General features: G+C 39.8%; 3 protein-coding genes and 1 long non-coding RNA gene across 6 annotated transcripts; 2 read left to right on the top strand and 2 right to left on the bottom strand.

The window, feature by feature from the left end:
* The first annotated feature begins 1,277 nt into the window (after positions 1–1,277).
* CCN6 (cellular communication network factor 6) lies at positions 1,278–9,864 on the top strand. Its single transcript, XM_074819300.1, has 5 exons — positions 1,278–1,340; positions 4,580–4,856; positions 5,285–5,527; positions 8,931–9,124; positions 9,519–9,864. Exons 1-5 carry the CDS (start codon positions 1,278–1,280, stop codon positions 9,798–9,800), a joined length of 1,059 nt encoding a protein of 352 aa, XP_074675401.1. The 3' UTR covers positions 9,801–9,864.
* Positions 9,865–9,960: 96 nt separating this feature from the next.
* TUBE1 (tubulin epsilon 1) lies at positions 9,961–24,602 on the bottom strand. 2 transcript variants are annotated; one of them, XM_074819298.1, is made up of 12 exons: positions 24,531–24,602; positions 24,371–24,444; positions 23,079–23,131; positions 20,676–20,751; positions 19,987–20,102; positions 18,852–18,973; positions 17,353–17,540; positions 16,371–16,546; positions 15,476–15,616; positions 13,782–13,922; positions 12,715–12,889; positions 9,961–11,653 (listed from the first exon to the last, which is right to left on the bottom strand). In XM_074819298.1, exons 1-12 carry the CDS (start codon positions 24,553–24,555, stop codon positions 11,495–11,497), a joined length of 1,446 nt encoding a protein of 481 aa, XP_074675399.1. In that variant the 5' UTR covers positions 24,556–24,602; the 3' UTR covers positions 9,961–11,494. The 2 variants fall into 2 exon arrangements, with proteins under 2 accessions (XP_074675399.1, XP_074675400.1); XM_074819299.1 differs by having other exon boundaries at positions 20,694–20,751.
* Positions 24,603–24,765: 163 nt separating this feature from the next.
* LOC141921160 (uncharacterized) lies at positions 24,766–27,596 on the top strand. Its single transcript, XR_012622565.1, has 3 exons — positions 24,766–24,901; positions 26,543–26,659; positions 27,463–27,596. It is a non-coding gene; the product is annotated as an uncharacterized LOC141921160 (long non-coding RNA).
* A 718-nt stretch (positions 27,597–28,314) lies between these two features.
* LAMA4 (laminin subunit alpha 4) lies at positions 28,315–134,595 on the bottom strand. 2 transcript variants are annotated; one of them, XM_074819295.1, is made up of 38 exons: positions 133,995–134,595; positions 110,111–110,212; positions 98,514–98,638; positions 94,414–94,494; positions 89,057–89,271; positions 85,048–85,143; positions 83,588–83,739; positions 83,336–83,446; positions 79,846–79,957; positions 76,426–76,593; positions 75,477–75,670; positions 73,465–73,581; positions 71,293–71,441; positions 69,096–69,237; positions 67,932–68,028; positions 67,029–67,148; positions 65,892–66,077; positions 60,893–61,032; positions 59,490–59,663; positions 58,285–58,427; positions 57,779–57,941; positions 55,550–55,683; positions 54,215–54,386; positions 52,252–52,383; positions 50,975–51,117; positions 47,442–47,577; positions 46,198–46,335; positions 44,530–44,663; positions 43,074–43,238; positions 42,238–42,391; positions 41,320–41,513; positions 39,558–39,747; positions 38,552–38,707; positions 37,560–37,719; positions 36,401–36,531; positions 33,774–33,867; positions 32,663–32,782; positions 28,315–31,205 (listed from the first exon to the last, which is right to left on the bottom strand). In XM_074819295.1, the coding sequence occupies exons 1-38, from the start codon at positions 134,193–134,195 to the stop codon at positions 31,060–31,062; spliced, it is 5,487 nt and encodes a 1,828-aa protein (XP_074675396.1). In that variant the 5' UTR covers positions 134,196–134,595; the 3' UTR covers positions 28,315–31,059. The 2 variants fall into 2 exon arrangements, with proteins under 2 accessions (XP_074675396.1, XP_074675398.1); XM_074819297.1 differs by having other exon boundaries at positions 67,032–67,148.
* Between the last annotated feature and the right edge of the window lie 109,198 nt (positions 134,596–243,793).

The following is a 243,793-nucleotide window of genomic DNA, read 5'->3' as shown; positions in this document are numbered from 1 at the left end:
TGAAACAAGCTATGTTTTGAAAGTTGAAAGTATACAGAAGAGAATTTTGAGAAACCTAGGTGCTGTGTTCAGAAGCTTTTAATGGGAAACACAAGGCTTAAGTCAGACCCGATCTGCACGGATACATACTCAGAGTAACGTCACTGATATTAACTGATCTGCAGAACCCACTTTGTATCCAGGTATTGTTTGGACTTTATGTTGAAGTATGTGACAAAATGGACGTGCTAAAGAAGAGCAGTTTTTCAGTGATTTACAGCTGACTGCTCAAGAGTTTGAAGGGCAGCTCACGATTCATTTGTAACTGCAGAGGGCATGTGGTGCTCCAAGTCGGGGGGCAAAGCAAAACTGCTCAGACTGGATTTGATTCCCTACTCCCCCCACTGCCTCTGTCCACACCCAGCTGCTGTGTGAGCTTGGTCTTTGGCAGCCTCCCCTAGTAACTCTTGGACTTCGCAGGAGGTGACTGAACGAGGATAAACGCAAAGGAGGAGCATTCACCAGGTCACCACCAACACCACTGCTGCAAAGGTGGAGCTTTTATCTTATCCTGGAGACCCTCGCTTATTAGCCTAAAAATCAGGCACATCACCTTGGTGGTATTAGGGCGGAGGAAATCTAGCGATTTGAATGGTCTTGTGTTTAAGCAGGGTGGCATGGCAGTAAGACAAGGTGCATACTTGAGGGAAAAGTACAGTTTGGCTTTCCCCATTAGGACTCCATGGAAAGAAGCAGTGCAGAATATGCACTAGTGTTATAGTATCTCTTTCCCTATTTAGAAAGCGTGTACTGATGGTGTTAATTTTTATGCTATGATTCTGCTAGGCACAATACATTAGAAATTTTGAGATACTCTGCTTCTCAAAAAATACATATATTTGGGGCTCTGCCCTTAGGATTTCAGAAATTCCTGTAAGATGGACTTAAAAACAAGTTAAAAATAACACTACATTTCCAGCAGCAAGATTTTAAGAATCAGATGTCACCCCACCCGACCTCAATTAAGTCAGGCAGAATCTGCTGAAGCAGCTGGAGGGGATCAAGCAGGGTGTGAAAACCTGTATTCTAATGCCGGGCAGAGAAAAGAAGATCAGTTGGAAATTTCAGTGTGAAGCTGGTTCTGTATGAAGTGGAGAATTTCAAGTGTGAATGCGTGTATGTGTTCGTGCATGTGCTGGGGAAAGTAGGGTTGGCAAGGGAGACAGAGGAGAGCTTTGTGTTCAGTGCTTCCTCTGACACAGCTCAGCCTGTTCCCTATCTCCCAGTTTCACTTCTGAATGTGCAGGAACATGCGGTGGCTCCTTTTTCCCACCATCTTCATCATCCCTTGTACGCAACAGGTAAGTTCATTAAAAAGAAGAAAAAGATTTCTCCCTTCTTCACCCTGTCCCGGTTTAAAATTTTTGTTTGCTTATTGACAAAATAAATTTCAGAGAAGCAAAGTCCTCATAAAGAATAAGGAGCCATTCCCTACTTCTGAGTAAATTTCATTTGCAACTTATTTACTGCATCAGTCTTGATTTTGGCATTTTTTTCCTCTCTAATCTGTACATTAATATGATTCAGTGGAAAAAAAAAAAGTGTTAGGGGAGCTTAAATTGTCAGTGACCTTGCCTTTTTTTTTTTAAATATAAGCACGATTGGTTATCTGATGCAGTCAGAAAGTAACCATCTTGTCCATGCTCATATTCCATATATATATATATGTATATACACACAGCAGTCTGACTTCAGGCTAATTTTATAAATGAGAAAGGCACCTGGGCTGTGTTATCCTTTGTCTCTTATGAGAAAATTTATGTTATAGCTTTTTCTGAAAGTATTTGTGTCAAAGGCCAATTTCATTATTTATTTACTTAATTCTGAAAATACACTTTACGTGCACACAGTGTATTTTTCCTTTACAATCAAGATGAATGTCAAATGGAGAATTTTCAACTAACTGTCTTCCTCTGCTTTCTACATATTTAAAGTCAGACTAAGATAACCGAACATTAGCAATAATACATTGCCTACTTTTGCTATTTGCTTATTTATGCCATACAGAACTTGTTCAATCTTTAAAACATAAGAAAACAAACAACAACACATGAAGGGCCACTACACAATGGTCTCATTTTCTGATCTACCCATAGGATCAGGAAAAGTATGCAGTGGGTTTGTGTGATGTGGATAGCTTTGGTATAGAAACTTTGGGAAGCAAGGTTTAGAAAATTTTTGGCCTGAAAACCTTACAAGCAAACTTCAAATTTTCATTGTAATTTAACAGATTTTTGAAGATTTTCCAGGTAGACCGAGCTTCTCAGTAATTCCACAGTTAAAACTGCCAGACATTTGTCTAATAGTGTTTTTCTAACTGGGAAACTTTGTAGTCCCGCACCTTTCAGTTGACATCTTTCCCTAAAAAAAGGAGAGAAAATCACTTCCTTAGGTAGAATTCTGTAGGTTTAAAGTATGTTTTAATTTGTAATACAAATTAAACATACTGGTTGAAGCACATATTATTTCCTGCTACACATACCCATTTTGAAACACGGTAGCTGCTTTAAGCCACATAACCTCATACAGCTGGCACATGGCCAAATTCCTAATAATAATACTCTGCTTAAAAAGAAAAAAAAAGCGGCAAGAAAGTGTTTCCTAAAGCAACCAGAGAGTCTTGAACACTGCTAAATGTATAGGAACACCTGTGTGTCTTCTTTCCAAAAAAAGTCTTTAAGAAGCTTTACACTCCAATGCACACATTCATCAAATTAACATTATAGTTTATAGAAAAGGCTTAGCTGCCTAAAAAAAAAAGTATACTTAAGTTAGTTGTTTCTATATTATTGCTGCATTTAGGTAAAAAGGATTAGAAGAAATCCTTTATCAGCAAATGATAAACAAAATAACACATGAAACTATCTTCTGTATGCTGCATGGAATAACACATGACATTGTTTCATATTCATTTATTATATGAAATGCCTCTGTGAATTAGTATATATATCTTAAAAATCATTCAGCCAAAGGAACTTGAAAGCTACTACTTTGGAGCTTCATTAGTAGCTGTGGATTAAGATATCATAAATATAGTTGTAAATGACCATGAAAAATGGAAATTAGTGGTAGAAAAAAGCCTTTTAAAAGGTCATTTACTGCTGCATGCAATTAGGCCAGCTCAATTATGCTGCGAGAGCTTTCACGAGATATGACATATGAAATGCTGAATTCTGCAGATACTTCCAGCCTGAAGGTTGAACTGAAAAGAAACCCAGCCAAATGACCCCTTCCCCAGATTTCCCCCAGTGCCTCTGCTGGAGGTGGTTTCTATGTCAGTAGAGCCCTGCAGTTTGGAGGAACAGAGAGAAACTGATAGGTGGGGCTTCATGTGCCCAGAAAAAATATAGGTAATATTTTTTTTTCCTGCAAGCTAGATGGTGATACTGGCATCTGATGAGGGGCTGGATCTTGTCTTTCCCTCTTGCACTTTGGGCAGTCAGAGCTGCCTGATTAGAGCAGCTCCAAGCCTTACATTGTACTAGTGGCCAAGTGCTGTGTGTGCCCCTACTTAACTATGGATCCAGTCATCCGTGATGAATAACTATATCACGATCTGCATTTCTGCTGAAATCAGCAACATGAAAAGATTTAATGCTAAGATCTAAACTGTTAAGTTTTAGATGTAGTTCTTCAAAATAAGCAGATAGAATATAGCTATCTCAAATAGATCCTTTCACACTCTGTGCTGTCTTAATCTTCACCCATGGCTCAGAAAAATGAACCCATCAAGAACTATTTAGGACTTCCTTTTCTTTAAAAAAAACCCCAAAACCAACAGATATGAATGCTGAGACAGAATGTGGAAAACAGTAAAATCTGGCTAGATCTTGACTTTCTACTGCTGATACAAATCTCTTTTAGAGATATGTCTTTGCCCTGTAAGCCCTGGATTTAATGAACACTTACTCATGCAAATAGATACACTCTTAGAAAATGACCTATTAAGCTCAGTGCAACTATCAGCCTCCCTTATTAGGATTCAATTTTTGCAGCTAGCACGAGAGAATTTGTAAATGCTTTAATGCTCCTTCCCAAATAGCTACTCAAATTTTGGAGCAAAAGTAACACTCAAAAGAAGTTTACTATTTTAAAAGGTTTTTGCCATCAAAAGTAGCACACAGGCTGGCTATCAAACAGTGGAAGGAATTAAAAGCTAATTAATTTGATAGGAGGTTTGTGGGAAGGAATATTTAAAATAAACCCACTGTCTACTTTAAAACACTTATTTTCCTACTTTAGCTGTACTACAGGTTTTATTCTATTGAAGGCAAAGGAAAGACCAATGAATTGTGTTTTATACTAGCAGTAGGAAGGCTCACTGGTGGAAAGACACCTCAGTGCATGACACTCACTGGTAAAATTGGTCCTTTGTCTCCTACCTAAACCTCACGGCCTCTCACTTTTTGGATCCTTTAAGATGAGAAATGTTGTGTCTTCATGCAACTTCATGCAACTTTTTTTCCATCCCAACTTCATTTTATGCTATCCCAGCTATGCGTAATGCATTCAGCTCTCAAAATATCCCACTGTGTGTAAGTTTTTCCACAGCTCACCAGTGAAGCCTGAAGAAAAACCTTCAGAAACTGGTGAAGTCCACCAGCGAAAGGAGGTTTGTCACTGGCCATGCAGATGCCCGCCTGTGCCAACCTGCACCCCTGGGGTAAGCTTGGTGAAGGACGGTTGCGGCTGCTGTAAGGTCTGTGCCAAGCAGTCAGGAGAGACCTGCAATGAAGCAGACATCTGTGATCCCCACAAAGGCCTCTACTGCGACTACTCGGAAGACGAGCCTAGGTATGAAACAGGCGTGTGTGCATGTAAGTTGTTCTTTCATGTTCCCTTCTTGAAATCCAGGAGGGTGGGACCACACAGGTGAATGGTTTTGGAGGAAAACTCTGCTTGCTGGTGCTGCGCAGCTCTGTGCTAGGCAATTTATCCTAATTTAGTCCTTTGACTGCTCAGTCAGAGACTCTCAGAGTAGGGCTGGGACTGTCTTTAAACTCACCTGGGTATGCATTAGTGAAAGCAGTTCATTGTGCACAAGCCTGTTATTTGCAGACATGTTGATGACAGTTTTAAAATTAGGCAGCTGCAGTTATCACTGGGCATAAATGAAAAAAATACGTGCTTGGGCTGGGAAGAACTTGAAGCTGCAGGTGCAGTAAAGGCTGGTCGCATTTTAGCACTGTGTAAGCAGGAACCACGTGCCCCTCCTGTGTTAGTAACTGTCATTTACCATTTGCAGATCTGGTAGCTGTAGGATGTGAGCTCAATGGAGTTTATTATCTTAACGGGCAGACCTTCCAACCTAACCCACTTTATAAGTGCCTATGTGTCAGTGGTGCCATTGGATGTACACCTGTATTCACACCAAGATTAGCAGCAAGTCCCTGTGCCAGGGTCACGAGCAGAAAGAGGCCTGGACAATCCATCTGTGGCCCAGGACAGCACAAGCAGCTTCAATCAACAAACTACAGACTGATGTCAGGTGTGCCTGGCTACACTGGTAAACTTTTCTGTACATAAGCTCTGCTGCATTTAGTGTCCCTGGCTCCAGCAGCCAGGCAGGCAGTGCACTGGCAATTTCTCAGTTCTTGCTGAAGACCATTGCCAGGATGACTGGTCTGTCCTAATTACCCCTCTTACTCTTAGGTCACAGATTCTTTTCTCTAAGCCTGATGAATATGAAAAGCAAAAAGCCTTTTGGCTTCTGTCACTAGGGAATTGGCCAAAGCTACCTTCAACCCGTTTTTCTGCAGAGGTTTACTACTCATCAGATCAGACCAATTAGGGCTGCTGGTGGACAGCCTTTTCGCAGCCTGGGAGCTGTCTCACTTTTTCCTGCTTTGTGGTGGTAGGGAGTCTTGGTTTTCACATACATACATTACCATGTTGCAGGCCTCTTCCTTCAGTGAAAGAATAAAATGATAAGAATTGCCTTAGTGGCTTTCCTGAATTCACAAAATTTCAGGGCACTGCAAGGTCAATGCTCCCTCCAGTATCTTCTCTATTCAGTTTGATAAAAAACATACATGAGCTTATCCATGCAGTTCTGTCATGGTCAGTTGATACTCCCTTAACCTTTAATTCTTGCTCTGCTGCTAACACTGTAGTTCTCTTTTTCACTTTAAGGAAGCACTATTGCCAGAAGCAGTTATCCTGGTCCTTTCCTGGACACAGCTGCCTGTGCTTGAGCTGTCTCCTTCCCTGTGCGTGTGCAAGTTTCCATGGTGAACAACTAATGTGGGTACCAGAAAGCTGAAAGCCATTTATTTGGTGGCAGCTTGAACTGTGGGGAAATTACAGCCTGAAGCATCATCATGGATCAACAAAATAAAACTAAAAGATTGCAAAGATTATCAGAAAACCATAAAGACTGCTGAGTAAATAGGTAGATGCACATAAGTCAATCTGCAGATAAACAGACACACTTACGAAATCTGATGTTCAGTTTGGACAACTTCTAACACCTTAGCAGTGGTTATGCAAGTTAGCAAAAATAAAAAGAGCTCGTCTTTACTTCAAAATTATGATACAATACCTGTAACTGGTATCAAAGCCTTTTTACAGAAATATACTTAATGCTGTGTATAAACACACACTCACTAAGGCAAACTTCGAAGCAAGAGACTTTCATTTCTAGAGAACATTACTAATCTGACCAAAGAGAGAACATAACGCATTGAAAACAAAGGCAACCAAACCATTTGACCCCATGAAATATATTAACTGGGTGTGTGGGGAGCTGTATTTCAGACATCTGGAGAAGAGCACAAAGCCATTTACTTTGTCGCACATCAGTGAATCCAAAAGCTGAAGCCCAGACTTCAGCAAGTCCTTTACTGACTGCAACACTGCACCTTACAGCATTTATTCAGGAATTTGAATCAACTGTGCAACATAACCGTGAGAAAAGATATCCAGCTTGCAAAGTGCACTTGCTATCTTACTTGGTTCAGGGACCCAAAAACCTGTCCCTGTGGTGGCTGTATGTGCTGAAGGATGCTATTCTTCAGGTGCTACAAACCTTCTGAAGCACCTTGAAATTTTTGTTTTGAAGTGGTCTTCCTGCTTCCTGTTCCCAGTGCAGCAGAAGTATCACGGAATCATCTAGGTTGGAAAAGACCTTGAAGATCATCTAGTCCAACCATTAACCTAACACGGACCATTCTCAACCACACCATATCCCCAAGTGCTATGTCAACCCGACTCTTAAACACCTTCAGGGATGGGGACTCCACCACTGCTCTGGGCAGCCCATTCCAACACCTAACAACCCGTTCTGTGAAGAAATGCTTCCTAACATCCAGTCTAAACCTTCCCTGGTGCAACTTGAGGCCATTCCCTCTTGTCCTATCGCTTGTTACTTTGTCAAAGAGACTCATCCCCAGCTCTCTGCAACCTCCTTTCAGGTAGCTGTAGAGGGCGATGAGGTCTCCCCTCAGCCTCCTCTTCTCCAGACTAAACAACCCCAGTTCCCTCAGCCGCTCCTCGTACGACATGTGCTCCAGACCCTTCACCAGCTTCTTTGGACACGCTCGAGTAATTCAATGTCCTTTTTGTAGTGAGGGGCCCAAAACTGAACACAGTCATCAAGGTGCGGCCTCACCAGTGCCAAGTATAGTGGTAAGATCACTTCCCTGTCCCTGCTGGCCACGCTATTTCTGATACAAGCCAGGATACCATTGGCCTTCTTGGCCACCTGGGCACACTGCTGGCTCATGCTCAGCCGGCTGTCAATCAACACCCCCAGGTCCCTCTCTGACTGGCAGCTCTCCAGCCACTCCTCCCCAAGCCTGTAGCGCTGCTGGGGGTTGTTGTGGCCCAAGTGCAGCACCCGACATTTGGCCTTATTGAAACTCATCCAGTTGGCCTTAGCCCATCGCTCCAGCCTGTCGGGATCTCTCTGCAGAGCCTCCCTACCCTCGAGCAGATCAACACTCCCACCCAACTTGGTGTCATCTGCAAACTTACTGAGGGTCTCATGTCAACCTGTGCATGAATTCCATGAATAGCTCAATGGGCCAATACCTTTTTTTGAAAAGTCCTTCTTCTGTTAGTGTGGATAACAAGGGCTAAGCTTTACTTCACTGCTCTTTTTTTCTGGCTTTCCTTGTCAATTTGATTTACCTAATTGAGATAAGTAGGGATGTACCTAGGTCATACTTTTAAGAATGTACCAATATAAATGACCCTTTAACTTCCCTTTATTTCTTGCAGACTTATCTGTGACAGGCTTTTAATCTGCTTACTGCAACGAGATCTTTAAATTGCTGTCTACTTTCCAGGTATCCTTGCAATTCTGTCTGTGCTCTTACCTGAATGTACAGATTCCACATGGTCTTTTTTCTTTTGCAGAGTTTCACCACGAACTTTTGCACTGCAATTTTGTTTCTTTTTTAAAGTGTATTCCACCTAATTCAGCCCTAATCCATCAGAAAACAGGCTTTTTGGTGATATCGGATGTGACGGGAGAATTTTACTCCTCAATACAAAACCTAAAGCCTTCACAATATCTACATAGAAACCAACATTAATGCTTTCAGCACCCCTTTTCAAGCTATGCTTGGCCTCAATTTTCAACGTCTCTTTCATTCTGGACATTTCATAAAAATTTCACAAATAACTCTCTCCACATAACATTTCCATCACATCAAACTGGAGGGTCATACAACACATGCACCTTCATAGTCCTTGCTAGGATCTGAGTATCCAGTGTCAGTAAAGTTTAATGGCAGCTCGGCCGGCTTTTGTATAACTTTGTTTATGTCTCATTTTTAGATTTACCTACAAAAGCACCTTCATGAACAGAAATCAAATGTTTATCCTTCTATTTTCAATTAATCCTTTTGGGGCTGTTCTGCTGCATAAATAATATATTGCTGTCTTAGCTTACAGAAGCTTACCACTAGTTTTGAAGAAAAAGTGCCTAGTACAGGCAACACCCTGGACACCCTGTTCCAGGACCTGTGGCATAGGCATATCCAGCAGAGTGACCAACGAAAACAGAAAATGTGAAATGAAAAAAGAAAAGAGATTATGCTTCATCCAGCCTTGTCTGACCAATATACTGAAAACAATAAAGGTATTTTCTAATATAAATGACTTCCTAATAGAAAATGAAAATATTGGAAATAATGGAGAAAGGGATGTATTAGCAACTACTAATATAAAATGAATTGTTCCTTTTTAAAAGGGTTTTAAAAGAACTTCTCTGTTTTCTACCTTCAGTCTTCAGGTTTTAATAGTAAACTACAGACAAAGCAATATAATGTCCTGAAATATAAGTGCTGCTGGTGCTGTCCTGGTGCTCAGTCACTCAGAAAATATTTTCTGTTTGTTGACTGATAAAGAAAAATAAGACAGCTTTCAGAAGGAGTAATTTTCAAGATATTTCTATGTAAATGTTGCAATCTTTTCTTACATGTTCTGGTTTTAATCTGTAAAAACTCAGGCTTTTCTTTCTTTTTATATTAAAGATTCCAAGAGGAAAAACATGTCAACCCACATTCCAGCTTCCTACAGCAGAGAAACTAGTTTTTTCCGGGTGCTCAACTACTCAAAGCTACAAACTAACTTTCTGTGGGGTGTGCTTGGACAAGAGGTGCTGCATACCTAGTAAGTCCAGAACTGTCACTGTGCAGTTTGAGTGTCCCAATGAAGGCTTCTTTAAGTGGAAGATGATGTGGATAACATCGTGTGTATGTCAGAGGATTTGCAGTGATCCAGGAGATATATTTTCTGAACTCAAAGTTGTTTGACAAGTTACACCACTGACTGTAACATACTGAGAGTGCAACAGTGCATTCACACCCTGAAGAGTTAGCGTAACCCCCTGCCACAGCAATGTTTATCGTGAAACTATGTATGTGAATATTCATTTTTTAAATAGCACCTGGAAAATGCAAGTAAGAGTGCATCTTTATAGACACAGTTGATTTTATATGTGGAAATACATTCTTGAGAAGGATGTATATAACACTATATTGTCAAAACAGGAACTTCTGTTAATTAAGAAAAGGCACAGCAAGACAGCTTCATACCCCACTGTAACAAGCTGTTGTCCACAAAGACAAATACATATAAATTCACAGATGCTCTAACCTATCAGAAAAAAATTACCCTGTAATACTTCATTTATCATTCTTGATTCTCAAATTAACATTTTCTACTATGTATCTGCAATAGTAAAACACACCAATGCTGTTTCAAACAGAAGTCAATTTTAAGCTCAAATGACTTTCTGCAGCAGATAATCTTTCTCTAGCATTGTGAATATAAACAATGCACAAGGAACAAATAAGTGGGCATCTGCAGATAATAGATGCAAAATTTCAAGGAAATTACTATTTTTAGAATGTTTTCTTAAAAAAATTGCTCTCAACAAATGTTATCACAATGTTTTATGGAATACATCTGAACTTATACACTGAAAATCGTGCTTACTTATACACCCACTCCAATGCTGCTAAAAGGATTTCAAGCTTTAAGACATCATTGCATTGACCCATTCTGATTTGTAACAGTTCACTAGTCTTGCTGTTCTAAGACAGCCAAGGCTGGCAAGCAACTGGAAACAGCTGTACATTCTATTTTGTAAAAGTTCTTACTGTAATACAAAACCCCACTTACCCTGGTAACTATAAATATTAAAACATTTACTTTACTTGCATTCTTTTAAGCATATAAACTTTGTTCTCCAGTCATTCTAACTTCATTGTAAGTGCATGTTTCGCTCAGAGGTATATTGTATTATCTCATTATCAAGTGCAACTCAGCATTCATGAATATGGATCATTAAAATATGTTAATTAATACTCCAAGTCTAATACTTGAAACAAAATTTTTGTTGAATTTTCTGATATTGACAATTCTGATATCAACTCAGAACGCTCTAATAGAGCTAAGTACAACATGGAAGAAAAATATTGAAACTAAGAACATAGCTTAGAGCATTCTGAAATGACTACTATCCTGCGAAGTTTAAGAAACCAGTTTCATCAGAGACTTGCTTTCATCTTTGAAAAGACTATGTGGGCTTTTCTTTTCTTCAGAGTTGCTTGTTAAAAACCAAATCTTAGCAACGGTGATCCTTCTTTGAAGCAAGGCCTGCCTTTAGTTTACTGCAAGCTGAAAGTCTGAGAAAAGAACTACATTTTTGGCTGCTACAACCCCTCTTTCTTCTCTTTACAACATATGGTATGTCAATTTACTCTACAGTTAGGAAGACTGCTCTTACTGATATCTGCCATAATTAGGTGCCTTTCAAGTAGTTCTTACAGGCTGGGCCTGTCACTTAATATGACATGTCTCAGAGTTGTTGGAAGCCTTGTCCCAGTCTCACTTTGGAATTACAACAGCTAGGCACGTTGTAATTCATTCTGGTTAACTGAAGTGATTGGATGCTTGAGGGAATTTTGTTTTTTTTTTTTTTAAAAAATCAGTTCTTCCTTCTTTAAACAGCTATCTGTAGTCTTGATGGATCTGTTCTAGGCCCACCTTTTGTGGCATCCAGTTCATTGTACTCTTCTATTAGGTCAGACAAAGATGATATGGCTTCAGAAAAACAGCTTTGCTCCATCCCATCTATATGCAGATAATGGTGAAGGTGAGCCTATGAGAATTAAAAAGAATTCAATGTTATCCTTTTTGTTGGCACCTAACTCCTTTGGCTCAATAAGCACAATTTAGCCTGCACTGAAGAGGGGAGTGCAAGCACTGTAGAAAGGAGATTTAAAGACTTATATCATGACATCCCGTGTTTAAATACTTGGCAAATTTAGTAACAATCCCCTATGGAATCACAGTTGATATTACCAATTTCTTCTTTGCATATTCTGTCTTCTTGGCTACACCTGACCAAACTGTGTTACTGGGTTTATATGGCAAGGTTTTGGCAGCTGGGGGGTGCAGGGGGGGCTGCTATGAGAAGATACCAGGACCTGCCCCCATGCCAGAGCCAGTTCCAGCCAGCTCCAATATGTACCTGCTACTGGCCAAAGCTGAGCCCATCAGCAATGCTGGTAGTGCCCCTGTGATAACATATTTAAGGACAGGTAGGAAACACTTCACAACAGCTGTGAGAGAAAAGAGTTAGACAAACGTGAGAGAAACAGCCCTGCAGACACCAAGATCAGTGAAGAAGGAGCAGGAGTGAAACTGAGCCTGGGAGGAAGGGTGTGGGGTGGGGTGAAAGTTTTGGTTTATTTCTTGCTCTCCTACTCTGTTATTAATTGGCAATAAATGAAATTAATATTCCCCAAGCCAAGTCTGGTTTGCCCATGACAGTAACTGGTGACTGATCTCCCTGTCCTTGTCTTGACCCACAAGCTTTTCATTGTACTTTCTTCCCCTGTCCTGATGAGGAAGGGAAGCGAGAGAACAGCTTGGTGGGTGTCTGGTGGCCAGCCATGGTCAATCCACCACAAACTGGTAGGCAGATTTGTCAGATATTGCTGAAGAGAAAGTAAGTATACTGCCTGCTAGGTACAGATTAATAAGGGATTTATGCTTTTTAAGCAGCAGCTGTTGGAATGATTCCTTGATAGGTAACACAAATAAAAATCTTGGGCTGTTACTTTTAAGCAGTCCCTCTGTGATACTAAGATTTGCTTCCCAATAATGCAAGATGCTAATGATTAGTGGCTATGCATGTTATAATGATAAGAATTGTACCTTTTTCTTGTAGAGCTTCATAAATCTGTCTTTGAGTTCAGTAAAAGTTGGTTTTACACAGGTGTTATTTGCTAAAGCCAGAAGGGAATGGGAATGGCCCACAGGAGGTACTGAACATAGACCAGTTTTCCAGCCCTCTTGATTCCAGGAGACAAAGTGCAGGGAGGGCTTCAACCTGTGATACAAAAATTTAGTTACTTAAGGAACTTAAAGAACACAAAGCTTAAGTTTCCTTTGCTAACAAACAGTCTGAAGAGGTTAACATTTAAGCTTTCAGAACTAAGCAAGCCAGTTATAACTATCATTTTGAGTAAGACATTTTAGACTTCAGACTAAAACACCGTGTCTATTTTAAATTTAAAACGCAAACACCAATTTTGTTTTGTTAATTTAATGTATCAGGGTTTGAAAAGTAAAGTTACAAGCACCTGTAAAACGGACTGTAAGCACTCTGAGATTTAGGAGAGGGGCAAATTAATACTGCGTGGGGACAGTCTGTAGTTTAGAAATCAGTAAAATGATTTAGATTCTCAGAAATTTTCCCCATGCACTCCTGTCTGCCCCTAAACTCCATTCTGTATGCAAAGCTTGCCTGCCTTTCCTGTTATAACTATGTAGATCAATAGTGTAAAAAGGTAGAAACGGAGTGCTAATAGTTGTTAAAATAAGGATGATTCCCTATCTACATGAAAGTAACCATGAAAGAGAGGGGCCTTCTGTTCAGTAAAAACAAACTTCTACTACAGAACTTATTCCTCCAACATCCTTTACCAGCTGGAGACCTCTGGAAGGTTGGGCTTTGTCTTCTTTTGCATTTTTGAGAATGAGAGGAACAGTACAGGGATATCTAGTCAGCTCCCTTTATTTGGAAATCCAAGAATGCTGTGACTTATTCTAACTCATTATGTAAATTAATTATATTTCCTTCCCTTTTGAAATTAAGAAAAATATTTCTGAGTAAATGGATTTGGCATTGAAATTCTTCAAATGAAAAGTGAGTGCGCTCCAGACAACTGACAACAGTTTCAGTAACAAATTCCATGACTACTTTGAGTAGTATTGCAAACCTTTCAATATTTCTGCGAAGGTCTGAAACCTGTACATTTCCTCGAACGAGAAGTGCACAGGCAAGGTAGAGGCTATGCTTTGGATCTGCTTGAATTAGTTGATGATCTCTACTAAAGGCATCTGAAAACATCTGATCCAACCTAGGTGGAAAGAGAACAGAATTATCTACTCTTACTAAAGCAGGCTACAAAAGTTCTTCAGAATGCCCACCTGCAGGGTTTAAAAGTTCATGAAATTCTGCAGATATAGGTACATTTAACCTGAGACCATGAAATACAGGAAAAAGATTCAAACCTATAGATGTACATATGTTGTCATTAGAAATTTTTAAAAACACATCAGATCCATTTCTCCCGCTCCCTCATGTTACAAGACACTGTTGAGTCTGAAGTTGGAGAAGTGGACAGTCTAAGCGACCTTTATTATGCCAATTTTAGGTCAATGGTTGCAAAGTATTAAAAATACATTAAAAAGATTTAACTACTTGAGGTTCTGGTTATATGACAATTTGAGTGGACAATCTCACTGCTTGTGAAGGATCTGACAAGGAATACCAAAGTGCTGCTGACCCTTACAGAACTGATTATCTGACTGTTACACTTCATTATTTAAAAGGATCAGAGAATCATAGCACTGTATTAATTTTGATTAATGATTTAGGAAAAGACAGACTATTTGTCTACTTATTCTCATTTTATCATGTATGACTGCTTTAAAAGATGATGCTGCAGGTCATATTCTTTCTCTTATCACCTCCTTAAGCAACCTCCACTGTACTGTGGGATATCAAAGATGGTATCTGGAGGAGGTTTCCATGGACCTATAACATCTAAGCTATTCTTTCAATTTGTTCCAAACTGTCTGCACCTATCATCTCTCTTTTTTTTTTTAATCACCTCTGCCACAATCTGCCTATTAAAAAAATAACTAAAGGAGACAAAAATATTACCATTCCCATCTCATTCTGAAACATGATTGACTGAACATCTCCCTGTAGTCTGCTACCTTCCCTCCAGCACTGTATTGTCTTCTCAGGGTATGGCTTCAAGAGATCCAACTGATTGCCACAACTTGCTGTCACAGAAAAGGGGTGGTCCTGCCCTCTTCTCCACTTTGCATACTTCCATCACTTACCCTTAGCTGCCTCTATCACTATTTGGACCTTTTGCTGACTGAACTTAATTTACTAAAACCAGTAAAATCTATTTTATCTTGCTACTTTTCTGCTATGTCAGTGGGATAAATAATCTCACAAAATTTGACAAGTGTCAGCTTACTGTTACAATAAGCTGTTAAATAGGCTCACTGCATCTCCAGACTGAAGATGCCATTAATTCTCAAGGAGTCCAGTTTAATTCCTTGTTTGTCTTTACAGTATTTTGTGAGTCAAGTGCAAACCATTACTCAAAAGAACTTGTGCTGTCGGTTCTAAGTAATACATTTTTCCAACAGAAACATTTCCCAGCAGAGATAAGAAAAATACATTTCAAGTTTACTGGCTCAACCATGACAGAGAAAAAGGACAAAGGATGTTCCTAAAATCAGCAAGACAAATTTGAAAAGGTGTCAGACTTAAAACTTTTAGAACTTCTACCCTTAGTTTTGCTATAGAATGGATTTTTTAAAATGAAAACTATGGAAGAATCAGAAATTATGCTTCAAATGTAAAGCTTCCGTAATATTTTTCTCTTACCTTCTAGAAGGTACATTAACATCAGCCAGTGTATACAGAGGAGTCAAGCTTGAAACCAAGTAATGAAGTCGAGGAAATGGAACCAAATTCATGCTGATTTCATTAAGATCCATGTTAAGGGAACCTTCAAACCTAGCAGAACTGAAAATTTAACAAAATGTTATAAAACTGTGCTATAAACTAAATAAATTACTTTTATAATGTAAACATTCATTAGATCTATTTTTCAGCTGTTTTGTACAATAAAACAGTAAAACACAGCATTCAGGAAACTGTTCATGGATAATTATTAAACTTTCATATTTGGCAGTAACAGTGCTATATCTTATTTACTTACTCTTCTCCTTATAGAAAAATAAATTATCAAGAATGATACCCTGTTCCCAGGGTCTTTAGCACTGGTTTTCAGTATTTGGACATAGCTGCTTGAATATCAGTTTTAATAAATAGGCTATAATAAAACATGCATGACTTAGCATTGCTGACAAGCTGTTTAAAAGAAAAGAAGGCCAATACTCCAGAAGTATATTTCACCAGAAGTGTCTTGCAGCAATAAACAGTTCAGGAGCAACAAGGATCTGATGCTATTTATAAAATAATACAACTGGCCTAGAAAAGCAAACCTCCCTGGGCTCCATTAAGCATTAATGGAAGACAATATCCTTCTACTTATAAACCTTTTCTTAATTCAGTTCTAAGACTATCATGGCTAGAGCAACACCAGTACAGTCTGAATACTTCCAAATACTTTAAAATTTAGTAACTGATTCTTAAAAAGAAGAGACTCATACCCAATCGAAAACAAAATTCTTTGAGTTGATGCAGGCCTGCATATTTGCAGCATACCCCACCTCCAGCAATACCACTTCTACAGAGGAATAACATGCAACTTTACCTTGTCAGGTTCAGCAGCAAGTTGGCTACAATATTATTCATTGCATCAAATGGCTTCTCTTGTACAGTTCTTGCACTGCCTGCACTTGATGTTACCAAGCTGTTTTGCTTCACAGTTGACCCTAGCTTCCCAGAACTGATCATCTGATGAATTTTATTAACTATATCAAACAGAGACTTTGAGAGAGAGAAAAAAAAGCATACAAGTCTTGAGCACAGAGCTTTCAAACTCAGTATCCCAATTTCTTATTTCAATTAATCTTAAAGAAAAAGCTAAGACATGGTACTGTCAGTTCAAAGATTATACCTTTGATAGATATAAGTCCAACTTTTGACCAATTCTAACTGACTGCAGTGTTTCTAAAAGTCTGTTCTTACACGTCACAAACATATACACAGCTTGGCTCAGAAGTCTGAATTTTATTCAACTATTCAAAATCCTCATCTTCTAAAATTACATTTTAAATTTTCATAATTCCTGTGAAATAAAAAATATACTCTCTAAATGTATTTCACTTTCTCTTGCTTTTTTCATAAGCAAACAGCAAGACAGTCCAAGTTAGAGTCAAATGGGTCCAGTGGTTTGCATGGTCAGGTATGCCTATGCAAATCACTAAACAGTAAAGTCAAGTCTGTTGGAATTTGGAGGGGTTAGTCATGTCCCTTATAGGACTCTACTAATATTACACACAAACTGATTGCTAAAGCAATGTAAGACACTCTCAGCCTCAGTAAACAGAAGCTTTTCACTGTTTACCTTGAAACAGACATGAAAAAATTCAGTCTAGCCTACTCTGAAGGTGCAGAGCAACTTTTTAGTGATACCCATATTAATTTCAAAAGCCTGCAAGTGATTTAAGAGTTCATTTATTACTTAAAAAAAATGAAACCATGCTTTTAAAGACTTGGTAATAAGGAAGGAATACTTCCTGTGTGCAGTCTAATAAAAAAGAAATTGACAGAAATAGAGTATTATTTCTTACTTCATTCTCTATTGGTAGCACACAATCTGCATGTTCATTAAGCTCCTTCATAGCCAGAACACTGTTATATGGAGAAGTAATAACATCATCTTCACCAGAGGGATAAACTGAAGTAACAAATCTATATACTTCCGGGAATTCATCCTCAAGCACATTTAGTACAAAAGTTCCAAGACCAGATCCTGTCCCTAATTACGAATGAAGACAGAGTAAGACAAAAGGTTTCCCATGTTATCTTAAGCTTAAGTCTTAGAAGTTGGAAACATACAACTTTTCAGTTATATATATTAATGAATATTTTCTGAAGCACTTGGCTGACACTGGAGGCTACTCAGATGTAAATCAAGGCAAGAAGGCTTTTCCCAGAAAGGAAAATAATTAAGTGATAAAAGTATTTCCCATCGTATACCAGACAGAATGAAGTACACAATCGCAAAAGTTTCTGCAAAACAAAATGTCCTATTATGTAACCAACATTCTTCTGATCCAGTATTTTTATTTCTTACTTTAAAAGCTTTAATTTGAATTTTGAAATAAAACATTTGTTTAAAAACATTGAACTGCCTCAACCAACTGTTTACTTTCCTTTTGCAGTTTCTTTATAAAGTTTTCTCATTCTCCAGTTAAAACAGAACCACCCCTTTACCCCAGTGCACACACTTTTTTCCTCATTAGTACTAAGCACATAGCTCTGAGTTCAAATCAGAGGACTGAACTGTGTTTTTTCTGTCTTGGACAGCTAACAGTCTCAGCAGCAGACAATTTAATCTATGAACGAGACAGCAATTTTCTGAAATAACGGAAACAATATCTGCAGGGTCTCTCAAATTAAGCAAATGGCCACAAAGAAGGCCCTTGACAAAACCTGCTTCGTATTTAGAGCTATTTTCTGTGTCTTCTTCCACATCATAATCAGTTATAATACATGCCCCCCACTTTTCTGGGGGAGGAAGGCTTAGTGGCAATACAGTAGTTACAAAATTGTCACTGCAAGGGAGTCTCCCTTCTGATTTATTAGCAAAGTAGCTAGACTGGATTCAAGAGAATTATGTGGAAGGAAAACAGAAAGCCGAAGTTTTTCTGAAGTTAAGCAACATTAGAAGCCTCCTTCAAAGACTTTCGGGAAACTCTTTCCCCACGATGAAAAATAATTTGATGACAACAATGATGTCAGTGTTCTGAGGCCACTGTCCCTTCTTCTGATCAGTAATACTCTGGTGTTTCCTTGTATTTGGTACCTGTCTTGATCCACTCACTGCCTTGTATTTAAAATCTTAGCTGTATTTTTGTTCTGGGTAGCACTTCCCTTAGTTCACGATTAGGGCTCCTCAGTGCTCTAACAAAAATAGTTACACGTCTACTTAACTGGACTGTGTTAAATTTTTTATTCTGCATTCTGAATGATGTAATTGTTACATTGATCTTCTTTTCAAGATACAGGTTCTTCTTTTTTTATCTGTGGCTGGTGCAATCATACTAACCATAAAAAAATTACTTACCACCTCCCATAGAATGAATTATAAAAAAACACTGTAAACAGTCACAATGTTCTGCGGTTTTCCTCAGCTTTTCCACAATCTTTTCCCGGTACTGATAGCCATATAGCTTATGGCCTACAGCCCTGAGGATATGAAAAGTACTTTAAAAAAAAACAACAATAAAATTTTCAGTTTTTTATTTTAACTCCTCCTATTTGACATTTTAGAGTTTAGAGTCCGGAGCTGGGTGCAACACCTATTTTGTGAAAGTTGCTAAGCTGTGTCTGTATCATGTGAATATGGGAGTCAGGATGTGGTTTTAATTTTGAGGATGCAAGTAGCAGTAAGTTCACAGCTTTGGAGTGTGCACTATTATTTTGTACTGATAAGGAAATAAACTCCCACATTGGATGATCAAATTGTAATTATGAAATGAAAGTTACACACTCCTTAACAATAAGGATATCCCTATGTCATATGTGTACTCATCTTCTTTTGAGTACTATGCGAGTCAGTTGCTACCAGTAATAGAAAAAAACCCAAACAGCTAATTTTCAACACACTTGCCTGCTAGATGGTGAAGTTAGAGGATGCTTTATTCCCTGTATTGCACTCTCGGTACATTTGCTGATGATTTGCTTTCCAGACTGCAGTGCACTGAATATTATTAGAGGCACATTAAGGTCTCGAAGAAAATTTGGAATTCATTATCTTAATCAATCTTCTTCTGAATTCTCTTTTTGGTAATGTAGTTTATATGCACAAAGCCAGACTCTGTGGTGCTTAGAAATCAGAAGTACATTTGTTCATATATCTAATTTCCACACTAGATGCACAGTCTCAAACTAGATTATGGCTTTGACTGAGCAATGGAAGCAGCTGAATAGCAAAGAAACAAAAATAAAAAGCATGTTCTTTTGAAAAAGAAAATCAAAAAAACAGGAAGAAAAAATAGACAAAATGATGTATCAGCAAAATTATCCTTCTGTAAAAGGCTTTTCAAAGCCTTCCTCCAGGCAACAGTGACTCCAAAGTTTATTGGTAATATGCTGCAGCTCCCCAGGTGCAGAACGAACCAGAAAGCTACAGTTATCATTTCCCTTTTCAAATACCATCTAATTAGTTGCTAAGAAATGCTTTCTGAAGAGGTCCTCACCAGTTGTTTCCTGAACCAGAAACATCTGTGATAAGCTGCTTGCTATCAAACACATCCCTCAATGGTCCCTGCAGAATTTCATTTACCACTCCCTCCTCCATGTCAATCAACAGCGCCTTTGAGAAAGGAAAGAATTAAAATTCAGTCTGTAAGCAAACCACCCTTTCGAAATAATCACACAAATAAATATAAAATTATTTACAATATAAAAGGTACTCTGTTTCTACTGCATTCCAGAGAAACCTCTTTTTTTAGTTGTTAACTAGGAGACCAACTAGATTCACCTTGGCTGATTTCCTAGAAGTCGTTCAATAAGACAGCGTTTCAGATAATGCACTTTTGTTAAAATTTTATAATATTTTGCCCCAGTACTTATGAATAAAGAAATTAAAGCATTTTTATGTTTCAAGTTTTCTTGCTTCTTAACCACTTAAAGAGGCTCAAAGAAACCTACTCCTTAGAAAATTCAAATAAAAACTTGGTTGGTAATATCTGCAATCATTTTATTAAAATTATAATTTAAATTACTCAACAAAACTGGCAGCAAACTGCATTACTCCACTGAACCATAAAAGTTACTATTAGAAATTTTACTATTCAAAGTAGTATTTAAAAACATATGCAATTATAAGGATCTTATAAAAATTCCAACACAGTTGGACATAAATATGCAGTGTAGAAAGAATGACCTTTATAGATTGCCTTACTCGTGCTTTTAAAGAGCAGATTTTTCCTTTGTAAATACCAGGACCATCACCACCACCTCTGAAAAAAAAAAAAAATCCAAGCTCAGAATCGTAATAGAAAATAAGGCAATATATACTAGAATAAAATTCCCTCCTTAATCTTTGGTGTTCAGAGGCCTGTTACAATGTAAACAAACAAACACCCTGAACATGCTGCTAAGAAATACCTCATACTTCCCCAAAGTAAAGCAATTACAGGACACGCTCTCAATCAGAAAGATCCTAAGCAGTACTTCAGGAAGCTGAAAAGGTAAGCACTGAAAATTTACTCTCAGATACAGCCCCTGCTCTGTGGTAATTCTACAAGCATTGCCAAAACTTGAAAGGATTACCTTCTATCCAGCATGTGGTATATCCGCATCATATAATGGAACACAGCGCACCAAACAGCACCACTAGCTTTTCAACAGAGGTAGTACCACACTGCACTGCTGCCCAAGGGGTGAAAGCTGTATAACCGCACTAGCACAGCACTGCGCTTGAGTTACTTGCCATTAAGATTTACCAGTTCAGAAATCATGCTGGGCTGACACAGCTTTATTTCCCTTTTTTTTTCCAGGATTGGTTGTACTGAGCCAACCTAGGGGACAATGCATTGTGTACAATTACATTTTTTTCCCAATGAATGCTGGTGCCTCTGCACTCAAAAGATGAGACACTCCAGTCTGGCCAAACTATATTCACAGGGAAAAAAGGCAGGGATACTGGAAGATGGATCTAATTTTTCCCCTCAATTATTTACCTAATTTGGGGGCTGGTCAAGTCTAAATTTAAAGCATCTCTTAGACGATTCTACATTCAACCACAAGAATATTCAAAAAATATCAGCTGAAATTTGCTCCAGCATCAAATGTTCTGACCATTCCCAGTCCCATCAGGAATGAGGGGAAGAGAGTACGGGGCTGCACTGGGTTCCTTAGGGATCTTCCACCCTCTCACTCCAAGCTCTCCAGACACTCCTCATTAGCTGAGCAGCTCACAGCAGCCTCCAGTACTCATGTGATTCCTCTAGCCTACACAACTTCCTATATGGGTCCACTATACCCCTGTTCAAAATAATTAATGCAGGTGGGTTATCCTGTCAGAAATGGCTACGAAAACACACAGTGGCACAGACTTTTTTTCTGTTATGGTGATTTGCCAGTGTGTGTGTTCATAGCCATTTCTGACAGGATAACCCACCTGCATTAATTATTTTGAACAGGGGTATGGCATGGCATAGAAGATTGACATTTGTCACTTTTATGACACAGGGTTTTATGCTTGCAATGACCAGGGGGGTGAACTAGTTCTTTCTGATAAAACTAAAACAGACCCCACAACAATAACAAAAGGCCAAAACCTCACAGCCTGAGCAACAGATTTTGGCACAACTTTTCCTAACTAAATTATGGTTCAATGCTACAGTCAAAAGTGGGAATTGTTTCAAACAGGAAAATGAACAGTTCCTGGAAAAGATGAGATTTGAATAATCATTCTTCTGTTTTATGTATTCAGTGAGATAAGTTCTTCCTCTTTACGGAGAGAAAACAGATGTTTCTATTGCACTCAACCTGTCAATAATAAATTGGGTGGTTTCATCCGGCACATACAGAAACATTATTTACAACCAAATTTTCTTGGAATGGCAATGATAAACTCCAATGCACTTGCATGTTCTTTGAAAGAGGTAAAATTTGAGACAAAACAATTAGTATTTCAATGCTATTTTACTTAAAATTGTGTGCTGTACTGCAGCCTGGCCATATGATGGAAGGAAAGAGAGGCTGGTCAAATGCTTTTCAATTAATTAAAATGCAATAGCAATATCCAAGTGCACAACTGTTTCATTCTTGCAAAATGCAAAGATTTTTGTAACTGCACAGATAAGAGATGACTGAATGCTCTATGAATTGGTTAACTTAAAAACAAAAATCACAGCCACCAGTCCTTTTGTAACAAACTAGTCAGATAAAAGGGATTTAAAAGCTGACATGACCTTTTCTGACTACCTTATATATACAATCCCTGGTACAACTCCTTAAGAAATGCTCCTACGTTGGTATTCGGAGGGCTTGCAGTCTGATCATGATTTGCAATGGCAAAAGCTATCAGATCCTGACTGTCCATTTTTGTTACAGAAGGGAAGGAAAACAAACCTAAACACTTTCAGCACCTTTAACTACTGAAGTGAGTGTAGTTAAAATGGAAAGATAAAGATAAGTGTTTTGAGGAGATACAAAAAAGCAAAATCTTTTTCTAGCAAAAACTAAAACATGACCTGAAACAAAGAAAAATGTAACTTAAGATACCAGAATTGTTGATCTACTTTGTTAAACTCATGAATTGCTTGATAAGACGACTTACCTTGTATCTACGTTCCTAAAGAAACTGCTTAATGCTTCATCATAAATTCCATTCTAAAAGGAAACATGACATAAGATGATGTGTAATATCAGAAATTCTCAGTGCTTTTTCATAGAACAATTTAAGTTGGAAGTGACTTCTGAAGGTCACCTGTCAAACCTCCCCACTCAAAACAGAGTGAATACCTATGTTGAATCCAACTAGCTCTAGTCATAACTAAAAGGAACATTTCATTGAAGTTTGATATTAAAGGAGGATGTAACTAGGAAATTAATTTTTCAGCACAGGATTAAACAACCCCTTTTCCTTCATTTCTAAAGATTTAGGATTTTACTGAAGATCCCAATGCAATTATTAAATTGAATAGCTATTGTGTAGCTCACTTGAGTTTATCAGTGCTACACCATTCAGTTCATCATGTCTATGTTACCAATGTCCGTGAAGTTCTATGGAAAGTACATCACACTGTATCAGTGACTCCTAAACTCCCTGCTGAGGGGTGGTGTGGAAATTGCTTACCCCACCATAAAGCTAAGGAGACCTAGCAAGTTTAAATACTTTAACATCATTATTTTACTCACTACTTACCATACTCCTAAATACCTGAGGAAGCAGAATTTTGAAGTCATTGTTCCCTACAACACTAAAACCAAGAGACTCTCCATACGTGTATGAACTTCATCCATTGCCTTTTTACAGCTGCTTCAACAGAAGGCATTGAGGACTGCTCATCATTATCTGTTATCAGACGGTCTTTGCCAGGAAACAGTATCTTTATAGTCGTGGCATTTTTGTTCAGGGTACTCAGCAGAATCCTGCTCCCTTTACGCTGCTATTTCGGTCAGCACAACAGTACAGTCAGTCACTGCATGGCCTGTGCTAACAGGGAAAACAAAGGTGGGCTTCGGTGGGCTCGCTGCTTGTTTGCTTTACTGCTAGTGGCAAAGAACCTGCACTGAATAACCCTCTCTTTTCACTAGCTGCCTCAAACCTGGTAACGCCTGCCTGTATAGAGACGGCCTGGGCTTTTTGAAACGGAAAGGCTAGAGAAAGCCGATGTGAATTAGCGAAGATTAGTTAAACGGCAGAAAAACCTGGGGATACTTTTGCTCACAATGAAGCGGCCTTTGTTCAATGAAAGAAACACAGTGCTTTGCAGTCACAGTAAAAAACACGGAGCGAAGCGGCGGCCACCGTGGCCCCCCCCGCGGCGAGTGCGGAAGGCGGCTCGCCCCAAGCCGCCCCGCTCAGGCCAGCGGCGGCCGGGGGTGAGGGGGAGGCGGCGCCGTTACCTTGTTGACAGCGGCGTGCTCCCGCAGCGCCAGGTCCCAGAAGCGGCAGCCCACCTGGTTCCCGCACTGGCCCACTGCGAAGCGAGAGACACGGATCAGGCACAGGGAAGGCTCTGGGCGCCGCGACCCCCCGCCTGACCCGACTCCCCCCCCCCCTTACCCTGCACCACCACCGACTGGGCCATGGCGGGGCGGGCCGCGGCTGCCGCCTCTTTCGAACTCGGCGCCCGGAAGCCGCGCCCCCTAACGGCCGCGGCCGAGGAGGGGACGTTGCGGCGGGCGGGCTTTCCAACGGCGCGGCCCCCTCCCCCCCCCCCCCCCCCCTCCTCCTGCGGTGGATCGTCCCATTCGTTGGCTTAGCGGCGGGCGCTCGCCGCCCACCCGTCGCGAGTGGAACATTCCATTAGGGGGCAGGGGGGTGCGTGAGGCTGTGCCTCGCGTGTGGGCCCTCCTGAGGGCGGCGGGTCCCAACGGCCGCCAGTCCGTGAGAGCGGCGTTCGGGTGTTGATCCTGATGGCCACGGCTGCTTCTGTAAGATTGAAGGTTTGGTGTAGGGATAAGTGTGCACGGAGAGAAGCTGAGGGAACAGTGAGGTGTCCGTTGCCTGTTTGGCAGTACGGGAACGGTGGACGGGGTGAGGTACCCAGAAACTCGGTGTAGTCTTGAGGGTGAGCCTGTCAGGGGCTACGGGGTCTCTGCTAAAGCTCAAATACAGGAGGCGTGGCAAAGGCCTAAAATCAAGGCTTTCTATGGGAGAACCGAGCTATTCCCATACAATACAGTTCATTACCTTTTATGGCTAAAGATGCGTGACAAGATGTTTTATTTTCCCCAAATACATTATTCAGAGTGATGGCGTGAAACGTGCCAAATGATACGAAAATACAAATTAAAAGTTAAATGAAAAAATGGTCATGTGGAAGTGCCATAATGACATACCCTCCCATCAGACTTGCAAATTATGTTTTTCTTTAAGCTCAGTTTCATATTTCTTGTGCAAATAGTTGTCCACAGTGCAATTAGGAGGTGCTTTTGCCTATGTGTTGATCTTTGGGACTAAAAGTGGGGCAACTTTGGGACTAAAAATGAGAGATGAGAAATGTAGAGATGCTATTGTCTCAGCACGGTAGGAGTGGTCCACAGAATAGCTATGCTGCAAAATGATGTAAAGAATGTGTGATACGCAAAGCAGTCGCTTGCAGAAAGCTCTCTTGTGACACAGATGGCATTTCTGCTTCCTGTGGGAGAAGAAAAGTACTTCCATGCAACCCAGTTCATTAGGTTTTATGGCTAAAACTATACAGCAAAATATGCTTTCTCCAAATATATTACTTCTAGTGCTGGTGTGCAAACAAAATTTGCTAAAAGAAATTCTTAATAGAAATCTGAAGTTTAGTGTATCTTAATCCTCTATTTGCCCTGAAGAAACCATGGTGTGGACTCCTGGATGTGACCTAGGATGCTGTAGAGTTCAGTTCTAAGTCCCCAGGAAAATAAAGTTATACCAAATGACTATTTTAAAAAACTCCTGGAAAGATTAAGTATGTATTGCAGCAAATACAATATTGTACAATATAATATATGTATAAGAAATACATATCAAGACTAATTTTTAAAAACTTAATCAAAAGAGAAGAATCCATCTACTGGAAATTTATATTGTTCTTGAGAAAAAGTAATGAGTGTCCCAAGCTTACTCAGGCTTCATGTTGAAAGTTGCAGTGGACAAATGGCTTCGGTTAACCCTGAAGGTGGAAGGTGTAGCATGAGTAGAGTAATACTGCCTCAAACACTTCTTTTATAAACTAATCACCAGTGTAAAACTACATGAATATTAATCGGGAAAGCAGGTAGTAATTTCTCATTTCTCTCTGGGCAGACTAGATGTAACATAGTTTAACTTTGTTCCCTGTGGTTGCCTGAACTGGTCTGAGCCTGCAGGCTGTGGTCTGTTGTAGCTACTAGATGTGAAACTGCTACTATACTTCTTTGCCTACTGTCATGTCCTTAAAATCTTCCCTTCACATGCTTTTTTGGCCTTACTTAGGCTAAAAGCAGTACAGCATTGCTTGTAAGCATTCTAAAGCTTAATTTAAAGTCCACAGAAATCTCATTACCGCATCTGGCTTGCTTTCTTGTGTAATTCACTACACTTTCTACTTGTTCCTTCAGTTTGCTGTAGTTCTTGTGTTCTGTGTCCCATCAAGATTCAGCTTAATAGGATTCGCTCCACTGAAAATGAGATTGCAGCAAGAAACTCTTCTCTGGCTTCCAATATGCTGTTAAGAGGTCTGTGATGGCAAATGTAAAGTGATTATTCTCACTGAGCTTGGAAACACTGTGAATCAGAGATGCAACTGAGATTCATATTCATGTGGGAATGTTTTTTAGCTTACAAAGGAGGTCCAAGGGCAGGAAGTGGATGCGTAATAACCAGCTTGGCTTGATGCATGTGCTCAGAGGTTTAATGAAGCAGGCAGCCCAGCTATGTGAGAGAAATAATCACACACTGACTTTCTGTTCCGTTGTAGATGAAGCTCTACTTCCATCAACCACAGTATAAATGCACTAATCTAGTCAGGTCCCCTCAGAGACTTTTTGTCTGTGTTAATCATTTAATCAGCAATCTTATGCTAATATGTGTTTCTTACCCTTATTTTCTCAGTAACTTCTTGTTGTTGAGGCTATACAGTAACAGTGTTCTACAGCTTTAGAACATGAATTGAATAATTGAATTGTAGGAATAACATACTATGTTACTGAGAGGAAATGAGTTGGCATGGACCACTGTGTATCTGTGAATAACCCTTAAATCCCAACTATAACAAGAGCCAAATGTTAAATATGTCACAAGTTAAATATATATGCTGTGCTTTCAGCATCTTTTTAATGGCAGTCATTTGACTATTTAGGCCACATGCTGCTGTGGGGAGAACACACTGGAATTTGAACTAATTTTATTCCTTGATTTGTATCAGGGCTTTGTTCATGTATGAAGGTTTGTTGGTTTTTTGGTGTTTTACGTAGAATGGTTGAGTTTTGGGGAATTACTGTCAGACCTGTAATCCTTCATCTTTCATTTTCCTTTTCAGGCTGCTGTCCATACTCTTGATCTTTGAGGAGAAGGAAAGGTTGATAAGAACCTTCAACTATGGGAGATCTCTGCCGATCTTCAGAAATAAGAGATAGAGGGGCCAGAGATCCTAATTAAATATTCTAGTTTGAAGCAGTTTGTTGAGTATTTCAATTTGAAATTAGATTCTTTGTTATACAGCTGTGCAAACGTCAAATTTCAGAATATTCCATGATATAATAACAGTATAGTTGTAGCCCTGATTTAGATAATGGCTATAACAACACTTATTAAAATCTTGAAGGAGGCAGAGAAAAGTTATAATCTCCTTAGGGTCAGTGCTCATTTTTTTGGTAGGTTTTCTGCAGAATTGAGATAGTTATATTCATACTGAAAATGCAAATGGACAATCTGATAATGTACCTCAGAACTTGGAGGTTTTTCCCAAGTCTTTGTAGATGAAGGGTCTTGGAGCTATAATTTTTAAGATAGCTACAGAAGACAAATTGAATTCTGGGAAGATTTCTGCTTAGGCAGTTGCCTTCTCTTAAACACCAGGAGCTTTGAAATGAATGCGGAGGTGTGTGTAATGTAATGTATCACATACAGACTTTCTTTGGTGCATACGGAATGGTAATTTCAAGGTCTGTGTGGATGTTGGGGGCAGGGAAATTTGCATTATTCTCTGCTCTCTCCTGAGTCTGCAAGTATCCTCTGGTTTATAGTAATTTTCTTTGAAACCCTGTTCTTCAGAGGCAAAACCTGCATCTCTGAGGCCTAGAAAGGAAAACTGAAGAAGATACCCCCCACAAATGCTGCGTGTTTAATTAGCTGGTGATATAGTAAAGAGAAGTAAATTGAATGGTAGCAGTTTATGAATTTTAATGTGTTTTTTATTCACATACTATTTTACTATAGTTTTCTATATATAAAGTATGCAAAGGACTGATTAATCAAAAAAATCGAAAAACCAAACAAAACCAAATCTCATTGCAGCAAATATGGCTAAGAAAAATATTGTTTATTCACACAGCTTGGATGTGGATATGAGAAAATATGCTTTAGTTCGAAGTGGGTGTAAGACAGAAAAACGTTCAGAGTATGTGTTTACCAGTTAACATACAATGCTCCACTGAATACCAGCATTCACTAAACTGTGATGCTCTTAGGGGGCACAAGCATATGCTGTTCCTGGCTATTCCTGCTTAGCAGCTGCAGACAACCTTGAAAGAAATTTCAGTAATCCTTGTAATGAAACTATCAAAGCAGGGAAAAAAAAAGCTGTGCTTTTCTCTCCAGCAGAGAGGTCTGGGGCCTGAGGTCTCTCCAGCAGGCCTGAGGAAGCTTAGTTCAGGTTGTGGTGGTGTCATGAGATTGATAGAGCCAGTCTCACAACTCAGTGCCACTGGAAGGAGAGAGACATCCTTTTTTACGCCCGCTCCCAGCTGCACAGCCCTGACACCATGCATGGCCTCTGGTACCCACTGGGAACCCAACTCACTGACCTGAGGACAGTTCCCCTCAACCCCAATAATAAAAAAATTCCCAAACCAAAAGCCCTAAATGTTTTCTTTTCAGAGCCTGGGTAGTAGCTGGGAGCAGAAAAGAGCTGAGCAGGCATACTGACTGGTTTTGGTATCCAAGAAAAAGGTGGGGTTTGAAGGCAACTGGATTTAGGGACCCATGATGTGCTTGATTCGGGGAGACTGCAGAGGGGTGGTCTTACTGGTTGCGTCTGAATTATGAACAGTGGGCTATGAAGGGATGAAAAGAGGGGTCTATATACCACTCCCCAAAACAGGGGGCCTCCCTCTGCGGTTGGGAAGGGAAACTGTCCTGGGAGCATATTGCCTGAGCGTTGCAGGGAACAGAGTGGGAGACGTCCAGGAGAAGGCAGTTAGAACAGGCGTGGGGCTGAAAGCGTGAGCAGATCTGTCGGGGCTGGTGGAAGGAGAGGCAGTGGCTGCTGGAGCCACACTATCTTCTCTTGTCCACTTACCACCCAACACTGGACTTGAGACAAGTGGAGAGGCAGTGACATGGTCCCAGCTGCCGGAGAGTTCCTGTGCTGGTGTGTCCAGAGCTTGCAGTTCTTTATCCAGAGTAAGCCAAGACCACTTCAATCTGTCAAAACCCTTTTCCTACTGAGAGAGTAGTAGGGAAGCTACTGATTAGTGCTTACACATGTATCTTATTCTGGTGGTTCCTCCAGCTGTCCATAGATTTATGAACTTCGGATTCCAGTTGTCCCTTGTGTATTTTCCAGGTGAGCTCCTATTAATTTTTAGTCTGTAGGGTGTTGTCCTTTATTTTCACCTTTTATATTTTCCTGCTTTGCAGCTGGTCATGTTTTGAGTTGGTTCCAATGATAATTTGCTCAGCAATTGTAAAACTTTCTGTCAACAATAGTTTATTCTTTAAAGAAAACAAGCCTAAGTGGCTTTGGTGCCTTGTAGGTTGTCACTGAAGAGACTATGTATTGCAAGTGACTTGTGTCTGTTTGATGTTCAAGCCTACTGTGAGCTAAAGCCTAGTATTAGCTTCCATCTACCTTCCACGGTTTTGACAGCTCAGGTTTGCAGCCCTTTGCCTTCTGCTTACATCTTCCTATTTCACCCCCAGTTCCTCTGCAACAGTGTATCTCCTGGGATACATTCCACAGGAACATGTTCCTAGTTTGAGGATTACTGCTGTAAACTGAAGTCCTGCAGCAGTCTCACAAGGAAGTGATGATTTTATGTGATAAGGGATTTGCCTGAAACTGTGACTGTGATTCTGCTTTCTACATTTTGTGATAACTTGTGTTATATTGGTGCAGATGAGATCACAGTGAGATTGTGGATTTAGTGCTGTGGTTTTATGTAAGTGCATTTAAAAATTAGATAAAAAACTTGAAATTTTGAATTTTATTTCTATTCTCCCTTCCTATGTAAGGCAAGTATTGCTCTAAAATTACCTAGTTTAGGTAAATGATCAGTTAGGTAAGGTGTCTGTCTTAAAATATATACATCCTATCTTCACATTGTGCTAGAATATATCCATGAAGTCTAGAAGTGGAAATAAAAAATTCAGTTTTTCATTGTTTGTAAGCTTACATAATTGGTATGCTCTCTGCCCCCCATTTTAATTGATGAATATAGAAATGAGTTGAATGGAAAATTAAAAAGAAAAATCTTTGAACACAGTTATTTGTGATGCAAGTCTGTTATCTAGCATTATTCTTTAATGTGCATTAGCAGATCTTTTCCTGCGAAACAAAGGGTGACCTAAAGTATGGAATGAAATGATGTAGAGGATCTATCTTGGAAGTAATGTATTTAATATAATTTTCATTTCTTTTATAATCTCACATTTTCATGTAACAGACTGGCCACATACACTATAAGAAATGGTAAAGCTCACTCTTGTGGTATAGTAAGAGAAGTGCAGAAGCAACAGCCCTTTATTCTTCAGTGATTTTTGTTTGCACGTAAACATTAGAAGTGACCCTTAAACATACTGCTTTCTGTAGATAGATCCTTGATATTTTCATTCTTCTCTCGATGAACATGGTTTCTTTTGTGCTGTTTTTTTTCCTGTGGTCTATGGAACTTTATGGGATTGATGCAGTGCGCTATCAGGCTGCTGGACAGGTATTGATGCTTACAGCACCGCTAACCAAAGCTGCTTTACTAAAACTCACTGGTTTTTCATCAATCATGAAGTTACGAATGCAGCCAATGAAAGAGTTGCGTGTAGTCAGGCTGGATGTTAGCAGAGACTCTGGAAGAAGGAGATTTATAAAAAAAACAAAACAAAATTAGAGCTCACGATGACTAAAATAATCAGTTTGGTGGCAGAATCTTTTCAATTTCCTACTAACTGTAGCTCTGCTGAATCTTCTGTGGGTCTTTTAAAATGTTTGGCCTACTACCAGTGCCCTAGAGGCCATTAGAGTAAGTATGGGAAGTGATCTACTTTTATGTAAAACTTGATACTACATAGTCAATAGAGGCCCAATCTTGCATTTTTTGACAACTGCATTTTTTGTAACAGAGTAGATGAATCCCAGGTTGTGTGTTTGTAATTTCTTTTAATATTGCATGTGTTGTCATGTGTGTCTGATTTGTAAGTCTACATTTAGTTTACTATATTTACATGGTATTAGTTAGTATTATATCTTGTTTGTTGTGGTCATGAAGTTCTTTGTAAGATTTTTCCCTGCCAGGTTGATAATAGCATTATAGAGCCAATGTATGGCATTGTTTTAGTATTCTATAATAAATGTAGAATTAGAAGGCTATATTATGAAGCAGAACAGCATTTGCAATTACCACTTTATATTACCTCTCTGGGAAGAGTTCTGTCCTAATAAAATTCCAGTCTGGATTTAAAGAGTGAACAGGCATCTGCACATAGATTTTATTATTCTCTTTAGGCTCATTTTTCCTCCTGGTAGTGTGGGATGGATGAGAACATCATGCACTCAAGCCACTAATCCAAGATAAGCAATATATTAAATTTTGTAGTTAGAGCTGTTCATGATTGACATGCAAGGCACATAGAAATAATGCTGCCAGTTTTCAATGAGAAATGTACAGGAGGTGACTTAAAAATTGAGGCACGTAGTGTTGATTACAGTTTGTATATGAACCCCAACAGAGTAGCTCTGTCTGTTGAATAAGGGAAGTAAATGTAGTAATCTTGGCCCACGCTACACAGATGGTCTGTGAGTCACAAATTCACATTAGCAGACATCTGTGCAATAGAAATCACTAGTCAGAAAAAGAATCTTCATGTTTTGTCTTGTGTTCAAAGACACCATTGCTTGAAGAACAAGAAAGAAGCCTACCAGCAACAAAACCTTGAGACTCCAGTTACAGTGACAGTGAGTTTCCAATCCCATAAATAAATAAATCACTTCTTAAAAAACAGTAAGCCCATACTGGAAACTAAAATGGAAAAAAAGTGATTTTTTTCTAGCTGGCTGACTACTGAGTCCATACCTGACCCTCCAGCAACTGTGAATGTTTTAATTTCAATGAAGCAGTAGGTTTTTTTCTTTTAGAACTTGGGGCAGAATATTTCTGATCAGCTCTTGAGCCTTTTGATATTACCAGGTTGTTAACATGAGATATGTTTTGTTCTTTTTTGAAATGGAAATGAAGTCTCTCTGCTTTCTCTAGAACCTGTGTTGAAATTTGAGAACAATGTACCACAAACATGTGCCAAAAACATACCTGGTACACCTCCAATAAACACTGGCTCCCTGTGGTCAGTTGCCTTTGGATTTAGTGGCCCTACCACATGGTTGACTTCAGAGTCTACATCCAGCTGCACCACATTAGCATCTCTAATAACTGAAAGGAGAAGAAACAGGGATCAAGAAAATTGTAAGAAGTAGCACGTGAGTTTTCTATGACAGACAGGAGTTATCTGTTTGATCTAGTGTTTGCTTGGTTGGGTGTGAGCCATCAGCAACAGGATGTGGGCAGATTCTGGCACAGAGCAGGGCCAGTGGAAGATGCAGTTGTGGGAGCAAGGGTGCTTTTGACTGGGGGTCTTGATGGCTGGCAGCCATGTCTAGCCTGCAGGGTATGAGCATACAGTGGTGTGGGGCTTAGAAAAACTTTGCCAAATCATCCCCAGTAGGGGACATACTAGAATGCAGTGAGGTTTCCTCCTTGCTTGTGTGACTGGGTTTCCTTCAGAAGAAAACCAGAATGCATGGGGAAAGAGTGCACACTCTGACCTCTTCTGGATGTGACACTGGGAGATGTCCCAGGTCAGCATCTGGACAGGAGGGTAAGGAAGTTCAAAGTAACTGAGGTTTAGAAGTAGTTTGACTTTCAAACCCGGGAAAGAAGAATGGCTGGCACAGAGGCAAAATCCTGAGTGTAGGCATCCCTCTGTGTGAGGCAGGGGCTCCCCAGATCTGTCCTGTTACTTGACCTTTCAGTCAAGTTACTTGACCTATATACTTGTGTCTACTACATTCTACCAACTTATTTAACCACTAACTGGGAAAATAAGAATATCATCTGGTATACGACTTAGGAAAGCTTGCCAGCATTTCAGCTAGGCTGTCTTGTGTTCTTTCAACAAAGAGCTTCCATCTTTGCTTGTTCTTCATAGGGAAGTTGTGCTTGTCCTCCCAGGAAGCTCTAGAGTTCCTCTATCTGAGGGACGAATATGACTGTGTCTTTCACACAAACTTGTGTCTTGACAGGTGAAAAGGAAAAACTGAAAATATGACCCCATTCCCAGTGTACTAGCTCATGGAGATGGGTATCTGGGGAGTGAGAACTGGGCTCTGTCACCTTACTTAGGAGGTGCTCATGTTTTACTGACCTGCAATTCGGTGCCACCTGCCATCGCAGAGACTCTGTTTCAGTGTTACTGAAGTTGAAAAATCCCTGATTCCATTATTCAGCTTCACAGTAACCTGGGGGAAAATAATGTAGTCATCACTGTAAATCCCCTCATGTTCTCTTTTTTCCTTCTGTTGTAATAATGCTGTATTCCCCACTCAAAACATATCTAGCATGTAAGTGAAAGATAAACATGGTTTCATGAAATTCTTTAAAATAAAGAACCTTTCTAATTCACTGATTTAGTTGTGTTTTTGGCTGGGTTTTTTTTGTTTGTTTTTTGGGTTTTTTTGTTTTGTGTTTTTTTTTTGTTTTTTTGTTTTTTTTTTTCTTCCCCTAGATTCAGTAGTTCTGCAACATTTCTGATTTGAACTCAAGGAAGAGTTCAAAAAAAGATTAAAAAATAACAGCTAATTTCACTGACATTTTCTAGTACTGCTACTCTGTAATTTCCTGTGTGGTAAATTAGTGTTTAGAGGCATCAGATGATGTTTTGGCATCTGGCTAGCCACTCCGTAAGGAAAACAGTAATGAAAAACACAAGTATAAACAAACAGACAAGATGTGAGAAAGGAATAGATAGGGAACTTAAGAATGACTTTTAGGTTACTTCTTCAAGCTTACCAGCAAACCTCTGGCAGAGCTAGAAAGTGAACATAATTCTGAATTTTGCACCTCTGCTTTAGTTACGTGGATTAATATCTTTCTGCATGGAAATGTTACAGCAGTGGCAGAGCAGTGTCATGTTCCTATTGTGGGGCACAAGATTCCCAGTGGTGATTGCCGAACTCCAAACTCTGAGTCCAGCCACTCAGGCTCTTCAGATGTTTCAGTTGTCCCTGATAATGCTGACATCTTGTTGACTGAAAATGTTGCAAGGAAACAATTTATATTTAATTTTAGAGGATCTCTTTTTCAATATAGTTGTAACTGAGAAATTTTTAAACTTTTTTTTCCACAAGGGCACCAGCAAACAAAGATGAAATGATCCTCATGTTCTCTTCTATTCACCCTTGGACAAAATATGTAGGAACAATTAAAGCAAATGCAGACTCATGAGAGAAAGTAGCTCCTTAATAAATCACCCAGACAAGCTGTAGATAGAGGTGCATACATTTAAATAATGAATCAAAGGTGATGTTGTTATTTGTCTAGCAAAAATGTTTTCACAAAATGGGTCTTCAGTAATGCATTCAAAGAGAACAGATAGTTAATGGTAAGGAACACAGATGCTTGCTAAGAAGGTAACTAGTGTACCTGTTGCAGTGACAAGCAGGGAAGAGCTGCTTTTCCAGGGTGAATTTTGTTTATGAATTGCATATATGTTATACAGGAAGTGAGGTTTGAAGCAGTAAGTGAGGCATTATCTTTTGTTTGACCAAGTGATACAGCTGGAAAACCAGGCAAGTTTCTGGGCATCCAAACCTTCCATCAGATCTTTACATAAGAAGTACTAGGCTGGACCAGTTGTAAACAGATGCAATTTTTAGGGGTGGCATGATACACAGCAATGCAGTGTGCTTTAAGAATTTATTTGCTAATTCACCAAGGAGTAGCCACAGCTGTAAGAATGGACTTTATCTTAACCTAATCAGCTGTCAAAAGTTAGGTGCCTAACTGAAGCACCTGTTCTCTCTATAGTCAATATAGAAAAATAGATTCTCTGAGTGACAGCTCATTTAGTCACCTGTATTAGACCTGCTTTAGGATAGGATGAATCACCATGTGAACTATCCACTAAGTCATTCTACTGTAGGTTCCTGTTCTTTAAGAGAGGTCACAGCGTGTTTCCTCAGGTGTCCTATTTCTAACTGAAGTACAGCCAGCCTCACATAAATACCCTACCACTTTGGTTGACAGTTAGATACTGGGTAGTGCATTGCAATGGTTAAAGAATATCCCCACTGCTTAGTCTCTTGACTATGCCCAGCGTTTCTTTTCTACCAAAAGGGAAAAAAAAAATTCCCCTGCTCTAAACCTTTGCTTGTTTTTTCCACTTAGCAACTTATTACTGTATGTGTGCAATGCATACATAGCATGAAGGGATCCAGATTTTAGCAATGAACACGATAAAAAAATAGCAACAGCAACAACTAAGTAGTAAATTCATTTCAAACCTCCCTCTTTCAATTGACAGCCTTACAAAAATCCAGAGCGTCTAGAAACCAGATTAACAGACAATCAGAACTTTCCTTCACTCTCCCCATCACACACATACATGTTAAAGGAAGAAAAGACTGAGCGCAACCCAGACTTCTAACAACCAAGAGATAAAAATTCATCAATAGTCACCTTACTTGTAACTGTTATACATATATTTTTAATATGTGGGTGAAAGTGCAGCACCGAAGAGTCAGTGCTCTTGCTTCTTTCAACTGCTCATTAAATATTTATAGTTGGTATCAGTAAAGTGATCTGGTTTTGTCTTAGGTGTTATTTTTTATATTTTAAAATAAATTTGCCTAATCTAATAAGTTAATATATTTAGGAGAGAAATAAGAATCAATTAATAGCAAATTTGTAAGACAAAAGCTGCATATAGCAGAGCCCAAGCATGCGGGAGAGGAACAGGTCAAAGCAGTGGAGAAAAGGTGACCTTCATTATACCTGTCCATTTCTCATGTGCATATTCAAGTACTCTCCATTCACGCTGTGACCATGCAGTAGAATTCCTGAGCTGCTTCGGGGACGTATTTCAAAAACAACTTCAAATTTCAGCCCTAAACTGAAGGATTCATCTGTGAGGTAAAAAGAATAACATTCTTTTTGTACTGAGTTAGTGATGAAATTGGACATTTATTCAAAGTCAAAATAGAAATTCAAAGCCCAGGGTGGAACTTATTTGTCCTGTCCGTAAAACTGTTGAAACATGTGCCAGTACACATATTGAAAGAGATGGCATGGTGTGCCATCAATGACCCATTTCAACTTTTGTTTTGATTATGTTTGCTTGGAGTATTAATAAAGGTTTCTTTAATTTTTTCATTATTTAAAAAATGTATTTTGTTTAAAAATATTTCCTGGCAGTGAAATGGACAGCAGAAAGTAAATTATCTACATTTTTTGGCAGTTTGTTATTGTGCAATTTGCTAGACATTCAGCAGTCTTTATACAGTGAGTGGGAGTTCCCTTGAGCTTTGATGATTCAGTAGAAGAAACTTCCTTTTTCAGTCTGGTGGCAGGCCAGAGAGCAAATTAGAAACACTGTCTAATTCTTCTTGGTGTTGTCAATGAATGGGGTTGTGCAGTTTCCTTTCTGGTTCAGATCAGAGCCTATGTGACCAGAAAACCCTCATAAAACACTTCCTGGAACACAGCAGGCCTAAATGACAGAAAAGATGTGTTCTGTCATGCTGCGCGTTATGAAGACATGCAGAAAGCCTTTCCTGAGGATTTTTGAACTACATGTTGTTTTACTAATTAAAAAACTAAGGGATGACCATTAGCTGGTGTACTTGGTCTTAGACATATAGAAGTCAATGTGGCTATGATAATTTTTACCATATTATAATCTGTTCCCTTGTGAAATTATTCTAATTATTTGAAATACATACATACAGATGTATTTATGTAACAACTTAAGTTTCATGGTGACATTGTGACCTGTCAACATCAGCTGCTTACCACAATAATGATCTGTATCTAATAATCCTTACAGTTCACAGTCTCAGAAATTACCACACCCTTTAGCAAAATATGCCATTCTGAAGCACAGTGAATGCTACAGTCATATATTATGGGATACATTTGTTTAGTAGTGTATTACCCAGGACGACATATCCTCCTTCAGATGAAAAGTATGTTCCTGCTTCTGATGGGCCTTCAAAGCAAGGCGTTACACTAAATGTCTGCGAAGCTGAAGTAACTGATCTTCCATTGAGCTGTAAATTGCTGAGACAGCCACTAAAACTGTAGACAGAGTTAATCTGAGGGAAAAAAAAAAAAGCATGATTAGTAGATAAACTGCTTGTGGAATGAAATAAACTCTTCTGTCCTTATTTGTACTTGTTTATGGGTTGTAAGGCTGTGATTGTCTGGTGCATCAGTTTTGAATTAAAAAACAGTTTCCAGAGAAGAGAAGCAGGACAGATGCTTTTTGTAGCCTCTCATGTCTCTCTGATGACTTCAAGGTAACTCCAGCTTGTATTGTTTCTCAAATAATCCTTACTGAACCCTGAGAAGCAAAGTGCGAGAGCAAGGCAGTGTTATACATACCTCATATCCTCAAGGCAAGTCAGGAGTCTACTTTTTCTGAGTAGTGTATCTATCGTTAGGCACATACACTAAAGATTACCTTGAAGGAGACTTGGTTATGTTCATTTTTGCTTTAACACTCCTTTCAATATACTTCAGTACAAAGATGTAGAGAAGAATTCTGACTTCTAGGTACTGTCTTAAAAGAGAGATAGTAAGACAACACTAAACTCTGAGAAATTCATCTATATCTCAGACCTTAGGGTGAAACTGATCTCACCTAACTTTACCTGTCTCATCTAAGCTTGGATGTCACTAGGATTTCTCTGTTCCTCAGGGACCACTGGCTTTCCAGTTGCTGCTGTAAGTCTACAGAAGTCTAGTCCAGCTACCACCAGCCTAGCCCTGCAGGAGATTTGCTGGCCACTTGAACTGAGCTGTGTGCTGCTCAGCATGCTGAGGATTCAGCTCATAATATGCTTTTGCCTGAACTCATCCCTACAGTCAGCTTTTGCATTAGCTGTACATAGAGGTATGGGATGATGTAATGGGTGTCTGCTTTACCTGGATATTTTTTACAGCTTTTCCAGGAGCCACACCCCCAATATAGAGTGGTTCAGTGACTTGCCAGCTATTGGCATCACCGCTGAAAGGTTCTTCCAGTACTCGGAGACCATCAATTATCAAGCGACCAATATTTTTGCCTCTGATAAATATCACCTAGAAGGAGAGGAAAAAAAATTGGGAGATTACTTTAAGCTGTTGAGGGAACACTCCTGTGCAGTGGAAGAAGATAAGTTTGAGAAGAAAAGCTTGTGAGTGATACTCTATAAGCCTGTTTTATTAACTGTCAATATTCTATGCTGGACAACCCTCTCTTTTCACATTCATGTAAAGGCTAGATAGTAAAACTGATGTCTTTCTTACATTTTGGTGTACAAGGCAGAAGTAATCAATGTGTCACAAGGTCTACTGAGATCTGCCCGTCTTATCTTTGCATATATGATTCATTGCTACAGTGCTATCACTGTTAGCATTTTCATGGTCTTCGCCAGTTTTATGGTCTGGATTCATCCAGCCTGCTTTAAACACTTAAGTGCCCAAGTTAGGAGTTTAGTAACTGTAGACTTCCTCTGTAGTCAGTCAGGAGAGAGGTACCTACAGAGGGAAATTCACCTTGACCCTTAAAAATATCTTTTTATTTTTGTAGAGAGGGAGCCAAAGACAGGTGTGCTCCTTGCTTAGGCACTTCAAAGAAATTTGCTGATCAGAATTATCCTAGTCCTTCCTTTCCTAGCTAATTTAACTCTTAGTTGCCTCACTGTTCTGCTTATTTCTGTCACTTCTGTTCAGCTGTTAGTGTTGGGAACTGCTAGATTTTTATAACTGACTCACTTTCCTGTACCTAGTTAATGACTTGATAAAATGCTGCATTGGAAGAAGTTTCTCAGCTCAACAAGGTGTGGTTATGAACACATGAATGAAAACTTCCCGAGCTGTCATATCAGCAGTGTCATATCTGCAGCCTTGATAGTATGTGCCATCATAATGATTGCTTTATTTTACTTACATTGTGCCAAAGGCCATCATTGTATTTCTCTTGGCTCTTAATCCTTATCTTCTGATGACCAACATTAAACACAAAAATGAGACGGCCATGAGCAACGAAAAGGGCCATGAAGTTGGTCTCTTTTTGATCCGAGACGTAGAAAATCATTCCATGAGATGAGTGAGTTTTCAGACTGATAGAGAAATGAGCTCTGGCACATAAAAACACAAAATTAGAGCAGATATAGTTGACTTAAATCAAGCTGCAGTCAGAGGAAGACAGATTTTCCTCTCATCCAAAGGAATATGTATCTCCTTTATGGAAGTGGTGTTCCTGCAAAAGATTTTGTACTGGTTTTTGGAGTAGAAGTCAAAGTTGGAGAAGAAGCTGCCTTGCAAGGAACTTGTTTTCAAAAATTAAAATCTCTGGAGTGAATAAAATCAATACAGGTTACCAGTAACGGACACTATATACACTATGGTTCTATTCCTGTTGAGCAGCAACGTTGCAGCGCTTTTTAATTGTGATGGCATGGAGACCTGACAGTTCACAAATCTTTAATGTTATTTCAGACTCACTACTAAGTTTCACCTTCCTTATAGTTCCTTGTGAAGTCCAAGACAACATTGCAAGTTGTATCAGCTTGGTTTGACACTGTCAGTGAAGATTTCTTGAGGGATTGTTATTATTACTTTGGGTCTAAAAATTGGCAAAGCTGCACTGGTGTAGGACAGTGCCAGAACTGATTACTCCTGCTTCTCCTGTCAGATGACTAGCCTAGATTCCATTTTTTGTATTGTCTGAAGGATCTATACGTTCCCCACTGCATGCGTATGTACATTCCACACACACATAGGCTTTTGCCAATATCAGTTGTTTTAAAACATCACAAGTGATTTTTTTTTTTTTTTAAATGCACGTTACAATGATGAAGCTGTAATAACAGCTGTAAAACAAATATGTCTTGGAGGGATGAAGAGATATATTAGAGTTTGGGTTTTCCTTCTTCATATGGGCACCATCAGGACTGCCCTAAAGTAAAACACTATTGAATTAAACCAAATGTAATGCTTTTTTTATTTAAGCCAGGAAGTAGCACTCTTCTTTTCTGAGTTAGTGGTCTGGTATGCTTCCAGGTAGTGCTGTGTTGTTGAATTTATAGTCTCTTGTGGAAAGTATTAAACAAAAATCCTTTGTTGGTCATAACATACCATATGGCATAGTCTGTGCGAGCCTGAGAATTAAATGTCCACAATATCTGGACTCATTATTAATTACTTGAATCTCCATTATGGCTTGAATTGGACATGTTTTTCATAGCTTTATGTCCTACTGCACTGTGTAGATTCCTAACCATTAAACAGCTGACAAGGTTCACTCAACACGTAACTGCTTCATTTCTTGGTGAACTGTCATATTCTTTTCCAGCCCTGCTCTAATGCCATTGCTTCTTGTGTAAAGAGACCAAAGGTGCATTGCTTCTATAGAACTAACATCCTCAAAGTCTTCATACAAGTAGGCAAGGAAACAGATTTTATTGATATACAATGCAGGTGAAGAGTCCACAAGAGGGGTGTAGCTGGAAACACATTCTATTTATTGCTCTTACTCAACTGAAACACTTTTTAATATATCCTAAGAACACGCTCTATACAAATATTGGCCTAAAGATATAAAGGAAAAAAGCCAGGGTAACAGCAGAAACGTGTCCTTTTTTAAAAAATTTGAAATACATCTTTCTCCTCCCCAGTGTATTTAATTTTCATTTCTAAGGTCCCTTTACCTTTGACTGAAATCCTTTGGTATGTGATCAAATTCTTGACGGCTGTTTGCTGTTCCTCCAAACTGATACGCATGTTTGGTTGCCTTGGGATTCATGGGCAAGTGGCACTGAGGGTCTCTTTGCATATTCACTTCTTGATACAGTTTTTTGAGACCAGTTGAAGGCTGTGAAATCTTGTCTTTATCTCTTCCCACCTTCATAGAAAGAGAACCATTAACCAGAAACTTTAACTAAGATGGGACAGAATAAAATAACAGTATCATTTATATCTAAGCTAGTAATATTTTTCCTTACAAAAATACCATGAATGGTTCCAAGTCAAATTTTCCTTGAACAAATCTACTATAGATGCTGATTTAGGGCAGAAGAAAGGATAAACAGAATACTTGTGTAGCGAACGTAATTACAATTCCATTTTTTCCCAGTGTTCCTAATTGAATCTTTTCCTCTCTGCTTTTGATGATATCAGCTATACTATAGGCATAAGAGGACACAGTTACTAAAAGTTCTGCATATTGAAAGAATGTTTTTTTTCACATTTATATTAATGTGTGCTAATTGTACTCAGTAGAGAGAGCCACACAGAAGTAGCTGAGAACAGAAGCAAACTTCTTGCCTTTAGGATATCAAAGACATCAAGAAGGCTTGTTTCTGCAGTACTTTTTTGAAGATGTCATAAATTTTGTTTTACAGTTCTAGCAAGAGAGAATGATGCAAGTGTAGGCCAGATCGATCGAGTCAGGGCAGTCATTTGCAGTGATGGAATATGTAAAGGAACAGGATCCTTTCCTTCATACATTTGAAATAGTCTTCATGTGATACATTTTGGATCCATGACTTGGAGAATTCCCAATCATGGCACAGTATGTATCACCTTTGGAAAACTCTAGCATGGTACTGGGGCAGTTTGTAGCAAACCTTTTTATTACGGTTTCCTTTGGCTTTTGATGAGTTTTTTCCTTTCTTGTGGAGAAGAGCAACTGGAGGAGATTCAACAGGGCATCCATACAATGAAGTCTGAACTTTCTCAGAGTACTGCTGGAAATCTTCCACTTCAACCTCTCGATCCAACCTGTGTTTCAAAGAGGGGATGACAAGAACAGTTTTTTTCCAAGTGTTCGAATTGTCTTCATAAAAATCACAGAATTTAACATTTATAGTTTAAATGATGTTTGGATGGGCTTTTTTTCATTCTTGGGTTGTGATAAAAGTACAGATTTATCAGTCAATGTTTGGGTAATGCAGGCAGCCTATATTACCTCTGCTTGTATCCATGCTTGCATAAACAGAGAGTATCTACCTGCAGCGTCAAATTCACTTTAAAATCGTCTATATAAGAACATTTCATAAAGTGATTAAGGTCAAATTCAGATCATTTTCACATGACCAAACTCCTAACTTCCCCAGCTTCTGTGAGTTGCCTTAATATCATTTTGTTTCAAAGGCAGAGCTGAAACCTACATAATATAAATGTAAATTACAGCTACGCAAATTATACATTGCACCAGCAGCATTAGCAGGTGCAGTACTGAAAGCTGATTTACAGCACGTTATTCCCACTTTTAACAGTATCTTAACCTAGCAGGTCTGTGCCGACAGATTCCATGGCAAATAAGGTGAGAAACTTATTCACACATAGCCTCACAAAATGAGACAGGGATTTTTATTGTGACAATAAATCAGTTCTCTTGAGCTACTACTCTAGCTGTCAGGCAGTGACTGCCTGCTAATGTGTTTGGGAGGATGCTACTCACCTAGTGAAGTAAGCGTTGCTTATGCAGCCAGTGAAGTTGGCTTGCTGTGTTCTGAGGGGGGAGCCGCCAAAATAAAACTTCTTGATGCTGTCCGGGATTTTCCCTGCTCTGTCCTTTGATGGGTTCTTCTTGCTTTGTTTCTTGTCATCAACTGTTAGCTCATATCTGTAAAGGCAAAGCATCTGTTTTGTAGGCTGCTTTCAGAAAAATCAATGCCAGTGGTTAGACAACATATTACACCCAAAATCTCCACTCAGTGTATACATCATAAATGGTAGCGTTCAAAGTGAAAAGACCTTCTTACTTCCAGCTGTGCAACAAGTAGCAGTGCCATAACCCACTGGCAAAGTTGAGTCCAGAGGCCCATGGATTTCATAATATTCTGGGGTTAATTGTGAAGTCCAAAAAAAATACAGTCCACTCAGTGAAGATAGATAGACTAAGGGATTACTAATAAATGGATGGAGTCACCATTTGTGTAAAATAAGATCTAAGCACATGCTAATCCTTTTTTATGCCCCTATCCCTTTTTCCTTCTTTTTTATCACAGTGCATTGATGTTTGAGTTTATACAACGCTTTTTACCTAATCTCATTTTGTAACACATTAGTTGCTGCAGAAGTCAGGAAGGATTCTATTGCTTTAATAAGAAACTGAATATAACTAAAGCATCAGACATGAATTTTATTTGACAAGTTCAGAATTCAGCACACTCAGGGAAACATGACAGTCCTTAAGGCAATTCCAAGGCACCTTTTTGCACCTTCAGCTTTTCAAACCATATTTCTTAGATGTCAGAAGTCATAGGTACAAACCTCCATTTCCATTAGAAAACTGAGAATGACCTGGTTGTATCTGCATAGGCAAGATTCTTGAAGAAAGATGCTTTGATTATTTGACTTTCTAAGAAAATGTTAAACATAGAAAACAACAGTAAAACATTACCAATAATTAACAATTTTTAAGAAGCACATAGAGAGACTTATTCCCTACTACTGTATTTAGTCCTATATCTGTGTCTGTCAGTGCTAAAAATATTTTGAATATGTTCCACTGTATATATCCCAAATGAATACTTTTTGTGAAGATGCCTCAATTCAGAGTCAATGTGGGATTGCTTTAACAAATCAGAACAATCAATCCTGCTGAAAAATGAATCTCATGCTAGCCTTAAATTATATTAAACTACTTTCATCCCTGAGGACAAAAAAGCTTTTAGAAAAACTATTATTTTAGATTTACTAAAAATTCCCAGCATCTAGTGCTCAGGCCAAGCTGGCCAGCTTTCAATCACATCATTTCTTGGCTTTGTGTTTTTTTAACTGCATTGATCAGTTAAAAATATCACTTAAAAAAACCCACTTAAACATCACTTTGAAACTGAATATTAAATGATAATGTGCTTTTCAAGAAACATATATATTCTAAAGGTAGGGAATAAAAGATACAGCTTTACCTTTCTGGGGTGACAGAAGTAATGATGAAGTGGTTTTTTCCATCATTGTAATTTCGGTCTGGTGATTGAATTTTGATTCCACTTGCATTTAAGACCACAGCACCTCTGTCCATAGAGATGGATAATACATCTGACTGAAATACAGAAAAAACCATTTTCATAAGCAAGTGTAACACCGAAAAATTAACAGTTCTGTGCATTTTCGTGTTGTATTTATTTTCCTTCCCGCTGTTTTCCCCATTTGTGATTTATTTGCAGAAAGGTATACCGAGAAGCAAAACAGGACATGATCTCATTAGAATTTATATTCTTGCTGTTTTTTAAGCCTGAATTCTGGGAATTCTGCTGCTGATTATCTCTTGTATCTGTCACATCAGCTCCTTCCATCTAGCAGGGGATGTATGATGTTTACATTTCATTTGTGTTTCTGGTATCCCTGGTACTGTACAGAGCAGCTGTTACTGCAAGATTCCTGCAGTCATAAGACCAATACATTTTTTTCTTTTCCTAATTCCCTCTGATCAGACTCGTTCAATCATTCAAAATTATCTCAGAGATAAGATCTGCTATCTGGGTCAGGCATAGGGGATCACCGTGCCACATAGCAGGAATATTGTTTCTTCCATTAGAGCACGCACTGCCACTGCACTGGTAGGAATCCTCAGTTTCATTCTGTCAGGTGCTAAATAGCTGAACCTGTATTTGTTAAGTAGGGCACTTGGCACCTCATAGGATTAGAGCTTTTGAGTTAAAACCAGACGTGTTGTCTGTAAGGTCTCATTTATGCAACGATGTGGATAACTGAGATGGTTACTGATTTCAATTTAAGGTAGTACTCCAGGCTGTAAAATATAAAAGTTCAGGAGTGGTGTATGACACCCATACAGCCTTCCCTGCCGCACCGCTGCTGGTCTTCTGCAAGTATGGCAGAACAGCCATTTGGGGGTGGTTGCAAATGTTCTGTCAGCTGAGCTCACGCTTGCTGCAGATGTCAGTCTGAGCCTGCAGGATCTTGGAATTGCTCTGGCTAACACAACGTTTTGGGAGTGCAAATCCATATTTCTGCCTGTGTCACACCTCTGAGGGGGCGTTTAGAGCAGCCTGGCTTCCCATAGCTGCAAGGAGCCACTCTCAAGTGCAGCTTTTCCCAGTCACACATGGAGGTCCAAGTACCGTCTGGGAACATAGGCAGCTTTCCGACTCATTTCTGTCAACTCAGCAATGCTCAAAATACCATCCCACTAATTCAAACAAACTTTGTCTTTGCTGCTAGGGGATTGTCTCTGGATGGAAAATATCAAGCCCTTAATATTATTTGTACTTTGGTAGCACCTACAGGTCCAAATAGGGATTGCAGTGCTGCTAAGCACAGCAAGATCCACTGTGCGTTTCTGCCCTAAGGACTTTATTGAGCACAAATGGATGTGTGTTAATTCTAGGCATATAATCAAATTCTCAACATCTAAATAATGTCTAAGCATTGCTGGTTTTCATCTGTAGATCAAATGCGAACTGTAAAAATGAGGTCATCAATTAATGTTTCCATATTGCAGAGTGCTTTCTCTATTATGAAACCATGAAGTGAGAAATTGTATTATTCCCCTAATATTCTCCTGGGAAACAATGTGAGGATAAAATAAAACAAACTGCAAAGAAATATATACTCACTCCTTCAGAATAGTAAAACAACAGCCCATTGGGCTGCAGTGTCCGGAAATTAAAGCCTCCTTCAAATTCACTAAAGAGGGACACTTTTTGGCTTGATGCAATGAAGCTCTCTCCATTGAAATATGCTTTACGGGAAATCTGTGTATTAAATAAAACAAAATTACAAATAAACCTCAAAAAACATTCAAATCATAAAAAGAATGAGGCTATTTCTTTTTTTTTTTTTTTAAAGATGCAGCCAGTTCAATTCTGTAAAACCTTCAATTTTTCTTGCATGTCTTAACCTAATTTATATAGGCTTTCCCTCTCATTCTGTGAAAAGCTTAAGAATGTGTAGCCATTTTAGACAGTGTAAGCCAAATTGTTCTGTTTCCTGGGATTCTTGGCCTCATCCTAAGTCTGCTGATGTTAGTGAGCATGAAGACAAGAAGCAGAGGGGGCTTAAGACCATGTCTGAGCTGTGTGACACTGAGTGCTGGGGTGGGGCAGGAGGGTGTTGGACATAGTGGTCTATAACCCTCTGAGTCTCAGGAGTAAAACTGAATCCAAGGTAGGACAAATTGCATCTAGATTCCTTGTTGACAGAGGGTGAGATTGTGTGATGAGTTCTACAAATGGTGGTCTCCTTCATCTTCACAGGTTCACAGCATGGCTTTGGGTAGACATGGCTGTAGGATAAAGACCACAAACACTGTTCAGATTTACCAGCCTTGCACGGTAATGGACAAAGGATAAATGATGGAAAGGATCAGAAGCAAAATGGCAGTTTTCTCAGTGTTAATGTTGGGGCAGTTGGTTTGTGTATCACAGAGGAAGAACTGGCCTGACTTAAGGGAAGAACTCATTTGAAGGGTGAATACCTTGCTGTCTTTTTCATTTCATACATCTGTATTAGGATGCATGTGAGGACAATTCTCCTTGTTTCTTTAAGAAAAAACAAATTATGTTGGAATATTTCCTTTCAGAATACAGCACACAACTTATTTCAGATCCAGCTTTCACGTTGCAATCTCACATATGATAAAAATATCAAGTGAAAGACCTTGTGCTGTAATTCAGGGTGAAAACTGGGTAGTATGTCAGCAGGCTTAACATACACACCCCTCCCACCCCGCCAGTCAATGAGTGCATTGTCATTTCCTTGGTTGAAGACTTTCTTTCCATTGTTTGGCGTAAAACTCATGTTCACAGCTATATCCATTGACAAAATTTTGTTGTTCTCTCACAAATGATGTTATGCTTACCAGTGAATCCTCTGGGCACCCATAGCTGATTCCCAGGGTTCCTGGTTCTTCTAACAAGTTGAAATCCTTCTTTTGGAACTGGAAACCCTTCATGCAGCCTTTAAAGCCAATATTTCCTGCCAGATGTGAGCTAATGCTGTTGGAAAACAATGCCAAACAAGCTGCAGTTAGATAGCCCTTGCCTTTCTGAACTTTTGTTGCCAAGGTATTTTATAAAACTTGGAAGAGCCTCAATCATTTGCCTCACTAGTGCCCAATTCCTGCATCTTTATGTAAAACCACTAATTAACCACATTATGTGTTTTGAAAAGTCAAGATGCACCACTTGTAATAAGTGTTATGGGGAGAAATATATGAGAATTCAGAGAGGAGATCCATATAGAGTAACTTTAAAAAGATAAAAATAGCTGCTGAAATGAAAAAAACTTGTTCTAAAATGTGTTTCTATCCACTTACAGTGAAAATCAATGGATTGCTATCTCCATCTTTTATCACTTCAGAAAAGTTCTAGTTTAGTTTTCCTGTCTTGCTTTCACTAGCAAGCTCCCTTCTTGCCTTTGGAAGGAAATGGATCTCTATTTCTTAACAAACAATACTAACAGAGGTCAGGGCAGTAAGAGTAAATTCTGCTCGTTGATGAGTGGATTTACATAATTGTAAATGAGAGCAGTAGGTGGGCTTCCGGGATCCTTTTTATGTCAGATTTGAGGTAGATAGCCCCATAGTGTATCCCAACTGCTCCGGGTCACTGCTCTGTTTTTCAACTCTACCCCTCACCAGGATATCACAGCATTACAGCACAGGGTGAATATAATTGAATTTATCCTCACAATACTGAAGGTGCACAAAGAAGTAATTTGCCTAAAATCATGGAGACTCTGACAGGGCAAGGAAATTACATGGGATCTACTGGGTACCAGTCCAGCAGATAACTAGGGAACAAATACACTGAAGGAGTGTATGTGAAATCTGGAGTTTTGACCTGGCTACCTGTAAATGGTCTTTGTTCTTTCAATAGGATGTACCTTAGCAGTGGGATTCTTCTCACCTCACATGAGATGATACTGGCAGTGTTGACATCTGCTTCTGTGCTAGTTGTCTATGAGTTATCTCATTGTAAGGTAGACATTGGAAACACAACAGATGAATGGACTCTGGAAATGCTTATTTTTTCACATTGGCAAAAATGGACCCTCAGGTGAAGTAGCACAGATGTACACGTACGTGTCTGAAATAAGGTGAGAGGAGGAGCACTGTAGGGGCTTGATCTGCTCCTCAGTTAAATCATCAGGAAGGCTTCTGCCATCCTCACTGGGATTTGGATCAAAGTGTGGGATATCAGTCAACCAGTTTAATATCTATTCTGATTGACCATGTGACTGGCTGGATGCCACAAATACACCTTTCTGTTAAATGCTGTCAATTTGACAACATTTTCTAGGAGCAACAGGAACTATAGAAGATAAACTTTAACCTAAATAAAGGCTTCTGAGTTTGTTTCTTAACAGTTCCCCATACCCAGCGCTCCTACCTCCCCTTAGCTTTGTGCTTTATGCAGTGCCTGAGGTGGGAGAAACATATGGTGGTATTTCCAGATTCATTTATTTGGGAAAAAAGGCAATTGACAGAGGAAAGTGCTGTTGAAGAGAGTGAAAATACACTGCTTTGACTTCTCATCTAAGACTATAGTTTCCCCCCCCCCGCTGCTGTCCCCCAATGTCAGTTAATTGTAAGTCTGTCTAGAAAAAGGAAGCATAAATGTCAATAGTAGATAGCAGTAGTAATAGAGAGATAGTAGTAGATCACCAGCAGATGATATAATTCTACTACCAACTTATGCTCCTGATGAAAATGGAATGATGTCACCACATTTGGACCATACTTTTTGCTGTCTACTCTTGTCATGAGAACTAAAGCTGAGTATAATATCAAAGGTGTAGCTCTCCTTAAATAATTTCTGTATACATTTTTCAATATTATAATGGATCATATTTTTACAATACCTATGGATATTTTTTACACAACTTCCTTACTGATATACTATTTTTTCTGCTTAGAAAGCACTTTCCAGGTGTTTTGCAGAATAACCACAATTCACTCGGAAAACTGTGGACATAATTCATGTGATTCATCTTGTAGCCCACATTTGTGAACAAGTCTTATCTGCCATTGAGCTGCTCAATTGTCTAGATTTCTAGGTTCTTCTGGGCTTTTTCGGTGTTCTCAAGTCTTGATTAACTGAAGTAATTGTCACCATCCTTTTGTCCTTTCTTTCTAGATCATTAATGTATTTAATACCAGCCCTAAGAGAGATCCTTTGGACATGTGCTGTAGACTTTTTATACTGTGAAAATTTAAGAGTTACTGCTATGTCCTATTTTCTCTTTCCTAGCTGCTTTCTAAACCACTGCAGCCTTTCCCCTCTCCACCCCACTAGTTTTCTTAATAGCCCCTTATGACAGACCTTTGTAAAGAACTATTTGAAAGGCCATGTAAATTATATACTCTGTTTCTCCCTTGCCCACCATTTTGTTTGCATGTTCAAATAATTACATGGGACTGAAAGCCATTATTTTCCTTTACATGAAGTTTGTCCCTATCTTAAAAGCTTAATCTGTAAGTATTTTATACCTCAGACATTATTTATTAATTCAGCAGGCTCTCCTGACAACAAAATAAGGTTTCAGAAGATTTACCACTAATTCTTAGAAACTACTGTGCAACATTTGCTATCTTACTTTTTTTTTTTTTTTTTTTTTTAACATAGTGGGTATTTTGAAGAGAAATGGAATTTCTGTTAGCAGTTGTGACACTTGAAACAGCAGCTGAAGCCTTCTGAAAATGCTGGCCTTGCTGTCTGACCCTGGGAATGAATATTATCTGTCAGAAGAGCATACCCTTCTTCAAGCAGCCAGTCTGCTCTCCCAGAGCGTGACTCTGGTCTGGCAGATTCCCACTGCAGGAAATGAGGGTTATACAGTCTACTGAGATTAAATTTGGCTTCTTTCAAATGGTATGATGGGAAAATGCGACTTTTTCTTTTCTTCCCACGCCTACACAGAGCTAGCTGACTTGGGTCTAGAGACAAACTGAGATGGATCAGAACTGAAGTGTGTAGTAGGAAAAATATCATCTTTAGATTTGAAAGTGAGGTTGGTAGAGGGTTTTGATCCTTGAGCTAGTGCATTGATATTTTACAAAGATCAGTTTTTGCAGAGCAAGGAGGAATAGCAATTCTATGTATTCATGTGTTCTTTGAAAATGCCTTTTTGTTTTAAGAAGACAATAGTTTCTGTTACCCTTCCTAAAACTAGACCAGTTTCAGCAGAATTTACCTGTGCTGGACCAAGCCTAATCTTTGATACTTCAGAGCTCTGAGAGACATTTAGAATAGTGTCTGAGGAGTTGTTTTACATAAGGTGTTGAGGCTGGGAAAAATGTTTTATTGTAAGCCCTTCAACACAGGTCGTACAACACAACATAAATATGGTGATTACTTGAAGATAATGATTGAATCCCAGTTGTAAACCAACCTGGAGTGCAAGATCTCAGCAGGCGCTCCTCCAATGTAGATGTCTGTGAATGGCATTGCTGTTCTTTCATTGTCCACACTTTTTATATGTCGCCTGTCCACTACCAAGATCATCTTCTTAGAATTGTGATATATAATAGAAATCTGAAAAGAAAAACATGTGCTTAAAAATGTCCAAAATGTCATATTTTGTAAGTTGTCATAGTGATTTTGCAAAATTGATTACATCTTTATATCTTTTTGTTTGAAAAGTTCCTCCCATTTATTGGAAAAATTGTAAATCGTGAGAGGCTGACAACAATTACTAGTAGGGAGCTTATTTTGATGTCACAATTTCTCTGATGACTGAAAACCCAGCATATTTCACTTATGAATAAATCCATATGAAAGTAGCCCATGTCAAAATCTACACTGTAGCAAACAGATAAGCTCCATTAACTTCAGAGTGCTTTCTTGATTTATCCAAGAAGCTAGGGCATACTTTGTAAAAAACTTACATAATTTTCAAAGCATAAAAGGCTTAATTGTGCTCTGCTTAAACAGGTTGAACAGAACTGTAGCTGTAGTTGTGGATCAGGAATTAGACTTTGAATTTACCTCAAGTAAATGGCAGGAGAAGCAAGCCACTAAGCATGATTTGCTACTGTCACTGTCACAGTTGCACTGGCTTAAAGCAAATTCTCTTAAACTAAATACAAGTAGATATTTTAGATCTGCCAAAGTCCCTAAAATACTATGCATATATAAAAGACTCTTAACAAATTAATTCTGCCTTCAAATGAAATGGGAAATGCAATATTTCTTGTAATATGATGCATAAAACCTGAAGTGGTCAAGTTAACATAATGACATGTTTTTAGTTGAGGAGCATTGTATATTTGAAGGATATAGTTGTCCTGGATATAATTTCATTTTGAATTAATAACACTTTTTCTCCCACATGAACTGTCCTGTCCTTGGCTGGTAATACACAGAATCTGTCCACAGGCACTGATTTACCAGGAGAGAGACTCAGGAGAGATTCAGGGAGAGACTTCCCTTTCCACCACTCAGTAGTGGTGGGACTTGCACGTGCTCTTTCACATGCAAAGCAGACATACGGTCTACTCTTCTGCCCACTCATTTGCTCTACTCTTCTGCCTGCTCTGCTGCATCACCTGGCCCCTCATCCCTTTGTTCCTCTCATTGGTGTTGGAGCAATTTATTGCTGCTTTGGAGCTGCTGGGATAGTTGGTCAAATGACTGTGATTGATTGATTGATTGTTACTGCATCTCTACCTCATGAAATTTAGCGTCGTTAATCTGAGCCTTCTTCATGGAGTCCTCTAGCAGCACAGGGCCGGTGCTGAAACCAAAGTCATAGCGAAGGTACAGGAAACCATTGTGCATCTCTAGACTGAAGAACATACTCTGTACAAACAAAACAGCAATCAGAAAAGCACTATGATTGTGGTAGCAATTTAGAAAAAAAACCATACTTATGAGAGTGTCTGACATGTCTGCAAAAGCATGCTGTGAAAAGGTCTTTTTATTTGCAAAACTATAACACAGTTTCTGGATTTCTTTTTTATATAGAATATATGTGTATATGTACACATTCACACATAATTGTTTGATAAACAGCACTTACTTGAAGACTTGGTGAACTGTTTCTCAGTAGAAACAGTATTTGGTAGCACAATAAAGTCAATATTCTTTACCAGCAAAGTATTTCAAATACTTTGCAAACACATCTATTTACTGTTGAAGTAACATCACATGCCCCAAATGAAAGATGTTATACTGGTAAAAGCAATGTTGTGCTAGAATGGCTATATCTGCATTAGCAGCTTCTGTCATGATGCCTGTAATAGCTCAGGATTATATGTTTTCACAGCCCTGATCAGCACTGATGTATTTACTGAAGGCTGAGCAGTAGCTAGTGTGTATTCACTGTGTATTTGGTTTCTGGATTTCCTGAGTATTCCTGCTTTATGGCTTGGCTTCTGTTCTGTGGCTGGGTGACCTAAACTTTATAAACAGGAGCTCTACTTTAGATAATCTTTAGGGAGTGCTTGAAATGAAGATCTGTATCATAGAATTAGTCTTGTTCCAAATCTGAACATAAAGAAGCAGAAAGGACAGGTTACAGCAACTGTGCATCTGGGTTAATGCTTTTAATGTTAATGTTCATCTTCTCTCTTAGTGTTCATGCTGTTGTTCCCATGCCTAATGGAAACATGGGAACAATAATTCTCAAAAAACTACTGCAGGCCAAGAACTGCTGTCTCTGACACAAATAAGTCCATCCACTACTTTAAGTCATTACTTAAAGTAGTGAAAGCAGGTTTTAATCTAGTGCTTTTAAAGGAAACTGCAGCTTGGGTTTGTCTTGAACAGCTTAAATTTGAAAATGAAACAGGGATTACATTCAGAATATTTATGAGCTGTCTTTGCAGAACTGAATAATGGGCTGGTTTACATGGTCTTTCTAAAAGTGCCTGTGAGCATGGTGTGCCACAGCTAACATCCATCTTGATTGCAGTTTCCACTGCAACACACAAAGTGCCTACATCTCCGACAAACCTCTGGGCACTTTTGCTTGGAAGAAAAATGACTGATCTGCAGTAGAGGCTGTTAAACTTTTAACAGCAGTTGCTTAGTCCAAAACCTCCTAAGAGCGAAGGTTAGTGGTGGCATAGAAATTTGCATGTGGAATTTGCTTTCTTCAAACCCTTATAGAGTTTGCATCAACCTCAGACTTCTGAAAACCTGGTGATATTTGGATCAAGCCTTTTTATTTGGGCTACTTTCTATTTTCAGTAACTTAAATATTTACCTCTACTACACCCTGAGACACAGTTATAAAGTGGCAGCTATCACGAAGTGGCTGCTTTATAGGAGTTACTTCGCAGAAATTTCCTATCACTTTGATTGTGCATTCTCATGTAAATAAAGGTGTAACTACTGGGTTTAACTGCAGTCTCGCTCAAAGTGTCATCAGAAGGGTATGACCACTCTGAAGTCCTGAGTGTCTCTGGATGAGAGCAGAGTCCAACTCAGGGCCTTGATTTCCTGGGGCCATTGCAGAGCACATTGCAATTCTCTCTTAATGTATGTGTGCTCCAGATGAACACAAAGTATTTCCTCTTTCCAGAAGTTAAATGTAAGGACATAAGCATTTTGGATTTTCCATGATATTGTAAGTACTGGAGAACTTGTGGTACTCAGATCAAGGGTACCAGCAGGATGTGGTACTCACCCCATTAATCATCAGAAGGATCAATCCGTTGTCTGTAGGTGTTCGAACTTCTATGTCAAACCGAGTCACCTGGCTGAATCTTCCCCTTCTCTCAATGTTTCTTGCCAAGGCATAGCCAGAGCCGTCAAAGAAATAGCTCACAGCCCGGCTCTGAGTGAAAGCCAACTTATTTCTATGAAAAAAACAAGCAGGGAAGCAATATTTGGCATATCCCCATTTTAATTTGGGGAAGATTAAAGGCCTTTACAACTGAAATACTTTCTTGAAATAATTGTTCTGAACTGCTTCTTCTTCCTGGAAGTGGTGAGGCTGATGACTTTTTCTTTCAAATTATTTCTGGGAATTTTTTCTGAAAAATAATATGTAGCTTTGAAGGTGCCTCTAACTCCTTCATCATTACATCATGCTTTAATCCTGTGTTGTGTGTAGAGGAAAGGAAAATTCTTTGCTCATCCTTGTAAAGTGCCAGGCCTACAACGCTTCCTCATTATAAGGATACACATACATTTCTATTAAGAGCTTGCCTGGTTTGTGCAGAAACCTGTTGGAAATCTCCAAGGCCTTTAGCTGAGCACTGACTCCACTGGGGAGCCCAGGAGCAGCCTGCATGCACTGTCCTGGAGAGCAGCAGCTTGCACTCCCTGTGGGAATGGCATGGGAAGCAATCATTTGCTCTGTCCCAATACCTCCTGAATTTCTTCCCAGTGAGAGCTGCAGGTTCTTTGTTGCTGCCTGTTGTATGAACAAAATGCCTGCTAATATCTGTGCTAATCGAACGCTGGGGTTGATATTCACTTCTACTTTAGGGGCTTCATTTTCCAGTTTGTGAAGGGCTTATCTGAGGAATTTCCATTGGTTTAAGAGTGTGAGGCAGAAAGATAACCTCCATACTGGCTTTGCTAGCTGGCGGTGGGACAGCACTCACGTTTACCAGTGCAGTTAACTGGCTGTGGCTGTATCGCTTGCAGTGACAGGATCTGAGTCAGGAGCAGTCCTGTCCTAGGCAAGCAGTGGGGTAAGGAGGGAGCCTGGACCATGTCCCAGCTAACACAGCAGGTTTCCTTTCGAATGCATGAGCAAGGTTGGAGAGAGTTAATGGAAACAAATCATAGAGTATCTCAAGTTGGGAGGGACCCATAAGGATCATCGAGTCCAACACCCAATATATATATGTAAGTTTATCTTGATGATGCAACTAGGAGTTAAAAGTGGGCACGTTCCTTCTGGGCAACTCGGTATTACCTTCATGTTTGTAATCTAAACCAGGAATTAACCACCAGGGCTGGCACTTGCAACAAACCAGAGCAGCAGAGTGACGGTGGGACTGTCCCCTACCTGGCACAAGGTGGCGATGTGGTGGTGTCGATGTTATAGACCTGCTTGAAGTTGTATAGGCTGATCACATCATCGTTCAGGGTAGCCAGTTCCAGGCAACCGATGAAGCCAGGTAGGTTTAAGCTTGGAGGAAGCTGTGCAGAGGGCAAGGAAAAGTAAAAGGAGAAAGGTCACACTCTTTATTTGGATATCACGAAAGCATTTGTGCCTGGGGTCAGTTTTGTCTCTGTGCTCTTAATATTTTGAACCAAATGGGATGATGCTACCTTGGAATAATCTTTGCAGTCCTTATCATGCTATGGCCATTGTGCTGTAAGTCAAAATGTCTCACATAAATGGTCTCACAGTGAGAACAATAGTCCAGGTAAGGCAACTGCAAACAAAAACTTCTTTTGTAGTTTTGAAGGGAGCACACTTGGAAAAGGAGAAAAGGGTTAAGATTTGACTAATCACAGATCTTGCTCAGTGTATTTGACTCTCTCAGTAGATAATTCATATCTAATGTATAGACATCCTTCACTGCCCAAAAAATAACTTCATTCTTTGACAAAAGAGAGAGAAATAAGAGGGCTCTTTAAACCCAGGAGAATTGGATTCAAAATCTGTACCAGTGGTTAATCCTCACTAGCTATTATTTTGAACAGTTATCAGGATATAGAAACTCCTTCTTTTAACAGAGGCCACTGCAAATGGAATTTAAATAGCCACATTGGTGGGGGGAAAAATACAAAAGAATAAAGCTGACAGAGCTAGTGAGTCATTCTTCTAATATTTAAATACTTTGCCCTGTGGAACAGGTGTGATATTATTAACACCTCTTGTACTTCGGAGTCTGCACTGCCAGTAACTTTTCTTTGGCTTCTCATTATTTCCATTTTGCTTATGATATAATAATGGTAATATAGCAATGCAGAATATATGTAGCTGTAAAAGAAAATGAGATTCTTATCTGCAGCACAGATGCATGTGGTAAGTGATCATGTTTCCTTTTTTTATTTTGTTTCTTCTACTATTCTGTTAAATTATATTAAGTATGACACTTCTAATGGTTAAGTGGTACATTTCATATTTATAAAGTATGTAACAAGAAAGAAAAGGCAAAGCTTTTAGCAAATAAGATTGTATGTTAATAAATGAAAATATGAATTGTCCATTCCTAAGGGAGAAGAGACACATATGCTTATCAAATAATTCCATGAATCCTCTTCTTCCTATTCCCCTTCCAATTTTCCTTCACTTTTTTCTCTTTTCCTTTTCCTTTTCCTCTGCCCTGCTCTGGAACAGACCCGAAGGGTTCATTTGCTGGATTACTTTTTTTGTGTGTGTGTGCAACTATTATTCAGTCCTCAGTCCTATTTCCAGGCAATTTTCACCCAGGGCTCAGTAATCTAAAAATCAAACCATGGCATATATCTGGTAGTCACCGCAATGCAAAAGCTCAGGAATACGTAAGCGTATTGAGTTAATCTTTAGTTTTAGATTGTTAGGAGGGCTGTTTGTGGAACAGTAGTGGGATGTTTTTAGCACTTACTACAGTTAGCTTAAAGAATTCAGCATTCTCTAAAGTCTTTCTAAGTACATTTTCATTCAGCCATACAATTTTGATAGACAAGATCATTCGTAACAATTTCTAAATCCAAAAAGAGGACTTGGTATGTTCACAGAAGCAGGTAAGTGAGGTGCTAATTCATGCTGACTACTAGGAACTAGACTGAAGCAACTGTCTTACACAGTAGGCAAGTCTTCATGCTGTTGTGAGGCTGGGTTTAAACCAATGATAATTTAATTCAAACAAATCACTACATTTCTGGTTTCCCACATTGTCCTAAATCTAATAATATGTTACTTTTCTTTTTTGTGACAGTTATAAGAGAGAAACTGTAAGAACCAAGAACTCATCAGCATTGAAAAAAACTGGTAGCCTACAAACTTTGTTAAGCTGGGCCAATACGCTTTAATCTATGCATACTACTTAACAGCTAGCAAGCTTTCTTCTTCTTACTACATTTCAGAAAACTTCAATGACAGCTAACAGGAATCTGATCATCTTACTGTATGACATGATACGCTCAAGAGAACAGTAGTTTTCCCCATGGCTAGAAGATAGAGTCCCAAGATGATAAATGACTATATAAGGACATTTTATTTATTAACCATTTCTATGTTTAAAGGGAAGCCCAGCAAGATAAGTTTGCATTATTTAATTTTTAATATATTTATCTGACCAACCTTGAAGTCTGGAGGTACTCCACCAACATAGAAAACAGCATTTTCAGGTTCCAAATTCAAGAGAGAGTCAGGACCAAGAACCTCTCCCTTTTTGATAAATTTTTCTTCAGCTGTGCTGCTAAGACTGGGCACAGTTAAAAACATCTTGCCATGTCTTCCAATCCTGTAGAAGGGAATTGTAAGAAAAGTGAGCTTCATGTTGGCTAGACTTAAAAAAGAACAAGCAAACCTCCAATTGCAAAAAGGATTTTTATTTCCTCACTAGAAGGCTGGTACTCTGGGGGAAAAGAAGGGGAGAAACTACAGACACTTTCTTTCCCCCACTGTGGCCCCATGGGTCCTGGCTCTCTAAAAGCAAAGAGAATTTCCATTTATTTCAGCAGGAGTAGAACTGGACACTGAAGACTCCTGATGAGCAGTTCTGATCCAGCCTTTTCTTTTTTTTTTTTTTTTTTTTTTTTCCTACTAACTGTTTGATTTTGGGGAAATGCACATTATCAATTTACCTCTCAATTTTGATGATGCTGAAGTAAGAAGGCCAGGTGCTGACTGGCTTGGCATCCAGAGGTATCTCCACATCTTGGCCCCCCAGATTATAAATGTACACAAGGTTGTCATTTTTAATTGCAAGACCAATGTAATTTTTTGCCTAGAACACCAATGGAGAAGGATGTCAGAGCTACAACATTGAAAGAGATTTAATGCAGAACATTAGTAAAGGGTAGACTTTGATAGACTAAATGGCACCTTTAAATATAACTAATAAACAAAAGCTTCATTCTCTAATTGATTGCTTTCACCACATAAAACTGTACAGAAAGTCTCTGATATTTTACTTTATATCCATTTTGACTGAGGTAAATATAAGGTAATGAGATGTCTCTGACCGTAAATTGGTCATGTTCAATGGGAAATTGTTCCTCAGTATTTAGTGTGCAATGTCATATGCAGGAAATAGGAAGAAACATTTGTCTAAAGCCTAGGTATTATGCTGCAATTAAATATTCTGCCAAGAGGGGTTTCACTTGATTTATATTCAGTAGACATTCTTTTTAGAAAAGCTTAAAAAGAAAAGCCTGCCTTTTGAACTCCTCCCAAGTAACAGCTTGCCAGGATTATACCTGGCTTGTGAGGTGTGATTTTTTTCTTTTAGGAACCACAATTTAAAGAACAATTATTTCACAACACTTAAAGGTGGTGAGAGTATATGCCCTTTTTAGGTGTTTCAAAGTAGTGGTGTACAGAGCATACGACAGCAGCAGAAGCCACAGGCAAAGAAACCTGCTTATCTTGTGGGCCTGTCACCTCAGAGATTTGGAATTGACACTGTCAGCAGCATAAACCTGATTAAAACATGGCCCACAAAAGCCAGGTGTGTGACATATTAACTGCTTCAGAGCACCTCAGTACCAGCAGTGGAGATAGCAAGTGTGACTTGCAGCAGTGACAATCATAGCAGCACGCTGCACAGGCAATCTAATTTGCTTCTTAGAGAGAATCCTTTATTGTTTGGGGTGCGAAGTTTCAAGGACAAGGTCTTGGGAAGCCTTGCTCTTTGCTTGTCCCAAAATCAATGACAGTCATATAGTAGACACCTCTCATTTTGAAATATGGAGAAACAGTGAGATATAAAGCCAAGGGCAAATACACTTCAAACCTATTTCAATTTTTTTTAAAATATATATAAAAATTAACTGGGTTCTTCTCTTACATTTTTGTTTCCGAGGTATAAAATGAATCTGTCTGGAGATGCTGCCAGTTGTGGGTTGTCTTTCTGAAACTTTATGTACAAGCTCATGGAAGTGAAAGATTTCAGTTCCTCCACGTTGATCTTTGGATTGACTTCAACAGCTGATTGGCCTCCAAACATCATAGAAACTTGGACCTGCAGTTTCAAGTGTGCTAAGTGAGACACATTATTGCTGCCTGGGGACATTACTTAAGGTAAGTATGCAAGAATATTTTAGCTAGCAGCCTTGCTTACTGCAAGAGTGGAACTGGCACCTATAAATTGGCCATGCAAAATTGTATGTTTATAACAATAATTTCTGGAAGACACTGTAAAGAAGATGAAGGGAATTAATTTTAAAATTAATTAAAGCTCCTAATAAACTGTGTTTAAGGATATTCATAAAGTAAACCAAATTTCAGTAGAACATAGATGTGTACTTAGTTGAATCAGGGCTACATCATTATGTATGGCACATAATGAAATTCTTGCATAGCTATAAAACTTCTATCCATAATTCATTTCTTTGCTTTGGGAGTAGTATGACCAGTTTTCTGTTCACAAGTAATCATGTTATATTACTGAAGTTACAGTGATACATATGAGATGCTAATAAGATTTTAAAACATGTTCATTTTAGTTCAAATGCCTTCCACATAACTAACGTTTTCAAGTTTAAGTACAATATGCCTGAATGACAAAATACATTTAAAGAAGAGTCAAACACTGTGCACATACTAACTCATTTTTCCTTTTCTTTTTTGAAGTAATGTACGTGGACAGCATATTTCAGCACTATGAACATACAATAATTTTTTGTTTAGTTTTTGATTTCTCTGAATGAATTCAAATATACTGTTTTAATTTTTGACCTCAGTGTTCTTGTTACAGAAAAATCCTCATAATTTATGTATGATAATGAAAGTGTTTTTCTCTGTTAAATATGTGTGAGCCAAAGATTCTCTTACCCTGCAGAAAATTAATTCAAAAGAAAAAAAAGAAATACTGTCATCTCAGAAAAGTTTGCATTAAATTGCTGTAATTACTATTGCTTGTAATTAATGTTGCCAGCTGAGTAATGACCTACTAGTTTTAGCTTTAAATTATTTTGTTATTGTGGCCATCTTTAACACTGTGCCAATTACTTAATTAGTGTTGCTGCTGCAGTAGCAGTAGTCTACCATGAATACCATGGTAATGTTAATTGCTTGCACATAGCAACTGTAAAGATTTTAACAGCTTCCACTGTACTTTGTTTATCCAGTTGTTGGGAGGTGATAATGTCAAGGTTTGGGCTTCTAACATAGCCCAAGAAAATGAAGCTCATGGTAAGATGCATTTGATTATTAGCACTAGTAACCAAAGGTCCCATCCAAAAGTTTTACCTTGCTTGCTACACTCCTTGTTTGAGCAATTAACTCTCTGATCCGCTGAATGCTGGAAGAAATATTGTTTGCTGGTGCCTTCTGTTCTACTCTGCGCAGTTTGTCCAGGAGTTGAGGGAAGACTTCTGTAAGTTTCTTCACTGCAGTCAGAAAAGAAGAGACAGCTTGTTTTTTTCCTCTTTGTAACACTGGTTTTGCACCAGGAAAATTCCTCCTTACCCTTTTAGGTTAGCTGCTTTGAGAACAAGTCCTAACTGTGGTGTGTGAGAGGCAGCAATTTCATAAAGCGTAGCAATTTATCAGAATCTAGTATTGCAAAAGTTTTTGGAAAGAGTTTGCACAAAGGAGACTACTTTTTCATGGATTTCCTAGGTAATACCGTGGTGTTGTACCTCTGTAATGCTTTTCGCAAGGAGCTTTGCAAATGTTAATAATTTTAACCTTTTCATCTTCCTTCAGGGCAAATAAATGCTAAGCCCAGTATTACAGATATGGCAACTGGAGCAGGATTATTTGTTCAGGACCTCACTGAATATCTATGGCTGACCTGGGAACTGCATCTAGGAGCTATGGTCCATGAGCTGTTCGAATTCATTTTAGGGGAGATGATTAGGTTGTTTCCCTCAGCTCTCAGCTGTGCATCTCTCCCAGACAGCAACAATGGCTGCACAGGTGATGTGTCTGCGTATGATTCACAGCCCACTCTGCTAACAGAAACACCGCTGCTTTCAGACTGTGTTAACAGGCCTGTACTGTACAACGGTAGAAAGCCTCAGCTGACCATGCATGTGCACCTAAACTGTGCTTGCTATCTGCCCCAGCCCTTGTGAGTGGTAACTTCTTCAGCTTTCCTGTCTACATCTCCCAGGGATCATGAATCAGACAGAGTACTGGACCTTCAGTCTTTCACTGCTGTGTCTTCTGGTACATGTGCAAGTAGGATTGTTATCAAAGACAAATGCGGATGCTCTGTTGTGTTCAAAGGGAGAGAACTCCTTTCCCAGAAAGATAAGCAGACAGAAAAATTACCGAGAAAGAAAAATAACTACCCCTAATTATGGAATTATGATCCAGTTTAATCACATCAGATTCCAATGACATGCTGCCCTTTGAAGGATATTTACACATCACATCATTTTTCATCTTTAATTAGATGTAGGTACAACTAGCTGAGCATAATGAAATGCGATTTTAGCCACAAGGTACACGCATGTAAGAAAGATTCAGTATTCATAGTTAATTTTTAATGACATGGATTCACTATAAAGGTTAAGACCGGATTTGTAGGGTTTGCAGTTACATTTTAGGGATTGTCAACTTGCGTCCACCTGCTCTTATGTTCTTCCCCTCATACTTTTACTCTTGCCTGAGAAGATAGCAGAGAGACAGGTAGAAGAGCTAATCAGATGTACTGAGACTGTATAGAAGGGAAAGAAGGAAGAGTAGCCTCCAATCACTTTTCTGTGCTTCCTGTTCTGTGTTGACTAAAGACTGAAGCAGCTCTCAATCTCATTCAGAGCAACCCAGAATATGAGAAGATCCCCTGGAGTCATACAAGTCTTGCTTCTCTTTGAATAGAGTGAAAAGCTATATTTTGCCACAGTCCTGCCCTCTCTCTACTTGGCTATTTTCACTTGTATTTTACTTTCCAAGTCCAGTATAGGAGTGGGCCATATAGAGCTTTAGACTGTCCAGTTATCCCCATTAAGTTCTGAAAGACCTTATGTGCTGGGGGTCAGTAACCAGATATTCTAGATAAAGCTTACTGTACATTAAAATGCCTTTATTTTAGCAAATCCTCAAAGAACTAAAATGAATTCTGGGTAACACATTAATTCGAGAATGCATTAAAATTTCTCCTTAAAAAAAACCTAGCATAATAATAAATTTACAGAAAGTTTTCTCTGCCTTTTGAAATTAATGTTCAATTGCATTGCAAAAAAGCCCACATTATTCTTAAAGTAAAAAAATTGCAAGCTCAGAAAGCAATTTAGCAAATTTCAACCACCTTTTTTTCTTAAATAATCATCCACTGAATTGGAATTGTGTCTCATCTGATAGCTTGAAAAACTGGCTTTTCATCTATTTGAAATCTGAGGTATTAAACTTGAAACACAACTGTAACATGAAAACACAAAACTAACGTCTATTACTACTAGTGCTATTATAAAATCTCACCATGAATCTCTTCCTCTTGTCCTTTATAATGGCATTCTTAAACACAGAAGAATATTGATTTTTTATTTTAGTCTTTGGGATGAGGGTAAAAGTGAAAAAGGAAAACTAGTCTTACCCAGTGAAAAAATACAAAAAAGAATACAAGGGAAACTGTCCAGGAGGAAATACCTTGAGTATAACCTTCCAGACACTTTCTCATTTCATGTTTTCCTTCCCAAACTGTCCTTCATCCTCTCTGCTGAAGCCCACCAGTTCCCTGCACAATGGTGACACAGGGTGTATTCTCAGACAAACTCCACAGCCAAGACATGCTCTCATCCTTTCAAAAATCAAGTGCAAGCTTTATTCAAAGGCAATCCAGACATGCCAGCTTAGAGGCTTCAGCTGCCATGGTAGTTTTATTGGCATGTTGATCAGGTGTTTTGGTTTTTCAGGCACTTGTCTGAACATTTTTTGTGACTTTCTTTTGGACTTTGATGGACATTTCACCTGCCAGATCAACCTCTCCTGACAACATACACAGCTGATCTGAGAACACTCCACTGTGCCCTGGCATGTCTACATCTGTCTTCCCAGGCTGAGAATCAGAGTCACATCTGACTGGAGCACAACCCATGCTTTGAAGCACCGAACTATCTTCTCAGCTATTTCCACCTGATCTTTCTGGCAAAAAAATCACCATGCCTTAAAACAAAAAATAAAAGCCTTCAGACCAAAAATGTCATGGAAAAGCTGCCTCCACAAAGGTAGAAAGGGCACACCTTGCTATAGTTTGCATATTAACATCTCAGACAGTTAGTGGTCAGTAGGCACTCCAGGGACTCTGATATGATTACAATACTTTCAAGGTGACTCCCTACCTGCAAACTCACTGTCACAGAGAAATTTTTGCCAGGCACATCACATAGGAGCTGAACTGTTCTTTACAACTTGTGGTGCATGTACCATGCGTGCCTTTTTGGGAACATAACCAGCCAGGAGAGTGGGCCATCTTGGGTCTATCCACTCTTAATGAGCCTCTCAAATGCTACTGGAGATATTTCTTCCAGTATAACAGCTAGTATGAGCAGATTTTTTGAATCCTGAATGTCTGCTGACATTTTGAGCATGAAGAGCCAAATGCAGTTTGTGTTGCTGCTCTATCTACTAAGCTGGCACTGGTAAATGTTAAATGTAAATCAAGTGTAAAGGTGAATAAAAACAAAAACCTTCATGTGTAAGCTGTAGCAGACTGTTTCTCTTAGATGTTTTTCCTCATACCATTCCCTCCCTGGGTGCCAATCATATCCACATTTACACTATCTTAAACGGGAGTTGGAGCCCATAGCCCACAGCCTAAACTGTGCTCTACGGTGATCAAAAACATTTTACAGCAATGCAATGCAACTACTTACACAAACTACACCCTTACGATGTTCTGTGCAGTGACTAGCAGTGAGTTTACCCATTCCAAGAGGGAGTGGCTCAGTGTTTCCTTTGGATGAAAAGCTCAGAGACATGTGAGGTGCCTCCAGTTCTGGAGCCAGAAGTTGGGATATTGAATAGTACTGAATTTCTTCTTGCAGAGGGAATCACTTTTATACCAGTTCTTGGGACCACGCACTTCACCAAAAATATTAGTGTGAGGGTCTTATTCATTACGGAAATCTGGAAATTATATGACCCTTTGGTTTCCCCAGTTTAGAGGCAAGAGTGGGGCTTTGAGGCACTAGAAGCAATGTTGGGTTTGGTACTCATAACACTATTTGCGGTAAAATGACACCTAAGTTGCAAAGCTGCTGACAGAAGGAGAAGGGATTTGGGGCAGTAGATCTGAGATTCAGACATTCTGAAGATAGAGTCAATGGAGTTATGAGGCACTTTCAGAAGGCAAGACATCATTGAACAGTGCTGCAAGTGATGGTACATAACATCAAACATATGCAGGAGATTTCTTGTTCTGGAATTCCAGCTTCCCTAGCCATGAATATCGTGGGATTAGTAAGCCTCCTGAGCAGAGCCAGGAATACATTGAGCAATAAATAGTGGTGCTTGTCAGCAATTTTTTAAATCTGAATATAGGAAAGGAAACTTCTAGGTTGATTCTTTCTTTTTCTAATTGTTCTTTTCCTTCTTTCACCAGTCACTTCATTTCAGCTTCACTCTCTCTGCCTCTTTTTCCACTCTTTCCTATCATCTTCATTTCAATTTTGTACCCTGCCTCAGGTTTTTATTTTGTCTTTTTTTTTACCTTAAATTTTTCATAACATACCTTCCAATTTTTACTCTACTCTTCCTACTCCTCTCTGATAATAAAAGTGGAATTAATGTGATGTTTACAAGCTTTCCAGCAATCACCCTGCTTAAATATTGTATTTCCTCCCTAATCCTCTTTGCCTCCTTTGTTTAGACTACAAGATTATCAAGTCAGGGACCATTTCTCCTTCATGTCTGTACTACTGAGGACAAAAGGGCCCTGTTTTCAGATGCCTCCCAATGTTAAAAAAAATAACTAAACCACCAATCATAATAGTGAGAAGATTTTAAAAAGCTGTCTACCATTCAGTGTGACCTTGGTACCCTGATAAAAATGATTTAGAAGCCAATAAGACTTCAGCCCTCAAGTGTTTAAGTCATTTTTGGAAATGGCCAAGTAACCAAAAGTTTTAAAGTATAGTCAAGTCTCTAGATAAGTGCTAATTTTTGAAATGTTTTCATGGAGGTAAAATGCTAAAATATTATATGCAATGAATATTCAATGTAAACAATTAATACAACAGGATTTTGTGAAGATTCCCTGACCTTTTAATGCTAAGGAATGGCAAAATTCAGGTCACCATACCTGCATCCCCAGCTGAATGCACAGCACTGTCATATGCCGCTGAACTGTGCTGGAAGTCTTGCAGGTTTTGAGACCACAACCTCACATTCTCATCCATTGGGGTCGTAGCCTGTGTTACCGTCATGGTAGCACTTACAGCCTCTGCAGTCTTCACTTTAGCTTGCTCCAAACGCTCTCTGGCCTCCACTACAAAATAAATAGGGGATGAGAAGAAACGAATTCTTTCAAAGATTCAAGTGAGCTATAACCAGTACTTAGAGGGTGGTGAGGCTCAGGGGATTCTACCTTCTGCAGAATGGGGACCCAAACTTTCTTGCCTGGTTTTCTCTGTTTCCACAGGGAATATTAAAAACTTCCTGTAGTTGGTCTACAGTTACATTAATTCTTAAAATTTAACACATTCTCATTTCCATTGTAGATTGTTAGAAATTTTCAATGTCCTTGGATTTTGATGGGTGTTATATAGCCAAGGAAGTTGGAACAGATATGAAAAGATGCATTGTTTTTCAATGGATTTTTAAAAGAAAATGCATGTATTTGTTGCATATTTTTCATGAAAGTTATTTTTTGAGGAGAGAGACCCAAGACACTGAAGTGGTTTTGTTTTTTCATACCTGGTCTTTTGGGGTTTTTATTTTTTTGGAGTTGCCAACTACTGTATTTGTAAAACCTGTTGTATTTTGCATGTGATAATGTCTTGGCAGTAAAACCCAGCCATTTTTAGTTGAAGTTAATGAAGAAATCTTGACCATGTCAGCTTTGAATACCTTCAGATATACTTGCTGGATGCTCTATGATGTCTCTTTTCTGAAAAACTAAGGTGATGTTTTGTCAATCAAGACTGTTAGTAATTACCTCTCAAATACTCTACTTGTCAGATGTGATGTATATGTGAATTGGATTTTGACTATCAATACAATAAATCCACAGACTTGTAGATTCTCCAAGCAAAATACGTAATTTCATTATTAAGATGTTAAAGCTGGATGTTTGCTATCTAGGTCTTGTAGTTTCAGTCAAATTCCTTTAGGCCTCCCTGGGACTGAAATCTTACCAACTTCATAGACCATGTGCAAAGATAAAATATGCTCTTAAATTTAGGAAGGTAAAGCATCATAAAGATGAAGTTCCTCTTACAACCTGGTTCTGCTGATTGCATTTTTGTGATGGCTCTCATCAGTTGGCTTCGCAGAGCGTTCATTCTAGTAAGAGTGCCATTAACATGCTGGCTAGTGTCTGCAATGGTTAAATCGTTACCTGTAGGGAGAAAATAGGAGGTATAGTTGCGTGGCATCACAGTGGCATTTAAAAAGGTAAACTTTATCCTGTGGAGGTATGTTATTTAGTATTTAATACACCATAAGCAGCATACTATGACCTCTTTTAATATAGGGCATACTAGCACTCTTGACTTCACATAAGCTAAAGGAAAAAGCAACCTTGTACTCCCAGCTATTATTTGCTTGCCACAACATGTCTGAGAAAAACCTGTATCTCAGTCAGTACTATGTCTCTTTGCTTTACCAGAACTGCTGAGAATAGCTGCAACAAGTATACAGGAGAAGTTTTAAGGAACTCAGAATGCCCTGAAAAATCGAAGAGGTCATTTCTGTAATTTTAGAGCTTTCTTTCATTTTTCAGTGAAATAAAGCCAAAATTCTTTAACATTTATTATTATCATCCTTCAGTGGTGAAATCCAGCTTTCTGAATACTTAAGCTGATGTGAATTGATTTCAGTTGAACTACTTGATTGAGTATATTTACCTGTGAATAACTGTTTGCAGGATCACATATTGAAACAGTGGTTGTGTCTGAAATGGTCCTTTTGTGAATGAAATAAACTTTCAGCATCTGGCAGGATGACAAACATGAACTACTCAAAGGGTGCCTGTGGTCGTTTCAAGTACTTTGTGTGGTAACTTTGATCAAGACACTATTCTGTTACAACAGTAGTTCTGCCTTAGTGATGTGCTTTTGAAATTTATTTTAATGTGCGTGCATATAAACTGACTGGAAAAGTAGAAAGGATGTATATTTACTGTCATCTGCTGCCCGTTGTAGCTCCATGGCTCGGTTGAGAAGTTCTTCGCTTTTACCTTTATGGTAAATGATCTGAGTATCAATTCCAACTGCAGCCTACAAGTATGTTCCAAAAAAGAAAGTCGGAATAATGCTTAGCAAATGTTTCTCTTTATTGTGTTTGATTATGGACAGCATATTACTTCATATAAATGCAACTGCAAAGTCACTGAAGTGTCATTTGCTTTATTAACATTTATGATTGGCAGTTAAATTGGAAAAAGAAGTCTGAAAAGCAAAATTTTCTCTATATTGCAATTAAAGTTTAGAGAAATGTGTGCTTTTCCAGACAACACTGAATAACAAAGATGCAGAAAGCACAGAAGTAATCTTAATTTATCAACTCCAGTACAGTCAATGTGATATTCATGCTACATGTTAGGCATTGTGACTGTTCATTTCTACTGTCATCTCAAGTGGATAATGAACACTTGCACTGCATGGTTCGCAGTCCCCAGTAGCATGCTGGAAGCGGAGGACTGGGCTTGAAATCCCACATCTCCCTGGGGTTCATGTCCCTGAAATCTAACCAAATCCTCTTGCTGTCCCGCTAATAAATTGCTATTAGGTAGCATGTATATCGGTTAGAAACTATATATGTACAAAAACCCATATAAAATATTTTACAGCAGCAAGGTCAGAGACAAAATTAGCATCCTCATTCCTGCACTGGGTGTGTGAGTGGGCTATTTGCCCCATTTTAACTTGATTTTCTATGAGAAACAGTGATGGTTCTGTTAGATGTCTTGACCACCTTTCCTGCCACATGGTGCTCTGTGGAGTAGGAGGATTCAAGCACTAAATGCCAGCTCAGGTTCCTACAGGGCCAGGGAGTTGTCTGGAGTTTCACAGAAATGCCTCAGTTTGAGTGACAACACAGAGCAGCATCACCCTATACTTAGGGAGAGAAGAACCTCTTGTGTCTTTTGGAATAACAGGGGACTTTAGGCTGGCCAAATAATTAACCACCTAGGATTTAATTCAGGAAATAGCAGATGAAGCAAAATGTTCGGTGAGAAGTTCAATGCTGACAGTTAAGCTAAATCTTGTTTTTCTTTATACTTAGGTGTCTGAAGTGCCTGAAGCTTTGCAAAGTAAAAGCTGATAATATGAAAATTACTTACATCATTGACCCGGTTTGTTGTGTTCAGTGCCAGCAATGCAGCTTTATTAGCTTCTTCAATGTAACTGGCAATGTTTTCATACACATTTGAAGCGTTTATTGCCCTTTGTACCAAACCATTTGTATCAACACCATACAAATTCCTGTTAAAAAGAGAGTAAAAGCAGGAAGAAACCAAACTGAATCCAAGTAGATTCAAATTGATTAATTTTGTTAACATTCTGTGATTTTTGACTACATAATCACATACATAAATATATTTGGCCTAAGTAGTATTTTCTTCATTGTGTATGACCATTTATGTCAAACTGAAGCACCTGAAAACTATGTGGATAGATGGTCTTTCCCAGTGGTTTAACTCTGGGAATTTTGCCCTTAGCATCTATGTGAGCAGCAACAAGTGACTACTGAGCTTTTATCCTTTTTAAATCTAGATTAGATATTCCATAAATCAACAGAATAACAGATCTATCGGTTGTCCTTCTTTAGGGTTAACTCCTGGCCTTGAATGGAAAGATCTGTGTGTGCCAGTGATCAGGACAGCTGTATCACTGGGCTGTTTATATTTTCCAAAAGCAGATGGGAAAAGGGGGAGGATCAGATGAAGAACTGGCCATGGTCATGAAACTTTGCAAAAAATTAGATTTAAAACCCATAAGATAGCTTTGCTGGCATGGTAGAGCATGATTTGCATATTAGGTGATAACTGGTCTTCAGGGGAGATTCCAAACAGCAGTTGATTCAGGGCTCAACCTTCAGCTGTTAGCAACTTTGAATAAATATTATTTTTTAGTATTTTTTGATAAACAGATTTCAGAGTATATGTTAGATATAGACTGTAAATATATATATATACACACATGTGTGTGTATTCACTTCAAAGTGTTTGCACACTGTGGGAATATTAAGTTTCCAAGTTGAGTGTTGTTGCAAGAATTTCCTACTATATTGCCCTAAGACAAAAGAAGAAACTCTACCAAATAAAAGCCTAACAGGCCTATAAAGCACACCCATAAACCCAAAATGATTTGAAGACAGGCTAAATGTTTTAAAGGATTAAAGTTTCACTGCAGGACAGTCTTCTCAACAAACAAAACAGTTAGCACATTTCCATCTGGATATTTTGTAATTATTTCTGTTTGCTTTCTGTTAAATTCCTAATGTATTGGACTTGGTAGTCATTTTAAAATTATTTTGGTAAGGCATGAAGGCTAGCCATATGTGGTATTTTCTTTCAAGTGATTCTGCTGCCCCCAGTTAGCTGATCTCAGACTCAAAACATATTGTTTGGTTTTTAGGCTGTCTGTAGTTTGTGTGGCATTATAGAACAGAGCTTCAGATGTCAGCTTTATACAATTGTATAAAAGAAAACCATCTGTTTTTTCTTTCTCTATTTTAATCGCCTATCTAGGGCATACTAATATTAAGAAACAACTGGTATTTAGATAATATACTTGAAAAGTAGTTTTGAGTTTATCTTCCAAAAGCATATGTCCATGGCATTATTTAAGGTAGAATCTGCTGAAATATTTTAAGAATTCATTTGTAGCAGTGATTTTTCCGTGGGTAGTCCCAATTGCAAATAAAGTAATATTTCAGATATGTGTAGAAGTGACTTTTCAGTAATTTGGGGGAAAGTTGATGCATTTAGTGTCTTCCATCAAAATAGGAAGATTTACAGTAAGTTTTAGGTGTTACAGTAGGCCAACTTCACTGGGACACAACCTACTGAGTATCAGAACTGCTCCATCTATAAACCAGTTCTTGAACAAAAATAATCCCGAATCCCATTTTGTGGCCCATAATGCTAAACATTTTTTTAATGTGAATGAATTTACTGACATGAGCTGTTTCTGCAAACCCCATTTAATCTGCCTGTATTATTTTGCTTTTCAGTAATGTATCTTTCCTTGCTATGGGAAGAGAAAAACACACCAAATTAGAAAACGGAGAATATCATGCAAGATAGATGTTTATTCTTTGAAAAGATTAATAGATTTTGCTTAGCTCAACTTCAGCTCTTCCCTCTGGACCATGACAAGTCCTTCCTTACATGACTTGACTTAACAGTGATTTGTTTAGTGGCTATTTGCAGACAGCTTATTTAATGTCACTGTGTTTCTTTGTGTTTTTTAGTTCATTCAGCTGTTCAATCAGTAGCACTTGTATGAACAGAGTCTGCTGAAGTTAAATTTTACCGGTCCAGCTCATCAGCAAGTCTTCTTAGGTTGTGTGCATGATGCATAGCCTTTTCTACCAAATCATCATCAAACAGAGACAGATTGGCTAGTTTTTCTTGCAATTCCTTTTTCGCTCCATCTATTTCTGCGTAGAACCCTGACACATTCTGAACAAAATACGAAAGGAAGGGAAGAAGATGAAAATTTTAAAAAATAAATTCTGTATTTTGGTTATTATGTTTTATTTTACCCTTAATATACTCTTGTTGTTTTCTATTTTTTTAATGTTATATTTTAAACAGATTAAAAAGAGGAAAGACCTAAAAGAGTCTGTCCCATCAATGTCAGTATGGCAAGACAAATGCAGAAAGATAAAAATAACGAAAATTCCAGAAGTCCCTTAAAAAGATATTAGAGAGATATGTGTAAAATACAAAAGAAAGACAGATGAGAAATGTCTTACTATCTTTTATGTTTGCTCCAGAATGGTGTTAATGACAAGTCTTTCAGAGTGAAGTGCTAATAGGTGAAGCAATTAAACCAGATATTTGCAAAAAAACCCTCGTTATGGTTCTTCTTAAATTGGGAGGTGGAACCCATAATTTATGATTTCGATTTTTCACCTCTTCTCTGTGAAGACTGCAGGCCAGAAATGAGGTCTGGGACTTCTAAATGATATCTATACAAGTAAACTAATAGTGCTGTTGTGGTTGGGTTTATGCATCATCCTGTTACGGCATGGGCCCTGGCATTGTTTCAACCCTGGCCCCCGGCCACTCTCCCAAACCTGCCTCCTCGGGGAACAGCATGGGGCAATGCCTGTGCCCTGGGGACAATTTGGCAATTGCTGGAGAGGGGCAGAGAGTTTAGCTGTACAGCTGTGAGCTGTGCCACATCGTGGAAAACGGGCCCTGGCCCCTTTCTGTCTCCTTGCACAGAGACATCCCTCATACTAAGACATCCTGTAGATCAGTCCACCTAAATACCACCTTATGTATGTATAGGCAAGGAGAAGTAGTATCCCTTTGCCTTACCCATACTTCTTCCTTATATGAAATACTTGTGGGGAAAGACCAAATGGGCCTGCATTCACCTTCTCTCCATTACACAAGCTTGCCAATCCAGTTGGGGATTATACATGTGGCTTCAAAATACATGAAAAAAGGATGAAATGGAGGGAGAGAAAAAGGATGAATGAGTGAAGCGTGAAAATGCTTATTGCTGATGAGGATGGAAGATGTATGATGTTCACATACTACTTCCGTCCCTGCAGTGTCAACATCCCCTATGTGTAAACTTATCCACAGGAGTGGGGGACCCAACATTATAAACTTCAGCAATTTGTTTTGCAGAAAACACAGGAGAAAAAAAAAAAACCATACTGCTTGCAGGGATGGTTATGAAGCAAGCTGTATTCTTTCTGTTTTCTCAAATTATTTTTTCAAAGAAAAATTAATGACTTGATATTTGCTTCTCTGTTAAAAAAAGAAGCGGGCAACTATGATCAAAATGAATATTTGTGGTGGATTTTCATTTGTCTTAAAATATCTCAAAATGTTAAAATAAAGCACACACACACACACACACACACACACACAAGCAGCTTTGGTAAATATTTAGTTAGTGAAATCCCAGGTTTATTTTCTTCATTTTTTTATAGAAAGTCCAAAAACCTAAAATTTCTAAACATTTCCTACAATACCTTGTCTCATTCAAAACACTGGATACTAGTCTGCAGTTCCAGAAGAGGATTTCTATAAGACGATGTGTTTATATGTTTTACACTCTGACAGTGGCCGGTTTTAACACTGATATCTGGCACCTTTAGCCTTCTCCTATGCTCACTTGCAGGCACAAAAAAAGGAATTTAGCATATAGTGCAGTCTTTTACCAGAGCATCTTTTGGCAGCTGCTTGTAATGAAATGATTGAGAACTCTACAGCAAAATCCTTCATTCAGCTCTGCCTACAGCAAGGTGTCCTTATAATATAATTATTTTTCCAAGACAGTAAAATGTAATTACAGAGCTTTTCATCCAGGAAGATTTATACTTTTTTTGGGGGAATATTCATCAGTATTTCATTGAAGCAGTATAGAAAAGGAGAGGCTTTTGTTTAGTGGTCTAAACACATGACTTAAAAGTTCAAAAAATCAGGACATGTCATTTAAACAAGTCACTGAAGCACCTACCTTTATTACCTCACTTAATTCAGAGTTGACCTTTTGTGGTCCTGCCAAAATAGTTGTGGCACTTAGCAGAATGCCATTCACTTCATCTATTTGCTCTTTTATTTTCTCATGTTGTTTCTACAAAAAATAAAATAAAATCACGTCCAAAACCATCCGTGCATTGCTAAAATACAGTGTTACCATTTTTGTCAAATTTATTAAAGTTAATTCAAAAGATGAGGTGATGAACTAAATAGATTTTAGTAAAATTTGAAGTCTAAGTTTTTCCCAGACATCTCCAATAGCAGGTTATTACAATGTGACTCTTTGTATTCTATTGTCTTTATGAAATAAATGTTGTATTTTTTTAATTGATTAATTGCATTTTATATTACAGCATGAGCAATTATTGGAATGAAGCATTAATCAAGGCACTGCCAGCAGAGACAAATTAAGCATGGGTTTTTCACAGTGGTCTGGAGACTATATTTTTTCTGGAGGTTTTTTAAATCTACAGTACAGAGATCTCTTTTCCTTGTCAATAGTAAAGCTGATGTGAACAATCTTTTTTTGTACAGCACCTGCCTTCATTGTGAGGAATAATGAAGATCCAACTGGTTAAAAACAGTGAACAATTGCAACTACACACTTCAGGCTTTGCTTCATAAATGTGAGAGGAGCTGCAGCTTGGCACTGTAATTATGAAACAATGGAACAACAGAAGAAGCTTTGTACACAAGGATCCCAAGCTGCTTGTTGAAGAATTCATGAGAACAGCATGCCTGATTTCTCTATTGAATTATTAGACCTTCCACATCAGCATGAACTTCTAGTGCTGCAAATTTCAAGAGCTCAAAACTCAGCCACTGATGCTATGAAACCCAGAGGTTGGCCTGAATTTGCAAGATCATTCTTCAAATCACAAAACTGCTCCCTAAACCCCTCTCCTCCAGCATCCAAACAATTTCAGCCATTGAAATGAAAACAGTTCGCTTCAAATGGTCCCAAATTGTCTCTTTGTCATTTTCTTCCTTGCTGAAAAAATAAATGAAGAGAAAAGTTTTGGGTGGGACATTCTGGTTTTGCATCCCTTAAAGGAAACTAAAGAAAATAGAGAAAGAGTCATAAAACTGCTGAGAAGAAAACAAATAGTCTTTTTGTATGACTGATGGATTGGGTACTTTTCTGGGATAAGAGATCTGAAAATTCAATTTCCTCATCAGCCAGATGGGATTTGAACCGAATACCACCACTTACAGGGAAACATGCCCCCCTTCCGTGATGTAGGAGACAGGTCTCCTCTGGAGTGATTACTTTGCTCAAAATACCAAAACTGTTCATTTGAAAGGAGCACAAGGGAAAACTGCTGCAGCCTTATAGCTAGGCTGTTCACCCAGCAAGTAGGAAACCCATTTTCAAGGTATCTGTTGTGGAGCAGATAGAGAATGGATTTGTGCGTGAAGATGAACGGACAGTCATCTGCTTTTCCTGAAAATATGGGGATGAATTTTGTTTAAAGAGGACCAGAGAGAAGGTTTGGACAAGACAGTTATGAATGCACTCAGCCCAGGGCATGAATGCAGTGCAGAGTCTGTATAAATAATTTTTTTAATATAACTACTTTTGTGAGCATGGAGTCCTTCCAGTCCTTCCATAAATCAGTACATAATAAGTGAAACAAACCAACCACAATATTTATAGTAGCTATGCTACATGGCATTTTAAGCTTCTTGAGTTTGTTGTAATACATCTTCCTAGTTTAGGCGTTAGTATCCATCTCTTCCTTGGCTTGCTGAGGCATGTCATGCCAAAACTTGATTTATTCTCATGCCATGAATAAATAATAGTACCTTGCACTTCCACAACTTATTTCTTAGAATTGGAGAGTCAAACTCATCTTGCTGAGTGGTCCAAGAAATTCTTTTTTGGTGTGGTGATTCCTGAATCTAAATTGTTTGCAATCTACTATTTTAAGCACCAACAGAGATGGAGTGTTCACAGACAACAGTTATGATAAATGTACTGCATAGTACCTCACGCCTTTGAAGACTGGCTGTGTTTTCCTTATTTATATCCTCTGTTTGTATAACATAGTCAAGCGCCTGGTCTAATGCCTCCTCCAGGTCTGACAGCTTCACATCCTGTTCGCTGAGCTGCTCCAGCACATCAGATACTAGAGATCTGGTGTCATTGTACCTCTCGTGAAATTCTTCAACTTGCTGTAGCACTGGGAGAAAAATCAGAGACTAATGATTAACCCAAAGCTTAGGTTTCTGACAAAACTTGCCTATGCAACAATTTCTGTTGCTGTTACTCAGGGGACAGTAAAACACATTTGTTAAAAGCTCACTTGAGAGATCATATAGCTAGATCTTAATTTTCTCTCCTCTTTTGAAAAGGAAAGATGCCTCTCATTTTAGTATCTCATTTAAATCCCATTAATTCCCCCTCTCAAGTAGCTTCTCCTAAAAGAAATCAGGTTTGTTTTTCCTTGCTCTTTGTTTTCCATTGTCACAGCTAACCAGGCTATTCTGGAGAAGACAGTCCTTATGCCTCGGGGCTCTGACTCAACTCTTCACCGAGCTGTGAGAATTAGGCTGCCATTCTTTCCCATACCAGCAGTTTTTCTCTCCCTGCTGGAGTTTACTGTCCCATGGCAGAGCTCGTGCTAGGGGAAGGAAGACATTCACACGAGCAATTCCAGCCCTGGCATGAACCTTGCTAAGCAGCTGTCACTGAGGTGCTGCAGTGCACAGGCACACACAGACACACATTTTTCTGTCCATTCTGCTACTGGGGCAGGAAGCACTGGCAGAGACTTGGGGCAGGCATTAGGAAGCAGCAGCATCTTCAGCACACGAGCGGCCCTTGCCAGGCTCCTGCTGGTCCTCCCCAGGGGCTCAGCAGTACACCCAGAGCTGCCTGGCCTGTGCCAGCTGCGTATCAACATGTGGGTGAATGGCAAACAGACTTAAAACTCACACTCCTCAGCTGCGTTTTCCTCCTCATCTGCAAGTTGCCTCTGATTAGTGAAAGGTTTACGGCGTTTGATCTCCTTCAGCATCTCCTCAGCCGCACTCAGCTTCTGGGCAATTTCCTCAGGGCTCAGCTCTTGTTGAATTGCATAGTATTTCATCTTGCTGCTGATTTCTGTGGGAAAAAGGAACAGATGGTCAATCCAGCATGGCTACAGAGAAGTAAATACTGTGGAGTACTTTTGTGAATCCAGATCATGCTGATGGCAAAAGAAAGTTTTAATTATCTTCCAACTCTATAGTAGATAATTATTATGTTTAATCCAGTCTTTAAATTAAATCTGCAAATAAATCACACTTTCTGGCATATGTGGGGGTCTCATCCGAAGAGGATGAGATTAAGCAGGCATGGGTTGAGTGCATCATTTGGCTTGGCAGTTCTTAGAGGCTGGGATCATCATTTTATTCTGAGTTCTATGGCATATAGCAGGATATGGGGCTTTTGTTCAGATCATGGTTTTTAAGCGCTGCTGCAAAAATGTTATGTTTATTAAATAACAACAATGGCAAAGGGACTGAAGCAACCTCTTTTTCCATCTGAAGAAGTTTGAGGCCCCTAAAGAGGTAACATATGGCATCTGCCCTGATACTGCCTAGCTGGTTTGGAGATAGATACTATTTAAAGGTTTTGGTCTCAGTTCAAAAACCACTGTTTGATCCCTGCAGCTCAAATTGAGTTTACCCATCCCCAGTGTAGGCATTACAAAGTTTAACCACTTTTCATTCCCTGGCCTCAAATACCAGTCACCTCCTCTTTCATGCCCTTTGATGTGAGTAGCTGTGGCTCGCGTTCATCACTACTTTTGTGGATAACCAGAACTGGCAAAGCCAGCACTATGCATCTGTAAGATTTTTATAAAAAAATAGATGTGTAATTGTGGCATGACTGATTGTTTGGCAGAGTCGCTTTGTATACAGTTTCTTGCTGACTCCTGAGCTTATTAATGAAGCTTTAAAGGCTCATACTGAGCAGTAACCAATCATGACCAGCAGCTCCATGGATTTCTTTTTTCTTCTCATGCTGGTACGTGCATGTGCGTGTGTGCACGCATATACTTTCCCTTCAGTAAAGAGTGGCTTGCCTTCTACAGGGGTGATGCCCTGTAGAAGAACAGTTTTGAGCATGGTGGAAATAATTTTCGCCTACTTGTCTCCAACTGCTTTCTGGGTGAACAAGCAGTCTCTTTTTATTCACAGCCATGGGTGTTGTTTCTTCTATGATATCTCAACCTGATTGTGCTATTTGTGTGCCAAACTAGATACATGTCTGCCTTCTGTGGTTCTTGTCCTGCCCCAAACCAATTAATAGTACAAAAGAACAATCCAGAGGTCAACCGGTGATTGTTAGTGACATACAATGAGGCTCATGCTGACACTTTTGCTCAATAATTGTAAAAATAAAATGTGATGGATGGCCAGACAGTCAAAGTGATTTAGCATCACAGGTGTAAGAAGGTAGTACAAATGTAACATCCTATCAGCCTGGCTTCAGCCTGCCTCTTTTGTGTGATGGGATATGTTAACTATGTTTGTTGAAATAAAGTAATGGTTGAAGCACCCATGGAGATAATGATAAGGACGGATAACAGTTGATATGTAACCACTCTTCCTTACACAGGCTGCCACAGAGCTTGCTATAATTGCTCTAAGACAGAACTACTCAGGTCTGTTAATCAAGTATTTCTATTGAAAAAGGGCTGCTTAACCTCAAGTGCCAGTCAGCCTTTCTGTTCTGGTGCCATATACAGCTTTTGTGTACTGTTGACTTTGCCGAAGACTGGGGAAAATCAGTGTGCTCTACAGCAGGATGGAGGCTTTCATGATGCAGGTGTACAGGGGACAGGGATGCTTCTGAGTACATTCACTTGGGGTTTTATTGCTTTCTGTAGGTACCAAAGAAAAGGCTGCAATTGGTTTAATCTCAGTTTTATATATCAGCATGATAATGATATGTCATAGATATTCCAGATGAAGATGATCGTCTCTGACTAGGAAACATTTTTAAGTGCAATTGTGCTCTGGAAGGTGTTCACTGTTGTCATTTATCCTTTGATATATAGGACAGTAAAAATTGTTGAAAATGCAAGAGGTTTCGCAGGCTCTAAATAAAAAAAAAATTATCAGGGAAGGTGTAAAATATATACCTTTACAGTGAGAGAGAAGTTACGTTTTGAAATTTATGGTAGTTCTAGAAGTGCTTTTATTGCTCTAGCTTGTTGCCCAAGGATGGACTTTATAAGTTTTATCTTCATCCCCTCACATCATATGGACAGATGAGCAGGACACTGAGACAATAGGTGGCAGTTTGTCCCAACATTTTAACATGAGAAAGCTCTTGGTTTCACTCTTTTCCTAATTTTGGAAGATCTTAATCATCATGTTTACCTCTCCTACTGTGAAACAGCATCACTATAACCATTTCTGATGGTCTGCACTAGCCACATGGTTTACAATTCTGCCTTTCACTTTTACTAGAGGCAGCACTTTCTTTGTGGAAAAGGAAGGCAATGGGAATGCAGTTTTCCAATTCTATGTCTGTATTTCAGAAAAAGAAAGAATAAGAGGACAACAGCTAGTCTGTAATGCTCTGTAGATGTGTCTGGGCCCAAACTCAATTGGAAATTCTGGTCAGATGAAGCAATAAGCAGCTTGAAAAGAAGATCAGCACCACTTCCCACACGGAGCTTGGGGAAGCAATAAGTTCTCCAAATTATTTACTAGTCAGTGTCCTTTTCTTTTTCGAAGCAGCTGCATGAAGTTATATGAACCAGCACAACAGTTTAGCAACAGTTTGCTAAAAGGCAAAAACTGGATTTAAAGTAACACTCACTGGTGTTATCACTAGAGTTAGCCAGACCTAATTTGACTGCCATGGGTTCAAAAGGGAAAACACAATTTTTAAAAAAACCTGTCTAGCTATTCATATGGCCTCCATTATTTATCAGCAGGATGGGAAAAGTGCACTTGCATAAATCTGCTGACAAGTGAGACACAGAGCACATCCTGTGTTTGTGTGTGTGTGTCTCCATCCAGCCCCAATCTGATACCGACTTTTTTACCACAAGTATATAGAAATACCTTGAGCAGCTATTGAAACAAGTGTTTAATGTAAACCTATTTACTATTATTTTGCTCTGTCAAAGAGAGAAAAAAGAAAGAGTAACTCTTGTTCTAGGTGTCAGACCAAGTCAGCCCATGGTGTCAATTGTCTTTTGAGAGACAAATTTTTGTCATGGCATTGTAGGCTGCAGAAGCCTTATGTGAGGGTTGCTTTGAGAGAGTGCCCAGGTGCTATGACATTGTTTTTGCTGGAGGTTTCATTAATACATGCTTGACACTGAGCTGAACCAGAAAGAAATCTATTTACCTTGAATGTTATCCCTCATATTACTGAGCTGCTGCACAAGCTGAGTAGCACGGTTGTTGGTCTCCATGGTTTCCTTCTGTATCAGTAGGCCCTTGCTGGATGCTTCATTTCCCTATGAATAAACCATGTGAGATAGACATTAGATTTCTTTTCAGATCCATATGCATGTGTGAGGATGAGCAGTGTAAACACACATTTTGCTTTCTCCTGATGAGCATGTGAAAGTCCATTTATCATATAAAGTGGTATTTACAGAGGTGTTTGAAGTGAAGGTCTGTCTTGTTGGCATTTTCAGAATTGTAGAGTGAGAGATTAAAATCTGTCCCATATTTATCCATCATTTGCTGCAATCACATTGCCGTAAATTATGTACAGTTGTAAAACTCCCATCTGCTGAGTTTCCTAGGCATTCAGCGGGGCTGGCTCATTTTGCTGGGTATGGCATTTCCTGAATAAGCATATAGACTGAAGAACAAGGTGTCAGCTCACAACCATTTTTAGATCAGTGTCTCCCTCAAGTGAGGTCCCCAGCTCTGCAACTTGTTAAAATTAAGAAAAAGCACGAGGATTCAGAATACACTGAAGAGCACAGCCGCCCTCCCACACTAGATCACATTGGAGGCTGTACTCTGCATTGTGTTCCCTTACATGTAAAGGAAATGAAGAGTTACCATGTCATAGTTATAATTTTTCCAAGAAGGTCACTGACTTTGAGAGTCCTTAGATTTAATTTTCACTGGTATTTCCCAGGAAAGAGAAAAAACTATGACTGCTGTGCCACTGACATCTCCTGGACCCTTTGTGTGTGTGTGTGTGTGCGCGCGCATGTGCAAGTCTGCAGCACAAGCTTAAGGTGATTCATGGTCCCTGCTGGGGCTGCATCAGCAAAAACTCCCACTGTAAAATTAGTTTCTTGTTTTGGGGTGCCCTGACATCTCATGAGCCAGCAGATGCTTGACCTCTGGGCAAGCTGCAGGGGCCAGCAGCAGCCATGGCATGCCCCCCCGCCCCCACCCCGCCCTGTGGCTCGGCGTTTGCAGTGGCACCAGTTGGCACCTGAAGGCAGGCCCAGGGCCACCGGCATGGGTGGGCACCCCAATAAAACAAGTAGAAGGGCTTATAGAAATGTTTTATTTCTACTGACTTTTTCTTTTTTTTTTTTACTCTTTGAAGGGCAAGCACCATGGTTTTCTTTTGTATTCCTTTATTGCTATCGGGGTTTCTTTCTGTGCTGCTCAATATCGCTACTTCATGCTTTTTTAAGCAACTCTTTCCTGTTTTTACACACACTTGCCTTTACATAATGCTCTTTCCTTGCCAGGTTTTTCTTTAACTATTGAACACATGGGGAATTGCTGTGACAGGTTTGCTGATTGCATGAGTTGCCAGCAGCATGAGTTGCCATAAGCAAATGCAGCAGCATGAGTGAGGGGTGCTCTTATGGACCCTCAAATTCCCACTGATGTACAGAGGCTCATCCTGAAATTTGCTAAGAGCTCAGGAAAGAAAGGTGCTTGGCTCCCCCAGCTTTCTGCCAAACATTCAGGATCAAGCTATGTGCTGTTTTACTCTAAGCTCATCCCAGGCAGATTCAGGGAGTTACAGGTCACATTTACTCTCCTCGTTTAGCAGGAGGATTTGCCTTACAGTTGGTGCATTCATCCTGCCTTTAGGGTTTAGAGCAGAACCTGCAGCAACCCCTCAGACACAGGGACATGCACATGAAGTACTCTGAATGGAAGATGTAGTGCATCTCAGCAAAACCCACTCTAGACCCTAGCACCCCTTTTCCATAAAAGTGCCTTGAAAGAGCAAAAAGTTCAATATATTCAGAGTTATTACTGTGGTCTTCCTTCCACTGTGAGAGTCTGGGGCCATTATTTCCCTGCCTTTAAAAGCAATCACAAGTATTCATGTGAAACAAGCATTAGAAATAACCAGAGTGAAAAGATCAGAGGAAACGCTAACTATATTGGCTCAGGGACACTCAGACTGAGGAATGAGTAAGAAATCCCAAGGCAGTACTGAAGATGACAACAATATTCCTAGAAAACCTAGTGCCTTAATCATACTGCCTACCAACTACATAGAGGGACACTGAGGCGTGTGAGCTGTGCCAGATTTTCACAGGTACAGAGCGGGGTGTATGTGTGAGCTTATTTAATCAAACCTCTTTTGAACACAGACACAGTCTGTGTAATTCTGCAGTGCCCTTTCTGCTAAGTAAATGCTGATTAAGAACACCCAAACCCAAATTTTCTCTTCCACCTCACTATACAGTCTTTTCTACTCTTCCTTCGTATTTTTTCTCCTGCTTGCACCTCTATTTGAGTTTTAGTCTAAGATATAATTTTAATTTGTCTTGTGAAGGAATTGGTAAGTGAATATAAGGTCTGGTGTTTTGCAATAAGCATGAAATATACTCTAGTCTTAATACAGCTGTGGTTATCTCTGAGAATAACAGTGATGTACCTCACTAATATATATATATCTCTCTTAGCAACAGAAAGATATTTAAACATATCTCTTTAAAATAGAGGAGAAGCAATTTTGAACCCTATTTCTTCTCTAAACATATATCAGTATTCTTCTAGGGTGAAATGAAAGTGTTATGTATGTGAGCTGGGAGCAGATAGCCTTAATTTTATAGCCTGGCAATTGAATGTGGATGCAACATTTATGATTACAATTTTGTTAAAACATATCTTGAGTGCTGATCAGGCTCCCATCTCAGTGGGTACATGAAAAACCTTTTAAACTGGCCATTTTGTAACATATTTTGAAGTGTCTAATTGGGACTAATTCAATTTTATGAAGGCATACATGTAAAATAGATATAGTACAAATACTCCCAAAGTCAATCGGAATTAGTTTAGTGTTGGTTATTTCACTTAATTAGAAATAAAAATGTGAAATAGAAATACAGTGTGTCTATCTCAGGTCAAACAGGTTGTGTAGGGGGGTAGGTGGGAGCTCAGATCCTGAGGGGAGGCTTTTTGTGATTGGTGACAAACCTCTGACCACATTCTGCAGACTTTGGCCCTACACCCTTTCTTTTCTGGGAAGAAGACTTGATAGGTCATTTATGCTTTTAATTCAGAGCTAAAGTAAAGTAGAAAGTTTAAAAATAGAAAACAGAAAGTTTTCCCAACTATCTTTCAGGACATTCCAACTCTTGCTTGGTGAACCTAGAGGTTCAGACTAGATGTTACGAAACGTTTCTTTACTGAGAAGGTGGTCAAACACTGGAATGGGCTTCATAGAGAGGTGGTTGATGACCCATGTCTGTCAGTGTTTAAGAGGCATTAGAACAATGCCCTTAATAACATGCTTTAACTTTTGGTCAGCCCTGAATTGCTCAGGCAGTTGGACTAGATGATTGTTATAGATCCCTTCCAACTGGAAATATTCTATACTAACCTCTTACACCAGCATGTGAGTATGACAAACCGCAAACCCTCAGAGCTCTGGCAGGGGGCTATAAACAAACCTGTTCATCAAGGGTTGCTGCCTCTCTCAGGAGATCATTCATTTCATCTGCAGCATCATCAGCCTGGATAGTCCAAAGCACAGCATGGTTCTTTTTTTTGGACATTGCTGCCTGTGTATGTGGGAAAAAAGTCAGTGCTTCTCAAAACAAATTATTTCTCTAGTGAGAGCAGGGTTTGAAATGTACAGGAATGGAGTGGAAATTCATAGATTAAAATTGCATTAAAAAATAAAATGTCATCAATGTCTGTACCTGGAGATGGGTGGTAGTGAGGTTCAGGTCATTCAAGCGCTTTTGAGCTGCAACACCTGTAGAAATACTCAGTAAAGTTGATTTGCTTTCATCGATAGCCAGAACTGCTAATCGGATGTCATCTGTCAAATCCCAAATGCATTTATCACAGCCTTAGAAGAAAATAAAAGAGTGTAATTTTTCTTTAGTGTTTTTGTCAGTTAACAGCAAATATCTTAAATTCCCATTATAGTGCTCTTGCCCCGTGGTGTTCCCTCTCTTTGTCATTGATGGATCCTGATGGATACCCATTTTTCTTTCACTTCCATCTGCCCACTTTCAAGGTCCCACAGTACAGTCACGATGCTTCCAGCGAAGCAGCACCAGATGGGACTGCTCCGAGAGGCTGCCACAGTGGCTCTGTGATCAGTAGGGTGAGAGAGGAGGCATTTCCTGGCTATTCCCTAGAGGATCTGCATGTTTGTGGCCCGAAGAACAAGAGATAATGGTCAAAAAACCAACTTCATTTTGTCAGAACCCAAAACTCTGTATTTAAAATTTAGTGCTATGAGAAATAAAGATGTCCAGCAGATGGGCTTTTGGCTGCCTATTTGATTAGAGAGGCAACTTCTAAAAACAGTTATAACATGTTTGGAATATGCTTGTGCAGAACTATATCCTTGTCCCTGCTGAATGCTTGCAATACCACCTCGTTTTTAGTGACACTGGTGCCACCACTAAATGCAAGAGACTTAGGTGAACGTGAAACACAGATTCCTACAGAAACTTTTGCTTGGTGTTGTATATCTGTATTCTTGATGGCAGCAGCTCCCAACTGTTCTCCTTCTGGTTGCACTTGCAGGCACACGACTCCTCTTCTTGAAAGTCGGTTTAGGAATCTACGTGTGCTACACGGTCTGCGTTATACCGCAGGCATAATTATACTAACATTAAAAAATATATCAGTGGTTACCAATAGTTACAACATAGTATTTCTGGAAACTCCCCAGGCTTCTTATCATTAGAATGGGGAAAATGATAGTGGAAAAGCAACTGACTGATGGATATATGTCAAACTTCAACAGCAACAATTTATATTAGATGTACAACTAGAAAACCAGAAATTGTATGCACAGATAAAGTTGTAATGGCATTTTTTGGGCCAGAATATTATTTTGCAGGCACTGTGTTTCAAAGTCTATAGAAGTGGCTTTGGTTATACTTCCCTACTGCTCTGCAATTTGCACCTAAACACTGTCTGTATCACAGAGTTGGACATATGCATGTACTCAGTCAAGAAAATGAGAACATGTTTAAATACTCAGTCAGCAGAGCATTGTGCATATTCATGTGTTTAAGTTCCCTCTGGGACCAAAGTCAAAGTGCTGAGCCCACTGGAGAACTGAGCTCTTAAGTTAGTATTTGTAAGCATCTAAATACAAGAGTAATATTAATTTTTTATATTCTCATGATAATCTTACTGATGGTTGGGCAGTCTGTGCCAGTAGAAACTTCAGGACTGTCTGCGAGGCATTCTCCAGTCTGGCTGTCACACATTGTCCCACCACAGTTACATTCTGGGGGAAAAAGAAAGAATTTTTGAAAAAAGAATCTTCAAAATGTACAACTCACCTTCCCCCTCCCAAAACTAATGAAATGATTGTACATAGGATTGTGCATGGCTAGTCAAACCAAAATCAGGGACTTCTTGGACTGATTTTTCCTTCTGTATGTAGAAAAAGGTGGTTTTTGCACTGTGGTTGATTTGGATCAAGTAAAATAGAAGGTGGGAAATAGAACCAGAAAGCCGTTGCTGAAATGGCTTGTTCAAAGCTTTCCAGCTGGTCACAGGCAGAGGCAGCAAGGCCAGAGTTGCCCAGATGAGCTATTATGCATCACTGTCTAGAGAGGGCGACATTTAGGAGATGGGCTAAGAAAAGTGGTACAGATAATGTCAGTTATTAGTTACAAATCTCTCCACAGCCTTGTGGAATTTATCAGTGCTGTGTCAGTCTGATAGTGGACTCCAATTCCATCATCAGCTTGAGCATATCAAAAAGTAAATATCTCCTACCACTTACAATGAATAATAAATGAAGTTTTACATTTTTTAAAATGTAGACTACATTTTATTGCCAGCACATGTGGCTTTTAAAAATGTATAATTTTTTAATCTAAAGTGTCTCTCTCAAGCTTTAATTGGCCTTTTAAAATATATTATTTTAAAGATTAAAATATTCTTGGAACACTTTGATAGAATAATAGAAAGTCTAGCAGAACAGAAGAACAGCAGTGACTTATCTGGAATTCATTTTGCTCTTGTAATTCATGGTTTCAGCAGAATCTCATATAACAAAATTTTTTACTGACATTTTATTGCAGTCTCTTCATTGTTCTCTGTGAATTAGCCTTATATTTACATTCCACATTCCACATTCAAGGAATTATCAGCGAGAATGTGTAATACAGCTTCAAAGTCAACATGATGCACTGACATTGAAATAATTCTGTGTAAATGAACCAGTGTTAGTAGAACTACTCAGTTTTTGTACTAATGTAAGAACAGAATATGGTTACAAATTTTGTGGGGCAATTGATATTTTGACCTCACCACAATCTGTATAAACTGGGTGCCTCCCAGTTTTTGAATCTACATTATTTTAAAATTTGTTATTTCTTTTGTTAAGAAGTGAAAGAAAAGTCTCAGTTGAAAGCAGGATCTAGGCTATCCCCAGGTGGCAAGATTAGTTACAAGATTAAAATTTGGATGAGACTGGTGATCCAGAAAATAAAATTGTGTCATCTTATTTTAATGGAGAACTCTTACTTTTCTACACAAATGCTTATAGTAAATTAATTTCAAAAGTGGTCCTGCCAATTTTTCATCTACTTGTTTAGGAGGTACCACATTTTTAGCAGGGAATGAAGACTTTCAATTCTACTGTGGTTTATTGGTGGAGAAAGCTTCTAAATTTACCTTTGTTTCTGATGGGCATTTGTGGAAAGCTTTGAAGTATGGCTAAAGGACATGTAGTTAAAAAGTGTATTGAAAAGAAGCTGGAAACTACTGTCCACAGCTACACAGTTTTTGTCTTTTGCTCAAAAGAAAAAAAAGATGATCTTAGCTGGGTAGAGCTGTTTGCTCATTTAGTTCTCTTGCATTTTTTTGTTCTATATACCCAATGAGGTGCTCTGGAAACCATTGAGTGTACGCACACTCTCGTTTCGTACACTAGTTTCTTTTCTGTATTTTTGTATTTTAAAGAAAGTATTTGTCTTATTTCAGAATCAATATTTTTCTAAATAAGAGTTTCTAATTGCTCCAAAATGCCAAACAAAGTATTAAGCTTGCCTTGTAAATAACCCAAATAGTTTGCTTGTCGTGGATGTATTGAGTGGTGCATGCAATCTACGCAGTACTGTCAAGTACAGCACATTGTGGTGTTCAGCAGAAATGAAGATGAAGAGAGAAGTGTGTAATTCTCTGAAACATACTACTTCAAAATCAGGATTTGATAGAGTCAACTACAAGATTAAATTTACTCCTAAATAGAGAAAAGCTGTACCTCTCAGAACATAGTCAAGTGCCCAAGCACTTTTTATTTTTAGTAAAGATCAAACATTACAAGAAAATCTGCTAACGAAGAGAATTACCAAGCTGATTTATAGTCTGCATGAAAAATCTGTAAAGAGAAGTCCTGTGCACCATGAAATCCCACTTAAGCTGTACCTCAGCAACGTAAATAATACTGAGGTATTCTGCCTCTAATTCCTGCAACTCTGTAAGGGTGTAAAGCAAAACTATACTGAGGTGATGAAAGTTTGACTTAACTTCAGTTTAGAAATTCTGTGTTCAGAGAAACCTTTCAAAATTATGTCTTGCATAATCTTCTTAGACACTTGGAATGTCCTGTAATCCTCAAACTTCTGGCAAAGCTACTCTTAGCTGTTTGAAGCTCTGCTTTTGCACATGGCCAGAGCAGGATTGCTGTGGTTTGCTGAGCTGAAGTGCTGGGTGCGTTTCTCCTGCCTCATGGCATTCAGGAGCCACAAATGAGATCCTGCCATTCCTTATGGGAGAACTGCAGTTAAATCATCTCTGGCGAACTGAATTAAGCAGTGAAGTGCATAAACAAGGTTTGCTTTTGCAACCTCAAAATCACAGAGATGTTGAATTTCAGGCATGTCTTGGGTGCCTAAATCGAGGCAGGGGGTGTGTTTTGGGACACGCTGTTCCCTACAGCCATTATCTTTTTGACTAGTTTGGATACCTGGGATTGGACTTCAGGCTTATGGTGTGTGAGCACCACTTCTCCCTGTTCAGCGTAAATGGAATTTAAGCACGTGACTTAGAGATGTGAATTACATCCTGGACTCAACTTCTAGGGCACTTGAGTACAGAGCATCCTCACAACCTGCTGGTCCCAAAACACACATTATCACTTTATAGTAACCTAGTAAAAAGAAAAGTCCAAGTGTACAGTGAGTTGTAAGAAGAATGTAGGTTTGATCAAGACATTGCTAAGGCCCTGAGGCCTGTAGCTCTGTACCTTGAGATCCCAGAGCACTTCAGAGGTCTGGGTTGAGTGCATGCTTTGACTGTATCTTACCTTCAAGTCAGACTGTGAGCTAGGAGTGATTCATCTCCCCCATTTGTGTTCTGGTCCTTGAGGAAAGGACCCTGGCAAAGAAATTAGGAGGGAGCCCCAAGGTTCTTGCTCTGTGAACTTGCATTTTGCCTTTAGCACTGACTATTACTCAATGCTTTGAAAGAGGATGTAATCTTGTCTCCCAGAGCCAAAGTAAGGACAAAGGGCATGAGATCAAAGTCCTATTTGGATCGAGCTCTGTGTAAATTAGGAGAATAATTATATTAGAGGACATAAACCTCTGTGACCTTTCTGTGTTTTGGTAAGATCCTCTGGGTAGCACTTTACCAGACCCTGGAAGTACAGTCATCTCTGGTGTGGAAATACAGTAACCAGCAAGATTACACAGACATTTGGGAAATGCAGAATACATTACCAGTGTGAAAACTAGCAGAAACAGATCAGGGATTGGGTCAGGACAGGAAGGATGATCCTGTTCTCATAAAAAATGCTTTCAAGTCTTTAAGCACCATCAGTCAGAGTGGTCATTTTGGGCAGCGTGTGGTGTGAACAAACACAAATGTGAAGTCTCTGCCCAAAGAAGGCTTAGAGACCATTATTTAAAACAAGATGCAGGACACAACTGTGCCTACATTCATCCTGCCCAGGCATTTGAGATGTTAGAGTCTGGGGTCTGAGACTTCCTGGTGGGCAGTGGAAAGAGTGCTAGTGCCTGGGATGATTCAACTGAACAGGCATCTAAATTATCCCACCAGCTAGGTGGCCAGGAGCACCCCCTGCCTCCCAGGACCACAGGTGTCTGATGACTGATTTGGACATCTCTGGGGGGTTATCCATAGACCATGCTGTGCTGCGTCTTGCTCGGCTCTGCTATACTAACCTGTACAGTTTTTAGCAAACCTGGCATCCCCATAGTAACCCGGAGCACATCGTTCGCACTTGAACCCGGTGGTGTTGCGCAGGCAGTTGCGGCACTGGCCAGTCACTTCATCACAGTCTTCAAAAATCAGGTTTGGGTCTGAGTTGCCACTGCAGTCACATTTCTTACAAGTGCTTCCAATTAGCAAAGGGTTCCCATAGTAACCGGGGGCACACCTGAAAGGAAGAGCAAGTCCAGTGATGATGAGCAATGACATTCCCATCTGCTGTACCGTTTTTATTCTGACCTTATTTATGTCACCAGGAATTGATGACGCTCTACAGCTACTAATGGACAAAGGGCAAATTAGGAGCTGTACTCCTGCAGAGGCTGTTTTGTGCTCTAATCTCAATCTGTACAGTTAGAGATTTTTCCCTTCTTGAACACTTCTGGTATTTCAATCACACCGGTCTGCATTATTATTTTTTAGTGTGTCTTTAGCAGTAAAATGATTTGTTCCCCATTGTTTTAAAATCTATGACAGAATGACCTTGGCAGAGAGGCAGCTCTAGTGTTTATTTTGGTCTGTTTCAGGTTTGGATCTCATCAACTATATTGTGTTATATAGGAAACTGGGGTGAGTGACTGAATTTCATGATGCTGAAACTCAGAGGAAGTTCAGACCTTATTTCCATTATAATGCATATAACAAAGTACTGACCATAAAAGGTTTATATAAATACTTCTATGGTGAGGCACTGGGATGGTTTCTGGCTTTTGCAAACCAGAACAGGCACTGAATCAGCCTCCATTTTTCAGATTTGTTTGATGTTAGCCTGCTGGCTGGGGGCAAAAGGCTGAGAGCAGCCAGCAGCCCAGGAGGGGAGGATTCCTCTGTAGGTTTGCAGAGGGAGAGAGGGAGGTGGGTAACAGCACCAGAGGGAAGGCCTGAAATGGGTACAAATTGCTTTTCATGTCTTGTCGCGTTGGGAAGCATTTCAGTTGAAAACTTGCTACATCTTAAAGTGGAACAGATGTTGAAACCATTGTGTTTTTTGAAAAGTCTAGCCAAACCAGCGATACTTAACATTCCTGGGTGACCAGTGGCTCTAAACTATGACAACAGGTAATAGATTTGGTGTCATCATTTGGAAAGAAGGGAGTTTCTGCTGGTAGCAGGGATTGTGCTTAATCCTACAAGTTAGAAAAGGAACTTTTGCAAAACAACCAGTGAGATGAACAAAGCTAGCACCAGAGTGGGCATGGAGCAGCTTGCAGGAGCAAATCCTTGAGCAAGGGCTTTGCTGCAGGAGCTAGCAGCTGGAGCAGTGTGGAGCAGTGGCTGATGGACTGGAGGGGTCAGCTGGCAGGACAGGGGCAACCCATGCCATTCACGGTGTCACGGAGGGGTGGCAGGAGGGTCCATGACCCAACAGCCTGGGGCGCAGAGATCAGGGACTCATTCTCCTAAACCAGCAATGAAGAATTACTGCAGGGAGGGTGATAACTGTCTGGTGTAGCAACTGCTGACTGGAGAAATCTGAGGATTGAATAGTTGCTGCAGTGATGTAGGTAAGGAGTAGTTATCGTATTTCATCCCGTTTTATCACCTTGTTGTCCTTGTCTTTTTTTCCCATCCATAAAGTCCTGTTTTAAGATGTTGTTTGTTCTGTTGTTTGTGGGCAGGGAGGGTGAGATCTCAGGCAGTTTAGTTTAATTTTCCCAGGTTCTGGCTGGGGACCTGAGCTGAGGTCTATTGTATCCTAAAATCTGAACATAGTCAAATCCAGGTTCTGCTATGTCTGAATGATGAGAATATGGGAGATCTGATATGAGCTTCCAGTTTTGATCTGTTCCTACATTTGCTGATTTTTTTATGTTTTAAATAAAGTAATTTCCTCAATGCTGCTTTGTTCATGTTCCAGTCCTGAACCCCCCCAGTAAAAACACATAAAATTGTAAGCATCTTTATATAAACCAGCTGGCTGCCTCAAATACTGCTTTTGTCAATGCCAAAGACTCTGTTTCTGGCACTGTCAGAATCTTTGGTGCAGATCTTATCATTTGGGTGACCCAGATGTAAAGAATAAAAGTGTGACCTGGAGCTCTGTGCACCCCTCAAAGACTTGTAAATGTGACACTGAGCGCGGAGTGTGATTTAACTGACTTTGGTGGAGTCACTCCCCATTCCCATGGCAGTTAGAGCAGGCAGTGATGGGTAATGCTATTATTCAGTCATGCCAAAAGTCTTGCTATAATTTTCTCCTATTTCAGCCAATGTGAGATTGTAGTGTTTTCCCAAATTTCAGAATTTCAGTATGTTTATGAGGTTTGAACAAGAAAAAATATCTTCTGTGTTTTTTTAAAAAATAATGTGTAGAACCATTTGATTTTTTCTGAACTCTCAAAATCTTGCAGAGCTGCTTTTTCATTTTCTGTAGTTAGGTATTTTCCAAATGATTGTCTGTCTAACATGGCCACCAAGCACAGAAGCCACTGAGGAGTTCTGGAGTCAGACCAGTGTTTTGCTTACTGCTATCCAGATCTGACCTTCAGCCAGCATCTACCAAAGACTGCATGCTATTCCCATCAGGCCCACAATGTCTGCCCTCTGATCAGGACAAGATGATTTTTTTTTCTTCTTTTCTGAAATATAGCCTTCAGTTTACTTGCCAGAAATATAGTGGACAGTTCCTCACATTCTCACAGATATATTTTGTAAGTGCTGCTTTTTATGGCCATCTGACTCATTTTTATTAGCCATATCTCCTCATCTGGAGTAGCTGCCTAAAACAAATAGAAACTTTTAGAGCTAAAGATAAATGTGTCACCTTCACTTTCCCCTTTCCTTTGTCACACAATGCATCTCATAGGGCTGAACTGCACTTGGCCTCTTTTGAATAGTTGGTAGCATGTGAGAAGAGCAGAGGGTGCTGGATGGAAACATACTGCTCCATCTCTGTACTTTATGGCCTGAAAAAGTAGAGGGCTGTGGTAAATGTCTTTTCCTCCGTTGTATCAATAAATGGCTTTTTGTTGCTAACAAAGAATATTTCCTCTCCTATAATAAAGCTGCTAAGGTATCTTTGTTTCATTTTGCAGCCATCTTTGCTTCCTGTAATTACCAATGAGTAAGAAATTAACTTCCTCTTCCCTGGCAATGCTAAAAGAACCTTTTTATCTATTCACTTTGGACACTAAAGTATCATTTGTTCAGATGTATTTTATCATTTGGACATTAACAAAACCTGGATTTCATCCATTACCACCTTAATGCCTTATTGCTGAAGTCTAGGAGCAAAATGATTCATTCCTAAATTTCGAATTGGGAAGCTGGTTTTCTCAGTTCCTAGCAAAGGCCTCCGTGATTTCACAACACCGTTTGCTGGCAGACATGAACTGGAGAGGTTTGTGCCAAGCCCTGGAGCAGCACAAGAAAGCCCCCTGCACGAATGCCAGAGGAAATGAAGCAGATTGCCTCCCGGTGTGCTGCTCTGGGGATCCCACGCGCTGCCCGTGGAGGGGTGCCCGTGGAGGGGTGTCCTGCAGCTCACTGCTCCACGGCACCAGTCACCGACTGCTGGGGAGAGCTGGGAGGGAGAGCGGAGAGCAGTGAGCAGGACGAAGCCTTCCTCTCCCTGGGGACACGTTTGGGCTGCAGGGAAGGGCAGGGGCAATGCCCCTTCTTGCTCAGGATCCCCCAGTCCCCCTGCCAGCCTGTTGACAGCATGAGAGCTGTCAGTGGGAGCAGGGAGTGGTGGCAGTGCCTAGTAGCAGCATATGTGAGGCAGGGACTTGCTCTTTAGCAAGTGGACAGGGACAAACAATGCATTTCTCATTAGTCTTTGAAACGTTCTTCGTCGTTTCTGACACAAATAGGAGTAGGACCAGGAGCCTACCAGAAGGAAAATCCTGTTTGCCAGTGCTTGCTGCTTACCCCAGCAGTTAGTCAAGAACTTAACACGGTGACCAGGACATGGTGATTCCTTTCTGTAGCTTTTTCTAACTCATTTACACAATTTTGCCTTCCTTGAGACAGACGCACTGTGTCAGGCTGGGTAGTGACTATTAGAAAACAAAGCTGATGCTATTTTCTTCTGTTACTATGCATCTGCTACTCATTTCATAGGATTTGAATTGCTTGTAGTCTAGGTTGACATTTTAATAACCATTAAGAAACCTCACTGACCTTTTAATTGTCTGCATTACCCTTTGTGTATAAATCTGACATTTTAGAAGAACAAAAGAATACAGCCATAAGCCTGGAAACAAGGGCGTTTTTTTTTATTTTTGTGCCATCTGTCTAAAGGGCTTTCAATATTGCTGTCACCATGTTAGTGATGCAGAGGTAATATGCTGATGTTTTTGCATCATCTGTAAGGGCAAAAGCCTTCATTCTTTTTTTCATCTTACCTTTTTCATATTGATTTCTCTTTGCATCTTAAGCATCCCCTTTCTCTCTTCTCTGATAGTTACGTTAAGTATCATTTGAATTCAAGATTTGCCCGTTAATGACAGTGGACTGAAGTCTTAAATACTTCAGGGGCATTAAGGAAAAACAAAATGAGGTGTTCAGGGAAGCCAATGTCTGAACCATCCTATACCCCTCAGTCTTTGTGTTAGAACTGTTTTAATTTATTGGCTACTCAAGGAGAACTTCTGAATTATAATCAGGCCTCTGACATCCACTGAAACATCATCCATGTGTGTTCATAATGAGTAAGATGGCCCTTTACAAGATAGGAGAATAAGTTATATTTCTGCTGTATAGCTCCATTTATTTGTGTACTTTGTTATTTAGAGGATATTTACCAGAAATTGTTTATGGGCATAAGGGAAAGTTGAAAAGCAACACTGGCGTTGGTTGTTTGCTTGACTTTCTTGAATTACGCCTGAGAAGTACATTTAAAATTTAACTAAAAAAGCTGCATCTGCCCATTAAGAATTTGACTAGATAATTGATTTTCTCCTTTGCTTTTGAAAAATTTATTTGGTGGAAGCCTGCTATATGTTTTAGAGTGGTGAACTGCAAGAGGCATCTATGTGGTAGTTATTTTTCACTTCAGCTGTTGTTTCTGATTTGTATTTTGTATTTTGATTTGTAAATTGTATTCCTTTTAGGAAGATCACCACATGAAGGTACACAAAGTGCAAGAACTTGATCAAAATGCATCAGATATAAATATCTGTCTTACCCTGACATGTCTCCACAGCAAGTTCTTATGGTTTTTAGTAGGAACTGAATGAGATCCTTTAACATACATGATTTAACCCGATGAAAACACATGCACAAGGTTTCTTCCCTGTATGGGAAGATTCCCTCAAGGACTCTGGACTTCGGTATCGTTGTCCAGTAAGTCATGCTGTTAGTTTCTTACCTTTCACAGTTGGGTCCTGCATAGTTTTCCTTACAGACACAGCGCACGCCTCCACTTTTTCTGTAACAGGAGACTGCAAAGCTGGAATTTCATTAGAATGAATAGTTAGAATAGCAGGTAATGGCAAACACTTGGGAGTATTTCTTTATTACATTATGGACATTTGCTGTCAGTGTGAGCTCTGGCTCTTGGTTACTCATTGCTGAATAGCTATTCTTAACCTCTGTATGTTTTTCACATTATACCCCTTTAGTCTTTTTAATTATTGTGGAAAGCACTAATTGGTATATAGCATATGGAGCTATATAAATACAGATATATAGAAGTTCTTGTCTTGCAGTGTAAATCAGACATACCTGCAGGTTTTGATATACACATTTTAGATAAGGGACTTAAGATAAATGTGTATGGCATGTAAATTGCTTTCTGTCTCTTATTCTAAGGGGTAAAATATTGCTTATGAAAGACACCACAGTGAGCACTTCAGGAACTGAGATTCTGGAATGGGTGCAACAGTTCTCTATGCAAATCCTACAGTTTTCCTCAAATCCTATCTGGAAGTACTGAGTGGTGAAACCTGAGCTCAGTGATGTCATCCTCATTTACAGTAACTGAGGCTGCTCTATCATCTCTCTGAGTAAGCTGGAAAGAGTCTGGGGCCCCTTCTGAGACCAACATGCCAAGTAGTGATACTGATTGCAGTAATGGCTTGGGCTGTATGTTCACTGCCATGATTCTAAATCATGGATTCCTTTGCTTTCTTAGGTTTCCAGGATTTAGCAAATGTTTAACTAAATATGTGTCCCAAGGAACAGCAGCAGCCAGATGTGGAAAGTGCAAATTGTATACACTTCAAACACAGTGATGGACATGGCTTAAATACATGTTCAGGAAAAAGACATACAGTCCTAAAGATATTTCCAGTTATTTGCAGTATGTGTGAGTAAATTCCTGCCAGCACTGGAATGCATCCAGAGTAGTGAGTGGCAGCAGTTGTCAGCTTCAGGCTCATGGTTGCTAAAATGTAGGTCCTGAGTTGTGCAGTGCTGGGCAGCTGTGGCCAGGCTGCATCCCCTTCACACAGGACAAAAGACTCTGAGCGATGATAAAGAGCATGATCCTTGCACTGCTTGTTCCAGGAACGAGCAGCATTGAAAGGTGACAAGGATTCCTCCATAATTTTAGTTCCCACCAACATTTCTCAGCTGGTTGGACAACCAAGGTCAAATAAATCTGCGCCTGGATCTCTGCTGTCTCAAAACATTTCATATAACCAGAGAGAACATAAAATGAGATTTTTCTCACAGAATTCACAAATTAACTTCTGAAAAGCTTTTATGAGAACATATTGAGAAAATCACAACAGTTTGGCAGCCTTCCTCTTCTTTTACAGAGGCTAATTCCTGCACGTAGTTGAAAAGAAACACATTGTGGACTTGTTATGAAATAAGACTGAAGCTTCCCTGAAGTTTTACATTTTTGTGATCTTTTAGGAAAAAAAAGTTCATATAATTCCCTCAGGTTTGAAAAGAAGTAACATCTGCTGGACTGTGAAGCAATCTCCATCCTCCTTTTTTTATTCCCAAGAGACATCATTACGCTTCATGTGTAATGTCCAAAATTTCCCAGGATAGCAGATATGAAGATAGTCTGGTCAGAAAATCTAGAGACACACAGATGAATCCCAAGAAAAAATATGTATCTGATGAGTCTGTTAGTTTACAGATTTGGTCACTTTGTCTAACTATTATGAATTCACTGGCTATTTCCAAAGTAAAACAAAGTACAAAACAACATCCTTTGGATGTTCTTTATTTAAGGCTTTTAATGCTTCTCTGCTCTCTGGTAGAGTTACTGGTTTGCCTTAATATAAATGGAGTAGGATTAATGGAGGAAAAATGAAAAAAATAAGAAAGACTGTTGTTCTTTGAATTTAGTTATGCAAGGCTGAGTGTTGCTCAATCATTATTATTTGCCTGTTCCAGCCCCAGCTGAAGGCTACTGCTGTGGTCAGGCCTCTCTCATGCAAGAAGCTGAGCAGGCAATTTCTGCATGTTATTTAAGTAGGTGTATGAGGCAAATTGGGATCAGATATTCCTTCAACTATTGTCTTCAGGACTTTTCTGAGGGAAAACCCTGAAAAATTGAAGTGGATTTTTACTGAGGTAGTTTTAAAGGAGTGACACATCACAGAACATAGAATATCCTGAGATGGAAGGGACCCATGAAGATCAAGTCCAACTCCTATACTGCTGCTAATGTTGAAGCATCTGCATTCAGTCTGCTTGCAACTTTTGTTCTCCCTTCCCAATCCCATGCTGTTGTCCTTTTGGGTTTGAGGCTTCCTTATCTCTAGTGGTCTTGAATAGGAGAGGCATATGTCCCTAGCAGAAGGGCTAAGGAGCATGTTGAAGTTGGGAGTGCTCCTTGGCCTCTGCGCCCATCTCCCATTGCACTGGCAGAGATAGCCTGTCACTCAGGTGCCTGCTGGTCCCACCGCCCCGAGCCCCTCAAGGCTGACGGGCTGGCCAGCTCCCTGCTGTGGGGGGGCACTGCTGCAGAGCCTGGTGGGCTGCAAGACTGGGCAGGCAGATGGATGAATACAGACCCAGCCATGCTCTGTCAAATCACTCTGTAGGGAGGACAGACTAGACCTTGCTTGACTGATCATGCTTAGTAAAGACTGGATCTTGTGTGGGAGTGCCTCTTGTGCCGTGCAGGTTGTCGTTGAAAGAACAGCTCCTTACACTGAAGTGGGTGCTCTGTGCCCAACAGGTTAAAAAAAAAAACAAACCACTTTCTTTTGCTAAGGAAAAAGCACTGCTTCTGACTGTTGTATTTCTACTATTTCTGGCATTACAGCCACTACTGAAACTGGAGAAAGTGGTCTGCTTCATCTGTGAGCTTGCTCACTCCTAAGCCTTTTTACATGTGAGCAAAGCCAGGTTCTTCCCCTGCCTCTGGAGTATTTTTATCTCTAATCCAGGCAAATCTGCAGTTTTTCAACAATAGCTGTTCTCCACCCCACAGCCCTCCTCAGATATCTGCAGCTCACTGCGAAAGCCAAGAGGTGATCTGTGGGAGTTTGGATGGAGTAATTTTGCTCCATTGCCATTTTTAGCTGCAGCTGAGCAAAATGCAGCTCATCTCACCTTAAGGCTGTATGAGTAATCCTATAGCAACTGCAAACAAACACAGTGAGGAAAGTCCCCTTTGCTTAGAAGCCCTGCTGAAAGCAGAATGGGAAATGACACAAGGGGAGTATGTAGCTCACTAAAAAATAGTTTCAATCCATTGGCAAGTATATACTAGCACCTCCTCTGTGCACTATAGTGGGATTTGCATAGGTGCCTCTCTCCCAGAGCACAGACCTCAAGCAAGAGGAAGTTGATAATTTCTTACAGCTGCATTACTGATGTGACACTAACAGTTTCTAGTAGTTGGTCATGGTTTGTAGTTATTTGTTTCTTCTGAAGGCACAAAGTGGATAACAGTTGGAGTTCTTTGGCTTGGTCTTGGTTTTCTGTCAGGCTTTGGAGTTTCTTACCCAAAGGTAGCTGGGCATCTGCTGAAGGGGCACTGTACCTGCCACAGGGTCCTCCAGTCCTTTCCTTTTAACAGGTACTGTACTGACCAAATCCAGCTGCTGTTGACTCAGGAGACTGCCAGGTTATGCTTTTTTGTGGTTGGTTTTATCCTCCAGAGGTCATGGATTGATCTTTCTGTTTGTCTGTCTGTCTCAGCCACATACATCTCTGAAACCACCTTCCTCAGGAATTGGTCTTTAAGGGATTCTTAAAAGTAACCAGACAGCTGAATAATCTCTCTTACATAAAAGAGGGTAAACTTGAATTTGCTCAAATATTTTTTTCCTCCCTCTTGGTAAGAATTGATATGAGCTCTTAAGGATATTTTACACGTTCTAAATGAAATGCTGTTCCCTGTGGTTATAAATGTGAGCAGCTGGTAGTCCTCTTATTTTCCCCTGGATGGCAAGGGCAGCAGTCTTTGCCTCCTGCATCCAGGAAGGGATGCTGACCCCACCTTGGAAAGGGCCAAAGCCAGCCCAGATCAAAGAGAAGCAAAGACTCTTTACATACTTGGCAAGTGCTGGCAGGGGGCAGGGGCAGGGCTGGCAGAACGTGGGCACTCCTCTGACAACGTCACCAATGAAGCCATCTGGACATTGCTCGCAGTGCTGTCCTGTTGTGTTCCTCTGGCAGTCCTTCAGTGGAAAGAGAGAGGATGGTGAAAGTTAAACAGAGGTGGTGCCTAATTCAGAAATAATTCATGTAGCTGGAGTCCCAGCCAAGCAGAATAGGGGCTGATGCCAGACCTCGACCCTTCAAGGCATTGACAGATGCAGTCAAACCAGCTAACACTGCTGCAAATAAAAATGCTATAAATGATTACACTGGCCATCCAGCAAGAGTTGGCAAGGTGCTCTACAGGACAGAACAGACATATGTGCCTGCCAGGTGCTGGAGCAGAAGCAGCACTGCCTGTTGTCAGAGATGTCAAAGGTACTCAGGTGTAGCCAGCAGCCCTGTTTTGAATTGCATGTGCCAGCAGGAAAAAATCCCTTTTACTGACACCAAAAAAAAAAAAAAGAAAAATATCTGCTTGTAGAAACTAGCAACATATTTCAGCCTAGATACAGGTTTCAGCAAGGCTGCTTCTTGAACTTGATGACTGGAAAAGAGCATCGGGGCAATCTGCCTGCAAATGGTGGCTAATACACCAGTGGCTCTGATGTTTTTCTCCTGAGATGAAAAGTGTTACAGCATGAAGGGATGTGTTATTACTACACCTTGTTCTCAGCCTTAAAGGAGGTCCACTTAATGAAGGGAAGAAGTAGGAGTCTTCTATAAGTGGCCTTTCTATAAGATACAGAGCAGCTGTACAAAATGTCACTCACTTTACAAGCAAGCTTCATCTCCATGGTTTAATGTTTGTGAGGAAATAAGCTTCCTCATGCCAAGGGAAACTGATCACCAGCTGATATTGTTGGGACTCCATGGAAGTAAATCAAGCTGTGGTAATTCATACAGAATATTTTTTCCAAAATATTTCATGATGCTAAGTACAAAATTGTGCCTCTCAGATATTTTCTATCACAAAAAAATGTCAAGGTTAGCTGTAAACAGTTCTAAATAGATTTAAGTCAGTATTGTTATATCTTTTGTTTTGCACTTAGGTGCCACAGGTTATGTGGGTTTTCCCCCTAGGCACCTGGCAAGGTGGTGGGTGACCGGTGCAGAGTGCATGAACAGTGCTCCTGCATGCTGCAGGACTCCTGCAGATTCCTGTCCACCTTTCCACTTCAGCAAAATACCCAGAAGTTGTCATCAAAACCCCACAACCCTCCAAATTCTAGCTGTCTCACTGAATTACTTTAAAAGAGTAGAAAAGGTACAGAAGTGCTTTTCTTTCTTGCAACTGTGCAATGAGTTTTTCACTGTCCCTGAATCAGAACTCTCCAGTCACACCATTTTGTACTGATACAGTACAGATGCAAATAGCTCTGCAAGGCTTGAGGCAGCAAGGAGTCAGCTCCATGGCAGAAATATGTGAAGAAGTACTCTGTCAGTGCATATTTCCTGTGGTTTTGGGTTAGCGTGCTTGATTCTTTTCTCTTCTGACCTACAAACAGCGGAACATGGAAGCTGCAGACTGATGGATATGATTTCCATCCCTGGTAAGATGACAGTGTCTATAATAAAGAAGATCTCTGAGTACATGACTAAGCATCGTCTAATTCAGGAACTTCTTCTTCACTAACCTTCTGGGTAATGGTGCAAATAAGCAAGTGTATGAAGGGGAGCCAAAGGACATAACATATCTGGACTTTCAAAAAAGCCAACTAAGTTGTCAGGGGACTTGAAGAAAGTTTCTTTTACAAACTGAAAGCAGATAAAGACTAGGAAGGAAGGGTAGGATGTAACAGTCACTTTTCAGAATTGGGAAGAGTTACTATTGGGATCACCTAGGCCTTGGTGCTGACACCATTTTGGTTCATTATTCACCCGTGTGTTACAGAGACCAAAAATGGTAGGGCAGCTCAGCTGGAAGAGAAGGGCTGGCAGGGTGTGTTTGGGTTATGTAAAATTGCAAAGTTGGTAAATAAGCTGAATGCTGCACAATGGTTCACACAAATCCTTCAATACAAAAGCTGAGGGGCACTGACTTGTAAAGGTACTTCTCTACACAGAAGGTAGGACACTTGTGCAACTTGCTGCCAGGAGGTGACAGTTTTTGCAGGGACAAAAAGGGGTTTCCTAGAGAAATTCATGGGCAACAGATTTATAAATAGATGTTAAAAAGACTCAGGAGGTATGTACATATCGCTAACATACCCTAATACAGCAGTTGTGGATGCTAGTAGAGTACGAAACAGAGACTTCAGAAATGGGCCAGGCTAGGTGCCCTCCCCAAACAGCATCTCCTATTGCCACCACTGGAGACCCAATATGGGCTGCAGAGACCTTCAGTTGGGCCTGGCAGGGGATCTCTTATGCTATGTTCAGAGCTGGAGCAGGTGCTAGGAAATGACTGTGGTGCCCCAGTTTATTCTCCAGCACTTGTTTAATCCTACCACAGAAGTCACTGTGCTGTCAACAGATGGTGGTCCCTGGGATAACAGGAAAGCTGGGTGTCGGATTTCAGGAGTGCTCACAACAGGAGGGAGCTCCCCAGAGCAGGTCATGGGGCACCTCAGCCTCTCTGCAGTTGGAGCTTCTTCCGCAGTGCCAGGCTTAGGTGGCTGAGCTCAGCTTACCAGTTTTTCATCTGAGCCAGTCCCTACAGATCTGAAACTCACTTTCTACTCCAAACATGGTGTGTTCTTTGAAGAAAAGAGTATGAGGAGAGAGGAATGTGACTAGGGAAGACATTTAATGAAAACAGTCAAGTTTCATTTGCACAGGCATCGCTAAATGAGTTTTGTATACTAGTATTGTAACTTTGATTTAGTGGCAGAATTTTTTCCTGGTAACATTGGTGGTTTTTGGTTGGGGTTTTTTTTGTTTGTTTGTTTTTGGGTTTTTTTTGGTGGGTTTTTTTTTGTTTGTTTGTGTTTTTTTTTTTTTTTCCCCTAAGTCTGTGTCCAGATATCCTCAATCTACATTGAACAGTGTCATTTTAGTAAAGGACACTCACCCTTGTGAAAACACATCTGATGTTTTTTAGCCAGTCTTCCTTATTTGAATCCCATTAAAGCTCCCCAGTTAGGACTCACTAGTTTAGCTCAGACCCTTTTTGATTCTAGAAGACTTTGTCTTGCTGCACGTTTTATACTCATACAGAACCCATCACACAGCAATTATTCATTTCTACAGGGCTGTGATTTGGCCAGGTAACTCTACAGCAAGTAGAATATGATAAAGAAAGGAAAAAAGTCAATCTCTTTTTCCATGAATCTTTAAATAGATTAGACACCACTAGCTGCAGAGCTAAAGGTGGTTTTTCATAGTAATATTTGCTGTAAAGATGAAAGTGTTTAGTATACAGAAAACCAGAAGATTATTTTAACTAAAAAGCTCTAAAATGAGAGAATACAGAAAGCTTGACAAGGAGGAAGAGAAGGAGGAGGAAAGAAACTTGGTGAGAGCAGAGAAACTGAGAGCAAATGAGGGCAGAGTGGCACACAGCCACTAGAGAGATGTCCAGATCTCACTCACACTCCTCTCTGATGAGAGTGCACTAGCTGTGAGGCACATGGCATGAGCCAGAAAACACGGGAAGCCTAATAGTTTTAAAAATAGTTTGCATTTGTCACTATGCAAGGAAAAAGTGATGTTAATATATCACAGGAGAGAGATGAGAGCGCGGGCACTGAGCGCTCGAAGAGAAAGAGCAATCCTGTATCTGAAGCACTGGTGGAGGCCTTAGGTCGGCTGCATTCTGTTTTGGACTGCATTCACTTGTAGCCTTCATCATGCTCTTTGTGCTCTGAGCAATTCATTTCACCTCTCCGGTCCTCAGCTCTCCAAACAACACGTGGATATTATCAGAAGAAATCTGTTACTGGTTTCCAAAGCTCAGATACTACTCTGATGAACAGAGTAGGGCAGCAAATGTTGGTCCTTAAGTCTGCAGTGTTTTTCATCTTCTAAACTGAAGGAAAGTGCTAAAAGGCCCTTTTACCCCAAAGACCCTCTTAGCTGAGTGCTTGAGGCACTTTTGTAGTTTTTCTCTGGTTAGTGATTATGTAAAAGTGGCTTTATCTTATTTAACAAGTGAAAACTCCTGTGGACATTTAGAATCATATTTTTACAGTGATAAAAAAGTGTCCTTATATTTTTTGTTCCATTAGCTTGCATCGCCAACAAAGCTGCTGACTGCAATACGCCTGGGAGCCATCTCTGAAGGCAGGGAGGACACCCTCACTGCACCTCATGGGTGATTCTCAGCACTGGGTGACACTGGCTTGGTAGTTTGAGAAAAGCATTTGCTTCTAAATGGATCACTTCTGACAGAGAAATAATGATGAAGAAAAGAATGGAATTCCATTTATTGTATTTTAAAGAAGTGCTTTGCATGGGCTTCTCTTGGTCCTGGTATTCATACATGCTTTAGAATAAAAGACATCATTTATGGTTGTTGTTAGCAACCGGGCTATGTATGGGATTGCTCATAGCCTTCCCTGTCTCAGTGGTTCATTCAAATGTACTCACAAAATTATAGAAATATGTTTACTGATATTGGTGTCTACTTTTTTAAATAAAGAAACTCATTATATAGTTTTTGTTTTGGTTTCTTTTGAAAAACAAGAAAGACTGAAGTAAAAATCTCTAGAAGATATGCAGGGATATGTATCTTAGGACCTCAAACACTGAAGTTTAGAAGAAAATTGCTGCCTATCTTTGTACAGAGCAGAGTGAGATATAGTAAAGGTCACAGAAACAGATACAACCACGCAGTTAGAAATATCGCAACTAGGCTTTATAATACTCTGCTTTTTTTGTAAACTGTTTCAAATTGCAGGAAGTTAAAATTCTAAGCTAAATTTTTTCCATATGCCCATGTTAATACAACCTTTATTTTGATAAAGCAGAAGTCAAGGCAGAGGTGTCCCTTCCTCATGGACACTTCAGCTTCAGGAGATGTAATCCAATATAATAGCAGCCTGGCTTCTAAAAGCTCCTATATGAGACTATAGCATATAATAATTCATCCCTCAGCACACCAGCAGGAGCTTGTCAGGTGACAGAGTGGCTGGAGTGTATTTTCCTATGTTAGAAAATGCCTCAGCTGGTCCTACTACTCTGTTCTCACTGAGTACCATCAATCAGGGTGGGCATTTCTGCCTGGCCCTTACTGTAACTATCTATACCTTACACACATGAAAAGCACATTAAAAGGTGCTGTGGGAGGGAATGATTATCAGCACTGAGCTTCTGAACTGATTTGCTTGGAATGTAAAGCTGGAACCACTGTTCTATGATCACAGAGCACTTCATGTGATGCAGTTCTGCTTAGTACATACACTTGTGCACAAATAATAATGAAAAATTTGTTGATTCTCTTCAGGCAATGGTACTAGGACAACTTTCCCAGCACAAGACAAACATGCTTTTCTGTAAATGAATATAACTGAAAATCTGAGAGGTGGGAATCTGACCCACCTAATTTAGGAACCTGAACTTAAGAGAGAAGAGATCTGTCTAAAGGTCTTCAATGGCACCATCTTCATTAAATGTGCCATTTAGGCAGTTATAGGGAAATTATTTCATTGGATGGCTACACAGTACAATTTAGGAAGGCTGAACCTCCTCCATAGGAAACAGATAGCAGCCTGGTTTTCTGTGTACCCTATAAAGTAAAAGAAAGAGTAGTGCTGAGCACCTGTGTTAGACACCTAATGCTGGATGGAATGGGGAGTCTCCAGGGGCAACCAAAAGTTAATACTCAGCCCTACCTCTGGTAAAGTTAGTACAACAAAAAAAACGCCCAAAATCCTAGGTTCTTAAATATGATCTCTGAAATCTGGAAGTGTCCTCAAGCCCTGGTTAGGAATTCTAAATAGTACTTTGCAGCTGAAAACAGTCATTGTTACAATATAGCAGGAACTGTTGGGTTTTGGGTTTGTTTTTTTATTTCTCCCTTATTTCTTGTTCTCCTGAGAGATAGTCTTATAACAACTGTTAATGCAGAATGATTGCACAAGGATAAATAAATTATATAGGTAAAGAGATAGAAGTGGTTTACATTGCTGTGCAGTCTGTCTGTATTTATTGCTAGGCCAGTGGATTGGCCTGAGGTATAACATCTGGATGTAGATTTCGACTTCCCCAAATTTGGGAGATACCCTCATATCTGAGGTTACAGAACCGCATAGTATTGCCCATGCCAGCACACCAGAACTCATTGCTGTCCCAAAGTAATAACAGTAAAAAGAATACTTCAGCATAATGGTATGATGCATGATTTATTTTTTTCATCTTTGAGGTTTATGATTTCAAGCCTTCTCTCTCCAGCCACTGTGAATGAGATGCAGTATTAGTTTTCAGAATTTCTTGTAGAAGAAGAAGATGAAGCACTGAAAGGAAACACTAAATATTGCACAACTTTTACTGAAGTAAAGACAACTGTCAGCCTAAAATAATAAGAATAGCAAAAAACTAATTTCCTGATCCAGTTTGGGTTAACATACCCACTCTGTGTAGAACTTCTCCTGTATTAATGAGTGAAGTGTGAGCTGATGTCTTTCCAAAACCACCTGGCCCTCTATTTTCTCTATCCGTCACTTGTCTGAGCTAACTGTGGCTGATCAGGCGTGACAGCAATGGCAGCCCTTCCTTGCAGTCTTGGCCTGACTTCCTACATGCCTCTTATACAGGCTGTGCGGGGAATGGAAGCAAGGTGGTCGCATGTTGGGGTTCGCTGTGGCAAGTTTTCGACAATAAACAAGTAGGAAAACAAATACTAAGTTTAAACATAGCTAAGAGGGAGGGAGGGAAATATCTATATCTGAGAAAATGAGTTTATTAACACTAATGCTTTTGACTACTGCGTACTAAAACACTCTGGGGAAGAGAAGGGCTGCATTTCAGCACCAGGCTGTTTTAGTTCTGGTTAGCTTTCCAAATATGTATTACCAAGGTCACTATAGATATATGTAGTCCGCCTTTAGAGAAAGAAAGAGTGAGCCATAAGCTGCAAAGCTCTTCATGAAGTCAGAAGTACCTAATAAGCTGGGGAGTTTTGCTAGCTCCCTGCTGCTTTTTGCTCATGCTTGATGGATGGTTGTAGATCCACTGGCGATTCTTCAGACCTGCCTTGGCAATCGTGTGGGACATATTATCCTCTCAGGCAGAACTGCCAAATCCATTCCAACCTTTCCACTCAGCTGTATACCCAAAAGCTTAAACACAAATCACTTACATGACAATATGCTCTACTGTAAAAAATTCCATAAAGGCTGGAAAGGATACCAGCGAATTTATCCTCTCCACTGTTATGATCCTTTGGTCTTTCTTCTTCCAAAAAGATCATATTTATTTATTTACTTATTTATGAGCAATCTTTGGAAACCTTATATACACACTGATCAAATATATGGAACTGAGATGATAACAAAGCACTTAGAGATTTTTAGGTAGACACCAACAAATTTACCCTCCACCTTCTGCTGCAGTGTTTTCTCCAGACTTAATTCTTCTGCTCTATGTGTTTTCATGCATTTATGAAGATTTAAACTCCCTTAACAGCAGAAACCTCAGAAAGGACACTGATAATTCCATCCAACAAAAGTTTCTTCTGGATGTCCAGCTTTGTAATTTTTAAATCCTTTCACCCTTTCAACCCATTTTACTGTGTTCATCTGGAGTCATTGCCACAGTACATTACAGTCACCTCAGGCAACTTCCTTCCCTAGTTTATGTAATCACAGTTTTTAATATGGTAAAGCCCTGCCCGTTATACTACTTGCATATGTTATGAGATCTCATTGCTTTAGACAAGCTGTTTCATCTTTATATGCCACTCATTTCAGAGTCGACCATCATGGCCACTCTGCCATTCTACTCAAGTCATTTGAAGCCCACTCCCATGTTTGAATTTTCAAATGTTGGACCATCAGTGGTGGTGCTGTAAAGAAATAGCTCAGCTGTAGGTTGCTGAAGGGGTAGGGTCTGGGGGATGGGCTTTATGCAGGAGAAATGCATATCACACTGTCTGCAGACTGCCACTTGCAGCTGTTACAGTTTCACCCAGTTAACATATATATACGCATGTTTCCAAAAATAAAAAGCTAGAGGGCCCTACAAGTGACTTTGTTTTCTCATCTTAGCCAGGATTGAGAAAACTATATTAAAAGTCGAAAGTCTAAAATGAATACAAGGAATTGGTGTTTCTTCCTCTACTAGCCTTACATGCATCACCAGATAATGTCTTTGAAATGAAGCATTATTTGACATCTCTACTGTATTATACCATAAATGGAGCTTACACTGTGCTGGCTGCTCTTCTAACACTTGGGTATTTTTCTCTACTAACAAAAAGGACTGAGTGGCTCTTCAGTTTTAATCACAGGACCACATGACTGATTTCTGCACCAGTTTTATGTGGACATCTATACAAGAAAGGCTCTGTCTGCAATAATTTCTTCTGTCTGGTTAACTAATGAGATTGCTGATTCATGGATTGTGTCATTCAATAAGCTTCTGAAGACTCGTGGATTTGATTTACACTCTGTGAATAAGCTGCGAGAAGTTTTGAAACAGAACCCTAAGATAGATATTTATGTCAGCAGAAATTAAAGATGTGAGTACTTTACCCTAAGGCATCATTAATAGGGGTTTAATTTTATTTGATTTCAAATTCAGGGCACAGGCCAATAAAAATATCATTAATTTGTATGTTGTGGGAACTACATTAGCCGAATTGATTTGGGGGATTTGCATAATATGGTGGTCTTAGAGCACTGTATGGAGTCCGACCCTTATATTTCATCCCTTTTGAAGTAGAGTACTTTTTCATTTCCAGACTGCCCGGTTCATTTATTCAGTTCTTATAGATTAGTTATTACTTAAACTACACAAAATAATTATCTACCAACTGAACACAATGTTATCATTACTTTCATGTTGTCTTACATCATTGTCAGCAGAGTTAATTTACAAAATATTTTTTTTTCCATGTTTAAATCATTCTATTGTGTGAATAAACAGGCAGACATAGAAACTTTTAACTTTTGAGAACATCAGTTCTTCTAAAGATCTTCTGCTAAGGACATTCCATAACATCTGTGACTCATGGTTAGGGTAAGGTGGTGCCAGTGGAGAGTCCATAAATGATAAAAATTTAGAACACTGTTACATCTCAGAAGCAGGGAGATAGCAGGTTTATACTGATAGAAATGGAGGATGACAACAATAACAATATGGGATAAATACAGAATGTCTTTTTTCTTTTAGCAGCCTATTAAAAACTAACTGACTCCAGAAAGTCTTATGTCTTACTATCAGGTGTAGTGGTTACCACTGCAAAAATTGTTGGAGTAATTTGCCTAAAAATTTGAGGACAGAGAAAATAGTGATCTCTCCATACCATGTGGTCCTACCTGTTTGCAGAAACTCCCAGCAAGCTTTGACCAGATTTGTTCCTGTGCTTCTCCAGAATGGTCCTTAGGGAAGTCTGCTTTGTCCACTGATTTTAATACGAGTCACATTGCCAACCATCAGCTCTCCTTTTCCCAAATTACTTGCATTCATTCATCTAGCATGCTTCTTCCTACTGTAATTCAAGTTACATCTTTCCTTCTCTAAGCTTTTCTTCTCCCAGGCTTTCAGTCATATTTTGCAGTTTACCAATTTCATCAGTCTTCCCATCTTCCCTGGAAATTTCCAAATCCTCAGTTAATGCAGTCCCCATGGGCATCTCTGATTCTGTTTTATGCTATCAAACCTTCAAAACCCATTTTCATTCTGCTCTTGCACCATGTACTCTCCCTTTCACTCTTATTTCACTTAAGCCTTTTTGCTGTTCCTCTTTATTCAGAAGTAAATGTCCTGATCTTAATGGCTTCTTAAATCATTCAGATAAGCCATCAAATGGCTTATTTGAACTCAAGTAGTAAAATGGGGTTTAGCTCTTAGTTTTGTTCTTTACTACCTGGCCAGCTCCAAGAGTTTAGTATCCCAGAGAGATGCCAGTCAGGAATGTACATATACTTTCAGGTTATTTCCTGCTGATACAGTAACTTCAGTTTTGTTTTGTTTTTTTCCTGAACCCTTATTTTCGTAGAAGACAGGAAACAAGTCTTCTGTTGTGTTTGTAAACTGAGGATATAATGACTTCCCTATCTCATATATTCTACTACAGAAACTCTGGTCACCAGAGTCACCAGAAGCAGACATTTCTCAAGATCTCTCTCTTGTTCCCGTGTCTTCAATTGGAAGTTTCCTCTTGCCATCATTGTCACTGGACACTAAGGGGACAATCATCCCATGATCAAAAGCCTTGTACACGTGAAAGAGAATAGCTGAGAATGCCTTGCAGTGTAAAACAGCTTTTAAAAATTTAATATTAAAACACCAAGCGAATATGTGTTCTGCAGAAACCAGCCAATCCTAAGCACACTACTGTGGCCAAGCATTAATAATTGTTCCTGGCCTGAACAGCTGCACTGTATTCCTCCCTCAGAAATAAAAACAGTAGGAGATATGCCATGGAGCATGACTTTATGTATTTGTATAACTGAAAACTTGATAGAGGCTGCAATGATGCAAAGTATGTGAGTATTATCAGGCCATTTTATGAAGAGACAAACTGAGGGCAAAGGTTTATGACTTGTCAAAAGTAACACATGGCAGAGGAAGGAGCTCTGGGCTCTACTCCTGCTTTACAAGCCTGTAAAGGGTACACTAGTGCTTAGTTCTTGCTATGTGGTTTAGATACATTACAGTATTAACATCCATCCTTTTTTTAGTGTATTACTGCTCTGATTTCCCACTAGTAATTTGAGTCAGTTTTACTGGATGGATTTTTGCTCTGGAGCTACAAGTGATCAACTACTAATACTAACTCACAGCTTTCTGTATGAGCTGATACTGAGTGAGATCAAACATATGGAAAATTGTAATACTACCTTGGAGTTCAACACGCTTTTCCCTTGGTGTAATATTTCAACCTCCCCATGTTGTTCCTTCACAGCAGGAGGCTGCCATGCAGCAGAATTACTATGGATAACACATGTATATACACTCACAGGGTCACTCACCATTGTAAATTGTTTATATGATATACAGCACTGTATTCATAAAGGGGAGAATGAAATGTGTTTGAATTTATACATTTTTTTCTCCAGAGGTATACAAAATTCTTTCTATATTTCTGATGGACTAAAAAATTTCCCCAGTATACTGACTCTCACAAATACTACATGCAGGAAGTGTTTTGAATCTGCAGAGGTAATTTAAGTAAGTGAGAATAAAATTTGGCCAGAATAATCTTATTGATTATGCTTACAGTTGCTCTTCAGCAAAAAGCTCCTGTGGTACAGTCACTGATTTTGCTGTGTATTGAAACTGAGCATTGGTGCTAATAGAAGAATCAGACCATGGTTTTTGGGTTTGCCTGGGTAATATTTCCTTCATATGAAGCCTCATGCAAGGGTGAAAGGGTTCATGTTATCATAAAAAAAAAGGTACTGTTATTTAGTGAGGGACCAGCAGAGAAGATAGGAATTCCTTACCACACAGATTCCAGATCCATCAAGGCATCTGTTTGCATTACCATTACAGTTGCAAGGAGAGCATTTTCCTGAGCTGGTACGGTAAAATCCTTCTTGGCATCCCTGCAATGAAAAAATAAAAATAAAGTATTTCCTATGCATACATATTTGGAGAGTTAGGTTTGGCTGAGAGGCAGGGAAAAGCAAGAATTACAACCATCAGGTCTCCCCAGAGCACACTGCACAACCCCATTGTAGCAGACCACACACACGCTGCTGAACGCGAGTCTGTTCTTTCACTCCCTGCCCCTGTGTTTGCTTTTTTGCCTTACAGTATTGAAGCTATCAGCATTTCTGCCTGTGTTCTGCCCCTGGCCAGAAGTGGGTGCTTGCCTGTGCATGAGGAGCTGGCAGATTCTTACTGCATTTTATACTAGAGGATGAGTTAACTAGAAATTATTATCCTTATTCAGTAAGGAAGGTGTATTTATAGGAAAAGATTAACTTTTACTTAAATAAGAAAAGCTTTAGAAAGTTTACGTTACATCAAAGCTTTGATGAGCTTTGGATGAAGAGCCTAGAGACAGAAACATATCTACAAGGATCAACCCGCTTCTGAATGAAAGCTGGCTGGCTGCTGTGGGAGGCTACCAAAGCAGGACTGTCTGTCTGTCTGTCTGTCTGTGAGGCTGGTGAGATGTGCCAGAGATCACCTATTGTCATTCCAGGAAGTAATCAGTTCCTGGGAGATACAACAGTTCTTCAATCATTCTTCATGTGACATAAAAAATAAATGGGGGGGATTGCATGAAAGGTAAAATTTTATTGTTGTTTCTTAATGTGTGGCTATGCCTGGTGTATGTCGTAGAATCAGAGAATGGTTTGGGTTGGAAGGGACCTTAAAGATCACCTAGTTCCAACTCCCCTGCCATGGACAAGGACACCTTCCACTAGACCAGGTTGCTCAAAGCCCCATCCAACCTGGCCTTGAACACTGCCAGGGAGGGGGCAGCCACCACTTGTCTGGGCAACCTGTTCCAGAGTCTCACCACCCTCACATTAAAGAATTTCTTCCTTATATCTAATCTAAATCTACCCTCTTTCAGTTTAAAACAGTTACCCATCATCCTATTCTTACACTCCCTGATAAAGAGTCCCTCCCCAGCTTTCCTGTAGGCCCCTTTTAAGTATTGGAAGACCGCTATAAGGCCTTCTCTTCTCTAGGCTGAACAACCCCATCTCTCTCAGCCTGTCCTCATAAGGGAGGTGCTCCAGCCCCCTCATCATCTTCATGGCCTCCTCTGGACCCACTAGAGCAGGTCCATGTCATTCTTATGTTGGGGGCCCCAGAGCTGGACACAGGACTCCAGGTGGGATCTCATGAGAGCAGAGTAGAGGGGGAGAATCACCTCCCTTGACCTGCTGGCCACACTTCTCTTGATGCAGCCCAGGATACAGTTGGCTTTCTGGGCTGTGAGCGCACATTGCTGGCTCATATTCAGTTTTCCATCCACTACTACTCCCAAGTCTCTCTCCACAGGCCTGCTCTCAATCCACTCATTGCCCAGCCTGTATTTGTGCTTGGGATTGCCTCAACCCATGTGCAGGGCCTTGCACTTGGCCTTCTTGAACTTCATGAGGTTTGCACAGGCCCACCTCTCCAGCCTGTTCAGGTCCCTCTGGATGGCATCTCCCTTCCCTCCAGCATGTCGACTGCACTGCACAGCTTGGTGTCATCAGCAAACTTGCTGAGGGTGCACTCAATCCCACTGTCCATGTCTCCCACAAAGATGTTACACAGCACCGGTCCCAACACCGACCCCTGAGGAATGCCACTCATCACTGCTGTCCTCTTGGACTTTGAGCCACAACTCTTTGAGTTACTATATAATTTAGCACTTTTGATAACTTACCAAAGCTTACCAGAATTAAACAGAAGATTGTAAATATCTAAATCACCTTCTTTTAAATATTAATTAGAGCAATAATATAAGGAATCAGAAACACAAACAAAGCTATTAAGATGACCCTCTAAGACTGGAAAATAAAAGGAAAATGAAAGAGGGTAACTTTTGTTTGTTATGTTATGTGTAAATTCTTGTTCTCCACTGAGAAACTTCTACCTCATTATGCAAAGCTGGTGAGACACACACAGGCTGGCCTCAGGAGCATCAGGCAGCACCTGGTCACCCTGTGCAGTTTCCCTGTGTCACATGTATTATGTTAGATCCATGCAGACTCATGAATTTTTGGATCCTAAATCTCTCACCCATGCCTAACTCTGCAGTGTTGTTGCAGAGCTGATGTGAAGGCCCTAGCATGTCATTTAGATCTCCAGAAATTATTTATCACACCCTGTTTCTGCTAGCGTTTACAAACACTATCCCTGAGGTGGCTGTCAGAGCCTGAGGTATGCCAGGGTCTCCTGGAATACTTTTTGGGGCTGCCTATACAGCACTCTGTGTATTCTGTGGGTCTTGAGGTCATTTACCCTTGCAAAAAGTGGGAAAAGTGGGAAGTTCAAAGGAATCAGAAGGGTATGATCCTTCTTGTATTTGTATGAGCTATGAGGCTCATATATTGTACTGATCGAATTAGGATTAGATTTCCTTTGTATCTCCTTCTTCCTCATTTTCCTGGGTTGCTCTGAAATAAAGGTTGATTTCTTTTATGTACTGAGCTAACCATTGCTTCTCACGCCAACTGTAAGCTATGACATGAACAACAGGTCTACAATATCAAATGCAGCACCATGCAGTGATGCTTCCACTAGCTGCAAAAACTAGCCTGTGAGTAGCATTGCTAAATAGCCCTGCTGGTGTCTGTGGCTAATTAACCCTGGCACAGTACTGTGGCTGTACTGCTTCTGGGACCTGAACTTGTATGTCTGCATGGTGCTGTAGTTATACCTGTGGAGCACTGGGTAGCAAGAGCCAGCAATCCTAAGATTCATCTGCATGTTAGCTTCCATTCTCAAGGGTGGGTAGATACTTCTATCCAGCCAGATGAGCTGCTTGTTTAGAAAATAATGTATCTTATGAGATGACTAACAAGCAGCTTTAAAAATGAGGTTTACAAATGAATCATTAATCCAAGCTTATCCCAGAGAGCTCTGAGAAGCTGAGATGAACATAAATGGAAAACTCATTTGCCTTTACCATTCTTACACACAGTATTTTATCTGGTTTGCTTTGGAAACACTCAGATAATAGCTCCTGGGAGGAAAAGCCTTCATACCATAGCCACTTTGGGAGAGCAGAAGTACTATCTATTTGTACTGCTTGTTTCTTTCAGTTGTTTAGTCTTAACACATAGCTGTAGGACTGGCTCCCACCAGACTAAGGATTTCAGCTGAATGATTATGCCACACACCGTGGGAGGGAGACAGTTAGTTTCTCAATTGAAAACAGATTCTTATCCCAGTATCTCTCTTGGCAATATTTCTTTCCATCCATACAGATCTAAGGCATGTTAAATTCTCTGCTGCCCCTCAACTGGTGGGTGGTCCCAGCTGGTCCATTAGTGTCTGCCCAAAAGCTTTCCTGGTTTTGCAGGTCTAAGCAGAATAATTTTTTACTTATGATGGTGAATATGGACAACAGAAATGTATGACTGTGTGTAAGGGTGTCTATGCAAAACCTTCAGTCAGCCATAAGGGTCATCTCCTTTATACTTCAACTAAGGGTACGGCAGCATTACATCCATGAATGAGCTTTCATCTAGTCCACTCACCCAGCAGTAACAAGCTGGCAGCAGTTCAGTGCAACATCACTGGTTCCAGCTGCACAGGCAGGGTTGTATGGTCTTTGCTGAAGTCCATTTGGAACCAGCTTACCCCCTATTCTGAGCAGACACAGTTCTCTGTTCCTCAAGACATCTGCCTCAGTTTTGGGTGCCTCTGCTGTTCTCACTGTCAGAGCCCCTCTTTAAAATGAGATGCAGGGTCCTAAGTCACATGGGTATTTTTTGGCAACATTTTTGCCCCCCACATTACTCAATTCATCACAAAAACTTGGAAAGTACTGATGCTCATTATTTTAATACAGTATTTTAAACTATGGATTGCATCAATTTAAACCAGAAATGAGGTATTGACAATCAGTGCTATGAGGGAAGTGGGAATGAGGGGGAAATGGGATCCAGACTGTTTCCTTTGGGTTCAGAAGTTTTCTCAGGCATTCTCAATTATTCTGATATATTTGTGTTGCTCCTTGCCCTACTAGTGATAACGGAGTGATTGGTTAGTTGTTCTAGTGCATGAGCCAACATCATATTTATAAAAAGAAGTGTCAGAGTGTTGAGCTAATTGAGGGATTCAAATGGTCGAATGTTCTGGGAGCACAAAATAATTGCACACAAAGCACAAACAGGTTTGGAACAAAATGGAAATACCCTCCCTGAAAAATTGTTATGTAGGCAATTGAGTGAGGAACATTTCCGTCCACTGTCTGTTTCTGAATGGTGAAGACAATTAGTAGGCCGAAATGCTAGGTCTGCATTAGCAATTATGTCTTCACAATTATTAGATTTTTTTTTTCCCAAGGGACAATGTTTGCTCCAGTTCAAGATGAAAAGTTCAATCTAATGTGGATTTTGCTGAGCTCTTGAAAAATCTTTTACACCCATGGTGCATTTATTCCCCCCTCCCCCCCACATCTGGATTTAATTATTACATTTCTTAAAAACAAGAAACAGCTGCAGTACTGAAAGCACTGTGGAGCCTGTAGCCGTATTCTGTTTCTTCAGATCCTTCTGCTGATATGGGTGCAAGAAGGGACTGAAGATGGGAGACAATCTACATACACAGGGTATGAGTTTACTCCCATGTTATATTCAAGCAGTTCCACCAATTTCATTGCAGGTGCTCCTGATCTGTGCCTGCATAACTGGGGCAGAATCAGGTCCTCATTTCTTCCCTGCTGCCAGTGGTGGTGCAGACGTGCCGGGGCAAGTATGCTTGCAGTGACTTTGCCCCTTCTGGCTTGCTTTTCCCAAAAGAAGAGAGTTGTGCTGGGGACATGCACAGAATGTTCTCTGTGGCTGCATCTGCATCAGCCAGATGAAGAAGGGCAAGGCATGGTTTCAGGCACTGGTTTATGATCATCCATACTGACTGATGGTTCATTTTCTTCCTTGATTTTGCTCTTTGACAGATTGTGATTTTCCTGACAATGTCCAGGCAGAATGGCATGTGTTAGGACGTGCTCCCACAAGACAGTCTGTATGGGACTATTCTTTTCTGGGAAAACACAGAGAGAGCTTCAGCACGTGGACATGGGCCATGTTATGCTACTTGACTAGGAGGTCCCCATACTACTTTATTCGGTAATTCAGATGTAGCCATTGACTCTCTCATCTAATGGTAAGAAAACATGGCATGTTTCTTTAGTTAGTACTGGAACTTGTGACTTTCCTGTGAATATATAAAAGCACAAAGGGTCTCTTTCTTCCACAATAAAAGGCTCCCTTGGATCCACACCAGTGTTTGTTAAATCCAGAATTTTCTCTTGAGTGCTGGGGTACATGAAGGGATGTGATTCAGGGTTAAATGGTCTACATGAAGACATTTCAACCTTTCTAATATCCATTATACTCATGCCTACCAGTCTTGGGCTAGGAATCTCATTACATTTGATCCAAAACAAATTCAGAAGAAAATGGTGGTGCTTGCCTCCAGGACCATTGTAAAAGAGGAGAGAGCTGGTGTACTTGGGGAACTGAAGCTGAAGAATAGCATTCAAAGTAGCAGGCATGGCACATCAGCTGCCAAGTCACTACTAAGTATAGTATCAGCTGAGACTTGGTTGTAGCTGGCCAGCAGTGTTATGGTCTTTGCTGTTAGAGTCAAAAGGTGTGCTTCCTTCTAGGTCTGAGAAGGATCCTCACTGGGCTGCATGGATGTTCAGGCATGAGGGCAAAGATCAAACATTATGATATTACTTAGTAGATTCTCATGTCAAAGATCTGTTCAGGATAGTAAAAGTGAGTGCAGCCTGGGCACAATTGAATCCTATGAACTCATAAGCTTGTGATGAAATTAAAATTAACTTAATTAACTGAATATCCCAAATCTACCTGCAAAAATGCAAAAAAGTTCTATCCTGTGTCATAAACACCTGTATTTTGTGTAGAAGGGTGATTTTTTGATGTCAAGAGGCAAAAGTGCACATTTTTCTTAGTTTCTGGCAGCCTCCCCCCCCCCCCTTAATTCTTCATATGACAAAAGACTAGATCTTGCTCTTTTAGCCTTCAGTGGAGGAGAATTAAATTCTCATTACCATCTGTTGATGGTCAAGAACATACATAGATAGTTACCTCTGGCTAAGCTGACATACCACAGCTCGTTCACCTGCTTTATCCTCATGGTGTAGCAAGTTCATTGGACATACTGTTTCATTTTGAAAATATTTTTGTGCATTCAAGTTTCCCTTTTTCTGCAGTCTGACCTGTTCTGTAAAGATGGTAAAAATATTGTCAGAAGACATACACTTAAGTAAGTCTTAGTCTGAGAACTGTGAAGTCTGGTGTGACAGGCTATCTCTCAATCAAAATATCTATGGAGATCTGTGACACATATTGTGAATTATTTGAATAATATTTATCACTTAACATAGATTGATCAACAGTTTCAGAACTATGGGACCCTCAAAAGTCCCCACTGTCTGTTATGGAGTGAAAGAAAAGAAGGAGATAAGAAAGCAAGCTCTACTTGTACATTATCAAGTTTGCCTCATAGCCCAGGGAAAAGAAAATAGAAAAATGTTGCTCCACTGGTATAACAGACATCATATCAGCCATAGATATCTGTAAAAGTAGACACATTAATAAATAAAGCCCAAGTTTTTAATGCATTGATGAAGACAATCAGACAAATTGAGTGGAGTAATGTCCCTTCTTGACAGCTTCACATCAAGGTGTAATCTTTTTCTGGAAGGAATGGTTTAGCCAAACAGAGCTTTAGGACTCATCATAATACTAAATCCCTGAAACTTTCCATCTTTTGCTATACAGGGATGAATGAATAATATAAACATCCTCCACCCATTTTAAGATCCATGTGTCTAAAAGAGAGACCAGTCTGCTGGAAGTGCATGGCATTGCCATGGAAACAACAGCCCTCTGCTCCTTGAGGACATTTCCAAACCCAACACAAACATGCTTGCTTTTGTTTATTTTTTTTTTATGAGCAGTATTTGGAATTGGCAGCCACAGTTTTGAGGCCTTTTTGAAGATTGTTTGCTTAGGCCAACTTGAGATAAACAGCCTACTGCCCTTCCTAAAAATAAAGATGTTTTCCTGCTTGAATATCTCCCAGTACTTTCATTTATGTAATTATTTATTAGAAATAAGAACATTAGAGAAACAAGTCTGAGAAAGCAGTCCTCTACTGTATGTTTCATGCTATTTCAGTTTCTCTGGTTTCCTCAGAATAGGCAGGACTCTTCTCCAAAGAATTTCCTGGTCTTTGTCACCTATGATAGGGTTTTCACTTTCAGAAATAACCACCAGCCAAGCTCTCACAGAAAGCATGCCAAGTTTTCAGCATTCAGCAGGTCTCACCTGACATGTCTATGTCAGCCATGAAGAGAGTCCCAGGCTAAACCCCAGAGGACCTCCGTGCTCTGAGTTCAGTGCTGTGCTAACACAGCTGTGTCTGTGCTAGTGTGGGGGCATCCTGGCCAGCAGCCTCCGCAGCTGGGCGGCGGGACTGCATGTGTAGGAAGCCCAAACCATAGCAGGCTGGGAGTCATCAACGTGGAGACATCCACATGGGAAGAAGCCAGCTAGACACCCTTTGTATGGTTTAATTTCTTCTATACTAAAATGCTTCTAAAGTAGGTCAGCTGTGCCCATTCCTCTCTACTGACTGCGAAGGGGGACTTGGAGGGCTAACTCACGTGTAAGTACCTGTACTGTGTACAAAGTCTATGGAGATGAAACCTATTGCATATGTCAGATGTACTGTGCTGTGTAGAAGGGTCCAGGTTACAAGTTCTACGCTCAGGCCAAACTGCTGGACACCCTGTACCTTTGGAAAAGTGAAAAGGCTCCTGACAGTCTGTTCCACCAGTCAGTATCTTCAAGTAGAGAAAGTGGATTCATCTAAAGGAAACCTTGGTGTCTGGCAGGCCCAAGTGATTCTCTTTCTACATTTGAGTTGGGCTGATTCTGTCCAGTTCAGAGCATGGTAATGGGATGTTTCCCTTTGTCTGGATAGTGTCTCCTCTGCTATTTACAGGTAGCTCTCCAAGGGAGCTGTATTATATCACTCTGCACTGGTGACATATTCCCCACTGAATACTTGTGCATTCAAAAATCTTCAGAGAGAACCTTTTCAGGCCATCTCTGAGATATGTTTTTTTTCTTTGGGAGGCAGAAAGCATACATATATGCTAGCACCTTTAGTAAAGCTATAATTCTTGGGAAGAGTTTTAAAATACCACTGGATGTTATTATCTGGAAATTGATTTTATTGCTACTAGTAGCTCAGTCCTGCTTCAGCTTGATGACTTTGGACAGCATAGACCATATTTAGGAAATAAATATGTAAGAAATTATTATTAAGACTTTGTATTTTTGTCCAAAATACTTGGTGTTCACTGCAGTGACTATAGTTGTAATACATGCCTGTGAGATACGGAGAGCAAAACTGATCCCTGCCATTATATTAGTGCTGCCATGTTCATTCCTGGCTCAAGTTGGGGTTAAGCACTGCAGATACAGCTGGGAAGAAGAGCTCTGATGTTGTGAGTGACTTTGACAATCTCCAGAACTGGTGACTGAAGTAAAGCTCTAGCACAGAAAGGAGCACAATCCCATTCTAAGGACAACTTCTGGTTCCCTCCAAAAGGCACATGTTTTGCTGAACTAAAAATACTGTTTTGCCAAATTGGGATGTAAATAAACAAAGTGAATCCATAGACATCCTAGCTTAAAAGCGCTCTGGGCAGGCACAAATTGTATGACTTATCATGCTTATCATTAACTACAAAACAATATACTTTGGATAGATATAAGGTTCTACTTCTGGTGTTTCATTCAGCAAGAAAGTACTGAGGGCACCAACATGACTTCTACATCTGCTTTTCAGCTCAGGACATAATTGACTTCCAATGTGTTTAAACACTGACTTTTAAAATCCAGACTGCCAGTTGTAGACTGATGGACATTTGACCATTTCTTGCTCCCTGGGAGCAAAGTAACAGACGTTTCAAATTCCTCAGGTCCAAGATGTGTTATTCATAAGCATAGACACAAAGATTTAGTTCTTCTTCAGTCTGCTGGGAAACTTTATGCAAACAAAAAGAGCTGTGATAACAGTGCACCCCACTGTCCTGACCTTCCTGCCTTTGGTGACCTGCAGGAGAAACCTCTCTCCATTTGTTGCCAAAACATGAAATCCAGTAGATGAATAGTGTGCACTTTGTGCAACTGCAGCTTGGTGTGCAGCACACTCAGGAACCCTGGGCTTTTTGCCCTCTTACACAGCCATCATGCATTTTACTGACCACAGAAAAGGTGGTTAACTGCTGGAGGTTAAATTTTAGCTCAAGCATGTGTAGCATTTAGGAGTATCTTGTGACTGCAGGGGAGTCTCAAAAGTGTGTGTGTACATGGGAATGTAACAAGGGTTAAGTGGGGGGAAAGGATATAGCTATATATGCTCTGCAGGACCCTGAAGCTGACTCAGCCATGCTGGTTGCTGCCTTCATTCCAGAGAACTGGATGGACTTGCATGTTCACTGGAAAACCTATGAACTGCACTTTCTGTGTAGGGTCGGCAGATAGGCAAGCCTGCATGCATTTCCTCCTTTTCTGAATGCATAGGCAGCTGCACTGGGCCCAGCAGAGACTGAGTTTACCAGACTGATAGGGTGTTTATTAATTAATGCTCTGGTTTGAATGGTCTACATGGACATGCCTTTAAGTTATGGAGAAGGAGCCCTGTTTCTGGAAGGGGATGAGCTGCCAAAAACTTTTATCCCCATCTCATATCTTATCCAGTCAATGTTGTGCTATTCCAGGCAGTGTGTCATGCTCTGGTGTACTTCACACCTGGACTTTTCCAGTTTGGTGGGTGAGGAACTCACTGGCACTAACTCACCAGCTCTTGCTGGAAACACTTTTGTACCAAATATTGACTACAGCTGAGAAATGCTGTTAAGTAAGTCTTGGGATTAATTTAACTGATAAAGGTTAGAACTATGCTGGTTTTGTCTGTCCCCAGGACACAGTACATATTTTACAGGTACATGTAAATATCTGAGCAGTGTGCATCAGCAGGTAATCTGCCTTTCCTACCTGGCCTAGCTAACAATGAAAGACTGTCTTGCCACACTTCATAACTAGGAGATAACAAATTGCTGAACCCAACGTCAGATGCTGCCACACACCTCTGTATGATCAGACTCCTGATTCCTGTTTTCCAAAAGGGTAGGGCCGTCGGTGATAACTGCATGAAAACAGTGCTTCTAATATTATTTGCTGCTTTCAATATTATTTGGCATTGCTCCTCTTCTTCACAGCTTTTACCTTCATCTGTTCCACATATGAACTCTACACTGTTCACAAGATCTCCAGCAATGTGTAATTTTCCAGTAATACCTATGGGAGAAGCTTTAAAGGGTTCTCTCTCTCTCTCAACAGCTGAAATGGTTGAAATAACAGATGGTTGTATTTAGACGCTTTGAATTTTGTTACTCCTCCAATCTACCAGAAGGATCCATCTCTACAACTACATTTGCTCTAACCATGGTAGGCCATGTGGACAAAAGATCTGATGATCTGATGGATCCTATGTGAAGTGTATGACTTGGGGTAAAAGTTGTTTAACTGAATTCTTTCTGCTTTGTTTTTTTTCTGATCTTTGAGGCGGGAGAGGGAAAATATTTCTAGAAGGTGTCCTTGAGCTCTTTATATACAAGTATTTGATGAGGCATTGTCCTAACTGTCTTTCATATCTGTGCCACTTTTTTACAATCGTAACGATATAGTTTCAAACCATTTGTGTATCAATTTCTTCCAGCTCTTGTGACCCCAGAATTTGGAAGGTTTTGAATTTTCTAAAGTAGAAAGAATAGTCATGTGGATAGAGATCTGTGCAGTTACAACTTCCTCAGAAGCGTAGTGAACACTTGTAGTGATGAGGGGTTTGCTGCAGACAGCATGTTCCAATAGGTCCATTTATATATAGTGAGGCATTGATTAAATCCATGGCTCCTCAGTTTATATTTATAGCACACATTCATTCTAGTTTTTATTTATAGGTTACCTTTTAGTCTTGTCTATATTATATGTCTCTCTTGTTGGCAACAAGGCTTGAATGTCATTTAAACAGTCTTACAGTAAATGCCAACCAGATGAGATGGTTGTTCATTGGCCCTACTTGGGGGAGGCCTCTGTACTTCTCTTGGGCTGTTTCTATTAATGGAACATCTGAACATTATGCTGATGGGTTGTGGATCTTCACCTGCCCCCACTGGCTCCCACAGCCCTTATACTGTTGCCTTGTTCTCTACTCATGCTCGTGTCCTCCCTGTCCTGCTTTCCATTTGTCCTCCTACTCCTCTTTTCCATTTTGCCTTTCCCTGCACCTGGTTTTAGTCACTCACCCACTTCATGACATACCTTTCACATCTAATGTACTAACATCTTCACAGCAGTAGTTTCATTATGTTTGAAATTAACATAAGGAAAAATATTCCTTCTTACTGAACAGATGAGAAACTCATCACCTTGTTTCTGTGCATGAGCTCCTCTGTCCCTATGTTCATAAGGATATTTGGACTCAAGAAAGCACCTTTTTCTGCTCATCTCTTGTGTGACCATGAGCATTACTTTTTCACTCAGTTTCTCTATCTGTAAAATAGAATAATGACCATAGTCACTCAGAATCACAGAATCACAGAATCATAGGATTGTTGAGGCTGGAAGGGACCTCTGGAGGTCATCTGGTCCAACCCCCCTGCTCAAAGAGGGCCACCTAGAGCTGGTGGTTTTGGACTGTCTCCAGATGCACCCAGTGTAATCCACAGCAGTGTATCCAGTGTAATCCCAAATTATAGTGTCCCAGATGTACCCAGTGTAATCCACAGCAGTGACACAAGTCACCAACTTCATGTCTTTTAAGAGAACCGGTCAGAACCACCAGGAATAATGAATATCCCCACATGAGCAGACATTTCTGGTAGTCATGATTTGCTTGTTTCAGATGCCTGCAGTGAATATAAAACTGTTGCTGGACCCAAGACTTCCAGTCTTTTTAATCCAGTGCTGAAAGAACTTTTTTGGCTTCCAGCTAAACAGCCATGTTTTAAATTCATTTGCATATTTACATAGCACTGCTTGGCACCGTGCTGATTTCCCATTTTTTTTCTCCATCCTTTCTAAGGGATAGACCACACTCTGGTATTTGAGGGCAACTTTTATGAGTGACCTGTGAGGATTTACTGTCAAAGCATACTAGATATATGAAAGGTATTAGTCAAAGAAGGTAGGGAGAAAGAATTACATTTCAGTGTTGAAATGTCACATTAAAAGTTGAAACTAACTTTGTAGGAGAGCTTTAAGATATTTAAGGAAAATCTGTTTTCTTCAATTCATAAGAGGGAGGAAATATGAATAAGGAAAAATCTATTTGATATAGAATTTTTTTGTTGCTAAAATATCTTTCAGGGTGTTTCTCTTTGTTAGATACAATGATTAAAACATTTTCCTCATCTTGGAAAAACAAATGAAGAGCTGGAGCTTTTACTGAAGGTACAAATAACATTAGTTCTGCTGATAACTTCCCCTTTTAACCTGCTGTGTTCATTTCTCTTAGTTTGCTACATGCATCTTCCTAGACCAGGTCTTGGCTATGGAGGAGGTTGCTGTGACTTCTTCCGACCACTGAGTTAAACTATAACTAATTTTAAAAACAGAATGCCATGGTGCTGCCACTTCTAAGACCTGTCATACTTCACTCTAGCTTAAGTTATCATTTGAAGAAATAAATGGATTTCAAATTTCAAGACCTTGAGTAATAGCAAATTCAAGACTGTCTTTGTACTTGAACCTACAAATCCCTATGAAGTGACATTTCAGAGGGATCTTTGTCTTTCTCTGGAGCATGAGATAATAACTGAAGTTAATGAGATAATAACTGAAGTTAATAACTGACCTGTTGGCCAGACATGCTCTACCATCAAAGTCATCATAAAGAGAGACGGACAGAAGTCCTGCTCTACACCGTGAGGTACTCCACAACATGCAGACAAAAGCAGACATCTGCTCTGCAATATTATTTCTTCTCCATTGATTTTTGATAAATTTATCTGAGCTAACAAACCTAGAGTATTAAACAAGCTTGCTCACCAGCTTCCCCTTAGGCCTCCAAGCTCTATTTATAATTTCTATAAGCCTTCATTACCTCTGGTCAACAGTATCAAATTCTTCTGAACTAGAAAGGTCACATTCTAACTATTATTACTGGAGAAATTAATTCAGTGTGTGACATCATAGCTAGACAGTTAATTACCCCATTTAATAGGACACTACAGCTGTTAGAAAACTGTGCATAAAAAGCCACTCTATACTAGTTACCATTTCAAGGGCAGAAACTTCATGCAAATTATCCATTTGTAATTTCAAATTCATTTTTAAAATTATAAACGTTTCTGAGAGGAACCCATTTTTTAGCTTAGTCTCCAAATCAGTACTCATGATGGTTTTATAATAAGCACCCTGGTGTAGTACATTAAATTCCTGTATTGTTCTGTTAAATTTCTGACATTGTTAACTGTGAAATATTTATTACTTCCAGTTGTCCACTGATGTTGTAAATGAAGAATTAACCAGGGTTGGTTAAGAGTTTTGGGCACAATGCTGGTAATCTTTTTTTATCTACTTATCTTGACAGGTATCTCAGTTCTAATGAGATTACAAACTAAAGCAATGATGTGAATTATACAATAAAAAGCTTTCTGTTTTGTTATTTAGCTTGCAAATGTAAAAGCAAATTCTTGCTGAAATAGTCATTCAGTGAAAACCCCCTGTATTGTTATATACCCTTATTTTTTAAACTAAGTTCTAAGATGAGATAGGTTCAATAAAAATTAAAGCCTCACTGGGTGTATTTGCCATAGATCTGGGCAAATTAATGTAATAATGGGGTTTTCTAGGTAAGTGATATGAAATGCTCATTAAAGCTGCAGTAGTGTGTTTTTGTGAAGCTCAGTAATTTGAATCTTCAAACATCAAAACAAGAAATAAAGCAGTGACACTGGTTTTCAATCTGTAATCTTCTTCAGTAAATGAACTCTTCAATGAGTGATGAAAGAAATGAAGCCTTGTTTTCTGTTACTAGTGTCCTTTCTGTCATACCCTGTGCATGGATCTCAATATTGTCCCTTTTTGCCTGCATCCTCTGTGATGCTCCCACCTGAGAGCACGGCTATGGCTGGTCTGGAGCCATGCATGCCGTGTCTGGCCAGTCTGCAGCTGCTAAAGAATATACCTGATGACTGAATTTAGTCTGTTTTTCCAACTGTTGCTGTGTTAAGCAACAATTTAACTCTATAAGAACTCTGTCATTTATATACAGAGAGTATATCTCAGTATCTGAGATATATCTGAGTATCCTCAGAATTTACTGAAAAAATTGTAATTGCCTTAAGGGAGACAGGACAAACTTATAACAGCCTAATTTGAAAACTTCACTTGCTGACTTATCCCTGACAATTGGGAATATTTATGTATCACCTGGCGAGTTATCAACTCATCAGCTTCAAAAACAGAAGTTTATTTTTGATGATAATAAAGAACAGATTATGATACTGATGAAAACCATCTCCCTGAAGTTTTAGACAAAGAGCTCAGAGATTGCTAAAACTAAAACTAGCAAGACTGAAACTAGTTGCTAAAATTCTAGGTAAAATCCTGCTGGGTGGGGAAGATCAAGAACAAAAGTTACCTCTATTTCACCCTGTTGCATAGTAGAGTTATGTAAACCAATAAGCAAAGCAGAGCATGGGCAACAGGGGAAAATGACAAGTAACCCCCTCCTCAGCCCACTGTCACTCTAAATTCTTGTTTCTTGAGTGGACTTGTGCATGCCTCCATTATAGTAGGCAGATGGTGACTCCTGCAGAAACAAGCAATAACTGAAAGCCAGATAGCTTTATGTAGAGCAACAACATTATCTATTACCTTGACTAAGTAATTGTATTTAATTTTTTAAAAAATTTCCGGTGTTGAAAATGTTTCCAGACTGTTACCCCTTCCCCAGTCCGAGTGGAAAACAAAATGCCATTCAGCAACAGAGATGGGGTTGGATCCAACATAAACATTTCTCAGCTAGGCATTCTCCATAGAAGTGTGTAGTCATTTTTTCCATATACAGTGGGAAAGACAAAGCCTCTGCTTAAAAGGCATTCTTTCCCCAAAAGGGGGAGGGCTAAAATATTTTAGTTGTCTGCAAGCTGGCTAAGGGTTAGAGATTAATACCAGCCTCTGCTCTAATGTACTTATTACTACAGCCACTAAATAAAAAACTTACAGATGTTCTCTGATGGAAATAGAAAATCTGCAGTTGGAAAGGTAGCTATTTGATTTTCTTCTTTCAAAGAAAATGTCAAGTTTATTCAAGGAGAACAATTTACAGGAGAAGGAATAAATAATTCTGTGTTGTTTCCTCATTAACCACCCTCCACCCAGTCCTCACGAAACGCTCATATGAAATGCACGTTCTGAGTCATACTTTCTCCTCTTGAGTCCCCCAGATAAGTGAGACATAATCAGTTGACAAACTACAGCACTCCCTGAGAGATTTACAGATAGAGACAAAAATTTGCAAGGGATAAAAAAGAAAAGTGGCCTTTGAAGCAAGTATAACTGTCTTTGTGGAACACTGTTAAAACTTGGAGGGTAAATCTGATGCTTCCTTTGATTTCCCTTTTGCAGGAATTTCCCCCCACCCAGATTTCTAGTATTTCCTGGTTTGATTTTGCAGCTCTTTGAAATGTTGGAATTGCAGTAGAGACATACAGTGATCTGCTTGACCAATAGCCATGGGATCAATTTAAAATCCTGTTAGCATGAAACACAAGCCAATGTGAAAATCTTTAAAGATCAAGAGAAAGAGCTTTCACCCATCTCTCCCTCTCAAGGATGGGACAGCTGTGGACAAAACAGGCAGCTGCTGGGGATGGCTGATGGGAAAGTGTCGTGGTTTTGGGCTGTTCTCAGAAATAGGGCTTCTTCCCCCTTGATGGTCCCAGTGTGGGAGAAGGGGTAGCCTGCCCTGATCTCTCGCTGCCTCTTGGCCCCTGGCTTGTTTCAGCATATCATAGTCTGATAGTGAAGAAAGTAGTTTATTGTTGGCTCAAAGAGGGGGAAGAATAGATGCATCAAGAGAAAAACCCAACACTTGCCTTGTCCCTCACAAAAATCTATCACCCAAACGCCTCTTTCCAACTGACTTAAAATTAATTAGCTGGTGCCTTTGAGACTCTGTTGAGCCTCTGCAGACAATCCTTGCCATTGATAGGAGGTAGGGAGTCACAGAAAACGACAAATCTGCAAAAAGCTGAGTAGGGCATACAAAACCTCTCTGACCTTACACCATGTCTAGACCTTCAACACCTGCCCACCTCCCCCCTGAATGGATCTGTGCCAGGTACTGGTGTTCTGGAGATCTTGCCAACCCTCAACTGGCCAGGCTGTGTTAGCTTTTCTGGAGCATGTAGGATTTTAATAGCTGGGGTAGGGAAGGCTGTGCCTTGTTTTGCCCTTCCAGCTATTTTTTTTTTTTGGTGTGTTGTTTTTGTTTGTTTGTTTGTTTGTTTGTTTTTGTTTTTGCTTAAATTTTTGGATACTGGAACAGATTTTCTCTGGACAAATGCTTGCCTCCACAGAGTGCTTTTGAGGAAGGATCCCTGGAGCCAGGAGTGGGGAGTACATCATAAAGGAGTCATGAATGGCAGGTTCTCTGTGGCTCTCTACGCTCAGAGGTGGAAACCAAGTAGGAAACCTTAGGACATATTGGTCTTGCATTAGCCTTGGCAGAAAAGAATTCTGCCACTCAGAAGGCCTTTCATACAACAGTAACAGGATGAATCGTGGGGTGGTAACAGGATACCACACAGCCCAGAAATGATACAGTTTAGGTGCTGGTTCCATGTAGCGTTTTCTTCCACCTGACACCAAAGATGAAAGGCTGAATGAGCTCATTTTTATTCCTTTTTATTGGGAAGAAAGAATCACACAATGATTCAGAGCCTTACAGTTTTAGCTAAAAAGGCCATTTTTACAGATCATATTGGAAGTTGTTTATGCAGGTAGAGTCTTTTTATTCTGTAACTATTAAATTATATTTCAAATTAACATTCAGGTGTGCCAATTCTTCCCATGCTCACTGGCTTCCATATGTCATGACTTAAAAAATAATATTTTATTTCTTGCAGTCTTGCAAACTTGGAACAGTAATTTCTAAAAAAAATTTTTACAATCTTTTATTATATTCTTTGGCTCATATTAGGTATCTTAGTAATTCTTGAATGCTGGGGTTTAAGCACTGTTTCTTGCTGGTTTATCTTAAAGGAAAAAAGGGAGTTCTAGTATTTCTGAAGTATTTATTTTAATAAAAGAACTATCTAAAAATTGCGCAATACAGCTGAACAGGAACGACAAAGCCAGATCATATTTATTGCATTTTAGTCAATCTCTGTTTGCATTGCCAAATACACACTGTATGTATCCTGACTGATAGAAAATTTCTTTGAGATCACTTGATGACAAAGAATTAGGTTTCAAAAACTGTGGAGGTCTAACAGCTTTGTATACAGTACTATTCAGTAATTGTTGAATCTTGCATTAGGATGCATAACCCAAACATCCCCAGCTCATGGTGGTGTCTGAAAATGAACTGGGATCAGATCCAAATGTTCAAGAGGACCAATTAAAACATAAAAACCAAGAGTGTCTATACTTCAGTGTTTGAAATCTAAGTCCAGAAGCAAATTGTAAATTATCAGAGGCTGGTTATGTGTTACTCAGAAACTGGACCTATTTTACACAGTTCTTGAACACTAGGAGCTCTAATTGTTATCAGTTTAAATCAGGACAAGTTCTTCAGAAACCAATTCTTTTATTGCTTCTCATGCCCCCTGGAAAAACTGGACTTTTAATTCCTTCCTTGCTTCCCATGTCATGAATAAGAGTGGGCATGAAATGCCTTTTATTGGTTTTCACAGCCCTGAATAAGCTTTGGGGCACTTTGCTGGTATTTGCCCAAAACTTTGTGGGAACTCTCTGCAGTGGAGTTTAAATCACATTGTTCTGCCGGGTGCTTTATGCACCTTCTTGAAATGGAGAACATTTTCCACTATCCATCTGCTCTGTCCTGTACTTCCATTTGCTTCAGCTTCCTATGATTTAAAAGATTTGGGGTCTGGTGGCTCTACTCCAAGCAGCTGATTTTCATTAAAGCTTTGATGAGAAACTTAAGCTGGAATCACAAACATCTGCAGTAAAACTTCCTCCCCACTAATAGATGTTTCTCAGAACATAACCTTGTTGTACCAGAAAAAAACAGCAGCTCGAAATCCAAATTGCCCATTATGGGAGTTAACCTAACATAACCTTAAGGGTCTGAAATGAATTCATTTAAAGATCTGCTTTTTTTAAAGGTAGATGCAGTTCCCATTAGCTTAAAAGAGTATAAAGGTTTCTGTCAAGCTAAAACCCTTTTTGGCTCGCACCTCAGGATTAGGTCTTCTGCTGCTTCTTTTAGTGCTAGTTTGTTTTGAACAGATTAATGCCACAAGTAAGGATCAAATTGTGGTTTCTCTGAACAGTCTGCAGGAGTTTCTGTTCCAACCTTTATGGGGGAAGGGGTGAAGGCAATTTGGTGACAGTTTGAGTCTTTGTTAACAAGTGGCAGGGACTTATGACTGGTCTCTTTTTGTATATTAAGTGTGAGCCATTTTAGAGAGGTGAGTTTGTCACAGGTCCTGTGCTAATTATTGCTTATTGCTTTAGAGAAGCAGAAATAAAGCACCTCAAATACTGCTTCTTGCTTTTGAAAATTTAGATCAGAATCTGCTGGTAGAAGTCAGGTGGGAAAAAGATTGTCAGGCATATCATTTTAACATGCAAACTCCATCAGATAACTTCTGCCTTTTACTTTCTCTTATAGTAAATTGCTAATTTTGACTATGATAATTATTTCCTTTAAAGGACTTCTTTTGCCTTACTGCCTTTCCTCTGAATCAAAAACACTGATGCTGGAAACAGTTTTCTTCTTCCATCTATCCAACAATATCATGCCTTCCTTCACTCTGGGAATTGGCTTCCTGCCCTGTCCCAACTACATTTTTTTCTTTACTCTTAAGGCTCTTGATTATCTCATTCTTGCTCTAATTTTTTCCTCTCCTTTGTCTTCTTCCTGCTTTAGTTTGCTTCCTTTCCCACTATTTGCTTCACTTTTTCTTTCCATAAAGTACATTTGAAATTATCTTTTCTTGGTTGGCAAGTGTCTTCACAAAATGTCTGTCTTCCCTTTCTTCCACTAATCCTTCCCACATTCATCTCCTATACTGGACTCTCTTTGTTATTTTCTTGACCTCACGTAGTCATTTACATCAGAATGAAATGCGTCTTTTTCTGGATGTCACCTTACATTCATTTCACATTAAAGTGAAAGGCTGCACAACGTGAATCACAGGGAATCATTTGCCATACTCTCTAGTATTTGAAGTCCTGTACCATTGTTTATTCTCACTTCAGGCTCTGTAAACAACTTTCTTCCTACTGGGGAACAAAATCTACACCTATATAATTAAAACCATCATATCAATGGAATGTCCAAACACAAATGTTGACAGCAGTGGGCTTCAGACCTGCCTCTTATTTTAAAGGCATATGTTTGACAGTGCAATATAACTGTTCTCAGAAGTTACCTCTTGTTTTCAGTTTCAACTCTGTGCCTCACCAAAACTGGAAGTGTCTCACCACCCGTGTTGCCTTCTGCTGTGTCCAGCTAATGACTGGAACTCCAAACCAAGGATTTCTGATTGCCACTCACTTGTTTGCTTTCATTTGATATCTGTCTATCAGTTTTAAATCCTTTGCTTCCATCTCTGATGAATCTTCCTTGTAAAATATTTTAGTCTATCCTTATTTGGAAAAATCAATCTCTTGATTTAATGCCACCAACTGTGGTTGGGTTATACTGATGAGCTGTATCCAGCGTTTTGTGCTCACTTTCTCACTGTCCCCCCGTACACATCAGGATTCAGCACTGTAACATCTCCCCAACATCCCCTTATTGTCTTTGTGAGCCAAGTAACTCAATCATCCTAAATAGCACACAAACAACAGAGTACTTGAGAATGTTTTTCATATTGATACTGATAAAGTCTCCAGTGATTAATTACCTTTACAATCAAAATTTGTAACTAATTTGTAGTCTGAACTGGATTATCTTCAGTTTCCAGTTGTTGCACATGATGAGACCTTCATTTGTTAGACTAGTGAGCCTATTATTTTTTTTTTTTTGCCTGTGTATGTGCTTACACAATAAGTTCAAAGTTCTTTTCTTAACCTCCCTCTGAGCTAAGCAGATTGGATTGTAGAGTCTCTCAGCTGTCTTCCAATTCCTAGCACTGTAATCCTTCTCATGCTATTTTTCTGAATAATTTTCATCAGTTTATAAGTATTCTTCTTGAAACAGAGGCAGAAAGGTAGATACCTTATTCCATGACGGTCGCTACCAGTGCTCATTATGTAGGTAACATGACACTTCATTGGGTGGAATCTAGTCAGTTAACTTAAACATCTACATTTTGTGTCCCAGACTTTATCTGATTAATAAAGCTGTCCTGAAGTGAGTACTCAATGTAGTCCTTATAGAGGAAGAGGCTCCTTTCAGGGCCTCCAGGGAAGACTGCTAGGAATTAGAGTCTTGAAAAAACTAGTGTCTCCATTACTGTATGGGGAATTTGGGTTTATATTTGAAGACAGTGCCTGCTTTTGATTGAAAAAGTTTAGGAACAGTTTATGTGCCTTAATTTAGGTGTACTGAATTGCATATTGATTAACAACCAGGACGTCAAACTATTAGATGTTGTCTGAAGTCCAACTCAAACCCATGGTCCACACTGTGAGTGGATGCAGCATATTAACATGGCATTGAAAATGTAGTTAGTCCTCTTCTCTCTGCTGTTAAGAGGCTTTCATTCAAATCCAAGGCACAGAAAGCTCCACATTAACATTATTTCTGAATTTTTGAACCACTTCTCCCAGTTACTCTGAGTTTAGGCTTGCCAAACATGGGAAAGGAAGAGGAGTGGAAAACAGAAATATTCACTAATATGTACTTACATTAAATGGGATCTCCTGTTCTTCTATAGGTTCTTTATATCAAACTCTTACCAGGATTTAAGAGCATTCCACCAGTTATAACTTGGAAAGTCCCACCAACACTGTTTCAGACCTTGCAGATTTCTGAAGATGTTGTGTAGAGCAGGATCATGTGTGGGGTAAATGTTGTTCAGCATGCTGAAAAACCATGGTCTCTGTCTGCCCTGATCTCTGCTCTGCTCTACAGCAGTGTGTTTCACGACACGTTTGACTGGTACCACAGTCCACAATGAAGCCCCATCCATGGCTCCGTAACTCTGCCTTGCAAATCTGCCCCATTTGTATAATTTGGCACTATTCAATGTGACTAACAGCCTCTGTCTGCTCGGGAGAGCTATAGGCCTGAGTCAATATTTAGACGAAGGAGCTGAATCAAACTGTGCTGTGTAAGGGAGTTTACTCTGCGGTTCACTATGAGCTGCGGGTTAAGAACTTGGCCTTCAAAAGAGGCTGATTCAAACCTGCTGGGATAAACCCTGCTCCTGCCAATGGAGGGAAGGTGGTCTGTGAGAGGGGGAAGCTCTCTGAGGACAAAATGAAATGTTCCTTCCTCAAGTGAGAGACTACCAGACCATCACTCTCTGGCCCCTACATCAACCTTCAGGCTTAGAGCCAGTTCTCCAGATCCTATTATGAACTATGTATGTGGATCAATGGGTAATCAGGTTCTCACTGTTACAGAGCCATCAGCCCTATCCCAAAAGAGCATCCTACGGGGCCTTCTTGGAAATTGCCATGGAGGTGGGCTCTGAAATTCACCTGTAAGGTGAATCTGCAGCTAGCAAAGGGACCTGAAATCCTGACTCCTTCCTCATGAAACCGTAACATCCTGCAGCCAAGGGCCTTGGCGTGATGATAGCAGGCAGCATCATTCATTCGTAGCATGGGATCCAGAGTCTAAATGCTGTCATTGCAGGGGCTGAAGTAAACTGCCAGAGCAAACACCAGTTAGTGAGTCTATTAGATCGTACTATAGAAATAAAACTGTGGGTAAGACTGAAATGGGTGAAGGATACTGAAGTGTCATTCCCCTGCAGTGTCTAATATATCTCACAGCACGTTCCCAAGGTACAGTCTAATATATTAAAGTAAAGCAATGTGAACTGTGTCTTTGGGAAAACTATACTACACAATCATATCGAGAAAGGCCAATAATCACTTATGCCCATTATCCTGTGAAAAGCAGCTACAAAAGCAGGTCTTAAATCAGGCATTTCATTGAGGGACTTTCCGTGTTGTAAGCAACAGGTGGCAACGCAGCTTCCCAGGGCTGATCCCAGGCCAGAGAAGAGCTGTACATCCCATGTCATGGAGTCCATCCAAGCCCAGGATGGCTCCCAAGAACCCCTATGGTGAACAGAGCAGGGTTTAGCCTCCAGTTTTCTCACACAGGTCATGTTTCGCACTGAATCCCTGGCAGGGTGGGCAGCCGTTTCCTGAGGCTGCCCAGCTGCTTGGAGCCACTGCAGCGGGGGGATGAGCTCTACCCAGCCCTGTGATAACCCTGGCTGTCTGAAGGGTTTGGTCGCTTATTTCCATGGCTGTTAGTTCTGGCAATTGGAGTGTAGGGAGAAAATTAACCTTGTGATATCAGAGATTACGATCTTGATATTGTCATAGTAACACGGCTGTGCTAATCTCACTTCATTTTTTGATGTTATGCTAGAACTACTCTTTCCCTTCCCATGACCTTATGTAACTCAATTTGCCTCCTACTTTGTGTCTCCCACGCATGAGACATTACTGTCTGTCCCCCCCCCCTCCAGTGTATGCTGGAGTAATTTACTGTTTTCTCAAGCTGTATTTTTGAGTAGTCCATTCCCTATGCAGCCTTGCTAGAATGAGGAGTATCAACCAATCCCAAAACAGAGGGGTTGCAGGAAAATTTTCCACTGTCAGATTTCTTCTTAGATCTCTCTAATTTAATTTGTCACTAATCCCAACCTCATACTTTTTGGAAGTCTTAAAATCTCTGCAGGTGTTTTCTCTGCAGGCAGTTTCCTACACACATTTTATTTATTATTCCTGCTCTCATCATGAAAAGGAACTTCAGATTGTGACACTCAGAGACAAAAGCACAAACTTCTACAGCACAGTGTTTGCCACCAAAAGACAAACTTTCTGGAAGTTTAAGTGAATTACAATTGCAGGAACTACAACAAGACAAGCAGAAAAGTGTTGTGACAATTAACCCTTGTAAAATAGCTCTGTTTGGACAGGCCTATTTAGTTATGTTGGCAGGAAAGTCAGAGACGTGCTAAGCCAGCCTCACTGCAAAGTACAGCAGCTGTCTGCTCACAGCAGGCAGGGCATGTGTACATTTTGAAGTCTGAACCGTATCTCTCCAGTCCCAAAATGCAACGTCTCAGACCCCCTGCAAAAAATCTCCAGTATCACTTTAAGGATCGAATGATTAAGCTAACATTAACTAGATGGGAACTTCAACAGAGACAGATGAAAGCAGAAAAGCGCAGACACTAGAGAGAGAAGGGAGTTACTGTACCTCAGCAAAAGGCACCCAACTTCCAGTAGCTACTGCCTGCTGCTGCCCTCTGATAACAGTGGCTTCTTGCATGCTGACCGCTGAGCTACCTTCAATGTCAAACTGGAAAACGCCTCCCTCACTCGAGGCTGTGCTGGAGGAGAAGCATCTCAAAAAGAATAATATAGGAGAAACGAGGGGCCAGGCGAAGATCAAAGCCATTTCCTCCCCTTACATCCAGCAGTGGTCTTCTAGCGTCTCAGTAATTGTTTACCCTCTTCTGCAATCAGCCCCCCTTGGCTCAGTGGTGCCTCAGTTATTTTAACTTTTTTTCAGCATTCAGTTTCCAGATGTGGCACTTCAAGGCAGTCTAATCAGATCCTGATTTAAAAGAGTCAAAAAAAAAAAAAAACCAACCCAAAACCCCAACAGGAAAAAAAAAAAGAAAAAGAAGGGAAGAAAAGCGCTTTTGCTGCCTCCCTCGTTCACTCTCTGTGCCTGTGGTTCCTCTTTTTCCCCAGAGGCTCCAGCTCAGTAACATACAGATGGGCAGTGCTTAAGCAGAGAGTGTCAAACAGAGATTGTATTCCAGGAAAGCACCGCTGGCTCCCCAGCCACCTTATCTCCCCCTGTCAGGATACAGACTGACGCTCTGCTCTGTGCTCTGGCTTCCTTCACATGTTCACATCATTCCCTTTTTTACCTTTCGTGTTGAGACCCTCCCACTCAAACTTTGCCGTTCAGAAAGTGAGGTCACCCTTTCCTCCCCCCGTACGCCGCCCCCCCCCCCCCCCCCCCCCAATTCCATTTGACATCTCCACACGAAACATTGACTCGCGTGACTGTTTATTTCTTAAGATCTCGTTTATCCAGTGGAAGGCAGAAAGGTGCCAAGTTTTATTAAATAACCCGCTAGACCAACCTTTTCTTTTGGCATGGGGGAGGGGAAGCTGTGGGCGGGAGGAGGAGGAGGAGGAGGAGGAGGAGGAGGAGGAGGAGGAGGAGGAGGAGGAGGAGGAGGTGGAGGAGGAGGGAGTCAGCCTGGTTGTGCCATGGGCTAATAGGGCTAAGTGGTTTCTCTAACATGCTTCATTCAGATCCTTTCTCTCAAGCCCACCTCTCAGCTTCTCGCGGTCTCGTGAAAAAGACTATCGTTCATTGCGATTTTGGAAAATGACTTCATTCCTCAGACTCATGAACTTTTATTTACAAAGAGCATCTTGTATTCCTTTTTAAAGAGATGCTTTGTGAGGCCCTGGTAACAAGGCTTGCAGTGTGTGTATGAAAGCAAGCTGAATATATTGCCCACAGCTGACTTAATTTTATGACTACAATCTCAAAAAGACAACACAGTAACCCTTGCTAGGTTTTGGGACAAAATCAGGGTATAATTATATTAATGTGCACCGTTCCAGCCAAGAATTCAACACCCCATCCCTCATCTGTCCTGTGTGCAGGGGTTTGTAGCACCATTGGCCTGTCAGGCTTCATTCTTAAATCTTAACAGAAATAGGCTTATTAGGTGTTATTCTGGGAGCAGATTCCTTCTTTCTCCCTCCATCCCCCCTTTCCTATCTGACTGAAGATATTATGATCTAAGAAAGCAGTCAGTAGACAATTAAGGGTAGAAGAAAGTGTTCTGGTGATCTGTTAACTTCTACACACCTGTAGGCACAGCTTTGGGCCCATAAATGCTCTACAGATGTCATATAGGGACTATAAAGAATTTAACCACCAAGAAACTCTGCCTGATTCAGAAATGGGGCAGCTGAGCAGACAAGACCACTCACGCTTGTGGGACAAAGTATTACCCAGCAGAGAAGAAAAAGCTGTGTGACCCAAGGCTATGAAGTTCAGGACCAAGGTTTGTAGGAGGAAATAAAGGATGGCAATGGTGGTTGCAGGTAATTCTATCCTAAGAGCAATGGAAATGTGTCTCTGTTACCTGGACCTGCTATGGTGGCAAGGACACTGCCTCCCAGCAACCTGAGGGTGAGACATTACTGAGAGCTGCCAGGACTTTTCTATCCCTTTCTGCTAATGGCAGTCCTGGAAATGGTCTGGAGCAGGTCTGAAGGCCCAGGGAGCAGAAGACCAGGGAAGCCCCAGCAGGGACACCATGAGGTTCCCATTAGGCCTCCTGCTACAGGAACAAGTCTGAGGTGTAAAGATAACATTAAAGCAGGGGCAAGAAAGAGAATAAAACATCTTGAGAGTAAGTGACAGAATCACCACTCCTGTGGTCACAATGGAGATTTTTAACTACCCGGTGAATAGTGCAGCAAATTACTGGAATAATTTTTTGGATATTTTTTTTTCAAAAAAACAACCACGAGAATATCTTCTACATCTGTTCCCAGACATTAAGAAGGAACTGTTGACAAAACAACAGAGAAAAATAACTTTGGGAACAGTTACTTAAGGTTTGTAAACCTTTGGATGGGAAGAACAGGAAAATTAAATCTACATATTTCTGGCAGTCAGTCTTCAACAAATTCAGAGACTTGGGAGAGAAGTTCTCTTGCTTAGTAGAAAAAGAAACTGAAGAAACTAAGTGGTCTGTAAAGAAATGACACGAATGAGAAAGACAGCAAAGACAAGATTTGGCCAAACTGTGAGCTTTTTCTGAACCTGAAGCTCAAGAAAGAAGCATGTGGGAAGTGAAAACTGAGATTACATCTGAGCACAGGAAGAACATATCAAGACGAAAGCTGAAAGGTAAAGACAGAAAATGAGATGTAATTTTAAAGATGATAGGTGTGAGAGAAAGATATGGGAAATTCTTGGCTCAATATCCATCAAAGAGAGAAATTTATCAAAGGATAAGTCTGAGAAGGGAAATTGCTTAAGGTGGAGGACTGTGTTAAATGGTTTCTTGAGGGTTTTCCTAGCTCTGAGAGCTTTAGTTTTCCTAAGAAGTCATTAGGTATTATGGTTTTGGCTCTGCAGAACAAGACTTCCAATAATAGTGAAACAAAAATAAGGTGTAGCACTGTTTTTCTACAATTGATTGTGCCTTTTTTTTTTTTTTTTTTTTTTCTTCTGGATTGCATTGCAACAGTGAAGAAAAAAGACTCCTTCCAGAACATTTTGGGAGAATTTCAGTAAGTAAAATTTCAGAATAGAAGACTCTTTAAAAGATCTCCTTTCAAAAAGGTAATTTGCAGAGTGTATAAGGTTTCTTTGTGTCTTTTCATCTGCTTAGTGATGTGGTTTAGGTACAGTTTAGGACTGGGACTATATCACAAAAAGTATCAGCATGTAAAAGGTGTTGGAGACCAGTGGTAGGTACTAATCATTATGTTGAGTGATTTGTAGTTTTGACAATTTAATTAATTCAAGGAATTAAAATTAATTGAATTATTAAACCCTGACAATTTAATTGTTTTTTTTTTAAAGTCTTTTTATTGCAGGGATGGTGAAAGGAAGTTGAACAGTGTATTCATCCATACTTAATTTAGGTCAAGATCCTGCAATCGTGTATGTAAGTCACATAATGACTTTGAAGAGTTCAGGGCTTGGGTGTATGCAAACTCTGGCTTAACTAAGTAGTTGTATTGGGAACCAATAGCAGCATTTGGGGGACAGCAGCTGCAGGGTGTACTAGGCCGGTCAAACTGGCTCGACAATGGATGGAAACAGCGCACAGTGCCCCAAAACATGGCTCCTCTGCTCAAACAGATGTTAAAAAGTGCAGTAGCAGCTGGGGCAGGAAATACTGGAGGAGAGACATGAGGGTGCACTAAGCACACACAAAAAGAAAGATACGAGGATGCAAAAAGGGGACTCATGAGGAAAAATGTGAAGAGATGCATTTTGAGAAACAAAATGGAGAAGATGTTGTAGGGGACATTTCTGGGGAGATGGCTGGTGATGGCTTGGAAGGACACACTTGTTGCTGGGTGGGGTGCCCACCTGAGGATGACTCACATCAGGGCAGGGACATCCTGAGGGAATGCAGCTTGTGTGTGACCTATGCAGGTCAGGGAAATCCCTGAGGGTGTAGATTAAGAAGGGGCTAGGAAGGTGTTGGACAGAAGCTGAGCCTGGGGAGAGGGAAGGAAGGTCTTTCTCTGAGTGTTTATTTGGTAATTTGTTTTCTTACTCCTTTCTCAATATTTAAACAAGTGATTAAACAGTTCTGTTTATTTATTTCAAATAAATTAAATTATGTGAAATGCCCTGAGTCGAGACTGCTTTGCCTACAATAGTAGTGAATATGGAAGCCTTGTGAATGAGGTACTGAATGAGATATATTCAACCAGAACAACTGTAAGTTTCATGAGCCTTGCTCAGCACAGCACGCTGACCATCTGCACCCTGGGCATTCCATTGAGGGACTTCAAGAATGCATCTGCTTTACCAGAGCAAGAAATACTGTTAGCAGTATCATTAAGGATGCTTAAATTACAAGTTCTTCAAGTAAAGCCTGATTTTTATTGCACATATGTAGCAGGTAACAAAACGAACCTCTCAGTGTATGATGAAGGTGTCCCACCTAGTAGGTTATTAATAATGCAAAAACCCTGAAACACATTTACAGAACACAGAAAATACCATTCTTGAAATGGGCAAAAATTGCCAAGTGAAAACAAAATTGTTACCCATCATGCCTCTTTATGTAAAATTGGAACAAAGATATTCATATCCCTGTAAAAGAGTTTACAATGCTAATTTATAGTACTTTGAGAGAGGTAAGATTGTAATTATTCTCAATATCAAAGTCTTAAGAGGAGGAAGATGTCTGCTTAATGTCTTTGGAAAATCTGATCCTTTAAAAAAATCTCAGACTGGCCCAAGGCATTAAAAATCTGGAAAATCTCATGTTATGAATCTATCTAGCAAACAAAGTACAGATAACATCAAATGGTAGAATTATTAAATAATAAATAATTTATTCTTATGAAATACAAGAAATACTAGAAATCAAGAAAGACACAGTTCTTTACAACTCACAAGATCTAAATCTCTTCACAAATATCTGTTAGTTCCATACCAGAAAAATTATAACCAAAATCTTTTGAGAAGAAAATATCATATATATATTAATTTCCCTAAATATTGCTATCCAGTGGAATAGCTTGCTAAACAACAACTGCTTACAAAAGCTGTTTCCTGCACTTAATTTTAAATCTTTTAAAATATTGTATTCCTTTTGAAAAACTTCAGATTTGTGTAAAAATTCAGAAAAAGTAAAATGGTGCATAGGGTGCTCATAAAAACACAAACCTCTGAATATAAATTTATGCTGTGATGGACTTCCAGTGTCTTTACCCTTGGCAGAGATGATGTGGGTGTGTTACGTGAGCAACCTCAGATTTGGAATGGGACTTCTTCAATATGGCAGGATACAGAAACAGGAGTTCCTCCTTCTGTTTTTCACAATATCATCTTCTGTTCTTTTTAGGAGTTCTTTCCCTTGTCTTTAACATTTGGTTTTCATTCACTGTGATGGCAGGATTAGTGAAAGACAAAAGCAAGAATCCAGTTGAAGGCTTATTACAAATGACATATTCCAAATCAACCAATCTCAAGCTGTTGTGTGTGGGCCACTGGTGGTTTGTCAGGTCCCAGTGGGAGATCTGCAAGCAGTATGTCGAGCTCTAGTGCCAAGTGTTCCCAGTTAAACTTTTGATAAAGTTGCGTGGTGGTCCAATGGAAATGTTGACAGATGACTGATGTTTGTGATCCAAAATATTTTGGAACCAGTGTTCAAAGTACCTTTGTAAAGGTTAGAAGATGTTGGCAGCATATCTACAATCTGCACTAGAAACCTATGTCAGTTGAGGGGCAACAAGCAACAATCTCTCTGTCACAGTTTGTGCCAGAGAGAGATGCTAATAAAATCTCTGTTATGTGTGCAGACCGTCACTTTTGTTAACTTATTTCATGTGTTTTGCATTACGTCATACTAAGAAATGTCTAAGTTTGCAGGTAGAAGATAGAATTTTTGCTGTAGGGTTCAAGGACAGCATACTTTCAAAACCTTCATCTGGTGCAAGGAAGCACAAGCATGTTCATTGCTTCTTTGCTGTACTAGTTAAGGGCATCATCTAATGAATTTCCTACATGACAACACTTTAAAGCCAACAACTCTCATCCTTCATATTATTACTGGCAACACTGAGGTCTGGCTGATTCCAAGTTGCTTTCAATTAACCTTGTGGTGTTTCATTTCCGCTTTGATACTTGTTATTAACCAATTTTTTTCTCTGGGAGACTCTTAAAATTCAATTAAGCATACCAAAATCTTGCAGGTCTGATGAAAATGCCATTATTATTTAGTACTACAGTATTAAAGACAAGCTTGTTTACTGAGCAGGATTTCTCAAAGTTTCCACCTCCAGAGTGCAACAGGGAAAGAGTTGCCTGTCAAAAAAATCAATGCCTTGATAAAAGCATTGTCCTCAGGAACTGTATGGACCTTGTAAGTCTAGAAAAGAACCACAGCATCATGTAATACTGGATAACTTACTTAAAAAATCCAACCTATGCTGGTTGCTAAAAGTCAATCAGATTTAAAATAGTGGTTTTCCTAGTCCAGTATCCTCTCCCCAGTGGTAACCAATAAGTAATAACACCATTTTCATAGCTTTTTAATATGAAAGTCTTTCAGTACTTCTGGTCATTTCTGTCACCCATATCTGAACTCCCTGGTGCTTTTCATATATCATTATTCCTGTTGAATGGCCTGAACTGTAGATGTGCTATACTACCATTAACGATATTATCTACTTTATTTCTTATGGATCCTAAGGTTCTGTCTGCTTCTGAGACAGTTTCTCTACACAGATTACTAAGAGGGGAGTAAGAGGTGTTAGCCCAACTTCCATTGTAGAAGGGTACACGAGAAAAGAAAACACCATCACGCATAGTGTTGCATAAATATCAAAGACTCGGTCATCTTAAAAAGTGAGCTAGATTGAACTAGAGGAGGTGAGGCTGGAGAGATGATGCTGAAGGGGTATTTGCAGGGATGGAGACTGTGCTTCCTGTCTTCTGTGGATAAATAGCTGAATCTTTTAATTTCCTGTTACAATTCTCATGCCATCTCAGCTGTGGCAAGAGAACCAATGTAATATTCCAATCATTCAGTTTCTTGTGACCCAATGTTTGGCTCTGACACCTTGGCTTGCACATCCAGAACCTCGTATTTCCAGATGGTCTTCCATATAAGATCTGGGCATGTCTGCTTATCTTTTAAGATAAAATAAGCCAAGAAAAATCAATTCAGTCTGTTACAGCCAGGAAAGTGATACCTTCTGCTAGGAAAAAAAAAAAAAAAGTGATAAACTAAAAGAAAAATAAGATGTTATTTCTACAACAGAAATGTCCCTGATTTTATCAAATATACTTGTAGGTTTGTGTGAGTCTGGAGGGAATTTTATTAAGAGGGAATAGGACAGCTACATTTTGCTCATAGATGATGACAGTACTTAATATCAGTAAATATATAGATGGCGAAAGACGTGGCATTGTAGCATAGAAGTAATGTGTTTATTTGGGTTATTGATAGATCTTACTGGTAACAGCAACAGGTCATACAGAAGAGAGTGGATGGCCCTGACTAACCAAGTGTCAACAGCTTCTTTTGAAATTGATAGGAATAGGCTTCAAAGTCAGACTCACAGGGTAGAGTTTAGTTTTTAGACAGACACATATTTTGACCTTATTTATAGGCAGATAGGGAAACTGATGTCTTGTTATAATTAGTGAAGTTGCACTAGATATTAGTGAAGACAGAAATCATCATTGGGCACTCCAGCATAATGCAGAAAGTCTAGGATGCGGATGGTGGATCCTTTCTGCTGTTAATTGTGTACTCATTTACTTCTGAAAAAAGATTATATAGGGAGAGAGAAATAATTTTGCACATTTTAACCACATTCAGACTAATGATAAGTGATTAATGATCCCATTCAGATAAATCCTTCTTTTAAAGTGGAGGCCTGTCCCAAACTCAAATTTCACAGGATCACGGAATCATTCAGGTTGAAAAAGACCCTTGGGATCATCAAGGCCAACCATCAGCCCTACTCTACAAAGTTCTCCCCTACACCATATCCCCCAACATCTCATCCAAATGACCCTTAAACACATCCAGGGATGGTCCTTATATTTTCTTCCATTTTTCCTTTTGCTTTTCACCTTGCAAATCTCCAAATCTCCAGAAAGATACTTCTTGATTCGTTAATCCTTCACGATTTCATTCGTGTCCTTACTGCCTCTGAAAATTTCTTTATTGGAGGGTCCTCAAAGCTACAGCAGTTCCTTTCTGAGGTTGCCCTCTTAGTCCAATGATTCCTTTCCTTGATTTTAGCTTGGGTGCCTCACTGAAATGCTGGGCACAAAGGGCTAGCTGCTCTTCCTGGTCAAGTCAGGAAGAGCTTACTCTAACAACAACAACAAAGAAGATTAAAACAAAAAAAAGCCTGATTGCTTTATTTCTAATCACTCATCCTCAACCTGTTTTTGATACTCACACCCTGATAAACTGGCGTATTTAGTTATTGCATTCCTACACAGTGCAGCATTTCCCATTGTATTATGCTTTGACCTACACTGACCACTTTCCTCTCCGTCTGGAGTCTTCAGACATTTCCCTTTCTCTCCCAACTTGTTTGTCTAATTCAAGTTGCATATCTCTATTTTTTAAAAATTCTGCATTCTCCCTCCAGGGAAGCTTCCCCACCCTTCCTCTTCAGTTGTTGTTTGAATATAATAACGGAACATTGGCTAAAGAAAACGAGTTGCATAAAAATCCACACTGAACTTTACATCCCCTTTAGAAGTCCCCATAAAACAACTTTCCAAAACTGAATAAAAACCCCACCCAAAACCCCAGACCCTGGAAAACTGGCTAACAACTCTCCCGAATCCAACAGTGCTTAACTTAGCCTTGGATATGAAGTCACACAGAAGTAGATACTCCAGATCACTGCCAAAATGCTTCCCATGGATCCTGTGCAATCAGCACAAAGAGTAAATTGTCTCAGATCCCTTCAAGTTTATCCTATGCACTCTAAAGGCATGCTGGTGGCCAGAAAGGAGTATGTCACCTACAGTTGACAGCAAAAACATAGTCTAACAGAGCTAACTGAAGTAATACTGAACACACTAACAGTCTAACCAGGGTAGCAAAGCACTCAGTGCAGATTGTTTTTCAGCAAGTTCCGTGGCCTCCACTTATCTCTGAACTTACCCCGACATGTTCCCTTGTGCTAGATATAGCAGAGAGATAGCAGTTTGAACTTGCAAGAATAATCTTTTCCAACCCTTCATGTCCCATAGGAGGGCATCCCAACATCATCCAGCTCTGTCTGCTCAGTTATTCCCTTTTTAAGCATTGCACCAGTATTAAAATTGCTCTGTGCCAGCAGTGCTTGAAAACAGCCTTAGTTGGCTTGCAGAGCAAGTCTAAAATGCAGTCAAAAACTTCTCTTCTGTGGTGGGAAAGAGGAATGTTGCCCTGTAACATAAACAGTTCAGCAAGGCAGATTCAGAACGCTTACAAGTCTAGATTTTTGTACCACAAAATACCACATACTATTGCTGTATGATCTGATGGGGAATTTTTCAAATCCTCAGTTTCTCTTGTACTGATTTACATTTGTTTAAGTGGAGGGAGCTGTGAATGTGCTCTGTCTTAGCTTATTGGTTTTGGATGCTAAAATTACTTCTGAATGGCCCAGTAAACAAGAAGGAGGAATAAATTTTGATTGCACTATGCCACCTGTTTTCCTGACAGCTTAATTTGTTAATGTCAAGTCTGCAGGCACTAAACGAACACTCATGAATGTCTTGACTATCTGATGAAGGGCACTGGTTAGTATGATGCAATTAGCTGAGCTCATCGATTATGATGGACAGCTGGAGCTCTCTGGGTTTTTCCAAAAGAGCTTAATCAAAAGCATCAGAATAATAGAAGCTCTCTAAATGAAAAAGGCAGTGAACTAAGACAGTTAATTAGATTTTTTTGAAATTGTTGTGTTTATTATACTTCCCATTTGTCCTTGACATTTAAGTCTCAACCACAAATGAACATAACCGTACTGTTGATTTCACTTCAATCAAAAAGAGTTTTAATTTGCATAATAAGCTGAAAGTATTTGTATGAAACTAAGACCTGTAATAAGGCAAAAGAAAAAATTCTCACATAGTTTTGCAGGATTTTCATGTCATGTCTTAACAGCAAGGGTGTTTGAAAGTCACTTTCATGTACAGTAAACACTGGTTTTCAGATTTTTTTTGTTTAATTTTTTGTACTTTTTTGTGATTTTTACCCTGACCAACTGATGGATTCAATAGAATAACAAAGCAATTCCCTTTGACAGGAGGCACAATACCAGCTAACCCGGCTTGTCTGTTAGCAACAGGGCTGGCTGAGCAGCTGGCCCCTGTCCCACTGCCAGGAAATGCTGACAGCAACAGCTACAACATTTCAGCTGCTAACCCGTTCCATAGCAAGTCTTGATGGCTATTGAATTGCGTAAGTGCTACCTAGATCTGTCTAGATCTGAGGAAAAAGAACAACAGCTTTGGGACATCAGCTACTTTGAGAGAGACCCTGTACCACAGAAAGTTTCATTATAAATGTGTAGGTCACACTCTGTCCGCAGTGACTTTCCTTAGTGTGATAACACACTGCACTTTCAGGTGAAGCAGAATGAAAAAGAGTTTAGGAGAAACCAGCATCTTTCAGCTGGCACAAAGTGTTTTGCTATGACAGCAGCCAGCCACGATGGAGCCAACAGACACATCAGTGCGCATGCATGTTGAAAATTGGCCGATTTAGTTGCCGACTCACACGTACAGATGAATCCTGGTAGCTCCCTAATTGCCAAGCTGTTAGCTATGCGGTCAGGCAGCTCCAGATTAAGCCAGTCCCTTCAATTTTAGACGCTTGCTTTCATAGCTGTGAGGAAATCCGTGTTGCTTTGTCCACTGTCATTAAGCTATCCGAGATCTGAATGTGTACGCATGTGGACAGGCATTGTGTAAAGCTCCAAACAGAGAAGTGCTACAAGGCAGCTGCCCTTAGGTACACATACTGTGTTGATGACCAGAGGCAGCTGTTTTTTCTCTAGTGTTTTAAGCAGACTTTATCTGAAACAGGAAGATCCATCTGTTGTTAACAAGAATCAGCAGCTTTACTTGGTGGCTTTTTCTAAATAGTAAAAAGTTATTAACTTCAACTGGGATGATCACAAACATGATGTGGTGAGTTTTAAAGGCAGATTTGCTGCATGATGCTAAAGGTTGTGTTGATGGTACAATCTGTTGCTTTGGGGGAAAACTGTCCCTGTGATGTATCATCAATTGTGCATTGGAATTTCAGGCCTCCTGGGAAGATCTCACTGTTAGATACCTGACACTTGGAGAAAGAGTGAACTGTTTAGATACCTTTGGAAATATTTCCTTAGATTTCTCTGAGTTTTACATTAAGCTCAGATGATTCTTCTGGCTAAACTGAGAATACCTTTTTAAGAAACTGCTCTTCATAATTAAGGTGAAGGACAATAATTAAGGCTGGACCAGATGAACCTTGAGGTCCATTCCAACCTCATATTCTATGATTCTGTGACATAACAAGACTTGGTTTCTGAGCTGAAAGTGTTTAACAACCCTAATAAATGGGCCACACATGGGGGTCTGTAACTGGCCGGCTGGGATAAGAGACTTATATGCTATGATGAACGTGGATGGATGCCACGTGGACTCCAGCTTCAGTGCTCTCCTGTTCCCACAGAGCTCATTGTCATGTGTTGTGTGAATGGAGCAATCCAGTCAGGCATAGATGCAGTCAGGACCAGCTGACTCACCCATACAGAAGCAAATAACAAATATAATAAATATAAGAAATAACAAACTAGTCACTTCACCAGTCATTTAATTCTACACAGTGAAGTATACTCAGACTTTTCAGGATCTATATTTATTTTAAAAGCAATGCCAGTGGATGTATCCCAGTCCTCCTGACTCAGAGTCTGGTATATTATTCTAGCACACATACTGTGTCTCCATAGCATCACCTATTACCCTGGTATTTGATGGGAAGTCATCATTCTGATAACTCCTGCCAAAGATGCAGGTTGCAAAGCACTTTATCTGTTTTTGCTTACCACTAATCTAATGGTAAAAAATACACCCCATCAAAATTCCTGGTACAGAGACATCAGAAAACCCACTAACGCTTTGACACCATTCCCATTGCGGTTTCCAAGAAAACCAACCACTTTCTTTAGTGACCATCACTAGTTTCCATAGCTGAGAAATTACTGCTGGCTGCCAGAAAGTTTTCTTCACTTCCCACTTAGGTTTTATTCTTACTTACAGCTGCAAAAGCTGTCTAAAGTCCTATTTTCTGTTCTCTGTTTTCCTTAGTTGACAAGAACAGGTAGAGGTTTAGATTGCTTTCTGTTGTGACAATCTTTCATAATGCTCTTTCTCTAGCTCCAGACCTTATCGAGGTTGGCAAATGCTTAAATCAGATGACACGGCGATCTCTTAAATTTTATTTGTGTGATGGGAGAATTCATGGCTGCTGCAGTGACGGCACTTATTGTATCCATAGCAGCCAACATCACACTTGACTGCTTTGGAAACAGTCCCTGATGAAGACTGGATTTGCCCGAAAGGCTCAATTGCTCATACAGACCATCAAATTAAACAAAGGAAATTTCCCTTTTTGGTTGCATTTGCAGAAAGACAAAAATAATTGCTGTGGGCCTCATACTGTGAGTCTTTGGAGCTTGCTGGGCCAGAGCAGGGTTTTCCTGTGGATCAAATCAAGGTATCTAAAAACCTTTTGTCTGCCAGATTCCAGGGCTGACACACTCCAGTTTGACTTCTCTCTCAGAACAGATGATTTTAACATTGTCCATCATACAAGATCGTTTCATTTCTGATTCTTTTGCCTTCTTGTGATGCCAGTGGTACCTGCTCTCTCACCTCCTCACATATCAGCTTGTGACTGCTTTGGTCTGAGGATATTATTCTGTGCTAACATGCTCCCTTAGCTCTCTTTCTTTGATGCAGCAAAACCAGAAAGTTTAAATATTTTAAGATTTTAAGCTCCTGGAGTCAGGACTGTCATTATCTTGTATGAGCTGTACAATTTTTAAGGCTAGATTTTTAGGCTAGATGTTTTAGTCTAGATTTCACTTGTAGGTTAGCACTGGAAGCTCAGCTCCAGAACCTCTTGCTTGTTGTCCACATGTTGTTGGTTGATGGTGAGTTTAGGCTATCCTGGATTTGGTTGTGGGAGCCTGAAGTTCTTGCTCTAGGCAGCAGAAAAAAGCAAGCAAATTCAAACCAACAAGCTTTTATAGTTTCATTGAAAATTTGCCATGTAGTTTTAATGTGCCATCAGGAATAGAAAATAGTATCATGAAAGAAAAAAAGAATCTTTCCATAGGCTTCTTTAGAACCTCTTAAATGATAACATATAGAGCTGTACCTCATTTATAGAATTATATGGGATAGTAAAAGTCCCTAAACTGTTGAAAAGAAAGGGAAATTGCTCTGGCAGGTGTTTTCATGAGTAATCTCTGTACAAACCTACTACATATTTACATAGTCCTATTTTGACAAAAGACAATTTTGTGCTGTTTTACCCCGATAGTGTTGTCCAAAACAATGAATGTGATAAGCAGCAAACATTTATCACAGTCATCAAATGTGAATTTAGTCAGACTCCTCCTGTGCTGCTATCACTCTACCTAACTGCCTTTAAGTCTTATTTTCCAAATCCCTGACAATTTATGCTGATCTCAGTCCATGTGCTAACACTGGCATTTTTCTGATCCTGTGGTGAGCTAGTTCAGGGAGCTGAAGAGGAAGAAAACTAACCTTACAAAACAAATCAAATTGTTTTCAGTCGGTTTGGCTCCCTGAACTTGATTGCTAAGAGATCAGCAAGCACCAGTGCAAGTTTAATGAATGCTCTAGGAAAAAAGCTGTATTTCAGGAACTGGGTATACTAAATCTTACCTGATCTCTTGTTTCTGAATAGAGTTTGCTAACATAAATCAAGATCCATCAACTTTCTTACTAGAATAACTTGCTTTTCTATATCCCAAACACTGAGTTTGTTGTGCCTCATTAAGACACACCTTGATGAAATAAAATGCAAACCAAATAGCTGAACTGACTTAATGGATCTAAGAGTTATCCACATGCCAGTAAGAAAGTGTAAGTAGAATATTTCATAATATAACAAGATTGCAATCTGTTAACCAGGTCATTTGCGTCATTTCATAGGTCTGCCAAATGAGCAGATAAGGTGGTCTTGACCCTCTGGAATCCATAGTTTTTTTATTTACTTGAATCAGGATTTGACCGCAAAGATTTTTCTCTTACAAGAGAAAGCAGAAAAGCAGAATTTGCTTCTATAGTGGCCACGTATTTCAATATGTAAACATATTTGTTTGCATAAAAGAGAGCTCACAGATGCAGAAACACAATGTGGATTTAAAACAGGAAAGAGGGGATGAACCTCTAGAATCACATCAGAAACTATTGAACTGTTCATATATATATTTATCATTGCAATATAAAGTCCAAGAAAACAGTTGAAGTCTAGGAGGAAATGAAAGAGTAAGATTCAGAGCTATAGATATTTGGCAGTCAAGACTGAAAGCCAGAGCACAACTGAGAGTCAGCATACATGGTATTGTACTAAAAAAAAAAAAAGGCATAACAGAAAGAAAAGTGAAAGATAGTGTTTAACACTGGCTGTACTTAGTAGAGCGTGTTGCTGGTCTCCACCCTGTATTAATCCACTTCAGAGACTGTGCCAGTACACAACACTGCAGTTTTAAGAGGCTTAGAGTTTGTCAGCTGTTTTTCTTTTACAGTAGGCTGCATGTACAGAATCACTGAGATCTGGGATCACATCTTTTTCCCCCTCCATCTGAATGTGTTCACTTTCTTTCAATAGTATTGTGACTTAATTCCCCCAGAAAAGGGAGGGGGGAAAGGAAGAGGAGGAAGAAGAGGAAAAAGTCAACACATAAAAATGCTATGGATTTAATTTGGACTAGAAAGAGACTTCACATGTCTGGAAGCACAATAGCTCTTTCAAGGCCCAAATTATCCCCATATGATGACCTTTGAAACATTCTCTAAAGTTTTTTAAGAGGGATCATATCATGGCTTGGAATTTGGATACATTTCCAAGTGCAGTGATAATTTCACTCTTAGGACTTTTTCTGCTGCTCCTCTCTGATCTCTGATGAATTCTGAAAAAGTAGATCTGGCAAGAAAATGGAACTGACCACCTTTTTGTGAAGGTCTTCTCCTCAACAGCCATCATTAAATGTATGTGGGATGCTGGGATATGGGATGATGGACTGCACTGCAGTCAGTGCCAGTAATGCGAGGCAGTAACTGGTTGGAAACATCTTTCCCATGTCTCTCAGGCAAAATTGATTCCATCACATTCCCTAAACCAAGGGAAATACAGAGATTACTCCTTCCAAGCCACCATCCTTCTGCATATTTCCAAATTCATTCCCCCCTGTGAGTGGAGATGTGGAACACGTTGACCTGTTCACATAGACTACCAGCATGTTAAATAATCTGAAAGTGATTGTAAATATTTTTCAGCTCCAAGATGATGTAATTCTAGACTGTTTTTTAGATACTGAATGTAGTTTGGTTCTTTCTTGTCTCAGCTTCACAAAGGTCTCTTGATACCCTTTACAAGACCTTTCAAATGGTCTATAGTAAGAAGAATGAAATAAGGAATATGTTGACAAGTATTTATTTCCTTAATTATTTACTTGGCATTGTGAGGGAGAAAAACCAACATAAATTTATAGGGTCTTCTCTAATACGTTGGTTTATATATCCTACTAAATGATGCAAAGGTTCATTTTTGCCATGTAAGAAACCAACTTTGGACTCAAATATACTGACTGTAGACATCTTTGACTAAATCTTTGCCGAAATATGTATCATTCCTACATATGTCATGGTAGGCATTCCTAAATCATGCCTACCTTAGGCATGAAATGAAGGTATTTCATGAAATTTCATGAAATGAAGGTATTTCATGCCTGAGGTAGACAAGCAGGGAAGGAAAGAAGCTCACACACATTCAAGGATAGCATGTACTCACTAGTTTATTTCCTTGTGTAATGCAGATCTCATTGCTTTGCCTAACCCTGACAGTAGAAACTGCTGGCAACATGAGGAGTTTAGTTTAGATATCCTGTGTTTACTCTTAAAATTAAAAAACACATCCATTTTAGACTTTACCCAGAATGACTGCAAGGCATTTGATCACCTTTAACAGGCAAGTTTCCCGATTTTGTTCACTGAGTCTGCCTAAAACACAAAAGTGAGCTGTATAAAACAAGAGAAGACTTTCATTTGGAGACAAAAGCAGTATACCATCACTTTTGGAAGAAGCTCTGCTGGCACAGATGAACTCTATATAAAGTGTTCTCCTTTCACTATCTTTGGCTAAAGTATTTCTCTTGCCTGGCTATGAAATGTTTGAAGGGTGAATCACCATCTCAACCAGCACACTACCACCTCTGTAACTCCCAATTGGAGAAATGCGTGTGGATGCATCTGCACTTTCCCTTGTTCACCCAAAGGTAGTGACAAAGGCATTCTCACACTAAATTTATGTCTTTATTTTCTAGGTTAGGCTTTTGAGTTGGCTCCTCACTCCTCTTTCCTATGTTGGTAAAGAGCTCCTTACTCAGTTGGTAGATGTTCAGACCACAGGGATTATGTGCACAAAGACTCCATTAGCTTCACACAAAAAGGAGACTTCAGCACTGAGATATCTTTCTGCTCCTGGAGGAAGGGCTTCCTGCAACTGTGGGGCCTGGGGAAGAGCCATGAAGGGGGTGGGCGGAGGTGAGACCCAAACAGGTAAAGGGTACATTCCTTTTGTGGATGTGATGTGGTCTTAGTCAAAGGGCCATGAAGTCCATTTGCCAGTGCAACAGCCATGGGGACTGCCTGACCAAGGATGCTGCTGCTCGGTTCACACCACTGTGCAGCTAGCTGTTCAGCTGATGCATCCGAAATACCAAGCTATGTGCCCTGTGACAAACATATCTCTGTGAATGATCAACAGAATACCTCCCCTGCATTACTGCTTAATGTGAGCAGACAAGCTGACCTTACCACCTCCAGCAGACAGCCTGAGAGGACTCCAGCCACAGCACCGGTGGTTCAGTCCTGGCTGTGTGGCAGCCTACACCCTGGCTGCATGCAAACCCACCCCAGCTGTTAGACAGCCAGATCTCTGACAACAATGCGGTACAGCTGTAGAACCAAATGGATTCAGTTCTTGAATGTCTCAGAAACTTTCTGTATTTAATACCTGAAACTAAATTTAGTACTTTATTTTTTAGTAATTTATTTTGTACTTTAGAAACTCTCTGAAAAGTACAAACCATATTCCTCTGGAAAGTAGCATGATACTGCTTTCTTCTTCCAACTCTTGCCTCTTGGTCCTAGTGAGAAAATGAGTTTTCAAAGTCAGGAATAGCTCTTACTCTGTATATGAAATGTCCTGAAGCAGTGGGATTGACTTTGAACTGGTGATGTTATTGTCATAACTGATCAACAATCCTGGTCTACCAGTCAGCAAGTAGAATTGAAGACTTAGAGAGAAAAACTCTAAGAGGTACTATAGCTGACTTGTTTGCTTTTCATACTTTTACCCCTCTTAATTTAATTTGTTAGAAAGTCTAGAAAGATGCTTCAGGAGACTTACTATATTAACATTTTTTTGAGGAAAGTGAGTGCTCAATAGACCAGACAATATCAAAGCTGCAGTTAAATGAGTATTGTGAAGCATCTCATGTGTGCCTTTCAACTCGAAAATTTTTAGTTAGTGCTGATAACTCAAGTTGCACAGAAGTCAGAAGCTATGAAAAGAGATTGATTTGAGACAGGAAAAGAGAAATGGAAATAGAATCTGCATTAAGCTACAAGCATTCCAAACTGTAGTTGCTGTTCACCTTCTCTGGCTTTGGAGGCAGAGATGAGAGAAGATATTTAGTTTTATTATTTCTGGAGAAAAAAATCAAAGAACGCAACCGAGAAAAAAAGATAAGAAAAAACCTCAACCCCTTGACATTTCTATCAGCATATGCAGCCGTTTCTCCTGAGGAACAAAACAAGTCACAAAACACAGAAGAGGAAACTTGGTGGAAAGGAAGAAAAAGGATTTGGGAGGAAGGATGGTGTGGTGGTTAGCACATGGGCTTGCACTGGTTCAGTTCTTTGTCCTTTCTAGTCTCATGTGGCTTCAGATGAATTATTTCAGCTCTGTCTTCTGTCCCTTTTAGTGCAATTGCATTTTTTTTGATTATTGCAAATATAATAATTGTGTCTTATGTTGGGAAACCTATATGGCTCTTACCTTGGGGGTAGTGGGGTCCTTCCCTGGAAGAACTTACAACTCTCAGTAAAGTCTTTCTCAGCCTTATTTCCCCCTTGTGTTTAGCACAGCTAGTGCACATGCTAGCAGCAAGTCCAGCAGCACCATGCATTGGAAATGGAAATTTACAGTATGGGGATTTTCCTGGCTATTCCCAAGCTTGCACAGATGGGCATGTGGCAACTTGGGCTGAACACAAAAAAGGAGTATCAGAATATGTTATAAGACCTCTACAAGGCGATGACCTTTTTCATGTTTTCCAGTGTATCACAATTAACTATGCTCATCTTGCTAGTAGTATATTGATAATAACTTATGCTGTTCTTGTTTTGTTTGATATTCTTTTAAACCTGTGTTGCATTACAAATATGTGTGTGCACACAAAGACACAGTCACACAGGCATGCATCTGTTACTAAATAGTCTGTTGACATCCTTACCACCTAATAAGTGTCAGAAACATCAGTGCTGAAAAGTGTAACTTCTTCATATGAATTTATCAGCTCACACCCCCAAGACCTCTGGATTCTGGGAAGCAGGTCCCTCCTGCACGGAACTGAGGACCTCCTAGCTCAGTGCTAAGAAATCTTTTTAACAGGTCTTCCCGTGGTCTTCCAACTTCCTCTGTAAAGCACTGTGATCTTCTACAGGAGACATTTTTCCTGGCTTGTCCTGTGATATTGCTTATGGTGCAGGGAGAAGGGGAACATGTCTTTCAGCTTGACGCTACTCCTCAGGTCTGTCACTCAAACCTCTAGTGACATCAAGCAATGCTGAGCTCTTCATGGAGCTTCAAGGAGATGTGACTGCAGCTTATTGTCTGGAAAGCAGCTTTGCAGCAAAAGACCTTGGGGTCCTCGTGGACAAGAAGTTGAACCTGAGTCAGCCTTTGCAGCAATGAAGGTTGTCTGCATTTTGGGCTACATTACCACAGGCTGTAGATTGAGTGGAATGACTACTACCTCTTCTCCAGAGTTTGACATTTGTGAGACTGCATGTAGAATACTGTGTCCAGTTTGGGGCTCCCAGTACAAGATACTGTCAAGCTGGAGCGAGTCTAGCCAAGGAAAATGTTTAGGAAGAGTATGTGGCCTGAGAAGAGAGATTAAGGGAGGAAGGGAAAGCAAGCTGCTGTCTTCAGCTGCCAAAATGAGGTTATGAAGATGGCAGAGCCCAACTCTTCCTAAAGGTACACAGTGCCGGGAGTGAAAGGCAACGGGCACTGGCTGAAGCAAGGAAAACATTTTTCAACACAAGGCTGTTCGAGCATTGTGAGGTGTTGCCAGAATGGGTTGTGGGATCTCCATCCTTGGGGATATTACGGCCTTTAGTTGGACATGGCCTTTAGCTGTCTGATCTAACTTTGTAAGTAACCCAGCGTTGAGCACAGGTTGGACCAGATGGCCTCCAGAGGTCCCTTCAAAACCTGTTGAAATTCTGTGATTATGTGATTCTACAGTATTGTCATGAAAGTATGCATCTAAATACACACACACACACACACACACACACACATACCTTCCCACACATGGGGAGGGTCCTTGCAATGATCAGGTTCAGGACCCGGCCTTTATTTTAGGAAATTTAAATATGACTGTAATATGACTGTAAGTACAGTCCCAGAAGGCAGTGAAAGGTGTAGAACATCAAGAAAGAGTCACAGATATTTAAGTAAACATTTCCTTCCACTGTTCCTCTTGAAGAGAGGTAGCTGGGCAACAGCTAGTCTTCCTCCCTTCTGAACAGCAAGGCCCTCTTCATTCAGAACATCATCCACTCAGAGACAATGAATGGGTTCTTATTTTTCATCTGCTGCATTACATGCATATATTTTGCAATAAGGAGAAGTCTCTGTCACTGATGGGTTACAATACTAAGAAGAGAGACAAAGCCATAGAGATCAGCTTTTAAATTTAATCTCATATATCTTTAAATGTGTTTTTCCTGTGAGGCCAATGTCTGTAGTTGCTCACCCCAGAGAACCTACAACTGAGATGTTTGACAAAGAGAGAGAAATGTATAGATGTGAAGCAGATGGCAAAAGGACAATTAGTGAACAATAAATGTTTTTTTACATAATTACCAAGACCAAGCTTTCTCAGATGTTTACATCTACGCCTCTGTGGTGCAGAACTATCTTGATTTATTTTTGAAATGCAATGGGTAACATCTTGTAAAAATAGGATTACATGAGACTTTCAGGAAAGCAAAATTACTGTGTCTTTCCACAAGTTTGACATAACTCAGAAATTAAGGAGAAGATTGTCAGCTTGCCAAAATAACTTCCAAAAAATGAAAGGGAGACAATTTGCCAAACTTAATAAAAACAGGTGACATCTGCTCTTTCAGAGTCAGACTGATACTGCTAGCTACCTTGAATTGTACCTTATTCTCAATCCTGCAAAAGCTTTTGCCTGGACTCAGCTTCATTATTATTGATTTCAGTAGCACTACTAATAATAAAGAAGTAAGATCATCACATATATTTAAGCTCTGGAGGATCAAAGTCTTATCCTGCTGAATTTTCTTATTGCTCCAGATTAAATTTATTGGAGATAGGGATACCATTGACATGAATAATTCGATTTTTTTGGTTTTGAGATTCAGCATTTCAGTAAATTGTCAATTTGTAAAACAAACCAGCATTATCTACTCTTTGATTCTTTATGCTGATACTTTAATGCAAGTAGCAGAACTACTGGCATAATATGCTGTCACTAAAAAAATGTCAAAATGACTATTTTCCCTACACAGTTCTGTTTACAATATTTTACATCAGGAAGCTATTCCACTGACATTATCTCTCCAATTAGACAAGCCTGCTGTGCTGCAGATAATTGTGAAGTAGATTATTGTACCAACACAAAGAAAGCTCTTTTCCAACATGTGTGTGAGCATAGTAGGTAGGGGAATTATGCTCACAGTTTGGCTCTTCAGAATTTATGAATGTTATATTTCAGAAGTATTGGGATATTCAGACTATGCTCAAGTGTCAGGATAAGCTAAGGAAGAATGACCATAGGGCTTATAAGCAGAGCTGTAACATACTCCATTTTAGCAATCCACTCTGGTCTCTGATGTAGGCAGAAAATTAAACAATCGCCTGTCAGTGTCCAACCATAATGTAACAGCATTGGGCTCCAGCACCAATAAAGATTCACTGTTATAGGCAGTAAAAGTGAGGCATTAACACATTTATATTGCCCTGACTTAGACTTGTCTTTGTGCCCGTTCTGTGTGCACTAATCTCAATCTCTGGGAGGGAGCACTTGTCAAACTCCCTTGCATTCAGGCTCAACATGGCACAAACCAATGCAAATGTTGTGTCTGCAGGACATTTGAAAGGATCCCATGGGCTGTATGTGCACAGGCTCCCTGGCTTGGTCAGGAAATTTACCTTCAAAGCAGATCCAAGCTTAAAACTTTCCTGTGCCTTGTGGGACTCATGTCTGAAGGTCCCGTTTTGCAGAAGAATGCCTTAACTATCAGACTGTGCAGAGATTTCAATACTTTGTAGGCCAGCTGTTCCCCTCACCCCAAATCACATGGGTCACGGTCTATCTCTAGATAAAAAAGACCTGTCCTGGTCTTAGTCCTGACCCTGAAGCAAAGGAGCACAATGAAGAGTTTGCATTCACAGACATGTCTTTTCCCTGTAAATAGGAGACTGCATAAAAACTTCTTATTGAAAACAGTCCTTATCTTTGCTATCCTCCAAACTGTGTTGAGTGAGCCAAAATTGGATCAGGAACTATTATAAACATTTAAGAGAATGGATGATCATACTCCAGAGGCTGGGTCCATGCCCTGTTCACTTTAGTGGTATGGATGAGTCCTTGGAGGTTAGTGTGCCCAGCTGAGAACACCTGGTTTCTTGTCTTTGCCCCAAAACTGCTTACATGAAACAATTGCTGGCTATAACATGAGAAGGTGAGACTCTTCCTACTGGTGGAGAAAGACGTGTCTTGATCAGTTCTTTCAGGTGGAAATTATGTGAAAGATACTAGGCTGGGTTATAATTTATTTCAAAACCTGACCCAAAATGAGTGTGTATACCTGTGCATCATAACTCCAGGCAAAAAAAAGAGGTTTCTGTATGTATAAACCTGCATGGAGCTGCCATGTCCTGTTGGACCCCAGGAGGGAAGAAGAAATTTGGCATAAAGAAAGCTGGTGGAAAGGGTGATGCTTCTCTCATCTTACAGGACTTCCTGTGGTTTCTGAACATCTGCCATTCAGAGGAAAAACAGAACAGAAACAGTTCAGAGGCTTTCAAAAGTTAAAAGAAATCAACTCTTCCCAAACCCCTTTCCACAAAACCTCTCTCCCTTACTCAGATCAACCCAAGCAAGCAACAAGTTGCTGGTCCAGACAGTCATCTGGGTCACCTAAATGCTGGGTTTAGGCCCTCGTTCTAGCTTTCCACTTTGTGATCAGGAACTGGGACTTGCTATGCGTTCTCCAAGTTGGAACCAGCAAGCGGTAAAGTTTGCCTTCTCAGTCCCATGATTATTTAATGATTTCTATGCTATGGAGCTGCTGTAAGGAGAGAAGTCTCCATAGGCAGTAATCACATCCAAGGTCTTATCCAAGATACGGGACCCTTACTGTTCTTACTGCTTACTGTCTTTACTGTCTCCTTACTGTCCTTTCCTCAATCCCAGGACAGTGTTGTTTTCAGGAGGAGACTTCTGAGACCCAAGATCCCATTCTGAATCTTATAAAACTTTTCTGACTAACTGTGGCAACAAATCACTCTGTCAGTATGCGTTGATGGATTCTCAGTTCCTTCTGTGATTCATGCTGATAGCTAGATGTCAAGTCCTTGCTCCATACAAAGAAAGAAATAAAAAATAATAACAATTAAAAAAAATTAGTGACTTCTGACAGGAAAAGTCTGAAATAAGGATGACCTACCTAAAAGAAGCTACACATATTAGATCTATTTATTTTATTTTCTTAGGAGTACTGAAAAGATATGTCAGGTAGCATGACGAGTTGCTGACGTTCTCATGTATACCTTTTTTTGGTTTCACTTTCCAGTTATGCAATTGAAAGCTCCTACATTTTTATGGGATTTTGTAGGAAGCCAAAGGCTAATATTTTCAAAAGCAGAGGTGTCACTGAGGAAACTGAGCAACTCTGAAAGTCACAGTCTATTAATCACCTAATCATTTAGGCCACAACCTTAACCAGAAGTATTTGGCTGCCTCTGAATTCCAGAGACATCTTAAAATACACCATCCACCTTCTGCCAAACATATTGCTACTGGGTATGCTAAAAACCTCCTAAAGGTTGATACTGGTTGATATGGAGCCACGCGACATCTTAGGCCAAATTTAGAACTGTTGTTAAGACAAGTTTTATTTAAGAGCAGAGATCGGAATGGCTGTGCCAGATCAGGACCAATAATCCATCTACCCCCATATCCTGTCTCTGACAGTGGCCAAGAACAGGCGTGTTAGAAAGCACCTTGACACACAAGACTGTCACGTAGTAATACTTCTCTGTGGTATTTTCCCAGTCTCCAAAAATTAGTGTTCAACCATCTTCTGAAACAACGTTGTCATCTTTGTATCAAATGGTCCTCAATAGATTTTTCTTCCTTGAGTTTTTCTGGTCAAATTTTGAACTTGTCTTAATTTTTTGTTTCCACAGTGCCCTGTGCCAAAAGACTGCTGCCACCAGTCAGTGACATTTGATGCCTCCTGATTCTTAGGGGATTTCTTCATTAAAAATTTACCTATGCAACTACTGTCTAATCATGTGTTGCAAAATCAGCGGCTACTTTTCCTGTGGATGTCTCTCTCTTTCAGCTTCCTCTTTGTAAAATACAGCCACATTCCCACAACATGTAAACATGCCGCTTGTGAATCACTGAGATGCTGTGCCAAGCCCATGGAAAAACCCATTGGGAAAATGAACAGCTGAGCAGCATGCTGTACATGAAACTGAGGCCCAGATACTGAATAATGAGGAGAAAACAAATTACCAGTGGGATGCTCATTAAGTGAACACCATACTCTAGTGTACTGGACAAGAATAGACAAGCTTGTTATCCATTTCAGTAATTAGAAGCAGTGTCTTAATAGATATACAGAAATGTGCTGAATTCAGGCGTCTCACATTTGACTTTGCGGTCTTAAAATGTTGTTTCAGTGTAGCTTCTGCATGTGCATGTCCCATGTCAGAGATAGCACCTTTCATTTAAAGTGAAACAGCTGCTTATTAAAAATGGATTATTTTTTTTTTTCAAGTTCTCAAACACACAAGAGATTCAGTTTTGAGAACAGCTGAATTGGTTTTTCTGAGAATTTCATTTCACATCCTACCCATTGCGTTATGGACAGGCCAGTGCAAATATTATTTCTGTAAATGAAAAAGACCGCTGATAACTACTGTGACCTGTATAGATCATATGTGTTAGGGTTAACTGGAGTGTTTATCAGGCTCATGTTGGTAATGAAAACCAGCTGCTCTTCAGTCACACCAAATTGTTCATAGCTAACTGTTCCCATATACAACTAAACTGTGTGTTGTATAAGGAAAAGTGTTAACAAGATGTCCCAGGCTGGTAAATACAAAAGAGATGAATTTAGAAACATCTATGAAAGCAGTATTCTATGACATTTATAATCAAGAAATATTTTTGTAACCGTTGAAGAAAGGGTCAAATACGTATGCCAGCTGTCAAGCTGTCTTAGCAAAGAGCCAGGAGTGAACAGATCCAGAAGATGTCTAAGTGGATTTCTAAAGTAAACTCTCCTTGTTCTGTCAGCTGTTTTACCTCTGGGTTAGAGCTGATATAAGCTTCCTGGTGATGTTTGGAAGATCGCCTTTTTCCTCCCCAAATCTTGCTTTCCTGTAGGTAAAGCAAGGTGTTACTGTTCCACAGCTGTCAGTGGTCCATGGGACCTGGCAAAAGAGTAGTAGTGGAAGTGATGATGGAAGTGATGATGGAAGCAAAATGCATAGACAGATGAAAATTCAGTAGTCCTATGTTCTATAATACATACCTTGTGGCAACTAACTGGGGCAGTATTCCACCATGGTCTGGTGTGACCACACTGAAAAAGGACAGGAAATAAACATTTTTGAGTTTCAAATTAAAAACCAAGGGAATATAAAGACAGAAAGTAAAAATGAAGCAAACAAATAAATATAAACTGTGAAAATATAAACTGTTTCAGGTTTTCTTGAATAAAGCAGTCTTTGGAGATACTTCCTAGCATAAGCAGAGAAAGGTGCCAGCCATATGTCTAGAATGGCAGAATGAAAGAATACGAAGTATTGGGATGGAGGTGGCTTTTTGACATTAAATTTGCATCACAGCCAAAGTAATTACAGTGGTTACTCTTAGGCCACAACCTGGAGCTGAAGATGTGGTATAGTTAATTTTTTAGAGACAGAAGCTGACCTTCTCTGCAGCAAGGGAACACATTCAGGAAAACCTGATGTGAGCCAAAGCAAAGTCTCACAGCTTTGTTTTTTTAGCTGTTAATACAAATAGCTATTAGTCCATCACTTCCTTCTTGCAGGAGGTGTAATCATCTGCACATGCTGAGGGAGACAGAAGCAAGGTGCAACGTAAGCAGTAAGGTCATATATCCATGCTGTGGCATTACTGGTGCATGGCGTTGCAGGTTTCTGCTGTACATCCAAATGTGCTGTATAATTACATGGAAGGCAAGGGAGGATACATGAAGCCAAAAGGAGAAATCGTTGACAGTGTATGACTTTGGGGGTCCGGTGCGAAATGGACTCTGCTGTGTCATTGCTTTGTGGTCAGTAGTCTCTGCTTCCCCTCACGTCTTTGCTCTGAGGTGAGACAGCTGAATGCAAACCACAAGTACAGCCCTTGGGCAAGCATCTTCTCCAGGAAGGGGCACAGAAGTTTTTGGGGTTGCCCTTCTGCGAGCTGGAAGAAAATGGAGGCTACATTCCCAATCCTAGATATTAGGCATCTGAATTTTGGCACCAAAGTGTGTAAAACGTTGCCTCCCTCAGCAGTTTCCACTGCTCAGCTTTGAGAGTAGCAGTCTGTGAGGCTCTGGTTTTGGCAGTGTGTTAGTATTAATTTTGCTGTGGGTATCTGGAGGTTGGAGGAAGGCTGAGGGCTGATGGCAACTGCAGACCTTTGGAATCACCAGTGACTGGCGGCTTCTCCAAATGAGGCTATAAACCCTATCCTGAGCTGGCCTGGGGCTGCACAGCTGAAATTTGCATGGATGCTCTGGATTTCTGCAGTGAGTGTGTGAGAGTGAAGCCATGGAGCCAGCTCTGGCTGCCGACCAGCAAAGTCATCTGGCAGGGACAGTTCATTCTCCTGCTACTGCATGGGCACAAAATGCCTCCTTCTTCACCTGAAACCTGCTTCAGAGTAAAACGGTAACTTGAGCGGGGCGTGTGTGCTTGTAATGAGAGATGTTGCTTGGCATGGAGACAGAAAATGTTGAAGAAAGAGGGGTGGTAAGAATAATATCAAAAGAAATCATGGATGATTCCGTCACTCTCCCAGCAGCTTTGTGTGCACAATGCTGTAGGAGCAGCCTTTGGCAGCTGAGGTTTGGGTGTATTTGAGTCGCTAAAAAATGCTCAGGAGGGACCACTCATGGGCACAACATCTACGTGGTGCACTGTGTGAGTCACTGACAGTGTGGTCACAGACCTTACTGAGAGGGGAATCAAACCTGTAGCAAAGGGGCAGCTAACTCCCAACACCTTCCAAATTCTTCGACTTGTTGTAGTCAGCAAAGGTTCCATCATCACAGTAATCCTGTCTACCACATGCTGTGCAAAAGGCTGTTTGGTATCTAGCAGTTCTTTTTCATTCATTTTTGGTTACACATTTATATTAAATGTGAGATCCCTGAGAAAATAACAAGTTCTAGAGGTGCTTTAACAGTGTATTATTTAATATTGCAACCCATCAGGGTATATGTGATTAACATTTAGATTTAAACAGCTAGAAAATCATTTAACATTTCCCCATCTTTCATTTGTTTCTCCTCCTCACCCTTCCCAAAATACTGAGCACTTCAAAGAGCGATCTAATTAAAAATGAAAGCATATTTGCTTGCTTTAAAATGCCCACATCACTTTTTAACATCAAGGGAGAAGCTGATGTATGATAAAAATTTTAAATTCGGCATTCTTTTTATTCACATAGGGAAAAGAAAAGAAGAAATGTTCGCTTATTTATTTCCAGGAAACACTAAAAATTCCCTATCCTACCCTGCAGTGTGTTTTGTTTTGTTTTATTTTCTTAATAGTCTGTATTCTGATTGCTGCTTGGTAAAGAATAAAAGAGGATTCTTTAGTCATGGGAATGCAGAGATGTTTATTTCCACTTTGGGAGTATAACATACTTTAAAAAAAATTCAGCTGTTTCCAGAGTTAGTTACTGAAGCACCTGGTATCCCACGCTCCACCCAAGATTATAAAAATATTTGAAACTGCAGGAAGGCAATACAGCTGTGCAAGCTTATATGGGGACTGGTTGATTTAATTAAGTTCAGAAAAAGCAGACATACCAATAAATGTGTAGTTGCTTGAAAGAGAGAGATGTAATTTGCTAAAATAAAGTTTTCCCCCTTAATTATCTGGTATCTAGTTAACATTATAGTCTCCCATCATTTCTCTGGCAGTGTGGCATAACCAAATCCTGTTCTCTGTGAAATCATATGTTAGAAGATTATTTTTTAAGGGTGAAAAAATGACACTGTAAGGAGAAATTCAGATCCAGCTCTTGCTGTTGATGTTTGTGGCAGTGCAACCTGGTTAAAAAAAAAAGCGCAAAATAAATTTTCTGCCTTTGTGAGTGATTCTCCTTGGCAATAAATGCAGTCTCTTGTATGAAGACACTTCTTGCCTTGATTTACTAGACAGATATATAGTTACAGGAGAGAGCTGTGGCTGGAGGATACCATATATATGGGGCAAAGAGCAGAGAGTGTTTCAGTGGATGTAATTTAATTCCCGGAAGGGCTGGATGCGTCACCTCCCGTTGGTCTAGCTGGGTAAAAACTTCAGCAGTCACCCTGGAAACAGGAAAAGTGACACTGTGTGTCCGTGCTCACATTAAATGAGGGAGTGCTAAAGTGATGCTCAATGTTCAGGGATAAATAAGGGTATGGAAAATGGTATCACATATAAAAATGCGTCTACCTCTGACAGACAAAACTGAAATCCAAAAGAAAAGTTATTTGTTACAAATGAAATTTTTCTGCAAAACCTTAGTGTGTGGGATAAATAGGGAATTTTCAGCTTTCCCCAAAATCAAGAATCTCAAACTATTTGGAAGAATAGCCACAAATCTACATGGGAAGCTGTTTGTAATTTTCTAGTTTACGTACCATATGTGGCAACTTTCTGACATTTAAGTGTAACAACCATAAATCAGTATGCGATTAGTTAGCAGAACATATATCGGTATAGGGATGGTAAATCGGTACTAAATGCACAGCATGTGGAACAAAGATCATCAGTTCACTCACTGAAATTTAGTTTCTTGCTTGAAAATCATTTGATCATTTGGTTACATAAAGTATTGATAGATGGGAAATTGTTTTCATGTATTTGCTCTGTATCCTGTTTGATTTTGAAGTGTTCCTGGCTAAACTCATTGGCAGTGTTTTCATGTGGTAGTACTGTATTTGCATATTGTCAGGGGAGGACTCTGAAACTTGAGAAATCTTCTAAGTGAGGTTTTAATATAAAAGCAGAGTGATAGAATTTTTGGAAACAGAAAACACCAATGATTGAAATAAATAGCAGCACTTAGGATATGCAAACAGAGAGGAAAGATGGAGTATCACCACCCTTTTGTTACATAATTTTGCTTACTAGAGATGCAGTTATACTTGAGCTGTGCTGAATCATACCTCATTTGACTGGGTAATCAAGGAGGCTGATGCTTCAGACAGTTCACCAGAACTTCTATGCTGGAAAGCGTACGGCTTGGATGAATATGAACCACTCTCTGGACTTAGGCATGATAAATGTGAGTGTTGAGGATGCCACTGACACATGTTCTAAAAGCTGTGTAATATCACTCCAACTCTTTACATGTTTCTTCTCTCTCTTTGTCCAGTGATATGAAACAAAGAAAGTTAAACTGGTTTGTAACTATTTCATGTTCAAGTACACAAAAGCATTCTTGCTAAAGGTGGTCTCCTCAGATTGTTTGTCTCTATTGAAAGGTGCTGCAAAGTTTGGTATAATCATTGCCTGTGATTCAGGAGGACCTCATCATAGACCCTGCATCTGAAAACACAGGTGCTCAATTTCATGTGAAACTGTACTATTCAGGACTGGGTCTGCACACGTTGCTAAGGGAGGCATAAATGTGTCTGAATGGGCTGGGACGGCATTTTGTTAGGGAATCAGCTGATGATCAGTTATAAAGTGACAGACTACACCTTGAAATGAATATAGGACTAGTATATGAGATATGAGATGTACAAACATGATATCAATAGAGAAGTCTTCTAACTTTTAATATTACAAGGGGATAAAAAGAAAACATTTAAGGATATGAGATACTTTGCTAAATGTGATAATGAATCATGACCTTAAAGTAGCAAGAAATTATAAATACATATTTTATCATGTAAACTCAGTACTGTTTAATGACAGGATGACCAAATCTATAGATAAAGTGAATAAAAGAGATGAAATGTAACTGGATTTTAGTAAGTATTAGATAACATTTCAAAGTCAGTCCAAACCAGCTGTGGTATGAACACCATCACGTGGATCAAAATCTGGCTAGCTGACAATAGAAAGGCTGTAAAAAGAACAATGTGTTAAATGGGAAAAGATATCTATCTGTGTGATGTCAGGATTAGCTCCTCACTTCCTGGCCTGGAAAGCAGTGAATAACATCCTTATGAAATTTACAGCTGTCAGGGTGGTGTTTTAGAGAGCAGTGAAGACAGGAAAAGGGGACTAGAAAGAGAAATAAGAATTGCTAAATAAAAGATTGTCTGCACATCCACAAAGGGGCACAAGAGAGACAATACTGGCGGGGGGGGGGAAGCCCAAATAATGGCTGGAGCCTTCAGCCCTGATATCATCAGCCTGTCTCTATATGCCTGGAGGAGCACAACAGCAAAGTCAAGTGGGAACCCAAACTGCAGGCTCAGAGGAGGGGACACCCTCTCTGGTCCCCCCCAGCTGTCCCAGGAGAGCCTCAGCTTCGTGTGACAGTCATCAGGATGAGTCAATGCCAGGGCACTTTCAGAACTGAGGGGTTACTGTCTTGGGGCATGGGACACATTGGGGCATGTCATGAAAGAGCATTTCAGGATGGCACAAGACTTATTATGGGACCTTTAGGGGAGGAACCAGGGGGGATTTTGGTGATTTGGGCAGGGACAAGTGTGAGAAAATAAGAAGAATAAGAAGATAAACAGGACCTGTCCATGTAAACAATTTGCTGGTCGGTATGCTTGTCTGGCCATGCACTGCATCGAATCAGCACAGCCTGTCCTGTCTGCTAGCTAAATTCCTTTCCAACCTTTTTCTGGGCAAAAGACTCTACATCTGTGTGTGTGTGTGTGCATCTGTGTGTGCATATATACATATGTGCATATATATGTTTTCTCACTCGCAGACCTCGGTCCTGCTCAGCCAGAGAGGGGAGCAAGATGAGGTCGTGGGTTTTGTCTGTGTTCATGTGAGTGCTCTTTGTGTCTGTCTGATCCGTGTCCAGCCATGTACACATGCATAGATGTGCTCTGTGAAAGCATGCCTACTAGCAAAACATTTTCAGTCTTGCTACTGGTTGGAACTGGGGGCATTAATGTGCCTGTCAGATGTGGCCCAATATTTTGCCTGTAACAAGAATGACAGAAGAAAAAATGACACTCTGCTAGAAATACTTAGAATTATCTGTATGGCTGAACTTCATCTGAAACACATTTGAATCTGAAAGGAGATGTGGCCTTGTAAAAGAAGGTATTAGCATGCAGAGGAGCTGTGCTCCAAATTTCCAGCCTGACTTCTGGTTGACTCTTAACATGCACTCTACAGTGATAAAAAGTAGCTGATGATGAAGTTGTAAAGATTAATTGGGTTTTGAAGCATGTAGTTTTGATAATGGGGTTGATGCAGCTGTAGCACCAAGATCAGATTCAATAGGAAAGGCTGAGTGTGCTGCTTCTTGCAAGGTGCCATTACTATCAGACAAGGTAGCTGCCTTTCCAGGCCATGTGAGGACCACTGCCTTTCTTCAGCATCCTGCGAGTGTATCTACCTCCCCACAGCCCATAGCCATGCATGAACTGTTTATTTAGCTTTTTAGTAGGGTCCATTGCTAGTTAATACATCTCATTGTGAGCTGCACCTGCCTGGGTGGTGAGAATCTGCCTCATGGATTTCTACACTGCACTGCAGTTGCAATAGTAGTAGGAGGACGTATGTTATCTGTTTTCCACTTTTAAAGATGGCTATGATAGTAATTTTTTTGTTTTGTATATTCTAGAAAAACATGAAGGGAGGTCATTACTTCATCTAACATGAATGATCACAAAGTTGAACCTGAAGTTTAAACCAAGTGTCACAGGCAGGAGGTAGTAGCCCCTGGGTGACTCTGTTGACTGCAATGGGGAAAAGCTGATTAGTTTTGTCTGGGTACCTCACTTTTGACTGATGGCTATGTGAGGTGACAAAATGTACACAAAAGACTTGTCAAAGTGCTTCTCCGGCTCTGGATTCAACTCACCTGGGTTAGGTGTCGAAGAGATGGTTGTCTGATTTAAGATCATTCCCTGAGGTTATTTCTGTAGGCAACAGAGTGAGGCAGGCACCTCCAGGGAGTGATTCTGCCGGTCTGAGGTAGAGCAGATGAATCACCTGGAGGTGCCTATTTCTTTCCACTTACTCTAGACAGAGTCCAGCCTAGCTTCTGGTGAGTGTCTAAGGCACAGATAACTCCAGCTGGGAGCAGGAATCCCACCCACAGTGCTCAGCACAATGCGGGTCTGCTCCTAGTTAGCCCTTCAGAGCACCACTGTAACAGAAATCACTGCACACAAAACCATGACATTGAATTGCATACTGTACATTTATTAAGCATTTGATTTCTCTGGGGCTTTCTGTAGCACTCATCACTCAAGAAGCTGGGTTTTTCAGTTAATGACTTTTTTTTTTTTTTTTTTTTTAATAACAAGCTGGTTAGACAAACAAGATCATCATAAATGGGAAACAGCTACAGAGGTTGAGATGGAAATGTCTGTGGTTTTGAATGGCCAGTCAGAGGTGGATAGTAGCAATCTCTCTGCTTGATTTTCCAGTGTCCTTGCTGGTAGGATTTACTCTCTGATCCTTCCACAGAGAACATTTTCCTCAGGACACCTTTGCATTGTGGAGTTAAGCATTTTCTTCTGCTCTACTTAGACCCAGCAAGGGGAACAGTGAAAATATATAGAAATCTGTCTCTCAGATGAGGTACCTGGACCAAACCTAAAAGCTCAAAAGTGCAGTTTTGTGCCTCATTGTACAGAGTCTTCAGATGTTTTAGCTGCAAAAGTCAACATGGTTTCTATTGAACATGCATGAACTATACCTTTGAAGGGTCTGTAACTTGGCTGAATTTGTTCAGATTTTCACTGGGTAGGAAAACCAGTTTTCCTGTCAGTGCCAGCTATGAAGTGTGTGTTCTGAAGTTCAGGATTTTGGAGAAAAAGTTGCCAGGATTTACCAGGACCAAGTGTTACTTGTTTCTCTCCTTGGCCTGGTAGAGACTGAGAGGGATAAATCCTAAAGCCATACCAACCAGCATGTAAAATTTGAACCTCAAATAGTGATGGTTTGGCATCTGCTAAGTTGTTTTCGTATATTTGCTGTACTTTACTATGCTTTTATGCCAGGAATGTATTTACCTATATATACCTTTCCATGAAAAAGTGATCTATTTGCATATACATGCAATGCAGACAGATGGAATATAAACTAGTCTATGCAGTACCAACAAAGATATGTTCTTTTTTTCTCTTTACATTTAACTTAAAGTACTTTTTGAATGCCACCATCTGCACAGCAGTATGCCTCAGCAAAGCCCCGTCCCTAAAAGCTATTAACTGAAAAACTCTGCCTACTCTGAAGCAAAACCATTCTACTTATGCCCCCCCTTTTCAAGCACCCAAGGAAAAAAAAAGAGACTAATAGGTGTTATAAGGTATTTTTGTGTTATTTTAGATAAGCATAGTTGTGAATTCTAAAGCTGCAAATTCCTTACATCTACCCCTGTTAATTAATAAAATTCCTTAAATATAAGTTAGGCATCCATGTAAATGTTTTCTTAATCAGTGTAAGGATGGGCTCAAGAGCGTGACTGTAGAGCAGTCCTTCCCCACACGCTTCACAAGCTCCAGCTCAGACTCATTGCCTGACCTTTGCTGCAGAGATGTGTGGGCTGGGGACAGCTTTACAGTGCCCATATTCTATTCAGTTCAAAGAAGATGGATTTAATTACAAATGCTATAATTTGAAAAGATTTTGTAATTCAGAAAAGCTTTTAAAAACCCTTGCTGGCAAACTAAATAAATGATCCTTTATTGCATTTTTTCATCTTTGTGTGGCTGCAGGGAGTTTAACAAGGACCTCTGCTGTTCGTTTAATTTATTACACCACCTTACGCTTTCCTGTAAATTCTCTTTTTATGAGTTCTTGTTCTGTTGGTCTTTCACAACATTTTTTCATGCCCCTTGTGTGCTTACATGCACCAATTATATGTCACGTAAAAAATCGTAAATCCTCCAATACCAGCTGGTGTAGTTAATAAACTTGTAACTTTACCCTTGTTGAACTGTGTCAAATCCCTGTAACATCTGGCATGTTTTAATTTCTATGCTATTGAGAGTTGAATTTTCTAAATGAAAATTCAGAGCTCCCAGATATGGACCTGTCAAGAATTTCTTTGCACTGTAGCTCCTTTAAGCTCTTTAAACTTTATCGGTAAGTGTGAAGACTTTCAATTAACAGTTGCTAAATATTTATGGATTTTTTTTGTTTAATTTGTGTTAAGGATTTTTTTTTCTTTTTTATTTTCTCTCTTGTTTTCTGATCTGGTGAGCAGCCCAACCAAATGAATAATGAATTGCCATTTCTCCTGGTTGAACTGATCTTTCTACCTGCGCTACCGGCTCTGTACATACACCCTCTCCTTAAAAGAGGACATGGGCAGCTTTGGACAAGGGGAACATGCAAGTGATGGTGGTTGGGTTAGAAATACAGTTTTGTCTCTCCTGCTCTGTCATGTGAGATTTTTGTAACGTGTCTATTCTTAATATTTTTTAATAACACTGAATTTATGCCCTTTGCTACTCAACAGCTCTCTCCTTAATACAACTGGATTTCAGTATTTCTTTCCCAGCCTTTGTACTGGTCTGGACACATGGGTAAGAATAAACCCTCCAGAGGTTTTGCTTGTATCATCTTTGGACTCAAACTCCTCCTCTCCCACCTGCTCTCTCACCCTCCCACCTGATTCTTTATTTTTTAAACAAAAGCCTTGTTGAGGAAGGTTTGCGGGAGTGTGTCAAAGGGTTAATACATTCCTCTCTCACTGCAGTTTAATGGATTATCTGTGTCTTCCATATTAGCTCATCTGAGACAACCCAAATGATATATGATCCGTGTAGGCACTTTCAGGCAAACCATACCATTAACAATGCTTCCACAGCATCCCCTTAGCTGTGTGAAAAAATGCTTTGAAAAGACAGACTAAAGCATGTTACTGGTTTTATGAAAGGGATGAATGAGGGGAGAGAGAAACAAAACACAGTGATGCTCAGCTGGGGCCTCACTGCCACCATCTCTTCTCCTTGGTTCAAGGTTATAGGTCTGCACACCAGCTCACATTTAAAGTCTGTAACATACCCGTCTCTTTTGGCTAGATAACTGTAATGGTATTAATATGGAAAGAGACCACTTTGCTTGGTGAGGTCAGTGGAAACCCTTTGCTAGTAATGGATATGACTCTAAATAGGTTTATAATATAATAAAGGAATAGGTCCAGAAACATGCTGGAAAGAGTCATTAAAGCAGTTTTTAGTCTGTGCAGAATGGAAGACCTGAAAATAAGCTAGTGTGTAGCTTTGTGAAAGACCCAGCCAGAGACTGCAGCCCGAGGGCCATCTGGCAGCTGGAGAGATGCTCAGCTTCTTGGAAACATCCCTTCTAGACAGAGTGAGGGAGGGTTTTCATCGTGTCTGTGATTTGCCATCTGCAATGTAACTCACACCAAAGCACAGCTTTACTGGAGGGAGAGGGGTATGACTACAGTTACCTCTGTCTGGGGCTTCTGAGGCAGCAGGTTGCATGGCGTGGCAAATGCACAGTCACCATGACACTTTGAGAGTGTGTGAGAGTTACAGGTTGTGCAACACAAGCACATCAACCTGTTTTGTGGGAGTTACTGTGCAGCACCATCCAGAAAATTCAGTACTTCATGGCTGCTGTACACACACCATAAACTACCCAATATTTCTGGATAAGCAACTGCGCAGTCTAAGTTGTGTATGCCTGGAACTTCAGGTTATCAAGAAATCTGTGGCCCAGGTATGCCACCTCCTCTGACCTTGCTGAAGGAAATCTGCACATGTGGTAATCTCTACAGAGGTCAGACGTGTGTTTCCATGAAGCGCTCCCACAGTGCAGTAACCCTCTCCTGCTTTAGTTCAGAGCAAAGGCTGTGTTTGCTTTGCCTTGTGAGTTGAATTAGGTTATTTGCCACTCCACAAACTCTGAAGGAAGGACACTGTGGTCTACAAATATAGTTGCTTCCTAAAATACCTGTAAGTAGGTACTATAAATTAACAGCATCTTTCATTTGTTTTATGTGGTGCAATGAAACACTGCCTTTTTCCTGACTGTCAGGCTTATTATCAGATGTACCAGTACGCTTTGGGAATGTCAGTGGACCTGGAGAGGGTTATTTATGAGTCTGAACTCCCCCTGTTGACCTACACACACATGTCCCAGCTGTACGAAGGACCAAGAAATGAGACTTGTGAAAAGGGAGGGAAAGGGAATAAAAGCACTCACTCTTTCTAATTGGAATTTGAATTTAGAAAAAGAATCCCTTTTCCATGCTGAAGCGTTAACACACCAGGGTAAGTGGTCATGTAGCTACTAGAGCTAACCAGTGACACAGTGCAAAACAATTGCTCTTCCACATAGAAACATTTCAGTTGTTTATCTGACTATGTATTTTACATTAGTCATATAAATTTTCAGAGTTTCAAATAAACTCTACATTATATAATTCCTAAAGCAAATGGCATAGTTTCACTCTAATGTGTTTAATTAACTTATTAGTACTCGTTAAAACTGTGAAAATCACTAATATGAGTCAGAATTTGCTACTCTCTTTCTCTATGTTTTATTTCTTGTCTGCACACACCGAAGCCTGAATTAGGAATAAAACATGGACCTCCTAAACCTACAAGCTCCATACAGTGTGTTTGGTGTCTTTATGACCCTCAGATCATGCATCACACTTAGGGGCAATAAACACTTAGGAGACTCGTAATGAGTTATGAAGCCTTCTACATTCAGCTTATCAATGTAAAAACAACTTAGGCTGACAGTGGCTGAACAGTCTGTATATGACTTGTAGAGGGATTTTTGTGTGTGACTGTGCAGGCTGGACTACATTTGCCACCTACTTCGATGGTGCCTCAGTTTTCTGCTAAGGTAGAGAGGCAGAGCTGTGAGCGGATCATTGCCCTTTCTGTGTTTCTCCTGTGGACAAAACACAAACATTAATGCCCTTGTTTATGCCAAGATCCCTGCTATACTTTTTGTTTCACATTACCAGCTAGTGCTTTAAAAGTCTTCTGCACTAGTATGGTGTGGGTTTGCAGGTGGGAGGAGAGTCTCTTCTCTACTTGCAGGGGGACCCTGGCATGGTGCACACTTCTGTATCACTGGTGTTGCTGGGCTCGGAAGAATGCCCTCCGTTTTGGTAGACTCACATTTCATGTTCAGCCCCCTCTTACATACACAAACAGGTAGTTTATTGTCATGGGAAGGGTCATTCTTTCTGGTGTGTGCTTATGTGAGGTTCAGGTACAACTGAATGGTACATACACCTCTATTGACTTTTGTCAGAGGAAGCCCAATGTTACCATGCCATCATGATTTACAACCCATCAGCTCTGCATCAGCATAATTTTAAGTTCACTGATTAGTTTATATCATGGTTTTATCTTTTGATGTGTATTCATGTACACATAAGCAGTAGTAGAATTACAGTGTGGTCTCACTCTATGCAATACTACACTTCTCCAAACCTTCAGCTGGTAACAATGTATTATAAATCAAGTACAGCATTATCTGAATCAACTGGATAACTATGTCAGTTTATGCCCATAATCTTTCATGAAGCTTGCATGACACTCTTTGGTTTTGAGCCATAAAAGACTATTTGGTGTAACATTTGAGGAACAGGAGAAAGCTGTATTGAGGCATTATTTTACAAGCAAATGATGCTTTGGCTTGTGTCTTGGTAACTGCATAGTATTGTTTAATTTTCTAATTGTTGAATTTTCTATCTCCCAGCAAATGTTACCTTAAATGTTTGCTAAATTAATTAAGCTTTTGTTTGCATATATAAATGAAGTTCCTATCTGAATAGTTCTAGCTTATTTGGAGACTCTATCAAAAGGAAGAGAAAATTACACAGTGAATATACTTTTCCCTTTAGCAGTTACTGACCCTCAGCATACTTTCACATTTTTTCAAATTGTGGCAGTTCCAGAGGGTAGCCAGCCTTGATTCGAAGATATGAAAGGATAGAGAGTCTTTCCTAAAATCATTTTGTATCTAACTGAATTTTTTATCATCAAACTTCCAGTTATTAATTCTTGCCATTCCTTCCTTTCTGCTGGTTCATAGGGCCCTTCAATGTGCTATTTGTCATCATGGAAGTACTTGCTGTGACCAAGCCAGCTCAATCTTGTGGGGCAAGTTTGTTAGCTCCCTAGATTCAACATCTTAGATTTCTTACTAGAAATAATTTTTTAGTTCTTAGATTATTCTATTAGTTTTTAATTTGTAGCCTTCTACCTTCTTCTCCACCCTTTGTAAAATATGGATACCAGCATTATGTGCAATATTTCTGTACATGTTGTGTGCAAATGTAAAATCACTTACTACATTTTTCACTGGTCTCTTTACGGAAAGGGATCAGAAGAATCACATCCATCCTTTTTGCCAGTTTCATACTGAGAATTCATGTTCTGCTGCATTTCATAATTTGGTCTTGAAAACTTTATATCAGCTTGATAGTTATCACCCTGTTGCCTCAAAAAGATTGTTTATATTTTCCAGTATTTATCCTGGCATGGCATTTAAGTCTGTCATTCTAGAATTTTTTTTTGGGTGCCCTTCCCCCATTCTCAAAGATGGTCATTGTTCTGGAACTTCTCTTTTTCTCCACAAATTTTGAAAGGTGTAAAGATTAGTTCATTCAGGTCCCTAAGTATGCTGGAGATGGTGGGAGTGGGACCAGGTGTTTGTGTAACAGATAAGTAATCTCTGACTCATCCTTGTTCTAGTCTGAGCCATTACCACTTTATCACTGATGTTAATTGTGTCAGCCATCTGAGCCCGGTTTACTTTCTTAATGAAGATGGAAGCAGAAAGACTGAAGCAAAAAAAGGACTAAATGAATTGCCCTTCCCAAAGCCATCTGCTACTAGTTTTCTCTTTCATTTAGTGGAGGACCATGTCATCCAGTTCTGATTTATCATATTTAATCCACTGTAACCCTTCCTTTCTCTGCCTCAAATCAGTAAATGTTTTCCAAATGTGTCTTTTTTATAATATTATTCCCTCCATGTTGGGTCATTTTTTCCTCATTGTGAGGACCCTATCGAATAATTCCCATTTCTGGGTGAAAACACATTCTTTTATTTTTACAGTGCAGAGTTTTTTCAGTGAATTATGGTTTACGGCCATTCCTCTCAGGTGAACTGCCTACAGCAGTGCTTTAGGAGTGCAGTCAAATGTCACTCATGTGGTGTAAAATGGTCTTATTTGATTTGAATCTGATACTGAATCTTCCTTCTTTATTTGCCTCTGATGAAACGCTCTCAAGCTTCTATAACCAAATTACTTCCTCACTAATTGAAATTCCTAATGACCTTTTATAAAAGTCTCAGTAGACCAGCATCTCACTTTTTCCTGCAAAATCTTACACAAATTCACAAATGTAGTTGTTGCCCTTCAGAGAGATTTCAGCATCTTAATAAAATTTGTTAGAAAGTGACCTCTTACTTAAAGTCAGCTTTACTGACTCTGTACATATCTCAATGCTGCAGCTATCAGCAAATATGGACAGTCAATGTCAGTATTAACCTAGCAGGCAAGTCACTAGCTGGCAACGAGAGTTGGGATAAACCTCTGAGCTATCCCAGCCCAAGCTGTCTTGGCTGGTATCTTACAAAATAGGATGAATGGGAACAGTAGCAACATCTGTATAAACAGATTAGTTTTCTGTGAATTATTTTGCAAAAGGTCTGACTCATGTCCCCTGATTTAATGTGTAACTGATCTCAGATCAGCTTTAGGTCTCAGTGCTCAGCACGAAGCTCTGCAACCCTGAACGTGATGCTCCAGAATCATGACTAGTATTACAAGTACAAACCTCCCAAGGCTCAACAATAAAACTTCCAATGTAACTTTTAAAGTCATCTCCTGGTTTCAAAGGATATGTCACATGCATTTTACTCGTTAGATTACTGGAGCACAGCTTTGCAAGTCTCCTTGGTATGCTATCATAGTCTCTTACAGAACTGTTTGATCTTTTAATAAAATTTTCTTTCTTTACCTGTGGAATTAAAGAATCCATCTATGACACTATATGAGTTCAGGTTCCTTCTCTGCCTGATTTTGGACAGGATTTATTACTTCACATGAGACCCTTCTTAAGCAGGGTTTGGCTGCATATCCCAAGGTGACCTACTGCACTGTCTTCAGCTAAGGATGTTTCATCTTTAGAAAATGATCACTGTTGAATCAAATGTAATCCAGGACTCTGATAAACATATTCCCCACTGATGTCTAGATTTCCATGCTTGTGGCCCAGTGGATATTCAATAAGCAAGACTGAAAAGCACTATGAACAACTAGTCAATAACTAACAGATAATAACCAGCTAGTCTGGGAAGAATAACATAAAGAAACATAGATTTTTATTAAAATCCCTACCACAAAATAGGCATTAGAGTTCTATGTGACTTGTGTCAGTACTTCATCAACAGGACTGCACAGTGGAAAGAGTGGTCAACAGTGCCTACTGTGAGTTGTGGGCATGTCTCAAATGGCTGGTCATACTCTGAAAATGCCTTGCAGATTGGACCCTGGGAAACAGAAGAGGGGTCATGAACACTTAAAACCCTTCTGGGGACAGGTGCAAAACACACCATCAGCAACTAGGGTCAAGCATATATCTTCCATGAACAAAACTTAAGGGAAGGTATTGAGTAAGGAACATATTGAGAAGACAGTTTCAATATTTCTATGGTTAGACAGTAGCTAAATGTAGCTATGAATTCTTGGATATAGACAACTAAAACATCATTAGGATTTTAATCTGGCTTGTGGATCCTGCCTAAGATCAGGGGAAATAATGTGTGTACTTTGCAGAGAGCACAGGAACACAGATCTCCAAACGTGGCAAACACTCTTGTATTTCCACCAGTTCTGAAATGCCTGTTAGAAAGTTTGTTCTTCTGTTCTTTTTCCCACAACTCAGCCTTTAGCAAGGATTCAGTCCCCCTTGAAAATGGTCTGCAGGGACTTAGCCTTTTTACTCCAGAAAAAATAATAATAAATAAATTAATAAAAATAAATTTTACAAAATTTTGTTGATTCATTAACTTCAGCAGGGTGCCAGATCTAACATCTACATGGACACAGCCTTCTAGGGCTCTGACCTGCATTGCAAATTGTCTGAAATTTAATAGTGAGTGAAACTTAGTGGAGCAATTTCTTTCAAATATTTGCTGCCATGAACTTAAGGGACAGGAAATTAGAGGAATCTAGAAGTTTTCATTTCCAAGTGAAGTAAGTCACACAACATATCACAAGACCTTTTTAAATTGCAATATGGTATCATATTAAACAGAAGCCATCTGTGTTTCCTTTGGCTTTCTATCAGTTTTTATTTTTTTCTTAGATGTAGTAGTAGGAAATGTCAGAGCTTTTTCACCCTCTCCTGTAAAGCAAAATTGGTACTGTGACTGTCCATGGGTCTATAGCTCTCAGCTGACCCATTGCTGCAAACCCTGAGTTGTGTGAGCTGCTCATCTTCACAGAATTACCACCAGTGAACTTGAATTGTGACCCAGATCCTGCAAAGTATTAAAACACTTGTTTAATAGCTGGCTAGAAGGGAGTTTTGAATTAGTTGGTTTGTTTTTTTTTTTTTCAGAAGGAGGACTAAAGGCAGTTACAATAACGTGTGGTTCCTGAGTATCTTCTAAAATGACACTGTAGTTTTCTACATTGTTGTCTTCCAAGGCAGCTGTGCTAAATCTGGCTGTGATGATTAAAATTCTGTGGTCCCCAACTGTTTCCTTACCTCTCTGCTGGAAGCTACTGTCTTCATAGTAGGATAGGCAGCTATCTTGCTACATGCTAGCTGCTCAACCTGTGCAGTTTATCAGCCTGGGCTTTTACTGCAGCTAGAGATAGCCTGGTCTCTGAACAGCATTGCCTTGAGGTGTAGTGCCACACTGATCTGCTCTAACAGCAATAGACACCAGCAGAAAGGGAAAGGCAGTCACCTGGAGGTGAGGAAATATTATTTTCCCCTGACATGAATTCTTAATGCTTGTGAACCTTTAATGACTTCAGTTTCTTCAGAATTTTGCTAAAACAAAGACTGTGAAGCAACATTATCAAAATGTTTTATGGCCGCTAATGAAATAAGAGAATACTAATTAATGTGAAATGATGCCTGAAAATTAATGGAAAATACTAGCAGATACTGTTGGGCTAGACAGTTGTGTGGGCTACTAACAAGGTGTATGGATAGTTTGGTACTAGTGGGGTGTATGGACTTATGGACTGTACCTCTGCAGAGCCATCGCTCCATCTGCACAAGGGAGAAGGCTGGTGCTGCACTGCATGAGCAGGGGTGGATGCTGCCAGCGTCTGAGCTTGGGGTGGAGGGCTGGGGTGGTGGGGCCTTGAGGTCTGATCCTGCCTCTCCGGTGGAGAAGAAGGGGCCAGTGATGTCTGCTGAGATGGTGACAGGGCAGGAGGCCTGGGGAAGGAAACAGGTCTTGCTGGGGACAGCATTAACCATCAGATAAGGAACAGTCAGTGACTTTAACTGCTGATTTCCAAACACTAGTGGTTTCTTATTCCTGGGGGTGAAGGTGTGAGCATTTAGAGAAAAATTGCAGGGGATTTCTGACAGTGGGGGTGAGAGACTGATGTTCTGCTTTTGCAAGGACACTGAGGCACGAGGCCACGTGTGTCTAGAAGCAATCTCCTCACATACAGCCTGCACCTGTTGGTGCTGCTATTCCTCATCTCCCTGAGGGCTGGCGGGGAAGCTGCACTTAGATGGGCTGTCAAAGCTGCTTGTGGGGGTGACACTGTCAGGAATGGGCCTTTGAATTGGAACCTGTGGGGTGGTAGCACAGAGAGATGAGCTCTGGAAATATGAGATTTTGGTGATTCCTGCTACATATATGCCTATTGGGTTTGCTGTGAGTGGGCCTTTGTTTTGAAGGGCTTCACTGCCAGGGAGAGGGGAAGCGGGTGCCCTTGATAGCCAGGGGTGATATGGCTAGAGATGATCCCACTCCTAGCATTACCTTGTCAAGCTTAGCTTGAGTCTGGCGGTGAAAAAACTGAGGGAAGGTGTCCATAATGTGTAAAATGCTGGTTGTGTGTCAAACAGTGGTGTCCTGGCTGGGGTAGTTCAAGGATTACTGGGATCCTCTACCAGCTCACAGGGTGCAGCAAGGGAAAGAGTGCAAGTTTTTAGGTGTATGGAGTGGGATTGATTTTACCAAACAGTGGCAACTCATCTCATCCCGAGGCCAGCATGTAAATTGGTTCAGGTGAGTTTCTCTCTGGAGGCTAGGTTAGATATTTTTCAGGGTACGAATCTTAATGACCATCTTGGACATGGATGTTGGTATTCTGTGTATTCAGAGCTGGGGGAGCTGAGTCCCACCAGCAGCAGCCTGTGGAAATGACCTATTGAGTTTGTCTGCATCTTGCTGCTGTAGCTGTGTCGAATGTGCTGGTGAAATTCATCACCCTCTTTTATGAGATTTTTCTCCTCTGTTGATCCTGAGTCTATAGCTTATCTTGCACAGGCACTGAAGTGGTACCTATCAGTAGTTTAAAGAGTAACATGGAGGTTGTTGCAGTTGACCCAGTCTGCTAGTGCACTATGTAGGCAAACACAGAGAAAGATGTGATTACTGGGTTGTGTGGCACTTGCTTCATGAGCAAAATAAGAGTGATATTTCAGTGAGACTCAGCAGTGACTGACAAAATCAAGCTAAAAACATGGGGAGCACTTCCAAAATTCAAAAGTCACCTAAAGAAGTACTTACATGTAAATCTCCATTTTGCCCTCATGGAAGCTGTGGAACATCAAAGGGCAGAGGAGATGCACTGAATTTGTTTATTTTTTATAAACTTGCAGCAGTTTTGCTTTTCATAATTAACTTTCTGGGTTACTTCCTGGTTCTTCTGGTTTGTTATTACACGTAGTCTTGACAATCATGGGAGCTTTTGCAATAATTACAATAAGTGTGTTCAATTAGATCAGACTCTTTTTCTAGGTATAGATGTACAAAAGTTGAGATGGATCAGAGGCCAGCTGGAAAATTGCACCTAATCTTTTAATTAAGAGTTTTAACTTATCTATCTAGTACTATATCCTTTCTGTTGAAGCAACTGAGATTGCTTGTGGGGACTTTTTTCCTGGGTTACTGAGGCCCCCAAAAGCCAAGTAGATGCATGAACTGAAGAGTCATGAGAACAGGCAACCTTTCTGTTTTTTTAAACTTATTTTTGAAAACTTTTCTATTTTCTTGCTCTGCTCCTGGGTCTTGAGGTCTTCTGAAAGTGTAAAGTCCTGTGCAGTCTGAAGAAATGAAGTCTGAAGAGAAAGGTTAAGAAAAAATGGCAATAGTGCTTTCTAACATCTGGTTAATGACGTAATGCAATGCAGATTAATGCCTCTCCTCCAGCTGGCTATTTCTAGTGGAACTCATTCAAACACTCACATGTACATACACATCCTCATGCTTTTTCTCTTTTTGTGGCCTTAAAAAAAACCCAACCCAAAACAAAAAATCCCAGCAAAATCCCTTTTTGTTCACAAAACTAGCAGATCCTGGTCTTCTCTGTTGATTAATGAAGTATAAAATGGATAGTTTTCTTATCAAAGGGTTACTGACAGATTAAAGGCTGATTAAAGTGGACTGCTGTTTACATGTGAAAAGAAGAGCTATTTGATTGCTGGTGGGCAACAGTCATTATGAAAATTTGTGTGCTTTTGATGGAGCTGAAGGATTGGCAGAAGGATTCCTGGAAGAGTGCAAATTTTTCTCTAAAACGGAGCAGCCAAATATGTCCTATGCAGTGTGTCCCAGCTTTTATATGTTAAAATGTATATATAAATGCACTGAGAGTAAGGACGGGTGGAGAACCCTTGTGAAAGCACTCAATAAATCCTGCAAAAGGTAATAAACTGGCTGATATCAAAGGGCTTGTCTGCTCCTTAGAGATAAGCTCTTATGTGATTTGATACTTATCAAAGACCCATGAGTTTGCAAAATTTAGTTGGGAAATCTTCTGAGCAAAGGCCATGACAAGCAATTTGTGAAAATAGCGTGATATATTTCACAGCTGTCAAAGCATTACAGTGGTGTTCCTTGTAGTATCTTAGAATACTTTAATTTCTTGCTGAAACACAAGAAACTAGGGAAAAGAAGTAATGCCAGCTCAGACATATCCAAAATATCTTTGTGTGGAGAAGATTTGGCCACTGGGAAACCTTTATGTTGTAACTCAAGATGCTTCATCAACCCTTAAAATATGCTGTGTTCATCCCTACAATCTGTCCCTGTGTACCATGTCAGCAGAGGTTTCAGCGGTCACTGCAGGCTTGCACAATGTGCGTCCTGCTTGGCAGCTGCAGGAGATGTGGTCCAGCTTCATCCAAGACAAGTCTTGTTGACAGCCTCCCCCACCATGCCCTGGGAGCTGTGTTCATGCTGGTCCTTGCCTGAACCTGGCTTTGTATCTTGTTCACTCAGACCCACAGGCTTGACTTGAGCATGAGTGATGTTTGTTGAGTCGTGTGCTTTACCTGTGACTTAACTTTGTTTTCTTCCATTGCAGATGAAGCTACATCAAACAACTGTTTCCCACCAGTTAAGAGCATGTAAAAGGAGAATCAATTGCAAGTCAGTGCCCTTCCTCTTTGAAACTATTCTCTAAAAACAGGATCAGTCTGTTCTTGTGTATTTTGCAGTCACACTTTATTTTCCCTCCTAGAAACTGCTTTATTTTTTTCTGATCATATTGCTCATGATAAACATATGCTGGCTAACAATAATCAACAACCATAATAACACCAATGTTATAGATTTGAAAGTCTATTTTTGAATATATCAGGTGGATTTTTTTTAATGCATACTATGATATTTACCTTCCATTTTCTCTGATGTCTCCATTTCAGTTGCTCTGCAGTATACATCATAGTAATTACAGTGTAAAGAGATACGAGCAGTGCTAAAAAGTAGGCTATTCAGTTTGTTTTGTTAGTTTAAAATAACCAAATGAGTATTATGTGAGTTGGTAGCAACTTTTCTACCCTAGAGGGGTAAAGACCCAGGCTACTGTATCCATGCTGAGGATGTCTGAAATGAGGTCGGTGACAAAACTCTGAGCTGTAGTTATTGTATACAGTCACAGTTCAGCACCACATCCACACGCAGTAGCATGCCCCAGCATGGTAAGGATGCAGGAGAGCAGCTGGCTCTTCTATGCAAGGAAAGGAGCAGCACTCCTGGGAATCGCCCTGTGGGGTACCATTCCTCACTAATGGGCTTAAGTAGACCCAGGTGGGGTGCAGACACAATAAGAGGAAAGTTTTTGTAGAAAGTCCTGGCATCAATGTGACTACATAAATAAATGGAGGAAGGTTTTCTTCCTTAGATATGGAACAATTGGACAGCTGAAGAAGGATGCTGCTGGTCCGAGGGGAAACCATTATTTTGCTTTGCACTTTGTTTTGAATGCATAGCAATGCCTGGCTGGCTTTTACTTTTTTTTGGTGTGTGTTTGGGAGGGGATTATTTTTCTTTTGTTAACCAAAATATGTGTGTCTCGTCTTCTCTGTCAGTAGTTTACATTCTCTTGAAGACTTAACCTGTTTCCTTCAGGTTCAGCTAAAACCTGTTTCAGAGCATGGCTCATGCAAGAGGCTGCATTTACTGAGTCATGAACTTCCTCCCTCCTTAAAAGCTGTTCCATATGTTGTAGATAGGCCTGTTGGCTGCATTTATTCTTGTCACCTGTAGGCATCTAACTCAACAGAGCAGGAACTTAGTGTCTCTCTTAGATCTTTCTATACTTGATCTAGGAAAATGTGTATCATCATCCCACCCCACTTGAAGTAAATCACACTGTGAGGTTGCCTTTCTCTTTCCATTCATATAAAGCAAGTCTGTGCTGACTATGTACTATAGGTCTCAGGTAAGAGAGATGGATCTGGGCAAAAGTGAGTGCATGGATTGTATCTGATGTTGACTTGTAGCAGCTATGAGGAAAGCTTATACAGAGGAATTTGCCTTTTTCATTACTCTTTTTTAAAATTATTTATTTAGCTGACTTACAGTATAGTATTTTGTATGCTTGTTAGAATTCTTTACCAGATTTTTTTTTTAAACACATACAATACAATCTCTGTGGAATCCCTTTGGATTCCCTGTAAATGTTTATCTTCTACTCTAGCTTTCTAGCTACCTTACTGTTTCTGTCCTATAACAAGATCTCTTAATATAACTCCCAGATCTGTGGTATAGAATCTTACACCTTATAAAAAGGGATTTTGCAATGGATGTAAGGAAACTATATCAGAAATATTCCTTCAAAGAGCTTGCCAACGAGTCAGTGATAGTGTCAAGGCTGGCATGATGCCAGCACTGGGCGACCACTGCTTATGGATATTTTTCTGAAGTTCATTTAATTCTTCACATATGTTCTTTTCCCAACCACCAAAGAAATATTTTTGCAATGCTCTTAAAAAAAAAAAAAAAATCAATGCCAGCTGTTGAGTCCTTAGAAGAAACTTTTAACAACAAGGAATGCAGCGCACACACAATGGAATTAAATACCCTGGGTACAAGAAACAGATTTCTTTAAAGATAAAGATTGTGATCAGCAGTAAATAAGACAAAAATAAGCTTTTCTTAGGGGAAAAAACCCAAACTTGAAGGGAATGAAAAATCCAGTGTGGTGTATTCTTTCTAGTCTAATGTCCTACAGACCAAGGCAGAGGTGCCATTACTGATAAGTCTGGTTACTACCCGAGGTAGAAAAAAAGGAGTATTTAATGTCATTGCAGTCAGTACTTTCAATAAAACCCCTGGCTGGGGTGTGGCTGCCGCTAGTGTTTGCATAGATTTCATTCTGTGTAATTTGGCACAAATCTCTATTGCAAGCCGCTGTATTACAAGGGAGTTGTTCTTGCCACCGGTGCTCTCTTTTAGCAATCGAAAACCAAACAACCTCCTACCTTGCAAAGCTAAACATCTCCAACTCAAAAACTCAAAGGAACCGAGCCATTCCTCCTAACCTCCTGCAAGATTTTAAAGTTACTTGGACTGCCTGTTGACTCACAGCCTCATTTGGTCTTGTTGAAAATCTTCAAGGATGGAGATTTCATTGTTTCCCTGAGCACCTGTTGCAGTGCTTAACCACTATCACTGTGAAACCTTTTCTTTGTTGCAGCCTGTGCTCATTGTTTTTGTTGGGCACCTCTAAATCATCTGGCTCCATCTTCTTCTCTACAACCCCATTTAAGCTGCAGAAGGGCTGCAGTTAGACCACCCAACAGTTCCCTTCTGTCCAAGCTTAAGCGGACTCAGTTCCCTCAGCTACTCCTTGTATGTCATATACTCCAATCATCTTAAACATCAGAGGCAGTTTGCCTCTTCCTGAATTAAAAATACCAAAACAAAACCAACCAAACCAGACAACGATCCTACCAAAACCCCTCCCACTCCATTTTGCTCACTGTTCCTTAAAGGCAAAATTTTCAAAGGTCAGTAGTGTTTTCTCCTCCATTATATGTGAAAGGATGGGGCTCTGATGGGAGTGGTTATTTACTTTTTCACAATTTCTCTTTTTTCCTAATAGACAGTCAGAAAGACAGTGCTACCTTCAACTACTTCATCTTCTTTAAATGATCTTTTCTCTTGAGGTACCACTGCAGAACAGGGCTCAAAGGACCTTCAAGGTGTCATGTCACCCATTCTGCTGACCTAATAAACAGCATCCACTATACCACTGCCATCTCTCTAACTGAGATTTGCCTAATGTGTTTTTGAAGATCTCTGAGGATGGAGACTCCAGAATTCTGCAGCACTTTATTATTTTTTTACTATCAGAAATAATTTTCTAGTGTGTAATATGAATCTTTCTCATTGAAATTTTACCCCCTTACCTCCTATTTTCTCCAACATGGGTACAAAGAACAAATCTGTCCCTTCCAAACAACAGTCTTTCATGTGTGCAGGCTGATCTCATGTTTCTTCTCAGACTTTTCTGCTACAGGCTGAACAGGTCAAATACTCTCTTTGCTTCCTCCTAGATTCTTTTCCAGACCTTATTCAATCATCAGTCTCCTTGGGACCCTTACCAACAAGTATAAAATTTTTTTAAGAGCAGCAGTCAGTGAGATACTCCAGCTGAAATCTGACCAGTGCTGTGTAGGATGGGGAGATGATCCTGCCAGTGCTGCAGACTACATTTCTATTTATTCACCTCAGTATGATGTTTCTCTTTTTTTGCAGTAGCATGATGTTGTTGACTCATGTTCAGCTTGTGATCTACAGTAAGCTCCTTTTTTTCAGAACTGCTGATTAGTCATCTGCCATCCAGCACCTGTGCAGCTGACTGTCCTTACCTAGCTACAGCAAATTGTGCAGGTCTCCTTTGAATAATATTACATTTCTGTTGGGCTACACCTGTGATTTTTCATGATCATTTTGAATTCTATACCTGTCTTTCAATGTATTCCCATGTCTGCAAATGTGGTAAGCCCACTCTCTGTTCCATCACCCAGAGCAAGCGTGACAATACTGTGTTGCCGTGGACTCCAGGTATACTTTATAGGACTGTATATGATACATAGCTCCATCCTGATAGAAGCTACATGTAACTCCACTGGTATGGTTTTCCAGCCCATTTTACATCCTTGGGTAGCAGTTTCATGTAGCTGATATTTCTCTAGGTTAACTGTGAGAGTGCCATATGCCACAATCTGAAAAAAGTACCAACACCATAGGATCTCTTTTTGCTCAAACATAGTCATAGGAGTTGCACTGAAGAAAAAAAAACACCTCTGAGAAGTTATACCTGGTAAGAATGGCAAATACTTTTAGGCTGTAGAAGACTTCAGGTATTGAGGTGCCGGGATATAGTAAAGAAATATTAGAAAGAATCATGAATATAAAATAGCCTTAAAATTATAATTCATTCTGACTTCATATGTTGCTGAGTGTGTGGTTATTCATCTCTAACTTGGATACATGCTGAAATGACTTTCATCACTTAACCTTTACTGCCCTGAAGGAAAAATAAGATTGAGGACTGGTAGAATCAGGCAGAGTCGGTAAGGAAATTTTGGTTTTCCAGTAGGAATTCTTCCTCTTTGTACATAATTACAATGTTCAGGTAGAGAAAAATACCATAAAGAAGGAAAAAAACAGGTGGGGCTACAAACCATGTTATGGAATAGATCCATGATGGTATGCATGGAGAGGCTAGAGCACCTGGATGGAAAACAGGCCTGTGTTTTAAATTATCAGATCTTACAGCTTTTTCCAAAAGAGGCTGTCGTAGTTTAAACCAGGCTGGCAGACAAACACCATGCAGCTGCTCGCTCATCCTCCCCCACCCTGGTGAATGGGAGAGAGAATTGGAGGAGTAAGGGTAAGGAGAATTGTAGGTTGGGATAAAACCAATCTAATAACTGAAATAAAATTAAAATAGTAATGCTAACAATAGTGATAACAGAAAATCCAAATGAGTAAGGCACAATGTGATTGCTCACCACCCGCTGACTGATGCCCAGGTTGTTTGGCTAGTGATCCCAGAGAAGAGAGAATCCTGAAACCACAATCCCGTAAGTGAGAGTGAGCTTCCTGATCAACCCTCACGTTTATACTGAGCATGAAGCTATATGATGTGGAATATTCCATTGGATGGTTTGGGTCTGTTACTCTGGCTGTGTTCTCTCCCAGATTCTTGGGTACCTGGGCATTAGTAGGACATGGGAAGCTGAAAAGTTCTTGATTTCTTAGCAACAACTAAAAACATCAGTACGTTATCAACATTCTTCTCATATCGAATACCATACTGAATCCAAAACACAGCACTAGTCTAGCTACTAAGCGAAGAAAAAACATAGCTCTATTCCAGATGAAACCAGAACAGAGAGCTACAATGTAATGCATGAGGGTACCACTGGATTATACTTGTTTTACAGAGAGAAGAATGTGATGCCATGACTTGTCCTACTGAAGCTGGCATGAGTGTGGCAGGGCTGCCAATATCACCAAGGTTCCCTGGAAAAATCTCATGTTTCCTTCACAAAGTCCTGCACTGCACTGAGTCTATGTATTTTCTCACTCTGCAATTGCCATGTAACACTTTGTGGTCTGCTCTTAGCACTTCAAAAGGCCAGCTGCTCCCTCAGATTATCAGCTAACTGGTTATCTATAAATAGAGGATAGCTACTGCCCTGGGGAGATTCTGAGCTGGAATATAAACAAATGTATTTGACAGGTTTTCTGAGGCTCACTCTTGGGGGTTAACACAAATTTTCATATAGGATAAAAGTCAGAAAGACATCCAAATATTCTTACAAGCATCTTATGACACTGAAGATTGTTCTAGCTTATTTATATAAACTATCACTCATTAATGTGATAATACACATCAAATCATTATTTTCAAAACGAAAAAATCTCCCTCACTGTGCAAAGCTTGGGACCTTTAGTGGGCATATATGCATTTGTATTTGTTTGTGCATTGGTCTGGATTTGTCGTCCATACCCTTATACAATCCTCTTTTGAAGCATGATGAGTGACATGCAGTGATAATTTTGTTTAACGTTCCGTATTTTTCTAGGCTTCAGTTTTGTATCGTAGTTTGAGTAGAGACACAGTAGATGGCAGTGCATAACATAAATTACCTCTGCTGCACATGCCTGTTCCCAGCGGTAATTGTCCAGAGCTGGTGAGATTACACGGGAGGGCACCCCCTGCTCCCTGGCCCCATGTGGAGGAAAAGGAGGAGGCTTCTGCGAAGCAGTGTACTCTGAAGCATCACTTTTGCTCAGTGAATCGAGACTGCTGAATCAGCAAAGGAACCTTTAAGCAGCTTAATCACTGGTAGGAGACTCTGAAGGCCTCTTACTTTCCAACGACTGTATCTTTCAGAAGCAGCCAGTTCCAGGGTATTTTTGTTTTCACCCATGTTTTTATCTTCCACACCTTGATTCATGGTCTCAATAGCTTTGCTGCTTCAAAATCTAGGCAATTTTCTTGTCAAATTAATTTTTTTTCCCATTTATCCTCATAACTCTGTTTTTGGGTAAATGTTAGAATGCTCATTCTTGGTGCTTTGTGACATTTGAACTAATATCTGCTACAGAAATAACAACGACATTAAATGAAAGTTCTCTTACTAGGTTCTGATGTGTTTTATCTACTTGATCTGGTGCAAGTGACCATCTGAAATAGGAGAAGAAGGATGGAGGGGAAAGGAGGGAAACAGGACTTTCCTGAATGTGTGGGAAACTAACACAGGACTGCTTTGATAACAAGGACTGGCAAAACAAGGAAGAAAGCCTCCAAATTAGAGAGTTTTAAGTGGAAAGCATTATTTTTAACTGAAACCTTTAATTACAAAGCTACTAGGGAGAGCCCAGTGGAGTGCCACTAAGATAATGAAGGGGCCGGATCATATCTCCTATGAGAAGAGACTGAGAGAGCTGGGACTGTTCAGCCTCAGGAAAAGACTCAGGGGGATGTTACCAATGTATATAAATATCTAATGGGAGGGTGCAAAGAGGATGGAGCCAGGCTTGTTTCAATGGTGCCCAGAGGCAGTAGGCCAGGCAATGGGCACAAACTGAAACACAGGAGGTTCCCTCTGAACATCAGGAAACAATTTTTTCACTGTGAGGCTGACCAAGGCCTGTTACAGATTGTGGAGTCTCTACCCTTGCAGATCTTCAAAAACCATCTGGACATGGTCCTGGGCAACCAGCTCTAGGTGGCCCTGTCTGAGCAGGGGGGATGAACCAGATGACCTGCAGAGATCCCTTCCAACCTCAACCATTCTGTGATTCAGTGAACCCGAAGAGATGCCAACTCCTGGACTTCTGGAGTTGGTAGCTGTACAGTTATGTTATGGTGCCTTCCAATGTCAGATTACTCATTGAAAACTGTAGTGTTATTAGATAAAATCAATATCTGAAGTTGCACTTGGACATTGGCTGACACTAGCTTTACAACATGTCTCAGTATTCAAATTCCAGAGGATTTTGTGAACCCCTTAAGTTGCTACCCTAGTGCTACTTTCCAAAAGACCTCAGCAAATATGCTGAGTGTTATTTTTTTCAGAATCGTGTTTTTCAAATGGATCATGAAGTGACAGAAGTGCTAGGATAGTACAGGAGGTTGTCTCTTCCATTTATTACCAATTTTGCTCCTGGGCAAGCAGCAGTCAGGTGACATCATACTTGCATCACCTGGAATTCAAATGAAAGAAAGATCTTATTCTCTTTGTATTGATTGGATTTTCTTTCTCTTCAACCAAGAGAGACAGACATTTCCTTATTTTAATACAGAGAATATTTGAATTACCAAAAATGGGAAATTCTAAAATATGGAAAAAAAGTTTAGATAACAGAAGTGCTACTTAGAATAACAATCTGGGGAAAAATAGTAATTGTTTTCAATAAACTGAGATGCTGACAGAATATTTTAATGAAAATGAAAAAATCTACAAGTGTCTTATTAATCTTCTTGAAAGAGTCACTTGATTTTAAGCAAAGACATGATTGACATGTAGGAACCTGTGTGTGAAACCATGTAATAATAGCAATTATTTTTATCTGCGGTCTTACTCAGCATGGACTGTTTACCCTCTGGATCATTTTGGACCAGAAGGTATAGAAAAAGATTTTGATTCTTTCTATTACAAGACAAGAAGATTGCTTTAGGATCTTTCTGTTAAAGGACAAGAAGATTCATTTAGGATCTGCTTCTTAAAGTGTATGCTGTCTTTCAAGAATGACTAAATAGGAGGAAAAGTCTGTTTTCAAACAGGTCTCTGCAGGGAGTGCTGGTTGGGAATTAGGTCAGGAATCCCTCCAGGAGGCAATTCGTGCAGCAAAAACTTGGCCTGTACTCCTCAAGGTGTTGCTGAGACAACGTTTCTGGGTGGCAGATATCCATGTGATGACCATTCACTTAAAAAGTGGCTCTGACTTTGACCTTGGAAAGGCCAAAATATTAACAAGCAAAAAGACTACATTTTTGGTTTTCCCTGGGTGTCATTCCTCCAGGAGAGGATTGAATGGTTGGAAATGTTAAAAGCACTGTGGGGACGTTTGCACATCTGCGAGCTGGTGGAGAAGCTTATTGATTTGGGAAACAAGAATACTGCAGCTAATGCCTGTTTCAAATACTTTATAGACTTAGTTTAGGATTTTATAATGTATAACATTAGCACTTCAGAGACCCTCATCTTTTTTTAGAAACTAAGAGCAAATTTTAACTGTAATCTTTCTACTGCTTGTCTCAGAAGAGCACCTATTAAACAACACAGCTAACTTTCAGCAGTCTTCGTATCACCAATAGTCACCACTCTTGTGAATTTTCCAGAACAGACAATCACTAGTGCTCATGCTTAAGAAACAAAACAGTATCAGTGAGAAATCTCTGCACAGTCACAAGAGTATCTCACATAGAGCTCTTAATTTTCAGTGAGGTCTGACTTTGTCTGGCACAGTTTAATGCCCCTGACACCACTTCTGCAAGATTTGAAACAGGGTGTGATTCCTTAGCCAGTAAGATAGACTGCTTACTTAAGCTCATTTGAAAATAGGCTAAGCAGAAGAAAAGACCTGGACTTACAGTGCCACAAAACAGGATATCTTACAGTGAGAGAAACTGAACTCCTGCAAACCTGAAACCTTGCAGTGCAGCTGAGGAATAGTAGGAAAACTAAAATTTTCTCCCACTTAGCTGAGCTGCTACTTTTTCTTTCTTTCCTTGCCTCTCTTCTCTCCCAGTTCAGTCTGCTTTGAGTTTGCTGCTTTGTGACCTTCAGGCTAGATAAATTCTTTCAGAGTCCTGGTTTTCCACTGCAGCCCTCACAAAAAGCTGTGATTTTTCCTTCCAAACTGAGCCAAGGAACATGCGAAATTCCCCTAGTTTTCCTGGAACATGCTGCTGTTGGTTGCTATTTGTCTACTAATGGTTTGCTCCTGGACCCTGGGCAGTGACAAATAGTCACTCTGGAGACAAGCAAAATAAAAAGGAAAAAGTGAAGCTCCCATTTCTATTGATTTATTGTAAAGCTGGAAGAGTAGATCTGCTAGCCTATGTACGTTACTTCTCCAAAAGAGTCTTGTCTGGTCCTACAGCTTAGCACATGTATAGGTTTAATAAAAGTATAGGAGGGGGTAATTCTCCACCAAAAGGGACCTGGATTGGCAGGTTTGTCTCACTATTCATTACAATTCCTTCTTACATTGACCTATTTTCAAGCACTATGCTTTTTTTATTTCATGCTTTTTACCCTGCCTTTGCCCTTGGTTTTGTTCCGAGTTTTGAAGGTCCACTCAGAGGAGGAAAGAGGTGTCAGCTATTCACCCATTTGTAAATCAGATTTGACTTTTTTTTTTTTTTTTTTTCACTTTAGATTAAGTAATGGCAACTTAAATCACTGTTTTAGTTGTGTGTCTCTGGAGTTTTTCAATCTTGACTGCATTTTTCTTGAGCAAGGGCATCTGAAACTGAACAGATGTTTCTCCCACAATCACATTCGTTCATAACAGGCATTCAGAGTATTACTGAAATATTCATAAGCCTTAAGAGATAACAATGCATGAATACTAATGAATAGTAAGTTGTATGGTGCTTTAAACAATGACATAATAAGTCAAGTCCAAACTAAAAACATGACACAATTAAACATTTCCTTAGCTCCATAGTCTTCAGTGAAGATTTCACATGTATTGTTTCCTCTAATACTCACAACAAACAGAGAAAAGGGCACTGCAGAAAAGTGCATTTCAGTTTACAATGATGCTTGCCAATGTATTTAGTATATCTTGCATCAAGAAGTGCATGAGAGATTGTTCAATAGTCTCATCACTATGATTATTCCTAAATGGACATCTGTGGAATACATTTAAGGCTAATTAGGACTTTTTCTATTTATTTGTTTATTTTAATTGAAGGTGATTCAACATCACTACCAGTTAGAGCTGGAAACTGTGGTTTTGTCATGGAATTTTCTAATATTAATTAACTGACATTTTTCTGTTTTGACATTTTTATCAAAATCACTACTCTTTTTGATGATATTTCCCTCCTCACTAGTTTGATGTCAGATGAATGATGAATATTTTAACCATCTCAACTGGCAAGCTGTTGAACATGAAAACAGACAATAAACACTTTAACAATTTAGAAACAGTAGGTTTGTGCTGGTCTCAGGTTTTACTATTGTTGAAGCCGGCCAGTGGGATGTAGCTAAAATTGCTTCAGATTTGCAGTCCATCCTCACTCCAGAGGTGGAGCGCAGTGGGATGAGCCTGGAGGTGAGGAACCTGACAGCCCAGCACACTAACCACCGACACTTGCTCTTTGGAGTGTCTGTAGACTTGTGCCTTTGCCCTGTTGGCAGGACATGCTGACACCACTGCAACACGGAGTAGTGTCACCAGCAGGGATGCTGCTGTCTTCTGCTTTCGAGTCTTTTTGGTGCCCTTTGGCTTTCAGCTGAGAATGGCTGCATTATGCAAATGCTGCATTTTCAGCCCTGTGTGTTCTGCATTCCCCTTTGTTAATGAAAGAGCTGCCTTAGCTCAGTGCACCGAGATGAGAATATCCCCTCAAATACTCTATAACTTGTCCCATTTTACATAGTTCTTAAATTACAAATTACATTATTCCACCTCCCTGCTGCCAGTGTTTAAAGACTCGTTACCATGGAATTTCAGATGAAATAGAAATAATGATGCTGAGAGATGTTAGCTGACACCCTCGGCGACTGATGAGTTCCAGTGCTTATCAAGACAAACCCTCTCATAACGTGATCAAATGGTGGAAATGCTGACACTTCACAAGCATGTGTCACCAGGAGATGAGAAATCTTAAATATTTTTTAGGGAGGGCTCAGATAGTCATAAAACCATAAATGATAAGATCTGTGATTTATAGCACAATGGTTAATTCAGAACAATGACTTGTCATGTTTTTATCAGGGAAATCATGTAGGATTGTGTAAGGGAAGACATAATGCAAAAAGAAAATGGAAGGTAATTATAAAAGGAAAGGTTAACTGTCATACTGGTAATAGTGCCTGGTATCAATCTGTTTAATTGCTATGTGAGACTATTATGGGGGAGCACAGAGATTTTACAACAGAAGTGGTGGGGCTCCCACTGGCTGTTTTAGCCCCTGGAGTTTCCCTGTGCCTTGTTGTCATGAAGGAATGAGTCTTGCAGGGATGGTTCCTATGCAATCAGCCTTAGTGGCAACTTGGAGAGAGGTGACTGTGGTAAGGGAATTGCGTGAACACAAGATGTACAAATATAATCTGCTGGTTTTTTTCCCTTTGTGGTAATGTCTTGGAATTTAAACAAAATAACAAGTATTTCTATTGGTACCTGTGTTTTCTGAAGCATTGAGTTCTCTCATCAGTTACATATTCATTATGCACTGAAGTATTAAAAAAGAAGAATTATTCTGCATTAATCAAAAGAATAGTAGTTACTTTCAACTATTTGTTTACTTTCATATATCCAGCCAAAGGAAATAATCATGTGATTGTTATTATTGTTACATCTATACCAGGGTTTGACTAAATACTTGTAAAATTGTATTTGTTACAGTGCAAATAATTTTGCATAATACCTGAGAATCTTATTTACTAGGACAGTTTTCAAGAGCTACACAGAAATAAGTGTGGAGTTGTACATTTTGCAAATCAGACTTTCTAATGTACAGTAAACCAAAATAAAAACATTAATAAGGTTTGAAATTTGTTCTTACTATGTATTTCCAATATTTTTATGTCTCAATTTATGATAACTTCCACATTTCATTGCCTTTTCCTCAATATTTCATGGCTTCTCTTCTACATTTTAATAGAGGTGTCTTCTAGAAGGGAAATTTATAGAACAAGTTCGATTTCTTTTTTCTGCTGCTCTGAAGTGTCTAGGTGTGTTTTTAATTTCTGTCACCTCTCCTGATCAAATGTATCATCTGCTTGAACCATATGTAGCTCTCTGGAATACCTCAGGAAGTAGAGAGGAAAGGAAAAAAACGGTTAAAAAAATCAACATATTTAAAATGTTATTTTACCTTTAATAATCTGCAGTCTCTTTCTCCTCAGGATGAACGCTAGCCCTGAGAACCATATATTCGTTTATAAATGTAGGACCAGGCAGGACCTGACTTTTTGCAGCCTGTAGTTCACAGATTCCCACTCAAAATGTTACCCAGGAACAGGTTGTGAAATGAGAACAGGAGCTGCTCCTTCAGGAAGACACATGTTCCTGAGTTAAGGAGTTGAAGGGCTGGCAAATTTATCACATTCTTTTCAAGGTAGTTAAAACAATTGGTCTTAACCAACTGTTAGTGTTGCCAGAGTGCAATCTAGTGCTTTACTGACTTTCATTTTGAGGACAGGAATGGTGAGTCCTCTATCCAGCACCTCCGAGAGATTAACAGTCTTCTGGTGTTCCAGAGGTGTTTGAGGAGATTACATCTAGATTGTGTGGCAACAGCATGCTTCAGCTCACCCTGCTGTCCTTGTGGTCTGAACTGGGGGTATGGCTGGGATGTACCATAGCTCCTTTCTGATCCAGGTGTCCAGGTTCCTGCTGTGGAAGCAATTTAGCAATGATAGCATGAGAGGGAAGAAGACTGATCTCTGCCTGAGCCATTCCCATGCATATGGTCAGCATGTGGCTAGGGTGTGCACCTCAATCTGGAACCACTCTCCAGTCTGCAGGTTTTGATGCAGCATCAGAGACAACATCTTTTCAGATCATTGGTTGGGCTGCAGCCTGCTTCTTTGGATATATACTAGTTAACACCTAGTGCAGAACTGTTTTCTTATAAAACTCCATTCATTGGTCTGTATTTAAATATTGGTCTATCTACACACATATATTTTGAAGTCTGCAGGCAGGATGGGAGCTGGTTAACAACTCCTGAGAATTCAGTAGAATAGGAGGTGCTTCACAGCTGATTCTCTGCCCCAGCAGCCTGGTTTTGGCAGAGCAAGAAGCTTTGGTTAGGTGAGAGAACTGCAGGGTGGCCACACATGGTGATCTAACAGAGCTGACATGACTAGAAGTGACAGAATGTTATTATTTTTGCCAGTGGTGTAGTGATCCATTTCAAAATTATAAATTACCAAGATATTGCTTTATATCCTTTCAATTGCAGTCATGAGGAGAGCAGCAGATACACCCACGAGACAGCAAGTAAGAGGAACAAATAAATGCTGCACTACCTTATGTAGAATTAGGTTAACGCCATTCACCTGTACATGACCTGGCTACCCCACTGGCCCTATTCGACAGGAACTGGCAACTGAGAGAGAGTGAGGAACAGCCCCATCAAATGCTGCTGGCAGCTTCAACCATCCAAAACACATCTGTCCACCCCACACAGCTTGTCAGGGTGCTTTATAGGTACCTCGAGAGTGTTGCTCATCCAGCCTAAAGCAGCTGCTTGACATCAATAGCTCTGATTTCCCCCCTCATGTCCTTATCTCTTGCTTTTGATGACAGAGAGAGCCCAAACTGTGCATTTGGGCAGTATACCTCCAAGAGCACTGAAGTTATGAAAAAGTAATCAAACTCATGTAACACTGCAGTTGAGTGCCATGGTGGTTTCAGAGCAGAGCTGGGCAGGGGCGCCAGCTCTGGCTCTGCTCTGGCACAAGGAGGGGACCCTACATCCAGCTGCAGCCAGCCTGGAGCACAGGCTCACACAGTCTGCTCCGCTCCATTTCCTCTACTGTGTTTTTGAGTTGGTGTTATTCCTGAAGTATTTGCCATTGGATGACAAAGTGGGATAAGACACAAGGGCAGGTTTAAAGCTTTTACTAAACTATGTCCAAATGCTGCCTAGAATGTTGTGTGCGGTGTGTTAACATGTAGTACTCTGTGCCATTGCCTTAACGGCCTTTGTTTTAGAAAGATTCTTTTACAAATATGTGGGGGGAAAAAGGCTACTTTTTCTGTCATGATAGTACTAGAGGAACAACGGAATAACTTAATGTTAATAGGTTCTATGAAAACAGTGAATAGAGATAATGATGCTTGCAACTAATATATGTGCTTTCCCAGGCAATAGATGCATCTCAGGTAAAACTAGAAATGTTTTAAAGTGATCATCATGTCCATTTCAGGGAATAATGAAAGGAATAGTTCCTTTTTCTTTTTCATTGTCTGTCCTCTTATATGGGCATAAATGTTTATTCAATAGTGTTAAACTGAATAACTCTGAACTTTATTACATCCTTCTCTAGCTGAAAAAAAACAGTTTTATGGAGATAATGTGAACTATATATTTATTGCCTCTTAAATCCATAATCAAATTGAATATATCAGAAAGAATTAGATTGTTCACTCGGTTAACCTCATTGCAGCCTTGAAATGTGCTCCAGATGCTGGGGACACTAACTTAATATTTAGTTTAAAATTAACATTTTTATACTTTAAGCTTGTTGAATATCTTCTTAGTGAATAAATTAAAATGAGATATTTTCCTTTCCATTAAACCAGCAGTGCAATTATTTCTTTCTGATATGATACAAATGTTTCTTATGAGACTTTATAAAGCATTACTTTTAACTCTTATTGAGACTTTAATAAATTTTTCATTACAGACAGTGCAACACTGCCTTTTGGATTCATGTCACTGTGAGCTACACAGGGTTGCTTATAGGGAAGCACTCTCTGTTGGCAGGATGCAGAAGGAAAACAACTAGCAGTTAATAAATAGTATTATCTGTGTATAGTTTCAAGTCAAAGCAGTTTACCTATAGAGTTTCCGACAAAAATTGTAGAAAGACACAAATTCTCCATTTTACTTTTGAAATCGGAGTCGCGGTTCCTATGCCACTTAAGTGCTTTAAAATTTTATTATTAAATAAAAACTAAAATGTTTTACAGTATTAGGGAGCTAAGTAAACCGAATATGCTTTTATTTTTAAACAAGCAGAATATATAGAACTCTTCAATCTCCCAGAGAGGTTCTCTCCCATTCATACTATTTCAGCCTTAAAAGAATTGGTTAATGTTTACAAGTGTTTATAATGTTGACCAGATTTATTTGTTGATTTCCATGTCAAAAGGAATAATGTTTTGCAAAGATGTCAAACAACTTTTAGGTAGCCCTATGATCATAATGCTCAAGATCACGCAATGTGTTTACTCAAAGCATTTCTAAAATTTTGGGGACTAAAATGTTTGATTTTTTTTTCTTTTTGAAAGATGTCTGGAATTTGGTTTAGCTGAATTGGAAATACACTGTAAGTGGTCTCTCCCTTCCCATACTAAACATTTATATGAGCATTAATTAGAGAATTTTATGCATATATTGATAGGAAAAATACAAACACACAGTACAGAAGATAACAATGACATGAATGATTAATAACATTCAAGTCTGGTAGAAATTTTGTGCAAAGACACAGGTGCATAGCTAATTTAGCTTCTGTGCTTGCCCTTGCTTTATGTCAGACTTCGAAAATAGTGTCTTTCTTTTCAAAACTTGTTACTAGAAAGTTTATCTGATTAATTGCTGGTAGCAAAAGAAATGTTTATGTCTCTATTTCCTTTGTTGAATATAAACCCCTTTCAGTCTACCAGGACATCTCTCTGTGTTGCATTTGAGCTGCAACTCTTTCTTTATTATTGTGGTGATCTTGTTTCTGAAGAAATGGGTTTTGACAAAGCATGACCTGAGTAATCTTTTTGATTAGGCTGTAAATACATGGAAAAGAGGAAATGTCACCATCATTGGGGTACATATTTCCTTTATCCGTGTATAAAGTATTTTTTCAAGGGATGCCAAATCCAAAGCATAAGCAGCTGCTAGCTGTTTTGCTTCTATTCAATCAAAACACAATCAGCTGCATCCTGAGGTCAAATTGCTATGTTGATGCTGTAGAAATTTGGACCTCTAGGCCACTGGACCCTGGTTATCAACAGGCCACCACAAACCTCTGAGACTTAGACTTAGAAGCAGAAAAGATTTGGGCTAAATTAGGAGTTGATTGCTGTGGTGGATTGACCTTAGCTGGATACCAGATGCCCACCAAAACCACTCTATCACTCCTCTCCTCAGTTGTACAGAGGAGAGAAACTATAATGAAAGGCTCTGGGATTGAGATAAGGAGAAGGAGAGATCACTCACCTATTACTGACATGGGCAAAACAGACTTGAGTTGGAGAAGATAATTTAATTTATTGCCAATCAAATCAGAGTAGGGTAATGAGAAATAAATACAAATCTTAAAACATCCCCCCACCCCTCCCTTCTTCCTGAGCTAAACTTCACTTCCGATTTCTCTACCTCCTCCACCTGAACAGACCAGGATGATGGGGAATGGGGTTGTGGTTAGTTCATCACAAGCTGTCTCTTTTGGTCCTTTCTCCTAAGAGGGAGGACTCCTCACACTCTTCCATGCTCCAGCGTGGGGTCTTTCCCATGGGAGACAGTCCTCCATGAACTTCTCCAATGTGGGTTCTTCCCAGGAGCTGCAGTCCTTCAGGAACAGACTGCTCCAGTATGGGTCCCCACAGGGTCACAAGTCCTGCCTGCAAACCTGCTCCACCATGGGCTCCTCTCCATGGGGTCACAGCCTCCCTCAGGCATATCCTCCTGCTCCAGCGTGGGGTCCTCCAGGGGTTGTAGGTGGATATCTTCTCCACCATTAACCTCTACGGGCTGCAGGAGGACAGTGTGCCTCACCATGGTCTTCTCCACAGGTTGCAAAGGAATATCTGCTCCAATGCCTGGAGCACCTCCCCCCTCTCCTTCTTTGCTGATCTTGGTGTCTGCAGAGGTGTTTCTCTCACATATTCTCACCTCTCTCTGGCTGCAGTTGCTGTTGTGCAGCAGTTTTTTCCCCTTCTTACATATGTTATCAGAGATGTTAGTACTGTTGATGGGCTCATCCTTGGCCAGTGGCAGGTCCATCTTGGAGCCGGATGACATTGGCTCCATCAGACATGGGAGAAACTTCTAGCAGCTTCTCACAGAAGCCAGCCCTGTAGCCCCACCCATACCAAAACCTTGCCACACAAACCCATACAATTGTTATCAAATAGAAAATCCTGTTCTCTTAACTGGCAAATAGTGAAGCTCCCAGATCCATAGGAAAGCTCCAAGCCTCTGGCATTGCCAAGAGATGTGGGATTTTTTCTGTGACATGCAGCAGCCATTTATATATGCTCCCACTGTGGCTCCTATTTTCACTTCAGAGCAATAATTAAGGATAGGTGACGGCAAATCTCTAGAAAACAAGGAAGATCTGACAGGCTATAGAGTTTTATTCAATGTTACCATGCAAAAAGAAAAAACGAACCAAGAAAATTACAGGCTTTTGTTCATATTGCATTTGCCCTAATTTTTGCTCTTTGACCCAAGAACTGCGCAGGTCAATTATAGAGTATTATGGGACCAGCTAAAAGCTGGGATTGTTTTTCTGGGTAGAATACTGCAAAGAAAGATATATTATTAAAGGTAGCTTTGCTCATTCAGTCAGATATCGTGGAGGCGCTGCTCAAAATAATTGTGATTCCTCTCTGACCCATTTCAGCTGTCTGGGTTGTCTTTCATCATCCAAAATGTCAAGTGTATGCTGAATTATATGCCTTTATCCATGTTCAAGCAACACACAGAGTGAACTTTTTATGTGTGCATTAAATGCACAACATTAAAAGCAGTTTTAAATAACAGAAACTCTTTTTTTTTTTTTGGGGTGGGGGACATGAAATAAAATATAAATCGCTTTTCAAGGTAATTTCAGTGTACAGTGAAAATACAGATTTTAACAATATTTTCATCTTCTGATTGACATTCCACAATGTGTGTGTGGGAGGGCCAGCAGAATTTACACATTTTAATCTCACCCGAGAAAAAAAAATCATACAATAACATTTTGTAACCTGCAGCTGATGGTATCAAATGACTCATTTTGCTTGCATGTTATAAATTATAGCTCCTCAGAGACAAGGACTGCAGTCAGATCTCGAATTGGTGTGCCTTCACCAAGCTGCAGTAACTCACCAACCCAGGCCTTGGGCCTGTGGCTCTGCTCAGCCTCCATCCTAAAAAAAACATTACAGAGGTTTTGTTCACTATCCTCTGATAAAACACAAACCTTTGTGGGAGGACTGAAGGTATCTGTCAAGTCTAAAGATAGGGTGCTCAGCCAGAGGGAAGAGTGGCAGGACAAGATTACTCTTTTCCTCATCTGCTCCACCTCCATTTACTGGAAGGGCCCTTTCTCTCATTTTGAAGCAACATGGATATGGCACTAAAAGAAAAGAAAGGGCTTGCTGTACACCCACCCACTCACCTGGGTTATGAAGAAATGGGCACCTTCTTCTTACTCCTTGAAATCTGGGCTACAGGTACCCAGGCTTGATGCTGATGTTTTTTGACCTAAATGAAAGAGTTGCTGATTGCTTAAAGAGCAGATCTCAACTGCTGCCCTCTGCAGCAGCCTGTGCATTGGTTCAGGGGATGTGATTTCATCAGCGCTCTCAGGGAGTGCTGCTGTTTCACAACAAGAATAGTCTCTCTGTATTAACTATTCTTTGTACAAGTGTCTTTAATTTTTAGAAAACACGTGGAAATGTTTTCATTTTGGCCTGGAATCACTATTTTGTCATCCTGTATGTCCTTTAATGTGATTAAATGCTTGCCTAGTTGTGCTGTCATAACTGCTAAGTTACTGTCATAACTTACTGTCATGCTGTCATAGCTATTGCGATAGTGCCATCTGTATTTAACAGCTGTCAGCAGTGTGCCTTAGTAATTCTTATGTAGCAAACTGCTATTATTTTGACCGGATGTTTATTTTCTTCAAATACATTGACCATATCCAGTATCTTATAAAAACATTTGAGGACACTGTGAGATCAGTAAAAACTGATGACAACATCCTATTTCTTAAGCATGTCTTACAAAATCCTTCTTTTTTATTATTATATAATTGTGATGTATATGTGTATATATGTGTGTATATATACATATATATGTATATATCTGTGTGTATATATATACTCCATATATATATGATATGCTATAGCCAGTGCTATCCTACATGTGCAGAATGAAACAGGTGCTTCAGCTTCTTCATTAAAAACAACTTAGTCTCTGCACTCTTTCCTTCTGCCCTACTTTTCCCCACAACAACCCAACCAGATCCCCCAGTCTGGTGGGATGTTTTTTGCAGTGGCAGGAACGGTGAAACAAACCTGAACGAGTCAGTGGTTTGATTCTCTTCAGCATCCAAACTTCAGGGTCTAGTTTACAGAGGTTGTTAAGTGCCTAGAAATGCAAAAAGGTCTGTGTAGGATTTGCTAAATCCTAAATGGATTATATACTTAACTCCTACTGGCCTCCTTTCAAATGGTTTTGATTCTTTTGTCTGCAAAACAAGCTGAAAAATCTGAAACAATCTGTTTCTGAAAATTCTTAACACTTGCTGATTTTGGTCAAGAGAGAAATAACACATGGCAAACCCACCCATGAAATGCAAACACTTCTGTACATGATGTTAGAGAAACCAGGCGATGCAGAAGGAAGTGAAGAAGAAGGGGTCCTTCACTCCAGTACTCCCTCCTGCTTTCCCCTCTTTCACCTGCATCATTACCAGTTACAAAGCCAATACATCAGCTGAGAAATGTTGGATTTCTTTCCAGAGACCTACTTCTTGTCTGCACTGGGTGGGAAAGCCAGACCTGATCTTTTTCATTATCCTTCTCAGCTACTGGCATGGAACTGATGGCAGACAGGCTGGGTCACAGAACAGTTACGATTAAAACAATTACTGTGAACAAGAGAAGGTATCTACATTTGTCACCTATTTCCTCTTGTTTGCATTTATTTATTTTAAACTTGAGGTGGCCAAGGCAAGACGACACAAGTTCAGCTTGTGGGGTGCCTTCCTACTCCATCCTATTCACAGACGGTAGTGTCTACATTAATAAGTTCCAGAAAATGGAAATTTAACTATTAAGCAGACAAAAGTGTGAATCACAAAGATGGCAGGGGATGGTGGCAAGTGCAGATTGTGTTTCTATTGTTGAGACCTTCCCAGATGAAGCTTGTATGAGAAGAGGAAAACAAATCTCCCAGGACAGCTGGAGCCTTTATCCAGTACCTTGCCATAGCCTTTATCTGCTTACCTCCTGTGGTGTGAAGGTTGTTCTGGGTAGGAACAGAAACAAAGCACACAGGAAAAAGGCATGAAAGAAGGCATTTAAAAAATGGCCTAATATATTCGATTCTTTCAGGCTGAGAGCAGCACACACTGGTGAGAAATGTGAATCACACTGAGAAAGTGCCAGAAACCCGAGGTTTGCTCCTACCTAATTGGCTCGTTAAGCTGTTAAACCTGAGAGTACCAAATCCTTGGATGTTTCTTGCCTGTATTTTTTTGCATACACAGATGTGAAAAGACACATGTGCATGGCTAAGATCTGATATAAAACTGTCTCTGCTATGTTTTTCCTCCTGTGTGAGAAATACTTAATTCGTTTTATTCTCTGTTTGTGCAGCACTTAGCGCAGCAGGATCCTGAGTTGTGCCTGGGGTTTCTGGTAACGAGCATCATCGCTACCACTGTGTGTGAAACAGCTAAAACATCATGAAGTGCATTCTCTTAGCTTTTCTCTTTGGGAAGTAATGCTGTTGTCATTACCACATCATTTCTGTGTCCTGTCAGTTAGCTGTTATTCTTTAGATTTCGACAGTACTAACAATGATCCATGCATAATAGGTCTAAGTAATTTACAGTAAAGAGATAAACCATTAGCAGTAAGTACCCACACAATGTATTGACATAATGCCTTTACCTCATTCTTTCTTGGCCTGTCATCTAAAATTGTGTAAAATTTTGGAATCACGGAATACCTCCCACCTGCAAAAATGCCAAACCAGCCTAGAAATAAGCTTTTGTCAGAATTTTAACCATCCCATAACTCCAAATCAGTCTCCTCAGGTTTCCTGTGTATTTGCAGAAATGCCTCTTTCTGAATTATGAACCAAAATAATATAATTTTTCTGGTTTAGTTTAGCTGAGGTTCATGACTGTTTGGCTGCTATAGATCACATGCTATGGACACCGTGTCTCTAATTGACACAGCTCAGAGGATGAAACTGGTTAAGAGCAGCAGGATTTTATGTGAAAGCTAAAATCCAGTTGCTCAGATTCAGCTGACTTTCTTTCTCTGTTTTCCAGGGTCTTTGATAGGAGTATGCCTATTTCCATACTTGAAACTCTCACTGATTGAAAACTGCCTTATGACCACTTATGGTGTCTTTCTTCTGTGTACTTCCACAACCTTGATTTTCTCATGGATTTTGTGCGTTAACAACTGCCATTTCTGGTAGTGTGAATGAAAGAAGACAAGTTAGGAGAAGGGATGTAAAATGCCTAATTCTGTAATGAAAAATATGGCATTCATTGTGTTGTTGTGCAGAAGATGGGGTCTCTGAGAATGTTCAAAGAGCCAAAAATGACAGAAAAAAATAGAGCTGGAAAATATTTTTAAAGAGTTATCTTTTTTATTTCAGAAGCACTTACATCTTACGGCCTTGTCAAATGATTTATCATCCCCTTTCTGAGACTGTCTCTGATGCTGTTCTTCAGCATCTGATTTTTATGAGCCTTATTCCTAGTTTCTAGGTCACCGAGCCTAGAGGCAGCTCACAATTGGTTGTTGCCTCATATGCACGCAGGGTGAGAGACATTTTGCTCTTCATCTCTTAATGTGCAGTTAGTGCAATCAAATGATAAGACAAATCTGTAGCCTTCCTTTTTTATAAGTATATTTAATGTGTGAAGGTAGCTAGACCTGAATACAGAGCAATAAATAAGATCAAGACAAGTCAGAGAGGAATCAATAAGTGATACTGTTTTATAAGCCAAATACTTGATTTTCCCTTCCAGTGATTTGCTGGAGAGGCAGTTTTCTTGTTTTCTCGGTAGGAACTGAATTAACAAGTGCAGAACAGCAGTAAATTTCTGACACATACATTTAAGAATTAGCAGTGTATCTTACAGTCAAATACTGTATTGTTTCAACCCTCAAATGAAGGTTCTGGGGCCCAAAGATTTCCAAGTTAATGAGTGACAGTTTGACTACAGCATAATGTCTTGGAGAAGTTGGTATCTCTATGGGGACTCAGTAGTCAAAAAAGTCAGTAAAAATAAGACCTGAAAATTTTTACTTATGTCCATTACCACATATGTTTATATTTTCTTTCAGGTTTTGCAACACATGCAGGAGAATTTTGTACTCATGGGGCCTATATGTGCTCAAACAAACTTATATTTTACAGGTTCAGGGAAACATAATGAACAAGGCACAGTTATAGTCAAAAGCAAATTCAGTTAAAATGTGTTCAATTCTAGTAATTTATATTCATACTAGAATGGAAATTGTAGCACAAAACATTTCTGCCAATATTTGTTTGAAAGTAAATGAGAGTTTGTAGGGACTTTGTCTCCACTCGTTTAGTATTTGCTACATTCAAACATTTTGTGACTGAATTTTATGAGCATGAATGATCATAGAAAGCAAGCTTTATGCTCCTGTGATCATAGGGAGAATGTTACTTATGTGACTTAGGAAAAGTGAGCTTACTAAATTTCCCAAAACCTAAGAATAAATGTGTTTTTCTTTGAACTAGTGAGCATAGCAAGACAATGAAGCAGAGATCTCTCCTCTATAGGATCAGGTATAAGGCACAAAATAAACCATTCAAGGTAACAGATACACTGGAGAAAATGGGGATCTGTGTGGAGAAGCTATGTGAAGAGAGAAATAAAATTTGTCAGCCATGTTACACTATGGACCTCGCTGAGCTGCGGTGCTGAGTTTCTAAAAGCTTTGCCATTACAGAATTTAAAGTAAATGATGATGATGCTGCATTAAGAGATTTTCCTTAATGCTCATTTGTCTAAACCAAGTGTTTACACGTGTCCTCACTCCTTGGGCATTTGCTCAAGAATCCCTCAGAAAGTCCAGGAGATGCCAGTTCCCCAGATGACTAGTGCCTTGGAGTGCTTTGGTTTGAGATGGTACAAAGGGAGAGACTTTTCAGATAACTCAACTGCCTCTTGTGTATGTTCATGACTAAATACTGAGGTTACGCAGCTTTGTGTTTAAGGCCACATTGGACACACATACAGTGAGGACACCTGCGTAAGTACAGTCCCAGAAATAATGGCTGTGGCAGCCAGGACTACATTTGGCCCTCAGAGTATCTGAGTCACAAACATGACATGTCACAAAACCAATTCCTAAATCTTACGCTGCTGCTTATGACTGCACTGAGTCTTTTTAACTGCAAAGAGGGTGTTACTCTATATTTATAGAACTGTACTCAAAATAACGTCTTTCACCCTTGAAGAAATATTCCAGCTCTGTTAAGCCACCTGTTGGATAATCTTTCTCCAAATCACTTTAATTAACTGAGTTATTCTGATTGTTGTCACCCGGCTGCTAATAACTGTTCCAACCTTAATGCCTAATGGTATCTGAAACCTCAAAGACATCTGACTTTTTCTGAGGTGGAGGCCGGCTGTCTGCCATTGAGAACTGCTACAAATTATTTATTCCCAGTGGAAATTTGGGCTGACTTGACATGGATGTCATGCAAGGAGTGACTACAGATCTATATTATTTGGGGCATTAGGGCTTCCTCAGCCCTGCCTAAATGGATCTGAAAGACCAGTTGTTGTCATGGCTATTGTCACAAAAGTGGTGCCAGGTTTCTCCAAAAGTGTAGGCAAGAGGCAATGGGGAGGAGGCAGAGAGACTGCCACCCCCTGGGACTGCGGGGTTTCTTCTCCTGTCCTGCTTGTTCCATGCTGCCTTATCCCTCGTGGAGCAGCATAGGGCAGGAACAGACCCAGTCAACCTGGTTCCCTGGGGCTCAGGCACTGGCAGAAATAAGCAGCTACTGTTTCACTGTTCCCAGAAGCCTCTGCCATGCCCAGACTTGGCCCAGCCCTTTGAGGAGCATTTCCTCTGCTTGCAGGACTAAATAAATTCTCTTCCTGCTTTGATTTTAGCAAAATCACACCTTTATTGGGAAATCCAAACTTGTGATCCAGTTGCAGTGATAGTTCACTAACCACCATTTCTCTCAACATGCCAGCAAGAACTTGGGATATGTGATTTTCAAGGCACTCATATCTGTAACTTAATGAGAATTAAGTAAATGGGAAGAAATAAAAAGCATATATTGGTCAAACTCAAAATCTGCTACACAGAAACTTTTGACCTTGGTGAAAGTTTGTATACCAAGCTAAACACTTTGACTGCACAAGACTTTACAAGGCAACAAAGCAGAAAACTGCATCTTGATATCTCCATAAACTCTTGTTTACCGCACCTCCCATTCTGTCTAGATTGGACTGGAGCACAATGGCATCATATGTAAAGAAAACTTTCCAGGTTTTTGTTTTCAGTTGGTACCTCCCTGCATTCATTCACTGTCCATGAATGCATAGGATGTATTGGTTTGTTTCAGTGGCTGCAAGGCAGTGGCCAAGGCCTTTACCCCCTCAGCAAATTGATTCTAAGGAGATATGTTCAGCTCACTGATGTATTTTTTTTTTTAAGGCAGCTAGACTGAGGAGACAGACAGAATATAGATTTATTCATGGAAGCATTTCAAATCTTAGCACACACATTTGTGAGCTTGATTTACTAGCATACATCAAGACAGTTGTGAGTATATTTTAAACAGAGATACAGTCTGTGAAATATATGTTTTGTCAATTGTGGCTGCCATTTGTATGCAATTTTAGAGTGCTTGCTTTTTTTTTTTTTTTATTGATTTTGGAGTGTTATCACTGGAAATGAATTAGGTAGATGCAGAATTCTCTGAAATAATTGCTAAAACCCAATATACAGTATTTGTCATGTGATACCTGTAAAAGTCCTCTAATGGCATTTGTAACTTTATATTCCATTCAGGTGCAAGCACAAGGATTAGCTGGAATATGTCAGAGCAAATGCAATCAAAGTAAAGTACACATACAGAAAGAAGGCGGCAAAAAGAGTTTGGTATTTTTGAACCAGACTTAAACTTTGTTATCTGCACATTAATATTTTGTGCAGCTGTGTGTTGTAAAGAACATGTAGTTGTTTATTTTACTAATAAAGGTCACAACACAATATCTTAAATATAAGCAGGTTGGTAATTTTGCAGTATCGCTTCTAACAGTGAGTGCATAAGAAAACCCCAGATGTTTTCATTTTGTACAAGGCGATACTCAATGGGGACAGGATTACTAACCACTGCCCATCCTTGACCACATTGCAGCTCTACCTAGCTGTGATCATAAAAAAGTGTTCCTGCCATTCAATATGAATAAATCTCAAATGTTAATTCAGCCTATTAAAAACTTGTTTAAGTGAAAATAATGCTATAGACTTGGAAGGATACAGTTTCTCCCAGATTAGTGTTTCAGTTGAGAGCTGAAGCCAATTAGAGGTATATTGTTTAGTTCTGGTCCCATCTACTGATAGAAACTCTTGGCAACTAGTTTTCTCTCCTTGTTTCAGAGGGAATATGCTTGAATACTCCATGGAAATCTTATTATTTTTTCTTCCTCTGTTTTTGTGTCCTACTACCTAAAGGGTATACTACAGACTAAAGTGTCTCTTTCAGCAGAAAATAGACTTAGAACAATATGGTCTTTTTAGAGGAATGTCAGGAACCTCCATGTTTTGGTAGACACTTTGGCTTACAGTTCGTTATTATTTGCTTTCACAGTGAAAACAAATGTGATGAGGAGACATATGGAGAAGAATGAATGTGTATATTCTGCTCAGAGCTGACTGGGAGTGCCACATGAGTGTGTATAGGACCATGCTACTTCTGCCCTGGCAGGGAATATGCAGGATGTACTGCAATGAATGACAGAGACCCAGGAACCAGTGCTGGAAGATGTGAAACAAGTGGGAGCTAAAGATGACACAGGAGCCTGCTCTGCACCTTCAGAGCAGCTAGTTTCTGTCACTTAGTGGGGAGAGACCTGGGCCACAAGCAGCACGTGGTACTGAACGAGGCAGAGTTCATGAGAAGACATGCTTTTTGAACTAGTTTAAGGGCTTGGAGTCTAATAACAGACATTTCCTATGAGTCTCATCTAGAAGTAATGGACAGAGTCACTGTTCCACGCAACAGATTTATCAGGTTATGTAGGCAAAACCAAGACATCTGCTGGAAAGTATGTAGAAGGATACTGTAGTCATACCACAAACCTGGAGCTCCCAGGTATTTTAGGGAGTAAAAAAAAAAAAAAAAGTTATGTCAGGTATACTTTAACTTTGTAGGTTCATGAACAGATTTAGGGGTAGATTAATATGAATTTTGCCAATTTTGGGAGGTGAATGCGTTCAAGTTGCCTGTGTCCCACCAGACCCCTTGACCACAGACCTCCAATATGCAAGGGCTGGAATGAGTGTTTCTGGGTGGGATATCTTGCCTGGGATCATGCTGTATTATCTTGGGAAAAAAAATGTGTCTCCAGAGTTTTGGAAGAGAGAGAGGGGAGGGACCATGCTGTAGTGTTTATTCACAAAGAGAGAAATGCCTCAGAGTACAAGGAGTCTGGCATTGATGGTTGTCTTGGGAAGTGGCTATCTCTGTGAGCTATAATGGAAGAGAAAAACAAAATATCACTGTTTTGGGATGGGGTTTACCAAAGAGTCAGTTGCAGGACCCTTTCCAGAAATCATGGTGTTGGGCTCATTTTAGCCCACAGCCACATAGAAGCTGGACAGAAGCATGTGAAGCAGCAAATTCAACCTGAGAGAGAGATGACAAAGAACTCAAGCTCCCTGCTTAAAACCCATGAGAACAGTATCTATAATGTAGTTGTGGGAAGATACCTTTCAGTGTGACCAGTTATGCTTCTTTTCCCTCTCTTTCATCAGAGCTAACCCTAGATCTGAAAGAAGAACAATTCATGCTCAAATGAAGAGAGTAAAAAAATGAAGATTATAAATTTATAGAAAGCAGACTCTACCTTGTAAATTAGCCAATGGTACTGTAGCTCCACGTGCTTGAGTGTTGGCTAGTATACAACATAATGCTGAGACAGAACAGCCCATAAATCTCATGCTGGAACTCAGGCTGGATTCAGATCTTCAGAATCAACTAGTAGCCTTTTTGTTTGTCATTGTTTTTTCCACAGAAGATGGGGAAATTTAACTGTGAGTTTTGGGTAGTGGGACAAAGGGACTGTGAGGCTTACAGATACAGCAGCCAAACTTCCTAAAACCATCTTCTCAGCAAGTCTCAGTTTCAACAGTGTGGTTGGTGAGCTCTGTACTGAAATGAGGATGTAAATTCAAGCCCTAAGCTGGTCTATGCAGTGGTCCACAAACATCTCCACTCATTGCTTGAGAGTGCAGCATTTCCTGAGCCCCATCACTGTAATTTCTGATCTCTGTAAAGCTTGTGAAGATTGTTCTGTGAACTTCTGCCCTCTATTTGTAAGAAATGTACAAATTTGAAAGGCTACCCAGCAGGGAAAATTCATTATTATTTCAATGTGATAAGAGTAGGAGAGAGAGGGAGTGAAATGTGAGGCAAGGTTCACCATTTGTGCTTGTCTCGAGTGTCATGGGATTTGGATGGAATCAAAGACAGAAATGTTTGTTGGGATCTTGAAAGTGAAATTTATAGTGCAAAAAATGTCAGGTTAAACTATCATCTGCTGAAATGTAACAAACTATGGGTTTTATTGGTGGTGGTAAACATTGTTCAAATGCATGGAAAAAACACAACCTCTGCTATAAAGAGCTTTGGTGCCTCAGGACAGAAGAGTAAAATATACAGGTGAGTAGAATGGTCTGTGCAATCATGTGACATCTCCCAATGATGGCTGTGAGGAGCTGAACAGCACTTGCAGGTATGAATATGGGAACTGTCACCCCATTGCCTGTCACAGCAGATCTAAACAGAGAGGTGTGGGTGGCTGTGTCTTAGCAATCTTAGATGTTTTTCCTTTTATTAAAAAGATACGGACTATTATCAAGTCTGAAATGCCACACAATGAAAGGGTTTGTTTCTTGGAATATCCAAGGTAGTCTCAGAAAATTTACTTCCTCTTGCTGAGGATACACTAATTTTAAAAAATCTTTTTACACCACAAAAAAAAAGAGAGGACAAAACCAGATAGGTGTTTTTCCTTCATTTTATCTGTCTTTTTTAACTCTTTTTTTTTCCCTACAGAAAATGAGAGATATATTTCTCTACTGACTTGCAACAGTTTCTAAATGGCCATTTTTAACTTCAAAATTTTTCTTTGACTAATGAAAAAAATCTGCTAAAATGAGAAATCAATTTCTGCTTTAGACTGGAAGGGCTGAAAAAGATTCAGTAGAAAAAGAAAAATGCATAATCATAGCTACAAGCAGAGTATTTCACACAGTTGTGTCAGAAAGCACCTACCACTAAGAAATGCATGGAGAAAAATTACAGGTTTGAAACCAGTAGCATAGAGGAAAGGAAGAGGTAGCTGATGGGAAAATGAGTAGGCAGAGAAAGAGCTATCTTTGTGAGGTATTGAAAGTAACCAGTTGTGGTGAACTCGATATTTTTAAGGGACTGGAAAGGTAGAAGGTATTTTCAGGAGTATCTGAGCATTGTGCTTGATACGGAATGGAAGATTGAAAGAAAATATCCAAATACAAAGGCAGAAGAAATTAATAGGAGTAGATGTCAGACAGAACTGAAGAGGTTTCCATATCCCAAGCTGGGTGATTCTGTTCATCTAAAATGTTTGCCATTTCAGAGGGAACTTGCGAGAATTTGCACTGGCTAGTGAGAAGAGGCATCGGTTAATGTCAAACCCAGCATGCTGTTCCAACTCTTGGTTTCAAATCTAGTTAGTTATTGATCCCTTAGACTTTTGTTTTCTGCTGATTCACATGTTGTATCTTGTCAATTGACTTGTACGAGTAAGAAAATGAATCCTGGAAGCACATGTCAGGGCAGAAGTGGAATATAGATGAAGTTTGCTTTCCTGACACATTTCAGGCTGGTATCATCATGTCAGAGAAGATGTGAATCTGAGATAGCAAATCCACTTTTCCATGGCAGGACCTGAGGAGCAGCACATAGCAATGACAAGCTCAGTAAGAAGCAGTTAATTTGCAGTACCACAGCTTTGTACACTGCATCGTCACTATGCTGAGGCAGATGGCTTCCAAATGGCTCTGTTTCTGATGCTGTCTGATTTTCAGGTATGTTATCTGTTAGAAGGTGCTCCAAAAGAAATCCTTAGCAAATTGCCCTGTGTCAGTGCACGATGAGTGCAGAATCCAGATGCATTTTAGTATCCATGTGCCACTCAAAGTTTTCACACTGTGTCCTGTCCTCAGGCAGGCCTCTGCTTGCTTCATGCTTCACTGTAAATGCCTGGCCTTCCCATATATTAGCTTAGATTTGCCTATTACATTATGCTCTGGCCCCAGAAAATAAGCATCTCTGATTAGGTTATTACACTAGTCCTTTTACAACAAGGTGGGCATAGGATAGGTAGTTGTTGGAAGATATGTTTTTTCCCTCCTGGATTTTGAAAATTGAGAATATCTTTTATGGAAATGCATGTGGAGCAAAGTTCATTGCTTTTTTGCATAACGTATGGTGGATACTTAGATATCTGAAGGCAAGTAACCTTATGAATGAACTGTGCTGACTGTCTACATGCTAGTCCCCCTGGACCTGCCCTGTTATGATCTCATTAAAGTATCATTTAGCTTGCATTAAGGCAGAAATCAAATACAGAAGTGGCTGTCAGTCTAAGTCTATTTTACAATTTCAGGGCCGAATCCTTTTCACTTCACTGGAGCAAGTTAGCCCACTGAAACCAGTGGAGTATTTCTGTAAGATTTGCTCTTGATCAAAGCAAAGTGACCTGTTACTGCTACTTATTAAGCTTCTTTCTACTGAACCTCAGCAAAATTCGACAGATGTGAAACTGTCTTCTTGCTGAATGGGAAATACACCCTGCTCATTGGAGAACCATTCCAGTCTCAGATGGGCAAGCCTGAAATCGTGTCTGAACCTATTGATTTAGTTTGCTTTAAAAGAAACAGAGGATAATTTCTGAAACAGACCTGATCCCTTGCTCACCCATCTGCCCCCATGGGAATACGTTCTGGTACACAGTCTGGCACCCGAGCCTTGCTGGCAGCTAGAGCTGAGTTGTCAGCTGGAGATCACAAGTGAACAGGAAGCTATTTTACACTGAAGCTCAATATTGCAGAGGAAAACAAATCTATTAAGTAGGCTCCTAGTGAAAAACAAGAGCTGACAGTTACAAAGTATTGCAAGGAGAAGCAAGTAAAGCAATAGCAAGATGTATGAGCGTTAGCTGATCTAGAACAGTTCTTTCCTTTTGCTTGGTTGATCTGACAATTAAGGTGGTTAATTGTACCACAGAACAGTTTTAACTGAGGAAAATTCTAGGACTACAGACACGTCATTGAAAAGCATTCAGGCCATTTGCAGTAACAAGTTGAATACTATACTGCAAGGAGTCTAATTTGTAGGGCATTTGGATAAAATGAAACATAATGCATTGTGCATTACACATCACGTGCATTTGTGATGGGGATTGGGGATTGCAATTATTCCCCATGAATGATGAATTCCCAGTAGGTGTGAGGAATAAACTCGCTTTGATTAAGTCCCTACTCTTTGTACACACCACCCATCACTACTACCCATTGGATGGTTTAGTGAGGTGCTATGTGCTATGCATTATGTGTTGCACTATTCTTTTGTTCAGAGTAGTTATTGTAAATGATTTCTTGTGTGGTAGCCAAGTTCTGATGAGGTCTGGCAACCTTAATGTTGAATGCTGTACAGGAACAGATGAAAATAGTTTCCCATTCTGAATTGCTGTCAAGCCCAAGACTCATCCTGCAAATGCATCACTCCCAATGTCTTTGGGGTTCAAATGGGACTCTAAAGACACTGCTGTCACACAACCCATCTCTAAGCAAAAAGCAGAAAAATAAGTGTAGTGAATGACTAAAATACAAAACAGATGAGAAGGGAGCCAATGATAAAAGCATATAGTGATGCACCAGAAATGAGAGAAATATCATGGGTGAAATTCTAAGTCTGATGAAGTTAATGAAAGCATTGACACTGACTTAATTAGGACAGAACTTCATCAGACTCTGCATTGCTTACCAGAGAATCTTATTATTCCTGACTGGCAGTTTCTTAAAAGCATCAGTAAAAAAGTGGATATTGATGGGGCCAGAGTATAGATCTTTTTGAAGAATGTGCTTCATCTAGCAAGGGTAACACAGAAAAAATGTAAGATAATTGTTAATATGAGTGGAAAATGGGCAATGGAACTCAGAAGACTTCTCAAAATGTACATCTATTTGGCTTGAACTTGCTGATTGATTTGGAAGAAGGTCCTTGGAAAGATTTATTTCAAAATTTTTCAAAGAAAACATTTGAAACAATAGTCCTGTTTTGAAATTTCCTCCCATTTATTTGTTTTAAATGTGAAATACTATGAGAACAAAATGGTATATGTAGCTCTATAGGCAACAAAACATCTAATTTACCTTGAAATGATTATTCTTTCCATTTTGTTAGGTGGCCCATTTCACTGAAAAAAAATTTTTTTTCATACACTTCAGAGCATCACTGGTGGATTGGGGGAAGGGAGACACAATAGAATATTGTGTTGTACAAAAGCATATGAGCAGGTGTAAAAAACTGGAGACTGGGAAATGTTGTTCTAATTTTAATATCCAGTAACACAGCCTGATTCACAATGCAGTGATTTGATTGCTTCATCAGAAGTATAGCAAGTGGAGCTGAGAAGTTCAGAGAATTTGGTTGCAATGGAACAACGTATATTTGTATATATGCATATATGTATCTACACACAAAAAATATTGTAAGCTATATACTTGGTTTTATTACTATTCTAATTGCATGCTCATAGACTTGAGGTGTAGAGCTCAGGGCATTACAAGAGTTGCTCACATTATAACATTACAACATCACTTCTGGAGAGAGGACTGGATGTTTGGAACAGATAAGAGAGAATACAGAGCCTGTCTCTGCCCTAGCTTTTTCTCTCACCTTACAAGCTGTGTTGGGCAGGATGAGTTTGGCTGCCCTCTGAGCAGTGCTTCAAGTATGAAACATTTAAAGGGTTTGGACTGCACCATAACAACCTATTTTGGTTGTGACCAGTGGATGTTTCATAGGAAGAGTATGACACAACTGCCCTCATGGTAAGAGAAGGTCACTTTCAGATCTTTTACCTCCCTCACATGCCCTTTCCTACAATAGTGTCTGGCATTATTTGTAAGGCTCCACATGGTCATAAGGACCACTTCGGGTTCCCATAAACTAATCCTCTGGCAGTAGTCCCGGTGCAGGTGGCTCCACCTTTGGGACAGCAATAGAAATTTGGACATGTAAAGGATCTCCTTCCTGTACTGCTTTGGTTAGCACAATGTTGCTCTGGGACACTGACACAGGGAAATTTCTTCAGAAAGGTTTGGCAACCACACGTAATAACTTAGAGTGGGAGCTGTTGACGGCCCACTCCTATTTGTGTGTTGACATAGTGCAGTTTTGTAAATTAAATTTGTTCAGAAGACATGAATCTGCCTTTGAGTGTACAGCATGCACAGATGATAATAATAAAAGCTGCAGGAATATTTTTTCAGTAGTGATGCAAATGGGAAATGAACCTTGCCTCTCTTACCCTTCCCTCCACTCTTCTGCAAAACAGGAATTACTTGTGGGTGGACAGAGTTGAAAGTTGTCACTAGTTTGCATAAAGTAAAATTTGGAGAGCTTGTGAAAAATTGTTCAGAGTTGGTTTTGCTTCTTTTTCTTCCCTGATCTCTGGAAGGACAAATTTCTCAGCAGTATTTCCATGTGACTTCTTACAGAAGTCTTCCCTACAAAGTGGGAGTTGCTTGGCTGGCACCATTGTTTTCAGGCCTGAAAAGCCAACATCTACTTGGTCAGTTTGCCTGTGACCCATGGAGCCAGATGCCTGAAGTCCATTTTGAGATGTACAAACGATTTGTGAAAATTTGTGCTGCTGCTATGCATGTTACATCCCTCTGCCCAGACTGCTTATGAGCACGGAATGCTGGTTTCCAGGGCTGTCAATCAAGCAGCTTTCACCAGAACTAAACTGACTTGAAAGAATCAAAAGAAAAATACCCCTAATTTTTCAAAAGAGATTATTTGCAGTGTGAAAGCTGATAATTTCAAATTCAGACATTAATCCAAACCTGTAACCTTTAGCAAAAGTACAATTTACTTGTTCTTTATTGTCTAAATGAATCCACATCTCTCTTTTTTTTTTTTTTTTCAGTGCAAACCCAGATGAAATTCAGATGTTTACTTGGAGCCAGTCATTTCAAATTTAACCATGAAAAGCAGAAATATCCTAGTACAGAGATACTCTCTTTCTTTTCCTTTAGTACTTGCAGAAACACTCTGTAGCAAGCTGGTTTTAAAGTCCAGGTAGTAGGTTTATAGGCTTCCGTTCCTCCCTTTAAGGACTGTTTGATTGCTCAAACATTTATGAAGTTCAGTGAATATCTGACAAAAACTGGAGATGCTTTGAAAGGATCCTGTGTAATGGATGCATTTCACAGTAATGTTGTGTAACTGAATAATAGGCAGGTAATTCCCCCTTTAGCTTCCTCACTCCTGGGTGAAAGCTGTACATGCATACTTCCTCAAGACTCTACCTTAGGAGTGGAGCTTGTTAAACCTATCTGCCAAAGCACAACGGACATGTCATGAAAAGGTGTTCTGGAAAAGCTCATTAAGGATCTACCTGCATAAGCATTACAATTTGGCCCCACCTGCAGGCTGGGACAAGTATAGGGGTATGTATCAATATGGGCAAATCAGCTGCTGAGAAAAGGGTAGATGCTTTCCTTCCCAAACTAAAAAAAAAAAAAAAAAGAGTAGACAGTATTTATCTGTGCTTACCTAGAGTTCCCTGCTGCACAGGGCCCTGAGGAGGAAAGCACAGCGAGCCGTTTTGAGATCTCAACTGGAGTAGCAACAGCAGCTACTGACACTATGTTGGCTGGTGCAGAGTCAAGCGCCTTCCTGACACATGCCTGTTGGGATGATAAACCCAAGATGGAGGTTAAATGTCGGCCCCACTACTGGTTTTTCAGAAGAGAAGAATATGCCTGAAGGGACTGTGACTGGTTTTACAAAGTCTTAGAAGTAAATGCTCAACCAGATAAAGGGGAGTTAAATCCAGAGATTTCCTATCTGTCAGTTAATTTGGCAGGTGTGATAGGGCACAGCCACCGCTGCTCAGTGTTATTGTTATTGTACACCAGAGATAAGGCTATGTGCGCATACGAACAGGTTTGCTTACACTCTCAGTGCCTTTCATGTAGCCTCTTAAACCAGAAAAATCTCGTCTCCTTTCCAACACTTCTCCTGCCTCCTGGTCTTTATTCTCTGCTCTCTCCTCTCCCCTCCTTTGTCCCACCGGAAGGCCCCTTCCTCCAGATTTGTCATTGCTGGCAAAGGCTGTGGGAAAAGTACAAAGTAACACTTTCCCCAAGAAAGGCCATTAACCCCTTCATGACCACTTTCCCCAAGAAAGGCCATTAACCCCTTCATGACCTCACTTAGTGTTTCCTTTTAATATCACTCCACACTGGAATATTCAAAATATTTTGTAAAAATGAAGGCTTTTTATTTTCTGGATGAAGCAGTGTTGTTCTCCAGTCAAGGACTTGCAAGTGCTAAAAAGGAAATGTTAAGCTATGTTGTATTATTAACCCTTGCCCTGTAGAAAATTCTGGATTTAAGTGTGACAAATCGTTAATTTTTTCTCCTGTTTCTTGAAAACGTTACTAATGGATTGTACACTGTGTGGGAAATCCTGCAGAAGAGAAAAAAACATACATTTGCTGAGCGGTATGAAGACTGAAAAGAAAGCATAAGCATATCCTGTACCAGATTTCCTCAGGGAAAATTAATTTCAGGAGAGGAAGCTAGAAATAAAAATATGAACAGATTTACTAAACATCTCTAAACTGTTTTATCTCTTTGGTGGCTAAACAATAAAAACAATTTTACATTAATAGAGACAGATATGGGCTGAAAATCTGAGAATGAGTTTTTGAGCCTTCTCCCCAAATCCTGATGACTTCGCTAGCCATGTTATCAGAGTAGGATCATTCCCAGTTCGCAGAACCCAAAGTCCCATAAATAGTGCTGAACTAGGTATATAATCTAACCCAGATTAATGACTTCCAAGAGAGAAGATGGTAAGTGAAGCAATATTACTTATCCTAAAAAATTATGTTTGGCCTTGCTGTCTGGAATATGGGAAGTGTCCAGTTAGGTCAGTGAGTTTTTCAGTGATATTTGATGAGGTATAAACAAACCCTCAACACATAAACCAAATAGAGAGACAGACAAATTTTATGTAAAGTTGATTTAGCAGCACTTTAAATAAAAACACTTTCAAGCATTAGCTGTTCTCTTAATTCCCTACTTTTCAGGACTTCAGAAAAATCCAGAGATGGGAGGAATTTGTAGAGGTTGTCTTCTCCATCCACTTGTCCCAGGGCAGGATCAGGTGTTCTTAACCTCATAGATATCTGCCTAACCTCATCTTCATGGTCTTTCTTCGTGAAGTCCCACAGCCCCTCCAGGCACCACTGCTTCATTCTCCTTACAACCCACCAGCTTTTCTTAGAGTGTCCCTGGGCTTCTCCTTGCTCTAAGGCAAGGTGGTTCCCTCTTGTCCTGCCTGCCACAGAAATGGACACAAGAATACTTACTTGCTCTGTAATACATTTGAAGATTTTTGTCCAGCCTACCTTCTGGATTATGCTTAGTAATATAACCAAGTACAGTTTCCCTAGTCTTTCCTCCCAGCTTGTTTATTTGTGCAGACTTTAATCATTCTTACTGAGTTCTCAATATTGTCCAATGGGTTCATATTTTCCTCTTGTTTTTCTCCATCACTGATATCATGGACCAGTGCTGCGTGGAGTACTGCAGCTACATCCTGACCAGCATAAAGCAGAATTGATAGAGAACTGCAGGCTACATCTCTGTTTATATATATTGGTATGGGATAGCTTTTTCTGCAGTAGAAGGCCCTTTTTGACTCATACTCAGTTTCTCATTAACAATGACCCAAATCCTTTTCTTCAGAACAGCACACATTCTGATAGTACTTCTATGCATTGAGAGCAGATTTAATCTCCCATCAAAATGAAGGTACATCACAGCTGGAGAAGTTTGAGAGAAGATGATAAAAAGTAGCTTCTGTATGGAAATCAACTAATCCTATTAGGAAACTTCAGACAGGATAAGAGTAGCTAAGTGGGCATACAGTAGAGTCTGTCATATCACAAGTACTGTAGAAAAGGGGAAAACAGATTTATTTTTCCTCTGTTCCAGTATAAGAAATAGGGGAAATCAAATTAAATAGCAAGAATCAGATTCAAAACAACAGGACATTGTTCATCATGCACCACAAAATAATTTCCTACTATTTCTTGCCACAGGATATTTTGGATACCAGAAAAATATGCTGGTTCAGAAAAGTAACCAAACAATTCACAAGGAAAAAGTATAAAGAGATCACCCTCTGCTTAGACAGTCCCTGAGCCATGAGCTGTTTGAATCAAGGAAAGTATTCTGGTAAAACATTGTGGTATTTTTTCCTTGTTCTTCCATTCTTCCCCTGGGATCTATCTGTGACCACCTTTATAGATGAGATGGAACCATTGATCCCTTGACCCGTTGGTTTGATCAAGTCAATGGCTGCCTGTATTTTTGTGTCTTCAGTGCATAGAAGTACTGACAGGATGTAGCTTTTCAGCTATATTTCCCTACCCTACTTCTGAAAATGTTGTATAAAATACTCAAATTCCTAACTAATGTCAAGATACATCACATCTATTGTTTCTCCTTTATTTGCCAGACCTGCTGCCCTATCAGAGAAATAAATGAGATTGACTCGACAGAATTTGCTCCTGAAAAATCCGTATGGGTTGTTATTCAACACTTTGCTTCCATTTACATGCTTGTAATCATTTATTCATTTAGCTGCTCCAGTATTTTTCCTGAAAATGGAACTAAGTAGACATGTCTGTAGTTCCCTGAAGCTTGTTTTTTATCTTCCTTGAAAGTAGATGCCATAACTGCCCTTTACTTGTTTTCAGACATCTCACCTTTTTCCATTTTCAAACGTAACTGCTAATAACTTGGAGATTCAATCAACCAGCTCTTTAAAATTTTCTGTGATGATATTGTGTCAAGACTGGTCAGTCTGAAAAAAATCTTACTTTTTATAATACTTTTTAATCTGTTCTTTCCCTACCAAAGGCAGACGTATTTGTTTATGAGGACTAATTATACTTTCTATCTAATTGCAGCTGACTATCACACTTTCTTAGAGCAATGTCTCAATAAATTCTCATCTCAGTTGCTTAGTGGATCAATCTTTTCTTTGCCCTTTCTCTTATCTGTGAACATAAACTTGACCATTAATAGAGCATTTTCCATGTCCCTACCTGTTACTCTTGTCTCAACATTTTGTACTTTTAGGCTTGTCTTTAATAATCTCACCCAATTTCCCCTACCTGCATACTTTGTTGTGATGTGTAAGGTACATGAAGGAGACCTCACTTAGTCAATTTAATTCCTTGCAACGCTTCATATCTTTCTTTCATGGTGATGTAATTTATGTTGGTGCCTTTTCCCAGGTACCCATGGTTTTCAATCCCTTTTCTTCTTAACCTATTCTCTCATGAGACCTCACATGACAGTTTTGTTGACTTTGGAGTTTGTCTGTGATCATTCCACTGAACCACAAATGCTTATACATGATCAGTTGCTACAATGATTGCTCCTTCCTATTAATGGGAGCTGTGTTAGAACAATGGCCAAAAAACTTCATTTTTTTCTAAATAACAATCATAATATCAATCTTGAGTTCAAGAAAGGATAAAAGCTCTCTTTTAGTCAGACCTAACTAACTATGCACAGGGCTGGAAGGGGCTGCTCAAGTGTGTGAAGTTCAGCAGGCATCCCTGGTTGATGATGTTGTAATTGTATGTGTGGTTGTAAGGAACTGAAGGAAGTAATGCCTGAGTAAAACCATGTGTTCGGGTTAAGGCCTACACTTTAATTTACAACTATAGCCTCAAAGAAGAGCTAAGAAAGATAAACCACTGACACCAGATGGAGCTAATGACTGGATAATTGCCCAAGAAACAAAAACTGAGGAAAAGTAAAGGTGATAGGGAGACATTGTGACCACCAAGTCAATTGGACAAAAGGGTTAATGTACCTATTCCCCCCCAATGCATGTGCAGAACCCATGCTCCACCTTTTGCCTGTCTCTCATGGAAATGAGTTAATGGAATACCTGCCTCTCTTTGTCTAGTATGCTAATCAGCTGATAAGATGAATTTAAAAAGGCGACAGAAAACTTTCTGTGTGTGCACCCACCACCCAAGATTACCGGACCTGAGACTACGCTGGATCCTTGGGTGGTGATCCGGATTTCTTTGACTCTCTTTCTCTCCTTTCTTTTTCTTTTCTCTCCTTTCTTCTTTTTCTGATAGATTTATAAGAGACCACATTGCTTATTATCCTTTTCCAAGATTAAATTGTTTTCTACTGCAAGTAAAACATTTTAACTAGTTGTTTGGTGTCGTTTCATCTTAATTTAACCTGAGAGGATCACAGAACTGTTGTGACTCGCTGGGCTTCCAATCTGGGTCTTGACAGTGGTCGACCTTTGGCCCAAGACTATCATGAATGAAATAAATACTGGATTTATTCTTATCTTCAATTACTTATTTTCTGTTTTCAGTAATTTATTTTTTACTTAAGCACAAAGGTGGTAAAGAGGTCACTATTTCTGCTTCTCTGACAATTTTCTATTCTTTTTGGGGTAACTGCAGTAGAGCTGGGTAGTTTTCATATCTGAGAAACATTCATAAGAGAAAAACTGCAAGCTGGACAAAACAGATTTTCTTTGCTTTTGATTTCCCATTTCCCTCTATTTTTACAATTCCTTCTTTTACTCCAGTGTGCATCCCCTCACAGCTTTTCTGTTTGGTTTGTACTTTTATGCCCATAATATCTTCACAAACTCAGTTACATCTGCATGTGCCAGGGCAACATACTCAGAGAAGTCTGTGACAACAGCTACAGGATCTTGGATAGTCTCTGGTGAGTTTTTGTTAAATATTTTTCAGTCTATTGGAGTTGTTTAAAACTATGTTACGCTGCTTCAAAGCTGTCTACTTCAGAGGATGCACCAGTCATTTCAGAGCTCCCAGCATTCCTTAGCCAGATGTTTCACAGTAAAATATTTTCTCAGCTGGATGGGAAATCAGAGAAACTCCAGAAAGCAGTGGTGGGAATAATCAGCCTCAATAATACACTTGTATTCTGATTTCACGTGGGAGAATGGCACGAAAATGTGAAATATGAATCCCTATCTTGCTCCTGATTTACCTTAATAAATTCCAGTTCCAGCATAGCAAATGTTAATTCACAAACATGGACTACACGGAGTCTAAAAATATGGAACATATTCAGAAGTTATTACAGCTCATTGTGCTTCCAATCAGGTATTTGTAGTACTTCAGCATGATAAATGAATGTTCAGTGTATGTTTGATGATATTTATATATCACATTCATTATATTTATGAATGTCAAAAAATTGTTGTTCCTGCTGCAAGGAATTTATGGAACTGAGTTGCATGAGGCCTGAAATAATGACAAAGTGGTTTAAACTGTTTTTAATTGATTTTGAAAAGGTATTGAAAAAAGAAAAGAATCTGAAGTCACTTGCAGTGGCTCCTGAGCTATATCAGCATATATCTGAATTCCCTGCTGAAAAAGGTCATCAGAGTTAATATCACTTATCAGTGCATTTACAGAAAATTGTAAGCTGAAGTCTGGAATCCTCTATAAAATAGATAAATGTTAAGCAAAAACTTTGGCAACAAAACAACACAGGTTTCTCCTATAAGCGCGCCCCTGCTCTCTTTTTAGAGGACAGGCCTTGGGACAGCAGTATCCAGGCAGTAGCAAGGGAGGCAAAGTAAGCAGAATTTTCTACCAAGAAATACCTTGTGATGTTGACTTTCTTGTTGCTCTGTGTCATGTCTCTTGCAGCAGCATGACCTCCAATAACAGTCTGGTAATAAAGTGCGTGTATAGAAGTGGGGCTGAGGGGAGAAACCTGGAGAGACCTAAAAGGGTAAATACGTTTTTGGGGTAGTGAGAGTGTATCATCTGGCTGTCTGCACTGGAGACGACAAACTGATTTCTGTTGATCTTAAACGTACCATGAAAGAAGCCTGTGTAGGGGAAAAACCTAATCTTTTTTTTCCAACTTTGTAAAGAGAAAAATGAAAATATTGATGAACTTGTAGACTTGTCTCAACTTTTCCCATTCAAAATCTGCCACAGTAAATCTGACTTCATTTGTCTCAGTAAGAGCTCAGGAGTTAGCCTTGTGATGTATCTTGTTTGCGTGTTTAGGGGTAGAAATCAACATATTCAGCTCATCTACCTCCCAGGGGAAAAAAAAAAAACCCACAAAACTAGTCATAGAATTGTAGAATCATTTAGGTTGGAAAAGACTTTTAAGATCATTGAATCCAATTGCAAATGTATTTCAACTATTTTTTCAAAGTTTTATTTCTAATGTTTCAACTCAATGTTGGAAGCACAAGCCCTGGCTATGAAATGTAGATAATCTACCATGGAAAGCAGTTGTGTTTCATGGGAAATAACTTCACGCTTTACCCTCGTAACAGCTTGCAACAGAAAAAGATTGTCTAATATAAATGATACACCACTTTTGTCAGAGCTACAGCAATTATGAGTGATGCTGCATTTATAATTATGACCTCTCAGTAGCCAGCTGATATTAAAATCTTGTAAGGGGAAATGACCTGATTTTACAAGTACTTTTAGTTACGGACTGAAGGCATACACTGCCCTTACGGAGAAGTCTTTTCCCAAAGACCATCTCAAAAACCATGTGCCCATGACTTCTGATGGCCACAGAAACTATAAAAAAGGGTTTACCAAAATATTTTTTCCTGTGGATCAGCACATTCTCCCCATGCTTTTCTGATGACACCCTGAAGAAAAGGCACACAAAAAACCACCCTTTTCAATGTCGAGTCCCCAGGCCTATCTTGCTTCACCTGAGGGTATTTCTGTGACCAAGTCCATACTCACTTAGCTTTTTAAATATCGCTGACCAGCATTATGTGCTATCTGGTACTGAATCCTGAGTACTGTCTCTCTTTCTGTATGGACCTCCTTCTGGTAATTGTGGTACTATTTACAAAGGTATTTCTGATCTGACATTTTTTATGAATCTGAATTCCAGCTGTATACTTGTCAATGTATAGAGCCAAATGCACTTCATTTGTGTTTATAGAGATCTTATGTAAGTTACTAATGTCTCCTGTTTCTGTAAGTAACATTACCAAAGTCTCTGGGAGTACTGAGGATTTGGACATGATAGACCCATTCAGCATTCCCAGTTTGGCTTCCTGGCCTTTTGGCTTCTCAGCACATATTTTTGTTCTTTTCATTAAACACTTTCCTCGGGGTTAGACTCAGAATGTCATTTTGTCGGCTCCTTCCTCTTTGTGTCAGTACAAATCCCTTTCATTACTTCTTTGGCACCAGTTAAGGCAGCTTTTGGGCTGGAAAGTCAGTTCCTGTGCAGACTGTAATCTTTTCCAAAGTCCTTGCCGTGTCCCTCCTTCTCCCTCCTGTCCTTGGGACACCGCTTCCTGAACAGGGCTCCTGGGATCACTGGCTGCTGGTTCATGGGGAGCTGGCAGTGAGCTTCATTCAGGCTTGCTTCATTGTTTCCAGCTCTAAATTACATAAGAAGAAGTTAAACACCATTAACATTTTCCTAATACTACTTTCCTTCACACTTGATGCCATTGCCAGAGGGATGTTATGCGATCCCCTTGGGGAAGGAGAGTGATCAACACTTTTCCAGTTGGGAGTGGAACATGAGGAAGAGGGAGCAGCTGCATGGATGGGGAAGTGAGGGAAGAGATGGAGGAAAGCTGGGCCAGGAGATGGGCTCCCTGATGGAAATGGGAAAATTCACTTTTCGGTCTTTCTGCTGGTAATAGGACTCAAGGGTGCAGTGGTTGTGGGGATGGATACCTGTCCTGTCCTGGAATAGATATGATAAGAGGAAGAAATGAAAGAGGAGCTGTGTGCCTTCAGTCCAAGTAAGGATGAGTGGCCAGTCCCTCAGTATAGGGGCCTGAGATGTGGAAGTGTGACTATGAAGGCACAACTCATGTTTTAGCTGCCCTGCACAGCTGACACTGAACTGAACCCAGGAGCAGTCAGGCTCGGTAAAGCTCTGTGGAGTGGGCTGTATTTGTCCTTGTGTCTTCCAGGCTCTAGCACTAGGTATTTCATCCCTGCTTAGCTTTTAGGAGTGTAAAATAAGGAATACAATGGAGTAATTTTGTCAGAAAACTGAAATAAAAAAAGGAGGACGAAATTTCTCTTTTAAGTTATGTTTAGTTTCTGTAACAGAATAGTTTCTGTCCAAGTTTGCATGACTTATTTTAAACAAGGTTATATACCATATTTAATAGGAATTGAATAATATTCCCTCTATTAAAGAGAAAAAAATACAGATTTCCAATGGATTAAAGAAATTCAAAATATATGCTCTAGCCACCTCTTATTTTTTCATGTTTAGAAACTGTTAAACTTTGCCCTTAATTTAATGAGCTCTTCAGAGGTGCAAGCCAAACACAGTTCAACTGAAGCTGCAAGCTGAGGAAGGTGACAGTGACTAATCTTGGATCCAAGCCATGGTCACCCATTTCCTATACTGGTGCTTTAGTTGCTTCCTTCCTGCAGGCTGCCTGTGCCTGAGGTTCCCAGGCATTTGACAGTTTTACTGATGTTGCTTTTTATGTATGCAGACACCCACTGCACATAAATGTTTTTGCCTCTTACCACTGAAGCTGGGAAATATTTTTTGTGTATATGGACTGTCTTTAGGCCATGTGCTACATGTGATGCAGAGCTTGGTAGCTAAGTATCCCAGTGCATTAGCAACATTTATAGGCTATACAGAGCAGAGATGTACAGCATCCAGCCTTTTCCCTGAGTCTCCTCTGGGAGATCTGGATGTCCTTCCTCCACCCAGGCCAGACAGGGATTTCTGCAGGACAAGGGGAAGGATTTCTTCTTTGAAGGCCATGGAAGTGCAGCTGAGCTATTTCAGCCTCATTTGACAGGTCCACTTCCCCTCTCCAATCCCATTCCCAGAGTGCTTTCTTTGTAGGGAAGAAGAATACTTTCAAACCCACCTTCCAGTTGACTGGTGCAGAAGGCTTTCCATGGGCCCTTTGACTGGGAAAGCAATGGACAGGGTTTTATGGGAAAGAATATTGCACATGGAGAAAGGATTATGAAGATGTTGTCTTGGTTGTGTTGGTGCCTTCTTGCTCTGTCTCTCAAACACTGACTGATATCAGAAGTCTGTTGGCTCGTGCAGGTTTGTGAAATCAGAAACGATATTTCCAATCCCCTCCAACCCTCCCCACCAACAAGCTTATTTAAAAAAAACCAAGCAGGAAAACAAAAACTACCTCATCAAAGCAGACTGTTTGAACAACATGTCACATTCCTGTCCCTGAGCAGACAGTGGTGATGAGTTCTGTGAGTAGATGCGCTCTAGCTCATGGTAGGAAGAAGTCAGCAGCAACGGGAGGTGGATGCCAGTGTCCCCGTCACTCTTTGCAGTGGTGACTAGAACTAGAAGAGGTGTATTTCTTGTCCCTTTCTACCACCATGTGCAGACATGGTAGAGGTTGCAGATTGCTTCAGAGCTGTCCTCAACCTTCTGTCCTTCATCCCAGAGGAGAAGGCTCTGCCTGTCTGCTCACAGCCGCTCTCCTTCCCCAGGATACAGCAGTGGCAGGAGTGGCCTCACTGGAGGGAGGGGGGTCCTGTTGGGTTGTTGGTTAGGCAGGTCCTGATGTCCACATCTCTTTAGGGGAATATAGGGAGACAGAGCTGAAGTTGCATGTGGGTTGGCCTTAGTTTAGATAACTCTGGATAAATGATGCTACTCTAATGGGTTTAAAACAAAAGGAAAAAAAAAAAAAAGAAAAAAAGAAGGAAAAAAGGGGAAAAGAAGGAAAAAAAAAAAGGAAAAAAAAAAAAAGACCCCAGCCAGATTCTTATCTTGTACAGTTCAATATGTTCCCTATTTCAAGAGCATTTGGCCAAGTGTGGAGCAGATAAGGGGGAATATATATAAAGTGTTAAAAGTATTCCAAAAGTATTTTCAACTAGCAGTCAGAGAGGTGTCTATTTAGTGAGTCTAATCAAGAATTGGAGAAACAATGGATCTGTGTTTTGGTGACCTGACTCATGTAGTTAACACATTTTGAAACTGATTCATGGTAGGTTAGTAAAGGGAATGGAAAATGCAGGTGTTTGAATGAGAAATACTGAGACATCCCACGCTAACTGTGTCAAAAGTTGTTGGCAGATAAAGCAAATTGAAAGTTCATACTTAAATGCAGAGGGGAAGGGAAGCAGTGTCAGAGACAAACTGTTGGTAATAATGAGAGCACAGACACCCCAACATCAGCACTGTGCAAAAACAAATGCAAAACAACAAAGGAGAAAAAACCAACACAATCCATAAAAATGTCTCTGAGCTCACTAGGGAAACGCATGAGAAAGCCACTATTCATTTGTGTGGTCCCAACCAACTTAAGCAAACCACTGAAGAGAGCTCCTTGCCCGAGACTTGTAATTGTTTGACTGGGCAAAAGCAGTATCCTATGCTGAAGATGGATCTTGGCAAGTTCCACTGCATAAAGAAGCTTTCTCTGACCACATTGGGGATGAAGGTGTAAGTAGAGGTGTCTGAACAAACTTGTGGGGATCAAACCAGTTTCAGGGCAGTATTAAGAGTGACAGAAGGAAGTATGCAGATTTGCAAAGAGCTGCATCAAAATGAATTACTTCTGTTGTAGGGACATATAGCCGGCCTGACAGATGGGCTGCAACCATAACATTCCCTGTCAGCATGAAAGACTCAGGGAAACAGATTTGAATAGAAATAAGGGGAAATGGTTATAAAGTACCAACCATGAGACACCTATTGGCCTGGACTGGGGTGTCATTCAATCTAGAAAATATAGTAAAGCCCATACAAGAAAATATTAAATAATTTAAGAAACTATCAATTATGTAGAAAAATCCAAGGCTTTTGGTTGTACAAAAATCCTTCAGCCTACACAGGCAGAGGCATAGCATGCCAGGGTTACCTTATTGTGCACCAGCCACATCATGCATCAACAATGTTGTGAATACAACTCCTGGGTTAAAAGAATAAATAAAGCTAGCAGCTCTGGAAAGATTTCTGCATGTGCAAATGAAACTGCATCTTTGCAGCTTTCTCCAAGAAAGAAACGATCTTCTCATTCAGAATGGCATGGCAATACATTGCCAGCAGAGAAGAACAAGAGATGTAGGGATGCTCAAACCGTTTGCAATATAGTTTTTTTTTTTCTTGCTGAGAATATCACTGTATGGAAACTGAAATGTCTGCAGCAACATAGTAACTTCAAAACTGTTTGTTACAAAGGGTGCTCAGTTCTAGGACAGAGTGACACAGAGGGAGAATGAGTTAGTGGGAGAAAGACACTTGATGGTGGGTGGAACAGCTATCTGAATGTCACTCTGGGCTAGGTCTGCATTTCTTTCACACTCCGTGTTTGTGATGAAAAAATTATAAAGGATATATAATTTCCAACAAAGATTTCACAAGATGATTTAAATCCAAGGTATACCCTTTCCACCTTTTTCTCTTTCCCTCATCCTAACTCAAAAAATCCTGAAAGCATTGAGAAGAGAGGTATATATAAGTGAATGTATAATGCAGAAAGACAGCTGAATCTCATCTATGTGTTCACTGGGATCAACAAATATCCTGAGATTACACTGGATATGTACTGGAGAAGACGTATGTGCTGGAAAGTGTACACCTGTCAGACAGAATCATAAAACACCAGGTTGGAAAGGATCTCAAGGATCATCTGGTCCAACCTTTCTTGGCAAAAGCACGGTCTAGACAAGATGGCCCAGCACCCTGTCCACCTGAATCTTAAAAGTGTCCAGTGCTGGGGAATCCACCACTTCCTTGGGGAGATTATTCCAGTGACTGATTGTTCTCATTGTGAAAAATTTTTCTCTTGTGTCCAATCAGAATCTCCTCAGGAGTAACTGGTACCCATTACCCCTCATCTTTTCCATGTGACTCCTTGTAAAAAGGGAGTCTCCATCTTCTTTGTAGCCACCCTTTAAACACTGGAACATGGTGACAAGGTCTCCCCTACGCCTTCTCTTCTCAAGGCTGAACAAACCCAGTTCTCTCAGCCTTTCCTCATACGGCAGGCTTCCCAGTCCTTTGATCATCTTTGTGACCCTTCTCTGAACCCTTTCCAGTCTGTCCACATCTTTTTTGTATACATGATCAGAGATACCTTGAGTCTGGTGGAAAGAAGTAGTTTCTTGCAGCAAGTTAGGAACAGGCTTCTTCACTGCATACTTCCAAAATATATTTTATTGCAGGCTCATGAGTTTTATCTCATCTTTTTTTTCCTTTGACTTACAAATCTTTTAAAATATTTTCACTGGAGATGCTGACCAAATAAATTCCATTCAGAGCAGGCTTAGTTTTTTTAATTGTGTTTCATGGACCTATAATCTAACCATTCTGAATGGCATAAGGAAAGCACTTTGAAGACCACCACGGATGTCAAAACATACCTACTGTTTAGCCAATAAAATGACAAAGCTTAGTTGGTTTTCAAAATTGACTAGACTCAGTCGGTGAGGGCTCCATGAAGCAAAGAGAAAAATGTTTTTAGTAATTCTTGAACTATGAAACACCCCCACAGAAGACATAATGACAGTCCAGCACAATGCTTCATTTTAAGAAGCCAGCAAATAATGGTGACTATACCTCTGATTTTATCTCAGTTTATATTTTACTTAAGTGTTACTTAAGTGTGCGAAGCTTGTTTGCTTCAGTGAAGGGTCAAGACTTGTTCTTAGAAGCTGAATAATATATCCTGTGAATGTGCTCTGAAATCCTTAACTTTACTGTAAAGCCTACAGTTTGTATATCTCCTTCAAAGCTACACACTGACTGTTATGTCTGCTGTTACCTGGGTACCTGATGCAAAGGTGCCATGAGGTTCAGTATTCACTGCAGGTAATTTTGTGCATCCTCTTCTAGAATTACTAGGAAATACTGATATTTTATAATGAAATTATGGTCCTGGACCTATGCAATTTACTTCCCCAATCTCTGGACTATGGTATGACGCCACTGGTTTTGTTAGCCAAAATTTGACCCACGTCCATCTCTCCTTTGAAAAGGCCTTTGCAGATCCCTGATGGATATAAGGTTAAAATATGTCTTAATAGGGCTCTAACAAGACCTTTAAAGATAAGAAAACATCACCCCATACCTCTTCATTTTTGTGTGTTTTAATAAACTAGCTCTGCAGAAGCTAATAAACTATGGTGGAGAAGATACTTCCTTTCACTACGAAAGCTAAACGGAGAAATGTCTCATCTTGCTGATTTCTGTGTTTTATTCTTCTGAGCTTCCAGCTGGACTGAACTGTATCTTTCAATTCAGTGCTGTCTTTGTCTTTGGTTCTTTTGCTGACCTGCAAGAAAACTGATACTGATTTAGGTCTGGTGCTTCAGCACTCAGCTCAAATATCCAATGAACATTTGGCTGTTGCTCACTGCTGTGTCTGTCCCTCTTTATCTGAAAGTGCTTATGTGCTTTAACTGAAACAGAAACATTTCAAGAGGAATCTCCAAATGCAGCATCAATGAGCTACTCATTTCAGCAGCAGGAACGAGGAAATCTAGCATCATTGTACAGTAAAACACACAAAGCTCTAGTTGCAGTAAGAGAGCTATGAAGAGGTATTTTATTTCTGTACCTCAGGGAGGTGGTGTGTGTGCCCTAATCTATCACTGCATCACCTCAGGCTCTCGTACTGCAGCAAAGCTAATTATCATGTTTCCAGCAACACAGCACGATCTCACATTTGTTTATTGGAGGAAATATAAATATGGCTTTCAAAACAAAAGCCTTACACATATATATTATGGTATGAAAAAGCAAGGGATTTGGGGGAAGGAGTGAGGAAGAAAAAGAGAAAGATTCCCTTTTTACAAAGTTTATAGTTCCTTGGATTGTGTTGTAAACAGTCAGATAATTTTCTCCTGTGCACTGTGTGACATTTTAGACCTAGTGAGATTGTGGCATTGGATGTGCAGAGCCAAAGCAAATCTTGTGTTGTAGGAAAACGACCTCAAAGGGATTTTTTTATGCCCTTTTGATAGCTCAATGTGTTATGTGATCCTGACCAAATTAAATTTATATAGGGCAACTGGTGCTGCCCTGACTAAACTGCCTTGATTTTGCTACCGAAACACTCACGTGCATGTGCAGACACACTAGTGTTCTCACAATTCATGGCATCCAGAAAGCTTTATTTAATGTTCTCATTTTTATTTGTTTAATTTGTTAGCAGGGAGAGATCCAGTCAAGGTGGCAGTCTGGTTATTTTCTCTTGTGTGTTCCTTAGCAGACTTGAGTGTAGCAAACGTGGCTTGTCACGTACCTTCCCTGGCAGCTCCGCCATTCACATGAAACTTGTGCTTCATATATCCCATTAGAATTATATCAAACATGCTGTTCTCTGGGAGATAACACACTTATTCTAAAACATACTAGATTATAAATATCTACTGGCACACAGAGGCTTCTTAAACAATAACAGAACAATAACAGCCTGGTCCCTGCTGCTCCCCCTGCATACAAAACTGGACTTATGTTCTGTCAGCTCTCTAGGAGGAAACCTTTTTAATGATAAATCACAGATGACAGGATTGAAAGGATCAAGGCACTACTTGGATCCAGCCCCTTGCATTGAGGAGGGGAGGACCCTATGGTACTCTGTTCATTGTGTGCATCTGACCTTTCCTTAAAGCTACTGAGTGCCTGTGCCTTAACTACCTCATTAGTCAAAATGTTCACCAACTTTACTGACAAAGAAGTTTTCCTAGGATGTGAGTGCGATATACCTATTTTTCATCACTAGCCTGCAGTGTGCTACTCTTGTGGAATCCAGCATGAGGAATTATTTTCTTCCCTGTACTAATTTTCCTACCTCAGATAATTTGACAAGATCAGAACAGGCTGAATGACAGATGCTCAAGGGAGGTAAGACTGGAAAGGTCACAAATGAACTGGACCCAGCAGCACTGAGCCCTATAAGGGGGCCCATTTGATCCACTGAAGCATGATGGCAAAATTTATGCGTGTTCCTTTTTTCTTTGCCATTCCTCACTCCCATTACAGTGTCCGTTTTCCATCTGAGGAACAGAGAGCATGTCCCATGGCCAAATAAACGCCACCACCCCTGCTGTGCTGCTGGCTAACAAACACCCACCCAAGCTACTCGATGAATAGGTATCTTCCTAGTGTATGGCTCTACATGCCATAGATAGAAATGATTAGTTAATTAGAAATAGTTAGATAGAAATAATCTGTGAATGATTCATGAACTGGGAAGAACCTTAATTCTGTGGCTTTTCAATTCCCCCGGTATTGGTATCACACATCCTTTTATGAATATTTTGAAGCTTTGTAATTTTAGCCTAACATATGTATTCTATTTCCAATTTATATTTCCTAAAATAAAAGTCACATACACTCTTTTAGTATATCAATAATATTTAGCACATCTACAACCTGGAATGATTCATCTAGCAGGTAGAAAAACATACAACAATAATTTTGGAATATAAAATCAGTGTAATCTTTATAAGCCTTCCAACCAACTTTAAACTTTGCAAGAAATGTGTGACATCTTTAAGTTTGAAAAGCAGGTTCAGGAATAGGACTTCAGAGGACAAAAAAGAAGAGAGACAACATCTTGTAACTGTAACAGTACCTGCACCTACAAAACTTGTAGGGACTGAATGTTTTCAGAAGAAGAGTAGTTTTGTTTTCTTGCCTGCTTTTTTTCATAGCAAATTATTTGGGAGTGAAAGAAAGAGAAATGTGTTAGATAATATCTTAGCTCTCTGCTAAATTCTTTCAATGTTACCTTCATTGGAGAAATATGAAGTGTGTTTGAAAAATGACACCAATATTTAAGTGGTTTTTGTAAACGGATTGAAGCAACTCTTCGGTTGTGAGGCAACCCTTACTCTTTCCCTGTCATTTAGGACACTGAATTTCTTGTGCCATGGACACTTGAGAGAATGTAAGGAGGACTCTAATCTTTGGCACTAGTTTATCAGTTTGGTTGTACTTTGTTGCAAATATCTGATTTTGAGCATGCAGTCCTGCTGCTTACCTTAAGCCTATACTTTCCAGCAAAGGACCATCTTTAAGAAAGACTTTTTCCGATTTGCTAACATGTGTTTACTTGTTTTGTTGAATCAAGATCTGTGATTCAGGCTGTGAATCCTTATTTTCTAGCAATGGCAATAAAGAGTGATGGAGGTAGAATCATAGGCAGACATAGAATCATGTAGACTGATGCATTCAGCTCTATCGATGAAAAATAAAGTCTCTGACTGACAATATCTGATATTTCATTTGTCACTGTTCCCCCTCTTTTTCCTTGCTAACAATAGATATGACTAGTACTGTGCTTTTCTTTCATCATGAGCCTTATTAACCAGCAGCAGTGGGAAGGTACTTCAAACACAATACGAGGTCAGAGAATTTAACTATCTCTGAAAGGAATTTAAATCATTAAAATAAACAAACATGCCAAAAGAGCATCAGTGTTTCTTTTTAATTTTATAAAAATAAAAGAAAAAAATGCCATGTTCTCACCCTGTGTTAGTCAGCTAAACAACAAAAAGAAGAATAATCAGCCTGTACTCACTCAACTATAAAACATTTTATAGCTAGGAAAAACTAGAAGCCTGACACATTTGGCAATTAATACACAGAGACATTATTTCAAAACTCATTCAATCTTTCTCCCATTACCACTATAAAAAGGGAATTTACATAGGTTTGGACAATATATTCTAAACATAATAAGAACCTGAGAAATACCACTAACATCCAGACTTGGAAAAGTCTGTGCTCATTGCTTACAAATTTATTGTCCTTTTTTTGACGGTGTTTCATTTCTTCTTTACTGAGCTGCCCATCAGCTCTTTGTAATTTACAATGTGATGTCAGACAAAGTAAACACATATAAACACTGCCATCCAATTTGCAATTGTGCAGGTCCAGGGCAGTTTAAAGAGTTTCTTTCAGCCAAGTTACTCATCAGTTCCCCCTTCTCTCGTGCAAGCCACTTCTGCACAGTATTACAGTTTGAAATTCATATCAAAGTGAGGAAGAGCTGCTGCATGCAAAATGGAGTCATGTCTACTTGCATATTGCTAGTGCCCACAGAAATCCCCTGCAGCCCCTCTGAACTCTGCCTTGTCTTGCTGCTTATCCTAAAGTGCCTTCACAAATATCCTCTAGAAATACTGGTTCCACCTCTTGTCCACCTTAAGGCAGCTGAGAATACTCTACACCCTGAAAAATAGAATTAAAGTACATTTGAAAAGACATGATGGCTTCACACAATAACAAGTCTATCTATATGCTACAATTCAAACCAAGGAATAATTGTACCTCAAACTGTGTAGTCATGTGTGCTCTCACCAGGAAGTTCAGAGAAAGGTGTCTAGGAGCTAAGAGCCACAGCTCCTACTAAGATGGGGTAAAAAGGATTGTGGGTTCGGGGATGGGCTTGGTAGAAAGCCTAGGAACTGCTGAACTCTGGAGAAAGGCCCAAGCTGACCTTCTGCAAGTTTCCAAAAATGCCACTGCAATTCTAGCTGAGAAATGACTTAATTTTGCAGTGTGTAGGCTCTGTTTCAGAGCAGGTGTGAAAGACACCTGTTCACAACCAAGTCAAGATATATTCCTTACAGGAAGAAAAAAAGATTTACTCATATTCAGCATGCTGCAGGCTATTTAAGAACCCTTCATTACTTCTGCAGTGGTGTTATCCAGACAGGGAACATACATTTTGCTGGATTTTATGGATATAAATACAGTGTATATTTAGACATAGAAATAATGCATTTCTTCTTGAATTTAGGTTGCATTTTTGGCAAAAAATAGCTCATTGTGTCATTTCTAGTTTATAATTACAGGATGTCTGTATATGCATTTCTAGATGCTTAGGAGTGCAGTCTAAATGCTTCTGGAATTATACCTCTTCCAAGGGCATTTTTTCATTCTGATCATATCATGACAGCAAAGGGAAGTTTATATCTATCATATTTAAATGATGATCAAATAGTGTGGAGGACATAAGCATGAATTTTGAAGGGAAGCAATTTAGCTGTAAACATACTATGTAAAAATATCTTTGGTCTTTCAGAAGGCATAAGATTGCTGCAGTTGCGTGCAAGAATCTGTTTTGTGTATTTTTGAAAGCATTGCAAATTAATGACTGAGGAAACCTGAAGACAATGAAAATCCACAGCTAAACTAACTACTAACAAAGCAGTCACAGGGAGCAGTAGTGTAGTATAACATACTCTTTTGCACTGAAAAGCTCTGTAGAAAGAACAATAGTAAATACATAGTTTACATCCTCAATCAAAATGTACAAAGGACAATGAAAGTTAGAGAACAAGATCAAAAAATTAATCTGAAAAGTTATTTAGGCCTCTAATCATGGACCCCAAACCACTTCTGGTAGACTTTAAGTAGTCAAACAACTTGTGGATCTGAATTTGTTTTTTTCATCACTGGAAGTCCAGTGTTCCAATTTAAGGGAATCATTCCTGCTTCCTCTCCCACCTTGGTTATTCCAGTTTTCATAGATTGTGAACTTTGATTTTTCTTGGACTGACTAAGGGCAGCAGGGCTATCTACCATATTTGTCAATGTGGTATCCACACCTTTGCCATTTTGCTGTGATTTGACTTCAGTAACCCCATTGCAGCTCCTTGTAGGATTTAGAAACAATCAAAGCTCTTGCATCCTGGTGGAGTCCAGGGCAGATGAACAGAAGTAAGTTTGAAGTTAGCTTAATGAAGAACTCCTTGAACTTTTTTACTAATGTAAAACAGGAATGTACCAAACAATTGTGTGTTCATTCAAAATCAGCTGAGCTTCCTCCTCTTTCTCTCTGTGAAATAACATAATAATTTCATCCATATTCTTGGTGTGATGAATGACGTCATCATCGTAATTTTTTACTTCATTTATGATTCTAACCTGTCTACTGGAATTTTAATTCTCTCAACATTTCACAAAACACACAGGACCAAATCTTCTTTCCCCTTGGAGTATTGGTGGCTCAGTGTTTTTTATTTTATTTTAGCCTGTGATTTGGACACCAAAGTAATGCCTATGTAACAGTGGCTGTGTAATGCCTGCCAGTCAGAGCCAGTGCCAGAACTGTGCATGATAGTCTCGGGGCTAGCACAGCTCTGCTCCCACCAGGGAAGCATCTCTCTAGTCTGCTAGGTTCCTCTCTCTGACATCTCCAGGGCAATTCTAACTGAGACATGCTTGTTTAACAACAGATGAAAACGAAGGTGAAGAGGAGGGTAAAGAGTCAAAAGAAGTGAATAATATTGTAATCTGACACAGAAAGATTTTGCTGCTAACATTAAGAGACAACACAATCTGAATAACAGAACCTGAGCAGCATTAGCACTGCCTGAAGGGGAATTTACTCTATCGCCTTTGCAGACATGCATAATGCACGTCTGCTGTTTTTTTAAATTTGAATTTGTCATTTTCTCTCCCTTGTACTTCATTGGCAGAGCAAGCAATAATTATGAGTTTTATGCCATGTAACTAACCATATCAACTGTTTAATAGCTTAAGTTAACATCTGTTAGGTCTTCATGCACCAACACCATCTAGGATGTTCTGTGGGATGTAATTATGGATTTAAAATTTGTGTGCCAAGGGCTCAGGTAACTCTGTAAGGTTAAAATATGCCCTGATATCATGACTTACTATCACTTTACTATATCTTACTATTACCTATATTGATTAGTAATATTAATAAGTCATACACATTTTTTTGCTGCCATTTCTATGGCAACCTTCAACTGATGAAAGTACAACATGTGTACAGATATGCTACCTTCTACTTCAGTCTCAGACAGGAAGACCTGCTTCAATAGATCAGTATGTAGGTACTGTCCATGGAATAACCATGTTTATTTCAGTGAAGCAGATTAAGTGAGAGCAGATAAGGTAATTTAGAAACTGTTCTTTTGACCATATAATGCTTATCATTTTGAAAAGCTACTGCAATATTTGTGCAAGTACCAGGAGCAGCTTACAAAATCAAGGGCTATGTTTTCAAATCTAGTGGACAGCTTGAGAAGTTTTTGAAACATAGAGTCCAGAAGCCAGACAGATTTGCTCTGTGAGCCAAATGACCACTGTAAGCCTTTCTCTGCTATTTTTCAAATCCTGTGCTCTCATAAACTGTTCCATGAATGTTATGCAAAGGGAGTGTTAGACTTTGCTCTCCCATAATAAGAGGTACACACAGGATGTTGCTGGGTTTGTTACAACAGACAGGTAGAGGGCTGAATCTGGAATTTTGAATGTCAGGACGATTTAAAAGCTTAAATACCTTGGGAGATGTGGGCCGAATCCTTTGAGTTAAACTACAGACATGACTCTCACAAGACTGTCACATATAAACACAGGCATCAACTCCAAATGTCAGCTCCTGAAGTGTTGATTATTCAAAGACTTCACCTATTGACTCTATTTATTCTTCACTGGCCCTGCATCTACTCAGTCACAGCAACATATCCAGTGCTGCCTGGCATGGGACTGAAAAAGGAGAGCAATGAATTCTGTAGTTGTCACTAATTATCTTCACAGGAGACAAAACAGAGCTTTCATTCTCCTTTTCAGACTATGTGTATCTAACAGTTGCCATAATAGTTAATAACACCTTGACAACTTCCCTATAGCATCAGATTTTTTTGCACTCATTACATGAGTGTGATCTTTCTTGGTGGCTTGATGGGCCAGAAGCAGCCTCTGCCCTTTGCTTTTCCCCTGTGATGTTTGGCAGCTAGCTAATACAGCAGTGCCTTCATGGTGTCTCAGCCTGTCGTCATGCATTGCTTTCCTGTTCTCTCCTTTGTCTCCCTGCCCTTTTGTAGCAACATTAATCTGGTTTCCCTGCCATGAATCTGCATTTAGTTTTGCATGATTTGTTAAAAATTAAAGCACATATTTAAGTGCAGTGAGATAACTGAACCCAGAAATTATTTGCTATGAGCTACAAGAATTTGTCTGTGCTCTTCACAATTTCATTATTTTTATATCTGTATACCTAGTGAAGAATGTATATATGGAGATGCAGGACTTTAAATATGACAGTGCTTGGCCTTAAGTCCTGGTTTGGTTTTTTTCTAAGGAAACCCTGGCTTTCAAAGGACAAATCTACATATTACAATAAAGCAAGATGTACTCACACCAGACCTAACATGAGCCATGTGTACAACCGCGCAGTGCAATACTGAGAGATGCTATCTCAACCCAAAATATAAAATAATTGTTTCTGCTTACCACTATGCCTCAGCAAACAAGCCCTGGTTTTCCACAGAGAAAATTAATTCAGGGCAGAACTGCACTGATGTGGCTGCAATACTTCAGGAATCAATGACATCTCTTGGGATGTTTTGTAGGCTTGGACTTGGGAGTCTATATTTCCATCCATTGTGCAGGGTTTTACAGTGCATAAATAAATAAGCAATACCAAGGGGAACAAAAAGGTAGATTGACAGATAGATAATGCTCATGCAGTAATTTTTAAACAGTCATGGGATGCAATGCTATTTCTCAGTCAGGCATATATCACCAAATCTTAGCTAGAGGAAATCAATACAACCTTACTAATGGAAGTTATGATGCTCTGCAGTTCTAGCAGGTTTATAATTATTTTTAGTTTACTGCTTTATAGATAACTTTTCTATTCAGGACAAGCAGGTTCTGGGGGGCAGTTGAGCAGAGGGAAGAAGACATATCTCATCTTCTTATATCTCAAGGGTTAGAGGTTTGATCTGAGGCAATGACTTCAGCTTCCTCTGTAGCCAGATTAGCAACCTCCAAAGAGTGGTTGATGCCACCTGCAGCAGACCTCCACTTTAGGATGAGGTGAGGCAATCTCTGATGGTGCCTGCCCTTCTCCACTGGTTATAAAAGAAACTTAGGAAAGTAAATTCAGACTAGATGTTTCCCTTTCAGACAATGCAAGTTAGGCAAGAAAAAGAAAAAAGAGCATTCTCCAGCCCTGACTGCACAGGCACAGAGCTCCGGTTGCTCTTGCTGGAAGCTGTGGTCTATGAAGCCTTACTCAAACTCTTTTCCCAGGAGACTGGTTTAAGTCACAGCCTGCTGGCTTGCTGATTATAATACAGGTGCAGCAGTGGGTTCACAGCCACACACCATCCGCCTAGGATAAAGCTGCAGCAATTGTTTGTGTTAATAGGGTTTTAAATTGCGTGAGGAGGCACAAAAGGTGCCTGAGAACTGGAGATAGAGAGGTGAAAGAATAATGCAAATGTGGTATTGAATTTTACTTCTTCTTGCAGTGGTCTTAGCTCTTTGGGTGGAACAACAGAAAATGGGAACAATCCTTTATATTATGCTTCAGCCTGCACTGTCTTTGTGAAGCTCTCACTTTAAGATATGCCCCTAAAGATGTTTTTGATTTACGTCATGGAGACCTGTGCAGAATGCCTTTCTCTTTTTGATCACGATGGTTCAATCAGATTTAGCTGGTACACAGCGGATGCTTGTAGTGTTTGTATTTCCCTGCACCTGACACGTCTAATTTAGTAATTCCACATGGTGCAAGGGTATTTTTAAAAAGAGACTGTGATGGAGAGAAAAATATTTCTGCATTTCCCACAGAATAAGGTGTTTGCGCTAGAGACATCTGGAAATGTGTCTCACTGTACACCTGATTTGTAGAATCAGAAAGAGATATAGCATACTGATTAATGAGAAAATGAGATACTAGTTCAATTTTTAAAGGATAGATGTTCAGAGATTTTTAGATTGCATTACTATATTCATCTGTTTCCTTTTATATCCTACAATAAAAAACCTGCCAGATATTGTAGTGTGATGTATTTTGGCTGGGATGTTATCTCATTCTGTGACTTGAAGCTGAAGTCATTTATCTAGACACTGGGAATTTGCATGAAGCTAATCTTGTTTCCTTAATCCACTTCCCACTGATGCAGTTTCATATGGATCTAGGAGCTCTGCAGGTAATGTGTTCACAGAATGCGTTAGTGACGCTGAACAAATTGATGTGAACTATAACTCTACGTGTCAGATAGCACTCAACAAATAAGCATTTGCAATAAATATGTCAATTTCCATAATTCTATAATTTTAAAGAGTCATTCAAACATGTGTCCCTGGACAGTACTTTCATGTTTTATCAAGTACACTTGTTTATACTTGAAGCATGATTTTTCATATATTTCCAGAACATTTTTTTTCTTTTCTTCTTAAACAGAAATGACAGAGATATAGGCAATGGAAATAAACATAATTTAAGGACTGTGGTCAAAGCCACTTTCTGATATTTAGTAGGTCACTGTTTTTATCTCTACCCAAGTTTCTATTTTCCATGCCTTATCTGATAAAATGTTTCCCTTGCTTTCCACAGAAAAGTATGGTAAAACAAAACTTTTGAAAAAGCCTGCTTTAAGGCTTGCCAGGTGGTTGGTCTTGCCCCCATGTATTATACTGACAAACTGAATGTGACAACTTTGCTTAAATTAAATTCTGCACTGTGATATAAAAACATGAATCAATCAAAACTGAAGTGATGGGGATCATTATTACACTGGATGTAGTAAGAAAAAGAAGAAAAGACCCAATGTGAAAGAGAAAGGAATTTGTTCCATGATGACAGGATGAAATAAAGGTCTGAAAGCTGAACCGTGATAACAGAGAGCTTCCCCTAGGTTTTTTGCTGTTATCCAAGGACATGCAGAATAGTGACTGCTGGATGTCTGAGCATTGTGTATGACTGCAGGTGTCACGATTCTCACTCTTTCTTTCTACGCTGTTGTTCTTATAGCCAGCAGGAGCATCACACTACATTTGTAGCTTCAGTTAAAGGCAGTTTCTGCCCAGACTCTGTCACTCTGGTTTGACTGGTGGATGGAAAGGGGGAGAAGGGCAGCTGACTGCATGTAATGGGGGAGGAGAGAGGGAGGGAGGGAGGGAGGGAGGGAGGGCGAGATGGTTCCAGGCACAATCCGTATGAAGTTTTGGGAACCTTGACCCAAACTAGGCTTTGTGAAATTATGGTATAGTGGTTCATCTCCTGAAAAAAGATTTCATAGTTTCTATTCAAACCTAGTATTTATCATCATAGCAAAAAACCTAGTTCTTCTAAGATGATGGTTATGCTGAATTTTATGAAAAAGATTAGCCTGTGACCAAAATGTGTCTCTGTTAAGTCAAATAAATTTAAATTTATCTTAATTTTTTTTGAGGACTGACGAGCTTCATTCTGCTTGCTGGTTTCTGCTAGGATTTCTGGGAGATCTGTTTAAGGCACCTATACAATGCTGGAGTCAAGGTGTTGCACTGGCTGACATGGAGAATGTGGGGTAATTTGCTTTGCTGAGCTGGACATGTCCTGCATGTTTCATGTTTCATCTGGTCATTTCTGGGCATTTGTCTTGCCATATTTGTCCAGTCTTCCGTTGAGCTCCTATAAACTTTGAGCATCATTTGACAGAGCTGTTCATTGCTCTCCTGTTCCTTAGTTTCTGTTTTCACTGATCCTACTAATGTGGTCTGATGTTCCCTAGTTCTTGAATTGGTTATGTCTGCTTCAGTTTTGGTGTGATATGTTCAAACCAGAGGATTACACTGTTCTAGCAGTACTCCAGAGAGCTCCACGCTGGCAGTGAGCCTTGCTTCAGTGAGCTCATGGTTATCTCCACCCCTGTGCGTGTGTGGGGTGGGTGAAGAGGGCAGGGAGAGGGTGGAAGGGTTGCAGACCTTTGCACTAATGTGAAGCGCATGTCCCTGGTCACACAATAACACAGCCCTCTTGTCTCCCTCGGCAGCGTTCAGCCCTGCAAACAAGTCTTCAGACATTTCATTTGGAAGATCAGTCTGTTGATCATCATTGCTGCTTTTAGAGACAATGCAACAAAAATTTAGGGGCGTTACTTGAGTGTAGAAAACAATACCTAGGGCTACCCCTGAGGTGACAAAAAGTAACATGAAGCAATTTTCAGGCTTTTTTTTCCATTTCCCTTTTGTACAATATTTTTTTTGTTTGAACTTCCTGATTTTTCTTGTGCATTTGCCTGGTGATTTTGCCTGCTGCTTTAGCTTTCTGGTCCTTTTGCCTTGGTCATTGTCCTCCAAGGGAACCATTCACTCCCTAAAGCTCCTTGTCTTCCCCATTTTTCTGCAGTATTTCCTTTAATATCTTCATTTCCAATAAGGAAGTATGATTTACCACTGAAGTTGTGAATATATGATATGGAAGTCCGCTTATAAATCCAAGAGTACTGTTCCTGTAGATGTTTAGTTTGAAGGTCAGTCTCTGGAAGGGTAACAGGGTAATAGCATCTCTTGTATTGTGTGCAGCCATTTAAAGTATTTGTTCTGTTAATAACTTTCATGTTACTCAGTGCTACTAAAATGTAAAGCTCCTGTAAGAAACAGCTGCAATGGTCAGAGCCTACACGAGGTGGCAGTACTGGTATCACATTGGTTTTCTTTTTTTGGGTTTACTGGTTTCCAGAAAATCTCCCTGTAAATTAATTGATTCATGTCAGAAGTGGGCAAGCTTGCAAACAAGTCCATCTGGTAAGCAGCTTACAATATTTCTATATAAATAAAGAAGATCATCCAACTTTTCCAGGGTCACTCCGCCCCCCAGATCACGAGAAAGTCTGTTTTCAATGCAGAAAAATTCAGATCTGTATAATGCTCCAAACACATAGCTGAGCACATCCTGCCTGGCCAGACAATGATATGCAACTGCAATGCCTGACACCTGAGGCACAGTCAATCAGGCCTTGTACAAAACCAAGCACGGATTTGCTAGGCAATCTGGGTAAAGTATTTTTCTGCTTCATGAAGATGTGGGCAAGACTTACTTCTGTTAGACTGAGTCCCAGAGAACAGGGCCTCAGGATGGGAATTAACTGGGTTTTAAGTCATCTACCACCAGAAGAAAAAGTAATTTAATCTTATATATGGCCCTATTTTCATAAACTGCTTTAGCTATGTGGATAAAAAGCTCTACATCAGAATCAGATATTGTTATTGCAATCAATCAAGTCAATGGAGAAAAATGAAACAACTGTTCTGGTGCATTTTCTTCTGCCTCTTTCTGCTTTCTGAGATTTTGATGCTAAACTGCTTTTTGCAAATGAGATTTTGTTATTGCTACTTTTTGAACAAATGAACCAACGGACAATGTGGCTCATCTTCAGGGAGACTGAGGCTTGTTTCACTTAAAAATATTTTAAGTATGTTGCAACCAACAATGAGAAATCCCCTGCATTTAGCATCCTTGTTTTACTCTATTTCTCTGAAAAAATTAGAAATGAACATTTGCAGGCAAATCACTCAAAAGACATTTTTTTCCTTATGCCTGGGACTGTGCTGGCAGGATATGCCTGGGAAGACAGGAGCAGGTCTGGGCACATGAGAGAGGAAGGGGTGCAAGGGAAGTGTGACACCTGGAGGGTCACCTGAGGGAGACGTGAGGTGGCTCATCCCTCGCAGTTCTGAAAATCAGTGATCCCCTCTGCTGTGTGAGCCCCAGCTTCAAAGTGCAGCAGATCAGAGGATTACAACTTCATTGTGTTGTCACAGAGAGAAGCTGCATGACTGTGCTGCAAGTGTGTGAGGTACAGGCCCACCAGCAGGGCATATAGGATGGGAGTCAACCATATGAGTTTTACAAACATTGCCTGTATCTGAGCCAATCTGCTCCACTCGGTTTCCCTGAGCTTCCCCACTCCAGCTCCATCCTATGTTCTTCTCTGGGTATTCCAGGTTGAAGAAGGACATTACTACGGAGAACAGATGCTGCTCATGGACTATTCAACTCAGGTCACTGTAGACAGACTCTTGGCTACCCCGGGAATTAACAACAGGAAAACCCAGCAGCCAGTAACTCGCCAAAACCCCTTCCCAGGGCTGTGTTTCTGCAGCTGCAAACCAAGTCAGCCAGCAGGAGTATGGTTCCCAGAGGAGATGCTTGGGAACAAGACCATAAGGAGGGACGTGCAGATGGGCCAGGGACAGTGCTGAGGCTCTGTGATTTGAGGATATGGTGCATTCTTTTGGATGCTTGTGCTTCCCACCTCCTGAATGTGCTCCAAGGTTTTGTAGTGCTTCTCCTACCTCCAGAGCAACTTTAGGGTAGAGCATGCAGATACAAAGAGGGTGCACAGAAAAAAACCCCAAACCTTTGGAGCTATTCAGTGGACTTCCACTGAAGTCAGTGAGATATGATTCTTTACATCCATTTCATGGTTTGGGTGTAAAGATTTTTATACTGAAGGATTATTATACAACTTGAATCCAAACCAGGAAAAAAAAAGCTTTCATAACTGTTTTGAAATATGCTGAGAAAAACAATAATTTAAAAATAATTAGATGTGATATTGATATTTTAAGGCTTCTCAGTGGGTACAGAGAAAACAAATAAAATGCTGTAAGAGCAGACGGTTGATGTTCTGCAATTCACCAGAGGAGAGGTACAGCATCGGGCTTGGCGAGGGCAGGTATCCATGCCTTCACTTCAAGAACTGTCACCTTACAAGAGAGGTTCTTACCAGCCCTGGCAGCCTAGAAGATAAGGACCAAATAAACAGTGAGAACCTCTCCTGCCCTTTTTCCATATTTTGCTTCTAAAACCAAGCCATTTTCTTAGGCATAGTAACTAACTGCTTTAAAATCTTTGCTCTGAATTATGACCTGAATTCACTGGATCATAAGACCATACTTTAACTAAAAAGAAAAAATGACCAGATAGTCAGACTGTCAGGCAGGGATCAGACACTGCTTTCACAAATTATGTGGTTTTACAGTATCTGTGAGTACAGCATAGTTTGCAGTTAGACAGTTTGCAGTCCCAAAGCCCTTTGCTAACCTGGGATGCAAACAGTCCTCGTCTGAAGTGCTTGGCACTGAGGCCCTGGCTGTGTGGTAAAACAAGATTATGTCACCCTCCTTCACATCTGCCATTCTTCTTGGGGAATATCTCAATTCAGTGTGATTCAATTGCAAAACTGTGGTTTGCTGAGGAACTATATACTTAGGAAAAATGCTGAAAGGACTGATTAAATGGCTTACAATTGCTTTTCCCTTGCGCTTTGGTGACCACTTACTTCTCTCATGCAAGCAAAGATGGGTAATGACTTGCTTGTTTTGGTTTTTATTTTATATAATAATAATGAAAAAGCTGAAATAGTAGCCCAAGAAGGGGATATGCATTATTAATGCATTTATTTAATCTTTTTTTTGTTACTCAGCTGCTGAGGTGATCCAGTGGTTCAACCAAACTATCTGTTTCTAGTACTGCTTTTACAGTAGAAAAATTCCTTGAGTTTGCAGTTACCAGTACACAAAGGAATTCTGCCTGTGGCAAAAAGAGAGTGGCTGGGAAATAAAAACTGCTAATCTGTTATCATTCGCTCTGATAGATATCTCCCCCACCTTAAAGCAGGCACTTTTTGTACCTAGTGTGTGTAGATACTCTCCTCAAACAGATTATCTCATCCCTAGTTCTTGTCTCTGTGACGTCAAACTACAGAGCTGACAAACATAGTAAGTGAAAACATCCTCCTTTGATAAATTAATGGCTCATGTAGGACTGCACATGTTGCTGATCCACAGGTGCCACCAAGCTTGTGACTCTTCTCCTGGTGGAAAATCTGGGCAGGCTTCCAGCTGTGACTCTGCTGCTGACATTAGCCTTGCCAGGCTGTCAACAGGCACACAGCATTTCTCCTGAGCATGTTATCTTGCAGAATATAGCATGGTAGTGCTCTTTTTAATTTTCCTGCAAAATGATATCAATTCTTAATTGTGTCTATGTCCTTAAAAGTACACTGTGAAAACATCAGCAGACGTAAATCGGTGAGGATCAGTATGAGAACCAACCAACTACTTTGTTCTTAGGGCAAAGCAAAAGAAAACATGTAACAAGAAAATTTGAGCCTGTGACAATGTTCAGACTCAGCCATGCAAGTTAATTAGCAAATGTGAAATGTTCATTGCTGAATCATGAAATCAGATTCAGCTTAATCACATTGAGAGTGTGTGATTTTTGACAGTTGCTTTATGAATAAAGAACGGCCTGCACTGATGGCACATCTTTTTGTATGCAAGTAGCAAA

This window comes from Strix aluco, chromosome 3, assembly GCF_031877795.1.
Source record: "Strix aluco isolate bStrAlu1 chromosome 3, bStrAlu1.hap1, whole genome shotgun sequence".
Taxonomy (NCBI): domain Eukaryota; kingdom Metazoa; phylum Chordata; class Aves; order Strigiformes; family Strigidae; genus Strix; species Strix aluco.
Note: the sequence above shows the minus strand (reverse complement) of the source record. Positions and strands in the feature narration are given on the sequence as shown.

Coding starts and splice junctions, on each gene's coding strand:
- CCN6 (XM_074819300.1), top strand. CDS start 1,278: ATGTGCAGGAACATGCGGTGGCTCCTTTTTCCCACCATCTTCATCATC. Junction 4,857..5,284: donor TGAAACAGGCGTGTGTGCAT/GTAAGTTGTTCT, acceptor TACCATTTGCAG/ATCTGGTAGCTGTAGGATGT. Junction 5,528..8,930: donor AAACTACAGACTGATGTCAG/GTGTGCCTGGCT, acceptor TTGCTGTCTTAG/CTTACAGAAGCTTACCACTA.
- TUBE1 (XM_074819298.1), bottom strand. CDS start 24,555: ATGGCCCAGTCGGTGGTGGTGCAGG. Junction 17,541..18,851: donor AATTCATTCTATGGGAGGTG/GTAAGTAATTTT, acceptor ATTCGTAATTAG/GGACAGGATCTGGTCTTGGA. Junction 16,547..17,352: donor TGCTACCAATAGAGAATGAA/GTAAGAAATAAT, acceptor TCTCTCTCAAAG/TCTCTGTTTGATATAGTTAA.
- LAMA4 (XM_074819295.1), bottom strand. CDS start 134,195: ATGGCTTTGATCTTCGCCTGGCCCCTCGTTTCTCCTATATTATTCTTT. Junction 54,387..55,549: donor ACATCGCCACCTTGTGCCAG/GTAGGGGACAGT, acceptor TTTTTTTCATAG/AAATAAGTTGGCTTTCACTC. Junction 51,118..52,251: donor ACGACGCTAAATTTCATGAG/GTAGAGATGCAG, acceptor TTTTCTTTTCAG/ATTTCTATTATATATCACAA.